General features: G+C 47.7%; 10 protein-coding genes and 4 non-coding genes across 15 annotated transcripts; 7 read left to right on the forward strand and 7 right to left on the reverse strand.

The window, feature by feature from the left end:
* The first annotated feature begins 21,073 nt into the window (after positions 1–21,073).
* Positions 21,074–21,176, forward strand: LOC119372830 (U6 spliceosomal RNA). The gene has a single exon (XR_005179720.1). It is a non-coding gene; the product is annotated as a U6 spliceosomal RNA (small nuclear RNA).
* An 8,217-nt stretch (positions 21,177–29,393) lies between these two features.
* On the forward strand, positions 29,394–29,496 carry LOC119372831 (U6 spliceosomal RNA). The gene has a single exon (XR_005179721.1). It is a non-coding gene; the product is annotated as a U6 spliceosomal RNA (small nuclear RNA).
* A 14,823-nt stretch (positions 29,497–44,319) lies between these two features.
* Positions 44,320–44,422, forward strand: LOC119372822 (U6 spliceosomal RNA). The gene has a single exon (XR_005179713.1). It is a non-coding gene; the product is annotated as a U6 spliceosomal RNA (small nuclear RNA).
* A 564-nt stretch (positions 44,423–44,986) lies between these two features.
* Positions 44,987–45,089, reverse strand: LOC119372824 (U6 spliceosomal RNA). Its single transcript, XR_005179715.1, has one exon. It is a non-coding gene; the product is annotated as a U6 spliceosomal RNA (small nuclear RNA).
* A 4,973-nt stretch (positions 45,090–50,062) lies between these two features.
* LOC119371691 (dynamin-like 120 kDa protein, mitochondrial) lies at positions 50,063–59,159 on the reverse strand. The gene is made up of 2 exons (XM_037642143.2): positions 58,365–59,159; positions 50,063–53,514 (listed from the first exon to the last, which is right to left on the reverse strand). The coding sequence occupies exons 1-2, from the start codon at positions 58,995–58,997 to the stop codon at positions 51,298–51,300; spliced, it is 2,850 nt and encodes a 949-aa protein (XP_037498071.1). The 5' UTR covers positions 58,998–59,159; the 3' UTR covers positions 50,063–51,297.
* A 4,914-nt stretch (positions 59,160–64,073) lies between these two features.
* LOC119371695 (neurocalcin homolog) lies at positions 64,074–207,437 on the forward strand. Its single transcript, XM_037642150.2, has 4 exons — positions 64,074–64,146; positions 119,885–120,002; positions 190,601–191,121; positions 192,523–207,437. Exons 3-4 carry the CDS (start codon positions 190,744–190,746, stop codon positions 192,718–192,720), a joined length of 576 nt encoding a protein of 191 aa, XP_037498078.1. The 5' UTR covers positions 64,074–64,146; positions 119,885–120,002; positions 190,601–190,743; the 3' UTR covers positions 192,721–207,437.
* Positions 73,718–75,836, reverse strand: LOC119371693 (putative nuclease HARBI1). The gene is made up of 4 exons (XM_037642145.2): positions 75,594–75,836; positions 75,385–75,524; positions 75,117–75,285; positions 73,718–75,052 (listed from the first exon to the last, which is right to left on the reverse strand). The coding sequence occupies exons 1-4, from the start codon at positions 75,762–75,764 to the stop codon at positions 74,369–74,371; spliced, it is 1,164 nt and encodes a 387-aa protein (XP_037498073.1). The 5' UTR covers positions 75,765–75,836; the 3' UTR covers positions 73,718–74,368.
* On the forward strand, positions 109,780–110,934 carry LOC119406332 (uncharacterized). The gene has a single exon (XM_037673071.1). It carries the CDS (start codon positions 109,780–109,782, stop codon positions 110,932–110,934), a length of 1,155 nt encoding a protein of 384 aa, XP_037528999.1.
* On the reverse strand, positions 131,393–132,863 carry LOC119406333 (uncharacterized). Its single transcript, XM_049420050.1, has 2 exons — positions 131,445–132,863; positions 131,393–131,398 (listed from the first exon to the last, which is right to left on the reverse strand). Exons 1-2 carry the CDS (start codon positions 132,858–132,860, stop codon positions 131,393–131,395), a joined length of 1,422 nt encoding a protein of 473 aa, XP_049276007.1. The 5' UTR covers positions 132,861–132,863.
* Positions 165,774–188,075, forward strand: LOC119371694 (neuronal calcium sensor 2). Of its 2 annotated transcripts, none has more exons than XM_037642146.2 (4): positions 165,774–166,006; positions 182,835–182,970; positions 184,174–184,446; positions 187,659–188,075. In XM_037642146.2, exons 2-4 carry the CDS (start codon positions 182,857–182,859, stop codon positions 187,854–187,856), a joined length of 585 nt encoding a protein of 194 aa, XP_037498074.1. In that variant the 5' UTR covers positions 165,774–166,006; positions 182,835–182,856; the 3' UTR covers positions 187,857–188,075. The 2 variants fall into 2 exon arrangements, with proteins under 2 accessions (XP_037498074.1, XP_037498077.1); XM_037642149.2 differs by lacking the exon at positions 165,774–166,006 and adding an exon at positions 167,409–167,432.
* A 7,656-nt stretch (positions 207,438–215,093) lies between the features above and the next one.
* On the forward strand, positions 215,094–221,181 carry LOC119406334 (putative solute carrier family 22 member 31). The gene is made up of 3 exons (XM_049419592.1): positions 215,094–215,469; positions 219,242–219,412; positions 220,008–221,181. Exons 1-3 carry the CDS (start codon positions 215,420–215,422, stop codon positions 221,089–221,091), a joined length of 1,305 nt encoding a protein of 434 aa, XP_049275549.1. The 5' UTR covers positions 215,094–215,419; the 3' UTR covers positions 221,092–221,181.
* A 33,420-nt stretch (positions 221,182–254,601) lies between these two features.
* On the reverse strand, positions 254,602–260,694 carry LOC119371696 (uncharacterized). The gene is made up of 3 exons (XM_037642151.2): positions 260,390–260,694; positions 258,907–259,051; positions 254,602–257,051 (listed from the first exon to the last, which is right to left on the reverse strand). Exons 1-3 carry the CDS (start codon positions 260,692–260,694, stop codon positions 254,973–254,975), a joined length of 2,529 nt encoding a protein of 842 aa, XP_037498079.2. The 3' UTR covers positions 254,602–254,972.
* Positions 260,695–264,174: 3,480 nt separating this feature from the next.
* On the reverse strand, positions 264,175–264,735 carry LOC125760234 (translation initiation factor IF-2-like). Its single transcript, XM_049420051.1, has one exon. It carries the CDS (start codon positions 264,733–264,735, stop codon positions 264,175–264,177), a length of 561 nt encoding a protein of 186 aa, XP_049276008.1.
* Positions 264,736–271,735: 7,000 nt separating this feature from the next.
* LOC119406335 (probable G-protein coupled receptor Mth-like 11) lies at positions 271,736–272,666 on the reverse strand. Its single transcript, XM_037673075.2, has one exon. It carries the CDS (start codon positions 272,489–272,491, stop codon positions 271,736–271,738), a length of 756 nt encoding a protein of 251 aa, XP_037529003.1. The 5' UTR covers positions 272,492–272,666.
* Positions 272,667–288,358: the final 15,692 nt, after the last annotated feature.

Raw genomic sequence — 288,358 nt, forward strand, 5'->3', positions numbered from 1 at the left:
GGGCGCCAAAAGTCTGAACGCGTTTGCGTGCGCCCTGTACATTTTCGAGGCGCTTCCTTTTCTTTGATGATGCAAGCGCTTTCCGCGAAGTGGTCTAAGAAAGTCGTCACGTGAGCTTAATAAATGCCGTTCCCTTGTTAACAAACTGGACCCGAACGCTGCTGCCGATCTGAACTTACAGGATCTCTTACGCAATCGCCTAAGCTCACTCAAAGGTGAAACCCACCAAGTTCTTTTTTTTTTTCCCAGTTCCGTCGCGAATGTTTCCTGCACATAACGTGGTTTTTCACTGCCTCCAGGATCGGAGGCTTTTTGTTTCATAATTATTTGCTCTCCTAACAACCAAGTACAAAGGGGTAGCCATCGCCAAGGAATGGCAACAACAACTCCTTCATTTAATTTTTATTTCAATAAAAGAAAAAGAAAACAAGCTTTCTACACCTCACCTGGTTTTGCACTGCCTCCGTGATCGACCCGCCTTTGACCAAGCGACGGCATCGTGCGGTGACGTCATCATTTGATGTCACGATGACGTCACGTTGTCTTCGCAGAATATGGCGATCTGTGACGTCATGACGATGTCGTATGGTGACGTGATGATTGTCTTTTGCTTGACTCGTGTTGACGCCGCCGATGCCGACGGTCAATTTTCACGTTTGCTGAGGCATCTAAGGCTTACGCCTTAAAATGAAGCGATGGCGTGTTTCCCACAACGGCCTGCCTTTCCTTCCCGGCGTTGCGGGGGTAAAAGTGGGAAGTAAACAGCTCTTAGAATGAATCATCAGTGGGCCTCGGCCGCCAATATTGTCAAAAATCTGCGTGGCAATGACCTTGTGCTTGAAGTAATGACAGGACAGGTAAGACTGGGAAAAGTATGGGGCAGACTTGCCCCCCCCCTCTGCCCCCTTCTCGTGCGCACGCATGTGTATGAGACCACTGTCCACTAAGAAATTGCGAAGGGCGCTGCCGGCCCTCAAACGTGGGTGCAAAAACAAAACAAATAAAGGAACAAAAGAAATTAAGAAGGAAAAAAAACTCACAGGGTGCCTTATGAACTCACCTAAGACTACTGAATGCGAAAGCCATTTTCATGTCACTCGATGTATTGGTCCTGCCCCGCCACCCTCCGAAAGCTTTCTGCACCTAACGCGATTTTTCACAGCCTCCAGGATCGGAGGCACCTCACCTGGAGGCACCTCACCGATGTACGAATGTCAGAGGGGCGTTGCACTATGTGCCTGATGCCATCAACCACCAAACACTGAAACATAGCCTGCAGTATCGTCTCCCTTCGGCCGCAGTTGCGACAGTGGTTGTTCGGAACTACACGCCATTGTGCTGACCTCTGACGCGTAGGCAATGCCCTGCATCTTCTGAACCAATCAAACTCGCGCACTTCGTCAGAAACGCGATTGCAACGCCATCTTTCCCATTTTGTTGAACTAGATTCTTCATCCTCGTCTATGTTCAGCATAGGCGTATCTACTGGGGGGGAGGGGGGGCAAGGGGGCGCTGACCCCCCCACTCTCAGAAGTCGGGGAGGCTGAGCCCCCCCCCCCTCCCCCCCCACCCACACTTTTGTGATTGTTAACTGCCGGCAGCGCGGTGGCAAACCAACTATGGCGAAGTTTTCGTTCGACACAAGTGTCATAAAATTAGATTATGCAATTTAGAAGTATCCCCAGCTTCTGCAGTGAAGATCGTCTTCGGTGCCTCACCAGGACACACCGCAGGTTCTGTGCAACGCTTTGATACCTTGCGCTCTTGCATTGTGGAGGAGGGTACAGCTGAGCAGGGGCTGTCAGGCGTCAGAGTCTTCCGTCCTTTATTTATTCCGTTCTACCTGAAATCAAATTTGCATCACCGCCGACGCAAGCTAGGCCGGGAACCAGCAGCATTTATGAAGATTTCAGTCAATAAATGTTACTGCAGTTCACAGGAAATGCATCTGTTTTTTCTTCGAAAACGTAAAGCAATGCCTGCCATATCCCCTTGGCGGAAGTGAGTCGATGAGCGCGCAGATGCGCGAGTGCGAGTGTTACTTGGGCAGAGCTGACGCGGAGCGGCGGTGGATGAAGATTCCGCCTGTGTTTCCGAATTAATAACATTCGCCTGTCTGATCGTACCGTAGCTTGCAACAACCTTAGTAGCTTAGATTTGGGTGATAAAAAAAAACGCATCCTCAACAGAAAGAGTTTACAGAACGATGCCGTATACGCGCACGAACGATTCAACACCATTATATAAGCCCTGCAATTATTTATTTTGCGCAAATAAACCCATTCTCGCCGCCTGCTACGACTATAGCCTCTGCTAAACCATCGTCGCGATGCCATCTTCTCTTTCGTTCGGAACAAGACGAAACAAATCAAGTTTTGCTCGACATATTAACACTTAGGATGACTGCCGGTTGGGAATGTTGGTAAAGGTTCATGATGAAACAAGCGCAATAAGCACGAAGACTCAGGAAGGAGACAAGACGGAGTGCTTCTTTTTCTTTTTTTATCACATGAATGTACGTCACCGCAAACCCCTTATTATCGCAAACAGCGTGAATCAACGAAATACCGCTATGATAACCGATGGCATACAGCAGGTAAGCATGTGTTAACCCCCCCCCCCCAAAAAAAAAAAAAAAAACAAGAAAAGAAATGACTGAGTCATGTTACGTCCAAGAAGGCAAATTCAGAATCTGTTAGCAGAAGAGACGCCTGGCTGACGCACTTATCGCCTCCTTTCTCAACTTGAAACGCTTCAATTATTCCTCTTGTTGTTCGCTTTTTATGCTTGTCGATTATTTCTTTGTCACAAAATTATCGATTATTTCTGTTTCTGCGCTCCGTCTCGTGTCCTTTCTGAGTCTTCGTGCTTATTGCGCTTGTTTCATCATGAATATAAACACTAACGCGCGGTTTAGTGCGTACTTGTAATTCTGACGTCGCAAGTTTCGTGGTTTTGTGACGTTGCGTGACAGGCAAGCTATTTTAGCGTCGACCAACGATTAATAACCAAGAGCGAACAAGTAATGGCGAGGAAAGGCAGCATCAGAAATAATTTAGTACCTTGATCTTCTACCTAACAATACGTAGGGAGTCATTTCGAGATGGGACGTGTTAGCGCCTTTGGTTGCGTCGCGTTACCAACAGGCGCTGTGGGCATGACGCAGAAGACTTCAACCGATCATAAACAGCAATTGGCTTATACGAGACAGAATAAAAAACGGACCACTTTGTTGCTATGCCAGACCAGGTCTAGTCGATGCAAATGTGTGGTTCTGACTCTTGCATAGCCATGTTTACTGAGAGGAAGAGTGGTAAGGGCACACTTGCCCTCCTTTCCCCCGCTCTCAGAAATAAAAGGTGAAAGTGTGACGCCGAAGGTACCATTCGTTGACTTTTATAATCCTTTACTCCCCATTCAATACTTTTTCCGTAAAATCACATCGACGTAGCTTGCACTTCTTGCTCATGAGGTTACATTACAAAATTTAATGCCACAAAGTGGTACACGGCCTATTTCTCCAAGGCCATTCACTTCGTCAACTACAACGTTTTGTTAAGAATGTTTAAAATTTATGGTACGGATGCATGGGAAGTTTTTGAACCTCATCGTATCTACAACGGGGAACTCAGATTATAATGTTTGCAGGTGAATTCTCAGATGCAGTACCTCACAGGGAAGCGCTTTGTGACCTTTCCGTTTACACTCACTATTTACCATATCCCAAACATTGATAGGAAAGCTAAATTTCTAATCGATGCAGATGGCGCGACGTTACCTTTTCTTAGAAATTTAAGGTTCAGGGCTAGTGGCAAGGGTTAACAGACCCAAACTGGTATTATTCTGCCTTGACGAACACATGATATGTGATAAAACGCGTTACGAGTATGATGAGTAAACTCTGTAAAACAATTGGTATTATACGCAAAAAAAAAAATTGTGTATCCTACATCAGTAGGCACGCTTCTGCACGAGGCACGTTTTACGAAAATAAATATTTCGCATTGCTCGTCCGAGTGATAATCACCAATTAAAATAATACCAAGTGGCGCCGTTTCAAAACCGCATAACTTTTGCAATATGAAATGCGTCGTACGTACGTTTTTCAGTGGCCTTTTTATAATAAGCACTGCACTATTTAGGTTAATTCCATATACACTGATAATGTTCCAGAAAATACAAAAGTTGGGCTATTTGATAATATTACTGAATATATTAACAATAATTATAACATGGCAGAATCACTACCCGGACTAAAAGCAAACAAAACAAAATGTATAGGGAAACCTCTAGACTGACAAGTAAAGTATGTGAGTACTAATTGGGGAAAACCTTGGCTACAGTTTTTACTACCTCTGTTACTAAACACATTTAACGGTAGCAACTTATTGATAGAAAAGAAATGTCACTCATTTATCTACGAAATGTACCACTGGGAGCGACACAAGTAACATATGCTCATATTTAATCATTCTTGCAGTCACTTCTTTAAAATACGTTGCTGGGCTAGCTGGTGCATGGATAAATTCTAGGAAAGCGGTGCATCAAACGATGAGTAGAAGAGAGGACGGTCAGGTGCACTTGTCGCCCCATCTCCCGTGCTAGTCTTTTGCTGCGCTTCTCTCCATGTATTTATCACTTTTTGAAAATTCTTAATAGTTAACGTTTAAACAGTCGTGGCTGCAAATACTGCTTATATTTGCTTTTAAGAAGCGAAGGAACACAATCACAAGAAAGGACACGGGACAGAGCGCCTCCCGTGTCCTTTCTTGTATGAAACGGATGTGCATGCTTGTTCTGGGACATGACATGTAAAATGTACTGGCCTTTTTTATCATGTTTCTGCCGTCTGCATATATATATATATATATATATATATATATATATATATATATATACATATATATATATATATACATATATATATATATATATATATATATATATATATATATGTATATATATATATATGTATATATATATATATATATGTGTGTGTGTGTGTGTGTGTGTGTGTGCGTGTGTGTGTGTGTGTGTGTGTGTGTGTGCGCGCGCTTCGAGAGCCCCCCGACTCGTGAACAAGTTGGTACGCCACTGATGTTCAGTGCGCCACTCGTCGTCATTTCAGTGATGTCCTATGCGGAAACTTCTTCCAGGCTTCGCGAGCCTATTGATTCCGCTGTTTTCTTTAAACCACTCGCTGCTCTGTAGAACTTTAGTAATGCTTCTGCCCGTGGCCCACCGTTCCGATTCGCCGTACAAGTTCCTCTTAGCGTAGCACTCCATGGAGTACTTCATTATTACTGACGTACACACACCACTGCCGTTGGAGCCGACGACGTACGGTCTCCGGAGTAGGGCTGTTCTGTTTCAGACAAAGCTCTGGAACAAGCTTCCGCTAACGTTTTTTGGTATAACCACCTAAACTGCGATTGTGTTATTTTATTTACACAAGCCGTGAGACTGCTTTTGTAATCAAGCACCGAAGTTTATTTCGAGAAATGTGAAGCATGTAATCATGGCCTCGTTTACGCCAAAGACATTCCCCCTATATGCAAAATGTCTCATATATCTAACTGATAACGATTGATCACGTATTCTCGCATGCTTCTAAACTGTCTTCACATTCCCGTCATTTTAAAGGGATACCAGATTTAATGTAGCCCTGTGAACCTTTAAAAGAAATGGTGGCACAAATTTTCTGCAGTGTCAGTTATCATCGCTAAGGCGAACAGGATAAACAGGACTCGGATACACTCCGAAGGCATTGTGAAAATGCTCCAGGTGTCACAACGCACTGGCTTGCACGAAGAAAATTCTTGACGAAACCCTGAGCGTTGTGGAAAGGGCGCCAAACGTCTGAACGCGTTTGCGTGCGCCCTGTACGTTCTCGGGGTTTCGTTTTGTCTGATCATGTATGCGCTTGCGGCGAAGTGGTCTGAGAAAGTCATCACCTGAGCTAAATAAATACCGTTCGCTTGTTAAAAAACTGGACCTGAACGCTGCGGCCAACCTAAACTTACAGGATATCTTATGCAATCGCCTAAGACCACTCAAAGGCGAAACCCACCTTGTTCTCTTTTTTATACAATCGACATATTTATCCCCCCCCACACCCTTTCCCGATGCTTCCTGCACATAACGTGGTTTTGCACTGCCTCCGTGACCGGAGGCATTTTGTTTTTCTATCCTAACAACGAAGTGGAAAGGGATAGCCATCTCGAAGAAATGGCGACAGGAACTTCTTCACTTATTTTTTATTTCAATAAAGAAAACAAGCTTTCTGCCCCTCACCTGGTTTTGCACTGCCTCCGTGATCGGCCTACCTTTGACCAAGCGACAGTATCATGCGGTGACGTCATCATGTGACGCCATAGTGATGTCGGGATGACGTCACGTTGTATTCACAGATTATGGCGATCTGTGATGTCATGACGACGTCCTATGGCTACATGATCACGTGATGATTGTCTTTTTCATCACTCGATCGTGTTACACCGCAGATGCCGACGCCGACGGTCCATTTTCGCGTTTCATGAGGCATCCAAGGATTTCGCCTTAAAATGAAGCGATGACGTGCTTCCCGCAACGGGCTGCCTTTCCTTCCCGGCATTCCGTGGGTAATGTTAATTAAACAGCTCTTTGAATGCGTCATTACAGGTCGTCCTCGCCGCCATTATCGACAAAACCCTGCATGGTCATAACCTTGCACTTCAAACAATGACGGGACAGGCATAACTGAGTAAAGGTATGCGGCAGACTAGGCGTCCCCCTCACATGATTAGGGGGGAGCGCCCCCCTCCCCCCTCGGCCTCCTTCTCGTGCGCACGCATATGTATGAGGTCCTTGTCGACTAAGAAATTGCGAAGGGCGCTGCCGGCACTCAAACGTGGTGAAAAAAAAATGAAAAGAAATAAAGAAGAGAACACACAGGGTCCCTCATGCGCTCACCTAAGACGACTCAGAGGCGAAAGCCATGTTCTTTTCTTTCTCAGCCGACGTATTGCTCCTGCCCCTTCACCCACCGAAAGCTTTCTGCACCTACGTGGTTTTCCACTGTCTCCAGGATCGGAGGCACCTCACCTGGTTTTGCACTGGCTCTGTGATCGGCCCCATCTTTGACCAAGCTACGACGTCACGTGATGACGTCATCGTGCGACGTTATGTCAAGTGTATACAGGGAGCTAGGGAAGAATTTAGACGGTGCTGTCACAAAGGTATTCTGATATGCTGATAATTATTTAATTTTGGGTTCATGTGTTGAAGAAGAGACCTTTAGGAAGAGAGTTTTAGATACATTTAATTCTGGGGCAAGGAGCTGAAGTTCACTTCAGATTTCAGAAGTTCCAGTTGACTATAAGCTGCAGTACCTAGATGTCAACCTGGAACTTCCAACCGGGTCACATTTGTTGGGCATATTCGCCTCGTGCGGGGAAACCACTTTTAAGCTATGCTTCTGGGTATTCTAAGATTGTGAAGAATGTCATTGTGGGTTCCTGCTTGCGGTCGGCATTACGCAAATCTTGTTTCCACTCTGTGAACAATGCTTTTGCATCCCAAATTGGCCGGCTGAAGGATGCTGGGTACCTTCACTCCATTTTGCAAGCATCGTGCGGGCGACCTTCTGAAGATTTTTAAATTTTACAAGCAACCAGCAAGAGAAACGGACAGGCAGATTGATCCCCTTTCAAAAGTGCCTGTAATTCCGTACACATGGCCTTCCCCATCGGTAAAAAAAAAAGCTGCAAGCAAATTGACGTAACTTGAAGTAATATTTTCCGCAAAAAACAAAATCGACAGTGTGTGCTCCAGAGTAAAGCAAATATATGATAGCGAGCAAAGTGGTAAAGAAAGCACCATAGCACACAAAAGCAAGTATGTGGAATGCAACAATAAAGGTAGTGTACAGGATTCCCATGACGTGTGGGCACGTGTATGTGGGTCAGACAGGCAGGTGTGTGAATACCAGATTAAGAGAGCACATGACAAGTTTGAAAGGACGTCCTAACACACACCTCACCATTCACTGCAACGAATTTGCGAGTGCAACACCCTCGTTGAAAACACTGACACTCTTTTTAAACATTATAACCAAACATCGAGGGAAATCGCAGAAGCGTTTTACATTTCACAGCACAATGACGACTGTGTAGGTCATCCTTTCATTTCCATATCTGACAAAGAGACATCACTATTATCTGCCTTGTTGGCTGTTCAGCCATTTCACGAGTGTCACTATGTGCGCTGATATGTTCATGTACCTTGCGCAGTTCTGTTAGGATAAGTCTGGGTTTTTCTTTAATAAAACTAGTTAGAAAGCGCTTGTCCTGTGTGTATCTCTTCTTGGTCCCTGTGTTTCTTTCGCGCTTCTCAAGGACGAACCGTTTCAACTAGGCCAAATAGCTGTGCTACTATGTTGCTACTTCATATTTGAACATACATGATCGGACTGTTTGCACATCGTTGTGAACAAGGCTCCTGCGCGGGAGCTGAAACGTTTTACTTGTGTGTGAACATGCGTGGTTGGTGTCCATATTAACCCTATGGACTTGAAATAACAATAAAAGAAAGAGAGGTGACAGCAGCATCATTCTCTTGCAAAGCAGGGTATGGGTAAAAGTGAAAGCTCACGCCCGGTTCCTTCGCGTACGTAGCGTACTGCGGCACGGAGCAGAAAAGTACCGTGCCGCCGATAACTTTTACTGCACTTTTCCGCATTGCGTAGCCTCTAGGGGTACACACACATAAAGTGAGAGCAAAACGACGCTGTCCAAGAGGGCAGACGCCGCGAAATCGCGGTTAAAAAGAACGCATTCAACAACCATCTGCTGCCCGTCGCCAGAGCAAGGTGAGATCACGTGATCCAACCATGCACGTCACAGCGATTGCAGCGCCCGAGTCTCCAGTGGTGGGCCTCGCGCTCAATAGTCCACAAACAGTAACGACACTTCAACTAAATTGTACATTAACTATAAAAGCACGATAAACCGCCATGCTGGACGGGAGTCATCGAATGTCGTTCGAAAGGCGGGTACGGACTTGCTGCGGCCGCACCCCGTCAGATGGCGCCACCACGAAGTAAAGTGCGTGCACGGAACGGTTATGAAACATTCTAATATATCTCCTGATTCAGCGATTATATTATTAATTGCACTAAAGGAATTATTCGCAATGCGCTAAAAGCTACTTCGTGTACGTCTTGTTGGCTTCATATGGAAAAGTTATTTCCCTTGCGTTAAGTAACATCAGACTTCCACCGCAGCCAAATCGTGGCCCGAACATTGCTGGCTATATATAGTTGAACTCGGAGTATTCTAGTGTACTTGGATAGTACATATACAAGATTGCAACGCTGAGCATGAGTAGTGCATGACTGCGTGGCGATCGTCCTTGCACGGCATGACATGCTTGCATGGATTAGAATGGTGGAAAGGATGGCCCGCACAAGCATGATCAGCGTGGCAATCATCCTTCCAATGCATGGCGTGTTTGCATGAATTAGCATGGCGAGGATGGCCCGCATAAGCGTGAAGCGTTCCACATTTTTCTTTTCCCGAAACGTTCTTGAGTGCTGATTGTTCGTTCCTGAAAGCCGTGCATTCGCTGTATGCGTGATAGTTTTCTCTATGGTGGCTATCTAATTTCCATCGCCAAACACTCATCATTGCTCAAAATAGCACGTGTGCTTTTTCAGCCATGTTGGTAGTATTTTGGAAGTGCAGTAGAGGAGTCTGCGTTCAACTACAGTATATTGGGACCGATCCTTGGCCCGAAATGTTGCCCAGGTGGAAGCCTCATGTTACTTAGGGGTACAGGGTAAGGCAAAATTTAAAAAAAAAAAAACGATTCACGTTTCCTTGCAATTTGGCAAGTGTATCCCTTTGTGCGTATTGTCCATGTTGGTGCTTTGTTAGGAAGTGTTCTTTTTTTTTTCACCTGTATTTATTCTTCGCAGCGTCTGTTCGAAAACTTTTAGCTTCTGGCTTATGCATCCCAAATTGGCCGGCTGAAGGATGCTGGGTATCTTCACTCCATTTTGAAAGCATCGTGCGGGCGACTTCTGAAGATTTTTAAATTTAACAAGCAACCAGCAAGAGAAACGGACAAGCAGATTGATCCCCTTTGAAAAGTGTCTAATTCCGTACGTACATGGCCTTTCCCATCGATAAAAAAAAATTTGCAAGCATATATAACGTAAAAGTAGTATTTCCGACAAAAAACAAAATCGACAGGGTATGCTCGAGAGCGAAGCAAAAATATGATAGCGAGCAAAGTGGTAAAGACTGCACTATAGCACACGAAAGCAATGAAGTATATGTAGTGCAACAGTAACATAGTGTGTAGAATTCCCATGACGTTTTGACACGTGTATGTAGGCAGAGAGGCAGGTGTGAATACCAGATTTGGAGAGCACATGACAAGTTTGAAAGGACGTCCGAACACACACCTCGCCCTTCGCTGCAACGAATGCGAGTGCACCGCCCTCGTTAAAAAACACTGACACTCTTTTTAAACATTATAAATAAGCATCCAAGGAAATCACAGAAGCGTTTTTCATTTCACAGCCCAATGACGACTGTGTAAGTCGATCCTTCCATTTCCACATCTGACAATGAGACATCGCTATTACATGCATTTTTGACTGTTTAGCCATTTCATGAGTGTCACTATGTGCGCTGATATGTTCATGTACTTTGCGCAGTTCTGTTAGGATAAGAAGTCTGAGTTTTCTTTAATAAAACTTGTTGTTAGAAAGCGCTTGTCGTGTGTTTATCTCTTCTTGTCCCTGTGTTTCTTTCGCGCTTCTCAAGGATGAACCGTTTCCAACTAGGCCAAATAGCTGTGCTACTATTGCTACTTCATATTTCAACATACATGACCAGACTGTTTGCACATCGTTGTGAACAAGGCTCCCGTGCGGGAGCTGAAACGTTTTACTTGTGGGTGAACATGCGTGGTCGGTGTCCATATTAACCCTATGGACTTGAAATAACAATAAAAGAAACAGAGGGGACAGCAGCATCATTCTCTTGCAAAGCAGGGTATGGGTAAAAGTGAAAGCTCACGCCCGGTTCCTTCGCGTACGTAGCGTACTGCGGCACGGAGCAGAAAAGTACCGTGCCGCCGATAACTTTTACTGCACTTTTCCGCAATGCGTAGCCTCTAGGGGTGCACACACATAAAGTGAGAGCAAAACAACGCTGCTCAAGAGGACAAACGCCGCGAAATCGCGGTTAAAAACAACGCATTCAACGACCATCTGCTTCCCGTCGCCCGAGCAAGGTGAGATCACGTGATCCAACCATGCACGTCACAGCGCGATTGCAGCGCCCGAGTCTCCAGTGGTGGGCCTCACGCCCAATAGTCCACAAACAGTAACGACACTTCAACTAAATTGTACATTAACTATAAAAGCACGATAAACCGCCATGCTGGACGGGAGTCATCGAATGTCGTTCGAAAGGCGGGTACCGACTCGTTGCGGCCGTACCCCGTCAGATGGCGCCACCACGAAGTAAAGTGCGTGCACGGAACGGTTATGAAACATTGTAATATAACTCCTGATTCAACGATTATTTTATTATCTGCACTAAAGGAAATATGCGCAATGCGCTATAAAAGCTACTTCGTGTATGTCTTGTTGGCTTCATATCGAAAAGTTATTTCATTTGCGTTAAGTAACATCAGACTTCCACCGCAGCCAAATCGTGGCCCAAATATTGCTGGCTATATATAGTTGAACTCGGAGTCTTCTAGTGTACTTGGATAGTACATATACAAGATTGGAACGCTGAGCATGAGCAGTGCATGACTGCGTGGCGATCGTCCTTGCACGGCATGACATGCTTGCATGGATTAGAATGATGGAAAGGATGGCCCGCACAAGCATGATCAGCGTGGCAATCGTCCTTCCGATGCATGGCATGTTTGCATGAATTAGCATGGCAAGGATCAAGGATGGCCCGCATTCGCGTGAAGCGTTCCACATTTTTCTTTTCCCGAAACGTTCCTGAGTGTTGTTTGTTCGTTCCTGAAAGCCGTGCATTCGCTGTATGCGTGATAGTTTTCTCTATTGTGGCTATCTAATTTCCATCGCCAAACCCTCATCATTGCTCAAAATAGCACGTGTGCTTTTTCAGCCATGTTGGTAGTATTTTGGAAGTGCAGTAGAGGAGTCTGCGTTCAACTATAGTATATTGGGAGCAAGGAGGTTCAAATAAAATTTGCTGGAGTGGAGGAGGCGCCCCTCAGGTGAAGCCGCGCGCCGCCATATTGCCATAGGCAGAAGGCGCGCCTTCCGCAACGCAGGCTGCAGCGGCCGCATAGATGTTCCCGAGATGTTCTCTGGCGTTGTGGCGTCCAGACGTTGTTGGGCACATCGTGCGTTGCGTACGGCTATATAAATCGAGCGAAAAGGTACCCTGGGGTGAAGTTTCAGTTGTAAGCAGAACATTTCGAGCTTGATGAAAACTTCTCTATATGCCGGAACGCATGCTGACAGCTCGCAATCTGTCTAATTTCACATCTCACTGTCATTCTTTTTCCCTAACCGGTTTCTTAAGGAGCGAAATGTTCGAAGTACGTCAGGGCAGGCTGTTTGAGAGGCACTTCTCGCCGAATTCTTTCGAGCGGACTGGGCTGCGACCCGGTAGTTGTCCAGCTTGACGCATTTGTAAAACACTTGCAAAACCTAGTAATACACATTCTTGTGGTTGTTGATACCACTGGTGCGGAGCGCAAATGGGAAAAGGACGCACCGTTTGCTATTCGTTGAAATTATATAAATAGCTATGCGACTGCCTAGATTTCATTATCGGTTGAGCTGTGTTATAAAAGGGTAGGTCGCAACTACGAGGTTAAGTAACGTTATTTGGGATATACACAAGGACCTGTTTTTTTCTTACATTCGTGCCTTTTCTTTTGTTATTTGTATTTGTTTTATGCAGTGCAGCGAGTAAAACCAGTCGGTCTAAACTGTGCAATGTTCGTTCCAGCTGCACAGCGAACCGAGGCCCCGGGGTACTCCGGCCGTTGTGTGTGTTCAAATTGAAAAAGAAGTTTGTTCAAGGTGTGACAGTTGCATCACCTACACGGCAGCATTACAAAGAAACGCTATATATATATATGTTTCCTAAGGGGAGATAAACAGTTCAAGACGAAAATTCTGCAGCAGAAAAATTGCAGGCTGACCAAAAAGAGCGAGGTTCGATCCTCAAGCGATAATAACCGCGAGATCAAGGATCAAAAGCTCACATCTGAGTAGTGCAGGGGGGTGTTCACTGCGGTCTTACCCCATACATACAGCAACCCCTCCACAGGGCACGAAAAGACCAGAAAGGCACGTATCCATCCGAGATGCGAAGTTTAATCGAGCACTGTCAGCAGAGCGCACGAACGGTATACAGAATTCCATCAAAGGAAATGCTGCCTTCACAAATGAGTCAGTCTCGAAAAAACTAACCCAAACGCAGCACGAAAACTCTACTGTACTTTGATTGTTGATGATAAATGAGGAAACATGTTGGGATTGTGGGCGTCTAAGTGGTTAGATATGTGGACTTTGGGACTGGAATGCATGATGACAGACTGCATGGGCGCTTTTAATTGATTCATTGGCAGGATAAGAGAGAGCCGATCCAACGACGTAGTATCGGAAAGCTATATATCTATTGAAATAGTGTCGACTGCAAGCTGAATGCCCATATTTGAAGCACGTCCATGCAAAGCCAAAGCTATTGGTTTTGGAGGTTATGAGCTTGTCTTGAGAAAAGAAATGGCTTTCAAGCCTTAACATATCCTTCTCGATGAGCATATATCCTTGAGTGTGGAGCTCCGCTCAAAAAAAAAAAAAAAAGTGGCCGAACTCCACATATGCGTAAGACTCCGTCACATGACGAATGAAATAAACAGGAAAATGAGTGCCGAGAAGTGAGGTATGTTCTTACGAGGATGATTGTTTTTAAAAACCAATGACGACCCTTCATCGGTGTGCATGCTTGCAAGGAAAACGCCAAAAGAATCGGAATAAAACTGACTGCATTCTTATCGGCCATTTGGCTTCTTATTCTTGACAACTTCTCCCTTAATGCTCGACATAACCGTTAAAAACCACGACGGAGAGACGCGATCAGCGCGGCGGGCGCGCTTTGGCTCCCGTTTCTTGCCTATGGCAAGATGGCCGCCGCGCGCGCGGCGCGGCTTCACTGCGGCCCATTGGCAAGTATGGGCGGCCTCCACTCCAGCAAGTTTTATTTAAACCTCCTTGATTGGGACCGATCCTTGGCCCGAAATGTTGCCCAGGTGGAAGCCTCATGTTACTTAGGGGTACAGGGTAAGGCAAAATTAAAAAAAAAAAGACGATTCACGTTTCCTTGCAATTTGGCAAGTGTATCCCTTTGTGCATGTTGTCCATGTTGGTGCTTTGTTAGGAAGAGTTCTTTTTTTTTCACCTGCATTTATTCTTCGCAGCGTCTGTTCGAAAACTTCTGGCTTCTGGCTTATGCAACCCAAAGTGGCCGGCTGAAGGATGCTGGGTATCCTTACTCCATTTTGCAAGCATCGTGCGGGCGACTTCTGAAGATTTTTAAATTTAACAAGCAACCAGCAAGAGAAACGGACAAGCAGATTGATCCCCTTTGAAAAGTGTCTAATTCCGTACGTACATGGCCTTTCCCATCGATAAAAAAAAAAGTTGCAAGCAAATATGACGTAAAAGTAGTATTTTCGACAAAAAACAAAATCGACAGGGTGTGCTCCAGAGCGAAGCAAAAATATGATAGCGAGCAAAGTGGTAAAGACTGCACTATAGCACACGAAAGCAATTAAGTATATGTAATGCAACAATAAGATAGTGTATAGAATTCCCATGACGTTTGGACACGTGTATGTAGGCAGACAGGCAGGTGTGAATACCAGATTTAGAGAGCACATGACAAGTTTGAAAGGACGTGCTAACACACACCTCGCTCTTCGCTGCAACGAATGCGAGTGCAGCGCCCTCGTTAAAAAACACTGACACTCTTTTTAAGCATTATAACCAAACATCCAAGGAAATCTCAGAAGCGTTTTTCATTTCACAGCCCAATGACGACTGTGTAAGTCGATCCTTCCATTTCCACATCTGACAATGAGACATTGCTATTATCTGCCTTTTTGACTGTTTAGCCATTTCACGAGTGTCACCATGTGCGCTGACATTGTCATGTGCCTTGCGCAGTTCTGTTAGGATAAGAAGTCTGAGTTTTCTTTAATAAAACTTGTTGTTAGAAAGCGCTTGTCGTGTGTTTATCTCTTCTTGTCCCTGTGTTTCTTTCGCGCTTCTCAAGGATGAACCGTTTCCAACTAGGCCAAATAGCTGTGCCACTATGTTGCTACTTCACATTTCAACATACATGACCGGACTGCTTGCACATCGTTGTGAACAAGGCTCCCGTGCGGGAGCTGAAACGTTTTACTTGTGTGTGAACATGCGTGGTCGGTGTCCATATTAACCCTACGGGCTTGAAATAACAATAAAAGAAAGAGAGGCGACAGCGGCACCATGCTCTTGCAAAGCAGGTTAGGGGTAAAAGTGAAAGCCCACGGCTGGCTCCTTCGCGTACGTAGCGCACTGTGGCACTGAGCAGAAAAGTACCATGCGGCCGATAACTTTTACTGCACTTTTCCGCATTGCGTAGCCTCTAGGGGTCCACACACATAAAGAGAGAGGAAAACAACGCTGTTCAAAAGGGCAAACGCCGCGAAATCGCGGTTAAAAACAACGAATTCAACACCCGTCTGCTTCCCGTCGCCAGAGCAAGGTGAGATCACGTGATCCAACCATGCACGTCACAGCGATTGCAGCGCCCTAGTCTCCAGTGGTGGGCCTCGCGCCCAATAGTCCACAAACAGTAACGACACTTCCTTTAAATTGTACATTAACTATAAAAGCACGATAAACCGCCATGCTGGACGGGAGTCATCGAATGTCGTTCGAAAGGCGGGTACGGACTCGTTGCGGCCGTACCCCGTCAGATGGCGCCACCACGAAGTAAAGTGCGTGCACGGAACGGTTATGAAACATTCTAATATAACTCCTGATTCAGCTATTATATTATTAATTGCACTAAAGGAATTATTCGCAATGCGCTAAAAGCTACTTCGTGTATGTCTTGTTGGCTTCATATGGAAAAGTTATTTCTTTTGCGTTAAGTAACATCAGACTTCCACCGCGACCATATCGTGGCCAAAACATTGCTGGCTATATATAGTTGAACTCAAGGTCTTCTAGTGTACTTGGATAGTACATATACAAGATTGGAACGCTGAGCATGAGTAGTGCATGATTGCGTGGCGATCGTCCTTGCACGGCATGACATGCTTGCATGGATTAGAATGGTGGAAATGATGGCCCGCACAAGCATGATCAGCGTGGCAGTCATCCTCCCAATGCATGGCATGTTTGCATGAATTAGCATGGCAAGGATGGCCCGCATAAGCGTGAAGCGTTCCACATTTTTCTTTTCCCGAAACGTTCCTGAGTGTTGATTGTTCGTTCCTGAAAGCCGTTCATTCGCTGTTGCTTATGAAGTATGCGTGATAGTTTTCTTTATTGTGGCTATCCAGTTTCCATCGCCAAACCCTTATCATTGCTCAAGATAGCACGTATAATTTTTCAGTCAGGTTGGTAGTGTTCCGGAAGTGCAGTAGAGGAGTTTGCGTGCAACTATAGTATATTAATTGTCACCGATACTTGGCCCGAAATGTTGCCCTCGTGGAAGTCTCATGTAGGGCCCTTAAACCACCTTCGATAGTTGTTCAATCATTTCAAGTAAACACGCGAATCATGTGCAGAATGCCGTGACGATCAACGATGCCACACGTGGCAGTGCTACAAGCCGCGGGCGCGCCCTGAATTCCAAGAAACAATTGCGTCTCCTCTCCGGGCCCTGGCTTGCAGTCTCCCTAGTGACGTGTGAGATGTCAGCGTGTTGAATCTGTGACGCGGTATGCAGGCGATGCTGCGACTGGTCGAACAAGGACCTACGACTTCCGGTTAGTCTGCAAGCAGCTGCCCGCGCTCCTTGCTGTTCGTCGTATGCCCGCCTGTGCGTGCTAGTGAATCGGCAAGTGCGCGGCCCGTAACGCAACTGCCAAATCGCTAGTGCACCAGCACAGTCACGCCTAGCGGTTTCATAAGCTGAGCGGACTCAATCCGACAGTGTTTTGTGATGGCTTTCACGCATCCGTGCTTGGCTGCAAAAGCGCCGACTGGAAAAACGAAAAGACGCGACACGTGCGGATCCATTATGTTGGCGATCCTTTGAAGGCGTGCGCTCAACACAGGGCACATATACCGGCACAATTCGTACGAGCACGGGCCGGCACGGCAACAACAGCGATTAGCCGATGAGTACGGAGTTCACGGAGTCACGGCAACCAGAAGTGCCAGCTGTTTCGAAGAGCGCGTCACCGATGACGATATGTCACGTGAGATTGGGAGGGGCACTCGGAAAGCAGGGCAAATTGGCTTTGGGGGAGGAGACCGGCCGACGAGCGGTGGGTAGCGAAGGAAAGAGTGAAACGAGCGATCGCAACGTTTCGTTTATCAAACACGTGTGTTTCGAAAAACTCTCACGGCTACGTGTTCGTTGTAGACTCGTGCACAACTGTCACACTACAACATGATTTCCATTTCTGGGTCTTAGGGGCCCCTAAAGGCACAGACAGGGTAAGGCAAAATTAAAAAAAAATCACGTTTCTTTGCAATTTCTTTAAGTGTGCCCCTTTTTGTATATTGTCCATGTTCCTGTTCTTCTTAGGAAGTGTTCTTTTTTTTGCATCTGCATTTATCCTTCGCACCGTCTGTTCGAAAACTTTTAGCTCCTAGCTTCATTACAAACATTGTCTCTGCCGTGCCTGTCGGTAAACTAAGATTCTGAGAGTAAATAAGGTCTTAAGCAAGCGTAAATTTCGCCGTAACCAATACAGTTTTCTTGTAAATACGACTAAATGCCGGCGATGTACTGAGGCGCCGAACACTGAACCAGCAAGCTCTTCGTCGTCGAACCTCTAAGCCTTTTCAACGTCCTTCGAGGGGAATCACGTGCAGGTTGACAACGGGTATGCCGTAATGCACATGAATATTATTTGTGATGTAATTAGACAGAATTGCTCGTGGAAACTGCGCCGTGGAAGTGTTGATCGAGCTAATCGGAATTCCGTCATAGAGTCTTTTGCTGTGTTTGTTTAGGCTTCAGAGTCTCAAGGATTGCGATATTGAATCCTGTTCTTTCGTTTAATGATGGTAGTACCGCACGTACCGAAATTCTGAAATAATTAGGATTGAAGCCTGGTGAAAACACAGTCAATTTGCTGAAAGAAGTTGACCACAATCGACAATACATTGCGGATAGAGGCGCACGACAGCTCACAAAAGAAGCACGGCAAGCGCGACAGTTTCAAAAGTGAAGAAATCACTGCTAATGATTACGAAGCCCGTAGCTACTAAATAAAATAGTCGAACTGTGTTTGTGGCGAAAGATGTTCGCTTTTGAGCTGTTTTCTTACCTTAAACTCGATTATCTGAAAAACTTGTTTATTATTACTTAGGTACCTTTTCGAGATAACCAGTTGAATATTTTTCCTTGTATTCTGCGCAAGTACATACAACTACTATACCGCAATTGAAATTATTCACTTGAAAGCTTTTGTGTTACAAATTTTCAAAGGTGCAAATTAACTCAATATATAGGTCCTGCTGGGAAAAAATTCACCGAAATAGTAATATTAGTAAGATTTTAATGAATCTGGTATAGGTAAACAAGCGCAAAATTTGGAAAGCAATGATATATGTTTTGTGTACATATCCCTTTTAGTTACTGAGAAAACGGTACCTTAACATGGTCAAAATTGCATGGGACATGTAGGGCGTCGCTATGCAGCTAAACAGATTTAACAATAGTGGTCATTATTACACTGAGCATGTTTCGTTTAGTGTATGTTGCAAAAATAGTTATGTTATCTTTGAAGATTTAGTATTCTCACATCAACACAGAACTTTTTCAGTTTTGTAGCGCCATGTCACGGCACGCCGCAGAAATGAGTCGTTGACAGACTTTGCAACGGCACAACAGTCCATAAGCATGAATGAAATACCCACTAAGTTATGCGTGAAAGAACGCTAATACAGTGTTAGAAGATACGGACATCACTGACGCAACAGCGCGTGTCATCAAATGAGCATCATCAACTGACGTTCGAAAGACGCGGGTCGCGCTCGTTTCGTCTACATCCCGTGAGATGACGCCACAAAGTAATGTTCCTGCACTGATCAGTTTTGAAACATTCTAAAATCACACCTAAGTGAAGCATCATTTTATTATCTACGTTAAATGAAATATACCCAATACTCTAAAAGTTACTTCAAGTACGCTTTCATCGCTTAAAATGGAAGTTATATTTTGTTTTCGTTAAGTAACTTCACATAAATTCCCATTTGTTTTCTTTGGCTTTATTTAGCCCTTTATCTCAGCTTGTCCATTCAGCATTTTACTGGGAACAGTCACCCCAATGTCATTGGCTCGCAGTTTGAATAATCCACCCTGGCCACATCTTGGCACAAAGTTTGGTGGCTATATATACATGGCTTGCACGTGACGTCACCGTTGCTGCGGTCCTACTGCGGCGGCCATATTAGTGAACAACCTCACGTATACGTACGCGTACCAGCCGTACGAATATACAGTGTTCAGTACGACTAACCGCCCTAGTACGACGGAGCCGCATTCCCACGGTCATTTTCTTTTTCGCGAGCCGTTTCTCGTGCATCATGCCGCCGGTTGGCGCAAAGCAGCCGTTAAATGCGGCGTACTATTCAGAACTGATAGGGCAAGCGTGTTCTCGCTATGAGGAAAAGGTGCGGTTGTGCGACGGAGTGGATCCCATCACGCTTCGACTCGGAACGGACAGGACATAGAACATCTCCGCCTTCCCAGATGTGTCGCACGTACGGGGACATCGTGAACTATTTGGTTTTCAGCACTGATCTGATTACGCTGGGTGAAATAAAGGCCTACAAATCAATAGAACCGCACGACTACTTTACCAGCGGTTGGGTAAAGAGCCTGTCTGAAAACGAGCTTCGCGACCGTAATTTGATCGTGCTTACAAGGTAAGTTGAATGGTTCATGAAAATGGCCCTTTCGCCAGCCCCGAGTTATGAAATAGCGATGCACGAACGCTGCTAAATCGACAAGTACTGATGTTTGCGCTTAGTTCTCGTGCGAGTGCAGCGAGGTGCACACGCCGCAGCGCGTTTTTCGATCGCGCGTCTCCTGTGCCGTCTAGTTTGTCATAAACATAGAGGGATGTAGTACGTGTGTGTGAACGTAGTGCTGATGGTTTAGTCACTGCATGCGGACCGTCATCGGGAGCGAATCGCATTCGGCTTCATCAACATGCATCGGCCTGTGCTCGGCGCCGTTCGGCCTCCGCTTGCCATTTTTCACGACGCCGTTTTTTCGTGCACTCATGTCGCGCAGCGCCTGCATGCTTGCAGCTGTAGCCGAGCCGTATATAGAGACGGCAGCGCCCAGTCTGGGTTCGTCTCGTCGAACAATGCGGACCGCTTTCCTACGAACACAACAGCGTCCATGCTGATCACAACAGCATCCATGCTGATCAGTGTCTTCATATCTCCTCTCTTTTTCGCTTACATGCTACGAAGTGCGCTCCGCACACACGAACGTTGGGGCTTTGTTCGTCGAAATTTGCACGCCTACTGCGCGCCAGCCAGGTCCTGTGACGGTTCGCGCTGAGCATTTTCGTACGCTCGCACTGGACGTCAATAACCTCTCGTATTCGAAAGAAGCTCGTACTAGTGGGCTGCTTCTTTCTTCCGCAGCTGTCGCTACGATGAGAGCAGCCTACAACTGCGCATATAACCATAGTAGAGGAAGAAACTCGCAGGTGCGACCAGGCCGCGCTGAACAAGGTCTAACCGCTGTTCACCAATATGGCCCACTCGCTACGAGCAGTGACGTCAAGTGACGTAGGTGCAAGCCATGTATAGTTGAATGCAAACTCTACTGACGTACTTCCAAAGTACGTATACTAAAATTGGAACGATACAGAGAAGATTAGCATGGCCCCTGCGCAAGGATGACACGCAAAATCATGAAGCGTTCCACATTTTTTTTTCGTCTTTTTATTAGAAATATTATTTCGCAGTTGTGAAGATTCCTCACTGAAAGGAGCACATTTCCTGTTAGTGCTGCAATATGCCTGACAGCTTAATTTATTGTGAATATGTATTTTTCATCGACATTTTTCACCACTGAAGAACTATGTGCCCTCTTCTTCAGCGATGTTCAGGAATTGTCGATGTAAACTGAACACTCGCACAAAATGGATACACCCTGGCATATCGCAGCATCGAATCAGAGTCCATCATGACTCTGGTCGAATGTTAACAGCTTACAGTAATGAGCAATCACAACCAGGCGTCATATTTGTGGCAAAGAGACGAAAAAAAATGTGGAACGCTTCACGATTTCACGTGTCATCATGTACCTTCTTAGCTTCGTTTCATGATATGTCACGCCTCGTTCCGAACGCCCAGTTTAGTGTCACCGCATGCTTTTACGTACAACGTTGGGCAAGCCGCATACGCATGTTTGTAAGGTATGACGACATGAACGTAAAAGTGTGAATAATTTGTCTTCAAAAAAAAAAAATTTGCTGGCCCTTTGGCATTTTCTCAATCGTGCTACCCCGATGTAGCTTTTACCGGAATAACGTTGACTGCCTGGCCTTCGACCGTTACGTACGTGTACCTAAATAAAGCACAGGAAAATAATTTGTCGCGTAAGTTTAAAACATAGCAATGGGACCGTGCAAGGCTAACGGAGCTCATGCGCAAGATTTCTTACTTCTTACGCACCACTAACTCGATTGCGTGCAAATTAACTGCAGTTGAGAAATTGAAGGGTGGAGACACTCCGCAGCGACCCCACATTGTAAAGGAAACGAAGACTGAATTAATATGGTAGGGGAAAGTGTTGAGCTGTCTTGCAGCTAAGCCTAAGCGCGCAATGCCAATTCACTCGACCTGTTAACTACGATCAGATACTCGCCGCAGCTGGACACTTGAAAGCAAAGCTTCCATGTACTCAGCCAGCTTTCTTTGGGCAATGAGCACTCTCCGTGGAGTATTTCTGCCTTTCTTCACTTTTAATTTTTCTTTTTATTTGCACGCGACCGAGTCGGCACTTGGTAGATTGCACCCCAGCGCTTAAGCACCGATCGGACACTTTGATAATTCATGTTCTCCACAGAATAACTGAGTTGACAAATAACATTCCTGCGCTTCTCTTTCGTTGCAAGTGCGTTAAATAATGCCACGTGATCGAAATCAATCCTGCAACAACCGCATACATTAGGCACGCGCGTGCGAAATGTCACCGCTGAAGCTGCAATAATCAGTCAGAGAAGAAGCAACGAAGTTGCAACATTCACGTTGACGGACTTTAAAACGACACTACGGTCCGCAAGCAGTAACGACACTTCCTTTAAATTGTACATTAACTATAAAAGCACGCTAAACCGAGCATGCTGGGCGGGCGCCATCGAATGCCGTTCGAAAGGCCTGTACCGACTCGTTGCGGCCGCATCCCGTCAGGTGGCGCCACGAAATGAAGCGCGTGCACAGATCGGTTATGAAACATTGTAATATAACTCCTGATTCAACTATTATTTTATTATCTGCACTAAAGGAATTATGCGCAATACGCTAAAAGCTACTTCGTGTGTGTCTTGTTGGCTTCATATAGAAAAGTTATTTCCTTTGCATTAAGTAACATCAGACTTCCACCGCAGCCAAATCGTGGCACAAATATTGCTGGCTATATATAGTTGAACTCGAAGTCTTCTAGTGTACTTGGATAGTACATATACAAGATTGGAACGCTGAGCATGAGTAGTGCATGACTGCGTGGCGATCGTCCTTGCACGGCATGACATGCTTGCATGGATTAGATTGGTGGAAAGGATGGCCCGCACAAGCATGGTCAGCGTCGCAATCATCCTCCCAATGCATGGCATGTTTGCATGAATTAGCATGGCAAGGATGGCCCGCATTAGCGTGAAGCGTTCCACATTTTTCTTTTCCCGAAACGTTCCTGAGTGTTGATTGTTCGTTCCTGAAAGCCGTGCATTCGCTGTATGCGTGATGGTTTTCTTTATTGTGGCTATCTAATTTCCATCGACAAACCCTCATCATTGCTCAAGATAGCACGTGCGCTTTTTCAGCCATGTTGGTAGTATTTTGGAAGTGCAGTAGAGGAATCTGCGTTCAACTATAGTATATTGGGACCGATCCTTGGCCCGAAATGTTGCCCAGGTACAGGGTAACGCAAAATTAAAAAAAAAATGATTCACGTTTCCTTGCAATTTGGCAAGTGTATCCCTTTGTGCGTATTGTCCATGTTGGTGCTTTGTTAGGAAGTGTTCTTTTTTTTTTCACCTGCATTTATTCTTCGCAGCGTCTGTTCGAAAACTTTTAGCTTCTGGCTTATGCATCCCAAATTGGCCGGCTGAAGGATGCTGGGTATCTTCACTCCATTTTGCAAGCATCGTGCGGGCGACTTCTGAAGATTTTTAAATTTAACAAGCAACCAGCAAGAGAAACGGACAAGCAGATTGATCCCCTTTGAAAAGTGTCTAATTCAGTACATACATGGCCTTTCCCATCAATAAAAAAAAAAATTTGCAAGCAAATATAACGTAAAAGTAGTATTTCCGACAAAAAACAAAATCGACAGGGTGTGCTCGAGAGCGAAGCAAAAATATGATAGCGAGCAAAGTGGTAAAGACTGCACTATAGCACACGAAAGCAATGAAGTATATGTAATGCAACAGTAAGATAGTGTGTAGAATTCCCATGACGTACGTTTGGACACGTGTATGTAGGCAGACAGGCAGGTGTGAACACCAGATTTGGAGAGCACATGACAAGTTTGAAAGGACGTCCTAACACACACCTCGCCCTTCGCTGCAACGAATGCGAGTGCACCGCCCTCGTTAAAAACACTGACACTCTTTTTAAACATTATAACCAAACATCCAAGGAAATCGCAGAAGCGTTTTTCGTTTCACAGCCCAATGACGACTGTGTAAGTCGATCCTTCCATTTCCACATCTGACAATGAGACATCGCTATTATCTGCCTTTTTGACTGTTTAGCCATCTCACGAGTGTCACTAGAACTAGAAAAGCACGATAAACCACCATGCCGGACGGGAGTCATCGAAAGTCGTTCGAAAGGCGGGTACGGACTCGCTGCGGCCGCACCCCGTCAGATGGCGCCACCACAAAGTAAAGTGCGTGCACGGAACGGTTATGAAACATTCTAATATAACTCCTGATTCAGCTATTATATTATTAATTGCACTAAAGGAATTATTCGCAATGCGCTAAAAGCTACTTCCTGTATGTCTTGTTGGCTTCATATGGAAAAGTTATTTCTTTTGCGTTAAGTAACATCAGACTTCCACCGCGACCATATCGTGGCCCAAACATTGCTGGCTATATATAGTTGAACTCAAGGTCTTCTAGTGTACTTGGATAGTACATATACAAGATTGGAACGCTGAGCATGAGTAGTGCATGATTGCGTGGCGATCGTCCTTGCACGGCATGACATGCTTGCATGGATTAGAATGGTGGAAATGATGGCCCGCACAAGCATGATCAGCGTGGCAATCATCCTTCCTATGCATGGCATGTTTGCATGAATTAGCATGGCAAGGATGGCCCGCATAAGCGTGAAGCGTTCCACATTTTTCTTTTCCCGAAACGTTCCTGAGTGTTGATTGTTCGTTCCTGAAAGCCGTTCATTCGCTGTTGCTTATGAAGTATGCGTGATAGTTTTCTTTATTGTGGCTATCCAGTTTCCATCGCCAAACCCTTATCATTGCTCAAGATAGCACGTATAATTTTTCAGTCAGGTTGGTAGTGTTCCGGAAGTGCAGTAGAGGAGTTTGCGTGCAACTATAGTATATTAATTGTCACCGATACTTGGCCCGAAATGTTGCCCTCGTGGAAGTCTCATGTAGGGCCCCGAAACCACCTTCGATAGTTGTTCAATCATTTCAAGTAAACACGCGAATCATGTGCAGAATGCCGTGACGATCAACGATGCCACACGTGGCAGTGCTACAAGCCGCGGGCGCGCCCTGAATTCCAAGAAACAATTGCGTCTCCTCTCCGGGCCCTGGCTTGCAGTCTGCCTAGTGACGTGTGAGATGTCAGCGTGTTGAATCTGTGACGCGGTATGCAGGCGATGCTGCGACTGGTCGAACAAGGACCTACGACTTCCGGTTAGTCTGCAAGCAGCTGCCCGCGCTCCTTGCTGTTGTTCGTCGTATGCCCGCGTGCGCGCGCATGTGAATCGGCAACTGCGGCCCGTAACGCAACTGCCAAATCGCTAGTGTACCAGCAGAGTCACGCCTAGCGGTTTCATAAGCTGAGCGGACTCAATCCGACAGTGTTTTGTGATGGCTTTGACGCATCCGTGCTTGGCTGCAAAAGCGCCGACTGGAAAGACGAAAAGGCGCGACATGTGAGGATCCATTGTTGGCGATCCTTTGAAGGCGTGCGCTCAACACAGGGTACATACCGGCACAATTCCTACGAGCACGGGCCGGCACGGCAACAACAGCGATTAGCCGATGAGTACGGAGTTCACGGAGTCACGGCAACCAGAAGTGCCAGCTGTTTCGAAGACCGCGTCACCGATGACGATATGTCACGTGAGATTGGGAGGGGCACTCGGAAAGCAGGGCAAATCGGCTTTGGGGGAGGAGACCGGCCGACGAGCGGTGGGTAGCGAAGGAAAGAGTGAAACGAACGATCGCAACGTTTCGTTTATCAAACACGTGTGTTTCGAAAAATTCTCACGGCTACGTGTTCGTTGTAGACTCGTGCACAACTGTCACACTACAACATGATTTCCATTTCTGGGTCTTAGGGGCCCCTAAAGGCACAGACAGGGTAAGGCAAAATTAAAAAAAAATCACGTTTCTTTGCAATTTCTTTAAGTGTGCCCCTTTTTGTATATTGTCCATGTTCCTGTTCTTCTTAGGAAGTGTTCTTTTTTTTTGCATCTGCATTTATCCTTCGCACCGTCTGTTCGGAAAATTTTAGCTCCTAGCTTCATTACAAACATTGTCTCTGCCGTGCCTGTCGGTAAACTAAGATTCTGAGAGTAAATAAGGTCTTAAGCAAGCGTAAATTTCGCCGTAACCAATACAGTTTTCTTGTAAATACGACTAAATGACGGCGATGTACTGAGGTGCCGAACACTGAACCAGCAAGCTCTTCGTCGAACCTCTAAGCCTTTTCAACGTCCTTCGAGGGGAATCACGTGCAGGTTGACAACGGGTATGCCGTAATGCACATGAATATTATTTGTGATGTAATTAGACAGAATTGCTCGTGCAAACTGCGCCGTGGAAGTGTTGATCGAGCTAATCGGAATTCCGTCATAGAGTCTTTTGCTGTGTTTGTTTAGGCTTCAGAGTCTCAAGGATTGTGATATTGAATCCTGTTCTTTCGTTTAATGATGGTAGTACCGCACGTACCGAAATTCTGAAATAATTAGGATTGAAGCCTGGTGAAAACACAGTCAATTTGCTGAAAGAAGTTGACCACAATCGACAATACATTGCGGATAGAGGCGCACGACAGCTCACAAAAGAAGCACGGCAAGCGCGACAGTTTCAAAAGTGAAGAAATCACTGCTAATGATTACAAAGCCCGTAGCTACTAAATAAAATAGTCGAACTGTGTTTGTGGCGAAAGATGTTCGCTTTTGAGCTGTTTTCTTACCTTAAACTCGATTATCTGAAAAACTTGTTTATTATTACTAAGGTACCTTTTCGAGATAACCAGTTGATTATTTTTCCTTGTATTCTGCGTAAGTACATACAACTACTATACCGCAATTGAAATTATTCATTTGAAAGCTTTTGTGTTACAAATTTTCAAAGGTGCAAATTAACTCAATATATAGGTCCTGCTGGGAAAAAATTCCCCGAAATAGTAATATTAGTAAGATTTTAATGAATCTGGTATAGGTAAGCAAGCGCAAAATTTGGAAAGCAATGATATATGTTTTGTGTACATATCCCTTTTAGTTACTGAGAAAATGGTACCTTAACATGGTCAAAATTGCATGGGACATGTAGGGCGTCGCTATGCAGCTAAACAGATTTAACAATAGTGGTCATTATTACACTGAGCATGTTTCGTTTAGTGTATGTTGCAAAAATAGTTATGTTATCTTTGAAGATTTAGTATTCTCAAATCAACACAGAACTTTTTCAGTTTTGTAGCGCCATGTCACGGCACGCCGTAGAAATGAGTCGTTGACAGATTTTGCAACGGCACAACAGTCCATAAGCATGAATGAAATACCCACTAAGTTATGCGTGAAAGAACGCTAATACAGTGTTAGAAGATACGGACATCACTGACGCAACAGCGCGTGTCATCAAATGAGCATCATCAACTGACGTTCGAAAGACGCGGGTCGCGCTCGTTTCGTCTACATCCTGTGAGATGACGCCACAAAGTAATGTTCCTGCACTGATCAGTTTTGAAACATTCTAAAATCACACCTAAGTGAAGCATCATTTTATTATCTACGTTAAATGAAATATACCCAATACTCTAAAAGTTACTTCAAGTACGCTTTCATCGCTTAAAATGGAAGTTCTATATTGTTTTCGTTAAGTAACTTCACATAAATTCCCATTTGTTTTCTTTGGCTTTATTTAGCCCTTTATCTCAGCTTGTCCATTCAGCATTTTACTGGGAACAGTCACCCCAATGTCATTGGCTCGCAGTTTGAATCATCCACCCTGGCCACATCTTGGCACAAAGTTTGGTGGCTATATATACATGGCTTGCACGTGACGTCACCGTTGCTGCGGTCCTACTGCGGCGGCCATATTAGTGAACAACCTCACGTATACGTACACGTACCAGCCGTACGACTATACAGTGTTCAGTACGACTAACCGCCCTAGTACGACGGAGCCGCATTCCCACGGTCATTTTCTTTTTCGCGAGCCGTTTCTCGTGCATCATGCCGCCGGTTGGCGCAAAGCAGCCGTTAAATGCGGCGTACTATTCAGAACTGATAGGGCAAGCGTGTTCTCGCTATGAGGAAAAGGTGCGGTTGTGCGACGGAGTGGATCCCATCACGCTTCGACTCGGAACGGACAGGACATAGAACATCTCCGCCTTCCCAGATGTGTCGCACGTACGGGGCCATCGTGAACTATTTGGTTTTCAGCACTGATCTGATTACGCTGGGTGAAATAAAGGCCTACAAATCAATAGAACCGCACGACTACTTTACCAGCGGTTGGGTAAAGAGCCTGTCTGAAAACGAGCTTCGCGACCGTAAATTTGATCGTGCTTACAAGGTAAGTTGAATGGTTCATGAAAATGGCCCTTTCGCCAGCCCCGAGTTATGAAATAGCGATGCACGAACGCTGCTAAATCGACAAGTACTGATGTTTGCGCTTAGTTCTCGTGCGAGTGCAGCGAGGTGCACACGCCGCAGCGCGTTTTTCGATCGCGCGTCTCCTGTGCCGTCTAGTTTGTCATAAACATAGAGGGATGTAGTACGTGTGTGTGAACGTAGTGCTGATGGTTTAGTCACTGCATGCGGACCGTCATCGGGAGCGAATCGCATTCGGCTTCATCAACATGCATCGGCCTGTGCTCGGCGCCGTTCGGCCTCCGCTTGCCATTTTTCACGACGCCGTTTTTTCGTGCACTCATGTCGCGCAGCGCCTGCATGCTTGCAGCTGTAGCCGAGCCGTATATAGAGACGGCAGCGCCCAGTCAGGGTTCGTCTCGTCGAACAATGCGGACCGCTTTCCTACGAACACAACAGCGTCCATGCTGATCACAACAGCATCCATGCTGATCAGTGTCTTCATATCTCCTCTCTTTTTCGCTTACATGCTACGAAGTGCGCTCCACACACACGAACGTTGGGGCTTTGTTCGTCGAAATTTGCACGCCTACTGCGCGCCAGCCAGGTCCTGTGACGGTTCGCGCTGAGCATTTTCGTACGCTCGCACTGGACGTCAATAACCTCTCGTACTCGAAAGAAGCTCGTACTAGTGGGCTGCTTCTTTCTTCCGCAGCTGTCGCTACGATGAGAGCAGCCTACAACTGCGCATATAACCATAGTAGAGGAAGAAACTCGCAGGTGCGACCAGGCAGCGCTGAACAAGGTCTAACCGCTGTTCACCAATATGGCCCACTCGCTCCGAGCAGTGACGTCAAGTGACGTAGGTGCAAGCCATGTATAGTTGAATGCAAACTCTACTGACGTACTTCCAAAGTACGTATACTAAAATTGGAACGATACAGAGAAGATTAGCATGGCCCCTGCGCAAGGATGACACGCAAAATCATGAAGCGTTCCACATTTTTTTTTCGCCTTTTTATTAGAAATATTATTTCGCAGTTGTGAAGATTCCTCACTGAAAGGAGCACATTTCCTGTTAGTGCTGCAATATGCCTGACAGTTTAATTTATTGTGAATATGTATTTTTCATCGACATTTTTCACCACTGAAGAACTATGTGCCCTCTTCTTCAGCGATGTTCAGGAATTGTCGATGTAAACTGAACACTCGCACAAAATGGATACACCCTGGCATATCGCAGCATCGAATCAGAGTCCATCATGACTCTGGTCGAATGTTAACAGCTTACAGTAATGAGCAATCACAACCAGGCGTCATATTTGTGGCAAAGAGACGAAAAAAAATGTGGAACGCTTCACGATTTCACGTGTCATCATGTACCTTCTTAGCTTCGTTTCATGATATGTCACGCCTCGTTCCGAACGCCCAGTTTAGTGTCACCGCATGCTTTTACGTACAACGTTGGGCAAGCCGCATACGCATGTTTGTAAGGTATGACGACATGAACGTAAAAGTGTGAATAATTTGTCTTCAAAAAAAAAAAAATTGCTGGCCCTTTGGCATTTTCTCAATCGTGCTACCCCGATGTAGCTTTTACCGGAATAACGTTGACTGCCTGGCCTTCGACCGTTACGTACGTGTACCTAAATAAAGCACAGGAAAATAATTTGTCGCGTAAGTTTAAAACATAGCAATGGGACCGTGCAAGGCTAACGGAGCTCATGCGCAAGATTTCTTACTTCTTACGCACCACTAACTCGATTGCGTGCAAATTAACTGCAGTTGAGAAATTGAAGGGTGGAGACACTCCGCAGCGACCCCACATTGTAAAGGAAACGAAGACTGAATTAATATGGTAGGGGAAAGTGTTGAGCTGTCTCGCAGCTAAGCCTAAGCGCGCAATGCCAATTCACTCGACCTGTTAACTACGATCAGATACTCGCCGCAGCTGGACACTTGAAAGCAAAGCTTCCATGTACTGAGCCAGCTTTCTTTGGGCAATGAGCACTCTCCGTGGAGTATTTCTGCCTTTCTTCACTTTTAATTTTTCTTTTTATTTGCACAGCGACCGAGTCGGCACTTGGTAGATTGCACCCCAGCGCTTAAGCACCGATCGGACACTTTGATAATTCATGTTCTCCACAGAATAACTGAGTTGACAAATAACATTCCTGCGCTTCTCTTTCGTTGCAAGTGCGTTAAATAATGCCACGTGATCGAAATCAATCCTGCAACAACCGCATACATTAGGCACGCGCGTGCGAAATGTCACCGCTGAAGCTGCAATAATCAGTCAGAGAAGAAGCAACGAAGTTGCAACATTCACGTTGACGGACTTTAAAACGACACTACGGTCCGCAAGCAGTAACGACACTTCCTTTAAATTGTACATTAACTATAAAAGCACGCTAAACCGAGCATGCTGGGCGGGCGCCATCGAATGCCGTTCGAAAGGCCTGTACCGACTCGTTGCGGCCGCATCCCGTCAGGTGGCGCCACGAAATGAAGCGCGTGCACAGATCGGTTATGAAACATTGTAATATAACTCCTGATTCAACTATTATTTTATTATCTGCACTAAAGGAATTATGCGCAATACGCTAAAAGCTACTTCGTGTGTGTCTTGTTGGCTTCATATAGAAAAGTTATTTCCTTTGCATTAAGTAACATCAGACTTCCACCGCAGCCAAATCGTGGCCCAAATATTGCTGGCTATATATAGTTGAACTCGGAGTCTTCTAGTGTACTTGGATAGTACATATACAAGATTGGAACGCTGAGCATGAGTAGTGCATGACTGCGTGGCGATCGTCCTTCCACGGCATGACATGCTTGCATGGATTAGAATGGTGGAAAGGATGGCCCGCACAAGCATGATCAGCGTGGCAATCATCCTTCCTATGCATGGCATGTTTGCATGAATTAGCATGGCAAGGATGGCCCGCATAAGCGTGAAGCGTTCAACATTCGTTTCCCGAAACGTTCCTGAGTGTTGATTGTTCGTTCCTGAAAGCCGTGCATTCGCTGTTGCTTATGAAGTATGCGTGATAGTTTTCTTTATTGTGGCTATCCAGTTTCCATCGCCAAACCCTTATCATTGCTCAAGATAGCACGTATAATTTTTCAGTCATGTTTGTAGTATTTTGGAAGTGCAGTAGAGGAGTTTGCGTGCAACTATAGTATATTAATTGTCACCGATACTTGGCCCGAAATGTTGCCCGGGTGGAAGTCTCATGTAGGGCCCCTAAACCACCTTCGATAGTTGTTCAATCATTTCAAGTAAACACGCGAATCATGTTCAGAATGCCGTGACGATCAACGATGCCACACGTAGCAGTGCTACAAGCCGCAGGCGCACCCCAAATTCCAAGAAACAATTGCTTCTTCTCTCCGGGCCCTGCTTCGGGTCTGTCTAGTGACGTGTGTGATGTCAGCGTGTTGAATCTGTGATGCCGTATGCAGGCGATGCTGCGACTGGTCGAACCTTCGCCCCTCCTGAAGGGGAACCCTGCGCACGCCTATGGTAATCTATAAGCAAAGGACCCCGTGGGCTGAAGTCGAGAGTCGGACGAAAGCCCGTGTGGTCGGGAAAACACATCAGAACGATTAAAATGGACACCCGAGAGAGAGAGGGGGTGGGAGGCGTTACGCAGACTGTGGTGTGGAAGTTTCGTCGGCGAGACAGGTAACTTTCAGCAAAGATTCAAGCAGCTCATGCATGATGTAAAAAAGAAGCTTTCGTCGAACAGCAATGGCCGAGCACGCAGAAGCGAAATAACTGGTCTTCTCGGCTTTATCTTGAACCTCTGACAATACAAACTACGGCGCACACGCTTAAACGTAATGACGGCAACTTTCCACACGTGTACGCATCCTTGAGGAGCGCGAAAGAAACACAGGGACTAAGAAGATATACACACAGGACAAGCGCTTTATAACAACTAGTTTTATTAAAGAAAAACTCGGACATCTTATCCTAACATAACTGTGCAAGGTACATGAACGTATCAGCGCACATAGTAACACTCGTGAAATGGCTAAACAGTCAAAAAGGCAGATAATAATGATGTGCAGTTTGTCAGATATGGAAATGGAAGAATGGCTTACACAGTCGTCATTGTCTAATATTCAACGTCTTGAATATTATCTTAAGAACATTCATGTAGGGTTTGGTGATGGCACATTCATTAAAAAAAATGGTGTCTGCATTGGGTTTAAGGTAGCTCCTGTCTTAAAGGGACACTAAAGGCAAATATTAAGTCGACGTTGATTGTTGAAATAACGGTCCAGAAACCTTGTAGTGCTACTTTTGTGCCAAGTAAGTGCATTTTTTGAAATAAAATCACATTTTAGTGGTCCGCATCCCGTTAGCGCACTTCAAATCATCCGCTTGAAAGCGGTGTTTCCCACGTCACTGCTGCCGTGCCCAACGTTGCCCGCCTTTACTGCGCAGCGGCGTGCGCCATTCGGGCATCCGGCAACATCGCATGCATGCGGCATTTTGTCGAACTTTCTGTCAGAGCGACTTTCACGAGCGCGCAAAAGACGCGCGGCAGTACGCGATACCAAAACTACCATTGAGACGCGACCGCGTGAGCGAAGCAGGGTGCCGGGTGAAGCGCAGTTCGGCGAAAACGGAACCTTCGAACTACGCGCGCCGTTCCCCATGGCAGCGCCAAAGAGGTTCTTTTTTCCATGAATCAAGGAGAAACGAACAAGCAGCATTTTATAACGGCTCTTGAGGCACGGAAGGTTCTTTTTTATTGCAGCTAGTTTGATTACGAGTGATTATTTGTAGTCAAACTCTCTCACGTCATCGGGATCATTTCCAAAATGTGCCGCTCGTGGCGCTCGTTGTTGATACATTTAGCTTAATTTCTCGGTAAGTAGGGGACTGCTGTTGATAATATTGCCGTTTTAGATGTTGTCATACATTGAGTTTTCACTCTGACACCCCTTCAAGTACCATCTTTCTGGGCAGTGTAGACAGGGAGCTAGAGAAAAATTTAGGTGGTGTGGCCACAAAGGTATTCCCATATGCTGATAATTATTTAATTTTGGGTTCAAGTGTTGAAAAAGAGACCTTTAGGAAGAGAGTTTTAGATACGTTTAATTCTGTGGGCAAGGGGTTGAAGTTCACTTCAGAAGTTCCATTTGACGCTAAGCTCCAGTACCTAGATGTCAACTTGAACTTCCGACCGGCGCACATTTGTTGGGCATACAACAAAGCAGAAAACTGGGCAAGTTGGTAGGTATTTATCTTCACAGGATAGCGCGCACTTGCTGCGGGGACAAAGTGAGAAGAACACGAGAACACAAGCGCTAACTTTCAACTAAAGTTTAATCAAGGAAAAACGGAAGAATATAACACAGAGTCCCAGGCATGCGTCACTGCGCAGAAAAAAAAACTAAACTACATGTCGCGCATCACTTCAAAGCTTAACGATAACACATCTGTTGACCTTTGCGAGGCGCTAATCGGTGTGGCCAAGAAAAGATAGTTCTTTATCTGTTAATGCCAATGACGTCTGGCTCACGCATCTATGTCCTTCTTTTTTGATTGGAAGGCCTCACAGATCTCCCTTGTAATCTTCTCCTTGTGACGGAATAAAACTGTGGTGCCTGTGAAATTCGCTGAGCACCCGCAGTCCCTGCAATGCATGCCAAGGTGTGTAGAAAATGCAGGGCCTTCACCTGCGTTCCTATGTTCATTAAGGCGCAGATTCAGACATCTGCCCGTCTGGCCAACGTAAACGCGGCCACATGATAACGGGATGTTATACACGACTCCCGAGGCGCAAGGCACGTGTCTGTAGGTGTGGTTAATGGTGCATGCTTGACTGGTCCTAGAACCCGAATCTACGCGTCTGCGCACCGCGGGGCATACGCCGCGCACCTTGTGTTCCGCGGAAAACACCGTCTTCACCTCATGCCGTGCGCCCACCTTTTTTAGAGGATGTGGCAACCCATGCACATAAGGTATCACCGCAAACTTCACCTTGTCTTTTGCTTTCAGCTCCGTTTCAGCTAGCTGCTGCCGCTGCCATCGATTTCTTAATTTAGTTCCCGCAAAAGCCGGCTACATGCGAGAACCGTCGTCTTTGTCTCCGTAGCAAGTGCTCGTTCTCCTGTGAAGAAGTTTGTTGGGCATATTCGCCTCGTGCAGGGAAAGCACTTTTAAGCTATGCTTCTGGGCATTCTAAGATTGTGAAGAATGCCGTTGTGGGTTCTTGCTTGCGGTCGGCATTACGAAAATCTTGCGTCCACTCTGTGAACAATGCTTTTGCATCCCAAATTCGTCGGCTGAAGGATGCTGGGTAGCTTCACTCCATTTTGCAAACATCGTGCGGGCGACCTTCTGAAGATTTTTAAATTTGACAAGCAACCAGCAAGAGAAACGGACAGGCAAATTGATCCCCTTTCAAAAGTGTCTCTAATTCCGTACGTACGTGGCCTTCCCCATCGATTTAAAAAAAAAGTTGCAAGCAAACATGACGTAAAAGTAGTATTTTCGGCAAAAAACAAAATCGGCTGTGTGTGCACGCTCCAGAGTAAAGCGAAAATATGATAGCGAGCAAAGTGGTAAAGACTGCACTATAACAGACGAAAGCAATTAAGTATATGTAATGCAACAATAAAGGTAGTGTACAGGATTCCCATGACGTTTTGACACGTGTATGTAGGCAGACAGGCAGGTGTGAATACCAGATTTAGAGAGCACATGACAAGTTTGAAAGGACGTCCGAACACACACCTCGCCCTTCGCTGCAACGAATGCGAGTGCACCGCCCTCGTTAAAAAACACTGACACTCTTTTTAAACATTATAAACAAACATCCAAGGAAATCGCAGAAGCGTTTTTCATTTCACAGCCCAATGACGACTGTGTAAGTCGATCCTTCCATTTCCACATCTGACAATGAGACATCGCTATTATCTGCCTTTTTGACTGTTTAGTCAATTCATGAGTGTCACTATGTGCGCTGATATGTTCATGTACTTTGCGCAGTTCTGTTAGGATAAGAAGTCTGAGTTTTCTTTAATAAAACTTGTTGTTAGAAAGCGCTTGTCGTGTGTTTATCTCTTCTTGTCCCTGTGTTTCTTTCGCGCTTCTCAAGGATGAACCGTTTCCAACTAGGCCAAATAGATGTGGTACTATTGCTACTTCATATTTCAACATACATGACCAGACTGTTTGCATATCGTTGTGAACAAGGCTCCCGTGCGGGAACTGAAACGTTTTACTTGTGGGTGAACATGCGTGGTCGGTGTCCATATTAGCCCTATGGACTTGAAATAACAATAAAAGAAACAGAGGTGACAGCGGCATCATTCTCTTGCAAAGCAGGGTATGGGTAAAAGTGAAAGCTCACGCCCGGTTCCTTCGCGTACGTAGCGTACTGCGGCACGGAGCAGAAAAGTACCGTGCCGCCGATAACTTTTACTGCACTTTGCCGCATTGCGTAGCCTCTAGGGGTGCACACACATAAAGTGAGAGCAAAACAACGCTGCTCAAGACGACAAACGCCGCGAAATCGCGGTTAAAAACAATGCATTCAACAACCATCTGCTTCCCGTCGCCCGAGCAAGGTGAGATCACGTGATCCAACCATGCACGTCACAGCGCGATTGCAGCGCCCGAGTCTCCAGTGGTGGGCCTCACGCCCAATAGTCCACAAACAGTAACGACACTTCAACTAAATTGTACATTAACTATAAAAGCACGATAAACCGCCATGCTGGACGGGAGTCATCGAATGTCGTTCGAAAGGCGGGTACGGACTCGTTGCGGCCGCACCCCGTCAGATGGCGCCGCCACGAAGTAAAGTGCGTGCACGGAACGGTTATGAAACATTGTAATATAACTCCTGATTCAACGATTATTTTATTATCTGCACTAAAGGAAATATGCGCAATGCGCTATAAAAGCTACTTCGTGTATGTCTTGTTGGCTTCATATCGAAAAGTTATTTCATTTGCGTTAAGTAACATCAGACTTTCACCGCAGCCAAATCGTGGCCCAAATATTGCTGGCTATATATAGTTGAACTCGGAGTCTTCTAGTGTACTTGGATAGTACATATACAAGATTGGAACGCTGAGCATGAGCAGTGCATGACTGCGTGGCGATCGTCCTTGCACGGCATGACATGCTTGCATGGATTAGAATGATGGAAAGGATGGCCCGCACAAGCATGATCAGCGTGGCAATCGTCCTTCCGATGCATGGCATGTTTGCATGAATTAGCATGGCAAGGATCAAGGATGGCCCGCATTAGCGTGAAGCGTTCCACATTTTTCTTTTCCCGAAACGTTCCTGAGTGTTGTTTGTTCGTTCCTGAAAGCCGTGCATTCGCTGTATGCGTGATAGTTTTCTCTATTGTGGCTATCTAATTTCCATCGCCAAACCCTCATCATTGCTCAAAATAGCACGTGTGCTTTTTCAGCCATGTTGGTAGTATTTTGGAAGTGCAGTAGAGGAGTCTGCGTTCAACTATAGTATATTGGGACCAAGGAGGTTCAAATAAAATTTGCTGGAGTGGAGGAGGCGCCCCTCAGGTGAAGCCGCGCGCCGCCATATTGCCATAGGCAGAAGGCGCGCCTTCCGCAACGCAGGCTGCAGCGGCCGCATAGATGTTCCCGAGATGTTCTCTGGCGTTGTGGCGTCCAGACGTTGTTGGGCACATCGTGCGTTGCGTACGGCTATATAAATCGAGCGAAAAGGTACCCTGGGGTGAAGTTTCAGTTGTAAGCAGAACATTTCGAGCTTGATGAAAACTTCTCTATATGCCGGAACGCATGCTGACAGCTCGCAATCTGTCTAATTTCACATCTCACTGTCATTCTTTTTCCCTAACCGGTTTCTTAAGGAGCGAAATGTTCGAAGTACGTCAGGGCAGGCTGTTTGAGAGGCACTTCTCGCCGAATTCTTTCGAGCGGACTGGGCTGCGACCCGGTAGTTGTCCAGCTTGACGCATTTGTAAAACACTTGCAAAACCTAGTAATACACATTCTTGTGGTTGTTGATACCACTGGTGCGGAGCGCAAATGGGAAAAGGACGCACCGTTTGCTATTCGTTGAAATTATATAAATAGCTAGGCGACTGCCTAGATTTCGTTATCGGTTGAGCTGTGTTATAAAAGGGTAGGTCGCAACTACGAGGTTAAGTAACGTTATTTGGGATATACACAAGGACCTGTTTTTTTCTTACATTCGTGCCTTTTCTTTTGTTATTTGTATTTGTTTTATGCAGTGCAGCGAGTAAAACCAGTCGGTCTAAACTGTGCAATGTTCGTTCCAGCTGCACAGCGAACCGAGGCCCCGGGGTACTCCGGCCGTTATGTGTGTTCAAATTGAAAAAGAAGTTTGTTCAAGGTGTGACAGTTGCATCACCTACACGGCAGCATTACAAAGAAACGCTATATATATATATATATGTTTCCTAAGGGGAGATAAACAGTTCAAGACGAAAATTCTGCAGCAGAAAAATTGCAGGCTGACCAAAAAGAGCGAGGTTCGATCCTCAAGCGATAATAACCGCGAGATCAAGGATCAAAAGCTCACATCTGAGTAGTGCAGGGGGGTGTTCACTGCGGTCTTACCCCATACATACAGCAACCCCTCCACAGGGCACGAAAAGACCAGAAAGGCACGTATCCATCCGAGATGCGAAGTTTAATCGAGCACTGTCAGCAGAGCGCACGAACGGTATACAGAATTCCATCAAAGGAAATGCTGCCTTCACAAATGAGTCAGTCTCGAAAAAACTAGCCCAACGCAGCACAAAAACTCTACTGTACTTTGATTGTTGATGATAAATGAGGAAACATGTTGGGATTGTGGGCGTCTAAGTGGTTAGATATGTGGACTTTGGGACTGGAATGCATGATGACAGACTGCATGGGCGCTTTTAATTGATTCATTGGCAGTATAAGAGAGAGCCGATCCAACGACGTAGTATCGGAAAGCTATATATCTATTGAAATAGTGTCGACTGCAAGCTGAATGCCCATATTTGAAGCACGTCCATGCAAAGCCAAAGCTATTGGTTTTGGAGGTTATGAGCTTGTCTTGAGAAAAGAAATGGCTTTCAAGCCTTAACATATCCTTCTCGATGAGCATATATCCTTGAGTGTGGAGCTCCGCTCAAAAAAAAAAAAAAAGTGGCCGAACTCCACATATGCGTAAGACTCCGTCACATGACGAATGAAATAAACAGGAAAATGAGTGCCGAGAAGTGAGGTATGTTCTTACGAGGATGATTGTTTTTAAAAACCAATGACGACCCTTCATCGGTGTGCATGCTTGCAAGGAAAACGCCAAAAGAATCGGAATAAAACTGACTGCATTCTCGGCCATTTGGCTTCTTATTCTTGACAACTTCTCCCTTAATGCTCGACATAACCGTTAAAAACCACGACGGAGAGACGCGATCAGCGCGGCGGGCGCGCTTTGGCTCCCGTTTCTTGCCTATGGCAAGATGGCCGCCGCGCGCGCGGCGCGGCTTCACTGCGGCCCATTGGCAAGTATGGGCGGCCTCCACTCCAGCAAGTTTTATTTAAACCTCCTTGATTGGGACCGATCCTTGGCCCGAAATGTTGCCCAGGTGGAAGCCTCATGTTACTTAGGGGTACAGGGTAAGGCAAAATTAAAAAAAAAAAGACGATTCACGTTTCCTTGCAATTTGGCAAGTGTATCCCTTTGTGCATGTTGTCCATGTTGGTGCTTTCTTAGGAAGAGTTCTTTTTTTTTCACCTGCATTTATTCTTCGCAGCGTCTGTTCGAAAACTTCTGGCTTCTGGCTTATGCAACCCAAATTGGCCGGCTGAAGGATGCTGGGTATCCTTACTCCATTTTGCAAGCATCGTGCGGGCGACTTCTGAAGATTTTTAAATTTAACAAGCAACCAGCAAGAGAAACGGACAAGCAGATTGATCCCCTTTGAAAAGTGTCTAATTCCGTACGTACATGGCCTTTCCCATCGATAAAAAAAAAAAGTTGCAAGCAAATATGACGTAAAAGTAGTATTTTCGACAAAAAACAAAATCGACAGGGTGTGCTCCAGAGCGAAGCAAAAATATGATAGCGAGCAAAGTGGTAAAGACTGCACTATAGCACACGAAAGCAATTAAGTATATGTAATGCAACAATAAGATAGTGTATAGAATTCCCATGACGTTTGGACACGTGTATGTAGGCAGACAGGCAGGTGTGAATACCAGATTTAGAGAGCACATGACAAGTTTGAAAGGACGTGCTAACACACACCTCGCTCTTCGCTGCAACGAATGCGAGTGCAGCGCCCTCGTTAAAAAACACTGACACTCTTTTTAAGCATTATAACCAAACATCCAAGGAAATCTCAGAAGCGTTTTTCATTTCACAGCCCAATGACGACTGTGTAAGTCGATCCTTCCATTTCCACATCTGACAATGAGACATTGCTATTATCTGCCTTTTTGACTGTTTAGCCATTTCACGAGTGTCACCATGTGCGCTGACATTTTCATGTGCCTTGCGCAGTTCTGTTAGGATAAGAAGTCTGAGTTTTCTTTAATAAAACTTGTTCTTAGAAAGCGCTTGTCCTGTGTGTATCTCTTCTTAGTCACTGCGTTTCTTTCGCGCTCCTCAAGGACGAACCGTTTCCAACTAGGCCAAATAGCTGTGCCACTATGTTGCTACTTCACATTTCAACATACATGACCGGACTGCTTGCACATCGTTGTGAACAAGGCTCCCGTGCGGGAGCTGAAACGTTTTACTTGTGTGTGAACATGCGTGGTCGGTGTCCATATTAACCCTACGGGCTTGAAATAACAATAAAAGAAAGAGAGGCGACAGCGGCACCATGCTCTTGCAAAGCAGGTTAGGGGTAAAAGTGAAAGCCCACGGCTGGCTCCTTCGCGTACGTAGCGCACTGTGGCACTGAGCAGAAAAGTACCATGCGGCCGATAACTTTTACTGCACTTTTCCGCATTGCGTAGCCTCTAGGGGTCCACACACATAAAGAGAGAGGAAAACAACGCTGTTCAAAAGGGCAAACGCCGCGAAATCGCGGTTAAAAACAACGAATTCAACACCCGTCTGCTTCCCGTCGCCAGAGCAAGGTGAGATCACGTGATCCAACCATGCACGTCACAGCGATTGCAGCGCCCTAGTCTCCAGTGGTGGGCCTCGCGCCCAATAGTCCACAAACAGTAACGACACTTCCTTTAAATTGTACATTAACTATAAAAGCACGATAAACCACCATGCTGGACGGGAGTCATCGAATGTCGTTCGAAAGGCGGGTACGGACTCGTTGCGGCCGCACCCCGTCAGATGGCGCCACCACGAAGTAAAGTGCGTGCACGGAACGGTTATGAAACATTCTAATATAACTCCTGATTCAGCGATTATATTATTAATTGCGCTAAAGGAATTATTCGCAATGCGCTAAAAGCTACTTCGTGTATGTCTTGTTGGCTTCATATGGAAAAGTTATTTCTTTTGCGTTAAGTAACATCAGACTTCCACCGCGACCATATCGTGGCCCAAACATTGCTGGCTATATATAATTGAACTCAAAGTCTTCTAGTGTACTTGGATAGTACATATACAAGATTGGAACGCTGAGCATGAGTAGTGCATGATTGCGTGGCGATCGTCCTTGCACGGCATGACATGCTTGCATGGATTAGAATGGTGGAAATGATGGCCCGCACAAGCATGATCAGCGTGGCAGTCATCCTCCCAATGCATGGCATGTTTGCATGAATTAGCATGGCAAGGATGGCCCGCATAAGCGTGAAGCGTTCCACATTTTTCTTTTCCCGAAACGTTCCTGAGTGTTGATTGTTCGTTCCTGAAAGCCGTTCATTCGCTGTTGCTTATGAAGTATGCGTGATAGTTTTCTTTATTGTGGCTATCCAGTTTCCATCGCCAAACCCTTATCATTGCTCAAGATAGCACGTATAATTTTTCAGTCAGGTTGGTAGTGTTCCGGAAGTGCAGTAGAGGAGTTTGCGTGCAACTATAGTATATTAATTGTCACCGATACTTGGCCCGAAATGTTGCCCTCGTGGAAGTCTCATGTAGGGCCCCGAAACCACCTTCGATAGTTGTTCAATCATTTCAAGTAAACACGCGAATCATGTGCAGAATGCCGTGACGATCAACGATGCCACACGTGGCAGTGCTACAAGCCGCGGGCGCGCCCTGAATTCCAAGAAACAATTGCGTCTCCTCTCCGGGCCCTGGCTTGCAGTCTGCCTAGTGACGTGTGAGATGTCAGCGTGTTGAATCTGAGACGCGGTATGCAGGCGATGCTGCGACTGGTCGAACAAGGACCTACGACTTCCGGGTCTGCAAGCAGCTGCCCGCGCTCCTTGCTGTTGTTCGTCGTATGCCCGCGTGCGCGCGCATGTGAATCGGCAACTGCGGCCCGTAACGCAACTGCCAAATCGCTAGTGTACCAGCACAGTCAGGCCTAGCGGTTTGATAAGCTGCGCGGACTCAATCCGACAGTGTTTTGCGATGGCTTTCACGCATCAGTGCTTGCCTGCAAAAGCGCCGATTGGAAAAACGAAAAGACGCGACACGTGCGGATCCATTATGTTGGCGATCCTTTGAAGGCGTGCGCGCAACACAGGGTACATACGGGCACAATTCGTACGAGCACGGGCGAGCACGGGCAACAGCAGCGATTAGCCAATAAGCATGGAGTTCACGGAGTCACAGCAACCGGAAGTGCCCTCTGTATCGAAGAGCGCGTCAGCGATGACGGTATATAGCGTGAATTGGGAGGGGCACTCGGCTAGGAGGCCAAAGCGGCTTTGGGAGAGGAGACCAGCCGACGAGCGGTGGGTAGCGAAGGAAAGAGTGAAACGAGCGATCGCAACGTTTCGTTTAGCAGAGGCGTGTAACCTCGCTATTACGGCAACGGTTGAAAAAATTCTCACGGCTACGTGTTCGTTGTAGACTCATGCACAACTGTCACACCACAACTTGATTTCGACCTCTGGATGGTTTCAGGCCCTTCAAGGGCACAGGGTAAGGCAAAAAAAAAAAAAAAAAAGAAATCACGTTTCTTTGCAATTTTTTAAGTGTATCCCTTTCTGTATATTGTCCATGTTCGTGCCTTTCTTAGGCAGTGTTTTCTTTTTTTTTTGCGTCTGCATTTATTTTTCGCAGCGTCTGTTCGAAAACTTTTAGCTCCTAGCTTCATCACAAACCTTGTCTTTGCCGTGCCTGTCGGTAAACTGAGATTCTGATAGTTATAAGGTCTTCAGCAAGCGTAAATTTCGCGGCGACCAATACAGGCCGAACGCTGAACCATCAGCAAGCACTTCGTCGTGGAACCTCTAAGCCTTTTGAACGTAGAATCACGTAAAGGTTGACAACGGGTATGCTCTAATGGACATGAATATTATTTGTGATTCAATTAGACAGAATTGCTCGTGAAAACTGTGCCTTGGAAGTGTTGATCGAGCTAATCGGAATTCCGTCGCAGAGTCTTTTGCTGTGTTTGTTTAGGCTTCAGAGTCTCAAGGACTGCGACATTGGATATTGTTCTTTCGTATGGTAGTATCGCACGTACCGAAATTCTGAAATCATTAGAACTTTAGCCTGGTGAAAACATAGTCAATTTGCTGAAAGAAGTTGACCACAATCGACAACACATTGCAGATAAAGGCGCACGACAGCGCACAAAAGAAGCAAGGCAGGCAGGACAGGCTGAAAAGTGAAAAAATGACTTTGGTAATGATTACCAAGCTCGTATCTACTAAATAAAATAGTTGAACTGTGTTTGTGGCAAAAGATGACCGCTTTTCAGCTGCTTCCTTACTTTAAACTCGATTATCTCAAAACCATGTTTATTATTAATCAGGTACCATTATTTCCAATGAGTTCCAAGATAAGCAGTTGATTATTTTCCTTGTATTCTGCATGAGTGCATAAAACTACTATACCGCAATTGGAATTACGCACTTCAAAGCTTTTGTGTTACAAATTTTCAAAGATGCAAATTAACTCAAAATGCAGGGCCCAGTATAAAAGTTTACCAAAATAGCAATAGTAGCCAGATTTTAATGAATCTGGTACAGCTAAAAATGCGCAATATTTGCAAGACAATGATATATGTTTTATGCACATATCACTTTTAGTTACTGAGAAAACGGTTCCTCAACATGGTCATAAATGCATGGGACGTATAGGGCACCGCTATAAGCTAAGTAGACGCAACAAATAGTGGTTATTATTACACTGAGCACATTTCTTTTAGTGCATCTTGCCAAAAAACTAAAGTTATCCTTGAATATTTAGCATTTTCGTAATCAACGCAGAACTTTTTCTGTTTTGTAGCGCCATGTCACGGCACGCGGCAGAAATGAGTCGTTGGCGTACTTTGCAACGACACTACAGTCCATAAACAGTAACGAAACGTTCACTAAGTTGTACGTAAAAGAACGCTAATACATTGTTGGAGGAAACTGGACATCACTGACGCGACAGCTCGCGTTATCAAATGAGCACCGTCAACTGACGTTCGAAAGACGCGGGTCGCGCTCGTTTCGGCTACATCCCGTAAGACGGCGCCACAAAATAATGTTCCTGCACTGATTAGTTTTGAAACATTCTGAAATCACACCTAACTGGAGCACTATTTTATTATCTACGTTAAAGGAAATATACCCAATACTATAAGAGCTGCTTCAAGTACGTCATCATCGCTTAAAATGGAAGATCTATTTTGTTTTCGTTAAGTAACTTCAGACTACCACCCTGGCCACATATTGGCCCAAAGATTGGTGGCTATATATAGGCGAACGCAAACTGAGTTGCTGTACTTCCAAAGTACATATACTAAAATTGGAACGATACAGAGAAGATTAGCATGGCCCCTGCGCAAGGATGACACGCAAAATCGTGAAGCGTTCCACATTTTTTTCGTCTTTTTGCCAGAAATAGTAATTCGCAGTTGTGAAGGTGTCTAACCTGAAACAGCGCATGCGCTTGTGCTGCAGTATGCCTGACAGTGCAATGCATTGTAAATATATATATTTTTATGGACACTTTTCATCACTGAAGAATCATGTGCCCTCTTCTACAGCGATGTTCAGGTATTGTCGATGTAAAATGAATACTCGCACTAAAACGATGACATCTGGCATATCGCAGCATCGAGTCAGAGTCCTTGAAGGAATCTGATTCGACTAGAGTCCTTGAAGGACTGCAGTCAAATGTACACAGTAATAAACAATCGCAACCACACGTAATATTTGTGCCGAAGGTCGCGGGATCGAATCCCGGCCGCGGCGGCTGCATTTTCGATGGAGGCGAAAATGTTTGAGGCCCGTGTACTTAGATTTAGGTGCACGTTAAAGAACCCCAGGTGGTCGAAATTTCCGGAGCCCTCCACTACGGCGTCTCTTATAATCATATGGTGGTTTTGGGACGTTAAACCCCAGATATTATTATTATTTACGTAATATTTGTGGGAAAACGACGCAAAAAATGTGGAACGCTTCACGATTTTGCGTGTCATCCTTGCGCAGGGGCCATGCTAATCTTCTCTGTATCGTTCCAATTTTAGTATATGTACTTTGGAAGTACAACTACGGGGCTGGGGTTCGAATATTTATAGCCATACTATGAGGAGGCGAACGTGAACGGTGGCAAGCGGAGTAAATTCATAAAATTTGAGCGGATGTTACAATAATCAGCAGGTGTCTGTATTTATTGTTATACAGAATGGCTACCTGCGCACGGCTTATAATTTAAAATATACCTTAAGCGCTCACATTAGCAGTTCTTGCGCTTTAAAGGTCCTCTATTGCGAGCAATTAGCGTCGGCGGTCGTTGCGTCCTCTCTCGGCTGAGACCGCAACCAAAGGAAACCGCGCAGTTTGAATGTCAGGCTGTCATTGGTGTCATCACTTTGCCGCTTTCCCGTAAGTACTGATCGTCTTTCGATGGAACGACAAACCCAGTATTTGATTGAAAAGCAACGCAAGTTTTACGAGCGCCATTTTCACGCGTTTGCAAAGCCTGTTATATCGCGTTTGGAAGCGGGACGGTAGTTAGCGGTCCAACAACTCCTTTCTGACAGCTTGTTTGATTGGGTGCCCGCGGGTGCAACACTCAAAAGTGTAATTTCTTTTTAACTGCGTTGATGACTTGCCTTGGTGCATAACCCTTGGTGTTTATTATATGGATGCTGCGATCTTGTGTTGTGTTCCCAATGAGCACACCCAGTCGTGATTCCTTTGAAATCAGATGCGTGTTGATTGCCCATATTTGGCCAAGGAATGTGAGTGTTGGTGTTTGTTTTTAAGCCGAACTAGCTGTACACATTCGAGACGGTACAAAGAATAGCCTTGTCTTTGTTGTCTTCCAGATCTGAAAGTGTAATTACGAGTGGTTTATTTCAATCGTGCACTTCATCTCGGAGAGCAAGATGCGCAGTTGGTAAATGGGGCTGCTAGATGTATGCATCCCGAAACGAGGAACCCTTCCCCCCCTCCCCCCCGCTAATATGGAAAAGGGGGGGGGGGTAGGAGAGAGTACAACTTTACCCCCATGAAACCTCTGCCGCCTTGACGCCTCTGCCTGTTGGTTTAACAAACATGATTGCAACACAACATATCAATATGTGCTACATCTATGACCGACTGTCATAGCTTTAGCATGACATTCATATTTCCTGGATGTAATCATGTTTGTCGCAGCTTTCCTGGTTTCTGAACATGACAAAATATTGATACCATGGGCGCCTATTTGCTCTAGAACAATTTAATGTCCCATCTCCATTGGTTGTTACACGAGTGTTAACTAAGTAGAGATATGCACAGTATTACTCAATTCGACAGCTTGAAGAACCTGGCAACTAATTGTGCTCAGCTGGCATAAAACATCCATTGTTTAAAGTGCGCGTATCTATGCGTCCGTTTTGGTACATCACTGACACATGAAGCCCAGGGTGTTAACGATCCAGTTCGAGGTGTGCAACATAGCAACTGGTGCAAATGTTCAGCAAGTAGGTGAAAATGTATCTTCTGAGGCAGGGGTGTAGCTGCGGGGTGGCACACAGGGCACATGCCCCACCCCTGGCACCTTCTCTCCACCATAGGATACCTTATAAAGCTACACTAGAAGACACCAGCCTATTAAGCCCATTGTTGCCCAGTCAATAACTAACCTTCGTTTCACACCACGAGTTCTTATACCAACTTGCTCAATCAATGAGCTTCCTGCTGCTCTGACTTGTAAAGGAACGGCCGGCCAACCACATCTTCAACTGCCATGTGAAGCTTTCTGTTCTGATTATCAGTTATCCTTTAAGCACCATGTTTGTTAGCTTTCTATACAATGTGTAGCCAGTTCAAGGGTCAGCAACTAGTATTTTACGGTTTCTCATGTGCTGATCACTGCGAAGACTGGTGAGTTGTCATGTTCAATTGGCCTAGCAAAGCTTTTACTTAATACGAATTGCCAACCACATTTTTTGTTGCATGCTGCCCTTTTCTACAGCCTACCGCAGAGTCTGTCACTATAGTCGAGTGTTGTCATGTTCAGGCCTCATCGATGGGCATACAGCAACTACATTTCAAGTGATGCTGTAGTCATGTCGTATGAAGACTAGCCAGTTTACAGTGCAGGCTGGCCATGTATCACAGTTTGAAAGTGTTGATATGTGTCCTACACTTCACAGTAAATACCTGGTTTACAGTATATAGGTGCAGCATCCTCTTGTCTCCTTCTTACCTTGGCACCGTTTATTTGTAATACCACGTTAATAAGAGATCGAATGCAGTAGCAGCTTTGGTTGGCACATTCTGTTTCTCTGCTTGCTTACAATGTGTCACGATTGTTTTTTTATTTCAGAAGTGTTCTTATGAAAGGGAAAAAGGAAAAGACCACGCCTTAACAATCACGTTGCGACCAATTCTTTACAACAGTTGCTAAATGGAATGCGTCTTGTAGCTGCGTCATAGCTTTGTGTGACGTATGTTAGATCATGGCCTACTCTTCGTTGAAGTCTTCCAACTTCATAAAAGACCACGTACATAAAAGAGTTCTTGTGTGCTGATGTGACAGAGTTATGAAATACCAGTAATCATTATTAGAAACACAGTGACGCATCTGCAATAATTTCCGAAGTCATTCGAAGTACGTGGCAAACAGGTTTAGATTTTAGATGCAGCAGGTAAACTTTACAGTGCAGAGAACAACAGATGTAATTATACATTAGAGGAATCATTTGCAAGCATTGTGCATGTGTCAACTAATTAGTTTGCCTGCACATTACGATGAATTGCCATGGTAATATAAGTATGTTCTGTGAATGTGCACAGAAGTTATGTGGCCATTACTATCATCTGCTGCGGTGAAAAATTCGTAAATATGGGATGTGCTGGAGCCGACATTTCGACATGCGGACTTATCTTCTTCGAGGCTGCAGTTGCAGCCTTGATGAAGGTTGCACTTGCAATTGCTGTTGAGGCTGCAGTTGCAGCCCTTAAGTTGCAGCCTTGAAGAAGAAAAGTCCGCTTGTTGGAACGTCGGCTCCAGCACACCCCGTTTACGAATTTTTCATCGCCAGCTTCCGTTGTCCCCCGACTCCTGCCTTATTTTGGATATTGTCACTCTGGCACGGCCGCTGCATTGACACCGAATGGATAAAGACGACGACGTTGTTGTTGTGGGGCAGAGTCTGTAGCTGCCTTTTGACCTGCGTTCCTGTGCACTGTGTGTAGTGTTAGCTCGACCAGTGCTTGCCGAATAAATACTCCCTGTGACAATATCACCCGCTGTGTTGTTCTTTCGAGTGTGCTGGAAACCTGTTCATCTTTTCCAAGTGCAACTCATGAATGCTGGAACAGTGCAGCGGAGGTACTGGTATGCTGGAGTTTTCATATTTTGTCTAGTTGACACACATTCTTCCCTCATTGTCGAGATGTTTGCGCGCTTATTTGGTAAATGCTGTGGGGTAGTAGATTCATGTGCAATAACTGCTCCGTCCGTCAATCATTGACTCTGTCAATATACTTGCACGGGTCCACAAAGGCCCTGGAATGGCAAAAAGCAGCATGGTACAGCCACAGCAGTGACAACATGTGCTCTAATATTGCACTAATAATTTGTGAAATATGCCAGTCCATGTACCCAATGTCCTTAGCGCTCATTACCCATTAAGTAAACTACCTTTTTTTCTGTGGCTAAGATAAAATGAGTGCCACAATAGGTATACACCGACACTTGGCCTATTCCGTATCTATACAAAAGCACAGTGCAAGCGCAGGATTTTTAATACGGACCTGCTATGCATCAAACTTATCAAAACTGAGATATCGCACACAAGCAGAACCAAGTGACTATCAACATGCCTCCAGTAAGCAACGTTCATAGTTGCGTTCTTTCAGCATACATTGTTGCTGAGACTTGAAACAAGATACCTAATGTGATTAAATGTATGATGCGGCAAGATGTTGCTTATCAACTGTGGATTCAACCGTTTACCTATGTTTTCTTGTACATATTTCTCCTCCTTTGCCACCTGCAATCAAGACTGACGAAAGAAGTGAGGCCTCAGAGGAAAGGAAAGACCCAGCTTGACGCTCCAGGGTGAGGGTGTCCTTACACGATCACTAGTGATTACTTTTGAGCCAGTGTCTTTCCTGTGCCACCGTGTAGCCTCGGTAAAATTCTTTTCTTGCCAGTTAGTTTCGATACTGTGCCTTTGCCCATTTCTGCTGTAAGTAACGCTGCCAGGAGATGTTGAGAGAATTGCAAACGCTTGATTGCAGAGACCACTGTTGTTGAAGGAATTCTCGGATGCGTGGTCAATGGAAACAGCATAAATATACCGGTGGCGAGCGCATTAGCAAACGTTCCTGAACAAACAGATATTCGGAAAAATTGTTAGACATTTTATATTATCTTGGAGATGCATTCTCCTCACTTACACTTATTCAGACGTTAGCATCAATGCGTGCACGATAATTTTTCAAATGTGGTGCCTACGATCCCAGAGATGTGTTCTTTTATGTCCATATATAAGTTACAGTATCATAGGTAGTGTATCGCATGGCACCATGGTCTTTTGTAGGATCAAGAGTGCAAAACTTTTCGAAAGACTACACCGACAAAAAAGACACAGGACTGACTGGAAGCGGACACAGGACTTTCAGTCCTGTGTCCGTTTCGTTGGTGTAGTTCTGCATAGACAAATTTTTCGGTCTTCATTCTAGAAATGTCACACAAACTACCCAACGGTTGATGCTTCTATGTGATGATTTTCCTTGTTATGGCGAAACAGTGCAACTAAGTAGCTTAGTTAATGCTTTGTCTTGTCCCGCTGCTTGAAGCTGTTTCATCATAAAACAACTAGCCCAGCTAAGAACCTTTCTGATCATTTTTTGTCCATCGGTTCACTGCATTAGACAGGGGTGTTCTAGCTAGCTTGCAAATTGGTGTTTCGAACTTACGGCTCATGCCACAAGCTGTGAACTAATTACAGAAACTCGGAGTGCTTTTGTAATGCTTTGTTCTTCCGGGGGGCATTGCTCCTTTTACTGATCACAGGAGCCGAGGAGAACAAGTTTATTTCAGACAATGACAAATAACAGCTGCTAGCACCTCGTACAATGTTATTTCTACTTCTAGATATGGTCACATCTTGTTATGATAAAGTTGCACCCAACAGCAAAAAAAACACTATTATAGTACTCATTTGTTACATGCTATTGTTGAGAAAACATGCTTTGCAATTAATAGTTAATTATATCTGTGTTCATTAGGGTTCAACCGTTAAGTTAACCACACGAGTATTCAAAGCGTTTTCAATTTAAGGACGTTCTTGATTCAATTAAATAAACCTCAGGTTTCATGAATGTCTTTAAACTGAGGTTTACCTGTATAAAGATGTCACATCAAACATGTTTACTATCTCTCTGATATAATTAATTGTTCATATACGACATGTATTACATGCTGCTGACTGTAACAGGGCAGGTGAAATCACCAATGACAGATGATTGCCGGAATTTCCGTGCAACTGCAAGAACGATCTTGGAACATGGTAGATGCTTCTATAGATAACTCTTTCCGATAACGAAACAGTAATGCGATTCCATTTTGAATTTTATTCTTTGCATATGGTCGAAATACACAAGCACTGAAATAAGTACAACAGGCTGGCAGCCGCAACGCGGTAACATTCATTCTCCTAGTAGTATGTACAAAATTCATACTATATTATCTACACATCATATTCGCCATTCTGCTACAAGCCAGAGCTACATCTTGAGGCACATGGAGCGTTATTTTTTTGTTTGTGCAGCAGTTCATGCTTTATTCCAACGGTATCAAATGTTCACTGGTGCTTGCGCAGAGCCACAGGGTGTTGACGTGCAGTAGACACGAAGTTTACTTCGTGAAGGTAAATTAAGGACGCCTCTAGTCATTCAATACAATCAAATCTTTTCAAGCAATATACTAACTTTACAGAATAGTATAAATTAAATGAGTGTGACGTAATATCGCAGTTGCTATTGAAAGTGTCTGCTACGAAGCAGCCCATTCAAGAGAGGAGGGCTGAAGGTTAGCCATAGTTGCGTAGGAGATTTAAGACTCTCGGCTCGCATATTATCACTGACTAGCGCAGCTACGCGTGCGTATTGAAGCACAAAATTGCGCCTCGTACCTGACCAAAGTTTCGAAAACAACTGGCAACCGCTTTTCAGTAACCCCAAAGGCCCAGCGGTAATGTAAAACAGAAAACCCGAAACAGTCCCCTTCTTAAGGTAAATCACCTTCGCACTCATTTCTCAGCATTTAGCGCACTGACAAACTCTTCCAGTTTCTCCTGTATGTGCCGCACTTTCTTCAGCTCCTCGGCGAGCTCAACCCGGCGTCCCGTGAGGAGCTCCACTTTCTTCTCGCGGTCCTGCGAGAAGTCGTCCAGCACTTCCTTGACGCCCTTCTCCAGCCGACGGGCCTCGCGGTTCATCACCTGCTGCCGCAGCACGTTCGCCGTAGTGTGCATCATGCGCTGCACCCGCCAGAACAGGACCACATCATGGCACTCGAGGTCCGAGTCCAGGCCCTGGTGGTAGAGGTAGTACCCCTTCCGGCACTCGTTAGCCTTGGCCAGAGATCGGCGCAGGAAGTGTAGCCGGTACAGGGGCTCCCACGTGTCCCGGATGAATTTGTAGTCGACGTCAACATCATGCGCCTGGACGTTCTTGCGGACGGTCGTCAGTTCCTCCTGCGTAAGCGCGGGCCCGTGCTTCTGGAGGAACTCGTGGTTCAGCAGCCGTTCCAGCTCGGCCTTGACCACCGCCCTCTGCCTCTGCTCTTCCGTGGGCGAGGCCCAGTACAGCCACTGCTCCTTGACCCCTGGACCGACCATGTCACGAACCCGGGCCTCGGCCGTCTGCAGGCGCTGTTGGAGCGTCGTCTCCAGGAACCGGACCGCCTGGTCCCACTGGTGCTTGTCGTGCACCACGCGGTCCTCCAGCGCGTTGAGCTGAATCATGCGCAGCATGTCGACCGCCTTGTCCTCCCAGACGTGCCGGTCGAGGACCTCCTTGACGACGGCCTCCTTGAGACGATCGAAGAGTGGGTCGTGGTCCTTCGCCGTCTTTCGCTTCTGCAGGAGCGCATTGAACTCATCCCGCAGCGTCTCCCAGCCCACATCGACAGACTGCGACGGCAGGAGCTGCTCGGCCCAGAGCTTGAGCCGGATGTCGACGGCGGTGTTGAAGTTGCCGGCATTGCCGGTCTGCGCTGCGGGCAGGAAGATGCTGTCGACCACATAGCCGCACATGCAGTCCCACAGGTTTCGCGACAGCACTTCCTCCCAGTGCTTGGGACTCAGCTGGCTCAGGTTGACCACTTCGTCGAGCAGCTCGCCGCGAGATCGCTCAAACAGCTCATCGCGGTCTAGCTCGCGCATCCTAGGGAAGCTGTTCTTCCACTCGGTCTCCAGGTTGAAGCGCTGCGCCTTGAAGGCATCAGCCTGCTGCTCAACCGACTCCCGAACCATTTTCCAGAAGCAGTCGGAGACGGCGAAGCTCAAGCTCTGTGTCGTGCACTGCGACATGTTCAGAATACCATCTCGACACAGCTTGGAGTTGCGGAAAAAGGCCTCCTCGTAAGCCTTGATTGCTGTGATGCTGTCTTCCGCACTGCCCTTACCCGTTACGACGGCGAAGTATCCGAGTGCCTTCATGGGAAATAGTTTCCCATCGAGGATCTTGCGAATTCGGGTTGGGTTGGTCATGTTCTGCTCGGCGAGGTCTACCTTGGTGAGGACGAAGATAGTTCTTCGGCCGTTGGGATCCACTTGGCTGACAAGGTCGGTTACTATGCTTCTTTCAGCATCTACAGAGCCGTCCTGGATGCACAGGATAATAGCGTTGGGGTTGCTCATGTAGAGGTTTGTCATCTCTCGGATGGCATCCTTGGTTCCTTCCGCCATCTCAGTTGTTGCCGTGCTGATGATACCCGGAAGGTCTACCAGGACCATTCTCTGCAACCCGGGACCCTTGACAGTCATGGAGATGACATCAGTGCTGATGGTCTTGCCACCGCGGACGCTGTTCTTCATCCTCACTTCGACCTCCCTCCGGAGGTCGGACAGCTCGGTCTCCTTGGTCAGGTCAAATTCCCGCGAACTGTCCTTGAACTTGGCAATGTGGTACGGGCCTTCACTGAGCGTCACCTTTACTGGTGCCCTAGTCATCATCTCGCCGGCACCGCGCGGAAATATTCGTGCCTGCGCCACCATCTCGAGAACACTCGTTTTGCCGGCACTCTGGTCACCGACGACCACCACCCGAGGAAGGTGGTCTTGAACGTTGTAGCTGGAGTCGTAGTCGCTGAGCTCGTCTAGGACTTCCGAGTAGAGGTCGATGAGGGACTTCTTTATCTTGCGTCGACTCACTCCCTGCTCCGACTTGAGCATCACCTGGCGTCGCAGCTCCCGGTTTTCCTTTTCCAGGCGCTCGATCTCCTTCTGGTACTTCATCTGCACCTGTAACAGATAAAAAAAGAAAATGTTTGTCATTGCCTACTCTAGAGAGCTGCATTAAAAGTTATCACGCTTAAAGGAGTACTGCATGGTTTTGAGGAATCCCAAAAGGGACTTTTTTTGTTTCCTTAGCATGCAGTGGCATAACTAGATAGGACAGCGCCCATGGAAAATATATTTCCGTGCCCTTCATGATGGTAATGATAGTGATTATTAATATATTATTATTATTATTATTAATGTGCAAGAAAAAGCCATCTGGCTGTTTTGGGCAAGCAATTGAGCAGTTTCTTGATTGATTGTTCCCTATAGTGGACTAAAGCGTCTTGCACATCCACGCATCGGACAACACACCAGAAGTCAACAAGGTTAGAAAAAATGTGAAAGAAGAAATGGACCTTGCCACTGTCCTGTTGTCGTCTCGCTTTGCACGAAAAGTTTGTAAATTACATACAACCATACAAAAGATATCGACGAAGGAGGTATTTAAATTGTTCTTATTGTTTTTGGCTACATCACCATGAAATGTATTGTTCAAAATTATTTATTGCATACATCAAATCTGCATACTATGCCCACATTCTTTTTTATCAATGCTAATGATGCATTAAAAAATTTGTTCCGGCAAACCCTGTTGTCGCATATATTATTGCCTTTTGCGGCACCAGTGCTCATTTTGATTGTGAACAATGGTTGCCAAGAAAAACGTGTTCTTTATATTTGACATGGCGCATGCGCATTAAGAAAGGCGCTGTCGCTCTCTAGTCACACATTTCTGCCGTCAGCTGCAGCCTAGACCAGGCATCTCAAAGACGCGGCCCGTGGACCTCTCGCTAGCGAACAGCGGCCCGTACGTGACTGTCTTCATCGCATGTTTTTAAAATTTTTATTTTCTTAAGTGCAGTCATGAGTTACACAGGCATGACTTGTCTAAAGCATTTTCTTCTTGAGGGAACCCCTGCGGTCAACATGTGTTGATATATAACCATGAAACAAAACTCTATGTTTCAGGATTGACGTCTAGGTTTAAGTCATTTTGGAGGTAGACATATGTTGTTGGAATCGCGGTGCCAAATCGCCTTCAAAAATGACCCATATATGAGATAGGGGAAAGTTATTTCAAATAGCAACGTTATCCATTTGAAAAATAAGACTTTTTTGTATGTGTTTTGTGCTTCATCGACCAGATGACGCTGATACCATCTCATGTAGCCACCATAACCCTTTTACATGAAACATCAAACACAAAATCTTGAGCTCTATTAGTGGAAAATGAAGTGTCATTGTAGCTTACCGCCTCACTGAAGCCGACAGTGAAGTCGATGTTTGTGATCCGCCTTCTCCCCCGAGGAGTGGGTAAAACATGAGCGTATAGATCTTTTTCTGGTGTAACTTTCCTGCTTGGGCGTCTGATACGCACAGTCAGTTAGGAACCTTAAAGCTATGCTAACGAGAAATATGAAGTTGAGGTGCAATGAGCAGGGGCATTGAAGAATGCGTGCAGGTTGGGTGTGAAAAGATAAGTTATTAGTGGAGATAAGGCCATAAGCGAACACCGAATATCTCTTACTCAATTTCTCTCGCCCCAGACTCAGTGCTGAAGCGATGTCGTCACGAATCTGATTGCTCTCAGCGAATAAGAAAGCTCCATCACACGTCACCATGCGTGCAATTGGCCGCAGTGCAGTGAAGCCGTGGCTTTCATGGTTGCCGCGACAGATGTGGTTGCAGACTTAGAACATCACAGCGAAGATGTCAACATGGAAGCAGAATTGCATTTCAGTGAGTCTGCAATGATGCCGCGTGCTCTCGAGGCGGCGGCGGCAGCTCTTTCTGCGTACGAAGCCTGGCTCCAACCAACGGAAAGCGAAGTGTTGTTTTCGTCGACTGCGTGCAAGGCATCCGACTGCCAAATACTGCTTATGTTCTCGCATATTTAATTTTTCGTGTTTATTAATGGCGTTTCCCTTTTGGAGAACTCGAGTAGAGGCGCCATGCCGTGAAGAGAGCCGCGGTAGAGCAGGGCCATGCAGGGCCACTCAATCCGCCTGTGGAATATGGCACGCATCCTAGGAGCAGGAGGGAGGGTACCAGTGAGGAGAAATGTACCATGAGATCAAAACCATCGAAGCCCCATAGTTCTCTGCGGGACAGTGGCAGAACATGTGTGAAATCCGACACAGAATTGCTGCGAGGCTCGCTCGTATAAACTACGTCAACATCACTGGGGTCAGACTACACCTGGCTGCTGTTATTGCCACCGCGCTCACCGGCAGTAGCAAAATAACAAAACGAAACGAATGAGAAAGATATCAAGATGAATAGCTTTCGGCAAATCACAGCCAGAGTGCATTTGTGATCACTACGAGAAATTTGTAGGGGTGTTAGTACATGTATATATCCTTCAGTTTTTCGCAATTTTCTCGCTTGTTAAAGCTCAGTTCACAGTAATAATGGCACAAATGTGATCGTAATAGGATAATTTACCATTGCAGTTCTACTTCCTCTATCTCTTTGGTGCTACTGTGCACGAGGCCCACCACTGGAGACACGGGCGCTGCAGTCGACATGCTACGACATCCCAATCACGTAATGTCACCTTGCTTCACGGAACCTTGCTCTAAAGACAAGAAGCCGGTGGCCCGAGCGCGTTTTTTTTTCTTTTAGTTTCCCCCTTCAATCACCCTCGTTTCATAACCAGTTCATGTGCACTGGCATCTAGAAACAACAAGAGCTTGGAAAGCGTGACCAATGTTTTCTGTGATGCTGTGCGACACAATTAGTGCACCATGCATGCAAAGAGAGCGGGGTGTAATTTCACATTTATGGTTTTGCTTCAAGGATAATGAACATCACGACGCATGGCTGATAAAGCTAGCTTAGAAGGGGCAATGAGCCGAAGTCCCGCGCACGTGTTTGCAGCAAGCACTTCTGACAAGGCGACTTTGTCTGCAGACTAGGAACGCAAATGTTAATTTGATGAGCGACAGCGAGTTCACGCGTGACACCTCCCTTTTCACGTGAAGACGCCCACAGTGCGAAGACTTCTCAAAAATTACTTCAGGGATGTCATTCCTCATAGTCAATTCCATCCTACGCACGCTGATTGGGGAAAATGTTGTAAGGTACCGATACACAGAAAAATGAGGAGGGGTGACGCAATTTGATGGCAGAAAGCAGTCTGTGAACGAGTTCCTGATTTGGAAAAGACAAGAAAGAAACCTTGCAGGAAAGCCCATACTTAGTTTTTTTCATTTCGTTATTTCATCCCGATGTCTGACCATGAAAGCTCACCGTAAGCTTGGAGGCTGACATGCCTGATGCTTATGCGGAAACATGCTTATGCGAAATCATGCTTATGCGGAAACGGGCTTAAACCGACCTTTTTTTCTTATTGCTTTTCATGGGCTTGGATATGAGCAAAAAAAAGAGGGAGAGAACGAGAGGCATTCCGAAGTCGTGGCGCAGAGACGTGCTCATGCAAGGGCTACAGAATATAGCGCAAGCCACTACCTCCTCGAGAACAATTCTCAAGACAGAAGATACGCTGGACCAGACGAAAAAAGGCAGTGCTGCTTACGCAGACAAAGCGCCGACAAATTGAATGTCGGAAGCCACAGGCTTCCAGAAGATTGTGTTTCGTTCGTTTAAGGAAGGAGCACCACTTAACTAGTCAAAGGAGTCTCTAGCCTCACGGGTGGTACCAGGGGAGAAGAAGGCGAGGAAGGGGGTGTTGGAACAGCGTGGGGGCATGCCCCCACTGGTTTCGAACCTGTAGGGGCGACCTTCTGTTGAGGCGCGGGGCACTAGCGCCCTGTTTGTGTCCTAAGGAAGTCCCCGAGTGCATGTCAGGCGGGCTCGGCTCGGCGCCCCTTCCAAGTGCCCCCCCCCAGTTACGCCACTGTTAGCATGCAGTGTTAACGTTCCTCACACAGCTCTGCCCGACTGACAAGTTATTTTCTTTACTTTGTGTTTCAAGTTCCTGTCCTCTGTTCACTGACACAGATCAGCGAAGGAGTCTCGTGTTTCTACAGATTGCAATACATACAATAGTCGCATGAAGCACAGTTTCATTTTTCATAATTACTGTTGCGGTTGAAGTCACTTGAACACTATCGACCTTGAGTGCTAACATAGCAGTCCCATGCTTTGGGGAAGATCGAATGTACGAAACATACCCACGTGATTACAAAAACTACCACCACCACAGCATTGCATTTATAACCCAAACAGTTAACTGGCACTGATTGCTCAATTAAATATGTGTTCTTGCATATCATACCACTATTATGTATGAATTCACCTTAGCTTTTCGGCTCTTTTATCCAGTTTGGCTAAAGCAATCAAGGCTAAAATTTGAAGGGCCGGTCTCAAAACCTAGGAGCTCATCTTAGAATGGATGGATGGAACAACCAAGCTTGTTAGACATTAACATTGGCTACCCCGACAAGGATAGAGCACAGCTTCAGAAAGAAAGTCCCATCAATGGTCACTCGTTTCAGGTCATCAGCAACCAATGAACAGCCAACACAACTTCGTCCTTAACGTTAATTCTTTCATTTTCTACTTTAATGTCATCTGTACTTACTTTAAATTGCTGCTGATACATTGTTGATGTTAATATCGTTATTTATAAATTTGTAATAGTACTAACTTTCTTACTGTCATTGCCAATCAGACATTTATGTTTACAGTGTACAGGAGGTCCCTATTCTGATTACACTGCGGGCCCTCCTTCTGCATATTTTTATTTTGTACAGAGCGTTCTGAAAGAATAAAAAATGACTGATTGAATGACGTCGACTCTCTCGCCCATTCATTCTTTCCCTCAACCATACTTCACCACAGTTCACCTGAATAAGCTCGTCCTGAAGCTTCTGCATTCGCTCGCGCTCATTCTGACGGCGCTCTTCTTCCTGCTGCTGCGACGAGAAGATCGGCGCGACGGCCAAGGCGGTGGCGAAGTCGTCGAAGCCGTTGCGCGCGACGCTAGGCGAGCTCTCGAACTTGACGCCCTGTAGCCATTCTCCGATGCTGGCGAGACCGCTAGCGGCCGCGTTAGCACCGGTCCTGAACAGTCCTTTCTCGGGAATGCCTAGCTTGTCCTTCATGTTGGCCAGGGATGCGCGGAACCTCTCCATGCTGTCCCGATCGGGCAGCGCGTCCTTGATCCATCCTAGGTCCGGCAGGTTGTCCTTAAACTCCTCGTACTTCTTGGAAACGTGCGCCCCTCCAGCGACCGCCGAACCCAGGACGATGTATCGGACCTTGAGGACTCCGCGAAGGATTCTGGCCACTAGCGCGACGTTTCGGGCGCTCTGGAGGTTCGTGGTGGCGGCGTACAGCCTGAGACGGTGACGTCTGGAGTGCGGACCGAGCGTGTGGTATCGACGGTGGCATGCTTTGAGGCGCGGCGAAGTACTCCACTTTTGGAGGTTGTAGCCCAAAGCGCCGCGTACGAGCGAAAGCGCTCGGTGCTGCGACATGATTGGACGTCGACGTCAGCTTGGGACGAATTTGTTTTTCTCGCTAAGCGGGGTTTTTGAGTTTGGTTTGGGATACTGGTTTCACGAGAACAGTTTCAACTTTACTAGCCGGCGACGATAACTCGCCAGCGCTGCCTCCATGTTGAACTTCAGTCAGGCCTGGCAAATGGTTTCTACTTTCGAGTTTGTCTGTGTGAGCTACCTGTAGGTGGCGGGACATTCCGGACAATATATATAATTTCATGAGATACTATGAGACCTTGTGCTTGAGATCAACAAAGGCTTTATTTAAACAACAGTAGTGTGAGCTAGAGCTCTGCACGGGCTCGGGCCTACCCGAAAACCCGGGCCCGGCCCGGCCCGTGGGCCGGGCCGGGCCGGGTAAAGTAGTTTTCACGGCGGGCCCGGGCCGGGCCCGGGCCTGAAGCTCCGGGCTTAGGGCCGGGCCCGGGTTTGGGGTGGCGGGCTCGGGTCGGGCCGAGCTTGGACTTTGCTCCGTGCTTAAAGGGTCTCTAAAGTGAAACACTGAATCGGTTTAGACCGATAAATTGTACTCCAAGAACCCGAACGTCATTTATTTCACCATCAATGAGTTTATTAATAAAGGAGAAAATCAAGGTCAAAGTTCCATTTTGAAATGTCGCTCTGAAATCTCCGCACCCGCCGTCGCGGATTTCAAACTGTATTCGTTGTATTTTGGGGACCTTGGCTCAACGAAATTTCCAGAAACTTGGCATGTTAAGTCTGTTAAGACCCCTCAGAGGTCACTGTACTTCATTTTTACCCACTATAAACTACGTAGGGCCCAGTAGATGCCGTCGGAATCTATAACCTCACGGCGTTTGCTGCGTGAATTTCAAGTTCGCGTCGTTACCTGCATTTTCCTGCGAGTTTCCTCTCTTACAAAGAGCTTTGTCGCGGCGAGCGTGGTGCTTTTGGAACGGTAAAAGAGTAATTTACTGATAATAGAAAAATCATTTTTCTGTTTAATGTGCCTTGTTCCGCATACGCTGTGCTTACATGTAAGTCCCACATTTTATCTCGAAAAAACGCTTTTTTTATGTGGGGTAAGCTATTTGGAGAAGTTTTACGAGGTTTAAGTACTGAACTGCTTTTGCTTCTTGCATATGACCTACTTTATTTATCTGAAACGGGCGAGACCAGGCGCTTATATGTAACATTTCGCTGTTCCGTGCCTTACTTGCTTTCGTTATTAATTTATATCCAAAACGTTACTATGTAATCGCAGTAATAAATGTAATATAAAATTATAAATAATAATATATGGGGTTTTACGTCCCAAAACCACGATATGATTATGAGAGACGCCGTAGTGGAGGGCTCCGGAAATTTCGACCATCTGGTGTTCTTAACGTGCACCGATATCTAAGTACACGGGCCTCTACCATTTCGCCTCCATCGAAATGCGACCGCCGCGGCCGGGATCGAACCCGCGACCTTCGGGTCAGCAGCCGAGCACCGTAACCGCTATACCACCGCGGCGGATAATATAATAAAATTATACCTATGAGATGTCATCACAAGAGCGATCACAGAGCTCCAAAGCGGGGAAACGTTGAAAGTTAGAGCCTCCGTCTAAAACGAAAGGACTGCACGGAGTCTTGGTACATAGAATCTCTATAAAGACACATTCTTTTTCTGTGACTCTCTGACGGCTCCCAGTGGTCATGTGGCGCGCGATGGACATATATGCACAGCCTGCTTTGTGTGCCCACATTGTTAACGTCTGAGCTTTCGTCTTGTTCCGCCATATCAGGGTTCTCAAACTCACCTCATCTAACGGGCCGCATTCACGAAAATTTACTCCCGCAAGGCTAGGGCAATGACGAAGGTAGGAGCGTGGGAGGGGGGAACAGGTTTTAAAACTACCGTCATATCACAGCAGACCTTTCCCATATCGCATATACGGGATCATTTCTGAAGGGAATTTGGCGGCAGGAGCCCAACAACATATCGATACCCATTGTTGCAAAATAGTGCGGAACGGAGCAACTTGGAGCGCGCCAGACACTATCGAAGAAGAGGAAACCGTGGAGCATCGAGGGCACGTGCACGTGGCCGGCGCAGCAGTTCGCCTTTAGTATTGCCAGTCTCTCTTTCATGTCTGGGGAACCAGTCATTTTGTATCACCCATAATGACTAAAATCTGGACGCCGATTCCGAAATATAGCTTTTGTTTCACGGTTATGTATCAACACACGGTGACCGCAGGGGGTGCCTCAGGAAAAATATGCTTTCAATCTGTGATGCCTGTGTATCTCAAGAACATAATTATAAAGAAAAAAAACTTTGATGAAGACAGTCATGTGCGGGCCGAGGGCCGCTAGCAAGAGGTCCGCGAGCCGCGTGCTTGAGGCACTATATATTGCGCTATATAGTGCGAGAGCTACGTGATACTGCCACAACAGCGTTGGAATGTGCAGGAACAGTATAGGTCCATTAAACAAGGCGTGAGGTGAAGTATATTCGCTTGACGAAATATCTTGCTTGAAAAAAAAGTCACGCCATATTCACGGAATGAATGATGATGAGTGGGGCGAAGCTCGAGAGGGGAGATCATCGGTAAAACCGTAACTCTCCCGTGTAAGTTCGCCCATTACATCATTAAGAAAGACGTAACACTCGCAAGTTCACTTCATAGAACTCGCAACTCGTAAGACTCGCAAGTGCACTTCGTAGAACTGGGCGGTCACGTACCACGAAAGACATGCATGTACAGACCCACGGCTGGAGCTTCGCCCCTAAAAGGACAATGATAGATTCCGTGCCGGGTGATGTCCCCTTAACTGGAACCATATGCATCCAATGAGAAAGCTTCGAGAAGCTTAGTCGCGTCTTTATTACCAAACTCGAACGAACCCCGAAAATATACCGAAATCGCTTCGTCCACCTCTTGTCAGTCCTAACCGCGTAGTCCAATGGCCACCTACTACCGGTACAACATCGCTGGGAAGGCATACGCCATTATAATATGGAAAAATCGAGTACGGTGCAAACCGTGCATACCATACAGTGCTGAAAATTGCAAAGAGAAGCCCCCAAAGAGAAGGTTTATAGACGACATTGAAGAGTGGCACGACGTTCGGGAACGTGAGAAGGGAAGGGATGAGCTGGACAGCTATGCTCATTCTGCAGAGGTCCACAAAGAAATCCTAGATTTGCTCCAGTGGTGGAAGTTACGAACAACGACTGCCGACGCCTTCGCAATTGGCAAGGCAGTTGTGGTGCGCCCGTGCGGCCAGCGCGAGCAGTGCAATAAGCTTTAGCGCGGCAGGATATGTGATGCAGCAGCGCATGGCGTGCTTAAAGCAAGAAAGTTTTTTTTTTCTTCCTTTCGGCTGCTTACACGCATACATGTGGTGCACGCGGTTCCATAACTTTACCTAGATTGGTGTATTTGCAACAACGGTCACAATTTTGGGTTTTTTACCCCTCTGTTTCTCTTGCTGTGGCAAGTTGCTACAATGGTGAAAACAGGTGCTACATTTCGAGAAGGTTGCACGATTGGCCTTGTGATTAGAGCATGCTATAAATTTCAATAGGCTATAGAGTGCAATAAAAACAATGTGAAGTGAGCGTTTTGTTCTCTGCCAAGCCAATGTAGAACAGATGCTCTGGCGGTGCTCTGTGTTACGTGGTGGCGAATTCCTCACGCCGTCCAAATGGGAGGCTGCTATTACCAGCTCCGCGCTAGAAGAACAGCTATATGGGCAGCCCAACGGGCCTGTGACGCAGCAGAGAGACTTGGTCTTTCTGTTCCGATGTCGGAGCGGCCCGCAACGTGCTAGAGCGAGTTCCGATGGACCATAATAAAGTTTATCCATCCATCAATCCATCCTTTGTTGTTATTGCGCTCCCTGTCGAAACTGAACTCGTGCTGCAAATCACTTTCCTTGCTACAATGTCTGCTACAAAACGCCCTTCATGATCCGCAGTATATTTGCAGAAAAAATGGTTACAGTATATACCACTGCTGAACAAACATTCATTTTATCCAATATGTCCGCTCAACTGTTTGCACCGTGAGCCCCTTTTTATAAGAAATTACCGTATGTTAAAGTATAATTGTTAGCGAAACATCCGCCAACAAAGCGTAGATATTTGCAACTTAAAACACCGTGCTGTATATTCCATGTTCGGGCAACACCACCTAGATTACTTGGTCGGGCCTCAGTCGGGCCTGATCTGTGGTCGGGCCGGGCCGGGTCGGGTAGGCGAAATTTTTTCTCGGGCTCGGGCCGGGCCCGGGTCTCATTTTGTGTCACCGGGCCGGGTTCGGGCGGGTAAATCTGAACGAGTTCCGGGCCCGGGCCGGGCCCGGGCCGAGAATTACGGCCCGTGCAGTGCTCTAGTGTGAGCGTTGGTGTTGACGTTTTATTGTTCCTTGTTTATTCTAAACGATTGGGCTTCGAGTGTGAATCGAACGTTGTTTATGGGGGCCCAAGGAGACGCAGTGATTTATTAACATTTACGCTGTACGCTAGGAATTCAGCCTCTAAAAGGTGCATCTGCTTGCCACGAAAGTTAACTGGCTGTCTGAATGGTTTGAACCGTTTACGTTGAGTTTTTGTAGCAAATGACGCAAGCGCGGTACGTAGTAGCAGACGACGCGGACGCAACGTACTCTAAAACATGGCAGCCATGACGTCATTTTCACTAATAACATCAGCCTCCCTAGCGAATAAAGTGGTGCGAATATAAACACAAAAGCACACACAGCATAACACATGGTGGCCCTTCTCACCCGCACTATTAACTACAAAGATCACTTACAAATAAGCTCCAATCGCAACTGTGTCAAAATTTCTGCAATTGCAATGCATGAAGCTGTAGCCTTCGAGATCGGTAACTAAAAAAAACGGAAAAAACTATTGCCTGAAGTTTTAGTTTGAAAAAGACGTATTTTTATGCCACTCAAATAACATTTTACATAATTTGAAATTAATCATAGGCTGCATTACAAAGTCTGCGTTTGTAATGTAAGTAATTTGACACATCCATTTCTGACACACCACTAGCGCCACTGCCGGGCCTGCCGGCGGAATCAATAGAAGGAAAGCTCTCCGTAAGTCGCAGCCTGTTTAGTTCACCGGACGCTGGCGAGAGTCTTCATGTGGCGACTTCGTATGTAAGTGAAAAAAACTCCTTTCGTACATCTTTCTTGCGCGCGTTTGAGCTCGGATCAAATGCCCGCCTTACTTGGCGGTGCCTGCCGCTCTCATTGGTCCCCGGTTCGAGTCCCAACGGGGCAGGGCGATCCGGCTGCAGCCCCCCCTCCGATAGTCGACGATTCTCTAACCATCCGTGCGCTTCACCGTTAGGTTAACGGTCTCCGTCTTTTTTTTTCTTCCGCGTCTCCGTTTTTGGGTGCCTCCATCTCTGATGCAGCATCGCCTCATTTCTCCACCACCCCTCCCACTCGGTGTAAATGCGCATCTGCATCTCGTGATTTCCTGGTGAAACGAAATAGCGCACGCTTTCTTTCAATGCGGGCCTAATGCGTGCGGTTTCATCTTGGAAGACGATGCGCAGAGCGGAACCAAACCGCTTGGAGAAGGGAGTCTGAGAGCGAGTCCGAGAGCAAGGCTAAGGAATAAAAAAGAAAAGGAAAAAAAGAGAGACCCCTCTTTTCGCGTTCGCCGCATTTCAGCTACTGTGTAAATTGTAGAGGACGCGTGAAAAAAAGAGAAACCCCCATCGTTCTCTCGCTAGCGAGAGAAAGTGCGAATGAGTGAGGGGGGTTAGCGCTTTTTTGACACGACCGTGTCGTGTGATGATCGCAGAGCACGCGGCGGAGTGTGTTTCTTTTCTTTTGACACACTTGTCACGGCAGGCGACACGCCGATGTGTCGCAGTGGGTTAAACGCGCTCGACCCTTCGTGTATGTGTGTGCTATGTGTGTGTGCTGTCCAGTGTTTGTAACTGTCATCGCATGCGGAGAGTTGAATCAATAGACACCAGTGTGGGTGGCGGGTACAGTGCTGACGCTGGGAGTAAGCGTGTGTGTGTGTGTGGGGGGGGGGGGGTATACAGTAGTGTTGGTTTGGTTTATATATCCTCCGATTTGCGACCCCCCCCCCCATTTTCTTTGTTTGTTCGTTACTTTCTCGTGAGAGATAGATCTTTTTTGTGGGAAGAATGCCTTTCTTGTTCGCAGTGCTGGAGAAATTGGTTGTGCATTCAAATCGCGTTAGCGCAACGGGCCTCCCGTTGCAAAAAGCGCAGGCAACGGATCAGCGGCTACATTTAGGGAGACAGGCATGTTTTTTGTCGCCTGCTGCTCTTAATTGCAGGCGATTTCGTTAACACTGATTCGTCGTCACTTCGAATCCGAACTTGCTGCCTTCTAATAGAAGCAGTGCCAGTCATGTAAACGGTGTTTACGCAAAACTTTTCGACATAGAATTCGACCTCACAGTCTTTTTTCCCTGAACATGTTCACTCGACGTAGAATTATATTGCTTGTGACAAGACGCATTGGGCCCGTAGAACGATTTACGGATTATAACTCCAAGTACGGCATTGCAGACGCAACTCAGATGCGAGAAAGTAATTTACTGGAACATCAGCGACGTCTCAAAATTCTGATATTAATGTTTCTTGTTCATTTAAGACACACATCTTGCACTATAAACTGCTCCGTTCATCCAACCTCTGACGTCACGACTGTTAAATCGATAACACCATTTCAAACACGTACAAACACATTTAAGTTCTGATTTTTTTCAAACATTACACAATGGAACGCTCTGCCGATTGAATCGCTACAGAACATTCACTCGTTCGACTCAATTACATCATAATGAAAAACACCTCCTTTTTTCGGTCTCTAATTATAGAAATATTTATACGATTGTAATCCCAACCGCTTACACCATTTAGCGTAATAGTGCCCTTATAACTGTCATGTACGGTATGTACGCGTGTATGTATAAGTATATATTTATGTGTATGTGCATGTATGTGCGTTTACCTATTATAAGTTATGAATTGCTATTTGTCTGTCTGTACAAGTGCCTGCGATTGATCTTTGATACCCCGCCTGCACGGAGTTTATCTTGAGCCTGCAGTATCTTGTAAATTATTAAGAACAAATCCTCCCGCGATTTGGATATAAATTGACGTAAACCTTTACGTATGGATGGCCAGGGGTTCACGTTGACGCGTTCGCAAGTTCATGGGAATCTTCAACGGTGTCCGGCACTTTTATCGCAAATCCTCGTTTGAATCGGTGTAATCGAGTGTGCGCGTGTGTGTGTGTGGGGATTATTCGAAATTTGTCCATTAGAATTCGGCGCGGGAGACATCAAAGAAAGCGGCCGTTTTGCCGTTACTTCCCGGACGTAATAGGTTTTAGCCGAATGAATTTAATCATCCGTCTCGCGCTCGGGACGGGTGGCCCCATCTGCCTCATTATACTTTCAAGAACTATTAGTTGCGGCTCGCTGGATTCCTCCTTGTCGCGGGGACGATCTTTCGTGTATGTGTATGATTGTGTGTCGTCTGCTTCCGTTAAGTAGACGGTGTATTGTTGCCACTTCTGCTTCTTTCCAGTCTTATTATTTCGTTTTCTAACTACCGCGGTTCTTTAGCTATATTCTCCAGCGGCACCCAGACATGGACTTTAACCCAGACTAAGACTCCGAGCGCTCGAAGCTCGTCGTATACAGTGTACTATCGTGAGCAATATGAACTCGAACACGCGACCGCGTGGCGAATAGCCTCAAAACCGAGATAACGTGATACGTGGATGGCGCTGCCGAAACCGGAGGGGAAAGGAGGGGCGCTCTTCTGCTGACTGTTGGCACTCCCGCTTCGCTAGCGTTGCTGCGAAATGGCAGCTGATTGCGTGCCATCGGCCGCTAGCAATGATAACGCCAAAAGAAATTGCACGAAAAACAAAATAAAAAAGAGACATCAAAATGCTCAGCCAACACCACCTAGTTATAATGCAAGCATGGCCTGTGCATCAGTGCAGGCTACGTCACAACTGATATCTCAGCAGCGGCATAGCCTGATGGGTGTGGCTGTGCGCACTGATGTGAATTCAGATCACCGCTAGCGGCCACTGACACACTATAAGCTGGCGTTTTGCAGCAACGATATTGAGGCGGGAGTGTCAATAGCTAGCGGAAGCGCAGCGCCCTTTCCACTTTGTTTCCGACACCGGCCGCTGCGAATCAGCCGATGTAGGGTTCGAGGCTATTAGACACGCGCTCGCGTGTTCGAGCTCATATTGCTCACGATAGTACAGTCGGAATCACACTTGTCGGTCGCTTCAGCTGGCGTTTTTTTTTTTTTTTTTTTTTTTTTTTGCAAGAATATGCAGAGACCGACGCCCTTATGATACCAAACGTGGGCATAAGGCATTGCATACAGGTCCTTGTGCTAAAATTCATGCACGAACGGAAGTTTGTAGCTAAAACGCGAGGTAACGGCTGCGGGCGGCGCCAGCATTCACAGCCGCGCGCTCCACCGCTCTAGATAAGTGTCGGAGTTGCCAGATGCTACCGAGCTAACAAGCAAGTAATGATCACGAAAGAAGCCCCGAAAGGAGCGGAAATTTAATGATCTTTCCCATTCTTGAGAATATTTTTAAATATAATAAAAAAAATGTCACTCAAATGCGAAGGGGAGTTGAAAAAATCACTTTAATTATTTTGTACAGCCAAAATATGCGCAACTATGAACGGAAACACACATTTATTTTTTAACATTGTCTCCAGCACGGTAGTCTCCGTTCGGTTGAATGCACGTTTGCCAGTGCATGGTTAACCTTACTTGTTTGATTCCCCCAGTTTGACTTCAACGCTCAACTACATCGCTATTGGTGAACGGGATGATCACTAAAATAGCTATATATTTCCTGGAAAAATGCAAATAAGCCCAAAAAAACGCGACAAGCGACTGGAGAATTCTACAAGCGACTCTACGAAAAAAGAGGCCCAAATCCGCTTATTATAAGCGGAACTGGCAACTCTGAAGTGTGATTCCGACTGCAGACGGGTCCACTGTTAAATGGAACACTTGCGTGCAGGGCGTGTTTGGATTTCGCCCTCTTGCAAAAACATAGAGGCTTAGATTTGCATACAACTTCTGGTGGTTGACAGTTCTGCCTCTTTTTGGCAGACTCGTGCAGTGCAGGCACGTAGCCAGGATTTCTTTTCGGGGGGGGGGGGGGGGGGGCCCAAGGCCTAATTTTTCGAAAGACAATCTTTCCATGGCAAAAACAAAAAAAGTACCCTGGGAATATAGAGGGCTGGAAAAATTTCGGGGGGGGCCCGGGCCCCCCGGGCCCCCCCCTTGCCTACGTGCCTGGTGCAGTGCATGAACAATGTTTCCCTGTCTACTTGCTGTTAAAGGGCCAGCAAAATGAAAGGTTTTCATTGGAGTGTTCCCTTTAACAGTTGACCGTGCTGTACATAAAGAGGTCGTGTTGATCTAGCTGTACACATTTCTGAAAGGCCCCCTGAATAACCTCTGAAAATGCCAAGGAACAAGCGCGCTATTCTCTCCTGCTGTGTCCCGTATTTTCGGCAAAGTTTGTGACGCCAGAAGTCTGTTAACGTGACGTCATGAGGAGATAAGCTCTCGATTCGTCCATACACGCGGGATACCAGTTGTGAATTGTCTCCTACCCGGCCTTGCCATACAGTATACACGGCCGTTGTGCCTATGCAGTCTCGCATGATTATCGGGCGCGATCAGCTGATTTCACTTCGTTTTGCGCGTTTTCGACTGCGCAAGCGGACAGCGTGTGGCCGAAAAGCGCGAAATCCTGACAGGCTCAACGCTTAGTGCTGACTTTGTCCCCGTGTTTTATGAAGAAGCAGGCGGAAGGGTTGTGAAGGCGAAAAAGAAACCACTCTCTCGTCTTTTAACTCTGAGTGGTTTTGGGTAAAGTCCCTAGACTTTAGTTTTGGGGCAAACATGTATATCTCTAAATACAGAACCGACTCAAGTAGTTTTGTGCCTGTAATCGTTGTATCGAAATTGGATGAAGACAACGTCGCCGCTATTGCACTATAGATTATGAGCATTAGCTGACATCAGCCAATAAGTACTCACTATTTTTCAGCCATCGCTAGCCGTAATTTAGCCACCCTATGGCAACACTGGTCTATATTTGTTATAGATAGCAGTGCTAGCCAGCATATAGCGACGACGCTAGCCAACTTTTTTTCTGCCAGTGAGCCAACGCTGTGACGTCACAAGGTGACGTCATCACATCACATCATTGCTCGGTTAAAGGTGAGCCGATCTCGGAGGCAATGCAAAACAAGGTATAAGGTGCACCGTGCAGAAAGCTTACAATGCCTCCGACTTTGCAGAAAGTTTTCGGAGAGAGGCGCGGAAGGTTCAATACATCGACTTGGAAGAAAAATAAGATGGCTTCCGCCTTCGAGTCGACTGAGGCAGATGCGTAAGGGACCCTGGTAGCTTTCAAATACGGTTTAGGCCAGCACACCAAAGTTCCCAAATCGTTAGGTGGGCTGGGTTGTACGCTTAAATAAGGGGGAAAAAATATAAAAAGGAGTCAAAGAGGGCAATACGGTTGGTGGAAGATCGCGCGCGGTTTCGAGAATCGCACGGCTGTTGCGACGCTTTAAATAGAGAGCCGCGGCGCAGACAGGTCGCCCGTAGGTGGGATGCCGGCGATGATCGGATTTCGTCGGCGTTCAAGCTGCCGTCGCCGCGCTCCTCATCTTCAAAAATGTATGCGCTCGCGATGAATGAGTCGGGGAGAACAACACAAACAGCGGCGGCCGCCGAGCGCGAAAACACGCGAGAGCTGCAGCCGTCGTGAGCTGTGACGAGATGAGACGGCAAAACAGCGGTGGAGGGGCGGGCTTTTGTGGGCAGACAGATATATGGAAGCTCGAAAAATAAAAAAGAAAGAAAGAAAGAAAGAAAGAAAGAAAGAAAGAAAGGGAAATGTCTCAAACGCCAGCTCGTCGTCATCCGTTTGTTCGGTGTACGTTTTATTGTTTATACCGTTCTGTCTTTCTTTTTTTTTTTTCTCGCTGCGCGGGCACGCTGTTTACCTTAGCTTTCTCGTGCTTTTTTGAGGGACGCTCTATCTTTTATTTATTTCTTTTCTTTTCTTGAGCCGACCTTGGTTCCAACGCACAAACAGCTGTCGTTCGTTCTCCTACGCCTTGGTTGTAGAACATGGAAAACAAACTATAGTGCTGCGCTGTTCAAGCTCGAAATCGCGGGTTCGATTCCCGGCCGCGGCGGGGTCATTTCGAGGAGGGCGAAATGCCGTAACAGCCTTCTGTGTGCACGGATTCAAACGCGTCAATTTCTTTTTTTAGTATAATGACTGGTACGCGCAATTACTCGAGATAACCACGTGATGTCGCGACGAATCTGGTCTCTAAAGACAATGTTGGCTCTGATCTACGCGTTCGAGTCGAAATTACGCCGACGTGACCCGAACTGAAGGCGGTAGAAACGAAAACATGTGCCTTACTTAGCCCTAAATTGTCCGATTTCAATCCGTGAGTATACCGTACTTATACAGATTTTAGACGCACTTTAAAGAAGCCCAGGTGGCCGTCGAAAGTACGTTAATCCGGAATCCCCCACTATATATGTACAGCGTGCCTTTCATTATCATACCGTGGTTTTGGGACATAAAACTCTGAGTAATTATTATTTACAGATTTCGGTTGCGACGGTGGCTTATAGTACGCGAAAAAAAAAAAGAAAAAAAAAAAACCCGGCGAGTATACAGAAATGCGGCCCTTGAAGTTGCGCCGGTCACACGTGTATTACTATGCACCGTTTTCCAGTAATTCATGCTCCTTCGACCGTGGGCTTGCCGGCGATCAGCCGTTTCTGGTACGGCAATCTGATCTTTTAATCGAGGCCAACTTGTCGTGTCACGTTGCCACCTTTCATTGTTGCTTGGATATGAAGGCGTGGACGTTGTTGTTGCCCGTGGCAACGTAAGTGTCGCGCTGCCATGCACGTGGATGAATGTCCAATTCCCGGCGTGCAGGAAGGAAGCATTTAGGAGATAGCATTGCGCAATGCGACAAAAAGAAGGAAAGGAATAAAAAGAAAGGTAGTATACGTCAGGAACGCACGCCAAGCGTCGCTAATTGCCCTCATTTTACCGATGGGGTGAGGGTTCCTCAATTTTTTTTTTATTAGCAGTGATCTGTATCACGAAAACCAAGAGCTTCCGATGGAGCACTTATGGTGAATTCCATTGGCGGATTCGGAGTGGCCGGAGTGGAGTGCGCCGGAGCACGCCACTCCGGCGGAGTAGCGCAATCCACTCCGGCGGGAATCTACCAATGGAACACAGGCGCTTTCGCTGGAGCAAATGGCAGGGGGCGCTAGCGCACATCCGCTTCCGGAAGCACCCAGCATTCCTCGCGTAAGCGCCGTTTTCGATTCTCAACCTGTTCGGTTTGAACTCGCGCGTCAGCTGTACTTGGAAGTTTGGTTCGAAATATTTGCCTCCTGTGCTCAGATGGAAGTGACAGCGGGGTGTAAGCGTCCTCCTCTCATCGATCACGAACCCGGCATGTGCCAACACGGCAGGTGAGTGGATTTGGTCATCGTAAAAAAAAAAAAAAAAAAAAAAAAAAACTTTCTCGCATGTGTCCTGCTCTGTGCGTGCTCACGCAGTATTTCGCATGGCATGGTGCCGCCGTGTGTGAAGTTCATGGAACAGTAGCATGGATGCATATTGTCCTAATTCGAAGTCTCTTTTACGTCGTTTGTTGATTAACCACTAGCAACATAACTGAACCTCATAATCTAAGCTTGATTTTCCTTCCTGACATGTTTACTCCATAATTCAATGGTAACATATTTACTGAAGCTGATTTGTTCTTTTGTGATTTGCAAGTGCCTGCAAAAAAAACGAGCCATTAATGATTATTCATGAGTCAGTTACTTCGTTTGATATCCCAGTGAAAAATACACATAGTTCGTCAAAAAAGATGCTGCATTATTTGTCTTTCACGTTCGTTGAAATAAACACAGGTGCGGTTTTTCGGGTTACTAATGAACTGTTTAATTATTAGCAGTAAAAATAAGATGGGTCTAACCGCACGTGCTGCGTAGTCTCCTTATATCCGCTTTTCTCTCTTTATACCTGCTTTATAATCCTTTCGTAGTGACGTTATAATTTTTCGTGGTGACGTTCTGTAACTCACACTGTTCTCGCTTTATGCGACCTTGTGTACCAGGGAATCTGTTCTTACAGCTTTTACCTGTCCTTGTCGTAATCTTTCCTTGTTGAGGAATAAAATTTGATCTCTGTTTTGAGTCTCAGATCCTGGAAGCAGTGTGAATGTTCCACAGCAGCATGAAGCCAGTGGAGCAAGCCAGAGGACCAGCCGCCGCAGTAAGCCCATTTGCCGCTATTTTTGATATGACATACCTAATTGTCGTTTCAAAATTTTCAGGTGCAGCCTGCGAATGGACGGCGGGCGAAACGAAGTTGATGCTCGACTATTACGAGCAATATTTCGCACAGGTGGGACCCATGAAAAAATTTAGAAATAAAAAAGAAATGTTTGCCCGCATCGCTGAAAATCTTAACAAAACGATGGGGATAACGAGGACCGGAGAGCAATGCTGCAGCCGATTTAAGACTGTAATTAGGCGCAAGACATCGGCAACTACTAATAACAAGAAGTCTGGAAATTCACCCAGCGACGTGCCATACGACGAGGAGCTGGCCAAGATAGCCGCTCAGGACGACAGCCTCGAACCAGAGGAGTTGCGAGATGGCCACGGCGTCGTTTCGAGGAAAGATACCGGGAGCATGTCCAGCAGAAAAGGACGTTCGTCAGGAGAGGTGGAGACGCCTGATGAAGAAACGCAAAGCTCGCAGAGCAGTCAGAGTACCTCATCGAGTGGGCAATCAAACACTGCTGAAAAACAAAAAACAAGGCCACCGCGTCCTTCCACATCTAGACTGCAGGACATGAAATTTTTCCTTGACGAAATGAAGCAGCTGCAAGCGCAGAAGGAAGCGCAGAGAGTAGCACGACACGAAGAAAGAAAAAAACAGAAAGAAGAAAGCCGGCAAGAGAGGGCGAGGCAGCACAATGAGAAAATGGCATTACTGAGCCGTGCCCTTGGCATAAGTGCGGATTACAAGGATGAGTGAAAGTAAATAAACTGATTTTATGAATAAGAGAAGAACTGATTTTATTAAACAATTGTTTCAGAGCCTGGGGTGGGGACCCGCAACAAAAAAGTTTGCTACGGACAGATAACAGTCTCTTTACGAGCTTGGTTTAGTGGTGGTAGATATTCGAAAAATACGTATGTTGCATTTATTTATTCATTTACACATATAGCGATCCGCTGAACGATTATAACGGGAAGCGCCAGAGACAACGATAGGAATTGTAAGAAAATATATATGTGAAGGGTGTGCAATTTCTGAGTACACATGGCCTGCGGGCCTCACGTGTGCGAAGAAATAGGTGTGCAAGTTCTAAGAACACATGGCCTGCGGGTCGCACGTGCAGTTCGCACGTGTACGTAGAAATAGGTGTGCAAGTTCTAAGAACACATGGCCTGCGGGTCGCACGTGCAGTTCGCACGTGTACGTAGAAATAGGTGTGCAAGTTCTAAGAACACATGGCCTGCGGGTCGCACGTGCAGTTCGCACGTGTACGTAGAAATAGGTGTGCAAGTTCTAAGAACACATGGCCTGCGGGTCGCACGTGTACGTAGAAATAGGTGCGCAAGTTCTAAGAACACATGGCCTGTAGGTCTCACGTGCAGTTCGCACGTGCACGTAGAAACAGGTGTGTAATTTCTACGCACACGTGCGAGTGACAGGGCACCTGCACACAAGCCGTAAGCGAGGCGCTTTTAGACGACTATTTACAGCCTTAAGCTTTTGGGGCACTTTTAACGACCTGCTGAAACGTCGAAAATAAAAGCTTCGCTTCGTGCCGTTTTTTTTTTTTGGGGGGGGGGGGGGTGGTTATTGTCCCGAAACCACGATTTTGTAATGAGACGCCGTATAGAGGTGGGCTCCGGAAATTTTGACCACCTGGTGGTCCTTAACGCGCACCTTCTTGCTGCTTTCCAAGAGGATCTTTTTCATTTACATATATATATTAACATCACGCTGTGTACATTCACACACAGTATTTGCACAGGCATATTATTATGCAAAAAAAATGAATATAATGACGGTGGAATGAAAAACAAGAACAAAAGAAGCGACCAGAATGTACAAGCGAATTATATCTGTAAAGCTTTTGTTTATTTTCTCCCAAAGAACAAGTACCTATATCAACGGAGCAGCTACTAATGGTGGACTTTCACGATATCGAAGCAGGAAGTCATTTGCGGATTTTTCATTTTCCCCCAAACATTTTTTGGAACACTTTCTCTCGCTTCAACTCGCCGAGCTTACGTAGTGCTGCGTCTTCTTCAGTATCCTCTTCTTCACTTTCATCGCTGTCTGTGCACTTGGACCATGGTACGTCATCGTTAGCCTCCTCTTCATCACTGTCATCGAGCAGTTCGTCGCCTGTGTCGATGCACAGATTATGCAAGATGCAACAAGCAAGCATAAACGCATTTAGCCACTTGACAGTCCGCAGCTCCAGATACATAAGCTGGCGGAAGCGTTTCTTCAGGATCCCAAACGAGTTTTCAATCAGCACGCGGGTTGCCGAAAATTTTGCATTGAATTTTTTCTTCTGTTTTGTTAGTGCTCCATAATCCCTGTAAGGGGTAAGCAAGAACGGCCTTACAGGGTATGCTGCGTCACCTAGGATGTGATACCTGCCACCTTGGCATATCCCTGGGATTTTTTTGGCAAGCGAGGACAGGCGAAAGACACGGGAATCGTGTATCTTGCTCGAGCTTCCAACGAGCACGTCACTGAATCGCCTCTTGTTGTCGCACACAGCCTGCAATGTCATTGAGAGGAAGTGGTGTCTGTTGACGTAGGTCGAAGCTATCTTGTTTTCGGGGCACTGGATGCGAATGTAGCAACCGTCTATGCACCCAACAACACCAGGCACACCCGACACCTGCAGAAAAAAACCCAACAGTTCGTCAGTCTATTATCAAGCGTTAAGAGTTAGGTGAACATACTTTCTCGAAATCTCTGGACAGCTTCTCCAGGTCACGGGGAAATGTGAGGACAGTTGGACCTAGCGTACACAGGTAGTCTGCCACTCTTTGCAGTACCCTGTGTACAGTACTTTCAGCCAGGTTGAATCTGTCGGCCACATCCCGCATGCATGTTTTGTTGGCTGCATACCTGCGCAGTAAGGAGATCAGGCGGCACACTTTAGTGCCCAATTTCGCGGGACGAATTTAAGAAGAGGCAGCAATAACAATTACTCACCAAATTACTTACCAAATGAAGGACAAAAGGTGCGTCTCCGCAGACTTCGCAGCCTTGCCACCGTGATTGTCTGTCGGGCACATCGGAGAAGACGCGAAGCCTGCTATCAGTTCGGTGGCAACACGCCGAGACAACCTGAAGTGCCTTCGGAACTGCATTTCGCCAGCAAAAGTAAAGAGTGTTAAAATGCGAACTTCCGAAAGGGATGCGTTAATTCTTACCTCTTCATCCGAGTACTGGCGGACGACGTCGTCGACGAAGTGCTCAACTTTCGGTTTTCTTGTCCGGCGGCCGAAACATGACGTCAAAAACGTGTTCGTATACGCCAGCTTCCAAAGCTTCTTCATCGCTTGAGTCCTCACTGGTCGATCCGGAACTAGAGCTCGAATCATCGCTCTCGGCGAGCAGCAAAAGCGCAAGTTGACGCTGCGACGCACCACTCATTTTTCTTCCGAGACGCGACTTGCCTTCTCGGCGCGCGGAGTGAACGGGCGCGCTTGACAGCGCGTTGGTTGATCACGTGGTACGCCACGCACTGCGCACGCGCGGGGCGCTTGCGACTTCCGGTTGAATCCGCCGCTTTTCGCGGAGTAGAGAGAGTTGCTCCTTGGAGTGGATTTCGCGGCGGGGCCGCTCCGGATCTGCCAATGAAACATACAGGGAGCACTCTCAATCTGCCAATGGAACAGGCTTGCTCCGAATGGAGCAGAAAAACTGCTACCGGAAGTGCTCCGAATCTGCCAATGGAATTCACCATTAGATTAGGAAGGAGGCGGAATAAGTCGTTTATTTTGCGGGTACTTAAAACGTGGTGAACAAGCGTTTATCGGGCTTTGGAATCACGCTCTATGTAGTGCAGAATATAAGATAAGTGATTGTGCCGCTTCACCGTGGGAAAAATCGATTTTCGTGCAGTTTGTTGACTGTACACAAGAACAACGGCGCATCTTGAAGCTTGCTGAATAACTTTGACGCTAAATAGCAGTTACAAAGGCAACCTAGACTGGTTAAGTATGTATTCTTTCGAGACATCTCATGTGCGCTTATTTCACTATTAATTCACAATCGATTCACTAGCACATCATTAATTCTTTAATGCACATCTGAGTCACCTTTAATTCGTCGTAATTCACTATCGGTTCCTTTTGTATCGCGATAATTCGCATTTGATTAACCACATGTACTAATTATCCAATGTATCACTTGCCGAAGTTAAGATGGTTATAACGATCATTAACTAACTACGTTGTTGCTATCGTGTATACTCCGGTAACTCGGCTAACTGAAAACTGTAACGAGTTTACGGACGACAAACTAAAACTCCCTAAAACCGATCGAAGGATAAGACGCCGCGCCGCAACGCATATCGTCTTTCAGTCGCTCAGGCGTAGCCTGCACGACTGCTTGCGAGTTAAACGGTTTATTTCCTTTTTTTAGTTTGTTTCCGAGCAACGCTCTGCGGACCGTATTGGTTCTTTGCAACGTCTGAAACGCTTGTCAAACCCACTGGACCATTTCTTCTGCACTGTCTTAGCGCAGCGAGTCGTGACAGCTGTTTATATAGCATCGCGGTGTTTTCTCCGTTGTGTCGATATATATATATATATATATATATATATATATATATATATATATATATATATATATATATATAGCACCAGCGTTCTTCGACAAACGGTCCGGATGATTGAAACCTGCGAGACAAATAGGCGAAACTTGAGAACGGCGAAAGGTTTGACTTTGTTTGACTTACTGGAACATTTAACGTTGCGCAAAACGCACGAGGACTAGAAAGGAACACTTAAACAGACAAGCGCAAAACTAACAACTGAAGTTTATTTCAGGAAATACTGATACTTTTATACATCTAAAAACATCTATTTTGTAAAAACATGTGAAAACATTGTGTTTCGCGCAACGTTAAATGTTCCTGTATGCTACACCAACTCGCCCACATCAAGCTCCTTCTGGTTTGTTTGACTTATTTATTTTGTTAAGGCGAAAGCCTTATAGATGCCTCATCAAACGCAAAAATTGACCATCGGCGTCCCGCGGTGTCGGGACAACACGAGTGATGGGGAAAAGTCGTCGCGTGATGGCGTCATCATCACGTCACAGATCGTCAAAATAGCTTTACGTCACGTGACGTCACAAGACGTAACGTCACATGATGACGTCATCATATGACATCGTAGCTTCGTCAAAGGTGGGCCGATCACGGAGGCAGTGCAAAATCAGGTGCAGTGCCTCCGATCCTGAAGGCAGTGGAAAACCACGTTAGGTGCGGGAAGCTTTCGGAGGGTGAAGAAAAAGAAGATGGCTTCCGCCTTCAAGTCTTCTTAGGTGAATGCATAAATGTATAAGTGACTCGGCAAGCTTCTTATTTATTTATTTATTTATTTATTTATTTATTTATTTATTTATTTATTTATTTATTTATTTATCTATTTATTTATTAAAGCGAACCTTTATATAGCTAGGTTCTGGTGGGTCGCGTCCGCGGACAAAAGACGCGTAGAACAACAATTCTCGGATAACCGATTAACTCGAACAATCCAGCGTTTTTACGTCGGAAAAAATGGACGTGGCGTAACAGCAAACATAAAGGTGCGTGATTTCGCCGACGCGGTGGAATGACGTGAACGATCTTGCCTCGAAGACAGCACATAACGACTTGCGTAAGAAACGAACATCGTGCCATTTTTGTACTGTCGGGTCGACGGTGTTTTTTTTTTTATGTACTAGGGGATTTCATTTTGTGATTGCAGTTGCCCGTCGATGATGGGATAGCGTGCGTCACGCGCAAGAGAAACACCGGTATCATTGACTGTACGGCTCTTTATTCGCTCGTTATAGTCATAACGATGATAGATAAATTTCACTGTAGCAATACCGCAATACTATAGGTCCACGTACCAGAGTCAACTTCGCATGGCTTTCATCTTCACAACTGTGGAAGGGCTCTAAATACGTAACTGCTAAGCTGTTTAAGCTAGCCGCAATTTTTGTGCGGCCTATCAGGAAGCTGTCATCATCATGAACGGGTATGTTCCACAGAAATTGGGCAAATCCCACTACTCACCGTTGGTTAACTGAGAAAGACAGAGTGAGAGAAAGAACGAATGAAATAAAGAAAGTAAAGAAACTATAGAAAGAGAGAGAGAGAGAGAGAAATTGAGATAAATAATGAGAATAAAGACATGTAAAGATAGAAACAGAAAGAGATAGAAAAAAAAACCCAGAAAGATCAAGAGAGAAATAACGAGAAAGAAAGAGAGAAAAAAGCAGAAAGAAAGAAAGAAAGGGAAAAAAGAGAAATAAAGGTAAAGAGAGCGAGAAAGAGGAAGAAAGAAATAGAAAGAAGCAGATACGAAATAGAGATACAAAAAAACAAAGAGAAAGAAAGGAAAAAAAAATGAGAAACAAAGAAGGCCACCCAGCTGCGCTCTTCCTTCAGGCTTGGCACGGCTAGTGCGAAGCTGCCAGTAGGGAACGGAAAAGGCAACGGCGCCTGCGCAGAAGAGCCCGAAGGGATGCAAGCTACGCCAACGACGACTTGCCTGTAGATATATGAGAGGTGCGAACACTCGGTTATGGAGCTTGGACATCCGTGTCGTGACTAACCGAGCTAAAACCTAGCAACAACCTAGAACATAGCCTCGTATACATAAAGTATATAGGCGGCTATGCCTATTAGCAACCAGATTATACTTCAGAATCGTCCAGTTTCGCGGTTTCAAGCCTTGCACGACTTAGTGTAAGGTTCGCCAATTTTCTTCTTTTTTTTTTGTTAGCCAGGGTCGTAGCTCACCTTCCGTCCTTGTCAGATGAACAGAAGAGAAAAACATTATTGAAAAGTTATTTATGGGGCCTGCGCCTTTCTAGACAAACGGGGCAGCTTCGGTCAGATGGTTTTTAATACGAAACTTATTTTAGGTAGCAAAACGGGGAATTTCATGGTTTCATGCTCTGAAGTGTTCTCTTTTTATCATAGGTAGCGCGTGTACTTGTGATTAATTATACTGAGGACCTTTTACGTCATCGGGCTTGTGTTCCATAATGTCCCACAGGTGGCGCAATTCGTGTCCTGCATTTGCATTAATTTTTCGATGACTAAAATGATGCAGTGTATAAGGACGTATTATACGTTTTCAAGCGTTAACCTTTCGCACTGACATAAAATATTATTTGCCTTTAGTGTCACTTGAACGGACGAATGAATGAATGAATGAATGAATGAATGAATGAATGAATCAATGAATGAATGAATGAATGCGTATCTCCTGTGTAATGAATGGGAGATCGCCAGTGATGGAAGTGCTGCTTCAATTGCTCCAAACTGCTCGAAAAGAGAAATGCTGCTGGATCCTGCTCCAAACTGTGATTTTTGTTAGTAACTGTTCCGAACCTGCTCCAAAATGGCACTGAGAAAATGGAGGTGAGGAACTCTAACCTTGTGACCAACTGGGAAGCCCTAAAGAAACCGAAAACAATCTTTGTACTGTCATCGTAGTATGCAGCTTTATCGGCTCTGATCTCATTTATGCAAAAAGAACGGTCATATCAAGCACATAGCTCATTTAGATTTTTTTTTTTTCAATTTTACTTGCAGGATATTTTGGTGAAGTGTGAAAATGACCGAAATTGTATTTTAAATATATATTTTCAAAGCGCATTCGATGACAAACCATCTTTTTAACGGTTCGTTCCTTGCAGTTTACGTCGATTGTTGTCTGTGAAATATATCTTTCATAATAAATATTAATATTTAAGATACGCTTCGGTGATGCTTTGAACTGCAGGAGTTGTGCAGCATATTTTGCAATCTGCTCCGAAAGCACCAATATAGCTGCTCCAAACTAGCATTTTTTCCTGCTACGAAAACGCTTATGGCTGCTCCAAAGCGGTACTTTTTCTGCTCCAAAAAGAAAAAAAAATGTCGCTTCTATCACTAGATCGCCGAGCAATACCTGAAAACTAAACTATAGGAAATCTCAGCTACGAGATGTATATAGGTACTTGACGACGTACCGAGGTGGCAGTGGATCCGTGGGTTGTTTGCAGCGTATTTCGAAGTTTTGGGTTGACTATTCGCAAAAAAAATCTGCTTTAAAAAAGATGTGCCTGCTTACGAACAGTGACAGTTCGATTCATAGATAAATCGGGTGCGTGACGGTGATCGATTCCATGGTTCTAAATTCCTTTTGAATATTTCCCGCGCCTATGTAATTTTGCGGAGGAGAACGGCGGTTTGCGCAATGCCTGCGGATGACGGAAAATCGATCCGCATAGTTTGGGGGAAAAAGGCCTTTCGTTCCGCGCACGAGCACACGGGACCGGGAAAGAATATACGCCGGAACTGGTGACGTCATGCACGCGTGTCTGAGCTGAGGTTCCGCCCGAATTTTCTTAAATTCTTGCCTTCGCTTTCTCGGCTAGTAATTACGTTCTTTTTTCCCACTCCAGGATGAATGGTAAGCTTTGTTGTGAAATACTGAAGGAATTCTGAACGAATATTGCTGTCGCTCTGGTTGCGTCGATTTCAGCCACCGACGTGGTCCAGAAGAAAAAAAAAAATAAAATGAAAAGGGGAACGGCTATCAATGTTTCCAACGCAACGCAGTAAACCGATGTCGTTAGACTCAGGACATATGTCAAGTTGTCATAAGAATCAAGAAACGTATAGTCAAGAGTTAGACCGAGTAAACCGTCTGTTTTGGTAATAATCATGATTGGTAAAAGAGCTCGCGTGAATAATGTCAAAATGACGCGATGAAGTTCCGGAATTTGTAGAGATATGTTGTTCACTCAATAACGTGCACTCATTCGCCTGCGCTCTCTCAGATGGCTTCACTCAGTCACCTCTACCAGCTCACTCGTTCATTCACTATCGCCGGCATTCATTCATTCGTTCATTCACTTACTCATCACCGGCACTCGCTCACCCACTCACTCCCTCATTCACTTATTAATTTATTTAGTTATAACCTGCACTCACTCACTCACTCACTCACTCACTCACTCACTCACTCACTCACTCACTCACTCACTCACTCACTCACTCACTCACTCACTCACTCACTCACTCACTCACTCACTCACTCACTCACTCACTCACTCTCATCTTCATTCATTCACTTATCTTCACTAACTCACTTATTGATTCACTCACTTTCGCCTACACCCCCACACTATCGCCTGCATTCATTCATTCATTCATTCATTCATTTTCGATGGAGGCGAAAATGTTTGAGGCCCGTGTACCTAGATTTAGGTGCACGTTATAGACCCCCAGGTGGTCGAATTTTCCGGAGCCCTCCACTACGGCATCTCTCATAATCATATCTGGTTTTGGGACGTTAAACACCGAAATTATTATTATTATTCATTCATTCATTCATTCATGCATTCATCACCTACACCCATTCACTCGCTCACCCTAACAAGACAAACTGAATGTCACGCGCTTATATGTCCTGACGCCTCTTTTCTCTGTCACAATGCGCCGCAACTCATCACGCATACATTTCCAACGTAGGTATACCATGCTTCGCAATACGCCAACTGTTTCCATTCCTCACTCGTTTTGCATCGGTCGAACCGATGATGATATGCACCATGAACCGGGCGCGGTTGTTTTTCTTCCGCCTACACGTTTCAACACACAGCCTGCAGTGCTGCGCTAAATCGTCTATTTAGGTAGTGTGTGCGTGTCCACGTATGTATGTATGTATGTATGTATGTATGTATGTATGTATGTATGTATGTATGTATGTATGTATGTATGTATGTATGTATGTATGTATGTATGTATGTATGTATGTGTGTGTGTATGTATGTATGTATGTATGTACACGTGTTGTGTGCGTGCGTACTTGTATTCGAGCGTGTGCGTACGGCATCCACCCGTGTCGTGTGCGCGCTCGTGTGTCTATACAGACACACGTGTATAAGCAAGCGCTTTGTTGTTGCGATGTGCACACACACACACACACAAACACACACACACACACACACACACACACACACACACACACACACACACACACACACACACACACACACACACACACACACACACACACACACACAAACGCGCGCGCGCGAGCACACGGTGCTTGTACGCTCGTCGCCGTTCGAGCGAGCGTAATTTGCCGCCTATTAATTCCTGCCCCGCGTGCCGAATCATCGACTGACCGACGAAGCGTGCATGCTCGTCGTTGCGTTCAGTTTATCTTCGCAATGAGGCTTTTGTTGTTTATTTTCCTTTTCTTTTTGCTAGCTTCGCTCTCGTCATCTCAATGAATATGGATTAACTTCCCGCGTGGTCCGGTCCGCTTCGCGCGCTTTGCCGCGGATTGACCATTTATTTATTCGTTTGTTTTTATTAAAGGCTACCGTTTAAGTTGTTTCGTCCAACGTCGTTTGGTGGTGGCTTATTCGCCTGTGCGAAGCCATGTGGCAGCTGAATATTATATGGAAACTGGCTTCAGTCGTAGGAGACATGTGTATACTAATTTCCTTTTATAACGGGCGCGTATAACACAGCCAATACAATCCGTATGTTGCCGATTGAGTTATGTAGTTAGTAAGTTAGATAGATAGATAGATAGATAGATAGATAGATAGATAGATAGATAGATAGATAGATAGATAGATAGATAGATAGAGAGAGAGAGAGAGAGAGAGAGAGAGAGAGAGAGAGAGAGAGAGAGAGAGAGAGAGAGAGAGAGACGGACGGACGGACGGACGGTGTTACGAATGGGGGTTGCGGGTGACGATGAAAGCCGGGAGGCTGGCGAGCCGATGATGCCGGAGATCGGACTTATCGCTGATGAGCAGAGCAAGGAGGCCAAACGTTTACAAAACAGTAACAACGTTTATTCGCAACTTCCACGGCCTACAGGGTGGCGCGACTGTACATCCAACATGGCGGTCGTTAAGATTATCGGCCCGCTGCAGACGATTTAGGAACGTACATGTTTGGCGAAGAGTTCAGTTCTTTGCGCTTCGGCTGCACTCCGATTTATGTTTTAGTGAAAGCAGGGTTGCGGTGACATATTATAATAAGTAAATGAATGTCGGGTACGTAATTGGAACCTCATTAGGAAGATAAATGTGTACACAATTGTAAATAAAGCAAACACACTAGTCGCGTTGCTTGCGGCGCTTAATCGCGCGTTGCAACCCCCGCTGTGTTGTTAGCACGATATGGTAGTAGGAGACTCAGTAAAGACGTCTCAGTAATATCAGAGACAATCTCGGAGACATGCTTTATCTCATTTCTGCTTGCATTGCATTCTGCCGCGTAGCTAGCTCAGCTCCCTTCAAAGCACGAAGTAATGTAAGTAAACGAAAAAGAAAGATGTGTTGCCCTTCGAGACCGAAGCACAAGAACCACTTGAGGCATGTGCGATTATCGGAAATACGATTTTATCACGCTTTCTTGGTAAAAAAGAGAAAAAATAAACAGCGGAATGCCACAATAGGTCGACAAGCAGTGAATGAAACCAGCGCAAGACGCAATTTTCACGTTTAAGAAGTGACGTTCCTGTTATTATCCTACGCTTTCGGTGTCTATGAGAAGTGCAATAAGTAACATCGTACGGGACAAGGACGAAAAAACAGCGCCATCAGCAAGTAATACCGAACAAAAAGAGCTGGAGATGTGAAGGTCACGGAGGCACTTCACAGCCACTTCAGACGTGGAATTGTGCGATGGACGCTTTGAAAGCGGACTTTTCATTATATTCTTGAGGCGGAACGCATTCCTTATCAGTTCTGGTACTGTCTGCACAGCGACTGTGTCGAGCGGAGGAACGAAGCGCGAGAAAGGTGATATGAAATAGTAGGTATGTACTCGGACACAAAATTGGATTCTGCATACATTCATGGGCCTTGGTTATTTGTTTGCGAAGTTTAACCCGCTTAACCACTCACGGGTTTTCGAGGCGCTAATCTGAAGGGGAGGCTTTTGCTTTGCCTCCCGCTGTACGCTGTGAGTACCGAAGCCCGCAGTAAAATCAGTTGCCTTTTTCTTTTATTTTCCGTTCACACTGAGGAACCGAAAGTGTCACGTATCGAGACCGTGCACACCGTCGCAAAACGAGCCCAAACGAGACAAAACAAGTGGCAACATTCGCTGACTCAAGCGGGTCCAACATTTCAATAATCTCAACAGAGCTTTCGGCGGCCACCACTCGGCGGCGCCACGGTACCTGGAAGTTGCGAATAGCAGGTATAGCAGGTAATAGCAGGTTATAGCAGGACAGAGCCCGCCAGCACGACCAAGTCGGCTGGGGCGTCTCTCTAACAACGGACCAGCCCGGTCTTAAATAAGGGACCAGTCCATTGTTGACAGGGTCCGCCGCGGTGGTATAGCGGTTACGGTGCTCGGCTGCTGACCCGAAGGTCGCGGGTTCGATCCCGGCCGTGGCGGTCGCATTTCGATGGAGGCGAAATGGTAGAGGCCCGTGTACTTAGATTTAGGTGCACGTTAAAGAACACCAGACGGTCGAAATTTCCGGAGCCCTCCACTACGGCGTCTCTCATAATCATATCGTGGTTTTGGGACGTAAAACCCCAGATATTATTATATCCATTGTTGACAGGGTGGCTCTTTGGTCCCAGGTGTGGACAGGGAGGCTCTTTGGTCCCAGGTGTGGACAGGGAGGTTCTTTGGTCCCAGCTGTGGAGCAGCCTTTCCATCGTCCTCAGGAATGCTGCATTCCGTAGCGGGGTAGCTTGGAAGAACGACTGGCGTCAGTTGATGGGGCCGGCTGGGCGAAGACGCCGTTTTCCCGGGATTGCAGACAAAGCATGCAGGGGTTAATCCCTGCTTCCAGGTAGCAGGAGTTGACGCTCTTTTAGTATCTTGACGTGCCTTTAAGTAGCAGGTGTTGACGCGGCTGGTGGCCACTCTTTTGTACTGTTATCCGGTCTGCCGTGGTGCAGGTGTTGATCCCTGCTTCCAGGTCGCCGGTGCGGGCCCTTTTCTTGGTCGCAGGGCAAACGCTGACCGCGATGCCGTGAACTTCCAACGAAGTGCAGGTGTTTGTTCGCTTCCCCGTTCGGTCAGGTGCTCTGGCACAACAACGGACGGTTGGTTTCGAACCCGGGAACAACGCGTTTTTGTGGTGGTCGCTCTGCCAGTTGAGCTATATATAGAACAAGGAGGCTATACGGCAGCTAGTTGGCAGCTCGCGGGCGAACTAATCGACAACGCGAAGCATGTATGGTTGGGGGGGAGGGGGGGGGGGGAGTTCGTACTTTGCGCACAGAGCTGCACAAACACACATGCACGAGATAGCTTGAGTATACTGCACGAATACGCACAAGGACCACGCGTTTATCCTTTCCATTTAGATATGCATGTTTAGCTCACTCCCCTGTCTTTCAGCCTGCTCGCGTGCATGCATTCGCGCGCTCTATTATCTATAGATGTAATAGCTGTGATAACGAAGTTTCCGTGTAGGCTGGCGACCTGTTACGCCACACGGCGTTACTCTATTCGTGAATAATATGGATATGCCCATCGCACGCGCATCGATCGTGGCGTGGCGCGCTTGATGACAGCACGCGAGTTGGGTTTTAAGGAAAAGACATGCCGAAATCGCTGGCTTGCATGCCATTCTGTAGTGGGAGAGATTCAGATTCACTGACACACACGCAAGTACACACACACACACACACACACACACACACACACACACACACACACAAAAACACATGTACACACACGCACGCACCACGCACACACACACACACACAAACACACACGCAAGCACGCACTACACACACACGCACACACACACACACACACACACACACACACACACACACACACACACACACACAAGCACACACACAAACACATGTACACACACGCAAGCACGCACCACGCACACACGCGCGCGCGTGTGTGGACCACGGTCTGCGCAAGAGCCGTCTCTGTTACGTGGCATTGCGTCACGTCCCACTGAGCCGTCGACAAGGGTCGTTCTCTGTCGTGTGCACAGTGCATATATGTCGCGTGTTTTACGACATGCGAACAGAGAAAAACGCGCCGTGTCGATCGGGCGTTCTTATCGTGTCGTGTGCAAATATGCAACGCCAGCGGCAGCTCGCTTTAGCGCTATCTCGTATAATGCGCAGTGTATAGTGATGTATATAGGCCACTGTTCCGATCTGTTCCGATGGATTGACCCCGGATGGACATTTCTGATTAAGTGCACGATGCAGAAGCTGCGCGAGCCGTACAGTCACGGACGCGTAAAAAATGAGGCTTAAAAAAAAAAAGAAACTGAACTGCAGCTATAAGATAAAATGCATGCATGCGTAATTCGAAGACGTGGGTTTTGATCCGACGTGCATGCTGGAAGAATTGTGCGTCTTTCTGTGTGTTCCGTCCTTTCTTTTTTTGTGCCGTTTAATCTTTGTGAAGAATTGACCGATTTATTTGTAGCTGTGCTCTTTTTTTTTTTTTCGATCGCTTGCTTATGCTTCGGTTGAATTGACGTCGCGCAGCACGCGTATAGTTTCCATGCACGACGTCATGACTTCGTGAAGTTGACGAAGTGGTGATGACGTCATTGCGCGCGTCTGCAGCATCTCGAGGTTCTGCTGTAATACGAAATTGATACATCGTGTTTGCGAAACAGCGATCTCGAATGACATGGTCACTGGTTTAATAAAGGTTCATTCATTCAATCGTTCGTTCTCTAGATTTCGTATATGTTTGTACAGCCGCCCAAATATTTAAACTATCGTGCGCGAGCGCCGACCTTTTTGTGCGTCAGCGCCGTACGACGGAGACAAGTTGTAAACAGGGCGAGAGTAAGCGCAACAAAAAAAAAAAATAGCATTTGCGTCGCCAGATGACAAATGAACGATCCACATTTGTCAGCTTATCTCATGCGCGGGGGCGTGTGACGTATCTGCGGATTTCATTTTCTCGGTCGTTTGCTGATCTTCGGAATATAAGATACGAGCAAGACGCGCTGCCTGTTTGTCTGAAGTGAGTTAATACAGGGTGACGCTCTCACGAAGTAACAACCAAGCAGACGATGGGCCCAGCTGAGCGCGCTTGGAGGGCATGCGCCTACTCCCGCCCCGTTTGCAACTTGGCTCCGTCGTACGGCGCCGACGCACAAAAAAGTCGGCGCTCACGCACGATAAAGATTTGGGCGGTTGTGTCATCGAAGAGGCATCGTTCTTGCGTGCGTGGTTGAGAGTTTCCAAACTTTTCAATTAAAAATTTGTCCTTATAATCCTCAATAAACGGACGAGGGTTTTCGAAAAATAAATGAAAAGAAGTGAGCTAGCTGCAGCGGTGATTCCTTTGTTCTTGGAGCACAATGAAAGACGGTACGCGGGCGTTTTAAGCGAAAGAATTCTATTGTTTTGCTCGTCATTGAAAAGAAAACTTGGGTGAAATTACTCAGGGCCATTGGCTGGGGCCTGAAGTTTCTTTTCACCGCTTCAAGGTCTCCCATCAGCATATCAACGCATCTGGCGGTGCGAATCGGCCGGCTTGCACGTCGCGCTGAGGCAGTTTGCGTGTCCGGGTGTCGCGTTCATATATATATATGGCATCGTGAATATGGCGGATTGGAGATGGAAAAAAAAAAAGGGGGGGGGGGGGTCGTTGGCTTACCGTATACAATACAAAGTGCGTTGGCGGCCTAGTTGGTTGATGATTATAATATTAAAGTTCGAACAGCGCGACTGGACAGACAATACGCACGGATACACACAGCTCCGTACACGCGTGTGTGCGTTGATGTGGTCGGGGGTTGCCCATAGGACCGGGAGAAGTAGAGCTCAGGAGCCAGGGCTGATTACAAGAACGTTTATTTACATGACGATTTGGTAGCGTCTCGACGCTCGCGTTATAAAGCCTTGGTCTTCCCCAGATTCCTTGTTGGGGAAGTCCAGGGCAGTCCAATCAACAAGTTGTCTTCATCACCGCCCCGAAATCAGAAAGGTCAAGCACCGCTTCCTTCCCACCCCAGGAAAGAGGGAAGCGGCACGCCCGGTTCGACGAACGGCGCCCGGGAGGTGAACAGAAGACACAATAGGGCACCATACACACATTCACAGTGAAGGGGTCGCGGCGGGCAAATTCTTGTAAACTGGCCGTGCCGTCAGGTGCAGTCCTTCCTCTCCTCGGTAGCGTTGCGGCAGGCTCTGCTGACAGCCAGCTGCTGACCGGGACACCAAGCTAAAAGGCACCACGAAGTGTGAGAAAGGTTTCCGATGGTGGATCTCAGGCGCTCGGCTAATTTTCCGGTGCATCTCGCAGAACGTTGGACAAAGCAGTGCATATATGGGCTCCTCTCCCGAGCAGCCCCGACTGCAGACAGCTCACTTCCAGGCCATAAAACAGTCAAACTCGGCCGGGGGGTCCAAGGCGATTGACGAGGAGAACTGACAGCTCCGAAGAATTCGGAACACGAGTGTCGTGTATAGTCGTGTTGTCGCCGCATCAGGTGCGCTTCGGGGAACGTTGACGGTGAAGAAAGCAGGGCAGATGCCGCCAAATCATTCCCACGGCCCCAGCGGCGCCAAGCCGTGAAAGCCGATCATAACAGCGTGTTCTTCGCTGTCCGCGTTCAGTGGCGCTGTTCAAACTTACCGTATACACTCTAACGACAGTTTGCACCCTTCGGGGAGTATTTTTCTTTTGTGTCCCAGGACGGCAATCGTTATCTGGCTTGCTTGCTTTTTCTGTCTTGAAAACTCGGCGCTCGCCGCTTTTTTAAATAATTAGTTAACAATAACTTTTGGGGCTTACGTGACAAAAACTCGATGTTCTTAGGACGCAGGGTGTAGTGAGGGGCTCCGAATTTACTTTGACCGCCTGGGGTTCCCTAATTTGCACCTAAATATCACCCCATCTAAATGCGGCTACCGCGGCCAGGAATCGAACCTTCCTCCTCGGGGTTTAGCAGCGCGATACCTTATACCTACTATAAGCTACTACGGCGGGTGCCACTTTATTAAACAATGCTATATGCCACGCTGATAGCGCGCCCGCCGTTTCTCACCCCGAGGTGTACCGGGCGCGCGGCAATAACGCAATCGGGAAATGCACGCTCGATATGGAGGACGAATATTGTGGCGGTACAAGACTCCCCAAATACGCCTTTATAAGAGTGTTTCTTTCTGGCCCGCCTTTCGGGAGAAGTCATTCTCGCTGCCGAAACACTGTATGGCACAACACACTCGCGAGGAACCATCCGCCTTGTGTATATATTGCCTGCAATTAAGCGCCCACTGTCTATCTGCAGCCGCGATCGCAGCGCCATCAGCGGCGAAACAGGGAAGCGGCGCGCCATCAGTGCGTTAGCCAAATGAGTTTAGGGAGGAAAAAAAAAAAAAGAAACATGCCTCGAGGGAGAATAAGACGTCTTACGGTGTCTTTCTGTTTCTTTTTATTTTCTATTTTTTTGTGTGTGTGAGGGTCGAGTCATTTCATTAGGCTAAGAGAACTATGGCTCGCGATTCTCGGGAAGGCAAGAAGAAGTGTCTTGGCTTGGCTCGTTGGCCGACTTGGTTTCCTCGGTCCCTCGTGTGCTTGCTTTGATAGGATTGTCGCTTATGGCCTCACTTAAGCAACTCGGTTCGTTTTGTGTGCATCTGTACATGCTTGTCTGGTCTTATAGATACAAAAGAAATATAGACCCTCCGGATTTAACATGGTGCAAGTGTGCTCTATGGCGTGAGCGTAGTGGGTATGAAATCCGAGGACATCATTCGATGGAGACAGAAGATAATGTTCTTGCTACAGGCCAGGTTATAGCCGACATTAGCGAACGCTTGCAGTCGTTCAGCTAGCGTGCGGCAACGTTAGCGACAGTTGCCAGTAATAAGCCATAACTCTACAGCTAACATTAGCCGTGAATCAGCGTACTCTCGCTGGCGCTATAGTCATGATTTAGCCGTCCCTTGGTCATCTATTAGCCAACTGTAGCCACTGCTTGCATTGCGCGAGTATAAATGCGGCTGGGTGCTGGTAGTATGCGAAAAAAACACGGTAAAACCACCGTGTACGTTATTATCATCATCAACCTATTCTGTGTCTACTACAAGACGAAGGCCTGTCAAAACGACCTCCATGTTCTGCGCGATTTAAGTCCATTTGTTGCCTTGAAATCCTTGAAATTTCTGAGTTTTTACGGCGAAGCGGTCGAGCCCATGCCCTCCCGGTTCGGGGGGTGGGGGCGGGGGTGTCTGTTGCGCGGTTCGAGTCCGTATGTAGACAAAAAAAAATTGACAGAAGGAAACGAAAGTTGCCTTGAACTTCATTCACGCTGGATCCATCGGAACAGATGCATGGACGTGACGACGAAACTTTCTGGAAGGTGCATACTAACGTTTTCATCTGGTGGACCAGCACACACACACACACACGCGCGCGCGTGTGTATGTGTGGAGTATATATATATATATATATATATATATATATATATATATATATATATATATATATATATATATATATATATAATATCACTGTTGACAACGCCTCCGTTGTATTATACCCATTACCCGAGAACTGGCCCATTGAACCATATCTGCACTTACTTATAGCATATATATGTATATATATATATATGTATATATATATATATATATATATATATATATATATATATATATATATATATATATATATAATATATATATATATATGCCTTGTGTTTTCAAGACGAACGTTGTTGAGCGCATGTCCCGTCGTCCCATTCGATCGACGCAGTGGCTGCCCCACGATCGCGTTTCCTGCGAAACGATCTTTTGGCGCGTCGAAAGAATCGACGCGCCGCAATACGGCATCGACCCCCCCCCCCCCCGTATATGCAGTAACTAGAACCAGGGAGCAATGGGAGGGGGGGGGGAGAAGGTGAAATGCTATTACGACGATAATGAGGGCGACGCTGCATGGAAAGCAGCGATTTGGAGCGCGCGCCGCGAAAAACGAACAAACAAACGAGCGAACGAAGAAGCGAGCAAACAAATAAACGAACGAAGAAACGAATCAACCAGCAAGCAAGTATGCAAACAAACAAACAAACAAACAAACAAACAAACAAACAAACAAACAGCAGTGTTGAGGGGTAGCAATAATGATAGCACGCCTCCTTTTGGAGAGCTATCTCACGAAACGAAATACGCCCCCCCCCCCTTTCCTTATCTTCCAAATTTTTCGTATCTCCCCTGAAAACCGAGTATGGAGAGGTATATAGAACGAGTGCCCCCACCAATTATCGCCGAAAGCGCCGCTGCATGCTTTACAAATTTGATTATGCAATACCGGAAGCGTTTATATACAGGAGAACCTTCGCAATCGCCTATGTTCTTTCTTCTGTCGTTGGATGTTTTTTGCTTTCCAGACAAGTGTTTTTTTTTCTTTTAGCTCTTCGTTCGTTCTTTCTCGCTGAGAGAATCCGAGAAATAAGTTTTTTTTTTTTTTTGCTGATAAGTGGCGGAATGGGTTAGGCCTAGCGGCACGCGTGGCATGCGCTATAGTTTTCAATCGTATAGCAGACGCTATAAAAGGAATGCGTGGGAGGGTATGGGAAAGAAACCGGACAGACAACATACAAGCCCAGACGTAATGCATACGTTAAAACATTCACGCATGTAAATGAAACGCCCGAAATACCTCGCGAGACTCGCGTGAATTGCCCCGCGATTCTTCTCGGCGGGTGTCGCCGCCATCTTTGGTGCCTACAGCAGCAGATAGAGCGGCTGGGAATGTGGGACTCTCTCTTTCTTCTCATTGGCTTCGTGCGTCTGTGTAGATTACGGTCGCCTTCTATGACTCCGTCCTTGTATATAGTATATACGTTCGTTTTGAGAAGTGAAAAAAGGGTGTGAAAGTGCGAGTTATCAGGGCTTCAATTTTTCTTCGCTGCTTTCTTTCTTTTTTTTTGGTACTTCTCTTTCCCGGAGAGGTGTGTGAACAAAAACTTCGCTCGCTTTAAATTTGTACCAGACGCTCGCGCTGCTTCTTTTAATGGCACCGGTGTCGATCGAACTTGAGGTTTATTTGTTACATCTTTCTGTCGCGCTTTCTTTCGTAGAGGCATAACCGTACACGTACTCGAGTAAAGATACCTGCCGTGATTATTTATTAAGGCGAAAGCCTTATATGTCTTACGAGTTTTCCTTCTCAAAAGAGAGAGAAAAATAAAAAAACGTTTCAAGGAAGCCATAATGATTAATGCGAAACACCACAGCGTTATCGTGCCCAGTGTGCATAGGCATGCGCACAGGGGGGGTAGGGGGGGGGCGGCCGGCCCCCCCAGTCACCTAAGAGGGGGGGGGACGCAAAATCTGCCCCGTAAATTGACATAGTATGGTGGGGGGGGGGCGCTGCGATGAACCTTTGCCCCCCCCCCCTGATGGGCAACCCTGCGCTCGCCTATGCCAGTGTGTGCGGGACGATGAAATCAATGTCCCACTAGATTGCGGGCATTTTCTAGGAGGACAATGTGCACTGGCATCAATTGTTATTATTGAGGCGAAAGCCTTATAGACGACTCATCAAGCGCGAAAATTGACCGTCGGCGGCGTCAACACGAGTTATGCAGAAAAAAAAAAAAGGTCATCACGTGATGACGTGACGATTTGACGTTCCAATGACGTCTCAGGTAGGCAAATTTTGTGACGTCACATGGTGGCGACGTCATCGCACGAAATCGTCGCTTGGCCTAAAGTGGGCCGATCATGGAGGCAGTGCAAAACCAGGCAAGGTGCAGAAAGCTTGCAATTGCCTCGATCCCGGAGGCAGTGCAAAAATCATGTTAGGTGCAGAGATCAGTACATTGACTGAGAAGAAAGAGAAGATGGCTTTCGCCTTCGACTCGTCGTAGGCTAATGCGTAAGGGACTCCGGGAGTTTTTGTTATGTTGTGTGCGTTTGGCAGCCGTTACACGCGCGCGCGAGGAGCGCATTCAGCGTGTTTCGTTGTTATGCAAGCGTGCATCTGTCTGTCGGCGCTTGCAATCAATCCACAATGCCGCGCGCGCGGCCTTGCGTTACATCGAGAAAGCGACAGTCCTGTCGTCTCCGCTTTCAGCGCCAGCTGCTCGTCACGCGCGCGAGCCTCTATGTATATACGGCGTTATATAGTCGCCCGATGCGTCATTGGATGCGTGCATGTGAGTGGGGGAAGGGGCGGAGGAGGGCGAGGGGAGAGCGGATGTGCCTTGCCGATCGGAGGCCGAGAGGAAGGTGGGGGGGGGGGGGGGGGTACGGAATGAGGATATGAAATTCGAGAACGAATGCCGTGGGAATTGCCTCTCGCCCTGTCCCTCGCTCATCTCTCTTGCTGTCGACTTTCGTATGCGTATAGACTCCTCTCGACGCTTGTTTTACATGCAACACGCGCTTGAAGCAACTGCTGAAGGGAGGAAGCTTGTGTAGGAAGAAGAACAGAGCCGGGCAAGCTTGATAATAAGCCCGAAGAAAAAGAAAATTGCTCATCTTGCACTATATATATAGTGGTGCAAGACTGGAATTTTACGGCGGAGCTATGGGGTTCAGACTCCCGAGGCTGCCCTCCCAAGGCCGTGTCCCTGCCCCGTTTGAACGACACGTGTTTGGCGGGAACATGTCACGCGACTAGTGTTAAGTGACATTTTTTTTGGCGGGAACGCGTCACGTGACTAGTGTTAAGGGATTTTGGCGGCAACATGGCCCATGACTAGAGTTACGTGACTTTTTTGTTTTTGCAGGAACGTGTCGCGTAATTTTGGCGCCAACGTGTCACGCGACTAGGGTTACGTGATTTTGGCGGGAACGTGTCACGTGACTAGCGTTACGTGATTTTACGTCGCCTTTTCCGCCTCTTCCTTTCTCCTTCTATCTCTCTCTCTCCTTCTTTTTGTGACTTTTCCTTTCTATCTCCTTCTATTTCTTTCTCTTCTCGTTCCTTCTATCTCTCTCTCTCTCTGCACTCCTTCTCACGTCCATCTGAGTTATCGCATCCCACGCCGCACAAGTCGGCGCAGCGGGAGAGCGCCCGCCTGGTACACATGTTAAGGCCCGAACACACGTACGCTTTGCGGCGCGTCAACGCGTGACTTTTTGACGCGGCGTCGCGCCCTCTCCCTATGGCTCCCCATAGGGAGAGGGCGCGACGCCGCGTCACAAAGTCACGCGTTGACGCGCTGAAGCGCGTACGTGTGTTCGGGCCTTTAGGGGAGCGAAGCAGGAGATGAAGAGGACGAAGAGAGCGCGCCAGCATGATGATGATAGTTTTTGCGAGCGCTATACTGGGGTAAGCCGAGCGTAAAGAGCTCCGCTGTAAAAAATCGTATAGAAAACTCTCCTACGTCGAAATAGTCAGCGTTATTTGTAATCATAACCTAACCCAGGGCTGGGCAGAGGTATACTCGGAAAAGCATTCCGGAATGCAGATACCGAAATACATGCGCTCAAAACCTATAATACAGATACTGAGATACATTTGTCCTGGACATAGCGGGATATTTCGGAGATACTTTTGCGAAAAGGCGGAAAAAGTATTCCGGAATACAGATACAAGAATGCAAACTTTCTTTTTTCAAACCTCATGGATGTTGATGTTCCGCAAAGGCGATTATTAAGTCCAGCATATCGCGAATAATTTTGCAGGGCAATGAAACCTGTTAGTCAAGCATATCTCTCGGATTACTTACGAACACTAGTGAATTAAAAAAAAAAAAAAATATATATATATATATATATATATATATATATATATATATATATATATATATATATATATATTTTTTTTTTGCGTACAAGATATGTTTGGCCGAGACGAGTGTTGCATTATCTGCACTTAAAGGGACACTAAAGGCAAACAATAAGTCGACGTTGATTGTTGAAATAGCTGTCCAGAAACCTCGTAGTGCTACTTTTGTGCCAAGGAAGTGCTTATTTCGAAATAAAATCACGTTTTAGTGGTCCGCATCGCGTTAGCACACCTCAAGTCACCCGCCTGAAAGTGGTCTTTTTCACGTCACTATTGCTGTGCCCAACGTTGCCCGCCTTTACTGCGCGGCGGCGTGCATTGGTGGCGTGCAGCCATTCGGGCGTCCGGCAACATCACATGCATGCGGCATTTTGTCGAACTTTCTGTCAGAGCGACTTTACTGAGACGCGAGCGCGTGAGCGAAGCAGGGCGCCGAGCTAAGCGCAGTTCGGCAAAAACGGAACCTTTGAACCACGCGCGCCGTTCCCCATGGCAACGCCAAAGAGGTTCTTTTTTCCATGAATCAAACAGAAACGAACAAGCAGCATTTTATTACGTCGCTTGATGCACTGAAGGTTTCTTTATTGCAGCTAGTTTGATTACGAGTGATTAATTGGAGTCGGAATCTCACGTCATCGGGATCATTTCCAAAATGTCCCGCTCGTGGCGCTCATCGCGTGATACATTTAGCTTAATTTCTCGCTAAGTAGGGCACTGCTGTTGATAATACTGCCGTTTTAGACGTTGTCATACATTGAGCTCTCACTCTGACATGAATTGTTATTTGCCTTTAGTGTCCCTTTAAGAAACAGCTTCTCGGATAGGATGCCTTGTAGACAGCGTCGGTTCGGCCTCAACACATATCTCGCGAACGAGATCAAGTGTCTCTACCGCTGCAGACGAGCACAAGTTCGAGTTATAACGCATAAATACCGGTTTCATGGCCGGGAAGTCCTGCAGCGTGGCGATGTCTCTTCTCGGGTCATCTAGGTACTAAACCCTTCCGCTCTCACGTGGGCCATTCTGTGCGTTTGGGGAACCCTACGCCGCCCTCCCTGTGTCGCCCACAGGCGGCGCTCCCTATCAAAAAGAAGTCATCCTTTCACAATTGGAAACACGTCAGATGATTAAAACAAACAAACAAACAAACAAAGTAATGAGATACCCATGTTATGCCCAGTGTCGCGATACTATAGATACATCGCAAAATTATTTCACTACTGAGATACAAGTGTATTCTTCAAATGTATCTCGATACAGAAATACAGACACTCGAAAGTATATGACATACTATCGCGATACTCCTGTATCGTAATACTGCCCAGCCCTCACCTTACCTAGCCTAACTTATCGCTGCGCTAACCGACAGTAGAGCCACTATTCGGTCGACATTAATCGACCTTCATTTACCAGTGCTAACCTCCACTGCTGGCGGTATTGAAGCAGATAAGGTATAGGCCGGAACACTATTCATCATTTACCGTTCTTTCACGATCCGGTGAAAGGGTAAAGGGGGGGGGGGGGGGGGGTTACACTAACGTACGCTCTGCCGTGCTTCCTCGAGGGCTGCAGAAATAAACGCCACTTCCTCCGCACGTCCGTGCATGCCATCAATAGTATTCAAATTAAATACAGCAGCCGTAATGATGTGCAAACCCGCAATGCAACGACCACTGATTGGAACGAGATTTATTGAAGTAAAAAAAAATCAAGCAGATAGCTTAAACATCTGACAAGCACACTCGAAATGCGTATTCGTAAAGGCAAAAATAATGCAAACAATAAATAGACAGTTAAGAAAAAGAGGGCGAATGCAGGAAAGTCATTCGGCCACAGGAAAGGGTTTCATCTGGGTGTCCGTGAGCTATGCCGAGAATCGAAAGTAAGATAACTAACACGGTTAACGCCTACCACTCCAACGCCACAGTAACGTAGAGGCGAGCCATCCGAACAATCCTTGTCCTTCGTGGACGACGTCGTCGTCGTCATCACAGGCATCGGCCAGCGTCCACTGTTGCCGGTCCGAATCGACGTCTTCGAGTTCTTCGGCGTCTCTCTCCACGGGCACTGTACGCCTCGGGTCTTCTTCGCCGCAGCTCCTGTAGTGTTCCACTACCAGCTCGCTCGGGACGGGTCGGCGGCACTTGCCGCAGTTCACGTCGATGCTGCGGCAGCGCAGCATGTGCTCCATCAGGTCGGACATCCTGCCGGAGAAGTTGGGGCACTTCCTGCCTCCCACGGTGCAGAAAACGCGCCGGTCCTGCAGCTCGGACTGCTGGAAGTGGTGCCGGTCAGGTTCACTCGCGTTGAATGCCATTCTGTCGAAGGGGCACCTCTCTCCCAGGACGACTTTAATTCGGCAATCGGTGCACACGACGTGGCTGCAGGGTAGCACCACAGTGATGCTAGGCACCCGGCCGCAAGTGCTGCAGACGCGATCCGCTTGCAGCGGCTTCGCGAAGGCGACGCGTCGCTGCTCGAAGAACGTGCTGAAGCCCGTCAGCGTGTACTCCCAAAGCGCCATCGTTCACGTGTTGGTTGACTGTGCGAGGTCGATGACAGAAAAACAAAACAACGCGGCTGGAGGACTGACGAAGCCCGAAGCACTCTGTAGCGCCGTGGAAGCTGTGTGGAAATGGCTACACGGTCCTGTGCACCAACCTGCCCAGTCGTCCTCCAATCCGATTGACTACAGGGGTCACGAGATGGGGTCGGCGCGGCCGTATGAAGTCGGGTATACAAATGGGGAGCCTTGGGAGGAGAAGATTGAGAGAGGACAGCTTCTGTGGAAAACTGGACGAAAGACGAGCAGGACAGTTTCTCGCTGCCGGGCGCCCAGCGCTTTTCTTTCTAAAAACGCGCATAGAGGTACCCCCCCCTCCCCTGCCTGACGCTCGGAGGTGCGAATACTCACGTGCGGGGGTGTTTGTCTAAGCGCGCATCATTGACGGGCCAGAAGGGAATACACGACGCGCTCACTGGTTTTTCCAGGAGTAGTAAGGGGGGTGTTCATCAAAGGGAATATTTACAAAAAAAAAAAAAACAAGGGGGGGGGGGAGAAAGGCTGAAGGAAGCAATGATGGTCAGAAGTGCGGCGAGGACCCGGCCATTAAAGAAATATTTCCGCTCGTGCACGCGGCATCTTTCTCCAGAAGTCGGGGGTCACCGGCCGTCCGGCTCACGACCTCAGTCTGGAGCGCGCGTCCCATCGGTGCAGGCCTGCGTGCACCCGCCTCTGCGTAGAAAATGCCGCGGACTTCTTACTAAAGTTGTATCCCACTATGTCCACCATTCAGGTGTCAGCTGCTCCAGAGCAGCTGACACCTGAACGGTGGACATCGGAGGATTTGTGAGAAGCAGAGGTTAGGGAAACAGGCAGAGGATAGAGGGGAACCTGTTTGCGTGCGTACGCAGATGCATGGGCGTAAGCGGCACTTCCCCCCCAGCCAATCTACACCACCCCATCCCTCCAGCAGCGATGCTATGCACGGGTTAGCACCTTTCAGGGCAAAATCCTGCCGACACGCATGCAAGTGCAACAGCTATTTATATATGTACACAGACGGGTGTAATTTTCATAGTTCGCTGACGCCCACGCCTGTATGTTATTGCCGCCCACCTCCCCTTTAATGTAACACCGTCGCATGGAAGATGACGAAAAGATGACATTAGCACACACCGCTTATCCGTTCGTGAATGTTGTATCGCTCGTTGTACGCTACTAATGGATTAATGAAAGTTGCACGCCGCCCCGTTACCACAGGCCTGTCCGTTGAGCTTGCATCGCCCGTACCCCGCTGATCCTTCTGGGAAATTTGCGTACTGCCTGTTGATATTTACATGTCGCTTGTGGAACTTGAAAAGCAGCCGATGAGCGCAGCGAGTCGGAGAAGAACGCGATTGGAGAAGAAATAAATAGTGATAAAATAAAGATACCTGGGTCGAACCAAGGAGGTAAAAAAAATTCTGGAGTGGAGGCTCTCGAAACGCCTTGCCAGAGAAAGTGAAGCCAGCTTTTGCCCACCAAAGAGCTGGGAAACATGCTCTTTTCTGGTGGTGCCTACTTATGGATCAAATGGCTTTGATCAGTTAGTGTAAATGCTACGTTAATTACAAAATAAAAGATCGTTGCTGCCGACAAAAGTAAGCTGTCGAGAGGAGTATTGACGATTGATGTCCAATAAAATTTGCTATGACTTTGAGGCTTACTTATGAAAACTAGTAACACGAAGACACACTTGCAGCAGTATCTGACCCGTAAAAGTTGCCATTTTAAACTTCTCTGGCGTGCGTGGAAAACGCTCGCTTTCCTTCAAAAGAACTTGTTTTTGGGCGAGTTGGTGCCTTAGTTTCCTTCGCCAAACGCCGATGGTTTATCGTGCCCCTAGTAAGATGGCGGACGCAGCCGCCATCTTTTGGTTGGCACGGCTTCACTATTGCGCAATAATCGCCACTCCAGCAATTTTTTTACACGTGATCGTCACATCAGAGCGTGCGGTAGCCCTCTTAGTCGGGAAGGCTATAGACGATTTTCCGCAGCGGCGCACGGGCGCTGCCATGTTTGATCACGTGATCGTAACTGGCCTTCCCCTAGCCATTTGCCCCAGCCAACGCATTGGGCCAGCGAAGCGGCCGTGGCCGTACTACACAAGCTGGTTGCTGCTGGGTGTAAGCAAGTCACATGCCTGCGCAGCAAAACATAGTTCTACATGTAATCGCCTCAGAGATGAAAACGTTGAGACATTTGCGTTTGTTTGGTACGTACCACGCCACAACGATAAGGGATATGTTTAATCTGTGTCGTATTTATGGTGTATGTCTTTAATTGTTGTATTAGCAACCGCCAGTAGCTGGGGTTACAAGCCAACATGGCAGCACCCACGCAGACGCGACACCCCGCTTCGATCCGAACTCGCGCTTGCTACTCACCCACTGTCCTCACAGCAATAAATAAATGGCAAAATCGGCCATCGCTTTGTGTCAGCTCACGCTGGAGAAGAAACGTCAGGTATGCTTTGTCTTTATTATTGCGATAAGCTGTGTTTATTTAGCCATGCCTGCTAAGCCTTGTCTCGGACTATATGAGAATGAATCTTGGAAATACTGCAAAATACCGACGAGTACATCGCTCTCGAAGCTTCAGGACGCGAATATAAAGCAAATAAATGCGTAGGTTTTGAACTTACGGGCCACACAGCGCAGGACGACGACGTGATAAATTCGAGGCGGAAGGAAACTACATCCACAGGTGCCGCCATGTTTAATTTTCCGGCGCTGCAGACGCTATGGGAACGCCGAGCAGACGACGCGACGCGGATGGAGACATATTGAGCAGCGCTGCCAAAGGCCACGGCAGAGGGATGGGCATGGAGACGGCCACGGTATGGGGACGGCCACGGTGCGGTGGCGCCAGTGGCGCCATCTAGTTTGATTTAATAAACCAGCTGCGGAAAATCGTCTATAGGGAACCAGCGCTGGAGTTTCCGTGCCGCCCTGGCGGTAAAAGCGCGCACTTCTCAGCCGCTCCCGCGGACGACACGCACAAGGATGGCTAGTAGCGAAGGCGGTGCGGGCACTGAATGCCGAACAAAAAAAAAAAAGGAGGCCGACGGTTACTGCAGCGTATATAAGTGTCATAACTACGTAGGAATGAGAGGTGATATATCTTTCTACGTCTTTCCTGCGAAACCATACGAGCAAGAACGGAGGCAACGTTGGATACAAGCTGTCAGGCGAGCGGGGTAAGTTCGGTCCTCTCTGGCGGCGTCGAGCTGGGGTCTAAAGCGAATTTCGCGTGTTTCATTGTTTTATACAACAGTGAAGACGGCCAGCTATGGGAGCACTTGAGGCACGTCAGTTGACGACGTTGCATCGGCTAAGTTATTGAGCTCGAGTGCTATTATACAGCTGCGACGTGCTTGCAGGCGCCTTCGCTGCCGGCCTTGCAGGAACAGGTGGCCCCACTTATCAGGCGCTGAGACGACAGCTAGAGGCGAACACATAAAAACTGCATTAAGTAAACGTGCACAAGTTTTCGTTCGAAATGAAAACATGTAGTGCCAGCGTTGCGATCACGCACGGAAGTCAACTCGCTGTACGATTAAACCAACTGTGCGATTTACTGCGTACAGCTTCGCGCTTATTTTACACAACTACACGCGCCGTAAAGGACAGGAACACGCGGTAATAACCGATCTAGCATCAAATGCTCGCTTACCTGAAGTGTGACATCGTAGCGGGCTTGGTGTACTTGCGAGTGGAATTTCGCTGCAACTTGAGAATCGCTGTCACGGCACATCACCGTCTCTTCCACATCGTACACGTATTTCGCCTTGCACAGCTTCGCCCCGTTTTCAAGTGCCTTTCTGCGGAAGTGGTCCTCAGACCATGTTATTTTACTAAAACCATAGCGAAGCACAACTGGCGCCATAGCTGTCGACAACTTAAACAAGCACGGGACCACGAACCCGGGAACCACGCTAGCGGGTTTACGCAGGCGCGCTCGCCGCGGCACACTGCGAAAAATATATAAAGCTTTGCAAATTTTCTTCAGTATTCTTTCGCTTGATGGCGCTAGCTGAATGAGCATTCGCAGAACCTTGTTAATGTTTTATTTTCTCTCTCTCAGAAGCTTGAACCGAAGCGAAACGACGCGCACAGCCGAAACATATGCGAGCTGCAACAAATGTCGTCGGATCGAGCGGCGGACTTATGCTGCGACTTCCCGCCAGGCGCATTTTTTCGGCGCGCCACCTATCCAGCGCTGGTCTCCCATAGAGTGCCTCGATGTCAGCGTTGCTGGTATCGGGGCACCCTAGGGAAAAGCTATGCTACAGCGTCGCCGAAGAAACATTTTTGGCCTGTATACGCTGTGCATAAGAGCCTCAGGTCATGCGTTCAAAGGTCATGTGCATCATCAGAGGTCACTTCCAGGAAAAAAAAGATGGAACGCATCTCCACGAAGTGAATGATGACGAGTGGGCGAAGCTATTCGCAACTTTCAGCAACTATAGGGGGCGCCACAAGAAATCGAATATGGCTGTCGAATCAGGGTTACAAGATTGGGCTATTAATAGCCAAATTGGGCTACTTTTTGTTCGAGTTGGCGTCAAATTTTTCTCTTTGGCTATGTGGCTATATTTGGGCTACATTGCTATCGACTAGGCAAGAATTCCAAAAAGCTACAAAATGTAGATAATTTAGTATCGGGGACCCCATAGAGTTAATATTAACTCTATGGGGGACCCCAAACGGCTTACGCACGCGCGCTCTCGCGTTCGTTTGTACCTCCAGCTTTACAAGTGCCGGGGACCCCCAGCAGCTGCACCCACGTGCGTACGCGAGCGTCTGGGGGTTCCCGAAGTCAACGAAGGCCCCTTGGCCGCCACCATAAGCCCCTTTGGGCTGTTGTTAACATGCGTGAACCCCCAAAAATGCAGTACCGCTCGTCAGCTTTTGTACTCCCATGCAGAAGCCAAGAAAGGTGGTGATCGTTCTCTCTGTTAAAAAGCTCTCTACAAAGAACGCCAAGGCTCACATGCGCATGCCGCTAATAGGTCCCGCCATCAAAACATTCCAGTGTGTTCAACGATCCCTGCACCTGGAGACGTAGCCCAAGAAAGGGCTTCACGTGTGGTCAGTTTGAAACCGTGTTGATGGCTCACGTTTTCTCTAGACTTTCTACTACCGTAAAATGCTGAGCAAACACCCCCTCTCCCTTGCCCCCACCACACATTGAAAGAGAATAAAAAGAGATGTGGAGGGGGCCCTCTTGCTCAGTCCCAGACCAAAATCCAAGATAGCAGCGGAAGTGCCTCTAAGTAGAATGCACACTTGTGTTTCTTATAAAATGCTTTGTTGAATACGCGTGCATTTACAGTTTTTACTGAATCGGAGGGTGTCCGTCTGACATTTCACGTCTTATGACAAGAGTGGAAAGACGTTCTTCAAGTACCCCAACAATTTTCGACACCCCGGAATGCGACCCCATTTGTATGTTATCAAGTGGCAATAAACTTTTTTCTAGATTTTGCAGCCATCGCTCAATTATTGTGCATTGAATAGCAAAAAAAAAAAAAAAATATTACGCAATACAACGGATTCACGCATACATTTGCTGATTTTGGCTATTTTTGGGCTACTTAAAATTTTCGCGTTGGGCTATGTTTGGGCTACCTCGGAGTCCGATTTGGCGGTTTGAAGCTCGCACCATCTGGTAACCCCGTGTGTACGGGTGATCACCACCCGTGGTACGGGTGGTGATCACCCGTACACACGGAGCGATCACCGCATGTGTTGTCGCTGGTTGCTGCCGCTTGCCGGCTAGGATAATTTTCCACCGCATTGAACTTCCCATGCATGGAGTAGCTCACGCTTGAGAGCATAAACTGCGAGACACACGGCACGATTTTGCATCCGATTTGACGTCCTACGCGCTTGTGTAGGAGCCGGAATGGTGATGTTTCGCCGTACGGGGTCGCCGGATCGGGCGTCCGGCGTGCGTTAAACTCGGCAGATTTTTCTCATCCGCCCGGTCCGGCGATCGCACGGCCGTATAGCCATAGTGGCAGCAGCACGGGAGACAGGCAACGTCGTGCCGCTGCTCGGTTTCTTACCGCTCCCATGTCCGAGGATGCCGAAGTATTTGCCGGTATCGCCGCTATCGGTGGCATGAAAAAGATGTGCTACAATTATTTTATCATGCAAACTAATTCCTAATTAAATAATGCGGTGCTTCTAGCCTGGCACTAATAAAAAAAAGCACCGGCGTCCACACCACTCGCGAGATCGGGAACCACGATGCGAAGGCACCTGCGATGCATTCGCAGATAAGCAGTGACACTGCAGGCCGTCTTACTTAACCGGCTTGCTTCGCTTCCACCTTTGCTCTTAATATTGAGGGTGTCGCCACGCCACGGTGGTCTAGTGGTTATGGCACTCGACTGCTGACCCGAAGGTCGCGGGATCGAATCCCGGCCGCGGCGGCTGCATTTTCGATGGAGGCGAAAATGTTCGAGGCCCGTGTAATTGGTGCACGTTAAAGAACCCCAGGTGGTCGAAATTTCCGGAGCCCTCCACTACGGCGTCTCTCATAATCATATGGTGGTTTTGGGACGTTAAAACCCAGATATTATTATAATATTGAGGGTGTCGAGAAAACGGATTGCGTATGTCGACGCCTGACATAAGAGTACAATATCAATCGTGTTAGCAAAATTTGCTCATTCTACGGCGTGCTCGCGCTCGATCGCGGACGGCAGCGGCGTCTGCCTAGCCGCCGCTCGCCGGTGTCAGTTGCGGCAGGCTGTTTTGATGTGGCTTTCGCTCGCGAAGGCATAGTTTTATTGACCGTCGTCTTCTAAATTAAGCAAAAAAAAAAAAAGAGCACTCGCCTGCTGTCTCCCAGGACCGTGGTAGCGTAGTACGTAAGGTGTTGCGATGCATGTTCACGCGGGTTCGATTCCCGGCCACAGCGGCCGCATTTCGATAGAGGAAAAATACAAAAGATGACCTGCGTGCTTAGATTTAGGAGCACATTAAAGAACCCCAGGTGGTCGAAATTCATCCGGAGCTCCTCACTACAGCGCGTCCCATAATCGTATCGTGGTATTGGCACGTAATATCCGAGGAATTCAGTTGTGTCCCAAAATTCAGCCGATTTGAGAAGCACGATGGAAACCATCATTTTCTCGTGTGACAAGCTTCCCGATGCGCACGTGGATATCCCATTGTCTTTTCTGCCGCCGGTCCAAGGGAAAACCAGCCACGTTTACGACGCCTTTCACAAGAGAAATCGCGTGTACTGCCGGTCCAAGGGAAAACCAGCCACGTTTACGACGCCTTTCACAAGAGAAATCGCGTGTACTGCCGGTCCAAGGGAAAACCAGCCACGTTTACGACGCCTTTCACAAGAGAAATCGCGTGTACTGCCGGTCCAAGGGAAAACCAGCCACGTTTACGACGCCTTTCTAGTATTCTACCACAGAAGTATTCTACCACAGAACCACGCTGTATTTTTTTGTTTTGTTTTCTTTATTTCCGGTTGCACGTCTCACAAGCGGGGCCAACACAGTTATATGTTACAAGATACAACAAACATGAAATCATGCAAGACTAGAACGGATGTCCGGTTTGCTGCCCGGCACTCGAATGAGAGATGGGAGGAGCGAAGAGGAATCGAAACAGAACACGTGTACGCAGTCTAAGGTGCTGACAGCACAACAGTACTACAGTCGAATACAACTTAAAGGGACACTAAAGGCAAATAACAATTTATGTCAGAGTGAAAGCTCAATGTACGACGTCTAAAATTAAGAGAAATTAAGTTAATTGTATCACACGATGAGCGCCACGAGCGGGGCATTTTGGAAATGATCGCGATGACGTCAGAGAGTCGGACTACGAATAATCACTCGTAATCGAACTAGCTGCAATAAAAAAAAAAAACCTTCCGTGCATCAAGAGACGTAATAAAATGCTGCTTGTTCGTTTCTGTTTGATCCATGGAAAAAAAGAACCTCTTTGGCGTTGCCCTAGAGAACGGCGCGCGTGGTTCAAAGGTTCCGTTTTCGCCGAACTGCGCTTCCCCCGGCGCCCGGTTTCACTCACGCGGTCGCGTCTAAGTGGTATTTTCGGTATCGCCTACTGGGCCGCGTGTTGTTTTGCACCATCGTGAAAGTAGCTCTGACAGAAAGTTTGACAAAATGCCGGATGCCCGAATGGTGCACGCCGCCAGTGCACGCCGCCGCGCAGTAAAGGCGGGCAACGTTGGGCACGGCAACAGTGACGTGAGAAAGGCCGCTTTCAGGCGGGTGACTTCAAGTGCGCTAATGCGATGTGGACCAGTGAAACGTGATTTTATTTCAAAATGAGCACTTCCTTGGCACAAAAAGTAGCGCTACGAGGTTTCTGGACCGCTATTTCAACAAACAAGGTCGACTTAATGTTTTTTGCCTTTAGTGTCCCTTTAAGAAGTCCGTAGAGGCCCCGCCCAGATGACCGAAGCGCGGCAGCAGATCACCTCCGCGACTAAAGACATAGTCCCGCGCATGCACTCGGCAATGTTCTGCGAGGGCGGAGTCACCGGCCGTCCGACCCGTGACGTCAGCCTGGAAGTGCGCGCCCATTGGTGCGGAAAATGCCGCGGACTTCTATAGTGGTTGCTTGGGCGTGTTGGTACGACATATTGGAGGCAAACAGCGCGAAAGACCAGGCAGAGAAGGACACATACAACAGCGCTGTTGTATGTGTCCTTTTCTGCCTGGTCTTTCGCGCTGCTTCCCTCCAATAGGACTTCTAAAGTTGTAGTCGTTCATACGAATGAATGTTCATGGGCGTCGGCAGGGGGGGGGGGGTGCGAAAGGGGCACTTACTCCCCTAAAGCCGCACCAGAAATTGCCCCCACCCCCCCACTCCCCAGCCGCGATGCAACACGGGAAGGGAGTAAGTTATGCTTTGTGTTTCGACTGTTTGTTGAGAGGAGTCAATAAGGGGCAGGTGAAAATTTTATCGAGAAGTCGTCGCCCATGGCATTTAGTCGTAATGTTTTGTTTATTAAGCCGGACATGCCCGTATGCTCACATTTGTTTTTTCTTTTTTTTTTTGCGACTGCCAGTGTAGGGACACTCCGTGCGAAAATTCCCCGTCGCCGTGATCGACAGTTACAGTGGCCATCATTGCTTTATCCTCGCTTTCCTTTCCACAACTCCGCCCCTCCCCCCATTTTTTTAGGGGCGAAGCTCCTTAAGGCGGCACCCGTTCGTCCCTCGTAGTTGTCGTAGTAGTCCGTAACAAGTCTTACGCTTTGACCTCCAAGGTGGTACCGGTGGGAGATTTCTCCTGTGCGTTGTTGAACAATAAAAAATTCGCAGCGTGCGCGTTAGCTAAAAGCCGACTTCTTCTGTCTCTCATTCCCATTAGCAGCCATTGTTTACCTCCAAGGTAGTGCCTGGTGAGATTTCTCCTGTGCGTGATTAAACAATAAAAATTTTGTTCAAAACGCCGTTGATTGATGAAATAAACCAACGAAAGACGCCAGATGTTTTGTAAAAGCAGAACGAAAGAACGCCAGATGTTTTTCTTAAAGTGTAGTAGTAGTAGTTGTATGTAGCCACCTCGCCCGATCGTCAACGGGCGAGGTGGACCGGGAACGGCGCGAGGACCCTGCCGTACGAGAGTTAAATCACACTAAAAGACATACTTTGCGGGCGATACACTCTAGTGAGCTTTCAACTTTTCGTCTTAATGTACATCATAAAGAAATTATTTCTACGAAAAACGCAAGGCACACCTTGAGCAATATATTTGGTTTTGGGACGCTAAATGGAACCATGAGGCGATGCGAAGCCGGAGCACTTGCACGATCGCGTTCCGTTGGCTTTCGTTGGGCATGCTACCGACCTCGCGTCGTGGAACGCGCGTCCTGTCTTCCCTCTAGCCTTGCCTTTAATTCGCACAGGGCGAGCGGGGAATGCGGTCGCTCTTGGCGCTCTTTCGCTCGGGAGCGGACTTCTTCCTTGCATTTCACCGATCACAAGTGATAATGAAGGGACCACGTAAACCAATAGTCAATAAAAGTTTGATGTTTAATATATACACGATGTTTCACACTCTTTATATTATGTACTGGGCGCATTTCACGGAAGAGTTTCACGGTTTACAGATGATTCCCTCCGTAGCTTCGCCCCACTCATCATCATTCACCCCGTGGATATGCTGTGATTTTTTTGTCTTGTAAATGTTTCCTCCCAATAAACAACTACTTTCTACTCCTAGAAAAACCAGCCAGCGAGCGCGCGGGTGCCGTCTCCCCTTCTGGCCCGTCAATGATGCACGCTGGACGCATTTACACCCCAATAATACTTCATTATTCGCGGACAACTTTTCTTGGCAATGAAGGGAAGGCCACAGAGCCAAACTACGCGTGTACTACCTCTGAAGAATAGTCCCACAACTGCGTACGTGTTTTCAGCATGAGAATAAAACAAAACTACATTACTTTATTTTCTACAGGACGCTGTTTGAAGAGGCGCAGCACGCACCAAGGGGATATTTATATTTGTTTTACTTTATGCAGTGCCATTTCGCGTTTTCACACGTGTGAAAACGTCGCACCTTTTGCGTACACCTCACAGTCAAAATGGCGTCTTCACCCTCTAGCTAGAGTGTACTAGAAGCTCTACTCTAGCTTTTTCGAAGACTTGCCGAAGGAGCTTCTGACGAATTTCACTAACAAAAATGGCTGTCTAAGCAGACGAAGCAAATGGTATGCAGTGTGATTATTCGAGCACGGCCGCTCGAATAATCGAACGGCCGTCACAGGAGATACGGAAGGTTCACGAACCGAAAATAATTTCGAAACGAGCGCCGAACCGGACTACTTCGCGCAGCAGTACATGTGCAGTAGGTCCTCTCTCTCCCGTAGCATTTCCTTCATTGCCCCCCTATATCCCCTATACTTTCCTTGGCATTATTGTCTGTTAGTTCTCATTAATATTGCCGAGAAAAGTTGTTCCTGAGGTAAAAGAAACAGCACAAACACACAAGACGCCCGACATAGAAAAGACACGGCACACGGCTCCCCCCCTCCCGCAAGGGGGGGGGGGGGAGATCAAGCGGCCGTGCATACACAAACGCCCCCCCCCCCCCACACACACACCTGAGTATCCACAACACCGAGCGTCGGTTCTGCATGTTTAAAAAAAGGAAGAAAAAAAAAAGAGAGACCGGCGGGTCTCGTTTTTTCGCAGAAGCTTTCCCCTTTGTTATGAATCGGGGTTTTCGTGACGATGAAAGCCGAGAGGCTGGCGAGCCGATGTAGCCGATGATCGGACTTATCGCTGAGGAGCAGAGCAGGGAGGCAAAACGCTTACAAAACAGTAACAACGTTTATAGCAGGTATAGCAGGTAATAGCAGGTTATAGCAGTACAGAGCCTGCCAGCTCGACCAAGTCGGCTGGGGCGTCTCTCTAACAACGGACCAGGCCGGTCTTAAATAAGGTCCCAGTCCATTGTGATGTGACCCTCCTTTAGGCCGCAGATGTTGACGCACTTTTAGTATGTTGACGTCCCTTCAGGTAGCAGGTGTTGACGCTCTTTTAGTATCTTGACGTCCCTTTAGGTAGCAGGTGTTGACGCTCTTTTAGTATCTTGACGTCCCTTTAGGTAGCAGGTGTTGACGCGGCTCGTGGCCGCTCTTTTGTACTGTTATCCGGTCTGCCGTGGTGCAGGTGTTGATCCCTGCTTCCAGGTCGCCGGTGCGGGCCCTTTTCTTGGTTGCAGGGCAAACGCTGACCGCGATGCCGTGAACTTCCAACGAAGTGCAGGTGTTCGCTTCCCCGTTCGGTCAGGTGCTCTGGCACAACACCTTTGAATCCCATTTGAATCCTCACCACCCATTCGCGGACATAGGACCGCCTTACCCCGTCTTGTGACCCCTGTTAGCCAATCAGAGTGGACGACGATTGGGCGAGTTGGTGGTGGTCAGGGGACCCTGTAGCCGTTCCGCGCAGTTTCCACGGCGCTCGAGACAGCAGTGCTTTCGGTATTGTCGGTCCTCCTACCGAGTTTTATTCCTTTTGTGTCATCGCCCCACGTCACCGTTCCAAGCAACGTGTCCGCGTTTTTCGATCGACCTTGTTCAGTCAGTCAACACGTTAACGATGGCGTCTTGGGAGTACACGCTCACGGGCTTCTCTGCTTTCCTGGAGCAGCGACGCGTCTCCTTCATGCAGCCGATGCCAGCGGGTTGCGTCTGCAGCAGGTGTGGCCGGGTGCCTGCCGTCATGGTATATCTACCCTGCGGTCACGTCACGTGCGAATACTGCTTTCGCGTAGTCGTCCTCGGAGCGGCCTGTCCTCTCGACGGATTGACATTCACGGCCGATCAACTTGTCTACCATCGCGTCCCGCTGTCCGACCTGGAGAACCGGCGCGTTTTCTGCACCGTGGGCGGCCGGAGGTGTCCCAACTTCGCCGGCACACTAGGCGAGCTGACGGAGCACATGCTCCACTGCCGCAGCGTCGACGTGAACTGCGACAAGTGCCGACGACCCGTTGCGAGCGAACTGCTCGTGGATCACTACAGGAACTGCGGCCAAGGAAACCGGGCGCGTGAAGTTCCCGTGGACAGAGCCGCCGAAGAACTCGGAGGCGTCAGAGCGGACCTGCTGCCACAGCGGGCGCGGGACGATGGCGACGTTGACGTCGACAACGCCCAGGGAGCCTACATATTGGGCGAAATGCTCGCTAGCGTCGAAGGCGCACTGTCCTCGATGCAGGCAATGGCGGACAGCGTCCACCGCGGAAGTCCTTCGCCGAGGACGAAGACCTCAATCGTGGGACCTTCCCGCACTCCATCGAAACCCGGTGCACTAATAGTCACTTGCAAGCTCTTCGACGTGCACACCGCGCGCGACTCAGTAGCGCCGGGCGTGGAACACAACCTGTCGAGCGAACTGTACACGCTAGCTGGTTACACCTTCAAGTTGCAGTGTAACTTTGCCTCGTCGGAGGTTGAAGAGAACGTTGAAGAGGTGAACGTGAGGTTCGGTCTGTTCCTCTGCGCTGGGGTGTGGGACGATCTCCTGGAGTGGCCGTTCCCGAAGAAGGTGTCGCTGACCATCGCGCACCCGATGGACGAGGCCAAGGACGTCGTGCTCGCATTGCCCATGGAAGGCAATCAAGTGCTGAAGAAACCGCGCTCCGGCCGTAATTCGAACATGGGATACATGACGGAACCGAAGCCCTGGAGCGACATAGAACTCCATGGATACATTGTGAGAGGTGCCCTGTACGTTAATGTTGAGTTTGAGTGATAGACGTTGTAATACATTTAAGTTAATTTGCTTTCGTTTTCTCGGTATTGCTCACGGACGCCCAGCGAAACCTACACACAGCCTTTGCTGTGTCCGAATGAGTGGCATTTTCCTGTATTTTTCTGTACGACTCATTACTGTTGACCTTATTTTTGCCTTACGAATGCGCAGTTCGAGTGTGGTTGTCAAACGGTTAAATTGGTGCTTCATTTTACTTCAATAAAGGTGTTTCCAAACAGTGGTTGTTGCATCGCTTGTTCGGACTTGGGAGTGCACTACCGCCGGAAATGGCTGGGTGCACGACGACGTTCTTTCTAGGGAACGATGCTGGCTCACGTAGATCTCTGGATCTAGGGATTGGTGCTGGCGCAGCTGTTGTCCACGTGTACAGAGTTTATTGAGGCAGTAATTGAACTGTTACGCTTAAAAAACAAAGTCCGTGCCCGAGGTTGATTTCTTGACGATGTTAATTGAAACATCGTCCGTGCCAGAGGTAGAGTTTATTGAGACGGTAATTGATGTGTTGCACTCTAAAACATATGTTGAGTTCATGAAGACGCTAATTGAACTGTTACAACTCAAAAATCGTCAGTGCCCGAGGTTGAGTAGTGGCTTTGCGTTCGTTTCGCAATATGCCGTGCGCGCGCAGGTGCCGCACGACGATGCCGTCGCGTTCCATTGTCATTTCAGCCGTACTAGTATAGTACAGCCAATTCGCGCAGACAAATCGCGGGAGCTTAAGCACTTCGTTCTAGCCGAACTGCAACTGAAGAAACGTAGCAAATTGGACTTGTTGGAACCATGACGGCCAGTGCAAACGAGGCAAGAAAGTACACGACACCGGCGCTGTCTGTCAGTTGAACCTGTGTCGCGAACTCTCTTTTGTCTTGTGTACGCTGGCCGTCATGAGCGAACTGCGACTGTTGTGAAAGACCTAACGCCTTTGGGCCGACCCTAAACATGGTGCGATGCGGACATTTGGCGACACAGGGCCTGCAAGGGATTTAATTTGTGAGCAGCACTGTTACCATACGGTATAGGGAGACATCTATGGTACGGGTGGAGCAAAGGCGAAGCGGGACAGCGTGCAAGTTGCCACCACAAGTAACTGTGCCACGCGCGAGTGCGCACGCGTCATGTGAATGTATACACCCCCCTTCCTCGATTGTGAAAGAGCGGTCAACGAAGACGGGTGTCCCGGCCTGTACCCTATTTACTCGAATACAGCCGCAGTCACGTGTGATCGATCGAAACCACTTCTTCGAAGCTTCTGGAGCAGCTAAAACCTCCTCGCTGTGAAGCGGCATAACTACAGTTTGGAGCCGTTACCAAGCGAACGTTTGAAAACGCAAATATTTGTCTTTAAGCTGGGCCAGCGGGTAGCACGACATGTTTGACAAAATCGATTTATGCACAAATTCATGCATCTTTACTTACAATACTTGCGCGTTGCCTGCTGATATTTACATGTCGCTTGTAATGTCTCGAGGCAACTACGTATACTGGTTGTCTGAAATATATATATGATATAATGCGGGAAACGCAGCCGAGGAGCGCAGCGAGTCGGGGAGAATTAAATGGCGATAAAATAAAGAGATAGGGGCCGCACACGCGATCGCCACGCCAGAACGTCCGCCATGGTGGATCAGCATGATTAAGGTCAGGCCCGTAGCCAGGAGGGGGTGCCCTCCTGGCCACGCCCCCCCCCCTCCCTCCTTTCCGAAATTTGGATGAAGGGGCGTTTTACCGAAAAGAAATAATAAAGATAAGTGTTTTACTCAAATCGTCGAAGGCATCAGCAAGTCCCCCCCCCCCCCCCCCCGGAAAAAATTCCTGGCATCGGGCCTGATTAAGGTACATCGGCTTTTGACCCGATGGTCGCGGGTTCTATCCCGGTCGCGTCGGCCGCATTTCGGCGGAGGCGAAATGGTAGAGGCCCGTGTACCGTGCGATGTAAGTGCACGTTGAAGAACACGAGATGGTCAAAATTTCCGGAGCCCTCCACTACGGCGTGCCTGATAATCATATCGTGGTTTTGGGATGTAAAAAAAACACCAGGTATTATTTACCACGTCAGCACGTGCGGTATAGGCCTCTTATTAGGGAAAAGCTAGGGCGCCTCGATGCCAGCGTTGCTTTGTATCGAGGGGCCCTATATGGAAAGCTATACTGCAACGCCGCCGAACAAACATTTTCGGTCTGTATACGCTGTGCATCAGAGGTCATGCGTTGAGTGTTGCTGCTAGGAGAAAGCAAAAGAAAAAAAAGCGATGAGAATGGAAATATCGCGGAGGAGTTTTGCTTTGCCAAGGCTGGCTGCGTGACGCAATTCCTCTCTCACGCAGTTTTTTTTTTATTTGTTCTCACGCTCTCGGCGGTTAGAAATTACCGCTTGCCTCTGTCACGTCGGTGAAGGGCCCATATTTCCCACGAGCCTTTTTTTGCTTCTTTGTAGTGTATGGTTTATGACTATATAAGGCCTCAAGATTGTCACGTTTCGACGGGTTCCCTTCGATATAGTCTCCCCTTTGCTCCGTGGGGATTACATTTCGCAACTTGGGCGCCATTCGCCGCGTGTGTTTTTTTGTTTGTTTGTTTTTAAAGCCTTCCTGTTTGCTTTCTTCTTTCGCGAAGCTGACGACGTGCCCGTCGCGAGGGCAATTCAGCGAGTATATCGATCATGCCCGACTCCTTCGTCGCGTCTACGAAATCCACTCCTGTGTGACAGCTATAGGGGAGCTGATAGTGGTTTGAGGTTAGGAAAGACGTTTATTTTCTCGCAGCTCTCAGAGGGAGCACGGCGCAGAGTCGGGAAGGGGAGGGAAATATAAAAGGAAGCCGAATGGAGGGCTACTGAATGCTGGGCGACTTGGGAGATCCATACTCAATCTGAAGGGCGCGGAAAACAAGAGGATGAGAAGATGTGGACGAGAGGGGCGCAGTCTTAACAACTAGTTTAGTAACTGAAAAGCGAACGACCCGCCGCGTTTGTCTAGTGGGTTGTCGTGCTCGACTGCTGACCCGAAGGTCATGGGATCGAATCCCGGCTGTCGCGGCCTGTATTTCGATGGAGGCGAAATGCCGGAAGCCCGTGTACTTTTAGATTTAGGTGCACGTTAAAAGAACACGAGGTGGTAGAAGTTTCCGGAGCCCTCTACTACGGCGTTCCTCATAATCATATCGTGGTTTTGGGACGTTAAATCCCAATAATTATTATTATTGACACCACATGTCAACAGTAAACAGTACTAGAGCAGTTCATGCGTAGTTGACGGCGAGTGTAGTCGATTGATTCCGAAACTATGGGTACGCCGCGCAGCTCGTTGTGATCATACTCGCATGACGAACTAGTTCGCGTATTTAGCAGAGACGGCGCCAAGATTTGTTGGTAGGGGCAGGGGTGGGGGGGGGGGGGCACCTACATCAAGCGAGTTCCATCGGGGTAGGGGAAAGCGGGGAACTTGTGCCTTGTTATGATGATTGCTACAGCGCAAACTGAGGACTAGGACAGGCACGTAGCCAGGATTTTTTTTCGGGGGGGGGGGGGCAACGCCTAATTGTTCGAAAGACAATCTTTCCATGGCAAAAACAAAAAAAAAGTTGCCTGGGAATATAGAGGGCTGGAAAAATTTCGCCCCCCCCCCCCCCTTGCCTACGTGCCTGGACTAGGACAAGGAGACACACGAGGGTGACCTAGTCCTTAGTTCGCGCTTTAGCAATCATGAAGACATCCATTTTATGCCTTGTGTTTTGACTGTGTTTGCTCTTTGGGGGAGGGGCCAAGAAGGGGCAGGCGAGAATTCGCGGGGAGGGGGGGGGGGGGTTGCCGCCCCTGGTACTTAATCATATTGTTTTCTTTTTTACACTGGAGGTGCTTGTATGTCAACATTTCGTTTTCTTTCGCGATTGCCACTGTAGGGGCACTCCTCGCGAAAGTTCGCCGCGCCGGGATATTCTACATCACGTCCAAGTGGCGCTTTCCCTCGCACTTCTGCGCGGTGGTACGATGCGTGCGGGTGCGAGCGAAAGTGCGCGAAGGTGAGGGGGGGGAGGTGTTTCTTAAAAGGAAGAAGGAAATGAAAATGGAAATTGGGTGTGGAGTGCACGATAACCGTCTCTCAAGTGAGGACACCTCAGCAAGGATGGTCAGACTTGGTGCGCGCTGGAGGGAGTCACTGGGCGAGCGCGTTGTGGCTGAGAGACTGAGGGAGCGGGATAAGTCAAGTTTTGATCCCGCGTGCGGAATCGGCGGAAAGGGGGAAGGGGAGCAGTCGCGTGCCGTGCGTCTCCTTCCCTACTCAACCCTGCCTGGGCGGCCACGCCAGCTCTCCATGTGGCTGAGCCAGTGACATACAAAGTCGAGTCTCGTTATAACGAAGTAGCATCGGGACCATAAATTAGCTCATTATATCCGATATTCATTTTAAAAGTATAGATAAAAATGGGCAGTCGGGCTTGCACAAAAACTCATTATTCAAGGCTCCAAACCAATTATAAATGACAGGATCCTTACCTGTCTCCTTGTGGAACTTCAAGATAAATAGACCGGTACATGATAAGGTGAAATTACAACCGAGCAAAGTTCTTTTGGCAAACCAAGCTTGCGGTTTTGGTTGTGAATTGCCCTTCTATGTGTTTGGGAATTGTCTTTCAATATTTCCTTTGCTCTCATGCTACCTCTCGAGTTTCGAGCCTCGGCCATCGAAACGTTTCTTCGTTACAGCCGATATCGCAGCGGCTCTTGCGTTTTCGTTATGAACAGAGCAATTGTCATTGAAGTGAAGCCTCGCCAACCAGGGTTTGTATTTAGTTTGCTATAACCGATAATTCACTATATCAGTGTTCGTTATAACGAGTTTCAGCTGCGCCTTATTTTTCTGAAGGAGAGGACAGCTTATAGGAAGCCTGATACGTAAAGCTGAGTATGGGGTCACCCATTCTCAGCTTATAAATTCATAAATTAAGGGTGGGGGTGCCTGGACATCTGGACCTTCCATTTGGATCCGCCTGTGGGCTGAGCTGTAAGCTGCGGCACTTGCAAAGACTGGCTGAGCCGAGATGGCCTGTGGCTTTGCACGTGCTGTCTTTTTACGTGCTCACTGTCAGGGGGGTTTTATTATACGACAGTGTCGGAGACACATTGAATTGAGTGGAAGTGTGGTGCGTTTGCTCACCATTGTATACGCTGTTCATCGAACCAGCTTGGGCACAGCAGTGACGGCAAGTGGTCATCGAATGAGACCTGTTTGTGCTTGTCTGCAGCGTGAGCTTTGCAGCGTATGTGTTAACTTTATCAGTGAGCGAATGCTTGCTGCAATGCATATGCGACTGATAGAGCTATGAACCATGCTCTATGACGCTACGAACCATCAGTGGTTCACATTAGCAGCAACGGCTTAACTTTTATTTTTTTTTTACCCTGCCACCAGGTATTGCGTCGTTTGTGCGGGGCTGGTGTCTCGGCTTTGACGTGTTCAGTGCATAATAAGCGGCACGAATATGAAAATATGAGAGGGGGAGGGGTAGGAGGGGGGCTCTTTGTTTTGCGTGGAATTGGTGGTCGATCAGCCGCACCTAAGGACAGGTGCACGGCGCATCTGTCACGGGGGTCCAGATGTCGCCATACCCGTCCCCCCCCCCCCTGTTATCTTCGGTCTTCTTTGTTATCATCGTTATCTTTGTGCTTGCCTCTAAGGCTTCATTGTTTGCTGACACAGTCTTTGAATAATTCAGTCAGCTAATCACCCGGTAACTCGCATATCAATCATTTAATCAGTCAACTTTATTTAGCATCAGCAGCACTTGCAGACGTCTATTGAACAGGCTAAAAGCTTGAAGACTTGTCTTGATGGTATCACAACAAGTGCAAATACTTTTAATATAACAAGTACTAACTGGTGGAAGTGAGTCATATAGTTACCGATGAGTCTAATTATTTGGCACAAGCAGCACTGGGTGCGACTTGTAGTCATATTTTTTAATGTTTGCATTTGAAATGGTATACTTTTGCATCCTGTGGTCTGGTTGACACTGTTGCACTACCTCTCTATCACACACATTCTGTGTGTGACCAACGATAATAGCAGGATCTATTGGTTTGCTCATCAGAGCTCGCTCGACAGAGCCAGAAAGTTTGGGAATTTCAGTATTCGTATAATGAGCACATGTCACATAATAATTTCGGATTTTGACTTTTTCTCATTGTAACCTCTGTTTTACTTAGTGGAGCAGTGAAAAAAAAAGGCTTTTTAGTTTGTTTTATGTTTTTGGAGTCTTCAGCTGCGCAGACAGTCATTGCTGGGCGACGACCCTGCCTGCACCTGCAAAGGATCATTGCACTTCCTACTTTTCCACTTGGGCATATACGTGTATCTGCATGCACGTACACATGTGTTTGTGCTGGTGCGGACAAAGACTAAACCCTGAAATGTATAATGCGCGAACAAAGGGCTCAATGCGGCTGTAGCTTGATATTCGTCGAAGGACTGCGGATGTTATCGTGCAGACGAAAAAGCATACTAAGTGCCAATATTTCGTTGAATATGTCAGGAAATATTGTTGCATACTGTTTCATTAGAATCTGGCCAGTGTGGATGATACCAGCTGCAGTGTCTTGAGACGTGATATCTACAGAGCTCGCAGCTCTTATTTCCATTGAATTGCAAAGTCTATACGACTTGCAGCTCTTATTCCCGTTGAGTCTCAGTCTGTAGAGTTTATAGCTCTTATTTCCACTGAATCACGATGTCTGTAGAGCTTGCAGCAATTTTTTTCATTGAATTGCAAAGTCTATAGAGGTTGCAGCTCTTATTTCGATTGCATCGATCAGTTTGTAGATATTGCAGCTTCTATATCCGTTGAACCACAAAGTTTATAGGACTTGCAGCTATTATTCCCATTGAATTGCAAAGTCTGTAGACATTGTAGCTCTTATTTCCATTGAATTGCAATATCTATACAACTTGCAGCTCTTATTCCCATTGAGTCTCAGTCTATAGATTTTGTAGCTCTTATTCCCATTGAATCACGATGTCTGTAGAGTTTGCAGCTCTTGTTTTCATAGAATCGCAAAGTCGATAGAGTTTTCAGCGTTTATTTTTATTCATTTGCAAGGTCTATAGCAGCTTTCTTCTTCAGCTAAAGTTGCAGAAGCCAAAAGTGGCACAACCTTTCGCACGCTTTCCGAAACTGCCGTTTTGTTTCACTCTTCGGGTCATCTGGCGGGAGCAACAACGGTCCCGCCACGTGGAATCGATTTTGACGTTCCGGCTTACCGCTGCCGTTTTTAAAGGCGCTCCCTGGCTTCCCATCCTTTGGGGCTGGCTGACAGATGAAAGCAAACAACCGGACAATGGTGGCGGGGAAATGGGACTGAAATAGATCCTACCACCTCCTCTCCCCCCTCTCCTTCCTTTGGCCTCCAGACGCCTGCTTCCTTTTCTTGCGAATGACTCGGTCTCTCTGCATTTCCGCGTGAGCCATTGCCACTGCCCCAAATTTGCGTAAGCAGGTCTTTCATCTCGCGTAATCTCTTAAAGAAGGAAGGGGTGACGATTGCATTGATGGTGTGCTCGAGCTAGCCACGGAAATGCTCGCGTATGGGACTGCTAGCCGATTTCTTTTCGCTGCTTCTTGAGCAAGGATATCAGAATTGAATGCCCCCTGTACTTGCGGCCTTATTCCAGACGTGCGTAAACGAGCACCAGCGTTCAGCTTTGATGGGAGCGAAGATGTCATTTGTTACTTTTTTTTGTTTTTATGTTTTCCATTTTAATAATTGCTGTGATTCAGTTGCAGTTGAAAGTTGCCTTCCTTTTTTTTTTTTTTTGACGAATGGACATGTGACAGCGAACTACTTTACTTAGGCGTGTGAGTATTGATAGTTGGCATTTATACAGAGCAATCTAACTGAAATTTAATGCAGTTAATGCACTGCACCTAATTGCCAGGTTGGCTGCAGAAGAGGAAAATCTGCCCTGGAAACACTTGGACATTCATTGTACCGTATTTTCAGGTTAATCTTGCTGAGGCACTGCACACAATAAAGCATGATAGAGCTGCTATTGCTATTAAGCATATGGATGAAGTTTTGGAGTGTGAACTGAAGAACTAATTGGCTTCGTCAAACACCTAGCCCTACCTCCGGTAACTGTAGCAGTACAGCGAAGTCGTCGAAATTTCGCCATGCTAGATTTGAACCTCGGTCATGCACTTTGCTCCAGGCTGCTACCCAAGGCCTAGCATCAAAGGTTAAAAGAATTAGTAGCTGGAGTAGACCATATCATTTGCACAATTGATAAGGGCTTGTGTAGCGTGCCCTGGACTGCTTCATTTGATATTCTCTAGTATGTTAACGGCTGTATGTACCAGTGTGAAGAAAATGTGTTTTGGTTGCTTGCACACTTGGGGAGAAACTGCTAGTTTCATTGGCACTCTGATACATTGTTTGTTTGTGGTGCTAATTGTGTACATTTCCCCATGTCCTGAATCACATTCTCGTCGCTCCTCTAAAAATAGCAGAGAAAGTTACTATGGTTCATTAACTTAACTGTATTCAACTATTCTCTTCTCCTAAACTTGTGTTTGTTATGCTCGACTCTGTTTAACATTTTGAATTGTGCTTTGATTCTAAGTATCGGCTTGTCCAAATTAAGTATCTTGAATACATGAATGCATACTGCTTCTTCAACGCTGTGGCATTTTATTGGCTATGGCATTGTCCTGCTAAGTACAAGTGTGTGCTCACTGGTCACTATAAGCATTCACAGGTGTATTTGCAATATGCAAAAATGCCCGTGAACTTGGGTTTAGACCCAGAGTAAAGATGCCCAGATGATCAAATTAAATCCAGACTACTCCCGTCCCACAGTGTGCATAATGGCTGTATTTTGGGTTTCACATCTAAAACCCGACAATTCTTTTGTTCATAGACTTTCTTTCTACTCTGCAGGTGGCCCCGCATCCCGCACAGGAGGCCCCGGGCCCTGGGAGTTGGGCCCCGCCGCGACGCTCCCCAATGAAGTCCCACCCCCATGGGGCCTGGTGGCACCTGGAAACAGACCCCGTAGGCAAGTCTGCTGCCACCTCCCTTCACTTATCTTTATATGCATCTATATTCTTTTTGCTCTTTTGTGCACTGTGCGCGTGCACACATTGCTTGACGCAATGGCTTGCTGCGTGCAGCTTCAATATGTCAAACGTTCAGTTGTTTCATGCCGCGAGAGCTCTTGCGTAGCCATGTGAATCTTAATTCAGTGGACGTTGTGACGTTTATCGACCGTTTCTTAGTAAAGCACCAGGCTGACATGTAATACACCTGACATCCTTCTAGTGACTGTTGTTTGAACTGTGAATTGCTGAGGTTTGTGGCGTAACTGAGTCTTGTTTTATTCCATTAACGTTTGAAGTTACAGCTGTTGTTTGAGGACATATGTACGCTACTTGAAGTGACTGAATTCACGCCATCAAATGCATTAATGACTCAGTTTATTGTAGACACATGTACACAAATTCGTTTTGTATTGGAGTTTCTTTACTCCAAGCTATCAGTGCATAAAACAAACCGGAGGGCATCAGAAATTGCAACTTTATTGGGAATTATCTGCTTCACAGCATCTCGTTTATGACTGAGACGTTTATGACCAAGCCTTACAAAGCCCATGGTTCACTCTAAGAATATTGAGATCCTAACAGTTTCATGCATATGACACATTCCTCCAGGTGCCTCATATTGGTATAAGGTGTGTACATAGTACACAAATGTGCACAATTTAATATGAAATTTTGATGATGAAAGATCACTGCTTTTGAGACAGTTACGCCATTAGTTCATTTATTCATTCATTCATTTCTGAAAAGTGCCCATGAACAGCTCTAGGCCTTAGTAAGAGTGCACAATTGAGAGGGTTTCTTTTTTTTTACTTGGGCCATACTGTTGACATCTGTTGAACTCTTAATGTTGACATCCATAAGTTGAACACTTAAGACGTTCTTTTTTCCGACGTAAGCAAACGGTATCTAACCTTCTGAACCTGTAATAGACCGAAAGAGACATTAAGACTGTAAGCCCTCGATTGTTTTGTGGGCGTCTGATTGGTGGCAGATAGCTTTCGTTAGTGTTGCAAAGCAATACTTGCTCAGATTTATTTATGACTGAGCTCCGCGATTAGGAGCGCACTGCAGGTTGGGCTCTCATCTCAAGTTGATAGAAGGTGGAGCTACAGTTGAAGAATGGCCGCAAGATCAGGCTAGCTGAAGAGTGAAGCGCACACGCACAATCAGACTGTCAACGCACACGCCGCATGACTTTTCTGTCTCAGATCATCAGTGGTAGGACATCTGTGATGACAAAAACAAAATGCACCACTGAGCACGAGACCTTGTTCGCCAAAGTGCTTCTCTTGTTCTTTCTTACCCGTGCACTGTTTTCTTTTTATGCCAACTGTTTGCTTTCCCCTCCTGACATCTACTTCTCACTGACATGGTAGAGTGGGGAATTGAGGTAGGAAGGGAGAGCTTCCCAGGAGGGCGGGGGTCGACTGTATAAATTGGCCGTTTCACGGGTGTGCCCTGCCACAGCTCAGTCCCGTCCCCGCTTTTCTCCCAACCGGGGTGTGTGCTGACCTTTTTTCCCCGAGACTGGACCGACCACTCCCATGCGACCTTTTTCTTTGCTTCATTCTGTCTGCACATTAGTTTTTTTTTCTTTCCTTCGTCCCTTCTTCCCTGCGATCTTGTCCCTAACTCTTTCTAACGTTTCCCCCTCCCATGTATTTTCCCTTCATTCCCCATTGGCTGAGCTTTCTCCTTTCCATTCACACCTGTCTGACCTTTCCCCAACTTCCAAGTATCCTCTCCATTTTTGCTTTTTTTTCCCCCAATTATCTACGCTGCCAGTGATTCATTCACCTACTGCTACCAGTATGCTCTCTTCTTTAATGAATCCTTTTTCTCTTGCCTTTTGTGGGATTGCTTGTTGCTCACTTTGCCTGCAATCTTTCTCGTGCGACCTTTCCCATTTTTCCCCCTAATCCTCTCGCCCCCATCTCTGATGTTTTGTCTTTTGACTGGTCTCTCTCCCTCAATGTGTGACTCAAGGCAGATGTGAAAATTCCATGCTTAGAACCTTCTTTACTCAGCAAAATTACTTTCTGGTATTAGGCACTTGACTTTTCATGTTTCACAGTTCACTTTACCTAACCTTCTCAATTCTTGCCTTCCCCATTACTGTGTTTGCATATGTTAAAAACGCAAAGTACACAAAGGGTGCAGTTAACGTCATAAAACAAGCAGTACTCATTCTTTGAGAACAAGCCGACAAAACTAGCTGTTGTTTTGATATTACTGCAACGTCGGCCGTGCCTAGTAAGCAGCCAGTACTGAAGAGAGGGTGAGCCCAGGTGGAAAGGTTATGCGCGTAGTGGGTCCCGTTTTGTGGCTCCCGCCTAACAAGTGCCGCACAGCCACTTCGGATAATGGAGGTGGTGGCCCGGTGCCCCGCGGCACGGGAGTTAATTTTATGCACGCTAGTAGAGGGCTTTCTCACGTCTGGTGGACATTGCCCAACCCACCCTGTTGTTCTTTTCTGGACCCTTTTGTTTTATTTTTGGCGCAATTTCTTCTTTCCTTCTCTCCCGTTTGGTTCCCACTCTTCCTTTTTTTTTCTCCCCCATCCTGCTTAGTGTCCGAGCCCGTCCCCAGTCGGGATGCATTTTCTGAGCGGCTGCGTGTCGAGCTTGCTGTTCTGTGCTCACAGCCCTGTGCTTCTCTTCAGCGGGTATTCCTCGGTTGCATAGTGATTTGTCTGTCTTTCCCTAATTCCTTTTGCTTTGGAGAATGCCTTCACTTCCTTTGAACATCTCCTAACTACTGTTCTTTCCCTTTGTTACATCCTTATAACTCGCTTTGTCAATGCCATTCCATTACTACACTGGTTACGGTTATCCATAACTTGGTAACGTTGGGCGGCCGTCCTGGAGTGAAGCACCGGTTTACATGGACACCGCAGACTGTTTGAGTCACACCATTTCCTCTCTGCGGCATTTGTGGTCTTCGACGCATTTCTGAAGTCAACTAGTTTGTGCGCTGATCTCCTCCACTGGAGGAGGAGGTTTGGAGTTTGCAACTGAGCGCGACAGCGAAGCTTGCCTGTGGAATACGCTTGCGAAGTCGCTGACGTCGTCGTTGCGTTTCAAGACTGGCATCACCCTGGATCTGGCTGCTGCTTCCTTGTAAGGTAAGTATGCCTTCATTTTGACTAGAAGTGCAGGTGACGAGCACGTGTTTGTTCACTATGTCTGGCCTGAATTGGCTGGATGAGTGAGCTTGACATTAACTTAAGTTTGTTGTCGCTCTTAACGGGATTCGAAATGTCGTGTAACGTGTCTCCCGTTCAGAGGGAGCGGCTATGTGGTTGTTGCATCACAGACCGATGGTTGCATAACTATTATACAAATTACCTCTCTTTTGCTTGTAAGACATACAGTGAGTGTGATATTCAACTGACGGGAATACTGGTTGTCTGCAGGGAAAGCTTTCTTTTTGTCGAATGTCAGAGGTTGAAGTTTAACGGTGACTCTCACAAACAGCTTACTTTTGTATTGCGGATTTGGTACTCCGAAGTTATGAAAAAAAGGCAGCTCTTCACATTGTTTCGGCGGCGTGTGTACATAATGCACGTCTGTCTTAGCTGTTTTTAACGACCTTGAGCATTCTGACATATTCATAGATAGATGCCATCTGCACAGCCTACTATATTTGTATCTTTCGTTCTGGCACTGCACACCACAGCTGCTTTAGGGGTGGTTTTGTTTAGAATTGAGTCATTCTGCAATCAGGGAAACGGTTGGCTCATTGGCTAACCACCAGTTTGGGTTTCTGGGCTGTGCAACCTTTGCGGGACAGGTGCAGTTCTGTCTTCAGTCATGTTGTATGGGTTGGTGTGGGTGAGATGTTGGATGACTTCAACACAACATCAGACAGCGCGCCACCATTAATGTCTACGCCACAGCTGGTAGTTGACAGAACTTCAATAAGAGTTCTCTACGTTAAGTGTTATGTAGCAAAACGTGGATGGAACAGATTACTGTCAGGAAATTTGTTGTTCACATGACTGTAACATGAATTTCTCTGAAGGAAAGCCTTGCGACTGATTGACTTTCCTCCCAGTTTCTTTGCGAGAAACGTGTGTGCATTTTCTTTGTAGAATTGGTTCGTGCTGCTGCGTGGTGGCTGAAAGTTTTCGCAGTCTCTAGTATCCTTCGCTGTGACGGTTTCTGCAGTACTGACTTTCGATCGAATGCGCGCATGTAACGAATTAATACTAGAGACCTTTATCATCTGAATTAGTGGGCGGGAGACATATACGCTTGTAATGAATTTCGGATATATATAACGAATACATTCTCGTGCTGGAGGCTACTTTGTTGTGGTTTGACTGTGCAGTTAACAGCATATTGTACTGAGAGGAGGAGTCATTACTTCAGGAGTATTACTAAAATAGGTGTGGGCAGGGTTCTTCGTCAGTAGGGGCTAAGTAGGCAACATTTCACCATAGTGCCACCCCCCCCTCTTACCCCCACCCCCCCTTCCCACTGAGGCCTTTACTAACAGTACATTGACGAAGTATTGGGTGGGAGGCGGCATTTCACCCCCCTCCCCCCCGCCGCCTCTGCGCGCACGCCTATGATTACTAAGGAGTATTACTTCAGTTACTCCATTAGTTCCTGTGTTCCTTTGTGGTCATTTGGTTGCCAGTACTCCGTCACTCCTTTAGAAATGTTATTTCACTATTCGTCTATAGTTGAAGGGCGAGGGGCCGCACATGCGCCGCTGTTGGTTCTTACTCCGCAGGGTTCTGGGGGAGAGAGAGAGAGAGAGAAAATGAAGCAAGACCTCGTTCGACGCGTGTCATAAACCGCGTACATCCATGTCTCTTTTCACTTTTTTTTTTGTACTCTCGACCCTCGTGCCTTTCGGGTCGTCGTCGAACGTGACTTCTCCTTCCTCCTCGCCCTTCCACTTCGTTCGACGGCGACGCTTGACGACGAGGGCGCAGCGACGGCAAGCTCAGAGGCCACGCCGCGCTCATAACGGTGCAGGGGCCCTGGGTGGGTGGGTGCCACACCCATCTCTTGTTGGTCGCGAGCCGGAGTCGAGGGGGCGGGCGCTGACTCCCGCGTTTGTCGTCGTCGTCGTCGTCGTCCCCGCCGGGGTTACGCCTCGTCTTGGCCTCGTTTCACGTCACGTGTCATGGGGGTGGGCGCCGCTGACACGTCGCGAGTGCGCATGGGCGTGTGCACTCCCCGTCAGACGTGTGCGCGTGCGCGGTGCCAACCGTGTCGCTACGCGTTATATACTTATGAAGGCGTACGTGTGTGTATGGGCACGCTTACGGCTTTCACGGGTCATTTCGATTTTCCTCCGTCCCGCCTACTGTCATTCGATTCTGGGTTGAGTAGTGGCGTAGTAGTGTACCGCGTTGCTTGATCTCATTGCTCAAAGCCCCCAGACTCCCATTGCCCATGATCCATTTCTCAAGCGAAGCTTTGCAGAGCAGAAACTCCAGCCGACCTTTGCATGAACGGTCACCGTGCCAGTCATCTCGCTGCTTCTAGTAGTTCGTGAAGTCTTTAGTGCTACCTGCCTTCGACTTTAGCATTTTTTAAAATATATCCTAACGTTGCCGTATCTGTATATAGTGTTTCACTGGCCAGTGAAACCTCTCGCGTCTCGTGTTGGCCTCCATTCGTAGCGATTGAAACATTTCACTCGCGACAGCGAATTATGCCTGTTCTTTTTCGGATTTGTTTCGTGGCGTCGTTTCAAAGGCTTCTGGCACATGATATGTCTCATCGTACATAGGCGTGCGCAGGCTTCCCCATCAGGGGGAGGGGGGGGGGCAAAGGTTCGTCGCAGCGCCCCACCATCCTACTAAGTCAATGTATAGGGCAGATTTTGCGCCCCCCCCCCCCCCTCTTAGGTGACTAGAAGGGTCAATGTACGGGGTAGATTTCACGCCCCCCCCTCTTAGGTGATTAGGGGGGGGGCGGCCGCCCCTTCCCGCCCCCCGATGCGCACGCCTATGTCATCGTACCTCCCTCCTCGCCATGTATTAGAGAAAAAGAAAATATGGAAAGATACGCAGAGTTGCACGCGGTGATCTCGGATTGACTCTTGGGATATTAGCTACAGCCTTGTGTTAGCAACTAGAAGTCTTTGCCCGACGTTGTCGTTATTGCGTTCTTATCTTTACCACCATAGTTCCGAGTATACAGTACAATACGCGTTGGCGTGTTCCCGTACTCGACGCATTTGCTCGCGTTTGCTACATGGCATATACGGCTATATGCCGGGACAATCGTGTGTGTGCGTGCGTATGCGCTTGCACTGTACACCGACCGCGCGGGCATTTGCCGCAAGAAACTGCGCGGACAGTATACATAACGGCGAGTGGTGTGCGTACGTAATGACGACGCTCCTATTCTTCCCGCGACGCATCGCTTTCTCCCTTTCCTCCTCTCCTCCTTACTCAGCTTGTATGCCTACGTAATCGATATGAACAACAATGAGAAAAAGAAATACTGTAGGGGCTGGCAGCTATAGGAGCTAGGTTCGGGATCCAGAGCGCTAGGATGCAAGAGCGAGGGCACCAGCGGGTCGTTTACATAATTCATAACACTGCGCTCGAACGTATGCATAAGCACACCCCCCCCCTCCCTCTTCCCCTACATCTCACGGTATCCCGCGTTGCCGCACGCTACGGAGGCCGCAACACCGACCACTCGACGCTGCTTGCTCGTGTATCTCATGCATGCGAATGTGTGTAACGCGTGCTGCGTGCGCGAATTGTGTTTGTTTATTTGTCGCGAACTCAGTTGCGGCGATATGCGTACGGATCTGCCTTTCACTTTTTTTTTTTATTTAATATATGTCTTCGATTAGGCGGTATGTTGCGTGTTTGTACGTATGAACGAAAGCAGGGGGATAGAAGGGCTCGTTTTTCTTTGGTAGACACCACCTTTCAAAGGACACTGAAGAGAAACAATGAATCGGTTTAGATCGATTAATCGTGCTCCGAGAACTCTAATGTCGCTAATTTCGTCATCATATGTTTATTAATAGAGTAGAAAATCAAGTTCAAAGTTTCATTTTTAAATCTCGCGCCGAAATCTCCCCGCGTGACGTCACGGATTTAAAGGTGTATTTATCGCATTTTGGCGCCATTGGCTCAACAAAATTACCCCAAACTCGGTATGTTAAGTCTATGGCCTCCTCAGAGGACAATGTACTTCATTTTTACCGATTAGTAACTACGTAGTCCCTAGTAGGCGCCGTCAAAACATGTGACGTCACGGCGAATGGTGCGGAAACTTCAAGGTGGCGTCGCCAACCACATTTTATTTTTGCGCGTTTTGTCGCTTACTAAGCGTCTCCTCGCAGCAAGCGTGGTGTTTTTGGTATCGTGAAAGAGTACTTTACTAACGTGAGAAAAATCGTTTTGCTCTTTAGTGTCCCTTTAAGGAAACAGTGCTCGGTCTGTCTGCCGCAATCGATTAAGCAGCCGGGCTATCGTAATTGGATTGGATTGGAACAAACTTTATTTGTGCCTGCAGTTGGGCGCTCGCGCGCCCCGACGAGGGCCTACGTCGTCTTCGGGGTTGCCGTTACTCGGCGCGGGTCTCCGCTCGCCGTTGCCGGCTCGCTGGGTCCCTGCCTTTCGAGCGCCCCGAGGACCTGCTGGACGGCCCAGAGCTGTTGATCCAGGTCGTAGCTCTTCGCGGCTTCCTCGAGCCGCGACGGGATCGTTCTTGATCTCGCTTCCTCTGGGTGTTTGATGCAGTCCCACAAGATGTGCGTGTGATCCGCCGTCTCCCTCCGGCAGACCTTGCACTTGTCGGTCGGGTATGTCTCGGGGTACATGCGATGCATCAGTCGCGGACTCGGTAGCGATCCGGTCTGGAGCTGTCTCAATAGTACCGCCTCCGCTCGACTCAACCGCGGGTGCGGGAGTGGGAAAGTCCTGCGAGCCATGCGGTAGGCTTTTGTGATGTCGTTATAGTCCGTCATGCGGTCCTTGGCTCCGAACCACGTCTGACGGTCTGTCGCCGGGGCGCGGTTAGTTAGCGCTCGCGCCGCTGCGTGTGCCGTCTCGTTGTGATTGGCATTGCGTTCCGACGCGTCACCCGCGTGCGCCGGGAACCACTTAATTCTTACTTTTCTGTCTTGCAGTTTGGCCGCACGCAATACTCGTTCGGCCTCTCTACATACTTGGCCTTTGGCGAAGTTTCGCACCGCCTGTCTCGAGTCACTTAGCACGGTGTGGCAGTCTGGGTCGATGATGGCCAGGGCGATGGCCACCTCCTCCGCTTGTTCCGCTCCAATGCTCTTCACGCTCGCTGCCGTCCTTGTTGCGCCGGTCGACGCCTCGATGACGACCGCTGCGAAAGCGTTCTGTTGGTATTCGGCCGCGTCCACATATCGCGCGTGCTCGTCGTTGGCGTGCAGGTCGATGAGAGCCTTGGCCCTCGCCGCTCTTCTTCCCTTGTTGTAGTCGGGATTCATGTTCTTGGGTATGGGGTCGGTTCTGGTCTGGCGTCGGACCTCTTTGGGGACGGGGAGCTTCGTCTCCGCTTCGTTCGAGTGTCCTATTCCCAGGTCATCCAGTATTTTCCTCCCGGCATTGGTCGTGGACAGCCGCTCCAGTTGAGCGCTCCGTTGTGCTTCGGCTATTTCTTCGAGCGTGTTGTGTATCCCGAGTTGTAAGAGGCGGGTCGTGCTCGTGGACTCAAACAGGCCCAACGCCGTTTTGTACGCTCTTCTGATGATGGCATTGATTTTGTTGCGTTCGTGTTGCAGCCATCTGTGGTAGGCTGCGACGTAAGTGACGTGGCTGATGATAAAGGATTGTACGAGCCTGATTAGGCTCTCCTCTCTCATGCCTGCTTTCCGGGACGTGACTCGTTTGAGGAGTCGCGTCGCGTTGGCCGCCTTCGCTGTAAGACGGGCGATGATGTCGCCGTTTCTTCCGTGCTTCTCGATGACCATGCCTAGGATCCTGATTTTACCGACCTCGGGGATAACGTTGCCGGATTTGGTTATGATTCGGATCTTTTCGTATTCGCGTTTTTTGGTCTTGCCTCTGACGTTGTTGGTAGGTGGGAGTATTAGGAGCTCCGATTTGCTCGGCGAACATATCAGTCCGGTGCCCTCCAACCGGTCTTCTATCGCGTCGACGGCGGTTTGCAGCGCGCACTCAATGTGGGCGTCGCTGCCACCGGTCACCCACAGCGTGATATCGTCCGCGTAGATGGTGTGCCTGACGTGTTCGACATCCGCGAGCTTCTCTGCCACTCCGATCATTACCAGGTTGAACAGCATCGGCGAGATGACCGACCCCTGCGGTGTGCCAGTGCTCCCGAGCTTCTTCTCTTGCGTTTGTAGGTCGCCTGCTCGCAGCTCGGCGGTCCTGTCCGTGAGGAAGTCCTTAATGTAGTTGTAGGATCTCTCACCCATGTTGAGATTTGAGACTTGGGACAGGATCGCCGAGTGTTTCACCTTGTCGAAGGCGCTCTGCAGGTCGAGCCCCAGGATTGCCTTGTTGTCGCGTGCGCTGCCATCGCCGTCGATGATTTGGTATTTGAGCTGCAGCATCGCGTCCTGCGTGCTCAGGTGCTGTCTGAAGCCGATTACCGTGGCCGGGTACAGCCCTTCTCGTTCCAGGTAATCTTGCCACCTGTTGAGCAGGACGTGCTCCAGCACCTTGCCCACGCAGGACGTGAGCGAGATGGGCCGGAGGTTGTCCGTGTCCGGTGGCTTCCCCGGCTTGGGAATCAGAATGGTCTTGGCTGTCTTCCACTGCTTCGGCAGCTCGCCCGCTTTCCAGCACTTGTTGAAGTACTTTGCTAGGTTCTCAATGGAGCCGTCGTCGAGGTTCTTCAGCGCCTTGTTCGTGACGAGGTCCGGGCCGGCCGCCGACCGGCTGTTGAGGCCGTGCAGGGCCGCGCGGACTTCCTCGACGTCAATATCGCGATCGAGGTTCGCGTTGGGTTGGCCGCCGTACGGCGCGTGTTGTTCGGTGGGTGTAGTTGGCAGATATTTGTCGTTGATACGCCTGGTGACTTCATCGGCGCCGTGTACCGAGACCGCCCGATGTATGAGCTTGGCGAGTCTGTCCCTTTGGTGTGACTTGGTCTTGGTTTCGTCGAGCAGATGCCGCAGCAGGTTCCACGTCTTCCCGCTGTGCATCTGCCCGTCTGCTGCGTTGCAGATCTCGTTCCACTGTTGCGCGCATAGCACGCGGCAGTGATCTTCGATCGCTCGGTTGAGCTCCGCCACCTGCTTTCTGAGTCTGCGGTTGAGCCGTTGTTTCTTCCATCGATTGAGTATCGACTGTTTGGCCTCGATGAGATGCGCTAGCCGGCTGTCTACTTTGTCTATCTCCGCGTCCGTTTTAATTTCTTTCGTCGCGTCGCGTACGTTCTTGGTGATTTCGGCCGTCCACGAGTTGATGTCTTCGATCTCGTCGTCACCGTCTTCCCTCTGGTTTCTGGTGTGTCGGAAGGCATCCCAGTCTATCCATCTGTGTGTTCTGTTGCTGGTGTCGTTGTGTTCTGGTATGCCGATTTCCACGATGGTGTGGTCACTGCCGAGGTCGGCCCCCGTGTTTCTCCAGGTGATCGCGCCCCGGACGTCGTTCTTGACGAACGTGAGGTCCGGAGTGGTGTCGCGGGACACGGAGTTACCGATTCTCGTCGGATGCGTCGGGTCCGTGATGAGGGTGAACTCGAGTTCCGTGGCGTCTTGGTACAGGTCGCGGCCCTTTGCTGTGTACTTGTTGTAGCCCCAGGCTGGGTTCATCGCGTTGAAGTCACCGCACGCGATCAGCGTGTTGCGGCCCGCCGCGGTGCTGGCTCTGTGCAGTAGTGTCTTGAATCTCTCTTTTCTCTTCGATGGGTTGCTGTAGACGTTCAGCAGAAATATGCTTCCTTTTCTCTTCTTGCCCGGGATGATTTCGGTGAGTGTGTGCTCGATCTTGATAGTGTTGTGGAGCTCGTGTTCGACGAACGTGAGTCCCTTCCTGACCAGGGTGCACAGGCCTCTGCCGTCGGGTGGGCCCTTGTGCACTCTGTAGCCGGGGAGTGACGGTGCGTCAATGAGTGTCTCTTGTAGTAGTATCACGTCCGGCTTGCGCGCGGCGCGTGCAATGTGCTGCTGGATGACTGCCTTCTTCCTTCCGAAGCCGCGACAGTTCCACTGCCACACTGTTACGCCTGTTGCTGCTGCTGCGTTGGCGGCCATAATTGCGTTGGCGCGTATGCGGTTCCTTGGTTGGGTGGATGTAGCGCGAAAATGGGCGCAAACGTCGGGTGGCTCACGATCGGCTGTAGGGTCCTTTCGATGTAGGCGAATCTGTTTATGTTCTCAGCTTGGTAGTTATCCACTGTTTGTTTCATTGCTGTCACTGCTGCGATGTTCGCCGTGAGTAGCTCTTCGAGTTTGGTGAATCTCGCTTCGAATTTGGCTTCGAGGTTCTCGTTGCGGTCGTTTTCTTTTTGCTTGTGCGGGGCCTCGATGGCTCGCTTCTTCTGTGCCGGTTCCTCTACGGCTGCCTCCTGGTTCTTCGTGCTTGTTTCCTCTGTCTCTCTTGAGCTTGGCGTGGGTCTCTGTGGAGACTCGTTGTTGCATAGCAGCAGCTTACGGATCTCAGCAATCTCTCTCGAGAGGTTGTTAATAGTTGTTCGCAGCGCCGCGTTTTCTTGCCTTAAGGTCTCGTTGGCTTCTCGCACCTTGTTCATATCGTCTTTCTTCGCGGCTTCCGTGATTTTCTGCGCGCTCCTTGTATTGTTCCCTTTCGCTGCGTCGACCCAGCCTACTCGTTCATGTGATGGTGACCTTTTCTTGCTGCTGTCTCTGGATTTTGGCGCGCGATTCTTCGATGGAGTCCTTGACTTTTGCACAGCTGACGGCTTGTCGAGTGGCGGGAAATCGCTTTCCGGCAGCAGCTGGAGTTCGGCCTGTCGCCGTACCCATTGTCGCTTGCGCACAACGTAAGGCATCTTGTATTTTGCCTTGCACGTTCGGTCTCCGGTCGAGTGTTCGCCCCCGCACAGCTTACATTTTGGGGTACAGCTATGGTCTTCCTTGGGGTTCGCGAGCCCGCAGGCCAGGCACGTCTTGATTGTGGGTGTCGGGCACACGTCCTTACGGTGTCCCACTCGGCCGCACTGGTGGCAAACGTCGATCTGTTTCCTGTAGAGGTGGCAAGGTATCAGGGTGACTCCGTATCGGACGAAGTTCGGTACCTTGGGTCCCTGGAACACCACGATCGCGGAGGTCGTGCTGCCGATCCTCTTTGCGCCCACTGCTAGTGGGTTCCTCTCGTTGACAATATTTCTATCGAGCTCTTCGGCGTTCGCGTCGGTGGGGATGCCTTTGATGACGCCTTTTACGGTGTCGTGAGGTGCCGTGCGATATGCGCTGACTTGGTAGAGTTTGCCTTGAATAGAGATTTCATGGATTGTAGCGTACCTTGCTGCGTTGTTTTCGTTCGGTGTACTGACGACCATAATATTCTGTTGCGTGTTGGGGCAGATGGTGTCCGCCGCGCTTTCCTCGCTCGTGATCTTGGCCGCGGCGACGGTGGTGGTGCCGGTCTTGACGATGTCCAGTCCCCCTCTGGGTCTGACGACTATCTTGCTCTCTTCCAGCGGCATGGCTGGCATGCGTGCGGCCTTGATGACCGAGGCTCTCACGTTTTTGTTGAATTTCGATTTCGGGCTTGCTTGACTCCCGCCGGATCCGTCGGGCATGCCACTGGCGGGGGCCCGCCGGCGCAGCCTCGACATACGCTCCCCCGCGAGCGTCCATCCGGCCTCGTTGTGGTACTCCTCTGGTGTTATTTCTTCTCCTTGAACTTGAACGCGCATTTCGTTGTCCACGATCACTGTTGTCCGAGCGGACGCCTCCATCTCAGAGCTGACGAGCGGCCGCCACCGAGCAGTACGGCAGACGGCGACCGGCGCGACGGTGCCAGGCCTAGCGCCCGCGGAGCACGCCTAGGCCTAGCAGTCCTTCGCACGGCGGCGGTAGAAGAAGTCCCGAAATTTGACAAAAAAAGCGTACCTCAGGGGTCAGCTGGTATCAGTCGATGCCTCTCGTCATCACGGACACATTGGTGGAGGAAAAAATTTTGGTTCGAGGTACTTGGCACTGCGTAATTGGTCAGCAACGGCGGAGCCGATGCAAACACGTCTGCTCGCCTCGGCGATCGCAGCGCCCTCTCCGGGCTATCGTAAGAAAGGCGGGAGTATATTTATGCATACGGATGTTTGCCTAAGGTGTATTCAACAGGCGTCCCTCCCCTCCACCCTCTCGTTATCTTTCTTTCTTGCGATGAAGGGGGGCGAGCTGTCGAAGCTTGTTTACTCGTTGGGGTGTTTCTTTTGAGTAATACGGATCGTGCTGAACTTTCACATAGTTCTTTTTTTTCTTTGTTATTTGTTTATGTCTGCGTGTCAAAGAGAGAGAAAGCCCCGTCGATCCTGCTATTCGTTTTTGTTTCCTTTGTTTGAAATCGTTTTTACATAAGTCGATCGTCGGCGCGCTGTCATCGATCTATTTATTTGTTTGACAGTTCGATCATCCCACTCGCGTCGGCGGCTCAAAGGCGCGCTGTGCGTATATGTTGACGCGGATGCGTTTGTGCAGTGATTGACAGCGGTTTGAGGTTAGGGTAAACGTTAATCTACTACGCGTGTTGAGTTGTTAGTAAACGTAACTAATTCGTAACAAATCGGTGAGAGACAGCTGGTCTCCCATGTGCATGGGGCACCCGAGTTGATTTGTCAGACCGGAAGTCCAGCGGCGTTCATCGTGCAGTGACGTCACTGAAACCGCCACGTCGGAGTACCAACATAGGCGTGCGCAGGGTTCCGAATTAGAGGAGGGGGGGGGGTGCACCTCTTCCTTCCCTGCCTCTCACGAGCGCACGCCTGTGCTCTGTATGAAAATAGGATGCTTGGTTAAATGGCAAACTTGCGCTCCGCTTCTAAAACTCTTGCCGCGCACGACTGCAAGATTTGGCTCAGCTGTTCGCAGCTGTTTCATGTTTCCCCAAAATTTGTTTTCTCGCCAAATCTGATGGATGGTTCATGGCCCCTTTAGGATGGGGTGGTTCAAATCGACCATCACTGTATAAGAGTGGCACATATTTACCACGTATATAACCTGTAATACCTGTATAGACTTCATAGTGCGGAAGCGACACACGCGAGGGACGACTTTCGCTCACTTAGCGACAGATGATGAGTAGCGTTTCGTGTACAGCGTATTTTGTGGCACGCACGATGCCGCGGCCGGCATCGATAGGCTTATCGAGCGATGGGGCGCGCAGGAATACGCCCCCCCCCTCTCCTTTTTTTTTTCTCATATGTTTTACACGGTGTGGCCAAAACTCTTTGTTATTAAGACGGTGCAAGTACCGCGCCGCAGCAGCGGTCTAGCCACCCTAGCAGCGGTCCAATCGAACTGGGTTCGTCCGGACGCTGTAGCTCGGGCCTTCCGTGCTTTGATTCCGTACGCGGGGCCCGCAACGCCCCTCCCCTGTAATATAGTGCGGATGCAAGGGTGAACTGCGGTTTCTGTATAGCGCGTCGCCGCTTAACGACTCTGTCTTTTTTTTTCGCGCGTAGCGTTAATGGCCAGCTCCCGTGGATGTGCCTCGCCCGTCTCTTTTTCGGGTCTTTGTAGCCGAGTAGCCAGCGCTTAGAAGAATCGAAGGCGGCACGTGTTTTGCTGGAAAAAGAAAAAAAAACAACAAAACAAACGCCAAAATGCTTGAACCTAGGACTTTTATTGATATAGAGTAGCTACTTCCTTTGGATTTCGATTTTACACAGCTGCGGTGCGCAAGAAGTTATGTAGACTAGAATTTTTGTCACTTGCTGTGGGCCGAGGGCTCAAAGGCTCACCCAGAATTTTTGTTTTTTGTTTTTTAGGGGGGGGGTGGCGTTTCCCCACAATGTACTTTCGTGCGTAGGTTCGGGGGGCGGGGGGATTCACCTCCCCCCCTTACCGAGCTTCCCCCTTCCTATTGGCTGCGCCAGTATAGGCTGCATACCCGCTGCAGTTGTCCGGGAGGTATGGTGCTTGGTTGTTGACCAGAAGGTCGCGGGATCGAATCGCGGCCGCATTTCGCTAGAGGCCCGTGTGCTTAGGCGCTGAAGAACGCTATGTGGTCGAAATTTCCGTCGTACTCCACTGCGGCGTCTCTCAGAATCATATCGCAGTTTTGGGACTAAAACCCTAACAATTACTATAAAATAGGCTGCAGGTGAAATGTAACGAATGCTGGCGTCCCCGACTTGTCCAGATCGCATGCTTGCCGCCGGTTTTTGCTTGCCATGAGCTGTGACGTAACCGAACCCTCAGTCCCTGTTCTGGCCGCACCGACATGTGCTAATCGGGGTCAAGATTACATGTACGATTGATCTACACGCGGGTACGAAATATAATACTGTGATCTATGTGCGAGAAACGCAGCATAACTTCAGCGCGTTGACTGTGTGTTCATGTTTGACAACCAAATCAGCGTCGCGTGTGCAGTGTATGTGTCATAGCGCGGAAACGTCACCAAAAATAATCGGCGTGCGCATGGAGAAATTAGGGCACTGTAAACAGTTGCCTCAAAAAGTAGCTACATCGCATTTGGTGCATAAACAGAGGCATTAGTTCGCTAAGTTAGGCCCAATATGGGTTACACTACATGCAGTTGACTGTGATTGCTAATATCAGCTAACTATGCTGTCCCCCCACCCCAAGATGCCGGCTACGGCCGTCATCTTTCTTTTTTTTTTTGGGGGGGGGGGGGAGGGGGTGTACGGCTTCACCGCTGAGGCGCAATTTCCGCTCCAGAAATTCTTTTTAAATCTCCAGCACCGCGCCCCTATTCGTCTGCCACTGATGCAGCGTGAAAGCTCATTGGTGGGAGCCGAATCATGGAGACGCTTGCGCATAACACACTCCTCTACACTCCGTTCTATGCAACTCGGTTTTGCTTTCTACGTCCTTTCGTCTAACGCATATCTTTCTTTTTTTTTTTGGGGGGGGGGGGATTCACAGTGACTGCCGGAGCTGGCTTCTAGAATTACTTAGGGTTTTATTGATTCGCGGCTCTAACTCTCTTGGTTGCTCCCCCCTCTCCCTTCCCTTTCCCCTTCTTCGCAAGTTCTAAACTTTTTTTTTTCTTACTGTCACTCGATCCGGCTATTGGTTTCGTCATTGTCGCGTCCCCGCGCTGCGTCTGCTGTGGTGGTATATAGTGTCGTCTGTCCGCGCACTCGCGCGCCGTGATTGGTCGCATTCGCGTATACGCATAGTACGCCGGGAAGAAAACCGCCTGGGGGCGCTTTATAACGGCCTTCTTCTGGAATCAGGCCATAGCTGCGCTGCGTATATACAGAATCAAAGAAGAAGATGACGGCAGCAGCGTTTTATTGACCTCGTCCCCGTCTTTCTCATTGGCTCTTTCTTTTCGCTATACTGCGTATCGTTTTTTTTTTGGTCTTTGTTTGTTTTTCGAGTTATGCAATGACGGAGGGATTGCAATCATGAGAGAGTCTTTTTTCGGAGGCTATATTTGCCAAGTTGGCTGCCACGTGCCAAGCAAGTCTTCCGATGTTTCTTCGTCTTTGCGTCTTTGTTCAGCCGTGCGGTTCAGCTAATTACGAAGTGCACCAGATTTATCGCTTCCCATATATATATATATATATTATAAAGACGTTTATTAGCGGGCACTCGGCGACGATAAACGACTGCGACAGTCAAGGCGGGGTGCCGACTCTGAGCGCGAGGAGCGTGCTGTCCCAGAAGAGCGGAAGAGGACGACCCACTAGTAAGCGCTCGAGAGGGCGACCCATTAGAGGCTTCCAACGCTTCGCTACAATTACCCCGGGTACGAAAAGGGAGCCGCCTGGCGACCTAACTGCTTGTCACTATGAGCGGGTCATGGTAGGGTTTCAGGCGCTCCACGTTGACAATGTCGCGCCCTCGACGGCGCATGTCCGAAGATGGTTCAAGGGGTTCGATCACGTAGTTGACCGGGGACGTGCGTTCGACGACACGGTAGGGGCCGTCGTATTTCGGCAGTAGTTTTGAAGAGAGGCCAGGTGCAGTGGTAGGGACCGAGAGCCATACGAGTGCTCCAGGGAGGAACGTGGGCGCAGAAGTGGTGGTGTCACCGCGAATGCTCTTCTGCCGCTCTTGGTCATTCGTAGTAAATGTCTTGGCAAGCTCCCGACACTCCTCAGCGAGTCTTGCTGTGGCAGAAATAGGCGCACACTCAGACGGGTCCGGCTTGTAGGGAAGGATTGTGTCGATCGTGTGCGACGGGTGCCTGCCGTACAATAAGAAAAAGGGCGAGAAACCAGTAGTGCTCTGCGGGGCGGTATTATAGGCGTAGGTGACAAAAGGCAGAATGGCATCCCAATTTGTGTGATCGGCGGCGACGTACATCGAGAGCATGTCGCCGAGCGTGCGGTTAAAGCGTTCGGTGAGGCCATTCGTCTGCGGGTGGTAAGCAGTAGTTTTCCGGTGAACAACGTTGCACTCTTTGAGAATGGCTTCGACGACTTCGGACAAGAAGACACGACCTCGATCGCTGAGCAGCTCCTGGGGTGGACCGTGGCGCAGCATGAATCGGTGCAGCAGGAAGGAGGCAACATCGCGCGCTGTAGCCGCTGGGAGGGCGGCAGTTTCGGCGTATCGCGTAAGGTGGTCAACAGCGACGATGGCCCAGCGGTTACCAGCCGACGTTAGAGGAAGTGGTCCATACAAATCGATGCCAACGCGCCCAAACGGCCGGTCAGGGCAAGGTAGAGGTTGCAGACCTGCCGGCGACAGGTGCGTTGAAGTTTTGCGGCGCTGACAATCGATGCAGGAGCGGACGAACTTCTGCACGTAGCGGTACATCCCTCGCCAAAAGTACCGTTGGCGAATGCGGTGGTAGGTTTTCGATACCCCAGAGTGTGCACACTGCGGGTCAGAGTGGAACGACTCGCATATGTCAGAACGCAGACTGCGGGGTATTACGAGTAGCCACTGGCGGCCGTCGCCGTAATTGCGTCGGTGGAGGAGGTCGTCGCGAACGGCGAAATGGTGCGCTTGACGACGCAATGCGCGAGTGGATGGTGTCGCCGATGGATCACTCAGCAAGGCTATCAGTGAGGCAATCCAGTGATCCTTGCGCTGTTCAGTGGCGATGGTTTGAATGTCGATAGACGAAACGGCATTGGGAGACACTGAGCTGGAAGTATTGTCGTCAGGCAAGGGGGAGCGCGAGAGTGCGTCGGCGTCAGCATGCTGGCGTCCGTTGCGGTACAGCACGCGGATATCGTAGTCCTGTAGGCGAAGTGCCCAGCGGGCGAGGCGGCCTGAGGGATCCTTCAATGACGACAACCAGCATAGTGCATGATGGTCGGTGATGACATCAAATGGGCGACCATACAAATAAGGTCGGAATTTCGTAAGGGCCCAGATGATCGCCAGGCATTCCTTTTCAGTGACGGTGTAATTGGTCTCGGCTTTAGTAAGCGTACGACTTGCATATGCCACGACATATTCAGGGAACCCTGGTTTGCGCTGCGCAAGGACAGCGCCAAGGCCAACACCGCTAGCGTCTGTGTGTACCTCTGTAGGGGCCGCAGGGTCGTAGTGGCGTAGTATGGGAGGCGACGTCAACAAACGACGGAGCTTTGCGAAAGCGTCGTCGCACTCCGACGACCACGAATGGAGGGGCCCGTTACTTCCGAGAAGCTTCGTCAGTGGCGATATGATAGTCGCGAAATTTCGAATGAAGCGCCGAAAGTAGGAACACAGTCCTACGAAACTGCGCAGTTCTTTGACGGACGTAGGTTTGGGGAACTCTGTCACGGCCCGAAGCTTGGCGGGATCAGGAAGAATTCCGTCCTTGGACACGACGTAGCCGAGGATTGTCAGCTGCCGTGCTGCAAACCGGCACTTCTTTAGATTCAGTTGCAGACCGGCGTCGCTCAAACGCGTCAAAACATGCCGTAGGCGTTGAAGATGCGTGGAGAAGTCCGGAGCAAACACGACGACGTCGTCGAGGTAGCACAAGCACGTGTGCCATTTCAGGTTGCGCAGAACGGTATCCATCATGCGCTCAAAGGTGGCGGGCGCATTACACAGCCCAAACGGCATGACGTTAAATTCGTACAGGCCGTCGGGCGTGACAAAGGCGGTCTTCGGTCGAGCGTCATCAGCCATAGGTACTTGCCAGTACCCTGAGCGCAAATCGAGAGATGAAAAGAATTCGGCGCCTTGCAAGCTGTCAATCGCGTCGTCTATTCGCGGCAGTGGATACACGTCCTTACGAGTGATCTTGTTGAGTCGTCTGTAGTCCACACAGAACCGCACAGAACCGTCCTTCTTCGCAACAAGAACGACAGGAGACGCCCAGGGGCTGTTAGAGGGTCGAATGACATCACGTCGAAGCATGTCGTCGACTTGCTCGGTGATTACACGGCGTTCGGCAGGAGATACGCGATATGGACGCTGCCGCAGTGGCAGGTGGTCGCCAGTGTCGATGCCATGCGTAACGGCCGACGTGCGGCCGAGAGAAGTTTGAGCGACATCGAAAGAAGGGCGAAATTCTTCCAACAGGTCCAAAAGCTGGGAACGCTGGACCTGCGTAAGGTTGTCAGCTATGGAGGAACCAAATACGTCAGCGTGTGATGAACCAGACGTCGAAACAGCACTGAGCGTGCTCGAACTTCGGCCGTGCGAATCATCGGGCTCGTCCATAACTTGTGCGTCTTCGAGGGGTTCTACGCTGCCCAGACATTCCCCTCGCACCAACGTAACACTGTACGGGGAGGGGTTGATTACATAAATAGAGGTGCTGCCCTGGGTGACTTGAACGGTCGCGAAAGGCACCAGCAAGCCTTTCCTCGTGCAAACACGGTCATATGGCGAGAGGAGTGCAACGGTGTCGGATAGGCTGGCGCAGTAGACTGACACCGCCGTGGACGAGTTTGCAGGCACTTTTATGTCGTCTTTGACGAGTATCTTGCTCGCAGCCGATGGACTGTCTGCCGGCGTCAAATTAGAGAATGGTGAGAGCTCTATTTCGGCGGGTGCGCAATGAATTACGGCGTCGTGGCGGGAGAGAAAATCCCATCCGAGGATGACGTCGTGAGAGCATGCAGGAATTATGATCAATTCGACGGCGTACATAGCGTCCTTAATCATGACGCGGGCTGTGCATACCGCTGTAGGGTGAATGCTTTGGGCGCTGGCTGTACGGAGGGAGAGCCCGGAAAGTGGCGTCGTCACTTTTCGCAGTATTCGGCTGAGCTTTGCGTCCATAACGGATACGGCGGCTCCAGTGTCGATAAGGGCAGATGCACGAACACCGTCCACAAACACGTCTATTACGTTCGATGGGCTTCGCTGAGGGCTTACGCAGTTCGACAGCATCGCAGCCCTTGCCTCGTGGACTGCGACGACTAGTTTTCCTGGTCTCGTGGGACCAGACGTGGCCGCATCGGTGACAGCGAGCGGCGTCGTGGTGACGGGGAACGGCGGGTAGATGGAGCGGGGCGAGACGTCGGCGACAGTGGCGTAGGTGGGTCGTAATATGGGCGGTTCGCCGGGCTGGTGGCAGGCGACGCGACTCTAGGCGGCTGCACGCGATTGCAATACCGCGCCACGTGGCCGGCGTAACCGCATGCGAAGCATATGGGGCGGTTGTCAGGTGTGCGCCATCGGTTCGCTGGGGCAGGGCCCGCCCATAGTGCAGTACGGGATTGACGGGGCGGCAACTGACAGGACTGGACGGTGGGCTGCAGTCGTGGCCTGTGCGTGACGTCGGCGCAGGTTACCGGCACATCCGCTTCGAAAGAATGAGGTCGAGCGGAGGCTTCGGCGTAAATGTGTGGGGCAGCCGTAGGGATTGCTGGGGGCGTTCTTGCGACCACTTGGGCGTAACTCAAGGGTGCAGGAGCCGTATGGTGCTGGTGGTACTCGGGCATGACCTCTGCGATTTCTTGCTCAATTGCTCGACGGAGCGGAGGCAGAAGGGTGGTCGACGGCTGTTGGACGTACTGCGGGCGAGCAAAGTCCAGCAGAGAGAATTGGCGCGCGATTTCCTCGCGCACGAATGTCTTCATCTCTGCGAGCAACGCGGAGTGGTCGGATATGGTCGACAAGCCAGCGAGCTCGGCGTCGCGTAATGGAGAGCGACGGGTCATCGATCGCTGCCGGCGCAGCTCCTCATAGCTTTGGCAGAGCGTTATGACCTCAGCCACTGTGCTGGGGTTCTTGGCGAGCAGCATGGTGAAGGCGTCGTCGTCGATGCCTTTCATGATGTGCCGGATCTTGTCTGATTCGGACATGGTGGCGTCGGCTTTCTTACAGAAATCGAGGACGTCTTCAATGTAACTGGTGAATGATTCACCGGCCTGCTGAGCGCGTTCACGTAAGCGCTGTTCGGCCTGCAGCTTACGAACGGCAGGGCGGCCAAACACATTGATAATGGCGGTCTTGAAGTCGGACCACGTTGTAAAATCTGATGCGTGGTTGTTGTACCACAAGCCCGCCACACCCGCGACGTAGAAAGCGAGGTTAGTCAGCTTTCCTGCCTCGTCCCATTTATTGGGGACACTCACGCGCTCGTAAATCGCGAGCCAGTCCTCCACGTCGGTGCCATCTGCGCCAGTGAAGACCGGAGGGTCGCGGATACGAGGCACACCTGGGCAGGAGGTCGGTGTAGGCGGGGCCGTTTGCTGGGAGGCGTCTTGAGGCATCGTAGGCGGCAGGGTACGGGATCGAAGAGCCAGGGGCATCGAATGAGGGCCGAAGTTGTTGTGAAAGCCCAGCACCCTCCACCAAATTATAAAGACGTTTATTAGCGGGCACTCGGCGACGATAAACGACTGCGACAGTCAAGGCGGGGTGCCGACTCTGAGCGCGAGGAGCGTGCTGTCCCAGAAGAGCGGAAGAGGACGACCCACTAGTAAGCGCTCGAGAGGGCGACCCATTAGAGGCTTCCAACGCTTCGCTACAATATATATATATATATATATATATATATATATATATATATATATATATATATATATATATATATATATATATATATATATATATATATATATATATATATATATATAATATCAGTGACGTCACATATCATCATTCGGCCAGTGTTAGTCGACATTAACCAGCGGTATTGGCTGATGGTAGTACGCGAGATGCGAGTCTACATTTGACTTTCTTCGTGTATCGGCCCATATTTGATTAGGGCCGAATGCCTTAGTGTCGTAACGGCGTTCCTCTCAAGGGTGGCTGGAGGCGTGCGATCTGCGCGTTCACGTTTGGCTTTGGACATCGAGTCATCTCGCAGGGACCCTGCGAGTTTTCGTCAGAAGTCGGGCGTAAGGCACCCCGTTACTAGAAACTACAGAACGTGGGTGGAACGGACCAAGGAACGAGACCAGTGAGATGAAGGAAAACCAATATAAAGGGTCGGGATAAAGGAACGGCAATGTATTAAATGAACGAGCAATTCGCAGCCGCATTTTACGTCTCCTGTAAATGCTTCGTCTCGGTCCTTCATTGCGCGTTCGGACAGGCCTCTCTCTGCACGCTATAGGCGACGTAAGCGCGCTAGGCCTGTCGCGATCGGCGTGGCGGTTCGCGGCAGTCCTTGCAGCAGTCCGGCGCGCGCAGTAAAAGTGCCGTCGTAATATTGGCCGCTGCTTCCTTCATACAGTCTGTCTATATTCGCGGTATATATTACGGTGCGGGCTTGTGGGTCTAGAGGCAGTGACCATGGCAACGAATAGTTTACAACCGTCAAGGCGCTGCAAACACGTGGCGCTCACTCTCACCTAATTCCGTGCAGTGCTGCGAAGGCATGCTTCTTAGGATCAACCTGCAAGTGAGAACGGTGAGAAATATAGGGTTTGCACCCTTGTGCGCACCTCATCGCCCACCACAAATATAGGTCCGATTCAGCCGAACCTTTATTAATTAATTAAATAAATAATTAATTAATTTACAAATGCGAAAGCCTTAGATGTCTCATCAAACGCGAAAATTGCCCGTCGGCGTCTCCCGCAGCGTCGGGCACAGCGCGAGTGATGAAAAAAAAGGCATCATCACGTGATGACGTCACAGATCGCCGAAATTTGTGACGTCATCGCGACGTAACGTGGCGTAACGTCACATGGTGACGCGATTACATGACACTGTAGCTTGGTCAAAGGCGGGTCGATCACGGAGGCAGTGCAAAATCAGGTAAGGTGCTTCCGATCCTGGAGGCAGTGCATAACCACGCTAGTTGCACAAAGCTTTCGGAGGGGGGCGGGCAGGATCGATACATCGACTGAGAAGAAAAAGAAGATCGCTTTCGCCTTCGAGTCGTCTTAGGTGAATGAATAAGGGACCCTGTGAGTTTTTATTTATTTACTGTTTTCTTATATATCCGTTTACTTTTACGTTTGTATCCCATTAATCTGAGACGTCGTGCTTGTTTGTGCGTTTGACATTGACGGTGGGTCACGTTCTCAGGTATTGCAAGAACTGCGCGGATTGAACCTCGTTTATGTGTTGTTTTCTTCGCTTCTCCCTGTTATGCGACGCATACGGAAAGTAACGTATTTCATTTTTCTTACTTTTTTATTTTTAAGCGCCATAGCGATATTTGTCTTGTTCTGAAAAAAAAAGCTCTCAGTTTCGCCGCAAAGGCGAAGCAATGAATGCGATATCAACAAATTCGAATGTTATATGCCAAGTAAGGCTAACTGCTAACTTCTGGATCGGATCTCGCTTAAGTCTATAAAACTCTGGTTTAAGCGAACACGGTCGCTCCAGGGAGCGAAGCGGTTTTCGTGCGGTCTGTCCTCTCAACGCGAAGTAAGCGGTGACAGCACAGCACGCATACGAGCCGCCTACTGATGTCTGTTCAAAGGCTGAGTAATGGAAACATGTAATAGCGGCTAGTTTTTAACCGATGAGTGACTGTTGTGTTGTGAGAACCGTTCGTAATCAATTCCATATCTGTGGTGCATCTCTGTTAATAAATTACTGATGGATAAATCAGTCAATAAACCGAACATTCAATCAATAGCGGAAACATTATCGCCAGACGATGGGGAGCCTATCTTAATCCCTCATTTGGAACATGACAGTTAGTATCAATCAATAAATCAATCAATCAATCAATCAATTGCAAAAAACATTGTTGCCAGAAAGTGGGCGAGCCTTCCTGTAATCGGTTTTTCTGGAACACGCAGCACTGGTTCCTCGTTGTGAGCCCTAGGCTTCACCGCACTGCACGCAAACTGTGAGGTGAAGTATAGGCGCCCGCAGCTCGCCGATGGCCTGCTTGGGTGCGTAAAATGGCGAAATGACCTTATATCCCGGCACACGCTTCTCACCATCACTTAACCGTGCGTATAGCGAACCAATGGCGCGCCGTAAAAATTTGTCGCCCCCGAAATCGCTCCCGCATTGTCGATAGTGCGGTGGCCTCCGGGGAAGTATTTAATGCGTTTACGTTATGTGTAAAGGAGAAAAAAAAACTGCCCGAGTTTGTTTGAAGCCGGGCGGTTGTTTGCATCTCGCCTGTCGTATTTACTCTCGTAATACCAGCGCTGTTTCGTCGAGTGTTCTCTAATTGTGGGCTAATTTTCACTCCTGTTGGTTAATGTTTGTGGGTGTTCATTAAAGTTCGCTAATTGTTGGCTACATTTTCCTGCTGTTGGCTGACCTTGAGCAAGTGTTGACTAATGTTCAGAAATGTTGGCTAATTGCTGGTAAATGTTGACTAACGTTCGCTAATTGCTCGCTAATTTTCATTACTGTTGGCTAATTGTTGGGTGTTGACTAGTCTTCGCTAATCGTTGGCTAATTTGACTGCTGTTGGCTGGTTGTTGGCAAATGGTTAATGTTCACTAATCGGTGGCTACTGTCGCTAATTGTTGGTGTGTTGGTAAAAGTTGTCTAATGTTCACTAATTGGTGGCTGCTTTTCACTGCTCTTCGCTAGTTGCTGGCAATCGACTAATGTTCGCTAATCGTTGGCTACTCTTGGCTAATTGTTAAAAAAATGTTGGCTTATTTTCACGGATTGTTGGCTACTTTCGACTAATGTTTGCTAATTTGTTGACTACCTGGAACTACTATTCGCTAATGTTTTCCGGTGTTGACTAATGTTCACTAATTGCAGCCTATGCCTTGTCCAGAAAACTACCGGCGTGAAAATACCACTGGCGAAGCTTCCTTGAATTGCCAGTACGAACTCGCTGTGACGTCGCAGGTCTTGATAGCGTCTTGCTAGGTCCTACATCATTATTTATTATTAAAGATTAATCGCATGTTGTTATAAAGAAGGAATGCTGAGAACGTAACACGATTGTGAAAGTTTCATTTATCCAGTGCGTCCAAGGTACGAAAAGTGTAGACTTCGAAATTCCGTGACGTCGCACTAATTTCCGCGTGCGCGACGAACCTAATATCCCAGTAATTATTTATTTTATTTATTTACTTTACATATACTGCCAGCCCTTGCACAGGGCTATTACAGGAGTGGAAAAGAAATATGTAATGCCATTCTGGACTATATTTAATAAAGTTCCACCATCCATCCATCCATTCTGGCAACAGATCATAGTTATATTTTGCTGCCAAAACTAAGAGATAAAAGGACAAAATTAATAGCTCCAAGAGACTTATTAGGAGATAATAGAATTAAACATAATAGAATTATTGACAATGTAGTGCTAAAAAAACAACTTATGAGTGTAAAGCGATTTAGTGTTTCACTTTAGTGTTGTTTGAACGTATAGAATATATATATATATATATATATATATATATATATATATATATATATATATATATATATATATATATATATATATATATATATATGTAGATATGGTTCAATGGGCCAGTTCTTCTCGGGTAATGGGTATAATACAACGGAGGCGTTGTCAACAGTGATATAAATATTTATTTCCCAACAGTATCGCGAGGGGCCCTCCCTTCCTCGGGGGATGATATATATATATATATATATGTGTGTGTGTGTGTGTGTGTGTGTGTGTGTGTGTGTGTGTGTGTGTGTGTGTGTGTGTGTGTGTTTGGAGAAAAAAGACAGGTGACATTCGCAATCACTAGATGGCGCCACCAATCCGGCCTTTCACGTTTACGTAAGCGTTCGGCGTAACCCGCGGCAATCCCTGTGCATAATACGGTCAGCGGACAAACTAAAGCGCCTGTTAGTGGACGCGCGACTGGCTGACCACTAATTATGGTATGCCGCGTCTGCGGCGTCCATCATGCATGATACGCAAGCGCAGTTGAGCGAGCGTATGCCCCCTGATCGATCGATCGATTGATCCGCGCTGGTGGAACAATCGGGTCGCGCAATCACGCGCCTGTATATCCAATCACTCCGTCGCGTTGTCGAGTGTCCCCCGTGTCAAATGAAACCACGCACGCGAACCCGTATATACATATACCGCCGGCGCAGCGTTTGCGTTGCACCGGACGTAAACACGTATTGGGTTTCTCCGTGCGGTCGGTGTCAGTTTTCGCGAGTCATGACCGCGCCATATCGACCCAACGTGTAATAGTGTGTGCACTCTTAACCAAATCCCTCGTGAAAGTGCCGGATATAGCCAGGAAACGACGTTTTTCGTCTCGTTTTCCCGGCTATATCCAGCATTTTGCTCGGAGCTTGATTATGATTGTACTCTCTGTTAGCGAATATGTAGGTCAGTCAGCGACCACCCTGGAAAGGAGAAAAAAAAAACAAAAAAAAAAAAAACTCGAGGCCTGCGCGGAACGCGCAGCAAAAAGTCGCAGCGAAAGACCTTTCATAGAGCCCGTTGTAAACTCTTGGGGTGACTACTACTATAGTACAGTTGCAAGGTACCCACTATCCCATGAATCATCACAATTTTGCGATGTGGGGAAGTACCCACTACGACATTATCCATTCTGCGGAGAAGCGAGGTACCCATCACTGCGCGCCTGTAAGGCATTATGTGCACTTCGTGTATGCTGTGCCTGAAGGCGATGAAGAATTATGGCTGGGCCAATTGGGAATGGGTGGGTGGGAAGCATTGTTGTTATTTCTCTGTTGTTATTTTGCTCTTCTGCCACGCTGCATACTCGCGGACAACTTTCTTGGCAATGAAGGAAAGGCTATACAGAGCCGAACTGCGCGTGCGCAACCGCTGAAGAATGTAGTCCCACAATTGCGTTCGTGTTTTGTGCGTGAAAATGAAAAAAGAAACGACATTACTTTATTTTCTACGGGACGCTGTTTGAAAGGAGGGTCAGCGCGCACCAAGGAGACATTTATATTTGTTGTACTTTATGCAGTTTCATTTCGCGTTTTTTTGCGCCTGCGAAAACGCCGCACCTTTTTCGTGCACCTCACAGTCAAAATGGCGTCTTCGACTTCAGGTGAGCGCTCGTCACCCTCCAGCTTTTCCGACGACTCACCGAAAGAGCTTGTGACGAATTTCACTAACAAATGGCTGTCTAAACCTGTGACGGCCGCTCGAATAATCAAACGGCCGTCACAGGAGATACGGAAGGTTCACAAACCAAAACTAAATTCGAAACGCGCGCCGAACTGGACTACTTCGCGGAGCAGTACATGTGCAGTAGCTCGGCCCCCGCTATAGCCTTTCCTTCATTGCCAAGAAAAGTCCGCGAGTATACGTTGAATCTCATAACGCGATTCCTTTCCCCACATGACGCCTGTATATGGTCTTTTTGCGAGGTATATAGGTTCAAGCGCCGGCGTGGCTTTGTGGTAGAATACTCGACTGACGCGCAGATGGCCCTGGGTTCGAATCCCGCTTGGTCCTAGATATCTTTTTCTGAGTGTGCGCGATAGCGGTTGCGGACATTGGCGGCGGCGACGGCGGCGGACAACTACGTCACCACAATCGGCTATTGGTGTGATCTCATAACAGCTTTCGCTGTAGAAAGTTTGTTCTTACGCTACAGCTCATATTTACCATCTGCTCTACATATGCTGCCAACCCTGGTAGACTCGAGAAAGTGAGGTCACTCGTGAACGAATAAATTGCAGATGCGCTCGCCCCGTTCCCCCACAGTCCGCTGAGGCGGCTCCTTTTTTTCAACCTGCAGAGGTGGGGCAGTTATTGCAGTTTTGTATAGAAAATTTGAATGTTTGACTATTCGAGATAACTTTTGTAACAAATTAATTAATAACTAACTGATTTTGATCGAAAAGTGTGAGCACATTTTTGTTTTCATTTTTTTTTACTGCCCGTATGATGTTGTGAAAACCAGTTGCTTACGTTGAACAGAATTAATTTGGGCCTGAAAGGGTTAGATAACTTTAATTCACACCTGATACTCACCTTTAAGTAACTTTAATTCACATTTTATTCCGCTTAATTCACACTTGATTCACACATAACACACGATCACAACATTATACATTTGTTTTCAGTGTGAAGAGGAAGGCAACAACATCGTGTACGCTAATATTTCCATAAAGTATTTGATTCCTCAAGAAACTTCTTGAAGGCGACAAGCGCTCTTTTCTGAAAGTCCGCTGTTGGCCATGGACCTAGTATTTTCTTTACAGTTAATGGTCTTCTATCTAAAAGCAACAAACTTGCTCGTAATACCTTTCGTGGCGAATCATATTTCTGCAGAGTTCTCTGAATCAGGTGACGGCCGGGCGTCAGAATGTAGGAGTGCCACTGTGCATGCGACGCGCTATTTATAAAAAAGCTTTCGTAATTAGAAGGAGGAGGAACGTAAGTAATCGATGAATTTATATGATGTATGTTCGTGCAATGTATACACATCGTCAATGCCGCAGCGTGTTTCGTGCGTCACACGTGACGTCAGAAACGTTACTGCGGCCCGCGAGAAACCACGTTTTCGCGTTCCTGCTTATGCTTATACTTTTTCTTCGACACTAAGGCGTTATACAATCGACCCTGTTGCGACAGCTGTAAAGAAAAAAAGACGAAGAAAAAAAAAACGTTGGAGACGTTGGGTAATGAGTGCAGACATGGGGCCTTGGCAAACGACAAAAATTATTGCGAAGTGTGTGTATATATATATATATATATATGTACTATAATATAAAGAGCGATTGCACAACGGGGTCGTTTTCTTGAACAGCACAGTAAAATTTATTTATTGGCCAACAGTTTCAGGAGGGGACAATCCTTCGTCACTTCACTGTCGGGCGAAGTGGATGCATTTATTCTGCAAGAATTTGAAACTATAAGGGGATAACTCTCATTACGCTTTTATTTCGAATTTGCCCTGACTGGTAACTCGGGCTTGCATCCGTTTATTCGAGCAGTTGAACTTGCTTTATGTCGTTTGACACGCTGAGACTTTATCTAAAGCAAATACAGTGACCATTAAAAAAAAAAAATCTGACACGGGCCTTTGAACGCTTGGTGCGACCTCTGCAGTCGGGTAGTGGAAGCTTGTTTGTGATGAGCGGCGCCATGGTATACGCTGCCGACGCTATACACCCAAGCTTTCGTCCACCACTTCGCAATATGATGGAAGGCAATCCTTAGTAATAATTGCTGGGGTTTAACGTCCCAAAACCGCGATATGATTATGAGGGACACCGCAGTGGAGGGCTCCGGAAATTTCGACCACCTGGGGTTCTTTAACGCGCACCTAAATCTAAGTACACGGGCCTCAAGCATTTTCCCCTCCATCGAAAATGCGGCGGCCGCCGCCGGGATTCCATCCCGCGGCCTTCGGGTCCGCAGTCGAGCACCATAACCGCCAGACCGCCGTGGCGTGTATGGAAGCAATCCTTGACCTCTTGCTAGCGGAAACGGCTTCGCCGGCTTGACCTTTTCACACCCTGCATTGGAAGTTGAACGGGAGTGGGAGCAGCTGTTTAATATTCAGAGCCGCATATTGTGAGGCCGCGCCATTGGCCGCCGTGGTAAGCCAATAGCGCTCGTTTAGCTCTGTACGCGGGGCGATTCCTTAGGTCCCCGAGCACGGAGGCTCCGCGTTCTTGCGTCAGCGTAGATATCCCCACCGTACTATATCATTCTCCTTTAATCAAATCCCTGTTCGATATTGGCAATGTGTGGCGGCTCGCTTCGAGACCGTGATTTGGTTGGCCGCAACTGGTGCTTGCAGTGGGCTTCGCCCGTGGAATATAACGACTCGATGGTCTATTGATTAGTCTATAACGATAGTCAAAACGTACACTCCGATCAATACGCGCCCGGTGTCGGAAGTGGCGAGAGGGGAATGCACCGGCGCATCCGAAAGACAGAAAAGCCGTTACAGGGAACGAAATTGGGGCGCCAACGCAGTTGCTGGTTTGTGATTGAATAAAGGAAGTGTTGTTGTTGAACCATCGGATAGCCAACGTTAACCATCATTTAGCTGTTTTTAGAGTAAAAGCTCTACTCCAGGTAGAAACCCGAAAACGACTTTGTGCATGCGTTTGACCTTGAAGCTCAGCCAACGTCAACTTCCTCCTCTTCGAGCCAGCATTAAGCCAGTAGTAAGTTTACCGAAGTCTACGTTATCCAGTGCCGGTTGTATGCATCCGGGGGCACGTCACTACTCGCCTCTAAAAATTCGTAAGGGCTTCCTGATGAGACAGTCGTTTATGTGTTACGTTACTTTACTTCATTAGTCGTTTTCTTATACTCCCCACCTTTTCTTTTTTTCTTTAGTCCCGGAAATGGCTTTTTTTTTTTTCATCTTTAGGCGAACGTAAAAACTCATTCTGAAACCCGAATTGACTTCCCACGTAAAGTCCCTTCGCAGTAATGAGCGGGGCACATTGTCCACTGGGGTTTGTGCCTGTAAAACAAAAAAAGAAACAGACAAACAAACAAGCAAACAAAAAAGAAATCTGATCGATCGCAAGCAGCAGTGCATGCGTTCATGAACTATCGCCGCCCCCCACCACGATGCATCGAATATAAACGCAATCCCTTTCTATTTCTTCTTTCTCGCGAGGACGCAGTGAGTCCTCCTCGATATGGAAGACAACAATAACATTAGCAAGTTAGGGAAACAGGTACATGTTTACGCACTCGCTGCCTAACTATGCATAATCAGGAAAGGGAAGGGGGCTAGCGTTGGGAAACAAAGAAAGAAAATAAAAGAGATCAGTCATCATCCATAATGCAAGAGGCGACGTACGTCACGGTCGATCCGTTACAAGGCCAAGGCAATGAGAGGACAGCAGGTGCCCGGAGAGTGCCCGCCGGACGACGAGGGCATAACCAAACGTGGACGGCACTCGAGATCACAGAAGCAGAGTAACGCATAGCGCCGCATACCGCGTATATATCAAACCCACAACTCGCTCCTCCTTCCTTTCTTACTTGCTTTCTTTCTTTGAGGAGAAGAGGGCTAACGGGGCCACAGATAAGCGGAACAACATAAGCGTGACAAAAGGGGTGCACACGCGGCGGCGTCAGTAAAGAACAACAACGCGCGCCGTACAAAAGCTTTGAGGCTTGGAGAATTCGAGGCCGGAATCGAGCCGCGTATAACGGGAATTTCGTGTCACGCATACGTGCGCGATCCCGATCGACAGTGCCGGGGATTGGGAATGGAAGCGGGTGTGGGCAATCCTGTCTGGATTGTTAGCATACACTCACAGCGGCAAGAGAGTGCTAGCGACTCTCTTCGCAAGAGTAAACGCTTGTCCCATATTTCACTCCCTTTTCAGGAGTGCTGGCAACTCTCTGCTGCACAGAGTAGACACGCTCTCTCGACAGAGTTGTGGTACTCTGGCTGAACGAGAGTGAACAAGCTCCCTCGCCAGAGTAAAGTCACGCTTTTGAAGTGGAGTACATACACTCTCGGCTGGAATTATGCTACTCCCTCGCAGAGTTTCAAAGTGCTGGTTAGGCTAGAGTGCATGAACTCCCTCCAAGAGTAGAATCATTCTTGCAGCTAAGACTAACGTTTAAAAAAAAGGAAAAAAAAAGAAATCCTTCATACGTTTTCTACAATGTAACAGTGAACCTGGCTGAAATGCCAGAAGCTTGCCTCACACATACACAGAACACACACCCGCACACTCATTCATACACAACACAGCAACACTGAACATATGCACTACTGGCGCTGCACACAACCATATACCCGGTAACCAGTATATATATCCATGATGTTTTGCCCCCCTTCCAGTGCCAGTGGCAACAGCTCTGCTGTGCGTGTTGACACAGCAGATATACACGCAACACGTGTAAATATCTAATGATATATTGGGATGCTGTTGGCACATCGACCTTTTACTATAAAACAGCATAATATTCAACACTGTTTTCATCTGTAAATTCCAAATATCAGCTGGGACTCTATGATATCGGCTCAATGCCGTACAGCCGCTCACGCCCAAGTCTGAGAGTTATAGCCACGCGCTTACAAATACACTTGCGACGATATTTTACCAGGACTGGCTGATGAATACTTTACGACGTTACGATCTGGCGTCCGATCGGATATGCGGTGCCGCGGCAGGCGCGGCACGTACGCCAGAAAAGCAACGCCGGTCAACATAACCACAATGCAAGCGCATCTCTGGCGATTCTCACACTTTCGTTCAACCTTGGTTTCATTGTAATGTAACAGTGAAAAGCTTCTCGACGATAAAATGCGCATTCTTCAACCTTCGTCAGCCACTTGCGCCGAGATCGGTCGCCGAGATCGGTCGACCCGTACGACTCCCAGCGAAGGTAGGCCTAGCGCACCTGCCGAGTCCGTGTGTACATGCTGTCGGCGCTTCTGGGTTTAAGGATACGCAATTCCGACGTGTAAAAATGAGTGTACAGTAGAGGTTTAGTATCGGTTAACCTGAATGAACCATTTTTTCTTGCGTACGGTGTTCGTACAAGGAGCGATGGGCATCGTTACGACGCCGCTTTCAGCAAACGCACCCCGGAAGCCACCGAAAGCCGCCGAGCGCACTCGCCGGCACTTCGCAGACACAGACTTGTCAATTAGTACGCCTTGTTGAGCTAATTAACATGATGGCATACTTTCTTGCACGTTCAATTTGGTGTTTGGCGATCGGTTATGTAGGTAGTTGCACCTATCGATTCAGATGCAAATCAGTACACTAACACGGGCGCTGTGCGGGTGTATCGTCGATAGCGCGAGAAAATACAGGTTATTGAATGTCATTCGTGGTCGTCAGCTGTTCTGTGTGTTATGAAGACGCGAATTTTATTTGAAAAGGAAGATCGCGTCTATTTTCAGTATGCAACCTGTAAAAATGAAGTCAAGCCGCGAGCTCTGTCTTGACTAGTCTTTTTACGGCAAGGGTGCTGCGTTGGGGTGTGGCGTAGTGGTAGAGACTTCGGCTGAGAATCTGCTGGTGGCAGGTTGATTCCTCCTGCCGGATGCTTTTTTTTTTCTCTCACGGCTTTTTTTTTTTCTTTTGCACTAATACTTTAGAGTCTACCTTATTCCAGTTGCAATTAGTTTGTGTCGTAAATTAAGTTGGCGATGCGTTAGAAGTTGCCGATGTTCGAGGCTTCGAAGCATGCCTCTGTTGGCATTTCAGAAACCAAAGGTTTACGATCACTTCCTTTTTTTATTACTGAAAGCTATCCTATAACTTGCACATTAAAGTGACATCTGTGGCGTTTACGCTCGGAGGATTATGGTTAAGAGACAGTTATATAACGCTGTGCGGCGTCGGCCAGAAGCTCGCGCTAGTTTGTACTCCGCCTGCTTAGGAGGGAGTTCCCGACCCTGTTCACGCTACGTCGGGGCGGGAGTTCTGTGGATTGGGAACTCTATCAGAGTAGCAGAGAGTTCGCGGTCTCTTTTACCCTGCCTTCAAAGAAAGAGTAAGTTCCGCGGCTGACTCTCCACTACTCCCCCATGGCGTTAAAGAACTCTGGCGAGAGTAATTGAGTCCCTCTACCCTCGCAGTACTCCCTCTACATCTGTGAGTGTAGGCGTGAGCAGTTCTCCATTAAGGGGGGTGGAGGGGGCGTCGATGTCTTACCCCCCTCCCCCAATCACTCGCGATCCCCTTCCACTGAGACCCTTACGATCAGAACACTGTGCAAGTATACGAGGCTTTAGGAAGGGCGCGGATTAAGCGTTGATTAACTTACAGAAACTGCGCAGCATATATGTACACCCTAAACCTATAGTCCCGTATCGGATGCTAGATATAACCAGTGCTAGATATTAACCAGTCGACTACTGAAATGCCAAGTGGTACTTTACGCAGGACGTTATGCGGGATATATAAAGATCTGTGGGTTATTTCCGACAGCGTCACTGCGTTATTTCGCCTCTGTTACGTGGCCTACGGCTACACTGCTAAACCTCCGAGTATACGTTTTAAAAACCCCAGAAAGACTTTATCGTCGAAAGAGACTGCGTACGTGTTCCCTAGCTAATTAAAGATTTAACGATGCGCGACTTAGCTTACGCATACTGCACAGCATACGCGCACTTTAAATCAAGTCCTGCATAAAGGGCCACATATAACCAGGAAAATGTACAGAAAGGCCAAGTGCCCTGGCTTATAGCTGGCACTTTGCGCGGAACCCGATTAAGAGTGTAGGCTATGAGTATTTCCAAGTATACCATAATGCATTACTTGGGCACTTCTACGGTCCACGCCTGCGTACCATAACCTGCGTGTACGCTACGCTCCAAACACTCTCACAAAGCCTTGATCGCCGACGGAGATGGCTTTTCCTTGTCTCGGAACATCGATTAATAAAGATAGCTGTAGACGCTATAATATAAGCTTTCATGCAGCTTCTGGGGTTGGCGAAGCTTATTACGGTGCGGTCGGGTAGTGACCGCGGCATAACACGGTGGCGAGCGCTGGTCGTCATCAGGCGGCGCCACCGTTCGCCCCGTTCTTCATTGCAAATGCATGCAATTCTGCGCGCGGTTAATTTTTTTTCGCGCCCCCCTTTCTGCGGCCACCGCCGCTCGCTGTGTGTTGTAGTGGTGGTAAATTATGAACGCCTGTAACGCCTGCGGCTCCCTGGAGAACTGCTTCCGCGAGCGCCTTCGCGAGTGAGGGCGGGTAATAGGAGATTTTCCTAATTCAGCGCCACCTGTCGGCAGCAACGAGAAGCATTTCTCAGCCGCCATTAGTAGGTCGCGCGCCGTCAGAGCAGTCAGAGTGCACGCGCGCGCGCTTCAGATTGAACGCTCGCGTGCGATCCTGTTTGCGCAAATAGTTGCCGATTCCGATAGAACGGGATCAGCGCAATGCCAGCCCATTGCTGTGTACCGCAGTGCACGCAAAGAGGATTTCGAGACGAGGATGGGTCGAAGGTAAGCAGAAGCGCGCTTGCCCGCGGCTTTGTTTACAATCGGTGCGCGGCTGATGCCTACCTTTTCTTGCAGGTCTCGTTTTTTTTCTTTTCCGAAGGATACGGACTGGAGGAAAAACGTGGATTATAGCTATTAAGCGTGACGAAGGCCCTTTCTTCACGGTGACGAAGTTCACAAAAGTTTGTTCAAGGCATTTTACTGAAGCAAACTACTTGCCAAACGTCGCCGGAAACCGTCGTTTCTTGAAGCAAGACGCCGTGCCCAGCATCTTCGCGTTTAGTGCTCCGAGGCCTCCACCAAGAAAAAAAGCCAAGAAATCGAGAACCACTTAACCTCGTCAGCGCTACAGTGCCTTCCGAAGGCGGGCGATCGACTACCGCGGATGTGAGCGACGTAGACATCTGCTCTCCTACATCGGTGACGAGCAGCATCGATGGCGTGGTGTGTGGTTGTGCGCGCTCGCTAAAGATTTCCGACCTCACCGAACAACTCGACGTAATGACGGCGCGTGTCCGTGCGTTAGAGTCGGAAGTAAAGAAAAAAGCCGAAGAAGTGGAGCTCACTAAAAGTTCGTTGTACAAAGCAGAGCGAGCGCTCGACATTGCAGCACAAGAGCGTAGCCAGCTGGAGAAGCGCGTGAGCCGAAAGTTTTCCGTTGAGTGCTTTCGGGATAGCCCTGTGTACGAAGACGTTTCGATCGAGGCGGTTTGGACGTAGCTTTCCACAGCAAACTTGTGACTTCGTTCATCGTTGTGCTTCGCTAACCTTTCTGAGGCGCCCCGCCACGGTGGTCTAGTGGTTATGGCGCTCGACTGCTGACCCGAAGGTCGCGGGATCGAATCCCGGCCGCGGCGGCTGCATTTTCGATGGAGGCGAAAATGTTTGAGGCCCGTGTACTTAGATTTAGGTGCACGTTAAAGAACCCCAGGTGGTCGAAATTTCCGGAGCCCTCCACTACGGCGTCTCTCATAATCATATCTTGGTTTTGGGACGTTAAACCCCAGATATTATTATTATTAACCTTTTTGAGGCGCTGTAGGCTTCCACTTTTTCTTCCGTAAGAGTCTCCGGAATAACTGCGAGACTTTTGGACCACGACATCACCACCAAAACAGTAAGCGAGACGCTGTAGTGTGGGCTCTCCGACACTGCCCATGCAACTGCCTGAAATGACGCCCTACTAATGGCGGACGGCAAAAAAATCAGTGTGGCCAGACTGAATTAGGAAAATCTCCTATTCTGTAAGGAGCGAACGAACGGGCAACGAGTAACGAAACACGGAGGCAAACAAAAATAACTGTCCGTGCGGCACGCCCATTTGTCAGCTCGCGCGCCGCCACTGTTGACGCGCCGCGTCGCGAGCCTGTGGGACATTTATGTGTGGGTCTTGCGCCGTTATTATAGTACAGTGCAGTGCCTCGGAAGCCGGAGGTGGCATTGTCAACACGTTCGAGCGTCTTTATACTATAAAACACCCCTGTATACAGCTTAATATCCGGTATAACGAGTACTTTCTTACGTACCGAGGCTACTAATACGGGCGTTACTATCCCTATTGAAACGTTCTGCGTGTGATTTCAATAATTCCATGTTTCCTTGCGGAATTTAGGGGCAACACAGCTTCTAAATGTGGAATTAAAAGTTTCTTCTCTCTCTACATATGTTTTCCATATACTTGACACTTAGTTCCATAAGAATCATACGCAAACCTATGGAATGGCCCACGGAACGTTTCAGTAGGCTATACACCTTTACGACAATGCTCTCTGTATGACATAACATTTTGATGGATCCGATCGAGTAGTTCGTTGTAACGAAATGTCCCAGATGACGAAGTCTTCCTGATTTACTTTTTCCTCTTAGGGGTCTGGTTGCTCCGATGCGTGTTTCCATACCCTAAAAAAAGCGCAACGGCGGAACTTTAGGTCGACCCCATATGCGTAGTCACGTGACCTGAACGTCACGCGTGACGCCATATGATCACTGCCAGAATTTGAACGAAAGGGAAAGTTGCTTCCTGGCGTTGCATAAATTTGGTGCTATTTTACCAGGGTCCGTGGTTGGCCCGTGACGATGGGCGAGGGGGTGGGTAACCGCCATGTTGGTACTCAGACATGGCGACTTCAGTGACGTCAGTGCAAGCCATGTGTATACGCGCTGCACCGTTATTCGTTGTTTTCTCGTTGTGGGACGCCGCTTGCCCCCCTAACGGACACCACCGCTGTTGATGCTTCTCTCTCTGCGACAGTGATGAATGCGTAATGGCGGTTGTGTGTACGCAAGCACGCGCGGTCAGCCTGTACTGGACTGAGAGAGAGAGGGGGGGGGAGGGGGGATGGTGCCTCGAGACGAGACCGTCGCCCCCGCGCAGTCGTCGTGTCGATGTGTGTGTAACCTCGCGGCGCTTTGACCGCCGCGAGACGGGTGTTTCGTTATTCTGACGGCGCGTGCATTCCATTTGTTTCGTGGATGTGCAAACGGCAAACAACTCGAGGTGAAAGTACTCTTGTACTACGGAGGCGCAGGTCGCTTTGACACGTGTAGGCGGTGTGCTGCGTTTGTCCCCCAGAGAGAGAAAAAGCGAAGTAAAATAACGCGGGCGTAGCCCGCACCGCCCTGAGATAAAATGGGCCTAAACCAATTAAACAATAAATGAATAGGGGAAAGCCTTAAAGGGCCCTAAACAACCCCTGAAAATACAAAGGACGAGCGTGTTAGTCTCTCCTGGCGCTTTTCGTCTTTTCGGCCCAATTCGTGACGCCAGCAGTCTCTGCACGTGACGTCACGAGGAAATAGGCTCTCAAATGGCCCATATATACGAGGGATATCAGCTGTGAATCGTCTCCTAACATGCTTTGCCATGCAGCCGAACGCCCGTCCTGCCTTGTCTCGCATGACCATCGTGCGCGATCAACTGATTTCACTTCGTTTTGTGAGTTTTCGACTGCGCAAGGGGAGGTGACAGCATGTAGCCGAGAAGCTCGAGATCTTGATAGGTTCAACACTTAGTGCTGACATTGTGCACGTGTTTTATGAAGAAATAAGCGGCGAGGAGGAGACAGCGCTCGTGGGAAGGGTAGTGAAGGCGAGAAGGAAACTACTCTCTCGTCTTTGGACTCGGAGTGGTTTAGGGGCCGTCCAATTCAACTCTTACCCTTCGGTTGTGAATTGATTTGCTGCCGCACAAACGTCTTGCGTATATACTGCCAAGCAAAAGAATACCCGTGTGTACTAAGGTGTAAACGCCCGTCAAAGGGTATACCGGGCGTCGTAAGTTAAGCTCGAGTTTGCCGCTACGATTTACCTCGTTGTCATACCGTGGTTTTGGCACGTAAAACCCCAGGAATAACTTTCTAAGTTTCGGTTTTCGTTTTCTTGAAGAGGATCAGGTGATCACCTGAGGATGACGAGAGCGGCATAGCGATGGGTCGTGATGAATGGTACAGACAATGCAAACCCGATTTTTTGAAATGCTGTCGCATTTCAAAAAAAAAAGAAGTAAAAAAAAGCTAACAAATATTTTTCTCTGATACCGGATAGGCCAGCTGTACCTGAAATCGTTGACGCCCAGCCCAGTTGTGGATTCGCTCCCTTGAGAAGCTGTTAGTTTCTCGTGCCTTTCACGGTTCAGGTGTTCTCAACGGAGGGGCGTACGGTAATGTGGAACCGGTTGAACGGGAGAGGCGTGGTGTTACGTTTATAGATTTAAGCAGTGCGGGGTACAAGCCCCGCACCACTTCAGACAGCCGGCTCACTCGCAGCTCTTTCGGCTCTCTCTCTTTCTCTCTCTCTCTCTCTCTCTCTCACACACACACACACACACACACACACACACACACACACACACACACACACACACACACACACACACACACACACGCACGCACGCACGCACGCACGCACGCACACGCACACACAAAATCATCGGTAGCAGCGACAATAGAGGAAAGGCTCATCCGACGTTTCGACCGGGGTCCGGTCTTCATCAGCAACATCGTTTCCTGATGACCAGACTCTAGTCGAAACGTCCAGTGAACCTTTCCTCTCTTGTTTCTGTTACCGAGGGCCTTCTACCCGTTTCTGTCTACTACGCCTTCGGCCCCTTCACCATCATGTCCGTTGATATATTAGACGCGGCTTGTTCTGTTGCAGTAGACACTGCAAATTTGGGCACTTGTACTTGTCACCGTCCGGCACAGCCGCGGTTTCACTATCGTGTAGTGACCGATTCCTATGAATGAGTTATCAACCATATTTTTTATGTGTGTTTTGGCTGCTTCATTTCGCAATTACTCGTCAATTCGCCGCGCAGTCCATCGTCATTGGTGTACGTGATTTGGGTCTCGTTCGTGTAACGAGGCGCGGTCGGTCTATCGAGTGAGGCGTGGTTTCGGGGTGTGTGTGATGCGTCGAGAAGTGCGTGGAGACCGACCACGGCCGCAGGTTTAGCCACGTACCCGTGCGGGCGCGTGTTGTCAGGTCTATTCCAAGTACGTGACGCGCGGTCGTCTCAGGCGCACTTTGTCGCGGTGACGACATCCTACTATATACACCGATCGAACGGCCGGCGAGCGCGTGCACGTGACAAGGCACGTACCGAAAACAGGTCCCTTCGATTCGCCTGCGCCTACTATTACTTAACCAAACAACAACGTCGTACGTATATCGCGGTCGTTTTGTCTGTGAGACAGGGGCGTAGCTAGGAAATTTTTTTTTCGGTGCAATGAGGGGGGCTGGGGGGGTGAGGTTCAGCCACCCTTTATGTATATTCATGCATGTCATATATACATGCAAAGTTTAAAAATTTCAAGTGCAGGAGGGTGGCATAGTGGGTGTTGCATCTTAGAAAGGTTTCAGCGCGCACAGACAGTGACAGGGTGAAGGCACAGGAAACGGCGCTGTGTCTTGCCCCTTCTTCACGTCTGCGTGCGCTGTAGCCTTCCTAAGACCCTAAGACAAAAAGAGGGGGTGGACCCCCCCCCCCCCCTAGCCACTTCGGCTACGCCAATGATGTACAGTACTGTCCACTGTTAAAGGGACACTAAAGAGCAAAACGATTTTTCTCGCATTAGTAAAGCAGTCTTCCACGATACCAAAAACACCACGCTTGCTGCGAGAAGACGCTTAATAAGCGAGAAAACGGGCAAAAAGAAAATACAGGTGGCGACGCCACCTTGGAATTCGCACACCATTTGCCGTGACGTCACATATTTTTGACCGCGCCTGCTTGGGCCTGCGTAGTTCCTAATCGGTTAAATCCAAGTACATTGTCCTCTGAGGGGGCAAGAGACTTCACATAACGAGTTTGCAGAAATTTCGTCGAGCCAGTGGCACCAAAATACGTTAAATGCTCTTTGAAACCTTTTACGTCATGAATTACAAAGTTCGGCGCGAAATTTAAAAATGAAACTTTGAACTTGGTTTTCTCCTCTAATAATCAACCTATGGTGGTGAAATAAACTACACAAGAGTTCTCCGAGCACACTTTATCAATCTAAACCAATTCATTGTTTCTCTTTAGTGTCCCTTTAAAGGGAACACTCCAATGAGCACCTTTCGTTTTGCTGTTCGTCTAACAGCAAGTGGACAAGCAAACATTGTGCACGAGTCTGTCAAGAGGAGGCAGAACTGTCAATCACCAGTAGTTTTATGCAAATCTAAGCCACTGTGTTTTTGCAAGAGAGCGAAATCTGAACATGCCCTGCACGCAAGTGTGCCCTTTAACAGTGGGCCCGTCTGTACACTCTTTAAAAAAATCGAGTATTTGGGGAGTATTTCAGCCACACAACTATAATCGTCACCTACCTAGCGTACTTTCCTTGCGTTATCACCGCGGTTCCGCCACCGTCACGGTCGCGAACGTCGTGTGCGCTGTCAGCATGACATATCATTGCTGATAGGAAAGTACACCGAGAGCCGGGGTTTCAAGAACGGAAACGCGAGCGAGCCAGATGACGATTACAGTTGTGTGGCAGAAATACTCCCCAAATACTCGATTTTTTCTTTCTCAGAGTGTAAGTGCGTGCAAAATATTTTCATAGACTATCCGCGGTAACCTGGATGACCGCCCTATGGGTCTTGGGCTCTGCTGCCCGCAGATATCTTTGTACGCCGGCGATCGCATGCGTGGAAAATGGTTTTGAATTTTTTTTAGATGTTTATGTGCTTATGCAATATGAATTTCATGATGCTGGGACAGCCGGCTGTACCGCAGCCTACCTTCCCACGTTTTCATATCTGAACAAGAACAACAACAGTCATAACAACAACAGCAGCAGCAACAACAACAACAACAACGACGATGACGACGTGTGATAACATGAATGCGGAATGAAACCGCCTCCATGTAGCGGCAGGACAGGGGCTCCGTTCCTTAAGAATGCATCGGTCTGACACGGGGCGTCAAAATGCAGAGTAGACATACACGATCACACGATCTAAATGAAGAACACTGCGGAAAACGCTTGGCATGCCAAGCGTGGAAGAAGAAAATAACGGAGCTTCCGTTCCATATAAGCTGCCGTTTTAGGGGCGAAGCTCCTTAAGGCGGCACCCGTTCGTCCCTCGTAGTCGTAGTCGTAGTGCGTAACCAGTCTTACGCTTTGACCTCCAAGGTTGTGCCGGTGGGAGATTTTTCCTGTGCGTTGTTGAACAATAAAAAATTCGCAGCGTTAGCTAAAAGCCGACTTCTTCTGTCTCTCATTCCCATTAGCATCCATTCTTTACCTCCAAGGTAGTGCCTGGTGAGATTTCTCCTGTGCGTGATTAAACAATAAAAATTTTGTTCAAAACGCCGTTGATTGATGAAATAAACCAACGAAAGACGCCAGATGTTTTGTAAAAGAAAAACGAAAGAACGCCAGATGTTTCTAAAGCAAAACGAAAATACGCCAGCTGTTTAACGAAAGACGCCAGATGTTTTCTAAAGCAATGGTTTTCTAAACAATGAAAATTCACAGCGTACATGTAAAATTAAAGTGCGCTGCCAGTCGTCATAACTCATCGAACCTTTAGTATAAACGCGCCCGATCTCACGTCGGTGATGATGTACTGGGCAGAATTCACGGAAGATTCACGCTTTACCGATGAACCTCCGCAGCTTCGCCCACTCATCATCATTCACTCCGTGGATATGCTGTGATTTTTTCATTTACGGATACGTCTCCGTCAGCGACTTACCAGCAATCTTCTCCGTAAACGGAGACCTTTCTTTATTTTTTTGTTGATTATTTTTTCCACAGTGCGTCATTTTCACGGTACATATGAGACAAAGGATAAACAAATTATGTACGAAGCACAGCACGAGTACATAGACGCGTTTTGGGGTGGCGTACTCTTCTTCACGCGTCCCTGAAAAACTCGTTTTCAGCGCGGGTGCGCCTTCTTTATGGTTATGCTCGTGTAACGAGCGACCCGCCAGAGGCGTATAGATCGCTTCTATTTGTTTGTTATGCTCCACGTGCCTTTGTACCCCGCTGCTGCCGCCGCCCTTCTGGCTGGTTTTATTGTAAGGCGTGGGAGTATAAAAAAAAAAAGAGATAGAGGGCGCCTCGGCTGCTGGATTAAACGTTACCCGGTCAAACCTGATAGAATAGAGACGCCTAAACGAGACGATGGCCGGCATGGGACGAGCTGCATGGTCTATTGTGGTAAAAACAAAAGACCGTTCCGCCTTTGTTTTTTGTTTTCTTTTTTGGCGGAAGCGTGGTCCTAGTAATTGCGTTTTTTGTATTGTTTCGTTTTTGCTGCGGAGCTCCCAACGACTATTGCGCGCTTGCTTTAATGTCAGCCTGTGTAGAGGAGGCTATCCCCCGAAGACCGATCAGAGCCGTGTCGTGTCCCTGAAGTCTGTACTCTCTCTCTCTCTTTTGCTCTTACGGGATGCATGGGCGTGCTATCTTTTTTTTTTTCTGCTCTTCCTAAATGTCGCCTCTTTCTTTCTTTCTTTCTTTCTTTCTTTCTTTCTTTCTTTCTTTCTTTCTTTCTTTCTTTCTTTCTTTCTTTCTTTCTTTCTTTCTTTCTTTCTTTCTTTCTTTCTCCGTTATTTCACCACTTTAATCTGTGTGGCAAGGGTTAGAGCAGAAGAGGTAATATGCTAGTGTTTAAATTGTACACAAGGAACCATTCTTCCCAAACCAAAATTAAAACCATTAATTTCATCATTAATCAGCATTAATTATTCTAAACTGAGAACAAGTTAGTCATGTATTAGGAATTATCGTTTTTAATTCATAAAACTTATTTCCTTTATTTCTTTATTTATTTTATTTTTCCGTATCACGAAAATTACCGTATTCTATTAACAAAATCACTTTTTGCCCGCCTTTGTCTTAATGTTTGCATTTACATTAAGCGCCGCGGCTTCTCGGCCAATGACCCATAGTGGGTTGGAGCCAGTTCTAAGGAACAAGCAAGCAAGCAGTCATGGCGACAGCGACTAGGCGAATCTCTTGCGAGCTGGCCTTCGCTACAGCGACACAGGCAGTTATGATCGATGGATACATGACAACACATTCCACAAGACACTTCTTCACTTCATACACAACACCGGCCTAACGGCGCACATTTCATACAAATATGCACAACCAATATTATGCCTTAAGGGCAAGTCAATGTGGCAAATAAAAAAAAAAGAACGAGAAACGTGGCGTTCGGTACATGTGGCTCCCTCGTTCGACAAGACTTCTGGTGTCTATCCTTCTGGCCGTCATCAATTGCGCTTTGAACGTACAAATGAGCTTTGGCTTCCTCTAAACACGCCCGGAAGGGTATGTAGTTATGAGCGTGTAAGGCATAGAAACGACGAGACGGTCGCTAATGGTTGTAATGGTCTGTTTTGTTAGGTGCCCTTTCTTTCCTGCGGTGCTGTCCATTAGCGTTGTTTTGTTTTCTTTTTTTCTTTTTCTTTAGAGATGTCTCTGTGATGAATTGACCTGGCGAGGCCGCGTGATCAACGAATGTCAACGGTGATTGTTGCGTACGTCTCACAAGAAAACCGATAGTTGCCGGCGCACTTATCTAAACCGGGCTGAGATGAGAGTCCTAGAGATAAGATGGCTGAGATAAGATGCCGGCACGCTGTTGTCGGGCTGTTCTCGATACGCTATCGTATCCCAAAGCTACGTGGTAACCTATTTCTCGTGAAAAACAGTGCAAGAAGTCATAGCGATAACAAGGCTCAATTCTGATGTGTTAGCGATGCCGCTTGCCATGCTTGAAAGTTTTTCAAACGCTCTCGCTCACTCTCTTAATACGGTTCGCAATTTTCTGTTACGCAGTAATTGTCGGCTGGCCTACTTGCGTTTCCTATCCTGAAAACCCCCAGCTAACTATTTTATCAGTTGTTTGGAAGTACTGGGCACGTGGCGTCAAAGGAACATTAAAGAGAAAAACGATTTTTCTCGTATTAGTAAATTAACTCTTTCACAATTCCAAGATCACCACGCCTGCCGCGAGAAGATGCTTGGTGAGCGAGAAAACGCGCAAAACGAAAATGCGTGTGGCGACGCCACCTTGAAATTCCCGCGCCAAACGCCGTGACGTCGTAGGTCTTGACGGCGTCCACCAGGTCCTACGTAGTTCCCAATCGGTAAAAATGAAGTGCATTGGCCTCTGAGGGGGCCATGGACTTAACATACCAAGTTTCAGGAAATTTCGTTGAGCGAATGTCGCCCAAGTGCGAAAAATGCTCTTTGAAATCCGTGACGTCGCACGCGGAGATGTCGGCGCGAAATTTCAAAATGAGACTTTGACTTTGATTTTCTCCTCTATTAATAAACATGTGATGGTTAAATTAACATTAGCGTTCTCAGAGTACAGTTTATTAATGTAAAAGGTCTAAGTGTTTCACTTTAGTGTCCCTTTAAAAGCGAAGAAAAGCACGAGAGGTGGTGTTCTGGGACAAAAATACACCCTCAAGGGTGTAGCTGCTTTCGAGATTGGTAGATTGGTGTGTTCTTCCTTGTAGTCCTCGTCGTGTTTGTGCGCTGGTGGGTTGCAGTGCTACAGCAACAAGCCCAAGTTTTCAATATCTTGCTTTTAAGAGTTTTCGTTTTGCCCTGACACGCGCCTTCGCTTAAATATTCAACGTTTTCCCGCCATACCCTCCGTGATCGGCGCGCCCGCAATGCGCAGCGCCGTCTACGGAGGAAAAGCTGCAACTCGCTTCTTTGGCCGATCTCGGACGACGCCTTCGAGGCGCGTTTAGTTTCTCGACTTTCCCTCAGATGGCAGCACGCGCGCTTTCTGCGCAATTCTTGTTTTGTTACCTAGATGGCGCGGTGGTCTGTGAGCCTGCAGCAGACGACAAGAATGAAGACGGCGTGCTGTGGGAAAGAGAGATTTCCGGACAGCGTTTTCGAAATCTGCCCTGGCGTGTTCGCCGACCGAAAACGCTCCACCAGCACCGGTTCTGGCCTTCGTCGTCTTCGTCGTCTACGCGCTTGCGTAACTGAACTCGTCGTTCGCATATCCTGCCCCGCCTTCTCCGACGCGTCGGTGCCATTTGGTGACGTCGTTATCTTGCGGCCGTTTGGGGTGTGTGTCAGTTGTGCGGCGAGCTCACGCCCAACTCTACTCAGACGTGTGTAGTGGCGCTGAAGGGGTTGAACCTCTCTTAATAGTACTGTGGTGCGAGTGTGTTTGTGTCTTCAACGATTCGGATTCAACTCGACTGGCCGCATGCCCCAAGCGTCGCTGCATTTTACGATTCGCAAGTAAGCCTCTGAATTATTTCCTGCCTATCTTTTCACGATAAACTCAGCTCTTTTCGCGTTATCTGTGAAGTGTTCTACGTCGCGACTTCGTTTTTGTTTGCCTTGCCTGTCTTTTCTCTGTGTATAGCTGCAGATTGCGAAGGCAGCTTGGCGTGTGTGCGGGTCGTCTCGCTCATGACGGCGTTCGCGTGGTCGTCCGTGTAGCTAGCTAGCCGTCCTTGGCTGACGGCGTAATAGCGTGTGGTCGCGTCGTCGTCGAGGAAGCTCTGGTGAACCGGGCTTCTTTCCCGCCGAGAGACGGCGGCTTTTGACGTTTGGCACTATTTTCCAACCAACGCGCAAGTCTTCGACGTCAGTCGAGATTGGTTAATGTTTTTGTTTAACGCTTCCGTCTGGGCACCGATTGCTGGAACTCGTTTCTGTACGGTTTTATTTGTTTTGGGGTGGCCGGTAATTAGAATGTGTGGAACCCGGAAGGTTTTAGCTATCCTGTTCCACTTAAGCGGTAAAGCGAGGCTGTTGCGGCTGACGCGTGCCGAACCATAGCCTCCTCGAACTTACTCGGAGTCGGAAGGCGACAGGTTATACTTCGACATCTGAGCTTGTAGCTAGCGTTGATAGCTGGACGCGTTGGTTTAGCTTGTTCCACGGTTAAATGCACCAGGACGTGTCTGTGCTTATCGTGTGTTCCGTCTTTTTGTTTCTTAACCCCGCCACGGTGTCCTAGTGGTTATCGTGCTTGACTGATGACCCGAAGGTCGCAGGATCGAATCCCTGCCGCATTTCGATGGATGCAGAATGCTAGAGACCCTTGTGCTTAATTTAGGTGCACGTTAAAGAACCCTACGTGGTCAAAAATTCTCGGAGCCCTCCACTGCGGTGTCTCTCGTAATCATATATCGTGGTTTTAGGACGTGAAAACCCGCAAAAGTTGTATAGCCCGTCCTTTTTGCATCAGAACTTCCTGCGTTTGTTCATTTATCGAATAGCGAGCACGCACATTCCGGCGGCGTGATGCGGGGTCACTACCTGAACTCTGTATCACCGCTGCTTAGCAGGCATACTGCGATGAACGGGTCAACATTCTCGGCTGTGCGTACAACAGACCTCGTGCGTGGGGCGTGGCCGTTCGAGTGACTTGACTCGGCGAAATAACCCCGCCCGCTATTCTATCTTGGTTTCCTCGGAGTGACGTCACGGGCGACGTCGTCGGTGCGCTCGCGCATCTCGTAAACGCACTGCCAGTCTCTCTTGCTCTGTGCTTTGTGGGGTTTTATTGTTCCGAATGGGTTATACCAAAGATCCAAGCAGCAAGATTAAACTCTGGTGAACTTCCTTTCAATACTGCCATCTTTCAAGGACTTCAAGCTGCTTGGACAGCGTATCCTGAATAGCTAATAACGGATAAGTCACCCGCAGTCTGAAGGTAGGCAGCACTACTAATTTGAAAAGCGTGGTTGTATGCTTACGGTAGCCCTTATTGAGGCCCGTGTACTTAGATTTAGGTGATCGCTAAACAACTCCGGGTGGTCGAAATTTCCGGAGCCCTCCACTACGACGTCCTTCATAATCATACCGTGGTTCTGGGACGTTAAACCCCAACAATTATTAACATCAGAAGCGAGCTGTTTTGGCACTCTTGTTCGTAATGGGCTCCGTTTGTCAAAACAACGCGCGTTATCACACGTGTACACGTATTCGACGCTTTCACGAGAAATCCTCGTGTGAGGGGTTGAGCGACGATTCGCACGTGTTTAGAATGCCTGCAAGACAAACCCAGCAAAAGAGTGAACGAAAGGCTCATCCAAAACAAAGCGATCCTTTCGATATAAGCGACTTTTCCTGTATCAGACATCCGTTGCCGAAATGGACGCTTGTTGGCATTTTTCAACTCGTCAGTGGTGACGCGTTCTGTGTATCATCGTTCCACCGTTACATGCTGCCCGCGTGAACTAGAAGCTGCGATGGCTAATGGTTTTCGGAGGTGAATACGCGAAAATGCCATTACCTCCTGGTACTATGCAGCACTATATGCGGTATATATCACGTCTTGTCGGGAGTTTTTGTTTATCCGCGGTGCGTTGACATGCTGTATCAACCTTTATCGAACAGACCCATCTCCGCAGCTGTGTTTCGATCGCTTTCTAAACCCTCTTTTGCACGTAGTCGCGTCTTCCCTAGTTGAGCTCCAGTGCTACATATGTCGCCATCTTGTGGTTTTTATAGCACGTTTGGAAGGCGCGTAAAACCGTAAGCATGACGGCACGGGACGGGCGCCTCGAGCGTCGTATCGGCAAAGGCCTCACCGCGCCGTCAAAAAGCAAAACTGTGTACGCATGTGCTACTGACGCCATCTTGTCCGCCATTTCTGGGTCAGGGGCGTAGCCAAGGGGGGGGGGGGTTCGGGGGGTTCAAACCCCCCCCCCCCCGAAATTTTTCAAATTTGCTTGCGCATATATGCACGCACACATACAAACGCACGCACGAACATACATGAAGTATGGGTGAACCCCCCCCCCGAAAAAAATTTCTGGCTACGCCCCTGTTCTGGGTACTAGCTCAATGACAACCTGTGTCTGTGTCGTCACGTGAAAAACTCACCAACGAGGCTCGACGAGCAATGATGACACCCCCCGACCACCCTAAATACGAGACCCTGCGCATGCGTATTTCTGTGTGTATTTGCCCCTATGGGAGACAGAAATCAACGTCTTTCTTTTTTATCATGAATTACTGTATATGTTCTTGTTTTCTTTCCTATAACAGTGTTTTAAAAACCAAACAAGTGAAGAAAAGGCAATGTTTATGACATCGGATAACGAGTACTAGTCAAGACTACATTTACTATCCCCATGCCAGCGCTAGCCACGCTCAGCCAACTTTAGGTTGTGCGCACTAGTGCGGGAATAGTACGCGAGTAAACATGGTAGTCGAAGTGATGTGACTGAAGTGCTTTCGCAGGATCGCATCGGATTCTTCGTTCAGAAACTTGTTGTTTGAACATGTATTCTCATTAACTTGTTGTATTTTTATGTTCTATTTTTACTGCATTTTTGTTATCATTACCCTCCCCCCCTCCCCCTCATGTAACGTCTTTATGCGCTCTGATGGTAATGTAAGTAAACCGAACATTAGCATACACCGTTACAAACTGTGCGTGTAAGAAACCAAGGATGGGGTTGTCTTTTAAAAACGAAACACTTGTGCAGTTGACAGTACTGCCTGCAGCTTGTCGTCGTCTCTCGGCATTCGGTGACAGTCTAAAAACTGATCGCTCCGGCAAATCGTTTAACCACAATTCCTCGAGCAAGCGCGCTTCCGACGCTGTCGTGCTGTCTCGTTCATCACTCCACGTGCGACTCCGCGCGTTCAAGGACGCCGCCGCTGAGACCGTTCGTCGAACCCGTTTTTTCGATCTGATCGGCGCGTTTTGTTGTTGTTCATCTCCCGCACGTTCCGGTCTTGGTTGCCGTCGTAGTACACTCGTAACTTTTCCGCTATATATAGCGTTGCGTGCGTCTTCTTATACATCCAGCCCTTCGCCTTCGTCCGCTCCAAGCTTCCACGTTTCATCCTCCTCCTTGCGTTTTACCTCTGTAAATTGGCAGCTTTGGTCCTTTGCGCGGCGAGTTTTACTCCGTTATATTGAGTGTTTACTCCGTTATATTGAGTGTTTACTCCGTTATATTGAGTGTTTGCTCCGTTATATTGGGTGTCTTGCTCCGTTATATTGGGTGTCTTGCTCCGTTATATTGGGTGTCTTGCTCCGTTATATTGGGAGTCTTGCTCCGTTATATTGAGTGTCTTGCTCCGTTATATTGGGTGTTTTACTCCGTTACCCTGTAAAAGTGTCCCAGAGGGGGTTAGCTGGTTAGTGGCCTTATGGAACACGTTTTATCAATGCGTATGAGCACGAGATACCTCAAAAATGCTGAGGACGAACGCCGTGCGCAAACTGAACGTCAAAACATCGAAATGCACGAGCTGCAGTTACTGCGGAGATACGAAAGGAACACACGTGGCTGCTATACTCACATTATCAAGCACAATAGGAATTCATTCGTGCCTATTCATAGTTTATCTCATGGGGCTCAACACCGATATCAAAGCAGCCTGAGCTGCTCCGTACCGATGTTTGTCTTTCATTCTGTCATTATTATGAATGAACCTATATGATCTCGAAATTGACGATACATTTCTCAACGAATACGTTATCAGTGTAAACAGACCTATTGTTTCACGTTAGTGCCCTGCCATGTGTGAGTGTCCTTCCATGTATATAATGTCCGGTCTTGATCGAAACCTCGCTGTATATTTGGCCATCACTCGCGGCATGCATGGTCACGTTGCTGCGCGGTTGCTGTGTCCCAGTGCCAATCGAAGCCTTTGTGCTTCAACCATTGCTTTCTAAGAAGTCAGGTTGCCTATTTTAATGCCGTTCGATTAAGACAGGAACATGTATAGTTCGCTTAGCAAACGTGCCTCTTGTAACTACTTATGCACGCAAACGATTCTTCATTGTGTGTTCTCAAAAAACATCTGCGTTTTTACAGCTGCCTCTCAAAACAAGAACGCCGCGGCGTTTTTGCTCTTAGTTCATCCGTATAATGAAATGACGAGCCGCTGCTGCGCGCATTCACGGGGGGCGTTGGCTCAGCCTGTACGCGCACCTTTTTTTGTTCAGCTGCACGACTCATTCTCTCTCGAGCGCTTCGTGAAACGACGTACGCGATCGCGCTGTTATTTATTTTTTATTCGTGGCTACGCCCATCGCGAGACCTGGAAAAAAGAGTTTGCCCGCGATGACCCCAGTGTTGACTGGAGGAGCTTCTCATCTGACCCTCTTTGTTATTGGCCGTTTCTTTCTTCGTTATTTTTTTTTCTCTTCACGTGTAAGCTGTGGTGGCGTGTGCTCTAGGGATTATCAACGCGAACTTTTCTTTATTTTGTTTTTTCTGGCTTGATCCTTCTTCAGCACGTGTAATCGCGGTAATGTGGCCGTCGCGTTTGTGGTGTGTAATTACGTATATCAGTAGTCCCGAGGCCCCGACGCGGCGAGATGCGCTGTTGCTTGTCATAACGCGAGGAGGCAGAACTAAAAAAAAAGGCTTGCAAGCGGCTTTGCCTTGCTATTGTTTGTGACCGTAGGATAAAAGCCTGTGAACTTCGCAGCGACACAACGCAGGCCATGCGGCTACACTGGTTGTTACGCATAGTGGAGGGGGCAGCCCCCCCACCCTTCCCTAATCATCTAAAGGGGATCGCCAATTGTGCCCCATACCTTAGTCAGTCGGACTTTTCACGTGTATTTTTTAATGCACAGGGTTATGGGTAGGCGTGTAAAGCACGAGAGCTTACGTGTGGGTAGTTTTCGTTGATGTCATCGTGGTCTCCATCTTGGGGTACTAAGCATCTAGGCGTAGCCACAGGGTAGTAAGGGGAGTTCAACCCCCCCCCTTTCCCCGGGAGCATTTAGTTTGTATGGATATGTATACGGACACAAACGTACGCGCGAACATGTTAAGGGGAGAGAGCCGTTTCCGTACCCCAAAGCAACGTTTATAGATCTTGTTTTAGTTTTAGAAATTTTAGAAGTAGTTTTAGAAACGTTGCCCCAAAGAGCGCAGCTACGTAACTTCCTGTGACCGTCACATGCGGAAGAGTCACGTGACCTGAGCAGAGTGACGTCAGGTATGACGTCACTGGTAGCGCGGCACGTCGCTGTCGATTCTGGCTATGGCAGTAGTGATGCTTGCAAAACAGCAAGAACCGCGAAGCGGCCGCTGCATAAGTTACTCGCTCATTGTGATGTGCTCGCTAATAACTGTATAGCTCGCTATTATGACGTGTGTATCGTATAATATGACGTTGTGTATCGTATCAGCGCCATTTTTTTTTTACCTCCATACGATACGTTGTGCACGGTACACCGCGATATACGGCACACAGTTACACCGCTATAAAGGACACGCCGTGAAGCCGACATGTCCGATACGTCGTCGCTGCCTCTGCAGTGTGCCCTGCGCTCGACCGGCCCCAATACACAAGTGCGCGGGTAGCGGTTCCGCGAGTCACGGCTGACTGGCTTCGAGAAAGGCAACATGTCATACGCCTCCAGAGGCCGCCGAGAGTTATTAATAATGGACGCAATTTGTCGATGGCTGTTGCTCTTCGCCTCTACCATCGACTGCCACTCCGATAATTTAACTTTTACTTGCGTTTTTTTTTTCCGTGGACAGCTAGCTATGGCGCTCACTCCCTTTCGTCGTTGCGTCGTCGGAAGATTTTTCTTCCCTCTGTCTTTTTTTTTTTTTGCCTGTCGCCTCTCTGTCTTCGACATACTGTACAGACTCGTATAAGGCCGCACCGCCAAGATCATGTGCTTGACGACCTGAAGCTGGAAAATATTGGAGAACTACAGCGGATATCGTACAAGGTAGTACGAACAATCGTACAGAATAGCCCAGTCTCGTGTATAAGATGCCGCACCTCATCGTGAATTCTAACGAAAAAAAATATGGCACAGCTCAGTTGGTGGATTGACATTCAAGACAGTGTCGTGGTTACAGCAGCGGGTATGCAACACTAGCTAAAGTTAGCAATCACATCGCCGACGTAAGCCAGTGCGTGTTGTATGGGAGAAGATGCGGTAATCGAAATCTGTTGGTAATCGTCATACCCCGTTAGGGAAGGCCTCTGAAAAGGGCCTAGCAAAAAACAATTGTCTTCAAAGGAAAGTTGTAGCCGTTACACACGAGCTTATATGGCACACGCCGTCTCGACGTATCTTGATCGTTGGCGCAGTCGTCTGTGGCCGATGTGTTTTTGGAAGATTTCGCAGTCATTCTCCGTACGGGGCCCAGGTTGTTGGTTATATTTTGTTTATTTCTTTGCCTGGCCTCGCGTCTCTGAGGCAGGGTGTCCGAACGAAATGTGTTTCGTTTCGGTTTTAGTTTCGTTCCACCGCAAAAAGTTCCATTCCGTTTCTGTTCCGGAACGAAAAAAAAAAAATGTTCCGTAACGGTTCGTAACGTTTTTTTATGGAAAATTTTGAAGTTAAGGTAATGATAACGAACATTGGATTTGTGATGTAGTTACTTGCCCTGCTCTTAGGAAAGTGGGACAAGGGTTTCTTCAGAGGAGCGGAAGTAACTGTACCACGAATTTCTACCAACTAGCACAAACCAGTATTAATTTCAAAGTCATAGTATTTATTTTCTCAAAAGACAAATACGAATTTTTGTGCCTTTGTATCGAATACGGAACACTGGGCCGCACTGCTCGTCAGCACTCCCGCTTGTCAAGCGCTCCTCGCAAGCATAGAAGCACTAGCGTGGCACTGTGGTGGAAGACCCGCCTGCCACGCAGAGGGCGCGGGTTGAAATGCCATCCGATCCTAGAAATTTGTTTCTCATTTATTTTTTTTTATATCGCGATAGCGGTCACGGACACCGGCGGCGGTGGACAACTATGGCGCCAAAATCAGCCGTTATGATCTCATAACAGCTTTCCCTGTAACAAACTTCAGCGCCGACAATGCCCTCTCTACGCTGGCCTGCATGACAGGCGCGCAAAAATCCACTTGCGTTAATATAAACATCTCTGGTTGCCACTCTTTTCGGTTTTCGCACAATTTCAACATATATTTGCTTTGGAATTCCTGCCTGAGGTACGCGCTAATACCGTACCCTGAGATATGCTCACATTGCACGAGCTCAGTTGCTCCGGATTGCGAAGTTTTCTCGTGAACCGAAAAACGATTGAAAAAATTTTGTTCTCACTCCGGAACGAAATAATAGATAAAGTTTCGGTTATGTTTTCGTTCCAGTCAAAAATATCGTTTTTTTTTTCGTTTTTCGTTTTCGGTTTTCGTTCCGTTCCGACACCCTGCTCTGAGGTGTTGTGTTAGGGCTCGGCTTTCCTGTCTACATTATCGACTCCGATATCGGTCGATGGCGGAGACCACTGGCCTTCGATCTTTCGTTCCTTCCCGCTCTCTATGCTCACCTTCGTTGATTGCAGAAAAGCTTCGGCGTCGTTTGCTGGCGATCAACGACAGAACGGCTCGGGACCTGTTGTTGACTTGCCACCGGAGCGGGCGGGTGTTTGTACCCGGAGGAGGTACAGTTTCGATCGATGATCACGTACTGAGCGCCCATGCACGACTCCGATGTGCTGGGCGCTCGCAATTTTTGTGAGCAGCCGTCTCTCGTGTTTGTGCGGAGACGCGTATCAGTCGCTGATATTTTACAGGTACGGCAGTGGAATGGACGACGCTTTAATGCCGGGGGAAAATGGGAGATGCATTAATTTGCTGTCGCTTAATTGTTTTTCACGATACGTCGATCAGACGATGTGGCGTTGTTCAAATATGTCGATAGCTTTTGCCGCTTGAATCCGGTGCGTTCAGTATTGTGACCCATTCAGACTTGCCTCCGGGTCTAGAACTTGGTCGAAGTAGTTGCTTGGTCGGAGTACTTGGCAGAAGGATATTGAAAACTTGGGCGTGTGGGGGTGTCCTTCTTTCGTGTCTGTGTCGTGATTGTGCACTGGTTTTTTCGTCAATATTGGTAGATGATCTTGGGAGATAAACATGCGCTACACGTCTTAGTAGCTGCAGTGGGTAACATGTCGCGCCGCTGTAAGCTCGAGGACGTGCGTTCGAATCCCTGCCGCGGTGGACGCATTTCGTTGGGGGGCGAAATGTAAAGAACACCCGCGTACTTAGATTTGCAGGCGCACGTAAAAAAAAAAAGAGGAACTAAGTTGTTAAAATTGATGCCCGACTACGGCGCGCCTCGTAATCATAATGCGGTTCTGGCCGTGTTTTGGCACGCAAAATTACACCCCGGCATTCAGTATCAGCACTCGATATTGAACAGTCTCGATAACTCAACTGAAGTCGATTCGGCGCACTCTCTTACAAACACACCATATACCTATAAGTCAGAAACAAAGATAATTAGTTCCTGCAAACACACGTTAGATTACGAGTATTGTTAATGTCGTCAAATGGGCCGTTAAGTTCAGTATTACATTTCCACGCGACCTTTTGGCTCTGGCGAGCCGTCCGTGAACTCGGCGAGTCCCTTTACCAGTGTTATTGCGGTAACTCGACCGAGTCGTGGTAAGATGAATCTAGCTTATATGCTACCAGATTCGAGGGTAGCGTGCGTTGGGCTCGCGCGCTCCGTCATTGTCAGTCCTTCCCTGACTGTACACGTGTAGTATGTACTATACAGTGCTATTTCGTGTCCTTTTTTTTTTTTCCTAATAATTGGCGTAATGGTCAATACCCATGGCTGTGGAGCGTGCAAGAAAAAAAAATCGCGTGCTTCCGCGTGATCTGGCGAGGACATTGTGTTATCCTAGTGAATCTAAGCTGCCCTTATTTCCACCCCCCCCTTTTTTTTCTTTTTGCCCAGTCATCTTGGTTATGGGCAGCCGTATTTGGAAAGCCACGAGCAGTGCGTGGCCTGCTGCTCTTGAGCAGTCTGTGCAGTGAGTAGGCCTTGGCTGCAGTTAGTGTGCGAACATTCGAATTTTTGAAAACGAATGGACTTCGTTATTCTATGCGCATAAGATTCTAAAAGTTGTGGTGTTCGAAAGTTGTACAACGTTAACTAGTCTCTCTTCGAATTGTTCGCGGAATTGAATGTTGCTTACCGCCTTTTGGCTTTAAAAATGCTACAATTTGGTACACACGATCGCTTTGGTGAAGGTAATGCCGTGTTTAATCAGAAGTTGGACGTGGGGCGTTTCGGGAGGAATTAAAAAAAATTCTCTTTTTAGAAATGCTCACTGCCAGCAGTATCGCATACACTTTGAGTGGGTCATTGAATATTGAATTCAGTTTATGAGCAAATATAGCGTGACGTTGTAATGGCAATTAATTGCTGTAAGCTGTACTGTAATTTATTCACTTCCACTTGCTTTAAGTTTGGTCTGTAGAACCTTGACATCAAATTATGCAAATTTCACTCGTTCAGGGACAGACCATAGTGCGCGTCGCAAAAGGTTAACATACTTCGTTATAGAGGTCTTCTCGTTATACAAAGCTCGCGTACCTCGTAACGCTGACATGGCCGGAACGTAGGGAATCCTTCGATATACAGGTTGGTTCGTTGTAGAGGCGAAGTGGTTCGTGTAGCACTGCTTCCCGCAGTGAGTGATATCTGCGTTTTTTTTTTTCATGCTATCGTATATCAATAGCCGATCGAAGATTCTCCTGTCTAAGTTGTGCTGCATGCATCGTGTGCCAATTACACAATTTTACATATTTGGCGACGCGGAGAGCGCGAGTACCCTTACTGCATGCGACGCGGGTGCATGCTTTGCATGACGACGGTGCCCTCGCGCCTTCTCGACTTCACTCATTTCGAACGTTCTCGCGAAAAAAATAAAAAAAAACTCTAGGAGCCGCGTGGACACTGCAGTTACGTCGCGTGACTCGCTCGTCACGTGGGCTTACATTCATCCATGTACGTGTGCGTACATATACGCGCGCGTGTGGTGTATGCGTGTCGTCTTCCGTGTCTTGTCGTGTTCGATCGACCGTCTTCGCGGAAGTCCGCGCGCGCACCTTCGATTTCTCTTCTCCGCGCACCCTTCGCGCGGCTTCGACCCCACGTGCGGCACGCCCTTGTATAGAGACACCGTGGGTTGTCTGCCTGCCTGCCTTCCCCGCGATCGCATCGGCCTCGCGAGCGAAGGTATAGGATGTTCGATCAGTGGGATGCAGGGAGCTGTCGGTGGTAGTTAGTAAAAATTACCGCCCAAGCGCTCCAGCGGTTAAACAGCGAACCTGAAACGTGCCGCCCTGGTGTTTTACCACGAGCTCTGATCTATCGGTGTCTCTTCTGTTGTAAGTTTTCATTTCGCTGTCACCGCGTTTAAGAGATGTGTGCTTCAAACTTTGCGTGTGGCGACGTACACCTTAAAAGAATATTAAAAACACTTAGAATATTTTATGGGTAGCGATTCTTGCTTCGGCGGGTGTCATTCATAGTTATGCGCTGACAAAACCTGAAAAGAAACTAGTGCAAGCGCGGAGACCCTTCGAAGTATAGCGTATGCTACCATTGCTTTAGTGGACCAGTGACGGATAGTGGGGCTTACCAAATTTGTCGCATACACCCGTTCCTGATGATCATAATTTATTCGCACTCGCGGACCGCCACATTTTCCCACCTCCGATAGCCATACGGAGCTTCGCTGTACAAACGTTTATTGCGTAAACGGGATTGAACAGTCAGTGGCTCGGGTCCTCTGGCCAGGGCTCCACTGGACTTTGCGTCTTGCTGGCCTTTGTCTAGGAGGGTCCTCCCTTTCCGTGCTAGGAAGCCGGATCTCCCGCTGCGTATTTCTCCGTATTGCCCTAATTTTTGGGAATTTACGTTCGGGTTGTGACATTTCCACGTAATGTGCAAGAGTGGGCCACTCTCCAGGTCACGGTACAGATGACCGCGTATTGTGGGGACTTATGCGGTGGTGTCTGCAAGTATACGCATGTTTGTTCGTAGTCGGCGCCAGTCACGAGCCTCTTCTCCGGTACCGTCTGGGCGTGGATTACCATATTTCTGGCGCTTTTGTCGTTCGTTTTCTGAGATGTCGCTCTGAGCGCCGGTATACTTTATTTGGCCTCATCAAATGACTGCCTCACTTGACGCCCAATATGCGTACTAACCAAGGCCGTGTTAATCCGAGTGAAACCAACTATATACGGCCGGATGTTTTCGAGGGTGAAGTGACATCGCGCCATTTTCGAGGTCATTCGTCGACCTTACGTGCCGTCTGGCTCGTGGAATGCCGCACTCGGCTCATATACATCATGACATTAGCCTGTGGTACCCGTGGCAACGGTTAACGCGTGGGCGCACGCTGAAGCGCACAACGCCGTGCCGTGTAACTTTCGGGAACGAATGCACGCAACCTCGGCAGCGTCGTTTTCGAGGTGCCTTTATCAGTCGTGAATGCGGCGCAGACGCGAAACCTGCGGATGTGTGGCCACCCACGATGCCGTAAAGCTTGGTGACCATGTCGTAGCGCGCTCATGGAACACAAGGTCGTGGGTTCGATCCATTCCACGTTTCGATGGTGCAGCGCAATGAAGAAAACGCTCGTGTATACCGCGCATGCACCGCAATTAATTCGGAGCCTTCCCACACTACGGCGCGTGCTTCATAGTCTTGCAGTCGTGGTTTTGGTGGGTCAAGCGCCACAAATCAATCAGTCAATTAATCACTAAATCAAGATCAATTTACAATCGACTGAGAAGATAAAGATGACTTTCGCTTTCGGGTCGTCTTAGGCGAACTGTTGTGCAACGAATTGTACTCCCCAAGGGGTGTATGAACTGCGGAAGTGATGAAATTCGGTCGAGTTGGAGTGAACGAACGCTACAGTTATACACGAACATTTGTCTTGGGTTTGTTCCGCTATTGCGCTATTGCTCGCAATAGCGCTATTTCGCTATTGCGCCATGAGCGTGTTGACTGTTTTCAAGTGGAGCACGTGCGGAAGGCGTGACGGCTGTGGTCCTTGCGTCTTCCATTAATACGGGCGGTGCGTGTTTTGCTAATGCATGCCCTATTGACGGTGTAGTGGTTTGACTCGATCGTCTCTCTCTGATCGTCGTGTCATCGTCCTGCGTTGGCACTTAATGCATCGTCCCGAACAATGGCGGCGCGCGTGAGTGTTGAATGGCAGCCCAACTATTTTAGGCACGCGTTATGCCCCTACGGTGCGCGTATGAGCGCGCTAAGCCTATAGCGCTGACAACGCGACCTGACCGCAGCTGGTGTTGATGCGGCGCGCCACTACTCTGTATCGCCGTAGTCATCTGTCGTCAGACCGTGGTCCGGTCTGTACATTCGCTGTAGCCCGGTTGTTGAGGTTTCACGCTGAGCAGCTCGGGGTCACTGTGAGTATACCTTCGCTGTAAGCCTCCGCGAGACAGGAGGGCTGAGCTCTCGTAAAACCTTTTGGAAGCCTCGCTTTGTTCATGTGCGAGGGTTAAAGAGACACTAAAGAGAAACAATGAATCGGTTTAGATCGATAAATTGTGCTCTGATAACTTTAATGTCGTTAATTTCGCCATCACAGGTTTATTAATAGAGGAGGAAATCAAGTTCAAAATTTCATTTTTAAACTTCGCGCCGAAATCTCCCCATGTGACGTCACAGATTTTATAGTGTACTTATCGCATTCTTGCGCCATTGGCTCAACATAATTACCTCAAACTTGGTATGTTAAGTGTATGGCCCCCTCAGAAGACAATGTACTTCATTTTTACCGATTAGGAACTACGTAGTCCCTAGTAGGCGCCGTCAAAACATGTGACGTCACGGCGGATGGTGCGGAAACTTCAAGGTGGCGTCGCCACCCACGTTTTGTTTTTGCGCGTTTTCTCGCTTAGTAAACGTCTTCTCGGAGCAAGCGTGGTGTTTTTAATATCGTGAAAGAATACTTTACTAATATGAGAAAAATCGTTTTGTCCTTTAGTGTCCCTTTAAAGAGGGATGCCGAAAAGCCGTTAGGTCTCAGTAAAGAGTTGGGAGTCACAGGCAAGGCACTGCAGCAGTGGACAGCCAAGGAGCGTTGTAGAGTAAAGCGAATAATGTGCGTTAAAGCTTTACATACAGGTTCGCTGTTAAGTCTCAGCTTTAGTTTCAACCTGATAGGTTGAAACTAAAGCTGCGACTAAAACTAAAGCCTTTATTCTCGATGTCTCGTTGACAAGACCGGGGACCGAACACCAACCTGGTGTTGTTGATTATTTTCGGTAATCCGCTTTTTTTTTTTTCTAGACATTGTGTTCGTGTGCCTCTTCCAACCAGTTTCAGTACGGGATGTGATGGTGTCCGAGGACTTATGACCGAATATAATTACCGTATTTAGTCGCACTCTACCAGCACTGTCTAATGTACGTTGATACAGGTAACGTTGGCTATCCGTTCTCAGAAGTGTTGTCTTAACTTTCATCCAATCACTCAACTCAGTGGCGAAATTGTCAACCACTTTTATTTTATTTTTTCGGGCGTGACTGAGTATTCGGGTTAGGTTCCGGTCGCTGTGCAACGAGGCGTCACGCCACGGGAAAGCGAAATCACCACCGAAAAAAAAAAAAAATGATCGATTGATCGAGCGCGCGTCTTTTTTTTTTCTTTTTTCCTTCTGTTCGAACTACTAGAAACGACAAGGTCTTCGTTCTCGGCTTGTACATTCATAGGCGATCGGGGTCCATCGATTTTGGCGCCTGCGAGACGGGTTTTTTATGTTGCTGTAAAATTTCGCCACCTTGTCAGTTCCGACTGTTTTACAGAGCAGATACGTACGCCTTCTCTGATTGGCCACGTAGCCAGTGCCAGGGTGGCTGCAGAGCTAGGGTAGAATGTACTAGAACATTTTCTAGTGCACTCTAGCTGGGATGGCGTGAAAACCAGCAGCTCCTACTGGATGGCTCGATATATGCCGCCGTAGCGGAAATCGGCCAAGATATTCCAAAAGGACTTGCTTCTGGGCTAGTTGGTGCGTACGTTGCTTCTCCCTTTTTCAAGAAATGTATTTCGCGCCTCAGTCTTCTATACCTAAGCAACATCGGCCAAGATAGACTCCCGAAAAGAAGGGGGGGGAGGGTTACACAATCATTGTCTGTCTGTACGTTGGCAGCGCGTGATCGCGCGCACATCGAACAAAGACAAAGGCGACGACGCATGGCCGGTATTAATCGTGGTTCGAGCGCACATTTTTCACCCGCTGCCGTGTAATCCATGAGAGGACGCGGTTGCCCTCATCACATGCTATCTCTCGATCTTGGGGCGTTTCTCGGGACCGTTGGTGCGTGAGCGCTGGGCCGGCACGTTGGTGCGAAACGCGTCCGACTTGTGTGTTCCAGTGGCTGGACGCTGTGCGTGCGCATTCATGGACATGCGAAGTGCGAACACCGTTGGCTGTCTGTAATGTGGTTTTACGTCCCAAAACCGCGACGTGATTATCAGGGACGCCTAGTGGAGGGCTTCGGAAATTTGGACCACCCGAGGTTATTTAACGTGCACTATAAATCCAAGTACACGGGCCTTTAGCATTTCGCCTCCATCGAAACGCGGCCGCCGCTGTTTGGGTCCGGCAGCAAATGCATACTTTGACCGACCGGGCGTGGTCGCGCGCGCCGTATCCTTGGGAGGGGATCAGCAGACCGCTCATACCCTTGTGCATGTCCGACCGCGCGTGGTCGCGCGCGCCGTATCCTTGGAAGGGATCAGCAGACGGCTCATACCTTTGTGTGTGTTGTGTTCTAATCACAGTCTGCGTTGGAGCCATAGACAGCATGAAGGTCGCGTAGCTCGCTTTAGCGACCGCGTTTCCTTACGGCGGCTTTTTGTTGACTTACGTTGAGTTAGATAATACTGATAAAGGAGTGAGGTGCTAGATTCACTTGGTATAACATTCCAATTTGTTGCTATCGCATTCATTTCACCGCCCTTGCGGCTAAACTGACTTTTTTTTAATGCTTCTGTGTCAGACTGCCATTTTTGCGAGCTTTTCGTGATGGCGTTTTCCTCGCATTTCCAGCGTGAAGTTTTGCACCGAAGCCGTTGTATATCTGCGCTGTCTCAAACGAGACATTTTACCCGGCCTAAATTTCATGGCGTTTGGTCACGGGTTCCATTCCCGGCCGTGGTGGTGGCGGAATTTCGACGAAACTGATGGCCGTGGTAGGGGAAGTTTATCTTAATGTCGACAGATCATATAAATCAAATTGAATACTAAATAGGGCTGTGCCTTATTAATTGCTTAGCCGTGTAATATGTGGACATGTGAATGTTTTAATTCTTTCTATATTTTCGATTAGTGCAATAATCTGTAGAAAGCTTCATTTGCATTTTCTGGGTTGTAGCTTAGATGTCGTGGTTTTCCAGTTATTGCAGCAGTCATTCTGTGATGCTCAAAGCGACTGTGCTAAGGTGCAGAGCCTGCGAAATGGCTGCGCGCAAACAACTTGTTCATTTTTCAGCTTGTTCCTAGTCTGTGTATGTTGTATTGACCTAATTTCTTTTATTGCTGGACAGGATAAGCAATATAGTTCAATGCACAAAGGAGTCCTGACGCAATATTTTTACTGCTTTTCATTTTGTTGCATTAGATGAAGATCCAGACCTTGAAAACTGTAAAAATATACTCATCCAACCCTCAGTGCACCTTACTTTGCTGTAATAGCTTTTCTACAGTCAGTTTTTTTGGTCTCCCGCAGTTATACTGCACTGTGAGGTCATGATGCAGAAGCTTGTCATGTGGGTGCAGCACATCAGTGTTTTGGCAGTCGCTCTGGCTTGTTTGATTGCCTCTTAGCTGTTGCACATTGTGAGGGCTGATGTAGCAGCATAGAATACGACGATTGGCAAGCTGGAGTGAGTTACAGAACTATTAGGAGTGGCCAGTTGCCTCTGTAGTTCCAGAAAGCCAAGAGCAGATCCTTCAGGAGAGTGCCCCTGCCTCTCCACCTTTCCTGAAGCACACCTCTCATAATAGTGCACCCCCCCCCCCCCCCGCCGCGAAAGATGCCAGTCAGCATATGCCATTGTGTTACTACTGTGTGACCACCTGCTGCATCGTGACGTCACAGTGCGATGTAACTTCCGGGAAAAACAAAACCGAAACTAGCTGTGAAATCCATTGTAGTAAATTATATACGACACTTTTGGGATTTGGCAGTATCTTTATTTAGTTTCTGAGGTCCCTGATCTTCATGTGATGCTGAAATGAATGGCTAAAGACATGCAACTTTTCTGTTATTGCGTCACTGATGCGAGCACTTGAACGATTGCAGGACCTCTCATGAGTGACTCAGCATGGGCTGCTCAAATACAAAGGCTGTGGAGTTGACCAACGAAGACCTTGAGTTCCTCAAGAAGCACACAGACTATGACGATGCCACGATACGAGACTGGTACGCGGGATTCAAGGTAAACAATTTTTTTTTTTCGGTGTGGCAGTTGAGCTTTGAAGAAGAGCAATGAAGGATTTTGCGTTAGCTAACCAAGTACTTCTTCGAGGTAATGCAGCTGCTTCTGCAGTGGTGAAGGAACTTGGTAAACATGAAATATGAAAAAGCTCAACGACATGCTGCAGCACTGTACAGAATTTCCTGCGCCAGTTTGCTTTGTTAGGATTCCAACCTCGTCTACTTGGGCCCAACCAGCTGTCTTGACAGAATGTAGCAAATCGACTTGGCGTGAACAGTAGTGTACAGTCCAGAATTTTTTTGGGGGGAGGGGGGGAGGGGGGACATGCATAATTGAAAATTTCGAGGGTGGGGGTTAGGACCCTTCCCCCTCTGGCTACACCTGTGGTAGTCAAAACTCGCTATAACAAAGCTGCATTGCAACATTCGCTGTGAGGGAATACTTGTCTGTAATAGTAGTACACTCAGACCTCATTATAAGTCACATCTGCCACGAAAATAACTTCGTTATATCCGGAAATTCGTTATGAACGTTTATTTGTAACACTATCTGTGACAAGACTATTCTTCATTATTTCGTTATAACCGATAATTCGTTATATCCGAGTTCGTTATATCTAGGTTAGAGTGTAATGCAGTGTAATAAATAGTTCTTTATATCTGGTAATTTGTTATAACGAATTATTTAATCTACACAAGTTCTTTGCATCCAATAATTTGTTTATATTATATGTGACAATTACATCGTCTTGACTTTAACATACATTTGCTGAAATCACCTAGGTATTTGTTACACGCTAACACTGACAACATAGGCAAGAAATATTCTGTTTAAAAAAGTACGTGCCTTTACGCAGTGGGGTGAAGGCATTGATGAATCTTCGCAGGCCATAAAGGTATATGGACACGTCACTGCATGGCTGGCAAGACCTGCCGCCACTGTCTCATAAAAATGAATTTCATTGCAGGCGAGATTAGTAGATCTGCGCACAGGGCAAACTGGGAAACGTGGAGAGTCTTGAAAAAACGCGGAAAATATTTTTGAAGGACCACTTCCATAGGCTATTAGCACTTTTCTATCTTTTCTGAGCTCCTAGTGTGCCTTTTCTATAGGCGTAGCATCTACACTCAAGTCGAATGTTTTTCACATGCATGACAGCTCTAATGACCACTTTTTTTTTTTTTTTTTTTTTTGTGGGAGCAGCAAGACTGTCCAACGGGCAAGCTCTCTCGCGCCAAGTTCCTGGAGATCTACCGCATGTTCTTCACGACGGGCAACCCCGAGAAGTTCTGCGACCACGTGTTCCGCACGTTCGATGCGGACAACAACGGCCACATCGACTTCAAGGAGTTCCTGCTCGCCATCGGCGTGACGGGCAGCCAGAGTTCAGAGGAGAGGCTCAAGTGGGCCTTCCGCATGTACGACATCAATGGCGACGGCAAGATAGACCAGGCAGAGATGGTCAAGATAGTCCAGGTTAGTTACAGCCTCCCTGTTGACTTATTCCTTGTTCGCTTTGACTGGATTTGACATGCAGCAGGATAGAAAGTTGGGCTAGTTGGTGCTATTGCGTAGTTGAAGCAGCCCGAAAAGACGTAAGCAAGGAAACGTCCTGTGTGTTCGTGCATTCCTTATCTGCGTCTTTTCGCGCTGCTTCAACGATGGATTTCACATCCAGCCAAGTGTTTTAGCGATCAGAGGTGCTCTAAAGAGAACAGTCTAGGCAGTTCTACGTCGTGAAAGCCATTGGGCAGCAAAGATGTTGCCCCTTTCATTTGGTCCCTTCAAGCCTCTTTTGTTTTGCCCAGTTATTTCTAAGTCATAAGTCTAAGGCACTCCCCTTGTACTACTAGCTGAATCCTGATTGGCTGAATCCAACGTACGTCACACTCATGTCAATCTTCGTTGTACATGTGATCCCCCTTTCATTACACTCACTGCCCTAATGCATTGCCTAAGCTTCATCAATTAACCTGCTCTCAATCCACTGATTGAATCACCCGCCTTACGTAAGCTTCATCACGTGACCCCCTTTCAGTCCACTCTATTGAATCGGCCACCTTAGGTAAGCCTTATCACTTGGCCCCTCGTTCCCTCTCCTTCTCTCATCAGACCCCGTCCTCGCTATCCTGGTCACGTGACCTTATTTAGAGTGAGCACACAAACGATGCCAGTGGCACAAGGTCCGCATAAACAACTTCGGTGTAAAATAGTTTCGCTCGTGTATTCGTTAAAAAAATCTGTTTCGCCGCAAGGGTGAAGCAGTGAATGCTACAGCAAGAAATTGGAATGCTGTACGAAGTAAGTCTAGCAGCCCTGGTGAAGCGACCTTCGTGCTGTGTATAAGCTGTTTTACGTGCTGCGATTGCAACAAAAAGAATCATTCTCTTCGCTCGGTTCGCTCCCACATCTGATGGCCGTCTCGTTTCGCAAGGGCTGCGATACTTTCTCTGCGACCAGCATGGCGTGCAGGCTTGCTTGCTGCCGTTCTTTGTGGCAGAGAATGCGTAAATTATCAGATGTAATGGAAAAACCTGTGCATTACGATCTTAACTTCTCATCAACGGTAGTGAAGAGCACGCGTGTTTTGCAGTTCAAAAACACTTTGCAATCTAAATTCATCTTGAAGTGCTCAACATCAGCCATAACCAAAACAAACGAGTCAGCGTGATTTCTTGTCGGAAAATCTCCCCGATCGCTGTGAACAGAGCGAAGCATTTCCAACATGTTGGTCACTCGCTGCTGACAGTTGCGGCGAGAGCGATCGGCCATTTTGCCGCTGGCAGTGAATTTCGCTCTGTTCGCGCCCTTAAAATCGCTCTGTTTTGCGTCATGTGAAATGGCTTCGTCGCTTCAATGCAAACAGCGGGGGAAAACGACATGTACCAAGGTGTGAGCCTCTGCTGATCCCTCTCAAGATAGGGCGACCAGGGCGATCAGAGCACGCAGTTACTGCCAGAGCAACACAACCCCTCCCCCGGGTCACTCCACTCTCCCTTCCCCATGGTCCTTTCACTCGACGAATGACGGTCGGCACATTTCCTGTCCACTTAAGCCGCGATTGTCGGCTGCTCTCACACATTTCCACTCGCACATAGAACATACGACACGCAGGGCGTTGATATCGGTTGGGACTTTATACGGAACCTCACGGTGATGGGGACAGTGGCGGCGAAAATGCGCCTGTCGTGTCTGTGTAAGTGCTATCGAAATAACAGCCGTTCCACAATACCACCACGACAATCGCCACACCTTCTGTGAGAAGATGCCCAGCAAGCCAGAAAACTACCGTAGCAAATAAAGATACTAATACAGAAAGTTTCGGCTGCCACGCAGGTGAAAAAGCCATCAACATAGTTTGGAGGGACACTAAACTGAAACAGTGAATCTGTTCAGATTGATAAATTCTAGCCTGAGATTTCTAATGACGTTAATTTCATCATCATAGGTTTATTGATAGAGGATAAAATCACAGTCAATGTCTTGATTTTCAATTTTGCACTGAATTCTCTGCGTGTTACGTCACGGATTTGAAAGTCTATTTTCCATATTTTGGCGACATTGGCTCCACATAATTTCCTGAAACTTAGTTCGTTAAGTATTCAGCCCATTTGGAAGACACCGTACTTCATCTTTAGAGACTGAGAACTTATGTAGGCCATAATAGATGCCGTCATAATCTACGTCTTGGCCCATTTGGAATACAATGTACTTCATCTTTAGAGACTGAGAACTTGTGTAGGCCATAGTAGACGCCGTCATAATCTACGTCTTCACGGTGATTGGTGCGAGAATTTCAACATGGCCAGAGATGTGATCACTGCGCCAATTGTGCCAAACTGCGCCAGCAGGTGAAACCTGCTACATCCTGCTACATTTCGGCAGAAATCGCATAATTTGCATCGAGCATGTTCCAAGACTTCATTTTCACGATCTTTCAGCTAGAGAAATATGACGGCAGGTGCTCGAAATACATATGTTATTGTTGTAATTTTTAACGGTCATTCGGGCAGACAGGCAAGAGCTGTATAGTTAAAAAAAAATCTCTCAATGCCCATAACCACGTACTCAACAGAGGATATTATTCGATTGAGCTAATGGTGACGAGCAAGTACATCTCGGTTGCGGCCTGTATTTCCCCGTGTATCCCGAGGAAATGCCGGGCGGTGTCATGTCAAGGATAAATAGAAAGCGAGGAGTGGTGAGTTAGTTTCGCCTTTTGGGACATTATATATAAATATACATGTGTACAGGTATTTCTGTTCATAGTAAAGCTACTTCCGCTTTTAGATTTAAAAAGTCGCGTTCAAAAATGTGCGACACGCAACTGCTCCAAAAGGCTGCTTTGCTGCTCCAAAGTGAGGTTTTAGCTGCTCCAGAAGCTGTGCCGAAGTGGTTTAGGTCGATCACAGCACTGCGTGGCGTCGCCACCCTCATTCTCTTTTTACCCATTTTCTCGCTGACCAAGCGCCTTCTTGTGGCAAACAGTGGTGATTTTGGTATTGTGAAAGAGTAATTTACTAGTACGAGATTTTTCTTTTGAGTGGGCCTTTAAAGCTTCTTGGCAGTTCCAGATTCAAGGCAGACGTCATGGTCAAGAGACCCTTCGCTGTGATCAAAAACGCACTCTCGCTGTGACGGACAGTTCGTAGCAGTAGTCCTTACACCAGCTTTGTTTCTTTTTGTAGGCCCTGTATGAAATGCTGGGGCCCGGTGCCGCCGCCTCCGATGAGGACACTCCGGAAGAGCGTACGGGAGCTGTCTTTTCGAGGATGGACACCGACGGTGACGGCAAGCTGACCATGAAAGAGTTCCTCGACGGCTGCCTGCAGGATCGGAAGCTCGCGAGCCTCCTCACCGCAAACACAACCTTGCAGCTCAGATAGCCCCAACTTTCACTGCCTGCTTATGCTTTACACCACGTCTCTCTCTTCTTTTATCTTCTCCAAAATCTTTCCCTTAGAACAGCATTCTGCTCTACTTCTGTTGTAACTTAACAAGCCTTTCTCTTTTGTTGTTGGTTGTGTCGTCTTTTTTTTTTCTTTGTATACAAGCTTTGTGTTACTTTCGTCACATCTTGAATAAAATGTCCCTACATTTCTTGATTGTCCTTGCACTGTGTTTTATTTCCTCCATAGTACAACTTTTGTAGTAAGAACGCTTTACTTTTGCTGCAGCATTTATAGCAAAACAATATTGTAATGTATTGCTGAGAAATGCGGGGCAGTTAGCGATTCAAGATGCCTAGCAAGCCTTGGTGCTTATTTACAGTGTACTTGGTACTTATTGGCAAGTACCTGGTGCTTATTTTTCTAAATGCCTTATTCAGCCTTCAGAATAGCCTATGCGCATTCTTCAGAAGCATTCTGGAACTTTTGTTTTGTCTTAGTATGCTAAAGTTCGGACTACATTACTTGAGGCGCTGCTTACTCCACATTTAAGAAAGATTTTACCATCTTCATTAGAATTTATGCCAGCGCTTTCTGTCTAGTAAGTCTGCATGTATCGCGATAGATAGTAGTACGTCAGGCATGCACGCACCAAGGTTCGCTTGCCCCCATTTTCCCAATAAAGGAAAGGCTCCTGAATTTTATGTATTCATAGATTGGCAAGTGTGAAAAACAAGAATGTTTGCATATAATTTGAATTCCGCTTGGAGAGCACTTGTATTCTCTCCTGGTTTTTTTTTTCACATGGTGCTTACATCATAGCTCTGTAGAATTTCTGTGGTCTGGCAGGCTTGGCTTCTGTGGTCTGGCAAGTTCAAGAAACTTGCACGGTTTATATTTGCCGGGAAATAATTGGTGCATTGTCTACCGTTCTTCTCTGTTGAGTGTTGGAAGATATGACTAACGGGTGCAGCCTCGCGAGTATCCGGAGTCGTAGCAAATTGATTATTTCGCGGTATTTTCTTATTGCAATGAAACTGCTTGAAATTAGTTTGTCTCGGCAAAATTTGTACTGATGTGACATTTCCTCGCATACCGGCGAACTGTATTGAGGTAAGTTTCATAACTTAGTGGGGCAGTTTAAAACTGTTTTCTTTTTTCTAGTCTGTTTTTTTTATCCCGAATAGCGAGAGTTTAGCACTTGGTGATGTGCCCTGGTGCTTACTGCACATTTTTTACATAGTGCAGTGCCACTTTTCACTGTCTGAGCCATCGTAAGGGGTGGCATAGGTGCAAAGTATATAAGGTTCTCGGTACTCCTTGCACGCAGGCCATTTAAAGCCCTTTTAAGTTAACCCCTTTCCTTTTACCCTAACGGACCACTTTCTATTTTGACATCGATGCATAGTACTGTGGTACGGCGAAGCCTCATTCCTTTTGTTTTCTATGAGTGAGAGTGACGCGATAAAATGTGCAAGGCTGCTGCTTTAAACTGAAACTGACAAAAATTTCAAAAAGTGTGCTTCGTCACTGTAATGCACAAAAGAAAGGTAAGAACTTAGTCTTGTTGCAGCATTAACAATATTAAGATGAATGTCTTTCTCATTTTTCTGGTCAAGCAGTTGGGAATAATTGTTGATTGTGCGTTTTTCCAAGTGTGAAGCCAATGGCATGCAGTCAGCTTGCCTTTTGCAATTGGTACAGCTGTAAGGAAGAAGAAATGTGCACTGCACATAAGAAGCGAGGATTTAAATGCCTTTGTCTCCACGAATTACTGGGCTTAGCTAATGCAGCCCGACAGTCGTTGGGATGTTGAAACTAAAGCAACACCAGTGGTTTTAGATGCAGTGGTGTAGACATGATGTTGTGATGGCTAGAGTCTATATCTTATGTATAATCTAACTACAAAAAAATTTGTGCTGTAGTTTGTGCATCGGAAACTGAAATATTTTCTTTGTTCGCAAATTTATACTGGAATCGGTCACCCGTGACTAGTGCGTGCATCTGTTATACTTGGTAGCTAGTCCTGAGCGATTCGTTCTAGAAGTACCAAAGTTGAGAAAGTTGATGTGCGTCCGTGATGGCACAACAGCTGAGGAATGAATGCAAGGATAAGATATTATGGTCGAGCAGGTGGTTACGCATGCCTCCGTGATTAATGTGAAAAGGAGCCTTAGGGTTCAGTGCATCTTGAGCTGTGAACGCTGCACAGGCAACTACTTCAACCCCGCCAAAGGCAGAAATAAAAAAGTGCCTTTTCTTACCATTCTATTCTTTCCTTGTTCTGTGGCTGCTGACATTTTTTTGCAGGTGTTCTTTGCCTGATTGGAACTGCATTGAAAAATCGAGTTATGCATGAAGTAAATTAGTAAAACTAGTTACAAGGTAGATGGGGAGTTGCTCTTGGCATCAGTATATCGCCGTGCAGCTGGTTTACTTCTTTGATTATTTTTTAGTAGTTTGTACAATATTTTTCACATGGCGGGAGCTTGGCATGAAATGGTGAATATTCTCGCATCTGACAACCCTGTAGAGAGCTCTAGTTATGGAGTCCAGATTCTGTAAAACTTAACAAAACTCTCTGAAGAGCCTGGAATCGTTTGCTATTTTGAAGCTGTATGCTTTTCACAATCCTGAGGAAGCGAGAAATGTGGTGAAACTAAGTGTTAAGATGCAGAACTGGAATGGTGTCTGTAGGCCAGTCACGCTCATCCTTCTCTTCGGTCTTTTTCCAAATGCAGTGGCAGTGTCCAGACTCTGACCACCCGGTAACAACCCCCGCCCCCCCTTACCGTCTCCGGAAGAAGGAACTGCGTGTCCTGCTAGGCCCGGCCGACCGCATCGACGGGTGCCACACCGCCGGCGGCGGAGTCGGATCAGAGCCATGGGCAAGCAGAACAGCAAACTGAAGCCCGAGGTCCTGGAGGACCTCCGGCAGAACACCGAGTTCTCGGACGCCGAGATCCAGGAGTGGTACAAGGGCTTCCTCAAGGACTGCCCCAGCGGCCACCTCTCCATTGAGGAGTTCAAGAAGATCTACGGCAACTTCTTCCCCTACGGGGACGCGTCCAAGTTCGCCGAGCACGTGTTCCGCACCTTTGACGCCAACGGGGACGGCACCATCGACTTCCGCGAGTTCCTGTGCGCGCTGAGCGTGACGTCGCGCGGCCGCCTCGAGCAGAAGCTCAAGTGGGCCTTCAGCATGTATGACCTGGACGGCAACGGCTACATCTCGCGCCAGGAGATGCTGGAGATAGTCACGGTGAGTTGGAACGATATTGCAGTCCTCTCAGTTGAAGTGTCCGCATCCATCTTGTGGTAGCATCATCACTGTCATCATCAGCACGACTACGGACACTGTAGGCAAAAGCCTATGCCATGTTTTGCCGGTTAACCCGGTCCTGTGGCTTTAGCGGCCATGTTATTCCCGTAACTTCTTGATTTCACCTGCCCACCTAACTTTCTGTGCCTCCCTTGCATGCTTGCCTTCTCTTGGAATCCACTCTGTTACTCTTAATGAACAGCGGTGATCTTGCCTTTGTGCTACATGCCCTGCCTACGACCATTTCTTCTTGATTTCAACTAACGTGTCTTAATAGAAGTACAGAGCTATAAAGAAAACCTACTCACGTTGGCTGCAGTTTTCCAGTACACGCAGGGAACCTGTACAATTTGCCGAGGAAGAAACCCATGAAAATGGAATATGGAGCACAAAGTAGACACAAGTGCGCTTGTTTGCGTCTTAGTCCTCCTCATCTTTGCACCTGTCATGATAGCTTAGCAGTATGGCTTTGCACTGCTAAGCACAAGGGTGCGGGTTCGATTCCCGGCCACAGTCACTGAATTTTGAAGGAGGCAAGATGGAAATAAGATGGAAAGACAAGCTAGTTGGTACATGTGCCTCATTGAAATTTCAAGCGCGAACTGGGACAAGCACTGGTGTCGCTTCCTGACTTGTCCTTGTCCCATTTCACCGATTGAAATTTAGTGATTCAAAATGTAAACTGTGTACTTAGATTTAGATGCATATTAGAGAACCCCCACCTGGTCAAAATCTTTTTAAAATCCCTCGCTAGGGTGTGCCTCGTAATCTCCTCTTAGTTCTGACATGTGAAACCTTGGAATATTTTCATTTTATTTTGCGCCTCAAGACACCTTCTACTTTTCCAACTTGCGCAACAGCAGACATGACTAAAACACACATAGGTTTTTTCCTTGATGGTTTGAGGCACGTGCACACTGTCTGTGATCCTGTCCCAGCTCGCGCAACAGTTATTATTGCCTTAGGCTTGAATGAAAAGTGTGCCCAAAGTTGGGGAAAGGGTTCTTGAAAAGTGTGCCTAGTGTCGTATAAATGGGAGTGCCAGGCTTACAATACGCTTTCAGCAGAACCGCCAGCTTGTTCTTGTTCAAACTTCCGACAGGAGTTGTGTTTTGCTGCTTGTTGAAATGAATAAAAACACTGTTCGAAAGCATTACTTGCATCTTTTCATGCACAATAAGCTTGACACGCACGTCATCCGCGTCGAAAGGGGTAGAAGGGGAATTATTTCACTGAATCATGGTTGTCAAAAGTAAGCGACCACCTGAAAATGATAATTTCACGGTGATACAGAACGGTGAAGAATCCTGAATGTGTGCCTTACTTGAGACTTCCTCGCAGGCCATTTACAAGATGGTGGGGTCTGTGATGAAGATGCCGGAAGACGAGTCGACGCCCGAGAAGCGCACCGACAAGATCTTCCGGCAGATGGACAAGAACATGGACGGCAAACTGTCGCTGGAGGAGTTTATTGAGGGCGCCAAAAGTGACCCTTCGATTGTGCGGCTACTTCAGTGCGACCCTCAGTCCTCCCACTGATCGCCGCCGCCACTGCCTCCCGCCGCCGCCGCCGCCACTCCTCCTCCTTGCGCTGCCCGGCCCACTCACCGGTGCATCGAGCTGCCGCCGCCGCTCCCGCCAGATCAACCAATCACGACCGAGCATGAAAGCTGTCTCCTTTTTATTTAACGTTTCACCGGGGAAGTCACGTCCTGCCTGCTTTTCTCCCTCCCTGTCACTCTTGTTCTTGCTCATCTACTAAAGCGACGCTTTCTCGAGTTTTGTCAAACGTGACCTTTTGGTGACGTTACCAGATGGGGCTGTGTCTTTGAGTGACAAGTTGTGACGGTGCGTTGCTGTTGGCGTACGATAATTTACCGGTCTACGAAAGTAGATGGCTCATATCGTTTCGTTCGTTTCAACCTTAATTGCCGGAAGGCTTGAGGTTCAGTTGTCAGCAGTCTTGACTCGATCAGTGTGAAGACAGCAGCTTAAATTTAGCAAGTTTAGGCTGTACGGAGACAAATATTGAATGCTGTGAAAGGAAGACGCATTAAAACTAATGCGGACAAGTCAGGCCAGCCAGAAATCTCGAACACCCTCTGCAGGAGTGTTTATATGCGTGTAAACATGCTTTTTGTCAGTGTTGCGTCTGTGTTGCATGCATAGACATTTATGCTTTGTGTGTAATCTGGTAGTCTATCTCTGAATTCATTATTGCTTTAACTACAATTAAGTCTTGCTCAGCCATTCGTTCGCAGTTACACAGTTGAACGAGCCAAGGTCTGGTCATTCGTAAATGTGAACACTTGTTGAGAGACCGCTGTCACGCTTGACTAATACAATACATTTTCTGTGGCAGCAAGGTATTGAATGTATCTGTTGGGTTCAAACTTGTACAAAATGATGATTTCAATGCAAGAAGCAAGAAGTACTAAAGAAGAGCGATAAAAAATTATATTTTTGTGGCCACATTCACCTCAATGCGGATGATGCAAAAGCAAAGCAACCAAGTGAAGAGTCATCAGCTTAAGGTTGTGAAATTGCAGGGGCTTGCACCTATAGACGGCTTGCACTGACTTCATTGAAGCCTCTGTAATGTAGCACGAGCACAGTGGGACGCTGCGTTTGTGACGTCAATATAATGTCATCAATGCGCAATGCACCACGTGGCTCGTCAGCCATTATTCTGGCACTGGGTTGCGTATCATCCCCAGCGTTTACTTTCCTTCATACTCAAGTGCAATAGTTTTTCTCGACTAGCGTCAACCCACGCATAAGTTTCTTTACGTAAAAAGTTTCTGAAAACGCTTGCTAGAATTCTTTGGCTCAGACTGCTGGTTCTATTTCAAAAGGAGCACTGAAATGGCGTTAGTAACTTCTCATGTTTCTGTTTCCACGAGTCGAAAGTTGAGACCTTGTAAGCGTGAAGAATAGCGGCAAGCGTCGGAGCATTTTAATTGGTCTACTTTAAATGCATGTTTCTATGAGATGGCTTTAGTTTCTGCGGCAAGGATATGTATGCATCATGGTAGGCTCGCTCATATTGTTCCTGCATTCTCTATAGCCACTATATCGGGAACAGACAGAATAAATGCGTGCAGTGCACTGGCCAGCTCTCCTATCATACGTCAGTCTCTTTACCACTTGTCGGCCAATTCATCTCTGTGCTAAGCAATGCGATGATATTATTGATAATGCAAGTCGGGGGCAAATTTCGGCATGAAATGCATTTGCAAACTTCTTGGTTTGATATTTTCTAAGGCAAACGCTCATGTGCGTGGGTGAGAGGCATGTTGTGAAGTTTGTACAATTTAAAAAAGTTTCAGTGGCTACCTGAGCCTTGGCAAGTGGTCGCACTGCCAACTTCATTCCATGTTTCACGAATTTTTAATTTTTCTTTTGGTTTCGTGCTTCGGTGGCCAATAATGCACCTGAACACCGTTCGATCTGGTTTCCCGAGTCACAGGAGGGTGCCCACTGTGGAGACCGGTGGGCTCCAGTGGTGTTCTTAGCCTCCAGTGTTTGCCGACTGATTCGAGGTTGGGCAAAATCTACCACCACTCGCTCTGCATGTAGTAGTACGATACGCCGCGCCCGTGCGGCTGTTCTTACAATTTTCGCGTGTGAGTGGAGAAATTAGAGCGGTACTGTCACCGGCTGTAGTACCGCTGCAACCCGACTACTCAATGACTTGCAACTTTCGGTCTCTTTCGTGCGCGATTTTTCGGGACATTTATGTGACTGCACTGCCGTGAGCACATTATTGGCGCGCGATGTTTCGCTTCTACTTGTTATGCAGAAGTGATGGCTGTTGAGGCATTGACTATCATTTACGGACATCTTTATTTAAGATTGCATTTTGTGTGTCAGGCTGTAAACTTCTTGAATGTTGTTTTGGGTGCTCTAAAATATGTCTGCCGCGAATGTCTCAAAGATGCACAATTCCACAAGGTTTGTGCATATGCCATTTCCTTATTGCTCCCATTTTTTTGCTCAAATAATTATTTACGTAGCTCCTCTGGCTTCTTACTTGGGCTTTTGTGAGATTGTGTATTGAGAATACCTTTAGAATCGTATAACGATGCGCAAGGCCGCATAATCATCGTAGCTCATTCTTAGCTCGGGGTCGATGACCATCGCGGCTTCTCAAAAGTGGCATTTCAGTGCTCTCAACTTCTAGGGTTATGACGCAGTTTAATATTGTATCCATATTCTTAACAGACCTTTTGTCATTCTTATTTGATTGTTTCTGTGCATTCAAAACCTCAGTTTAGTCTGTTGTATTTCTCTCGCTCCTCTTTTGATGTGGTAGCATTGAAAGCATATGTTTCTGATGCATTTAAGTTTTTGATGCAGTAGCATCGAAAATGTGAATTCATTTGCTTAAAGGAGCACTGACACAAAAATTTTGAAGGTGAGATAACTTGTGGGATAGATTTGTGTCGGAAGATATTTAAAATCAATTTTAAAGTATGTGTCGCGCCACTTCACACAAAATGTGCCTTTGGTTTTCGTGACCTGCGTCATGAGTTTGTGTTGGCTGCCACGATCCTTGCAAGCGCTTTCTCCTAGCAGACCTTTTCAACGGAAGAGGGGGCAAATTTGTGCGGGAGCACAAAGGCTGATGTCCTTGCCTTGGCAGTGCAGTTTTGGGGGTCACGCATATTTACAACACCTCAGAGGAGATTATAAGCAGCACCCAAGAAACCTTCGTTGAAAAGAGTTGTCAGCGTTGATCATTTGCACGCAGTTTTGTGCTAACAGTAGCCAGCTATGTTTACACGAAAACCACTACGGGCCCCACCTCACTCGGTGCTTTCTGAAACTGAAACTGCAACTGGGTGCTATGAAACCGTCTCCAAATAATTAACCGTTGTGCGCTTGAGTAAACGAGCTTTCCAACCATGATAAGTGGGTTGTTAGCTGCTGAGTGCAACAGCCAAAAACAAGATGCAGAATTTTTGCGTCAGTGCTCCTTTAAGATGTATTATGTAAAACGCTTGACATTTACATAAAACAAACATAATATTTGTTGCGTAAACAGTTCTGTTAACAAACGTAACACGTAAATTTACCTAAAACAAACATGAAACCATTTACGTTTCTGGTGCAATAGCATCAAAAAACATAAATGCTTACAGCATCAAATTTCATCATGCCTATTCTGCAAAGAAGCAAATTGACTTGAAGGACCTTGATTTTAGAATGTCATTCTTTTTTTTTTATGTGTATTTCAGGAACGTTTGCTCACTTTTATTGAGGCGTCTTAAAGAGAGGCATCTGTGGGAGTTGTTTGGTTATCGCGATAAAGTTTGCTATCAACAGCCCCATGCAGTTTTGACTCTGTGCCACTGTCTACTTAAATGCTCTTCTTGTTTCGCTGCAGCAACTTTTTTTTAGCATACGACTGACCTATCGAAAAGTCCTTTCCCTTCCCACTCCTCACCTGTTTCCGTCTTTCCCAGTGATTTTTTTATGCGCCTTAGGCGTGATGCCCGGTGACTGTATACCTGTAAATGGTGCTTTCACAAGGTCTACCAGGAATTCGCGGCTTGGAGAAAGGTACAGAAAGGCTCTCGTGGAGTGGCATCAATCTCAAGGTCGTTTGCGCCGATGGCGCCTTTCCCGTTGGCTCGGTGTGGCAACGCAGTCTTTCCAGCGCTTGCCGCGAGGCTTTGTATAGCGTTGGCGACGTCGTCGGCAGACAAAGCATGAAGCACGATGACCAGCGATGCAGACGTCACTTCGGTCTTGTTAAACATGGTGTGGGGCTTGGGTGCAACGCTGAATGGAAAGACGAGAAGTTGGAGCCAGGCATTGCTCAAAGGTGTCACGACGCGGACGGACAGCAGAACACGACATAAGAAAACAAAAGTGCAACGGCACTGTACCCGCTGCGGGTTTTTCAAACACGATGCGACTGTGAGCATTTTTGTTTTGCGTTGCAGACTGCGTGTATAAAATAATGCGCTCGAATCAAGGATAGCCAGGAGGAAAAGGCTGTGCTCATTTGCGTGACGGTACGATAACCTCTGAAGTGACACTACTTGGTGTCTTAGCATTTTTGCATACAGGCGCCGCGCTCCGTTGGCATTGACACAGGCCTGAGTGCATTACAGTTGCTGCGCTTCGCGTCGAGTGGTTAGTTGTGACGGCTTTCTCCCGCGCTTTTCTCTGTTTTTACATAACATCGTCCGGTCGCCTGCACATGTTGGATCATGCACGGATCTCCGCTGCCTCTTGTCTGTTGACGTTTCCCGAGTTGACGTTTCCGGATCTTTTTTTCAATTTTCTTCTCCAAACCGTGTCTCATAGGATTACTGTCACACCACCTTCAAAAAGCCTCTTGCGTCATCATCATGCTTGGGAGGAAAGAAAGACCATAAGTTGTAATTGGTGCATACTGGGAGCGTGCCACAAAAACTCAGACTGTCATTCTGCAATGTCTTGCATTTGCGTTCCCCGTGCGCCATGCCCAAGCGGGTCCTTTCGACCGTGACTTGCATGGTTGCCAGCCGTTTTTCTTTGTTCTTTTCGTTTAATTTTGGCGGTGGGATAAAAGCCGGCGATGTACCGGCTGTACATGCAACGCGACGGGTCAGTCATGTTGCGTATTCTTTAGACGACTCTGTTGCTATCACCGTGCATCCGACTTTATGGGGCAGTTTTAAACTCGGTGTGCCGTCATTACAGCCTCTCGAGCGAAGGTGTAATGTTCTTCGCTGTCTTCTTGTCATACGTGAAAGTTGTTTACGCGATTATCTTTTGTATCGGGTGATTTTTGTGCTACTCGAAGACGTTTCGCAGTCGTCTCCTGTCGGTTCTGTTCAGACTGAACGTACCGCCGAATCTCACGAGTCGATCGTCTTTGCGAAAGGGAGCGCCGAAGCTTGAAGTGTGCTTCTGTGACTGCTGGTGCTTTTTGCGTTTTCATGTATTTTCTCGCTGTTTGCGCCGCTGCGCCTTCGTTGCGATAAAACTAATAATATTCCCTGATTGTGTTCGCCTCCGCGGCGTTTGTGCTACACATTTGCCCCCCCCCATACTCCCCTGAGGTGTTTTCATACTCAAGTTACTGCACGGCTTTTTTACATTTATTCCACAGACCCACTGAACCGAGTCACTGTGAATGCTGACTTGATCTGCATTCTGTAACGTTGCTTCTGTGGACACTTGTAGTGCAAGCGTATTTGTAGAGGCCCGCTCTTACATGCGAGATTCCGGTTTGGTGCCGGGATGGTCACTTTACGTTACTCCCGCTTTGGATTTCCGAGTCATTGCTTGTGCTGGACTGTGTGTGCAAAACGTTTAGTGGTTTCTCTCTTTTTGTCGTGTACGTTTGTGTTCTGTCTCCCAGAATGTGCACCAGTGCTTCAGTAGCTAGCAGACCTGACTTTATGAAGACATCTTGATTAAGGGAGATTCCTTTGTAAACACTTGCTGTTCATTGATATGAAAACTCACGCTTTGCTTCATGTTGTGTTCACATGTTCATTGCACATTCCTGTGATCATGCTATTGTTGACATAAAAGCTAAATCGAAAACGCTTTCCTTGTGGGCACAATTTGATTCCCCTTGTGACGTTAATGGCTGATCAAAGAGGCGACGAGAAACCAGCGCAGTTAATCGCTGCTCACTTGCAAAAGTCCTGTGTTGTAGTCTGTAGAGGACAAGGTGCAAAATCTCAAACATGAGCAAGTTTTGCCTCATTTTGCGTTTCACGCATTCAAGGCATGTACCAGTGTGTGTCGCGAGCCAACTTATTCGGAAAGTGGTTGAGAACTGCCCGTGCTGCACGGCAAGCTAGGCTGGACCCCAATGTACACGGGCAACAGGGTTAATGTTGTAATCCGAGGCGCACTAAAGCTGTTATGATGATTATGAACTCTCTCACCAAATCAGAGACGATTCTATTTAACTTGTCATTCTGTTCCAAACCTTTGAAGGTTATTTTGGTCATTATGGACTGGGACACAGTTTGTGCTGTTGATGTGGGTCGTTTGCAGGACTATTGGTGGCAGCATCACTTTTGGATCTGTAACAGGATCGTAACAGCAAATAATCGTGAGTCTGCTTCAGCAGCCACTCCCTTACTACTAGCTATCTGCAATCTAGTGTTGGAACATTTTGCCTGTTTTCATGACCGTGAATATGTGAATGTATGCAAACATCATATGGGTTCCTGATCTTTGTGGCATCAAATGCAATCTAGCTAACTTGTACTCACTGGAACATGTTTTACAAGCTAGCCTGTATGCACACATAGGATGTTATTGTGCATAGCTACAAAGAACTGGATATTCAAGTTAGAGAGTTCGACATTAACACCTCTCAAGGTCTAGGTGCAACTGAAACACTGGAAAATGGTTCCTGTGTAAGAGTTTCATTAACCTAGTTGGCCAGCTAAGGATTCATCAGAAGCTGTCATAGCGCGAAGCGTGAATCAAAGCTGACATAAAAGCCAATTCTGTTCAGTAATATATTGCAGAAAGACATGAGTGAACGTGATCAAAATTAATAGCCTGAAGCTATGCTTTGTACTGGTATGACATCCTTTGGAAGAACGGTAATGGTTAGGCTTATCATGTGGCCCTATTTTGCAGGAAAGACCTAGCTAAGTGTACACTGACATCGGCTACTTTTGCGGACTTCTTTAGGCTGTCTATTCGGCAGCGGAGCTTCACTGGGAATAGACAGCCTAATGAACAAGCCTAATGGACAGCCCCGGACTATGCTAGAACCATGCTTGACTATGCCGGAACACTTGGCATACTACTAGACGTGGAACAATGGCACAAATGTGGTTAATGGTTTTGGATACGACTTCGTCTTTGGTCTGGAACAGAACGCGGTTACTGCTTCCGTCTTGTCTCGCACGAGGTTTAATGCCAATCGAACAGTATTTCCCGCTGTCTTCCTGCCTGGCTACACTTCCAGTGCATCGTGGCACTGCACCGCAAATGTTCTCTTGTTCTCTCATGAAGTATTCGAGTTGTACTGCACTTGCTTATTTTTTTTGAAATACAAATGACAGCAACCTTGAAGTAGGAGTGTTTTCCTTTTCCATTTGTACCTTTTCAAGTGAAAGGTTGTGAAGTGCTTGTCCAGCTTAGCCGTAACCACTGTGTGTTTGCGTGAAAGGCAGAATGCACCCACCTTCGATTCACAGTTATACAATATGCAGAATGTAGAGTGAGTGTTTGTGGACAAACAGGCGCATACTTTCAATCCCTGAGATTGCTACTTCTAGTCTGATCCGAAACACGAGAGAGAAGCTTCTGTGTTTTTGCGTGCCCATAGCTTTCCGCAGTTCACCAGCTTGAGAAGGTGTGCTTGGTTCGTCGACGATAAAAAATTTCGTGTGTTGTGGCAGAAATAAAGACTGTGAATCAGCTGTGATGTGTGTTGAAGTTTGAGATTCTGTGTGTCATTTTTGTTTTCCCTCCTTTCATCGGGCATTACAAAAAAGACATCTTGGTTTCGGTCCTCAGTGCGTACTGTGTGAAACTTCTGCTTTTGTCGAGCGTGTTATCTTAGTGCAGCCCTTCGGTAGTTTGAAACATTTAAGATTACACGGGAAAGTTGCTGCACATGTTAGGTACATGCTCATGTGTGACGTTCAGGAGACGATGTCGCGTACTTTGCATGAAAAACACTGCTACCTGCTCGCCCAGTCATTTGTGCGAAGTCATGTGAATGTGGATAAAACGAAATGGAAGGAGGGCAAGTAATCACGGCGATGCGACAAGCTGTCTGTATAAACCCCCTTGCCCACTGTGGTGACCGTGTCCATCTAGCATCTCGGAAGCGCCGAGAGAAGGAACGTACAAGACGCACGTCTTTCCAGGCACACCACCTGTGAGCTGTCATCACCTCTGCAGATCGCTTGGCGTCGTCCAGGGCTTTGTACCAAGCGCCTCTCACTGTTGTGGTCGGTGCAAGCGCGGTGGATGAAAAAAAAAAAGAAATATCTCAACGTTGTACTAGGTAGGTGATAGACAAAGGCCTTAGGCTGGTCTCTTTGACGCACACAGCTGCCCCAATGGTGTGTTTATGCTGAAATACAGAAGATGCTGATTCGGTTACATTTTTGTAATATATAGAAATGGCTGTCACATTCTGGTTTTGTGGCAGTAGTATGGTAGAGGCAGAGCAGCGAATACATGTGCATACACGCGTATATATAGATATATTCCTGTGTACGCTGAGCAAAAACATTTTTAAATGGGCCATTTTATTTTGAGTATGTCTGTAGTGATGATGGTTGGACTGTGACGAAAGGGAAGGGGCTATAAGTGAGTAGGGGAGAGGAGGAAAGAATTAGGAGAGGTTGTAGAAGGTGTTGATTGGTTAGTGTGAGTGATGATGTCATCATGCCATGGTGATCGGACACAGACCTGCACTCTCATAATTTCCATCACAGTATATGACGCATGAATATACCAAGCAGCGACTGCTTCAAGCTGCATCTCCTGGATTTCGGTGTGAGCCATCATTGTGGCTGTGCTGTTTTAAGTTTCTGTGTTATTTGGATGTCTAGATAAAAATAGCGCAGTACCGAATTAAGCATGTCTGCTACAGTAGGCTGTATAGTTACAAGCTCTGTAGGCGTACTTTATCATAAAATGGGCATATTGCTCAAAGAAAGACCAAACTAAGAATGGCTCACTTTAGAGGGTACGTGGTAAAAAAAAAAAAAAAAAAGAAAATGGAGTGATCGACTGGACACTACGGAAGGAGGAACAAGTGAGACAAGTGATGTTTGTCCTCCTTCCAGAGTCTTTAATTGGTCACACCGTTTTGTTTTTATGTTATGTACTATATTTACCAACTCGTCCAGTTGTCACTATCATCTTAAGGCGATTCTTGCAGGCTGTGGTTAGTATAAGTTGCCAGCCTTGAGCCCCATGGCGAAACATTTGATTAACATTTCACTCTTGTATTTGCATGGAATGTTGGCGCTGTATTCAAAACATTGCTCAGACTCATCTGACAGTTCTAACCCACGCATTGCGCATGTCAAATACAAATAAAACGAGTGCTTCAAGTGCAGGTGCTGAGCATGTCGTGCACGAATTTGTTTTGCAGTTTCATCTCTCTGGTATACATGCTTGATGGAGCTGAAAGCTCGATGTAATGTACGATTAAGTTTGTCACTGTTTGTGCGGACTCGATTGGATGCGAGTTTACCTTGCATGAGAAACCTTATTTGTCTTTTATGTGTGCATGTGATGCAGATTCCCTGGTGATATAAATGTCGTGTCCTGCTCTTTACCGGCTACAACAAAAATGTCGTGATGAATGTCATGAGGTGGTTTTTGCAACGAGGGTGCAGACAATAGGCTATAGCTTGTGCTGATGTTACAACACACTCGGCTTTCTCTCTCTCCCCTTGGTTTATATAACGATGGGCGCTATGCATCTCGACACTACACGACGTATCATTCATTGCTGCCGTGATGTAGTGTTTACAAAGAAATGCATACATGCATGGTGCTTTTCTGCTTGGCACGATTCTCTTGTGATCCGTACTTTGGTGCCGAGTTCTTGTGGTACGGCTGTGTAATTCATTAAACACGCTGTTGGCGAAAAGCCTGCGGGCTGAAGACGAAACACTTTTTTTGGTTGTTCTTGCCGTCATCTTGACGTTGTCAAAACTAGCACAGTAGCAGTAGAGAGGTCTTGACCGTTGTGCTACGTCGATCTCGTCTTGTCACACACACACAAAAATCTGTCCTCTCCGTGACATTGTAGTGTGTTTAAGGTAGCAATGTCCCATGTTGCGAGGTGCGTACTTCATTTGAAGGTTGAGGCAGTACTTCTCACGAGTTGCACCCCGAGATATGGAGTGCAATGATGGCCAAAAGTCTTCGTGCTTGTCTCAGATGGGCACATGTTAGCAGTTGACATATTTTCTAAGCATTGCTGTGTGTCCATTTCTCGAGCAAGTTCCTGCCACTGCATGCTTGCCTTTGGCACCAGCAGAAAGTCGACGGTGCAATTCCTTGCTGTTCATTTTGCTTGGTTTGCATAATAAAAGCGCATGATCATTTACATAGCTTCTGTCACTAAGCAATCTCCGTAGGCCTCACGAGGCTTGCTTGCTTAATTGCTCCTCAATAAATTGCGCCCACTCACTACTGTGGATTGGCCAAGGCCTCACCATTGGTGCAATTGCGCTTCCAAAGTATCGGCTTCTTTGTCGACTAGTCATGGTATTTTGTAAGGTTAGAACTTAACAAAGATAAAATTAGCCATTGAAGATGTAAACTAGGGGACATATTCAGCAGCACCAAAGGAGGCATGCATTTGGCATTCACTACCATATGCTGTTTAGCACAGGGAAATGTGGAGCTTTTGTGTTTTTGATGCTGTTTGAATGGAAACAAAAAGCAGTGCCCATTCTTTAGTCATTTGTGACTGCTCATGCTGTTGTACGCATACCGGCTCCTCTATCACTCAGCTCTGCACGTGCTTCATACTTAGCTGTGGCCTCTGACATTATCTAGTGCTGTATAGTTTTGAGGTATACAGCGCATTACTTTTGCCGTTGTATGACTGAAAAGTTCATAAAAACAGGAAAACGTGGGAACAAGTGTATTGACATTATGGTATTGCATTATATTCACTTTAAATCTGTATTAATGTTCCTGATGCCTATCACGAAGTTCAGAACTTTCACTGGATGTTGCAACTTATCTGTGCTGAGCCTGAAGCACCTTCATAGTGGCATGAGAGCTGTCCCAAAAAAGGAAGTTCATTGTGGCTGTAGTGTGGTTCCATCGCGCGAATTTTTCCTAGGCCTTTGAAGGAATTTCATTAGACAGCTCCCGCACGTTATAGTGCCTTGCACATGTGAGGACCTGTCTGGGGCACTGTTTAGGACATTTTATTTCATTAGGGCGCACTTTGCAGAAAGTCTGAAATTTGAAGCCTAATGCAGCATCCGCTGGTGTCGTTAGCGGAACTGTTCCTTCCGTGTAAGTTCTGTAACCCTAACACCCTTGTATGAAGAGGTAAGAGCATTACGGACTGCCACTCTATGAAGAACAGTGGAGCTCAAGATCGGCTGTATTAGACAAGGCCTTAGAGGGGTGCTCGTAAAACCATGTATTGCACACCACTCATCTATGTTTGTCATGCATGGCAAGAATCAAATTGACAAAGTGCGCGCGCGATAACCGCTGCTCTTCTTTTCATACCAGGCATTGTTGATTTTTCTTGAATTTCGTAATCTTGACTAAGCTTTCTTCATATCCTTCTCGCTGAATGATGTACGGATGCATGGAAGCAAATGAGCAGACTTCGTTAGTGCACGTTACCTCCTTTACAAAGTCTACTTCTTAATGACCAGGAGAAAAGGTGACTTACAAGGTCGCCTTCTTTACTAATAAACAGCTTCTTTACTGACAGCATGTGTGCATGGAAGTCAAGATGTGAAACTCCAGCGCGTTCGATGTTCATGGCGGCATTCTTACCCGCACCCTTCCACTAGAGGCAGCAAATGTCAAAACTTGCTTGTTGCACGTCTAGCACTCCGATTTTTCACCTTTCTAGCCTAGAAATTTCCTCGAGGACTGTAGGTGCGTAGACTACTTGTAGAGCCAAGCTCTCGTTCACTTCATTCGTGCTAAAGGAAATGTTTGAAATGAGACTTCAACTTTACTGTCCGTAGCATCGTCGAAAAGCATACTATGATGACTTGACATCCGTCTGTTAATGTTGAAAAATGAAGATACTTTAGGATTCCAAGATGATAGTACTACCCTTTAGAAGCAGCTGTAAGTAATACTAGTACTGCGATTAGTGCGAGTTGGGGATCGGGCAACTAGCCACCTCTCGGTACATCAGTTCACCAGCTAATCATTAAGTATGAATGCATTATTACTTACACAACTTGTCATTGGCTAGAAGATTTAATAACTACAGCTTTGGCAATAATCGACTATTATTGCAAACTAGCAAACTTGCTATTTAAACAGAACTTTTGAAGTGGACCCTCAAGTCGGTGGAGTCGTTGATTCTGTTAAATTTTATGAAAAGACAAAAGCCGTGCTGTTATTGCTGACTAAAGTCTCACCTTCTCCCATGTTAAATCGCAGGTGTAGCAGTACGTTGCCGCATGGCCGATTAATTAAACACGAAGGCGCTTTGCAGTCTAGCATATGAACGGGAAAGTAACTTCGCACCATGATTGTGGGCTTCCTACATGGTAGACTATCTACGCATTACCTTTCCATCCTTTTTGATAGAGTATCTACTGCGTCCCATAGACTCGTGAAAACATCTGACCATAGACAGTGTAACCTACTTGTTTCCTAAGGCGTTTTCAAGCAATATCTCTTTGATGTCCACTTCTAAATGAATGTGTGTGGTCCACAGACGGTTTGTAATGTTAAAAAAAAAGGAGGTAAGTTCACTGAATTAGATAATATTTCGGATTATTTTGAATCACAAATAGTTATTGGAAAAAAGAAGCTGCTGTCGACGGTTGCCTTACAAATAGTTTCTGCAAGATCGCAGGCCTGTATTAAGTTTCCACATCAAAGAGAAGATGAGTCTGTGACGTCACTTCTGTTCCTCGACATAAAATCATGTGTCGTACAAGAAGAAACTGACAGCCCAAATGATGTAGGGACGCGCGCTCTTGTGGTATCACGTGTTTTTTTTTTTTTTTTCACGCTGTAAATGTGGAGCGGAGTACCGAATCTGATTTGCTGTTACGACGCTTTGTAAGCCTAGCTGTGTACACACGTGAAAAAAAAAAAACAAAGAAAGAAAGAACCAGTCGTAGCAGTGGCAGGAAATGTGGTCTGGTGGCTATTGCGTCGTTGCTATGCTGGCTATCTCTTGTACAAATAAAAAATATATAAAGGTGGGAAGCTTTTTACTCAATGGAAAGCTTTATTAATGTCACGCAATCGACGTACCGTCTACTTGAGTGTTTTGTCATGGCATGCAGATGGGCAAACGGAATGAATAAAAAAAGCATATATATGTATTTGCAATGTCAAAGAAGTACGTTGTGTGTGTATGCGAACACAATCACCAGTGTTTGTCTGTGGGGTCTTGTGCGAGGGATGACCGGATACGAGGGTTTCCAGCGACCCGTCTACGTACTCGTGAATTTGTCGTACGAACATTTTTGAACACACTCGAAGCCGCTGGCATAAAACTACTCCGTAACTGGAAATGCTTGTCTATGAAAGAATGTAGCTTAGAGTCGCCGCAAAACCGCTCTTTAACCCTCTCCCCCCTTTCATTTTTTCTTGCTTAGCACTGTTTTATTGAAACTTCTTCAGATGGAAGGGACAGTGTGTGTTGTGGAAGCACAGCTATCGAACTTGATTCTATTTGACAAACTATTCCTTCATTATTTTGCACAAAGTGTGAGCGGTGTGAAGTGAAGAGCCCTCATTTTTACACTACCTTTGTGAAAGACATATTACACTCTTCTATACGTTGACTCCAAAGGTGGCCGGTTCCTCTCCGACTGGCTCAGAGAGAGAGACAGGAGTAGACTCGAGATTGTGGCGAGGTGTGCAGAGTCGCTCGAAAACTCCAAGTTACGTTGATGTAATCTGTCAGTAGCGGAGACATGATTATGGTCTGGAAACATTGTGTCTCTTTTAAGTCCTCCCGCCAGTACAGCACCGCCAGCTTATAGAGAGACTCGAAGAATCTAGCGATGCAGTGCTTGACGACCCCGAAGATACACATGCACCATTTTCCTGTTCACCGATGGCGCACACAGGACACACACATTTGATGGATACCCGTGGAACTGTTTTAACGCGAGACGGCTGCGGTTTCTATTTCTCTGTTACGCCCGACTCTTGCAAAACTGTGCGATTGATGGAATGTAAGTGGCCAGTCAGTCTATCCGAAAAAGTGATGGTTTCTTCCCTTTGTTAGCTTGTGACACCACAAATTATTTATTCTCAGCACCGCTGATGATGCCTTTGCTTTTTCCCTGCTTCTGTGAGTCCTATGACGTCTCTGTTATGTGTGTATTGTGTGTTGACTGTGGACGCGTTGAATCTCTTCATTCTTCCTTGTGGGGGAAAAGTGGGAGCTCTTGCGAATGCGAGCTGTCTCTTTGTACTCTATTTTTCATTTGTCTTCACGTCTCCCCATTTGCGTATTCTAAGTGTACTCAGAGATGACAAAGATATGGAAAAAAAAACTGTACATTCTCAGAGCGCGTGCTATGTAGATTGAATGCTAAATAAAGTTCGGTTCTTCCCAAAGAGGGACACGTGTCTCTGGTTGTCGAACGAGATTGATCGCCCCGACATCATGTAGCGTGAAGCATGCAGTCTAGTGTGCGATCACAAAGAAATAAACAAACTGCAGAACACTGCGATGCCAAAGCGTACAGCCATATTGGACAGCGCCAGGGGTGTAGCCGAGGGAGGGGTTGGGAGTTCAACCCCCCCCCCCCCTTCCGAAAATTTTCAATTTTGCTTGCGTATATATATACACACGCACACTTACAAACGCAAGCACCAACATACATGAAGTATGGTTGAACACCCCCCGAAAAAAATTTCTGGCTACGCCCCTAGACAGCGCCGCACGTCATCTATGGATGCGATTGCCCTGGCCTACCAAGGCAGTAGATGGAGCGCAGGGCAAAAGCGAAACTTTGCAAATTATCCCTCATTTCAGACGGCGGAATGCTTTCTTTGCTTTTCTCAGTGATGCTGTATACGACTAGGTTCTGGCGGATTGCGTCCGTAGACAAAAGACGCGTAGAACAACAATTTTCGGCGCAACTCGCGCACCGCCCCCTCGCCACAGGTTCCCCTCGCCACCGCCGACGCCTCTTTCACAAGTGTCGCGATACTCGGCGGCGGCACTTCCCACCCGTCGTTGTGCCCCTTTGTCTCGTGACGTAGAGATCGCGCTAGCGTTGTTATCGGCAGTTGCCCTTTGGACTCGCAATGGGACGGGCGCGTGTCGTTCGCTCGGAGGAACGGAGTGGAAGAACTTTTATTTAGGTCCTTCGGGGCGGTGAACTAGCGCGTAGCGGACCGCTCCCACATCGGGACAGATAGGCCTAGCCTCTCCACCACGTGAGAGCGAAGGAAACTGAAGGAAGGCAAACTCGCACAGAAGCGCGAGTGGGTACGAAAACTACGTGAAGCTAAAGCGCCATTACGTGAAGCCGCTGCCGCAGACAGTGCAGCCGCAGCCGCTGGCTTCCTTCTTCAAAGTATGGGACGGACTCTGAATTTTTTTAGTATGTACGAGCGTGAAGGTATTAATAAAGTTAATGAGAGTACAGAAAAGAAAGGAAGGGATAAGCGCAGGGCTTCGTACTAAATTGTCTTGCAGTACGAAACTGTATAGGGGGTAGATCTTTGGGCTGGAGCTCGAGGGTGCCTTAGCACGGGCCACACGCGCCCTATAGGCGACGAAGAAGAAACTGAATCGGCTTCATTCCCCGATTCCTCCGAACGGGATCATCCAAGGAACATCATCATCATCATCATCATCTGCTCTAGACTACTCCGACCGCAGAAGAACGTGTTCCTTCTCTCTGCCATCATGAGCAAAGGAAGCGCGCTTCCCAAGGCTGAACGCAAAGACTCCACGACGCCGAAACGTCATCATCGAAGCCGCTCTCGGGGCGGTACGGCACCCCCGGGAAAGCTCAAGAAAAGGTGAGCGTTATTGCCCGAATTCAACGGGTGAGCAAGACGGACGCAACCAGGCGCACTGCTGTAACAACCAGAAACCTCGTCCGGTAGATGTGGAAGCTGCGAAGCATTTTTTTTTATTTCCTTGGAGTAATAACAGTGTCACTTTATATAGAGTTAAATTTTTTAGGCACGGCGCAGGAGCAAGCCCGGAACAAACCACAATATTGCGTAATAATGGGATTGCTTTACTTTGAAGGGCGTTTCTCTTTAGCTAAATCACTAGCCTGGCTTGATTTCTACATCTGATTGTAGAATTAATATGTAGCTGAAAAACTCACACCATCTCCCGCTAAAGGGGACCATGAGGCGATGCGAAGCAGCGTTTTGGCATGTCGAGACCGCGTTTCAGAGGGGGAGTGGAGAGGAAAAGTGGAGAGGGAAAGGGGAGTGGAGAGGGGAAAGCGAGAGGAGGAGTGAAGAGGGGAAAGGGAGAGGAGGTGTGGGGAGAGGGATTGAGCATGCGCAGTAAGGGTGGTCACGCCGCACACCGCCACCACCACCACCGGATTGAACTCCGCCATAAGATGCTTCGCATCTAATAACGTATGCGCACAACAATTTCTGCGTTTTCGTGGAAGCGCTTGATGGTTGCTGAATGAACGTTGTAGTGGGCGCCAATGGGCACGACTCGCATGTCCTCGAAGGCAGCGGGTGCACACTTTTCTATCGCAATACTATCAAACGGGGATGAGCCCCCCCCCCCCTTCTTTTTTTCGGGAAGGCGAGAATCTCTTAACTGCTCAAAAAGCAAGTCCATTTAATCTCAAGACGTTTCACAGACGTTTCAATGAACACCATTTCCCCCTAAAACATGTGTATCGGCCACTGATTTAACGTGGTAATAACTATTAAACTGATAAAGCACGTTCTCGGCGCATGTATAGCTCCACTTCTAACCGCGACTTTCCACAGATACCCGACATGAACAGGCTGGCTATCAAGCAGATGACAGTACAGCCTAAGGCCCATGCAGCGTCCACGTAACCGTGACCAGTCGCATCACAGAAAGCGCTTGAACGGCCGAGTTATCACTCTCGTTGCAAAAGACCAGAATTTTTATGGCTGGTATAGTTGAGTCATGTTTGGACGAAGGCTACGAGATAGGTCTAACCGACGACCATGGAGCGTCCTGCCTGCTCTTATATATGGCTTGCACTGACGTCGCTGAAACCGACCAACGTGGTGGGACGCGAAGTTTGTTCTGTCACGTTAATGCTATCAATACATCGCAGGCAGGTTTCTTCGTAATTCATGTACAGAGTCCAACAACGTTCTGGCCACGTCGTTATCACATTGAAGCAGGTTAACTGAAACTTGATTATGCTTCCTTGACGTCATCATAGCCGCCATGTTGGGCTACCAGTACCTCAAAAACTGGCATCGATGACGTCACGTGCAAGCTATCAATCCGCCTTTTTCGCGACGCCACGGCGCATGCGCCCTTCCCCTAGCGGAAAAGTCTCGAAACCTCACTTCATCTCGGAGGCTTTCCTTCTGGCGATACCGGTTGTCCCGGCCCTACCAAAACGGCAGAGGGCGGCAGCACAGGAAAATGAAAGAGGCGGATTGCATGCCTATCGCCAGTGTTCACTAGCTATCAGCTGTGACGCGATCAAACCTGCTGCCCAAGTGCTGAACGCACGGACAAGTCATCACTGGGTTTGTGCATGCATGCAATGAACGCGGGGGCGAGACTATGAATAATCTGATTTATAAGTACTACTGGGATTCGTACACACGCGTTTACAGCGTTACAGCGTAACCACTGAGCCGCTGCAACGGTTTCCGATCGCTTGGAGAATCGACAACTGGGCTACACTCAGTTATAACCCAAGAAAAAATGTGAGCTCCGCCCACGAAACTGCGGCGCGCCTTTCCTTTACCTGTAAAAGACGGTTGTGCTAGCTGGTTTCCACACGCACCAAGTACTTTTCCTCGGCTAATGTGAACACTACGCATATTAAGAGATAAATGTTCGTCGTTAGTACTTAACCCATTAAGGCCCAAGCAAAAACTATTTGTTGAATGTAATTGAAATTTCGCACACTTATCTAACTACAGTAGACAACAACATCTGGCAAGTTTCATAGCGTTACATCTATTCCTCCAGAAGTTATGATACTGTACTTTATAAAGTACGCTGGGCTCATGCGATAGCAATGCAAGCTGGCTCGGCACACGAATAGCCAGCATGCTTGACCCTTGCCATACTAATACAAAAGTTGTTTTGGCACATGCAATTTGTCGAAGCAGCGACGCATCATGCAAAGCGTTGCACCATACTTTTCGCAGCATCATTTCTATTTATCACAGACAGTGCACTTCAACCGTTTTTCAATCTTCTTGTGAAATGCCCATATGGATGAAGGGGACAGGCAGGCACACTGGACACGGAAGACCTCTTGATAGTTCTACTGTGTACACGGCACAGGTAGTGTCTTGCAAGTATGCAGGTGAATGACAGCAGTCGACGCATAGAGGGTCTGCTAACCTCCAGTAGGTAGGCAGATCCTCTATGTATTCAGTGCAGCAATGTTGATGATCTGTGTAAATAGGTGCTTCCATCTCATTTTCCCACGAATGAAAATTCTGAAGTTATACGCAGCTTGATTGTGGAGGTGAATCTCTCCCATGGCAATATTTCTCTAGCTGCTGACGATGTTTCGCGATGGCACTACGTTTTTCTTTTGAGTTGATGATCATCTGCTTAGAGAGCGTAGTGGCTCGACTGTATCATAGTTCATCGCCATAGCAACGATGCTATTGTCTTTGCCCTTTACGAAAAGAAACTCGTTTCCCGGATCAAAACAGAAGCAGTCTTCCCGATTTCTTTCGTTCCATCAGGCAGAAGGCATTTATTCGCACAGCCGTCTTCCCCCTCCTCCTCAGCTGTTTGGGAGTGACAATTACTTCACCAAGAGGCTCTCGTATATCCCTGCCGGCATCTGTTGCAGTCTCCCGAGTCTCAAATGACCGTAAAAAACGGCATTGTTCTGAAGAAAATACCCGGCTCGCTTTCTGAGGCAACATACAACGCAGTGCACACGTAAGCTCCCACAAAGGCCCACTGTACTACAAAAAGTACACCAACATTTGATTACCCCTCAGAGCAAAACTGTGCACTACAGCTGATTCTTACGCTTCGCCGCGGTTATATTGTACCTTTTGAAGCACAATCAATCTGTTTTTTTCGATATATACAGTGTGAAACATTGAATTAATTGAGAAAACGTAGTAGTCGTCACATGCGTTTGACGGGCGCTCGTATTCCAAAAGTTTAACAACTCGTAGCACAGAAAAAATTGACTTGAGTCAGTATGTTCGATTAGGAGTGTCTTGCTGCAAGCTTTAGCATCAAAAATGCTAATCAGAAAAAACAGCATATTGAATAGTGTATTTTCTATTCTAAAAAAATGAAGTGTACTTTGTATAGTACGCTGGGCCCTAATGGGTTAAAACACTACCCCTGATTGAGCAGCGATGTCCCCGACGAAATTTACCAGGAAGTTCAAGTTTCCGACCTAAAACCAGCGACGCAATCGTGTGTCTGTATGGAAAAGCCAACGGCTTGAAACACTCGAGAAGTGCTTGACGTCACAAAAATGAGCGAGTACTATTGGATGGATCATTTATGCAAATACTCTCTGGGAGGGGCAGCGATGACTGTGGGCAGAGCTGGCATTTTTCGCTTAGATTGTAACCGAATATAGTTGGTAATGTTTAACGAACATCATGAAAACAGCGCAAAGAACGACACGGACAAGAGAAGATTGAAGGACACGGCACAGCGCTGAGGTGTGCTCTTCAACTTGCGATCGTCACTTGTGCGTGTTGTTCTTCGTGCCCTTTCCTTACTGAAGGTTACCTTATTCAAGGTTTGCGATCATCCTGATATAGAAAAACGAAGAAAAAGAGTGCTTCCGAGGCGTCGTCGCGTACGGGGTCTCCAGTGGCTGTGTCCGAGGCGAGCTTGATAATGCCATCGGACGTACCCACTCCCCGCCACGATGACACGTCGACCGTCTCGATCGCGTCCGTTGGGGGCGACGCGGTGAGCGCCCGCAGCGGCAGTTCCTCGCCGGCGGCGTTCAAGGCGCTCCCCGAGGGTGCCGCGACGACCACGACGCACGATGCGGCCGTCATACAGTCGGGGAAGACCAGCGGCATCACGAAGGACGAGAAACTGACGTCTACGGCTCCCGCCGCGCAGGTTGCGGACGCCTACGACAGCACCGGCATCGCGCACACTATCACGGACCCGGACATGGCGGAAGTGAGCACGCTGTGTCGCTGTGTTATTGGGCGCTATTGAAAAAGACAAGCACACAGTGAGGCACGCAGAAAACCATAACTGAAACTCGCGTGTCCAAAAAATACAGTATGCTATTCCAACTAGTCCAAGAAATGGCACTCGAACTATATACATATATATATATTGATGCTTCATGTCTCGAATGAGTCCACCTGCTGATGTGCGCAGTCGCGTCATTTAAGAATACGGGCTTTGCAGCAGGTCTGTCAAGACGAGCGATCAAAGTAACCGCGTCGAACTTCTAGTTACGCAGGTGTATACTTTTTGCTGTCTTTGTGCTCTCTGCCGTTCCGTCCGTCCGTCCGTCCATCCATCCTCCATAATCTTGACATGTTGATCGCGGACTTAGAGACAGTATAAGACATTGGAATTGGTCACAGGTTCAAAATATTCGGTAAACCACGAATGTACATAGAATGCTAGCTCTATTCATTATAATAGTTTTCTGGAGTTTTACGTACCAAAACCAGGATATGAGTATGAGGGAAAGCGTAATAGAGCTCCGGAAATTTCGACCACCTGAGGTTTTTTAACGTGCTCATAAATCTAACTACATGGGCCTCTAGCATTTTGTCTCCATATAAATGCTGCCGCCGCAGCAGAGATTCGATCCCGCGAACACAACGGCACAGTGCACTTAATTTTCTTGCGATCAGTCATTTCAGGTAGTGCTCAATCAAATTTTAGACATTGCTCAATCTTTAAAAGGCTACGTTACGTAAGTCAATCTATCAGTTGACACCGCAGCTTCGCCGACCGATTACCTTCGCAGCGTAGATTGGATTCCATTTTTTAGAAGATTCATAAACAGTGATCATACACACATCTCCCAGAACACAACAGCGAAACTATAGCGCTTTCTTTTTCACGTTTTTGCGCATGCATACACAGGCCATTGCTATGCGAGAAGTGCAGATTTTCGAGAACGTACCGGATCAGAGCCGACCGCTGTTCGGATACGTCGCTGCCGAGAACAGAGACAGCCCGGTGACGCCTTCGTCTTCGGAGCGGGCGTCGCGAGCGGTAAGCCACAGATCCAACGTGATAGCATATGCCTTCAGGTAGCATGCGAGGGTTTATTGATCAGCTGCTGGTTCGTAAAACGATCACGTGCCACGTGACACCAGTTGGAAAGATGAGTGTTCCACACTCGCCGCCATGGCTACGAGTCGCTGGCTAACACTCCTATGGGGAGTGTTACATAGATACCCAATAAAGTGGATGGGAAAGCGACCGCCGCTGTCGCTTAACTAGCTGTAACTTCGAAATTCTATTCGGAAGGCGCGACTGTTCCGATGAACAGAGTTTATTTCGCATATTTTTGAACTGTTGGCTGTGTTTCTAGAGAATTGTCAGCGCGCGGCGGCTGCACGCCAGCGCGAGCCGTGACGTCATAGCCTCCGCGGCGGATGTAGGGTGCCCCTTTTTCCTTTCCTGCTATTTCACTTTGTCCACCTCTCCTTTACATGCCACTCTACCCCTTCCACAAAGGCGCTTGGGCGTGCCCCACCATTTAGGGGCTTTACCCCACCCGGGAGCACTGTTCGCTGCCAGTGCAGATCGTACAGGTTCTGGGACCCGCAGAGGGAGCTGAGCGGGCTGAGAGGCGCGGGCGACGGCTGGTATTGTTGGCATGCCCGTTTCCGTTGCATTAAACGTCACCTCTAGATCAGCGCGGCCGCTGACGCGGAAGTTTACAAAAACGCAATAAATTCATTATGTTCCTCTAGTTTCTGCCTGAGGTAAAGGTTGTGCCTATAGATTTCAGCATCCAATCTTTCAATATGGCTGAAAATCTTGGCGGCAGAGCTTTTGTTGAGTCACGTTCAGCGAATTTGTTCACACCGTATCCCTTTAATAATGCAATTCTGTGCGCTAGAAGACGCTTGGTCCCGACAAGGAGACTCCGTTTTCGGTGCCACCGAAGCGCAAGTCGCGCGGCCAGAGCATGGTGACGTTCGGCGACGCCCAGGCGTACCGCCTCTCGTCGGCCGAGACCTCGACCAACGAGTTCCTGGGCCAGGGTTCGCGCCAGCTGCGCATCTTGGCCTACGCCCAGCTGTCCCTCGGGGCGCTGGCCTTCCACTACCAGTCGATGCGGATGCTGGCGCCGCCGGCCGACGTCGTGGACCACTGGTGCAAGCAGCCGGCCGAATTCGCCAACCAGAGCGCGCAGACGTGGAAGAACGCCTCCATTCCCGTGGGTCCCGACGGATGCTACAGCCGATGCACCGTCTACAGGTTTCCCTACTCACACGGCGTAGGTGCGTATACATACGCTTCTAAAAGACCTTCTCACCAGGTGCCACTGCAAAGTTTGGTGGCGCACTGGTAGTTGCGAGGAAAAAAGTCACAGTTTTGCCGCAAGGGCGAAGCTATGAAGGCGATATCAACAAATTGGAGTGTCACACGAAGAACGAGAAGCAGCTCGATACTTGCACAGCGCCGCTGAAGCACGAAGAAGGACCCCCGAAAAGAACGCACAGGCATGCACAGGGCAAGCGTGAAGTAACAACTGTCGCAGTTGTTACGCCTTGTGCTTGAGCAACGCGCTGCAAGTGTCGACAATGATGAATCAGATGCTCTTAGATATTTCTTTTTCTTTTAAACTGCTGCGCGTAGAGTGACCCCCCTGCGTCTCCTGCCACACGGGGGCGTCTGATGTATAGGGTGTGCCCGGTGTTCTTTGTTTTTTTTTCCTTCCACATCACGAGTGGGTACAGACAAGGGCCACTTTGTCGTGCGCGTCTCAAGGGCAGTTTTCAAAGTGAAAGAAAATTAGCAGTGCTGCGTGATAGAAAACACGCTCAAGCTCCTTTGAGATTTGCTTACCACCAGCGATAAATGGTATATATAAATAGCTCGCCGTTATTTCCCCGGGGTATGCTTGGGGCATGGCTGAGTTGTGTAATGCAGCGTGCTGGGGAGCGAGGGGTCGATGGTTCGAATCCCCTGTCGGCTGCATCGGAATTCGTTTCCTCTGCTTTATTTTTCTTTGTGCCTTTTTTAAATATATACATACATATACATATCCGGGACATGACGGCGACGGCAAAAGTCAGCCGAGAGTGTCCATGTAATTGCTATCATAATAAAAAGATCAAGTCACTTTGTTAAGGCGAAATCCTTAGATGCCTCATCATGTGCGAAAAGTGACCGTTGTCGGCGTCAAGACGAGTGATGCACAAGATCACGCTACGGAGCCGCCCTATGACGTCATCACAACGTCACAGGTCGCCAGGATTAGTGACGTCACATGATTACGTCGTCACATGGCGTCGTTGCTTCGTAAAAGGCGGGCCGATCCCGGTGGCAGTGCAAAACCACCGTTGAGTCCAGAAAGCTTTCGGGAAGGGGGGATAATCAACTGAAAAGAAAAAGATGGCTTTTGCCTTCTAGTCGTCTTAGTCAAATGCATAGTGGATCATACAACTTTTTTAACAGAGGAGATAGAAGACGTTTAATTAACTGTCCTGCTAGAAACACGCCCAGAGGCGAGGAGTCACAGTCAACTCGGCACACTCTCGGGGGAGCACGCCATGTTCATGTTACGTCGCTCACTCTCATGTACGTCATGCTCATGCACTACATTTGTGGTGCGGGATTTGAGTGCCTGCAACCACCACTCTTCAGCAGTCTATACTCTACCTCTCTGCGGACGCCGCAGCAGCATCGCCATCGGGGCCCGCGACGAACGCTTCGGTACTGTGGCCCGCGCTCGTCAACCGGTCTCGGTACGAGTTTCCGTGCCACGAGTGGGACTACGACGTTTCACCGGGAGTGCTCACGGCACTGAACGAGTGGGACCTGGTGTGCTCCAACGCGTGGATGGTGCTCGTGGCGCGCTGCTACACCTACCTCGCAGGGGTCGTGTGCACGCCATTCCTGGGCAAGATGGCGGACAACATGGGCCGCAGGCAAGGAGGTTTAAAAAGAAATTTTGGAGTGGAGGCTTTCACAAGATCATGGCAGCAGATGTGAAGCCAGAATTTGCCTGGAGTTTACTTCAAAAGTACCCGCCACGGTGGTCGAGGGGTTATGTACGTGCTCGACTGCTGATCCGAATGTCGCACGATCGAATCCCAGCCGCGGCGGCTGCATTTTCGGTGGAGGCAAAAATTGCTTAAGGCCTGTGGACTTATATCTAGGCGCACGTTAAGGAACCCCAGGTGGTTGAAATTTCTGAAGCCCTTCACCATGGCGTCCCTCATAATCATGTCGTGGTTTTGGGACGTTAAACCCCAATTATTATTATTATTATTGGTGTTTACTTCAAAAACATGGCCTTCTCGTGTGATATAGGCAATCAGAGATAGTGTTTTCTTCCCCTAACGTAAACGTTAGCCTAAATGTAAAATAAGAGATCGCTGTTCCCGACAAAAGAAATAATACATTGATTAAGGACAGCTGTAGGTAAAAGCTGTTCTCGGCAGCTTTACAAGGGCCCGCAGCCACTTCGTGCAAAGCAGCAGTGGTAACAGTCAGCAGTAGTAACTTGAATAGCACGCAACAAAGCAAACAAAGGACAACTTAGTCTAAAACAAATAACAATAATGTAATTGCCGAAAGTGATTAAAGACTGAACATATGCCTTTCGCGCAACTGGGTCTGCGTACAGTGCATGAAATCTGTGCCAGCTTTCACATATTTGTTAGAGTACTGACATGGTGTACACTATATACTACCGTGGCACTGGATGAGTGTCGGCAACTTGATCTCTACTAAAATTTGCCAAGACTCTGAGACTTCTTAAGGAAACCAGTAACGCTAAAACACCTTTCGACCATTACCTGTCCGGGAAAATTACCGATAATAAATTCGTACAGCGTGTAAGGCAAACGCCGCTTTCTGTTCGCCGTATGCTAACGTTATATCGTGCCTGAAGTAAGATGGCGGAGGTCTGGCTTCACTTTCCAGATATCATTTACACGCCAGTAGTCTTTTTTTTTTTTTTTGAAAGCGCCTTGGTCGCAGGCAAGGAGGTTTAAGGTGGGGTGAGATTTCCTTTGGTCAGAAAATTCAATTTTGGGGTTTTGCAATCATCTGATAGAGAAATAATTTATCTTTCAGAAACTATATCGTACTTGGGCACTCGCGGTTTCAAAAAGAATTTTTGGTCCTTTTTCTTTGACACATTGACAAGAAATGCACGCGTACCCCTACGTTTTTTCTGCGTTTTTTTCAAAACAACATTTTTGGAATTTCTGTACCTTTTTCTAGGAAGCTAACAGGCGTAAGCAAACAAACATTTTTACATGTGTTAATTAGCGGCATTTACATAACTGGTACTAGAATCAGTAGCCTAGGTGCATTTGTGCTTTTTAGGGCAAAAAAAATTCATAAGTGGCAATTTTCATACATTGACAAACGTAAAAAACAAAAAAATCAAGTTTTTGTTGTACGCTCACAATTTTAGGTCCACTTCTGTAAAGCGTTAGTAGCTACTTTTTTGCAAAATTGTAATGCCCCGGAGATAGCAGATCTTACTAAAAAAGTACATATGTAGAAAACAAAAACAAAATAAAACAAAAATAAAAATACTAACTAGAATTTGAAATTATTTTCGAGCTCTAATGCAGCCTGAGTCTACCTTTAAAGTACCTTGCACATTTTATAGCCATAGCTTTTATTAACACTGCTGTATATCCAAACTTTGAAGCTCACTTTCAAAGTCTCACGCCACCTTAAGAACTTAGCCATATCTAGTTATATTTTGTAAGACAACAATCTAAGGACACTGAATTGACGAAATAATAGCTTTCACAATGGTAGTACAACACGTCATCGCAGAATAAACACGATGTCACTTCGTGTGCCCCCACGTGACAATTTGCGCAATTTGAATAAAACGTGGTCCTGATTACCATTGCTCAATCGTATCAAACTTTAGTATACTTCATCACAAACTAATCTACATGTATCCTGCGTATTTGAGCACAAACATAAGCTTGTTTCACTGATTGAAATGTACGTTTCGTTTTCACAAAATGTCAGTCTCGGTTTCAGGGAGGTCTATTAAGATGAAATTGGTCGCAGGCCCGTGCTGCTCACCTGCGCTGTAATCACTGTCGTCGCCGCGGCGTGTACCGTGTTCGCGCTCACCTTCCTGCAACTCGTGCTGCTGCGCATGCTGGTGGCGGCTTCCCTGTGCGGCTTCTCGATCGTCTCCATTGTTCTTCTATTCGAGGTCACCTATGAGGCCAACAGGTTGGTCATTGCACATTTTCTCGACAAACGGGCGATGAAAACCTTAAAGGAGCACTGACATCAAATTTCAAAGTCAAGATGTGCCCTTCATTCGATTGCTCGGTATGCATAGGTCTCCTTGGCCAAATTTGGATGGCGTCCGTCGCGTGGAAGTAATTTTATTTCGAGGGCAAACAGCGTACGAAAGCTCAACGGAAAATTGATCACGCTGCGACATCGGCACGTTTCTGGACAGGATCAGCGCTTGTTCCGTCTTTCAGGGTCAGTGCCAATTTGTGCGCTGCTCTAAGAATCAATCAATTCCAACTCACCCGCTTTACCATCTCTTTATGTAACAAAATATTGTGTCTTAAATAGTTATGTCAAATAGTTATGTGTTAAATAGTTCTAACCATCCGGAACCGTTCCCTGTTTAGATGCTAACTACTCCGAACCTGCGCCTGCGAAATAGGCTGCCTATGCCATCACGAACGGTAATGTTTTGAGCGTGTTAGGATATTTTGCTAAAACATTCATCGGCGAGAGGTGCACTGGGCCACTGGCACAAACGAACAAACCGAGCGTGCTAAGAGAAAGCTGTCGCTGTCAAACGCAGGACCAACTACCTCTGCTACGTCATCGTGGCACACGTGATCTGCGGCTGGGCTCCGTGTCTAGTCAGCGCCGCGGCGCTCGTTGTGGACCGTCGCACGCTGGCGTTCGCCTTCCTGGTTCCGGTCTCCCTGCTGCTGACGAGCTTTCAGGCCGTCCGGGAGTCCTCGCGGTGGCTTTTCGTCATCGACCACGCATCGGACTTCGTCGAGAGGTACTACGCCGCGGCCGGGCAGAAAGGTCAACGCTCCGACGCCGACCTGGACCGCACCGCCACCCGGCGGCTTCAGGTCGCCGCTACCAGAGCCGGCGCCTTGTCCCCCGAAGGACCTCGCGCCGCGGAGGCGTCGCTGCAGCCCGGAAGCGGCGTGTCCGGCATGATCGTTCTGCCCGGAGTCGTGGCGAGGACCGCGTCGCTGTCGGGTCTGTTCTTCAGCCTGTTCGTTATCCTGAACGAGGCGTCGCGATGCGGAGAACCGGAAGGATCGCAGGCGTGCCGAGGCGCGCAGCGTTTCCTGACCTTCTGGCAGACGGCTGTCCTGGTGGTACCCCGCGTCGTCAGCCTCCTGCTGGCGGCGCGACTTCTGCAACGCTGCGAGCGCAAGAGGGCGCTGATGTTGGGCCTCCCGCTGAGCTGCGCTGCTGTCGCGCTGCTAGCCGTAGTCGATCCGGCCCACTCGAGCGGCGGTTCCATGATGTTCGCGGTCGTTGTCGCCAACGAGCTGGTGATGGCCTCGGTGCTCGTCAACTTGGCCTTCGCGTGCGTCTACTGCCTGGAACTCTACATGACGGTTGAGCGCGCCGCGGGCTTCGGCGTCGTCTACTCGGCGGGCTTCGTGGGCGGCGTCGCCGTCTCGCTCCTCTTTGACGGTCAGGACGCGTCGGTCCGCAATATGTGCGGACTGGCGCTGGCAGTCGGGGCCCTTCTGCTGGTCGACCGTTTGCCCGAGACCAAAGACGCCCGACTGCCCGAAGCGGCGACCGACGCGATCTCGGAGCTCAAGCGATACAGTATGTCGAGCACGTCCAAGAGCTTCGCCGAGCCGCGACCGTCAGCTGACTATGGTTACTCGCCCGACGCGAAGTGACTAGACCCTGAAGAGTATAAAACTCGTCGCGTATCATCTTGAATTTCATCATCTAATTGCTCAAACTCGAATTTTACATAATAAAATCGTCTGCGTACGCAGAAATATTTTTGTAGGGGGGGGGACCTCCTTGATTTGAAGTGGGGGCCGGGCAGGCAGATGTGGTTAAGTGTCATTTTGGACTCTGTATGCTATAGCAAAAAAAAAAAAAAAAAAAAATCGGGGGAAAAAAATCGGGGGGGGGGCGGCACGGGCCCGGTGTGCCCACCCCTTGGCTACGCCACTGCCACTGATTTGTCAGAATTTTTGTACTTTTTATTCACTTCACTTTAGTATTTAAGACCCCGGTTAGGGGGTATTACAAAAGGTGTGGGCTAACTGATGCTTACAAAGAATGATGCTCATGAGGAACAATGTGCTGTGATCTCCGCAAAGGTCAATGAACACATAATGGATTCAATGTCACGGGCAAGACCATTGCAGTCAATTGGTTGGTTGGGTGGTTCCTTAGGGGATAGGGGAATAGCTCAACCCACTACAGGGGATCGGCCACGAAGCGTGCGGCAGTAGACTGTGAAAAAATAATATAAAAGGAGTATGCGAAAAAGATAGTTTATAGTAAAAAAAATGATGGGGCAATTTTGATTTTTTCCTTTTTCTTTTTAATGAAATGTTAATTAAACGAGTGTTAAGTAATAGAATTAAATAAATAAGTAATTACAGAAATTTAAGTAAGGGAATGAAATGATATATTTCTACTTATAATATTAACATGGCAGTCTCTTTGTTTCTTTAATATAAATGAATATGGCATCATATATGCCCCTGTTGCATTGCCCTAGTGCCGACGCCCCCAGGGAGAGTAATGCCGATGTGGAAAGCTCAAGGCCAAGTTTTTGAAAAGGAGGTTTTAGAAATCTTTGCCTTATGTTTTGGTATCTTCGACATAGGCGTGCGCAGGGTTCCCCTTTAGGGGGGGGGGGGGGGCGAAGCTTCATCGCAGCGCCCCCCCCCCTCCCTATTAAGTCAATGTATGGGGCAGACTTTGCGCCCCCCTCTTCTTACGTGACAAGGGGGGGGGGCGGCCGCCCCTCTGCCCCCCCTCTGCGCACGCCTATGATCTTCGACATTCTGTGAAGTAGTGCTCTATTGTTTCTGCTTGATTACAATAATTACAGTTAGGGGAAGGAACGAAACCAGGCCTGTGGAAATAAAAATTTAGTGACGGTATTCTGCATCGCAGTCTAGTTAACGTTACTTCCAATTGCCTTGTACTACACCATGTGCTATTCCACGAAAACCTAAGGTGCTGAAAATATGTATTGTTTAGGACAGAAGATTTAGTACGTTCCTCTTGCAGACAAACATTTCGGAATCGTGCGATCGTGTTATTAGAAGACGGCCTCAGAACATTTATGACCGGTCCTTTGAGGGATGCTGCCGCCAGAGTGTCCGCCGCTTCATTTAATATCAGTCCAGTGTGGCCTGGTACCCAAACCAACCGGACGTGCCGTACGTGATTGGGCATATATGAGAAAAGTTCTGTTAGGCAGCTCGACGGCTGTGGCACTGCTAATGCCGTACACACAGACAAGGAATCCGTTAATATAACTGCTGAAGAGATATGTGCTGGGAGTTTCCGCAAAGCAAGAATAATTGCCATTAATTCTGCCTGGAATATTGGTGTGAAGTCGGGCAAACGAAGGGAAAATGACCAATTTAGTGCTGCTGAATAAATTCCCACCCCTGCCTTCTCATCAGTAAAAGAAGCATCTGTGGCTATTACTGAATTTATCCGTACGTTTTTAGGGTGGTCTTCCAACAACCCATTTAAATATCTAATGAGCAATAACTTAGCATTTTTTGGAAGTATGTCATCATATTCTATTACTGCTGTGTGTTTGAGTGCGTTTGGGTAGATTATATCCTTAAATGTCTCTTGTAATGGCTCCAGGAGCTTTTGCACGAAAATTATTTGAGGACGATGTAGTCGAGACCATTCGCTTTCAAAAAATGTGGACGGCTCTCTAAGAAATACATATTGGGAGCGTCTGTGTTGGGAGACATATATGTTTAGAAAGGTTTGAACTGTTAAAATTGTAAACCTAGTTTGAAGACATGGCAAGTTTGTTTCATGGTAAAGTATATTATTAGATACAAATTTTGGAAGTCCGAGACATAAACGTAACGCCTCACGTTCTATACGTAGAAGAGGGCGTAATTTATAAGCAGGTCCCCCACAGAACAAAATGCATCCAAACTCTAATATTGGGCGGACATACATGCAATAGATCATTAACAATGTTTTTCTATGCATTCCAAAACGAGTGCTGCTGATTCGTCTCAATAATCCAATTGCACGTAAACCTTTAGCTGCAATGTACTCAATGTGCGAGCTCCAATTAAGATTAGGTGTGTATATTATACCCAAATATTTTAATGAATCGACCTGCGGAATAAAGGCCTGGCCGTACATAAGTGGGATATGCACGGGAAAAGTCAATGGAAAAGCAAGAAGAGCACTTTTGTTAACATTCAGAGACAAATTCACGTCATTAGCCATATTTCGATCTCATTCAAATATGACTGTAGAATGTTGTACAGCGAATGTATATCACTGGAAGATGCAAAGAATGCAATGTCATCCGCGTATACATACACTTGCACGTCGTTGTGCGAAGGAATCGAACTTAGTAATATATTGAATAAAATGGGCGAGAGAACTGACCCTTGAAAAACTCCCCTTGTTTGTTTGTATTTTTGAGAAGATGACCCGTTCTGCGAGCAATAAAATGTGCGTCCACTTAGAAAATTTTGTATCCATGCAGTTATATATTCAGGAACATTTACACTTCGGAGTTTACTAATCAAGATGGCGTGTTTTACGCTGTCATATGCCTTCGCAGTATCTAAGGTCACTAGGGCGGCATACTGCTTTTTGTGCCGAGCAAGTTTAATTCTACTTTCCAAATCAACATGGGCACACCAAATAGAGCGTCCAGGGCGGATTCCAATTTGCGATTCATTCAGTATATGTCTTGCTTCAATCCATTCTTCAAGATGTCTGTATAATAATCGCTCTATTAGTTTTACGAGATTCGACGTGAGGGAAATAGGCCGAATGTTATCTATTGCATAACCAGCGCCTACGAGCTCTCTAACGCAAACGCGTCAAAACAAAAGGGCAGTAAATAAGCACGGACAAGGAACATGCGGAACAAGCGCTGATTGCCACATACTTTTGTTGAGGTGGTTTGTGTGAACGAGGAAATTATTACGCACCTCCAGCCGCGCACACGTGGAGTGATTAAAAGAAATACTGGTGAACCCGAATTTCAATGAGCGTAATGAACCATAGTTGGTGGCTGTCGTGGATTCATTTGCAGCAGAATAAGGAGACATTGAAAGTTCCTGAATTCTGAAAACTATAGCAGATTTTACTGTACGTGTAACCGAAACTTTGCAGTTGCGGGAACTTAAATCGTCTTTAATGAGACCACATACCTTAATATGCTGTCCGCGTATGATGCTTTTTACGCAATGAATAAGAAATCGATTTTTGGTCTATTTTCGGACTAAATGGTAAGCCTTTGGAAATGTTATCTTTTCTTCGACTTTACAAAGTTCCGTCGAATTTGGATGATATTGATTCTGGGTTCATTTTCGGACTAAATGGTGAGCCTTTGGAAAATATGTAATTTTCGATTTTTCCAGGTTTCGTAAAATTTTGATGAAATAGTTTTTGGTTGTATCTGCCTCGGTGATTACTCGTTTAAGCTTATCATGCGCCCGTTTTAAAAATGTGGTGTCATGGAAAAGAACAGCGCTTTCACACTGCTCACGATGCAAAGGAATTGTCCTCCAGGTTAGTTCCTAACGTCCAGTTTGTGTGCATGCCCAGGCTACTCTTTCCCATGACACCAGGTTTTCGAATCGGCCGCATGATAGCCTCGAATGCGGTATTAGTAAACATATTTAGTTAACTTCTGTGCAAGTAAAGTCGGTACGCCGTCGGTACCACACTTCCATAAGGAAGTTGATTTCTTGACAGATTTCGTCCGATTTTTGGGGTAATGTGCGCACACATATGTACTACTGCGCTAAATGTGAGCTACACCATGCGAGCACGTGGCCGAGCGCACTGCAAGGTCATACAGTGGCGCCGACCGTGAAATATTTTCAAGTTATCAGGGGAGGGTTTGGCTGTTCCTGCGTGTGCGCATCACCTCGACTTCGTTTCACCCTCGCCCTCGTTTTGCGCTGCGGTGATATCAGCTTCGAAAGTGATAACTTCGAGGGTGGAAGCAAGCAAGTGGGGGCGATGCACAGTTGCTGGAAAAGCCGAACTCTCTTGAAATAACTCGGAAATATGCCACGAACGGCGCCACTGCACAACTCCGCAGTGCTCTCGGCCACGCGCTCGCGCGGTGTAGCTCATACTGAACGCGAAAGTACGTCACGTTTTTAGGAGCGGAGCTCCTTATAGCATCACCTGGTCGGTCGTCGCTCCATGCGGCGTGTCCCCGCCGTCGCGTCTCCCGTATCATTCATTAGATGGCGCTGTCCCATAGAGATGCATGCAAATTGCAGTTGGGTGACGATATACTGATATACTAGATGGCGCTGTCCCATAGAGATAAGGAGGGAAAGGTTTTATGATAAGGAGGGAAAGGTTTTATGATAATTCAAGGGGAAGCGCTTTACTGTTTGAAGCAAGGTCGGGCTGCCTTAGAACGCGTAGTTATAAAGCGAGATTCAGTAACGAAGAAGAACAATGTACATGCTGCGGGGGAACTAAGGAAACGATGGAACATGTACTGATTGAATGTGGCGATATTCACCTAGGTATACTTGTGGGCACGAGTCTACAGGAGGCCTTGGGTTTTAGGGACAACAGTGGAAAGCTGAACACGTCCGCGATAGAAATAAGTAAGAGACGGTTAGAGTATTGGTGGCAGAAAAGTAGAGATAAAGTACAAAAATAAATAATGGGGAAAAAAATAAGGTCATTCTGCCTTAAGAGGGAGAGAGATAGACCGTGAATTTATAATTTTTTTGGTATATTAACATAGATTTAATCAATGTAGATAAGGTATTAGGCCAGCATGAAACATGGAAGTTTTTTTCTTTTTTTCGAGCATGGTGGCAGACATGTCACCGCCCCGTTACAAAGGGGACGCTCATAGCATCCATCCATCCATCCAGAAAAAAATTTAATAAAAAAAAAACAAAACAAAATAAAAAAAATAAAAATAAAAAAAATAAAAAACAAGAACATATAAAGATAAATAAAAATAAAATAAAATAAACTAAAAAAATAAAAAAATAAAAAAGAAGAAAGAAAGGAAAAAATAATCAAAGCGGCGTATCGCTTTGATTACTGCTGGGCGAAACCACTGAACATTTCACGGTATAACCATGATTGCTTCAGGAGCTTCGCCCAAGCTCTTCATCATTCACCCGTGGATATGCTGTAATTTTTTTAAAGAAAAGAAGGACATTCAATGTAACGTCAGTGCTCGTTCCGTTTTTGTGTCTTTCTTATCGTGCTTGCTTTTCCGTGCTGCGCAGGATTTTTAAATCTTTATCGAAATTGGATGAAGTCGATTTTGCCCCCGCTTTGGGACAAAATGGTAAGCCTATAGCCTTTGGTAATCTTGTGTATTTAGAATTTGCAAAGTTTCGTCAAATGGATATGGGTTCATTTTCGGCCTAAATAGTAAATTGATTTTCGGTTCATTTCCGGCCTAGATAATAGCCTTTGGAAATCTATTTCTCAATTCTGCGAAGTTTTCTCACATTTAAATCAAATTGATTTTGGGTTCACTTACGGCGTAAATAGTGAGCTTATAGCCTTTGGAAATGTTATATTTTTGATTTTGCAAAATTTCGTCAAACTGCGATCAAATCAATTTAGGGCTCATTTCAGGCCTAAGTATTAAGCCTTTGTAAATATTGTATTTCTTATTTTTAAAATTTTCGTCGAATTTGAATGAAAGAGATTTTACCTTCGTTTTAGGACAATATGGTAAGCCTATAGATTTGAGAAAAACTTCTAGTTTTCAATTTTTGTCAAATTTGGATTAAATAATTTTGAGTCCATATCCCGCCTACATGGCAAGCACTTTTTGAGATTTCCAAGTTACATATAATTTAGACAAAATCTACTTTTGGTCCATACTGGGACCAAATGTTAAACTTATAGTGTTTACAAATCTTGTACTTTTCTATATTTCAAAAGTTCGTCAAATTTTAAATATTCATGAAATTCATGAAAATTTTAAATATTCATGAAACCTATATCTTGCTCGTTGTTTACTAGTACACTCACCGCAGCGGTGGCGAAGCGCTTAGGTGTCCGCTTCCACTACGGGAGGTACCGGGTTCGATCCCCAGTGCCGGCCGGCCACCCACCGGTTTCCAATGGGTACAGGCGGGCTTCGTGGTGGTGTTACAGTGCCACTGTGGTGCGAGGCTTAACTACGCTTGGAGGACTGCCAACCCGCTGCACGGGACCAGTGGCCACTTCCCATGCCACGAACCGGAGGTCCTTTTTTTAAATGAAAAGAAACGTAAAACCCTACCAAGCTATACAGGAATGGGCAGCCTCTCTACCGCGTATAAGGGGTCGGTCTGTAGGTTATTGCAACCATTGGCGGTCGTGCGAGTGAGAGCCTCGATACACCCATGACGGCATCATCGTATACTCAGGAATGTCGGCAGTGCGATTCAAGCCACCACTCTTCTGGGCACAAATTGCGTTACACCCACGGTAACTGCATGACTGTGACGCTTTTCTTTTTAGCAGCCAGTCCGCCAGCAGGATTCGAACCACCGACCTTTCAGTTGTGAGCTGAACACTTTACCACCTCAGCTACAACCGCTGCACAGGAAACAGTCTTTAGAAGTTACTCTGCACATTATTATAGTGCATGCGCGAAAGTTAAACGATCTGCTTGCTTCTACATCCCAGTGTAATTTCCGATCTTGTCATGTAAACTCTGGTGTCATTTGTGACCATGCAGAAATGTAACAATATAGCGTCCAGAAATCCTAAATTTCTGCATTTTTGCAAGTTTCGTCGCGATATGATGGCATATGTATTGTGTCAATTGTCGACCCAAAGAGTAAGCCTATAGCCTTTTGGAAATCTTTCAATGTTCGATTGTTGAAAGATTCGTCGCATTTTAAAGAAATCAACGTTAGGGTAGAAGAATCTCGGAATTGTCTAGGTGGTTCGTAGCACGTAAATTCTTCAGCGCGAACGAAGAAGGGCTAGATGAGACACATAAATGCATGACGCGCGGTCAATTTCACGTGAACGTTTCGTCGCAAAATTGGACATATATATGCGGTAGGAGCCACGCCCTCACTGGCTGGCTTGATAGCACCGCGTGATGCGCCCTAGCGATGCGCGTGGGCCATCCTCTGCCCTTAAGATATGGCCGCCTTGGCACAACCCAGCGAGAGGATCGTCCGGCTCCGACAACAGGTGGACGCCGCTTGGAGTTGCTGCTCGCCTGCTTCTCGCTTCCTGCCTGCCCTGCCTTGCGTGCCTTCGGTTGTCGTGCTGATGTGTGAGCGTTCAATAAATTGTTGTCCGTTCTGTGGAACGCACTTCTTCCTTAGTTTAACTGTACCGACCGGACGGAGCAAGTCCAATACGTGCCGTGGCACTAATGACGCAGTGAAACGACTACTTCCTTTGTTAGTTTAAGAAAATATGCGTCAATTTTACGCGTTAGAGGTTATGCGCTCGTTGAAAAAACGTCGTGGTATGAAAAACAGCAGTGCTTTCATACTGTTTACAGTGAAAAGGAAGAGCACAGAAGATTAGTTCCTAACACGCAGTCTGGTTTCAGACGCACGCTACCCTTTTCGATATCGCCATGTTTTCGTATCGGCTACATGATAAATATGAACGAGAAATTAAAGAAGCTTTCCTTCACGCAAGTATTGTTAGTACGCCATGACGCTCAAAATGGAAAAACGAAGTTGATTTCTTGACAGCTTTCGTCTGGTTTCCGCATGATTTACGCGCACATATATTCGCCACATTTTCTAAAAGCATTGAGTGTAACGTTAGCGCTCGTACCGTTTATATTTTTCCCTGGTCGTCCCTCTTTGTTCATGCTGCACAGTTTCTTTGCTATTGGGGGTGAACATTTGGCCAAAAATGTAAGCCTATAGCCATAGGCACGTGGGGGGCGCAATGTCTGCCCCATTCATTGACTTAATGAAGTGGGGGAGCTGCGGTGAACCTTCGCCCCCCCCCCTTAAAAGGGAGCCTTGCGCAGGCCTACGAATATAGCATTTCAAAACACTTCATTTTTCAATTTTTACTATTTCTGTCGAATTTGGCTCAAATCAATGTTTTGTCTCCTTCCAACCTAAATGGTAAAACCTATAGCTTTGGAAATCTTGCATTCGGCAATTTTTCATTGTTTCGTCGAAATCAGATGAAATCGATGTGGGATCATTTTCTGCCTAAATAGTAAGCCTATAGCCTTCGGAAATGTTGCATTTTTGATTTTTTAATGTTCATCGAAATCAGATGAAATCGACCTGGGATCATTTTCCGCCTAAATAGTAAGCCTATAGCGTTCGGAAGTCTTGTATTTTTCGATTTTTAATGTTTTGTCGAAATCAGATGAAATCAACCTGTGATCATTTTCCGCCTAAATAGTAAGCCTATAGCCTTCGGAAGTGTTGAATTTCTCGATGTTTTAATGTTTTGTCGAAATCAGATGAAATCAATCTGGGCCCATATTCCGCCTAAATAGTAAGCCTATAGCATTTGGAAATCTTGTATTTTTCGATTTTGTAATGTTTCGTCGAAATCAGACGAAATCGATTTGGGATCATTTTCTGCCTAAATAGTAAACCTATATATAGCCTTTGGAAGTCTTGCATTTTTCAATTTTTAATGTTTCTTCGAAATCAGATGAAATCGATGTGGGATCATTTTCTGCCTAAATAGTAAGCCTATAGCCTTTGGAAGTCTTGCATTTTTCAATTTTTAATGTTTCTTCGAAATCAGATGAAATCGATGTGGGATCATTTTCTGCCTAAATAGTAAGCCTATAGCCTTTGGAAGTCTTGCATTTTTCAATTTTTAATGTTTCTTCGAAATCAGATGCAATCGATTTGGGATCATTTTCTGCCTAAATAGTAAGCCTATAGCCTTCGGAAGTGTTGAATTTTTCGATGTTTTAATGTTTTGTCGAAATCAGATGAAGTCGATGTGGGATCATTTTCTGCCTAAATAGTAAGCCTATAGCCTTTGGAAGTCTTGCATTTTTCAATTTTTAATGTTTCTTCGAAATCAGATGAAATCGATGTGGGATCATTTTCTGCCTAAATAGTAAGCCTATAGCCTTTGGAAGTCTTGCATTTTTCAATTTTTAATGTTTCTTCGAAATCAGATGCAATCGATTTGGGATCATTTTCTGCCTAAATAGTAAGCCTATAGCCTTCGGAAGTGTTGAATTTTTCGATGTTTTAATGTTTCTTCGAAATCAGATGAAATCGATGTGGGATCATTTTCTGCCTAAATAGTAAGCCTATAGCCTTCGAAAATCTTGTATTTTTCGATTTTGTAATGTTTCGTCGAAATCAGATGAAATCGATGTGGGATCATTTTCTGCCTAAATAGTAAGCCTATAGCCTTTGGAAGTCTTGCATTTTTCAATTTTTAATGTTTCTTCGAAATCAGATGAAATCGATGTGGGATCATTTTCTGCCTAAATAGTAAGCCTATAGCCTTCGAAAATCTTGTATTTTTCGATTTTGTAATGTTTCTTCGAAATCAGATGAAATCGATGTGGGATCATTTTCTGCCTAAATAGTAAGCCTATAGCCTTTGGAAGTCTTGCATTTTTCAATTTTTAATGTTTCTTCGAAATCAGATGCAATCGATTTGGGATCATTTTCTGCCTAAATAGTAAGCCTATAGCCTTCGGAAGTGTTGAATTTTTCGATGTTTTAATGTTTTGTCGAAATCAGATGAAATCGATGTGGGATCATTTTCTGCCTAAATAGTAAGCCTATAGCCTTTGGAAGTCTTGCATTTTTCAATTTTTAATGTTTCTTCGAAATCAGATGAAATCGATGTGGGATCATTTTCTGCCTAAATAGTAAGCCTATAGCCTTCGAAAATCTTGTATTTTTCGATTTTGTAATGTTTCGTCGAAATCAGACGAAATCGATTTGGGATCATTTTCTGCCTAAATAGTAAGCCTATAGCCTTCGAAAATCTTGTATTTTTCGATTTTGTAATGTTTCTTCGAAATCAGACGAAATCGATGTGGGATCATTTTCCGCCTAAGTAGTAAGCCTATAGCGTTCGGAAGTCTTGTATTTTTCGATTTTTTAATGTTTCTTGGAAATCAGATGAAACCAATCTCGCGTCATTTTCTACCTAAATAGTAAGCCTACAGCCTTCGGAATTCTTGTATTTGACAATTTTTTAACGCTTCGTCGAAATCAGATGAAATCGATCTGGGCCCACTTTCCGCCTAAATAGTAAGCCTATAGCCTTCGGATATCTTGTATTTGGCGATTTTTTAATGTGTCGTCGAAATGAGATGAACCCGATATGGGATCATTTTCCGGCTATATAGTAAGCCAGTAGCCTTCTTAAGTCTTGTATTTTTTGGTTTTCTAAAGTTTCGTCGAAATCAGATGAAATCGATGTGGGATCATCTTCTACCTAAATAGGGAGCCAATAGCCTTTGGAAGTCTTGTATTTTTCGATTGTCAAAGTTACATCAAATTTGCGTTAAATCAATTTTGCATCCATTTCCTGTACAAATAGTCAGGTTTTAGAAATCTTGTACTTCTCGATTTTTCGTATGTTCGTCAGATTCTGATGAAATAGGGTTTGAGCTTATTTAGGTTCTCTGATTTCCAATGTCTTGTTTAATTTACCTAAAATGGATATGAGAGGTATCTTCTACCAAAGGGTTGAGTCTATTGGCTTGCCTCTTTTGATAAAAAATGCTTCCATGATTTGTTTTATTCTAATGCATGGATATTTCCAAAATTCGTAAAATAAAAGACGTATAAACTATGTAGCGGTAAGTCTTTGTCATTAATTACAGCAAATTCTTCTTTAAGTGGCACATTCAGCCGGGCTCAGACACACAACCCTAGCATGAATTTTTATATTATGCGAGGCAATAATGTACAGACCAACTTCTAAGCACAGTTTGCTGTGCCCTTCCAGTGGCCGAGCGGCTAAGGCGTTACGCTCGAAACCGAAAGGGCGGTGGTTCGAATCCAGGTGAGGGTATCGCTACATAAAACAGGTAAGGCGAAAACCCTTGGAATTCCTCATGATTGCGGCAAGAGGGTTCCTGGAAATAGTGACACTCGCGCCATGAGTGAGCCTGAGTACCCTCACCGCAGCGATGGCGAAACGCTTAGGCGTCCGCTTCCACTACGGGAGGTACCGTGTTCGATCCCCAGTGCCGTCGGCCACCCACCGGTTTCCAATGGGTACAGGCGGGCTTCGTGGTGGTGTTACAGTGCCGCTGTGGTGCGAGGCTTACAACGCTTGGAGGACTCCCAACCCGCTGCACGGGACCAGTGACCGCTTCCCGTGCAGCGAACCGGGGGTCCTTTTTTTATGAAATAATTCAATCTAAAAAAAAAAGAAAACCATAGAATGGTATACAGGAATGGGCGGCCTCCCTACCGCCTATAAGGGTCGGTCTGTAGGTTATTGCAACCATTGGCGGCCGTGTCAGTGAGAGCCTCGATACACCCATGACGGCATCATCGCATAGGTACTCAGTAATGTCGGCACTGCTATTCAAGCCGCCACTGTTTAGGGCACAAATGGCGTTACAGCGACAGTAACAACATCGCCGTGTGGCTTTTCTTTTTCGCAGCCAGTCCACCAGCAGGATTCGAACCAACGCCCTTTGCGTTGTGAGCTGACCGCTTTACCAACTCGGCCAGAACCGCTGCACAGGAAACGTTCTTTAGAAGTTGCTCTGCACATTATTATAGCGCATACGTGAAAGTTAAACGATGTGCTTGCGTGTACATCCCTAGATAGTTTCACAGCTTCTCATATAAAGTCTGGTGTCATTTGTGGCATGCAGAAAGGTAACAATATAGCGTTCTGAAATCCTAAATTTCTGGATTTTTGCAAGTTCCGTCGCGATATGATGGAATATGTATTGCGTAAATTTTTTCACCCAAAGGATAAGCCTTTGGAAATCTTTAAATGTTCGATTTTTGAAAATTTCGTCGCAATTCAAAGAAATCGTCGTTACGGTAGAGGAACCTCGGGATTGTCTAGCCGGTTCGTAGCATATAAATTCTGTAGCGCGAACGAAGAAGGGCTAGATGAGGACACATACATGCATGACGAGCGGTCACTTTCACGTGAACGTTTCATCACAAAATTGGACATATGTTTGCTGTAGGAGCCACGCCCTCACTGGCTGGCTTGATACCACTGCGTGATGCGCCCTAGCGATGCGCGTAGCCCATCCTCTGCCATTAAAATGTGGCCGCCTTCGCGCAGCCCAGCGAGAGGATCGACTGGCTCAAATAAGAACAACATGGCGCCTGGGGTTGGTGCTCGTCGTCTTCTCGCTTCCCGCTTGCCCTGCTTTGCGCGCTTTGGCTCGTCGTGCTAACGTGTGAGCGTTAAATAAACTGTTGTAATTTGTTCTGTGAAGGCTACGTACACCTTGCTATAACTACCCACGGGATGCAGCGAACCGAGTGCCCACAAAGCGGGCTGTGATAGTGAGGGTTTACCCAAAATATATTTCTTCTGAAATCGACGAAACTCAACAATCGAGAAGTACAACATTTCCGAAGGTTATATGCTTACCATTTCGTCCTAAAATAGACCTAAATTCCATTTCATCTGATATCGACGAAACATTTAACAATCGAAAAATACATTTCCGAATGCTAGAGGTTTACCATTTCGTCCGAAAATAGACACAAAATCCATTTAATCTAAAGTCGACGAAACCTTTAACATTTGAAAAATATTTTTCCAAAGGCTATAGGCTTACCATTTCATCCAAAAATATACCCAAAATCTATTTCATCTAAAATTGACGAAACCTTTAAAATCGAAAAATGCAACATTTTCACAAGTTATATGCTTACCATTTCGTCCGAAAAGAGACCCAAAATCCATTTAATCTAAAGTCGACGAAACCTTTATCAATCGAAAAATAAAACACTTTCATAGGCTATACATTTCGTCCGAAAATAGAGCAGATTTGAGAAGTGAGTCCAAATTTTGATGTAGGGAAACGACCATGATCCGAAATCGTGTCCGGGCAGGTGAGTGTGGTCGAGTGTGATTTTGCGCTATGTATCCCATGGGAGCAACAACTTTCGGGGCGCTGGAACTGACCACCGATCTGGAACCTGAGTAGGTTTGCGTTCTGTTGTCATCCAAGAGTGCCAAAGCAATAAGAACCTGCTCCGCATTAGAAGAGGTGGTCCCAGTCACGGAGGCCGACGAGATAATGTGGCCTCTCTTGTATATCGCCACCACGGCAATGCGAGATGAGTGGCCATATCGTGCCGCATGTGCGAAGAAAACCGATTGGGAGTCATCGTTTTTCTTCTTCAGGGTAGCAATTGCTCTTGCTCTACTCATTCCGTCATTGCGCTGCAGGTGAACATTGCGAGGGATCGGCGCAACAAGAATGCGTTCCCTTTGCTCCTCGGTGATTCGATGACTTACCTCCTCTGCCAAGACTGGATTGAGACCCAGAATGGCTAAGATTCTTCTCCCTGCCAAAGAGCAAAATATTCGAGCCAGCTGATCTCTGTGGTGTTCGACAATTTCGTCCAGGGTATTGTGCACGCCTGATTTATTAGAGGGGTGCTGTACTAGCAGTCGTGGGAATACCGAGCACCGTTTTGATGCTTTTCCGAATGAGGGTGTTTAGCTTCGTTCTCTCGAAGGCGCAGCATGCATGACGCATTCTGAGCCCTTAAAACGCGGCCGGCTGCGCGCGGCCGAGGGAGAGGATCGTCTGGCTCCAAGAAGGACCACACGCTACCTGCCGTTGCTGCTCGCCTGCTTATCGCATCCTGCCTGCCCTGCCTTTACCCGCCTCGGATCGTCGTGCTGACGTGTGAGCGTTAAATAAACGGTTGTACGTTGTTCTATGACGCCTATGTATACCTTGCTTTAAAAACTATGGACGGGTCGCAGCAAGCCAAATACCCACAATGTGTGCTCTGGTAGCGATGGTAGTGATGCCGTTTAGGGTAAAGTTTTGTGGAAAATTCGTACGAAGCGTCCACATCTCCTAACTGGTTAGTGCCACAGGAATTGGGCCAGCCCGTCTACTCACCTCCGGTTAACTAAAAATGATGAAGCTATCTACAACTAGCCTAGTCGGTATGTGCCACAGAAATTGGGCAAGCTCCACTGCTTACCACTGGTCAACTGAGAATGAAGAAGCGTTCAAAAGGAGTAGCCGGCGCTATTTAAAGACGCTAACATCTACCGGGCTCGGCCCTGGTTAACCTCCCTACCTTTCTTTCATCCTTATTCTCTCTCTCTCTCTCTCCTAACTACGTCTAATAATAATAAAAAGAAGCGTTCTTAACGAGAATGTCCAGCGATGGCTAAAGTCGTGTGCTCTCCGGAAGATAGATAGATAGATAGATAGATAGATAGATAGATAGATAGATAGATAGATAGATAGATAGATAGATAGATAGATAGATAGATAGATAGATAGATAGATAGATAGATAGATAGATAGATAGATAGATAGATAGATAGATAGATAGATAGATAGATAGATAGATAGATAGATAGATAGATAGATAGATAGATAGATAGATAGATAGATAGATAGATAGATAGATAGATAGTGCTCGAAGCAAAGGGCAGGGAGAGGAAAGAAGTGCAAACACTCGGGGCACCATTCAGGGTACACACAGTGCTTCCCAGGATTACTCTCGCGCAATATGTGCAGCGGTGGCACTGTCGGTGAAAGTTCACACTCAAGCAAGCCTCTTCATGAATTGTGCGCCCCCCAATCACAGTATAGATAAGCTGTACGTTACATGCGTTGCAAGAATTGTTCCGTGACTTTGGATACGGAGACCGGGCTTTCATGTAGGCAGATGGGGGCAACACTACTGTAGAGCAAAGTCAATCAATGAAATAGCAATAGGACGCCACCAGCTCCGTTTTTCAACCAGTCTTCACGAAATTAAGTCAGCCAAGCTGCTTGAATTTGTTTTCGCGAGATACCAGTCACTGGTATGCAGTAATCGGCGCGCGCCAGAATTGTCGACTCGTTCGCGAAAGAAAGAGAAGAAGAAAGTGCGAAGACCAGGCAAGGCAGGTACTTCTTATCTGTATGATATAACTCCCAATTCCGACAATATATTTTCTCATTGCATATTGTAACCGTCCTTTTAATGTCCTCTAGACCTCTCGGTCGCTTTCTTTTCAATTCCTCAGAGCAGGTCGGGCAACTTTTAACGCGGGACAACCTACATACCCAATTAATACAACTGCGTTCTCTGTTGGTACTGCATGCGTTCCTCATTTTCAAGCGAAGCTTCTACAACTTCCAGATTTTAGTGGCGGCATTGTACGCGAAAAACGCGGCGCCGGCGAGCGTACAGAAATCCGGCTCGTGAAGTTGCGCCGGTCACATGTACGCGCATTTTTCGAATAACTGATGCTCTCGTGATTGTGGGCTTGCCGGCGATCAGTCGTTTCTGATAAGGCAATCTGATCTCTTACCGAGGTGACTTTTGTTATCTCCCGTTGCCACATTTCACTGCTGTCTGGATATGAACGCATGTCCGCCGTTGTTGCCGGCAGCAACTAAAGTGTTGTGCTTAGTGCTAAGCACGTGGATGTCGGTCCAATTCCGTGGCATGGAGGAAAGAAAGTAAGGAGGGAGCACACCACGATACGATAGAAAGAAAGAAAGAAAGAAAGAGAGAAAAAGAGAGAAAGGAAGAAAGAAAAATTGGCCGCGTATCTGCGTGCTCCGCTGCAAATGCCGTATAGACTAGAACACAGCGAATTCTATGCGCATCGCCATATTTGCATCGCGCGTCGCGCCATCTATCGCACACGCGTCGAAACAACACGCGCGGGCTGCCACGCCAGCAGACGCTACACAGAGCAAACGTGAAACTCCCGAAACTCAGCCCATCGGAGAGCGTGTTTCGCGTCTTTTCTAGCCTGGACATTTTCGCTGATTTTATTGGAACATCAAGAACAACTTGCTCATGCAAGTCCACAATGCATACAGTAAGTGCTGAGTGGGCTGCGGAAGCAACCTCGTCAGATACGTGCGCTCTTACATTTGTAAAAAAAAACGTTCTCGCTGTAGTACGCGTGAATCGTAATTGCAGTGCAGCTCGCGAAAGAGTGAAACGATGTTTTGTTGCCCCATATTACAAGTTGTGCACAAAGTTTTGTGAAAGCTCATCATTTCAGCATGCATCGCGTAATAATTAGAGTACGCTTTACGGATAGTCTCGCGCAACGTAATTTTTGTTTCACGAGCGCTCTTACAATAATGCGTCTTGCTCACAAAAGCGGGCTATCAGAGAGTATAACCTGCAATATCGTTCAGCGATCCCTTTTGGAAGCTACCTGCGCAATTTTATTCTTGTAACGATGGTGCTTTACAAGAGAAACTGTGCTACTCTTAGCTAAGCCGGTTAGCTACTCCTGCGACGTAAAGGACACTGGCGCGAGTACCGCTTACTTACGTGTCAATATATGTATTATGTGCAGCTGGATGCCTCGTGTCCAGATAAATTTGGGGACATCAAATACTGAAATGAAAGCACGAAATTCTGGCCAGCTGTTGAGGAGCACCGTGCCATTTATTACCTTTTGAAGACGAAATCTCGAAGGCGTGGATGCCATCAAAAGCACTAAAGTTTAATAATACGTTGAAAATGGCAAAGCATGCTGATTGCTTGTGCATGAAAGCGCTACCTTGCACTAGATTTTCGTCAAAGGATACGCTGAAAGGTATGAAGTGCACCCCCACACAAAGCTCGCGGCTGCCTTCAACCCATCTGCGTGTCACGCAAATTAGGCTAGCAAAATAAAATGGGTGGGCATCACACTGCAGAATACACGCAGTTAGTGTACTTACTCGCGCATTTTCGCTCGGCTCCTAGTTTTTTTGCTTGAATCGCAGTAATCCACTCGTGGCGAAGCTGAAAACACCGAACCGGCACTATTTCCGTGGCGCGTCGTAATCGTCGCAGACAACGCTAATATCCTCTTGTTGCGCTGCTTGTTTTGGCATCCAAAGACGACGCAGTAGTGCCCAGGCGAGCTCTTATACGCTGAAGCGGCGTGAACAGGTGTTTTTCGCACTTTAAAGCCTCAGAACTGCAACTTGCCCTGTTTACTTGGTGCAGCCCGCGCGCGCCTTGGCAGCCCCGTCAGCCCGGCGTCTGGGTGCGAGAGTATCCGCTCGGCTCGCCAGCAGCCTGGGTGCGAGACAGGCGTGCTCTGGTATATAAAGACGATAGATGAGGCGCTGCGTGAGATATGGACGCCATCTGGCAATACGTCGTGAAACATGAGCTTGTGCAGAGGGTTTCCTTCCTCCGTGACAGAGGGCGTTCGTCGGCGCGCATATGGCATTTTCAGCGCAGCCTAAGAAACTAGGGTCTTTAGTATTACGTATCTATGTATTTTCTATTAAAGGAACACACCACCTAATACTTACCTAGTGATGTTCCGCCTCAGATATGCGTAATATTTACTTTTTGGTCGACAACGTTCATAAGTATGAACAGCCGTACCAGTTCAAGATGGGTGGGCGGTAAGCAAGTGGTTCAACTTTGCCCGGGTCGCTGAATCGGATGACAGACAGACAGACAGACAGACAGACAGACCAAAATTTCTGCGTTTAAGTTCCCCAAGAAAGACTATCGTCTTTAAAAGTATCTGTAGTACGTGAGGCACGCGCATGCCAAACTTCGCATGCCCCTATTTTCCCGATGGGGCAAGCGCTCCTGTATTTTTTTCTTTTTTTTTAGCGACGCACTGTGCAGAAACGCGACTGCCACTTTTACGGCTACAGTCCGCTGCAAGTGGTCCCCATTCATGCAAACCGAGGCGGAAGAGGCAAGGCGTGCACTGTTCCGGGCCGGTGAAGTACGGGACGCCAGTCATCGTCCGTGGTTCGCGATGTGCTCCCAGGGCACGTCACCCATCGCTTACGGCTACTACGATTTCCAGCAGCCGCGACGTGGCGCCGAGAGCTGCTCGCGTAGCGACAGGCTACTCATCTCAGCACCACCGCACCGCAGGACACCAACAAGTCAGTGTTTGATCGCAGTCATCCCCCTTGTTTTATAGCGTGTCCACTGCGCATCAGTTCACTGATGACGAGTATCTTTATTAGCGTCCTCTTTGAAATGGGGTGGCAACCTTTAGTCATCTAGCCTGTTTGTTACAATCATGCATTACTCTATGCTAGTATAGCATCCTGGCCACATCATTATGCTGCGAATCTTTATATGGTGAATCGCATCCATGGACATAAAAATCACAGAACAACTTTCGGTGGCTCTCGCGCATCGCCTACTCAGCACAGGTTCCAGAAGACCTTTTGTTCGCCATGCAAGCTTCGGGTTTTAATATTCACTGCAAGTCTACGGTTGTAGAGACCCCTGTTCTATGAACAACTAATGAAACCGACAGAGAAATTGAGCCAAGGAAAGCATGCTCAATTGTAGTGCAACTGATTCCCACTTAAATTGAAAAGGAATTAAAGAGGACGAAAAATCGCCCTTTCCGTCGGTGGGATCCGAACCCACTACCTTCGAATTACGCGTCCCCTACATATCCTACAAAAAATACCCTACAAAAAAGTGGACGAGGGAGCGCCCTCTGTCGTAGCTCAAACGGTAGAGCATCGGACGCACAATTCGAAGGTTTTAGGTTCGGATCCCACCGACGGAACGGGTGATTTTTCGTCCACTCTAATTCCTTTACACTCAAGTGAGAATCATTACAATACAGTTAAGAAACCACAAATGTTGTTCCTATATGCTTTCCTTGGCTTAATTGTCTGTCGGTTTCATTAGTTGTGTGTAATACAGAAAACCGGCGTCCTCGCTTTTAGCAGCACGCAACATAAGTGCCGCGAAGTTACCATGTCGGGTTTTACTCCGATGTGATCTGTGCGTGGGTGTGAAATAGGGATGGGAAGCGGAGCCGGATACGGCAGAGGATTGGCATAAAATGGATATAGATAGATAGATAGATAGATAGATAGACAGACAGACAGACAGATAGATAGATAGATAGATAGATAGATAGATAGATAGATAGATAGATAGATAGATAGATAGATAGACAGACAGACAGACAGACAGACAACGGGGAGAGTGTAAACATAAGGAGAATCGGTATTTGGCCAAGTTAGAATTGATTATGCATGTCGAAGCGGGCAGTGCGTGAAAACGAGTACGCAAGAAGGAACATTGGCGCTGTGGTGTGTGGTCCTTATTGTGTCCACGTTTTTTCGCGCTGCCCATTTCAACATGCAAGAGTAAGCATCACGTATTTTGTGATTGTATCTTCAGAGAGGCGTTCTTAGTCGAGAAAATCTTTTACTCGCACCACGTGCTCTGCCCTCGTGACAGCGTTATGTTAGTGCTAGAAAGATGTCGCACAAGACAGAAGCATTTGGAGGCCGTTGAGAGGGGCCTTTGTCCTGCAGCGGGCACAAAATAGCCCGGTTATGACGACGATGCAACCATCGCGATGCTGTGTTCTAGTCACGACCTCTCCTGCTACTCGTGTGCCGTGATGTTCCTGGTGTTCCTGGTGGTGTGCATGGTGCTCCTCGCCGCTCAGGGAAGACTTCAAGGAAGACTGCGCGTGGCCGCCCAGGACGTGGACCCAGCAGCCGGTCCCTCACCACCTGGTGGGAACAGCGGCCACGAGGGCGCACTAAAGAACGAGGTTCGTTTACTAAGTTATCTCAGCATACTTTTGAAGAAGCGTCGAAGGGCGAGGCTCTCAGCGAGAAAAGAGAGACGGGACGAGTGCTGTGTGCGACTTTGTCCCTTGGTGCTGCCACACAATTACTTAACCGTGCCGGATCGCCCAACTATGGACCCTATTGCATATCTCAGCGTAAGCACGCGTTTCGTGACCAGCGATGCCCTCGCATACCGCATCTTCTCGCGGACTGCACGCACTGCTTAGTACTGCCTAGTTTTGGCGAAAAATGGGTGATCGTTAATGTTGTATGTGCGATTACTGTTCACTAGTTTCGACTAAAGCAGGCTATGCGCTGTCATAGCAGCATCTGCCTTAATCCGATATTATGCTTTTGGATAAACGTAATTTCAGGTGTTTTACGGGCCAAAACCAGGATATGATTACGAGGCACGCCGGGGGGGGGGGGGGGGGAGGCGTAAAACCACAACAATTATTGTTATCCCCTTGTACTCCTGTCTTATCTGTACCAGATTGTGTCTCCGATTACTTGGCTCTGATGACGATGTGATAAGTGGCAGCCTACTGCAACGCTTCGTGCAAGCGATCCCGGCTATAACATATGTAGTCGCGTTCTGCTGATCCATCTCCCACAGGTCCAGCCACGTGAGCCCTCTCATCGGCAGCCAATACCTGCAGCCTCAACACACACTCGGCGTCCACACAAGATCCACACCACGAACCTTCACCGGAAAACCAGTGCGACCGTGCTCCCGCATTCGAGCGCACCAGAGCGGAGTACCCAGTCTTCTGCCCGACCAGATCTATCTGCCAGCTCCGGCGACATCGCGCGTCGAATGACGTGAGTTCCCACAGCGATTTAATTTCAGAGTACCAAATTATAGGGCGTATGAAGTGGACTAACCGCAAACCACGGAGGGCGATGTTTTCGACAGTAAACTTTATTTTCATCGTCAGGCCGATATAACTTTTGCAATTGAGTTCTCGCCAACGACGTCATACTCAGCGTGCACTATCATAAGACTGCGTAGTTATTACTTGTATGTGTTTCACTTCGAATGTGTAACTATTGCGCATATGCTTTTATTTGTGAGATAACTATTATTTATTCTCCAACCAAAGTTACGAAAACACGTAAGAACCCGACGTTTCGGAACCAGCTTGGTTCCTTCCTCAGGGGGGACTGCGGCGGCTTGGCAGCGGCCTCTTTAAAGGGGCCCTCCAACACTATTCAACCCCCCATTTTTTACTTGCGGGTTGCGTAGGCTGATGCTGGGGATATTTTAGCATAAGTCTAAGCACCGATATCAAATTATTTAGTATTTTAATCACGCGTTGAAGTCCCTACATCGCTGCTGACCGCATCAGCGCGTAGTGGCGCTTGCCAGAACTATTGCGGGCGGAAATGACGAAGATGAGCGCTGGCCTATGATTGGATAAATGTAACGTTAGAAGTAATAACGGCGTTGCATCAAAGTTGAGATTACTATTGTGTTTCGTTTTTCTTTTCTGTGCTTTTTCAATGAACTCCAAATAGCCGCCGTCCCGCAACAAAAATATCACTACACCACAAAGTACGACAGAGGCGCCGGTTGCCATTTCGCCTCTGGTTGCTCTGGCTTTCTTTTTTTTTTTTGCCTGCGCCGGTCGGATGTCCATATGAACGCTTGCCCCTCTTCCTTCTTTTTGCGTCTGTACGTTTGCGAGCTGCCTCTTTCCGCATGTGCTGTAGGCTCATGATTGTTGTTGAAACGGTGCAAGTAATCCTCTTCGTTGAATTGTTGTCGCTGCACACTTGTAACTCGTCGGGCTGCTCACCGAACAACCCGCGTAGGGGCGACCGTGTTTAACCGCCCATGCCGCTTCTCAGAATGAGAAGAGGGAATGACACGGAATGTCGTTGTAAGGAACAGCAGACAAAGCCTCCCCCGCCTCGCTTCGAAGCAGTAGCGCCCGCTCAAGTTCTGACAAGTCAGGTTTCAGGAACCACGTTTGTTACTATGGCAACGACGTCAACAATACGTTGGAAAGGAGAAGCAACAATGGTGTGCGAGCTTCCCCTACGTAAGAGCTTTCAGCCCATTTCATTGGAGCGCCATCCGACGTCACAGCAGAGAGTGAAATGTGGTCACGTGACCCCGCGAAAATCGAGTTGAGGGTAGGCATTTTTTTTCTTGTATTTTGAATTTTCTAAATTGAATAACTTCGTACTGCGTGCCGCTATCGCTGCCGTTCTTGCTGCACTAGTTCGTCCGTACTTCAGTCTACGCAATCCACGAGTAAAAAATGGGGGGTTGAAGAGTGTTAGAGGGCCCCTTTAAGGCACTCTCGCGGCGGTTAACGATCCCACGCATTACCGCGGAGCGTAGCCCATGCGCATACACCGGGGGGAGAGTTCCGAGGGAACGGTTGCTATTTTGAGTGGTCCTCTGTATGTGCCACGACTCCAGTAGTAACCTCCTCCTCCGCTTGGTTTCACTTTCAAGGATGGCTGTTCCGTTGAAGTCTATTTTGTGGTCAAACGTCTCGGCGTGCTCGGCAACGGCGCTGCGTTCTTTGTTGAGCTTGCGGAGGTCGTTGACGTGTTGCCTAATTCGTTCGGGGAAGTTTTATTGCGATAGCAATTATATGGACACTCTCGGCTGGAAAATGTCCGTCCCCGTCGCCGTCATTCACCGTATATGTATAAGTATGTATATATATAGAAAAGCCGCAAAGAAAAATAATTCACAAATTCTTTCCGACGCGCGGAATCGAACGGGCGACCTCTCGATTTGCAGCCCGCCGCGTTAGACGTTAGGCCACGACAGCACCGTCTTTCAACCTGCTAACGGCGCGCTATTTATATACACCGTGTAATTCAGCATGCTTTCTTAGTGGCTACATAGATGGCGCGACGTGCGCGCGCCGCTCCTGCTATCGCCGTTGCTCTATCGCCGTCGCTGCAGCGGCCGCGTTTGCGAAAGGAGCGCGATGTTCAAATAGAAATAAGTAACAACTGTGACAGTTATTTCGCGCTCGTCTTGTGTGTACCTGTTCGTTCGTTTCGTGCGTCCTGCTTTATGTTTGAGCAGTGCGCTTCAAGTGTCGAGCTGTGACGCGTTAGTTCGCGCTCGTCCCGTGTGCGTTCTTTTCGTGCGTCCTTTGGGCTCGAGCGACGCGCTGGCAATTTCAAGCTGCTTTCCGTTCTTCGCGTTACATTACAATTTATTGCTATCGCATTCATTGCTTCGCCGTTGCGGCGAAACTGTGACTTTTTTGGTCTCGCCGATGTATGACGAGGGGCAATCGGCGCACGGTATTTTGTAAACGACGCCGGGCGCCCTGTCCTTTGTTGGTCGGTCTTTCGGGCGGGGAAGGAAGCGGCCCAGCGTGCATGAAGGCAGGTGCGCGATGTGCACACCTTCTTTTCTAAAATCCGGGCCAACGCCTCGCTGGCACCCTGGACGTATGGGACCGACACGCGTTTTGGAGAGCTGTTCGTCAATGCTGGCTGGGAGTCGCGTAACCTCTTTTGCTCTGCGAGGCGGACGACGGATCGAATGAAATTTCTCGGATAACCGTTTTTTATGAGGTCCGCAATTACGCGGGCCTCTTCTTTCCGGCGTTCCGTGTCAGTGGAACATATCTTTTTGGCTCTCTGAAGTAATGTGGACACAACGGAGGCCTTGTGGGTGGAGGGATGGGACGAATCGTATTGAAGGTATCGGCCGGTGTGCGTCGGCTTCCTGCAAACGGAGAACTCCAAGTCACTGCCCCTTCTTGCCACCTGGACGTCGAGAAAGGGGAGGGTGCGGTTGCGTTCACACTCGACCGTGAACTGTATGGCTGGGAGAACGGAATTTAGGTGCAGCCTGAAGTTTTCAATTTCAGATGTCTTCACGACACAAAAGCAATCGTCCACGTAGCGTAGAAAGAGCTTGGGTCGCGGCGAGAAGGAGCCAAGTGCTTTCCTTTCTATATGTTCCATGGTCAGGTTCGCCATTGTGACAGAGATGGAGGCTCCCATTGCGGTTCCACTGTTTTGCCTGAAAATTGTTCCTTTGTAGGAAAAATACGTGCTGGACAGGCAGAATTCCAGTAGGCGGCAGAGTTCTTCAATAGTGAGCGGGGTCCTTTGACTCAAGCTATCGTCATCCTCAAGAGCAGCACGGGCACAGGATACAGATAAGGGTACCGGCACATTGGTGAACAAAGATACGACGTCGAACGAGAACAGGCTCTCGTCTTCGTCGCTGCTCAACCTCTGATTCTAGCTGCACGAAGTGGCTGGAGTCGCGGACATGAGTTGGGGTCTTCCGGGTGAGAGGGGCGATGATTCGGTGCAGGAAGCTTGAAAGGGCTCGGCATGGCGAGGAAGTGAAGTCGACGATCGGTCGGAGGGGGGCGCCAGGCTTGTGAATTTTGGGTAGTCCGTAGAAACCCGGTGCGGAGCCGTTGCGGCAGATTAGACTTAGGTAGAGTAGCTTGTTTAGCTGCGTCTGAGTTTGCTTCGTCGGATCCTTTTTTAGCTGCGTATATGCGTCACCCTCTAAAAGGGCCGAAATCTTCCGGTCATAGTCCCGGCTGTCCAACACCACCGTTGAGTTGCCCTTGTCGGCGGGGAGGATGACAATGCTCTGATCTTGTCGGAGTTCCCGAAGTGCCTCGCTCTCCTCTGCGGTCAAGTTCTTTTTTCCTTGTGACGGCAATTTCGAAAGGATTCCAATTGATTTTAGTCTAATTTCTTCTCTGGCGCTTGGCCTCACACTGTGGACGGCTTCCTCTACAACTGCGACGACTTTCGATAAACGGGGCGTCGTTGACACGTTATACCCGTGTCCCTTTGCGAGAACAGAAGTTTCCCGATTAGTGAGTGGGCGGGATGACAAGTTGGTGACAAACCTGGGATTTGGGTTGCCTTGGGGCGAACCCCGGTCCAACAGGTGAGAAAGTTTCCTATCCTGCGTGGTCCGATGCCTGTCTGCAGACGACGCCGCCACGGAGTCCGCGAATGCGTCGATCGGAGGCATCAATCCAGGGATGCGGTGCTGAAGTTTACGCTTGGCGAAGAACAGGTCCAATTCCTTTTTCCGTAGAGAGGCGTTGATTTCGTGCAGGCGGGCGTTGACCAGCCGTTGTTCTGCTCTCATGACGATATCCACACTTTGGGGGGTCGAGACAGGCCGTTTCAGGCGTAGGCTTTGAGGGACGACTTTCCTGTCTTTGCAGGTGCGATTGAAGTCCAGATGAGTTTTGAAGACTGACATTCCCTCCTTGATGCGTATGTAGCGCTATTGACTAGCTGCATGGTATCGCGGCCGAAGTCCTGGCTGATTGAATTGAAGGTAAACACTAGACAGAAGTCTGTCTGGTTGGGTAAGTAAACTGAGATAACTATTATTTATTCTCCAACCAAAGTTACGAAAACACGTAAGAACCCGACGTTTCGGAACCAGCTTGGTTCCTTCCTCAGGGGGGACTGCGGGGGGACTGTTATGCGGCGGGGGGGGGGGGACTGCAGGGGGGACTGTTATTTCTTCTTTTCGTTGTTCTCTTTTGCGATGTATGCCCCTCCGATTTATTATTTATGTTATGGCTTGATGGCACTGCAAATACGTCCATAGGTTCGTAAATAAATAAATAAATAAATAAATAAATAAATAAATAAATAAATAAATAAATAAATAAATAAATAACCATTCCAATGATCGCCGTCCCAATAATCCTATCCACCATAAAAAAAATTGTAACCCGCCCCGAGTAGTTATGGTGCTCGACTGCTGACCCGAAGGTAGAGGGATCGAATCCCAACCGTGGCGGCCGCATTTTCGATAGAGACAACATGCTACAAGCCCGTGTGCTTAGATTTAGGTGCACTTTAAATAACCGCAGATGGTCGAGATTTCCCGAGCCCTTCTCTACGGCGTCTGAATCGTGAAAACAAAGACGTTTATGGCACGACAACACTTCTGTGGGGTTACCATAGATTTCTCGGTGCTTTCAGTACACTTTTATTTGTGATACAACTGGATAATATCGTGCACGCGTTTTGAAACTGGCTCTGCTGCATTCTACTGGGATTCCAGGACAGTGGTCACAGCTGAAGCGGGCAAAGGCGGGCCCACAACGTCGCCACCACCTTCAGCTGCGTCGCCAAGGTTCTCGGGAAGCGGCAAGCCCGAAACTGGACCCGGATACTCCGCCGAAGCAAGGTCTACGTCCTCGACAGAAGGGAGTCGCGGAACCACAGGCGACAGCGTGGTTAGACTTCACCCGCTACCGATCGACACGCCCGCTAGAGACGATGAAGACGACAGTGATTATGATGACGGAGAGCGCCTCGGCAATGGTGACAAGGACCGTAGGCGCTAGGACGGCGGTCATATGGTTTCATAAAGTTTCGCGTGCGAGTCGTGAAAGTCGTTACTGGAGCAGCGAACCTTTGCAATGCATATGCACTGAATCGTCCGTTTCTCAAAAAAACTTTCTGAACTCTGTATTTATGAGTTTTAGTCAGTGTTCTGGAGTAAAAGCTTTTTACTCATGTTCAGAAATGGTGGTGTCTTTCCGTCCACTTTATATCATAATTAGTAAAAACTCAAAATACCCTATATCTTCCTTGCCTTGACTGTACTAATATTCTCATTACCGTTGTGTCTAACAAAGGAAAACGAGCCTTTAAGTTCCGTTCAAAGGAATTTCAGGTAACACGAATGTTTAATTTCCCGTAAGCTCAGTGTTCGCGGTCTCTTCCTTGCTAACAGTGCATGGAAATGGCAAAATTAAGTAGGGCCTCCAAATGAGGACGCCGTGTCGCAGAGGGTTATAGAGCGGGCCCGTGATGAGTACCTACGGCCACGAGTTCCGAGCCCGAGCTACCGCTCGTGCTGGTCAACGCGGTCTAGGTGAACTTCGCATCTCCAAAACCTGGAAGGCGAGGATGCCGAGCACGATGGTGCACGCAAGCACACGAAGAAGGCTGCCGTCATGCGGCGGCGCTGTCGGTATCTCGGAGCCCTTGCTGGACTGCCGTTGTTGTGATCGGCATCTTCCTGTTGAGACAGAAATGTAAACAAAAGCAATAAGAAAAAAATCACGCCATATTCACGGAATGAATGATGATGAGTGGGGCGAAGTTCGAGAGGGGAGATCATTGGTAAAACCGTAACTCTTCCGTGTAAGTTCGCCCATTACATCATTAAAAAAGACGCAAGACTCGCAAGTGCACTTCATAGAACTCGCAACTCGTAAGACTCGCAAGTGCACTTCATAGAACTAGGCGGTCACGTACCACGAAAGACATGCATGTACAGACCCACGGCTTAGGAAGTATAGCGTAGTGGGTTCCTCGCAAGTGCACTTCGCCCCTAAAATTATGATGATTTATAGCGTAGTGGGTTCCTCGCAAGTGCACTTCATAGAACTAGGCGGTCACGTACCACGAAAGACATGCATGTACAGACCCACGGCTTTAGGAGCTTCGCCCCTAAAAAATTCGCGCAGCTTCGCACTGGTGGTGCGAAGCCTGAAGGAACAGCGGAGGTGGGCGGCTTTCCTTAACGTACCAGCCAAGTCTAGCCTAGAGATAGCCACTTAAGGCTAGATATAGCCACATGAGCACAGAGAGACAGTTAAGCCTAGGAAAGCCAAGTTGAGCCTCTATCTCTCTCTCTATTTATTTCTATATCTTTCTGTCTGTTTCTGTCCCTTTCTCCCATTCTTTCTCTCTTTCTCGCTGTCCTTTTTTTTTCGTTCTTGCACTCATAGCGACGCAGTCACATGGTTCCCATAAATACATGTTCTGCTAACGTGCCTGGATAGCCGAGTGGTTACGACGCTCACCTTCGGACCGTGGGTGCACGGGTTCGAATCCAGGAAATTCCATTTCGTTGTATGTATTTCTTCTCCTCTCCACTTCTTCTCTCCTCCTCATTTCCTTCCTCCAACGCGCTGCTAGGCGACGCATGGTGACGTCATTGCCCGGCGAGGTTTTTGCTACGCACAACGAACGGCCTACCCTCCGGCCTAAAGAGCTTTGCTGTTAAACTCCTTGAAATACGGGCCGTCGCTGGCGCCAACGTTTCGACAAGCCAGCCACGTCTAGCCTAGATACAATAGGCTTCCCAAGCTACGCTTAGTGGCGCTGCTGCTCTTGACAGGCAGCGCCATCTCTGGCAGAAAAAGAGAAACTGGGGTGTCAGCAGCGCGCGTTTTCCCTTCTCTCCACCGCGTTGCCGCTCGCTTCCGTGCACGTGCAGAGCTCTCGCGGTGCACTTGCGGCGTCTCACAATGTACCGCTTGCAGTGCGGCTTCAAAAGGATTTTCAAGCTTGACTGGCACTTCCGAAAAGCGAACTTGATAAAATGAGAAAGGCTCGTCAATCACGTTGACGGTGAAGAGCAGACGATCGACGACAACGACGCCCGACTCAAAGCGAAATGCATTTCCCAAGTCGCGATTACACCGTGTAGGACGTATACCTCGAGGCAAGTCTCATTCTGTCATGTTAAAGATGAATAATGGTCCACATGCACTCCGAAATGAAGCCGTACACGCTATCGATGTTCTGCGGCGTGGACTACGAATCATATGATTGTTGTTTTGATATGGCATGCTTAACAGTAGCAGCCGTGTACTTTCGTGAACAAACGTTTGCGGCGTGCGAAAAAAAGATTATACGGCCATGGCACTGCTTCCTGAGAAGGTTAGAGTCAAGTCCTCCGTGCCGCTGGAGAATCACCCGCCGATTAAGACGCGAGGCAGCTAGCTGAGCTTTAACCACTGTGAAGCATGATGAACTGCTCGACTCGTTTTTTCGGCTCTCGCGTCATGCTTGCAGTCTCTTTTTATGATATCGACTTGACAGGCGTATAAAACCTGTTGCGTGAACGCGGCTAGAAAATCGCACAAAGTCAGAAGGTGGTTACTTCAAGGTTGCAATTGCAAAGCTTGTATTAAGTGCCAGTTATATTTAGCGGCTTAAATATATATCACCCTAATAAAGTGACAAAAACAAAGGAAACCTGCAGAACGATGTCAAAGCTTGCTGAAAATGCACAGATGTCCGTTCCGGCGTGATAAAGCAGCCTTCCCGACGCGTGAAATGCAGGCGCCGAACTTCTGACAATGTGCCGAGTTCAGTTGAATTCAACCAACCGCGCAACGCTAACGGTATAACGCGAATGTGAACGTTCAACAACGACGGGTAGGTCTCACGAACAGGGGGAATCAAAACACAAAGTTTTTTCACCTACAGCCGTAACTGGAATTTCACAATGCGACAAGACAGCGATTAATCATTACTGTAGTCGCTGCGTGCATGCGCCGCGTTACTTACCGATTCAGGTAGTCGGAACGAACGAAAGCGATGAACTCAGACAGCCAAAATAGAAGGCGAGACAGCGCTGTCAGCTATCCAGCCTTCCCGCCTTTATTTCTCGTGCGACAGGCCCGGGAACCGATACAGTTATAACACGTGAATCGTTGTGCCTTGGTGTTGTCTGCACTGTTGTGGCTGGCCACTAAACCGCAATACTTCGGACCACGCTTGCGCTTCCGCGGGGTCGCTTCTGCCATCGCGGAAATGCGCAGCTTCGCACAGCAAGCCTCTCGGTTCAACGTACCCAGCTGACGGCCTCCCAGTTACCCGCACCGAGAGAAGAACGCGTGCGCACGTGCGCTACCGCTACCGTGAAAGGGGCTGAGCCGGCCGCGCGAAGGTTCAGAGCTTTCCGACAGAGCCGCAGCGCGGCTGGCGCGGCGCTGTCGTCGCGCCGCAAACCGCTTGGGTTCCCTATAGCTAGAAAAATTTTCAGACCATATGATCCGCCCGACTCTTGGCCGATCCCCCTGAGTGGGTAGGTGCCAATCATCCCAGGAGCATCATCATCAGCATCATCACAGCAATCAAGGCAGTTGCACCTTCTTCAAAGCTGCAACTGCCGTGAAGAAGACAAGATCGCTTGTCGAAACGTTGGCTTCAGCGGCAGCCGGTGTTCACAAATTTTCATCCCTTCAAACACAAAGAATCACTCCTTCTCTCGTTGTAGCTCTCTCACATGCGCTCTACACAGGAATGTCAGGAGGTAAGTGTAAAGCCTTGGGGTCCGTATTTTATTTACCAGTTCTTGCGTCGATTTGGGATGTGATTGATAAAATTGGTTGTGGGTGCATTTTTGGTCAAAAGAAGGCAGCCTTCGAAAATCCTGAATTTTTCGAATATTTAATGTGTCGGCGCATTTTTATAACATTGATGGACAGTGAATATATGAAAAAAAGGTAAGCCTATTGTAGCCTTCTGAAATATTGAATTTTTCGATTTTTCATGGTCACGTTGCATTAGGATAAAATTGATTGTATGTGCGATTTCGGCCTTTGGAAATGTAGAGTATTTCGATTTTTCAAAGTTACGTTCAACATGGATGATATTGATTTGTGTGGCAATTACGGGCCGAATGACAAGCCTCATAGCCTTTGGAAATCTCAGAAAATTCAAGAAGTATTCATTAAGCGTCTATGAGGCTATTCGCGCACTATATAGCTGCACATTTTGCTCATGCTGTTGCTGACGATGGCTATCAGTTATGGCCGAGCCCCGTTCGAATAACTAGGAAGTTTTACACCACCCACTAGTTACACAATTCACATGCTGTGACGCCTGGTGCGCTGCTGCATCTACTGGTTTCATTTTTCTTTTTGAAGCAGTTTCAAGTAGTGACGTGGTACTGTGGTAGAATATTTCGTTGCCACGCAGAATGCTGGGGTTCGATTCCCGGGACGAGTATCTCGGTTACACACACACACATACACACACACACACACACGACATGCCGTTTTTCCTGACCATGTCCTGCTGCGACGCGCCTTTGTTCAAAGTTTGTCACGTGAACTTCCGGTCTGACGTATCACAGTCGACGCATTTCCTGCGCGTCCGCTGCGCTCAGTTTCGTTATGACCTCGATAGGGGCCTTGAATTTCGATGATTATGAAATGAAATTGCGTGCGTTTTTTGCGATATTTAAATATGAATATGTCATAAATTATCACGTCATACAATTCGTCTATATAAACAACGGCCCTCAAGTTAATAATTAAAAAGTTAATTACTCATTTGAATGTAACTTTAGGTGCGGCAGATTATTTCCGCCTCGGCGTAGAGTTCGCTTGCGAGCGTAGCATTTTTACAAAAAAAATCTGTATTGTCTAAAAAAAAAAGAACCCTGTATAAAAGCATGCAAAATTGAAAAATCAAGGGGAGGGGCGGGCTGAGCCCCCCAAACCCTTGATTTCTTCGCCCCCCCCCCAAATATTAGAACGCCGTGAGGAACGTTTCAGCCGCGATACCAATGGATGCCACATATTAGGTGAGGTTAGCCAACGGTTACCATAATTTAGTCAACACATGGCAAAAATACAGAAGCCTGCTAACAGGAAGACTACATTACCAATAATTTAACCATTTGTAGCCATCATTATTTGTAGTGGGAAGAGATAAGGATGCGCATGCGCATTATGTTTTGTGCGACAATGTGCACTTCAATAAAACACGGTTGAAAGCTATAGCATTCACCCGTGTCCAATGCCTCATGCTCGTGTAAGTGTCCTTGTGTATTCGCTGGTATCCCCGATTTCACGTTGATCAACCCTAACTTGTTTCTGTTTGAATTGTCGATAACTGTACTTGCTTCAGACATGCGTTTATCACACGTTGACGTTAAGCTGATAATCGCGCTTGTCTCCGCAAAATATTTTGTTGTTTATGAAGCATGCCTAACACAATAACAGAATAACACAATAACGGAGGCGCCCTCACATGGCCTTCACGCGTAACCAACATGTTGTAGGGCTAATTATTGTTATAATACCAATAACTACAGCATGCTCGGAAGACAAGTGACAGAAACGCTATGAACGCAAAGCGCCAAATTTCATTGTTCGGTCTTTCTCAATTGTTCATTCGAACGCTAATAACTAGCGCAACGTTCTACCTTAATTTATTATGTTTGCCGCGGTAACGCCTTCCTGCTCAAGTGCAATAATTTTTCAGGTATAGCGGCTCTCGAGGTAAAAATGAAGGGCCCTAGGTTGGCTTGGCCTCACTAATATGCATAGTGCAGAGAAGCCAGCTGTACCGGAGCATTCTGACGAGCGGTTTGCAGTGGCAACTCTTTCGGTTGTATTGGAAATACCGGCAACAAATCTAACCTTTATAGCTCATGTGCGATCAGACTATTTTCTCGTTAAAAAAAAGGCCCACTTGGTGCAGGTCTGGGATATTGGAAGTAATCGACGAAGGCTTTCTCTTTCTTGCTTTTATTTATCTCTCTTTCTCTCTCTGCTTCTTTCTATCTCGTTTCTTAGTTTCTATTTATTTCTCTCTTTCTATCTCTTTCTGTCTGGCTCTCTGTTTTTTCTATCTCTTTTTCTATTTTTCAATTTCCCTATTTTCTCTTCCTCCTTCTTTCTCTCGCTTTCTTTCTTTATCTCTATGTCTATGTTTTTCTGTCGTTTTTATTTTTCTGTCTTTATTCCCTTTATTTCTTTCTATTTTCTCCTTTTTTTCTTTCGCTTTCTTTCTCTCTATTATAGATCCCTGTCTTTCTCTCTCTCTTTTTTTTCACGTGTTCGTTTGACACTCCCACCCGCTGTACTCGGTAGTGGGGGCTTGCCCATTTCTTGTGACGCATACCCACCTGAGGAGTTTTGCACGATGGAACACAAGCAACCGATAGCTTAAAGAGCTTCACTAAAAAAAATGCGTCTCTCTCCTCAACCTATTGTCCTCCTCTTCACTGTAAAGAAAATGAAGAGAGCGCTTGCCGGTTCATGATGATGATAGCTTTTTAACGACGGAGCACAAGTTACGGACAGCTTAAACAGCTTAGGCGTTAAAAACAGAAAATCGTTTTGCCGAGGATAGATGCTTTATCGAAATGCTAAACTGTCTAGAGCTATCTTAAACGTTCCCAGTTATCTCGTATTAGAGGAAAAATATAGATGTAAAAATGGGATGCAAACAATTTCTTCGACAATGGTATGTTCGAGTAAGAAACGAAAGGAGAATGCAGCACATTTTCAGTGGTAGTGGAATAACGCAGAAGAGTGATCTTCTTCTTGTTACCCATTAGCGGCTGATACCGACTACCTTGACTAAGCCAAGAAGCATCCCGTCTTGTATGTTCTTAGAGTAGGTTTGTAACCACGGTAAGAGCTCGGAGGACTACGTGAGTCCTCCGAGCTACGCCGGAAATATGTCGGCAATAAAGTCAAGGCAGCGATGTAGATGAAAACATCAATAGACTTGTTTGTTTTATATGCCTTAACATCGCCTAGGCTTACTCTGTGCACAAAGTGTTATACTACCATGAAGGCACACACCACGGTCCAATGCTTAGTTGCTATGGTGTTGCTTCGCTAAGATCGAGGTTACGGGTTTGATGCCGCCCATGGTTTTTGCCCTCCACCAATAGAAATGGGGGGGGGGGGGGGGGCAAGAACACTCATGTGCCTTTTTTATCATGCACGTTATCGAGAATTCCACGAGGACTGAACTACGCAGTGCAGCATACATCGCAGTTAGATCGTATTTCTGGCATGCAAAACTCCCTGTTGAAGGAAACAACATTGACAAAGGTGCCGCCACCTTCGCGTTTTTTTTTTCGGCCGATGGGAACAAAGATACTACGAAAATATTGACAATTGCCTCACTTTCACCTTCTTACTCATTGCCGCATATGTAAAACAAATATGTCGATATTCACAAGGCGGCGCCACACGTAATGCAAGTTTTTCGTTGAATATACACAACAAAAGCATAACGCTTTCCTTCCCGAGGATTACATAATGTGCATTCTAAAGCCACGTTTTCGGCTGTGTACTCGCCCAGTAGTCGAGAAAGAACTTAACTGGTCAAGGAAATATTCTACGCGAGTATGGAGCACTTTCGCTCAGGGTTCATGGGAGAGTCAGATGGACACTCAAATGCGTGGGCGAAACCCGCGACGTGCTTCAGCGGAAAATTGCACATGTCTTCCCCACCGTCCTCGCCGCAGAAGTAGTAGCAGGCGAAGATGAAGAACACGCCGTCCGCCGTGTGCTGAGAGGACGCCTCGACAGCGTACCGAGTCGCGTTGTCGACGTCGTCTCGCACAGCCCGCCAAGCCACGCTGATGCCCGCCAAGGCTGCCTGGAGGTCTTCGATGGATGTCACGTGGTGACCTGTCTCGTTCGTCGCGAGGCACCCTCGGTTGTCGTCCAGGACAGCGCGACATTCGGAACTCTTGTCGACGCAGTCAAACAGCAGCGTCGCTGCCAAGCGTGAACCAATCCCCGCGTAAAGGACGGATCGCGGTGCCCTGTCGACGTACCAGGGGAAACGCAGATGATACGGATTCAGAACAACTCTTCGGTACGACACCGAGAAGTAATCGTCCAAGCTGTGCCAGGGACGATGGCTTTCCACGGCAGCGGCAACGACCGTACCCGGCTCCACGCGGGCTCCGACTCGCGCCAGATGCTCTGCGAACGCGATATGGTTCAGTAGAGGTCGCTGTAGGCTCACGTTGGGGTAAGATTCATACGCAAACCGGTCAGCGTCGACTTCCGATGGGGCCAGGAGAGCCAACGCGGTCTTAAGACTGTCGTCGACGAAACGTGTCTGCTCAGGAAGAGCTCCGTAGGACTTGCTTCCAGCGTGGAAAGCTCCCAAGAATGTGCTCTTCACTCTGCGCGCGACTGTGACGACCTCTTTTGTTGAATCCTCGGTTCCGTTGAGAAGAAATTTGTTCACGGCATTCCGGAAGAACCGATACGTGTCACGGAAGCATTGCAGTCTGTGCTGCCTGACGGATTCTTCCGGAGACGCGAAGAAACTATCGCGTAGGTGCGCATTTGTATAAAAGATGGCCGCCTGGAAAGCCAGAAAGCCGAGCAGGTCTTTCGCCGCGGCTTCCCCGTAATTATTGGGAAAGCCAAGTACGGCAGCGAATGACCTGAAGTCGGGCACGGCAACCGACTTTACGTCGGAAGTGGAAGTCCTTGTGTACTGCTGAAGAACCGCATTCCACTTGCCCTCCGCAATCAACGGCGTTGTATGCTGGAAGACGGACGTCCAGTTCATCACGACTTCGTGCTTGCCGCTGGATTGCAGGTACACGTCGAACACGTCGGTCGCGTTGGCGATGACCTCCAGGATCTCCGCGAAACGGGTTTCGTTGACGCCACGGCCTGCCACGGCTTCGTAAGCGACGCGGAGGTAGGACACCACGTGTAGAGACGAGATCAGGTTGTAAAGCCTTTTCAAGACTGACTTGAAGGTCGCATCCGTGGTAAACGTCAGCACGCGACGTCCGCCTTTCCCGCCTCGAAGACACACGTCGACGTCGAAGAATACCGGCAGTGCCACGCGTTTAGCCATGAAAAACACGGTAGACAGGAAGTCCGATCCTTCGCTCCTGTCTGGCCAGGTCAATCCTGCGCCCGCAAGCACGGCCGTGAGGTCGACAATGGCGGTGCCTTCATCCGGAGCGAGGCAGATTTCCAAGTAGCCAGCAGCTTTGCCTATCGGTTCTCCTTTCATGCTCAAGGCGTTGGCTTCGCGCAATTTCGACAAAGCTGCGTTGACGAATGAAACGAGGGCTTCTATGGCCGACGACGTCTCGGGGTGACTCTGGGCCCACGATCCGCAGGCGAACCTGTAGAAATTGTCGCACGGATCGGCGCTTCTGTCGACGGCGTCTCGAACGAAGGTGGAGTAGGCCTCGGCTACAGTAGCGACTGCGTGCGCCCTCGAACGCAGACTCCCCATGCTGGCGTTTCCTTTGTTTGCAGCGGCACCGGAACCGTGCTGAGGATCTACCTTGACAAGGCCGATGAGATGCCACACGATGGCTATGAGGACGACAGCGAATATAACGGTGATAAAGGCGACGGCTAGGACGGTCTGCTTGGAGGACGGTAGCTTCTTGGGTGAACTTTTCGCTAGACGGCTTCGTGACGTGTCCTGCATTTGGTGAGCAAACACAGATGTTTTAACGCGAAAGAGTTTCATGTAGGCCTTCGCGAACTGACTGACTGACATCACTTCCGTCAGGGAAATGACGCCATTCAAGAAGCGCACGTTTTTTTTTTAACGTCACACACTTCAGCACGGGAGAGCTGCATGCTGCGTTGGCTCAGCTGAGTGCTTTAGACATCGTTATCGAGAAATATGTAGCGGGTTCGATTCCAAGCTGTGGCATCCTCGTTAAAATGTAGAGATGGTTGAAAAAACTCACTGGGTACCTTATGCATCTCAGACGACCCGAAGGCGAAAGCCATCTTCTTTTTTTTCTTCTCAGTGGGTGTCCGAATTCTCCTCCCCCTTCACCCTCCGAAATCTTTCTGCACCTCACGTGGTTTCGCACTGCCTTTAGGGTCGACCAACCTTTGACCAAGCGACGACGTCATTTGATAACGTAATGTGACGTCACGTTATGCGACACCGTAGCGACATCATCACGTGATAATTTTTAACACGGAATTGTTTTATGCCGCGGTTTCCCCAAGACTTAATTGACGTATTTTTGTCACGGAAATACGTCAGTAAAACACAGATTACAAAGAATAACCAAAAGAAAAAATTCTTTCTTTCGAGTGACCTGGGATTCGAACCCACGACCTCTCGGTCCGCGACGATAGGAGCCGGTCACTTTGCCCACTGGGCTACCAACGCTCATGTACGAGCCTTGACAAACGCGCATTATATCTTTCACACCTTCTCCCATTCGTTGTGACCTTCGTTGGCGTGGGGCGGTGTCGCTGTCTCGGAGCGGTGAAGCGAAGTACTGTACCGTGACACTAACAAGCGCCGACAGACCGCGTTTCGATTGCCTCAGCGCAGCGGACACTGACTCCTCGATTTCCACTCCATTTTCTTTAAAGACAAGCGAAGATTGGGCGAGTTTGTTTGTCGTATTTGAACTGGTGCAGTGCATCAGGGCAACGAAGAAATGGCCGAGCGCTCTGTCCTTTTATGTTGGCCGGCTCGGCAGTTTCTTCTTTCCCATGATACGCTGTACCAGTTCAAGTTTTAATGCAGTTTTATTGTTGTCGTTGTTGCAGTGAGAGAAGCGAGCGGGCAGCGGAATGCTTTCGCGCGTTCACGGCCAAAGCCGAGCGGTTCTAAAAACGTTGGCTTAAGCTTTGAGCTCTGCCTCACGCGTTCCTGGAGTGCAGTGCAGTTCTGTGTGCATGAGCAAAGTGCACGTTACCCAACTGCTGGAGAGCGTACACCTTGCAGTTTCTCTCTACAAATGACGACGCTTTCCATGAGCGCATATCGAGTATACTAGTGATTACGTGCTTGTTGATGTCATCTTTGCACGGGATTCGCCATATGCAATGTCCGGGTTTTTGTTAACTACTTCAGCTACCACGAAGGTCCAATCAAGATCGTTGACGTTAGTCGTCGAGATGGAGATGTGCACTAGGATCAACCTAGGTGCGTGCACATCAGATGGTGCTAGAACTGCCAAACACCAACAGATATTGCGAAAACTCATTTATCAATCTACAATGCATATTGATCTACCTTTGAAAAGACATGCTTCACTTTCGTGTTATACCGATTCCTATGACGGAGGAATCAACCATGTTTTTTGCACTACTCGTGTTGACGCCGACGGGCAATTTTCGTGTTTGGTGAGGCATCTAAGACTTTCGTCTTAAAAAAACGGACATACATTAAGTGCCGAACTCAATGGCCACGTCGTAAAGCTTCATGTAGTAAAAGCTATTCTAAGCCCACAATAGGCCTCTCATTACCGTAAGTAAAGCGACACCTTGGCCTTGGCACTTTCTAATGTCTCGTCACTTACGTAGTGTATCAGTGACGAGGAGAACTCGCCGCCCGTCGGTGTTTGCCATTTCCGAAGCCGAGACGCGGACCGGCTCCTGCGCCGTCCGGCTTTCGTGGATCTAGTCGGTGATCCAGCTTTGCTTGGGCTTGGCGACAGTGCCTTGCTACGAAAGGAGAGAGCATCGCATTTGTGAACAATAAATCGCGTTTCATAGTTGCCATAGTGTGCGCTTCACGATGTTTGGACGATAGACGAAAGGAGTAGACGGAACGGGTCAGGTGGAATCGTCCAAACATCGTGAATCGCACACTATTACAAGTATGAATCCCTACCAACTCGCTCAAGCTTCTGTTCTAATCCATGTTTCTCTGGGGCAGTCGTCTCTTAGTAGGCTCTAGCCTGGCACAGAGCCGTTCAAGCTTCCTACCTCGCGTAAGTTGACGGGCGCATCTCCACATAAAACCTGTAGTGCCTGCGGAAAAATCCAGGCTATCGACTTTGAGATTGAACTTGGTCTTACACCTCACTGGAACTTGAATTGCACATTGACGTGGTTCTTCACAAAGGTCAGCCTTAATGTGTTCATTTATATGTTTCCATGTTACCACTTTCGACTTATACGTACCACACTAGCGTTCATATGCCAAAAATTGCGAATATGCGTGTAATGAGCCTAATGACTCGTTATATCTGTGTGCACGCAGCTGCCATAGCTTATTTTTATCCTTGCCGTTCCTAAATCAATCACTGACCACGGAGCAAACCAGCCAGCCAGTGAGAGCCAGAGTTAACCGGCACTAACCAGCTAGACCCAGCCAGCCCGGCCAAATCAGCCAATCGGGGAGTCATTGTAGCCCTTCGCTCAAACTCACCGTAAATGGGCAAAGAGCGAGCGACGCTAAGCCAGCTGCATATTGAGGGTAAATATATCTTCAAAGGTAAAAATACCTTCTACATTTCCTTCTGGCAGCATCTTTTGCGAAGCATTCTTTCAAAAATAAGCAGTAAGGGAAAATGTTACATAACGTACTGTTCAATCAAGGCAGACGTTCAGATGATGGAGGATTAAAAGATATGGTGTCGCGGAAGCGAACGTTTATACAGATGGTGTTGTCTTCCTCAAGGCAGTAGCCTTGCTGCCTTGGAGAAGACAACACCACCAGTAGAAATGTTAGCTCCAGCGACAACCCCTGTTAGAGTTGCTGCCTTGTAGAAGAGAAGAGCCCTTGCCGAAACCTTGGCTCCAACAACGCTCCTTGTTCAAGGATTTTTTGAAACGTACTGTTGTGGTAATTTGTTTTGTACTCGTATGTACTAGTCGATGCCACAAAAATACGAAGTACAAAAAGAATTGAGCAGGACGGCCACCCTGTGATCTAAATGTTTTTCGGCAACGATTGCCACTAAAGGAAGCGTACTGCGTCATATGTATGACAATGCCCACTTGAAACGCTCTAAACAGAAGCTCGCACGATATGTATGCTGCCGTGCTTTGGCTTGCCTGGGCGAAGCGGTCGCTGGTGAAGACGAGCCGGAACGCCTCTTACCGGCGTTGGGTTGCAATCGTTTCCGGGTGGGGAAACCCGCCGCCGCAGCTGCAGCATCGACCATGGACAGTCTTGGCGCCTGCTTGGGCGAGTCCACATTTGGAGACTTTTCGCCGGGACTGGCCGCTTCCTTCTCGCGCCGCAAGTGAGACCTCAGGGAGCGCCAAAAGTGACGCAGTCGCGGGTCCTTCGTAGAGATCGTTGGGCGACGTTCCCGCGGCGGCGACATTGGTGACTGTGCTCCGGGCGTCGGTGACATGGACCCTGGCGTCGGCGACAAGGACCCGGGAGTAGGTGACATGGACGCGGGAGTCGGTGACACGGACCTGGGACTCTGCCTCCCTTGGAACTGGGCTCTAGGCGAGCCCGGCTTGGGCGACGCGGGTGGGGACTTCGACGACTCGGGCTTGCGTTTCGACGCCTCTGATTCGGGCGAGTTCGGCTTAGCCGCCCGCGGAGAGACACCGGCTCCACGTCTGGGAGGCTGCTCGGCTGACAGCGAATCTGAAAGTACGAGTGTCAGGTGAACTCCTCGAAGCACTCGACGAAAACTGCAACTTCAATGCGACGGTCTCTTCCTCCGGTACTTTCATTTGTCGCTGGCAGCGAGGTGACAACTCGTATTCTATAGCGAGTAGCTTCTTTCTAGTTCTGGTCTTCGTTCCAATCGCGTTGATGTTCCATTTGCAGTCCTCTGAGTTACTGTTTAAAGTGCGGTAATGTTGAACGTCAGCTAGTAAGATAAAAATACGCATTGTCACGTGGTCGTGACGGTGAAGAAGGTAGCAGTCAGTCTGTCAGAGACGAAACTCTTTATTGGGCGAACTTTCGCCCAGGAATTTAATAATAATAATAATAATAATAATAATAATAATAATAATAATAATAATAATAATAATAATAATAATAATAATAATAATAATAATAATTTATTCCCACTAATACAGGGTTGATGAAGGGGGTGAGAAAAAAAGTCACAGTTTCGCCGCAACGGCGAAGCAATGAATGCGATAGCAATAAATTGTAATTTAACGCAAAGAACGGAAAGCAGCTCGAAATTGCCAGCGCGTCGCACGAGCCCAAAGGACGCACGAAAAGAACGCACACAGGAGGAGCGCGAACTAATGCGTCACAGCTCGACACTTGAAGCGCACTGCTCAAACATAAAGCAGGACGCACGAAACGAACGAACTGGTACACACAATACGAGCGCGAACTAATTGTCACAGTTGTTACTTATTTCTGTTTGAACAGCGCGCTCCTTTCGCAAACGCGGCCGCTGCAGCGAGCGAAGCGAAGCACCCCACCGGCCGCCCTTTGTTTCCTCGAGATAAGCGCACGAAAGCGACCACGCCCTGTACAGCGAAGAGCAACGGCGTTCGCAGGAGCGGGGCGACGATCTTTAAAGCGCGCCACACGCGCGCACGTCGCGCCATCTATGTGGCTACTAAGAAAGCATGCTGAATTACATGGTGTATATAAATAGCTCGCCGTTAGCAGGCTGAAAGACGGTGCTGTCGTGGCCTAACGTCTAACGCGGCGGGCTGCATAGCGAGAGGTCGCCCATTCGATTCCGCGCGTCGGAAAGGATTTCTGAATTATTTTTCCTTGTGGCTTTTCTATATATATACATACTTATACATATACGGTGAATGACGGCGACGAGGACGGACATTTTCCAGCCGAGACTGTCCATATAATTGCTATCGCAATAAAAGCGACTAGCCGCTTGACTAAGTTCCCAACCCCCAGTTACATCAGGCAGGGGTAGTGGTGGCGACAGAACACACAGAATGCAGCAATAACTGGCCCTAGTTATACAAAGTATTGTGATATACATAAACTTGAGTGATCTGAAATGGAGGCAATACAGGTTATATACACTCTTTTTATAGCAATAGGCATAGACAAGCATGTGTACAAGTATAGCAAAGGCAAAGCATTAACAGCGAAAAAAAAAAAGAAACAGAACATGGCCACACATTAGTTGATCTATATAGGGGTAAGGCAAATAATATACTTTAACTGTTTGAAGATTTAATTAGTAAGTACAAGAATACACGCTGTACACTGATAGCCGCGGTCCCAGTCGTCGGCCTTCGGTAACCTGATGGTCCGTGAAACGCGTCGGATTTGATAGGGAACCCAAGCTCAATTTGGGCGCGACGCTCGCGAGGCCGAGCTATGCGTCACTGGGGGCAAACGCTGACCGCGAAGGCGGTTTGTCGCCGGATTTGGCAGCGGCGGCTGCAAGGACACGTGCACGCATGCGCTCTTCATTCAGCCCGATCACTGCTAGTCAGCAATAGTTACATTGTGACGTACCACAGATGCAATCCGAGAGCTCTGCGCGTGCGCGGAAGCGGGGGCGGCACTGTTGTGGCCGTGGATGCCCGCAGTTGCGATAAGAGCAGTGGAGCCGCACGGCGTTGCTTTGGAAGCCTATACACGCCTGACTGAGCCTTCCAGCGTTATCACTGCTGCTCGTGTCAGACCCAGAATGAACTTGGCTACTCGTTACGTGCGCGTAATCTTAACAGAACAGTCTGAAGCGGTCGCGGAGTTTCCTAAACATTGTGGCGCGGCTTACGCGAAGCGGTGGTTATACGTGTAACAAGCCGGTTACATGAAAATACAAAAAAGTATCGCGCGTAGCAGTGTTCTCAACGAGAGCGAGAACACGACGGCAACACGAATAGGGCAAAGGACGAGCGCTGTTTTTTTTTCTGTAGCAAATACTTCTACGCCTGTTCACGGCTTGTAACACAAGCCGTGAACACAAATTGTAACACAAACTTGGCTAAGGCTGATTGAGTCGCTCTGTCGCACCGTTCATAGGTCGACGGTTTCACAAAACACCAGCGCGTCGATTTTAATTCACACGCATGATAACAGGTGAGTTGAATTGCTAAGCGACCCCGGCTGTTAGTGAAACGGGACTACAGCAGTGAGCGAAGTGGGGACAGTTGATGTCGCACGCATATTATTTGGGAAACCAACTTTCTGTCAGCCATCCGGTCTTGCCGCTCGGATTTCCCACATACAGCAAGCATGAATTTAAACGCGTCATGATCGGGTTATGATTGGCGGTCATGATCGGCGCGTAAGCAACAGGCACCGCAGCGCCTGCTGCTTACGCGCCGGCACTGAGGTCTCCGAGATAGCGGTTGTTATAATAATATCTGGGGTTTAACGTCCCAAAACCACGATATGATTATGAGAGACGCCGTAGTGGAGGGCTCCGGAAATTTCGACCACCTGGGGTTCTTTAACGTGCACCTAAATCTAAGTACACGGGCCTCAAACATTTTCGCCTCCATTGAAAATGCAGCCGCCGCGGCCGGGATTCGATCCCGCGACCTTCGGGTCAGCAGCCGAGCGCCATAGCCACTAGACCACCGTGGCGGGGCGATAGCGGTTGTTTAATGTATTCTCAGAGGCCACCCTCGATTGCATCCTCGATAGCCCGCACTCATGCGGTTCTGGACTGCTTGCTAAGTTTAAGCATCTAGCGCACAACACAAGACAATAACCGAGTGACAACCGGTTGTTACTCGGTCTTAGTGTTGCGCACTATATGTTGAAGTGGAATGCCGACATTCCGAAAGTTGTGATTTCCTGCCTGCTAAGATAGTGTTTGTGTTAACGAGGAACGGGGGCAATTTGAAACAAACTTAACCGGGTCATACTTCTGAAGCGACAGGAGTGTGCCGTACATGACGCTCCACATACACGAAGCTTACGCCGCAGATAAAAATTCTATCAAACCTCGGCGGGCGGGTGTGGCCGCTAGTCTCGGCGATCCGGGGACCCTCGGTGACCCGCCTGGTGTCGGTGTGCCTCCTAGACTCGGTGTGCCGACATGTTTGCGCACCACGTCGAGCCACTTCCACGCGCCTTGCGTTTGTGCCTTCCCACCGGGTTGAGCCGGCACACCAAATTCTGCGGGAGGAGCCTTCCTCGCGGGTGAAGACGAGCCGAATATAACGTTGGGAGTTCCACTCTTCTTCGGCGTTGTGCCATCCCGTTTCTGCGTTGCACCGCCGCGTGTTGGCGAAGCTTTGAGCGGTGGCACACCTCCAGGTCTCAGGGACGCTGGCCCAGACTTCGCAGGCTTCGATGACCCTGCAGTCTGTGGTACCACTGGTGGCCTTGGCGTTTCGTTGCTTGCTGACTTTGGGGTGCCGGCGCCTTTCGGAGATGAGCTCTTGCTTTTCGGACGCATGCCTGGGGTCTGTCTTCCTTCGGCAAACTTGGGGGAGCGAGAACCAGGGCGATCAGCATCCGCCATCTTCTTCATCGTCTTCTTATCCCCGGGAGGCGGGATGAGAATGATAAGGATGGCGATGACGATAAGAATGACTGTCTCTAAACCAGGAACGAATTACTTCTAACAAGAATGGGCGAGAATCTGGCGAGAAAGGAGGAAAGGAGGGAGCGCTGACAAAATGTTCCGTTCTTCTTGCTGGATGATCTAAGCCTGTGCATTTTGTAAGTTCGTGCACGAGTGGCAATTGCCAAGTGGGGCATTTCATGACATTTCCACTCATGCCAGTAAGGCACGAAACGCTGTTGAGTCCAAGTACAAGCCACAAAGTATGGCTGTTTCTTGCGCGAGGAAATAACGAGGGAAGGGGTCCAGGGGAGCGCAACCGATAGGCCCAATATCTCTAGTGAACTTGCAGATTAATTGCGAAGTTCTTTTGGTGGTAGCTCGACGTTCAGCACAGAGTACGTAGTACATGATAACAAATAAAACGTCTAGATATGCCACAACCGAAATTGCAGCGATTCACTGAATGAGGCCTCAAATCCCGTATACGGACTCATACAATCAAAACTGACAAAGAACAGCAATACTCACAATACTGCAACGCTATGCAGCTTCCTCAGAGTTATAGAAATAGTGATCACCAATGATAACGGAAAATTTATATCATTAGCATAATTTAAAATTGTGATAATGCTACACTCAGTAAAGCAAGGCGAAATTCATAAATATTTGAATCGTTAAAGGCTTTAATATCATTACGCACGACCACCGCAAACAAAATTAAGTGGTCGCGCATGCGCACGCAGGTGTACTTTCTTAAATTGTTTGGTTTAATGAAAAGCTTCTCGTAGGTCATTATAATGCAACGTAGCCTTATCCTGCGGGATCGCGAATCGATGTGCTCAGCCACTTCAGCCAACAGGTGCCGCGTTGCGTTACATCTGATTCCTGCACTGCGATCGTCACGATTATAATGAGCTTGATGACGCTGAAGCTGGTGATCACGTGACGATGATGTAATATCTCTGTAGTATAATTTTCAACTCTTACCGTTTTTGTTAAGGAGCCTAAAAGCTGCCTGCCCGATACAAAGGGCATAACCACACTTCATCATCATCATCATTAGGTGTGTTCCAATACTCACCGTAGACGACTAAATAGACAGCTTCAAGAAGACGGCATCGGAGACAAAAACGATGCAGGCTACTTTGCTGTCCAAACAAGATGGCGGCTAAGTGAAACGCTCGGATGTCGTCGGTGTGGTCGTCTGCTCACAAGCAGACGCTTTTCCACGCGCTCAATGTAAGCTACGTTCAATTTTTCATAGACTTGAACACGAAAGAAGTTATAGAAGTAACGATTATGTTTGCTTTTCTTAGCTTTCCCTTCTCGACGCGAGGTGGCGTCACGTCGCGCAGACGTCATTCAGACGCGTTCCATTTCTAAGAGTGCTGGGGCTCAGGGTTGCCGGGTTTGGCTGATTTGCGCCACTTTGAATACTTTTTTTTGGCCGGTGCCGCTAAAAAAAACGCCCTGGCTACTTGGATACTTTTTGGCTAGTTTCTTGCTTCCTCGATTTGAACAAAATGATCCATATCTTGCGACGTCGCAGCGCTGGCGTACGAGTATGCAGTGTCAGAACATGGCGACCAAGGCGTGTTTCCAGGTCCCGAAACCAAATTTTAATTTGGTGCTTGCACTACACAACAGAAACGACGTTTGGATACTCGGCTGAGACTCGAAGAAAAGTTGTTGCAAGTGGCCTCATTTTGCAGACGACCTATTGCGGAACGCGGCATTCAACTGGAGTGGAAAGTGAACAGGACAATCGAAAGCGCTCTGCATGTAGGACGCTCAGCCCTAATTGACATTATAAATTGAATACCTGACGAACTGCTTGTAACGTTTCTTAGGATTAGGTATGGACTGCGACTCCGGAATATAAATTGTTTGGACTTCTTCATCACTCGAGAAATGATTGCGAAAGTGTCTACAGTTTACGCTTCAATCACAACAGCTCTGATACTGAGCACACTAATGCAGTGCTCAAACACTAATGCAATGCACATAATGCAGTGCTCTAGAATGCAGTGCACTCTAGAATACCAGGTCGATCGCCTGTGCACTTCCCAGCAGCTTCTGGGTGTATCGCTTGAAATTTGGAGGCGTTCCACACTCGCCCGTCATCCAAAAGAAATGAAGCTGGCCCTCGTTGCTCAATAATCTTCTTCGGTTCCGAAAAGCGCGAAGATATTTTCCCGTGAACTCGATTTTTTTTGTAATGTGACTTACGGCCTTTCAAGAAAAGTCACGCAATACGCGTGAAAGGCACGTTCACACCGAACGCGGAGCCCGCAAGCGGGCAAGCGGATTTTCAAAGCGGAGAGGCAGCGTGGGTGCGCGGCTGTTCAGACCGACCGCGTTGCCTTCTGCCCGCTCCGCCGCGGGAGCGGAGCAATCCACCAATCCACAGTGGACTTGTCGCCATCTTGAGCCACTACGCGACACTGCGCGGGCACGTCTCGAGCCCTGATTGGCTGTGGCCAAAGCGGCCAGCTTTTCCGCGCGGAGAAAATCGGTCCAGGAGCGATCCGGGCAAGCGGCCTCTGGTTTTCCGCTAATCCGCGTCCGCTTGCCGGATCCGCCTCTCCGCTTTCCGGATCCGCGCTCGGTGTGAACATGCCGGAAGAGAGTGTAATTTCTGCAACAGCGCAAGAAACTTCGTCATCCTCTACGAAATGATTGCTGAAGTCAGCATTCTTGCTTCGATCTCAGCAATTATGATTTTAAGTGGTTCTTGCTGTACTTATTTACATTTCCGCCAAAGGGATTTTGAATTTAACAACGTCGCAGTTCTTTTCCACACACGCGCGTCGACTTCCGGCTACTTTCACCGCCCTTAGCTCAAGTTGGCTATATTTTGGCTGGTTTATTCGATTTCTTGGCTATTTTTTGTCTTCTCGACCTGGCAACCCTGCTTTCTATGTAAAATCTCGACTTTCTGTACCTACAATTAATTAGCCTCAAAACAAAGAGAGAATATTGATCAGAAACTCGGACACTCTGTTCCGCAAGTCATTGTTAAAAGGCGATTGTTAAAGGTGCCAGAAACTGTGCGCACTGGTAGGTTATGTGTTCGAGTGTCGGGGTGGAGTCGAACCATGGACATTTGCAGCTGTGTTTTTCGGCAAATATATCGTGAAATCTGTACTTGTTAAAACCATTGACCAGGATGTTATTTTTTTTTACGTGCCTCTGAGATCATGGCTGATGCTGAATCACTTGAATTCAAGTCAATTAAATTCATTTTCTTCCAGAAAATGTTTCTGCGCATTGCGCAACAACGACATCATCGATGGCGCTTTCTGAAACTTCAAGTCCAACGGACACAAAGCCGTTCATTTGATTCCTGACACTGTCCTTACAAGATCAGCTTACTACCTGCGGCCTTGCACACATCGTAGAGCGGTAGACACATGCCACCGAGAAGTATCTGACATGACTTCCCGCAAAGGCAAGACGCATTACGCGCCAGTCAGGGACAGCGTACAAGACAGGGTCTACAAGAATGTCTATTGTGCCATGCGCAGTGGAGTTAACTTGTCACGATTGTCGTGCGGACGAGCGTTCTACATCGATGTCAAGGGCAAGTACGAACGAACGAAATCAAACGCAAATATGGCGGCTTTGTTTAGGCGTGTAACAACCACGCCAACCCGTCGCGCCTTCTACAATGGCCGCTGCTACATTCCGCGCAGTAGCAACGTACGATACACCTACCGCGTTTAGAACGACCATGAGAATGACCAGTCAAAGATGAAAGGGCCAAAATTAACGAGGGAAGGCTGGCCTCCCCAAGGAAGCGACGCCGAAAAACTGTAGGACTGTGGCCGGCGTTTTGTTTCTGTTCTGCCTCGGCCTGCACATACTCGTCTTGTGGTTTTTAGTCTGAATGAACGCTGTGTTGCTCGTCGACTTGTTATTCGCACAGCTCGTTACCCTGGCTGTTTATATAAGCCCTTGAGGCGCAGTGTTCACAGGTATGGATCCAACTTGTTTTTGCCAGTTCTTTCGAATAGTAGCAAAGAAAGAGCAAGATACTTAGCGCATAGAATGAATTGAACCTTCTGCCGAGTAAATGCAACTGGACTTAAGCTCAATGTGCTGTGCATGACTGTCGTACTCGATCACTTTGATGAAGGCACTGTGATTTTTCGACTGGTCGTTAAACGTGTCGCGTTCCAGGACCAGCGTCAAATATATTTTTTCTTTGTTCGAAATCGATGCAACCAAGAACAAATTACGCATGCATGTGTCAGCCTGCTGACACGTGCATGAAAATACATGAGTATTTTCATGTAGAAAATGAAGCATGACCGAGTGCGGAATAATTATATATTAACTACACGCAAATCATGACAAATTACGGAAACTCATATAAACTACTAATCACTCGATTTTTTTTTGTAATGTGACTTACGGCCATTGTTTTCTTGTAACTTACGGCCGTTGCGTGCGAACGCGTCCACTGCGGCATTCTATCGAATTTCCGCTTGACGCTCGCGTTGTGCTTCAATATATGCAGAAGTCTCATTGTCCTCAAGCTCTCGTCCAATCGATGTAGCGCTGTTGTCGCCAAGGCCTTTTACCTTGGGGCTGGCGATCACCTCTGCAGCCTTGGCCATCGACAGGGCAGCACCAGAAAGCTGTCTTCCGCCCAGTTAGGACAGTGTCACTCGCCGGATAAGCACGGTCTGGGGAACCGCGGTCCTCTGCTATCTCGTACGTATGTACGTACGTTTGCTCTGCTGCTGTTTTGCTTGATCTTCTATTTCAATTCGGCGTCCTACTGCCGACGATGACATTATCCGGCAAAAGCCAAGGATGATTCATTGACCCATTTGACTCATGATTATGAAGTTAGTTTATCATCTCTAAAAACAGAATCCGGCTGATCTAATCTCTGTGTTCAACGTCGCATCACCAGGCGGTCTCTATCCCATAATTTTTTTAGAGTAATCTCGGCCATTTCCACCTTACGTCACTCCCCTTGCGTGCATAGCTCATATCGGCGGCCATGAAATTTCAAGTGTCACGCCCACGTGGCCGCACCGTTACGTTTTCCCCCTTCATTTTTTCCCCGCGCAGCATCAGATTGGAACGCATTTTCCCGCCAAATTCCAGCAATCGCTACACCGTCAACCCTCTTGACTGATGTATCTAACCTTCTTTCCGAATGACGTCACCTGGCTACACTGTTAACCCATCCCTTGTGCAATACCTCATTGCTGGGTTTAAGGAGAAAAACGTCACACTTTCGCGGCGAGGGCGAAGCAGTGAATGCGATAGCAGCTAATTGGAATGTATTGAGTCCCCCTCAAAAGATAAGCGCGCGAACACGGGCGACCAGGCCCTGTAGGTCAAAGTACAAGGCCAGTTCATTTTTTCAGCGTTATGTGCCAACTGACCCAGACTTCAACCTTACTACAGGGCCGCGGGCGCGCAGCCCAACTCCGGCGAAAGACGAGCGGGGAGACGCCCTTTAAAGCACGCCCTTTGGCCCTTTGCGCCATGTTGAGGGTGAGAGTGAGCGAGCGTCCGCCAAGATGGAACACCTCAGAGAGCTGCGTACCACCAACGGTAAATGGGATATATAAATAGCTCGCCGTTAGTATACTTCACGATCTATGCGTTAGTGGCCGACTCGTGCACGGCGCACTAACTGCACGCTGAAGCCTAGTCTTTCTTTTCCGTTTTCTTCTCTCGTAAGAAACCATTACTTCGTTGAACGGTTTGCCAGAGGCATCTATAAAACCATAGCAGCGATTTCGTGCTGAACCTAGAGCGCTATATTATGCAGCTGTGCCAAGTTCACTATGACTGCGACAACAATCGAGAAAAGCGAAACACGTCCAAGAGCAAAATCTGCCTTCGAGATCTCCGTCGTGGAGCAACGAGTGGTTTCGGAAGCGAAGCTTAGACACATACGGTGCGACAAGTGCACATATAAGCAGCTTGAAGACTATAGATTCGCAGCAGGATGCACGCCTTGCATGCGGAAATCGAAACTCGATTTTCAACGTATAGCTGTAGATATTCACAGCATACGGCTCGCGTATCCATGTTACTGCGTGAAAAAAAAGAAAAACAAAGCAAGAACAACACAGGAATCTTTACATAGATTCGTGCAAAGTCTAATTGTTTGTAGAGAAACGAAAATTGCTGCGTTTGACAGGGCTAAGCAATCATACATTACTCATTGCATGCGCAGTGCTCGATAAATGAAACGCGGTACACGGAGCGCGTGGTTGCTGGCAGTAAGGGGCGACGGTGAGGGAGAGAGTCTTCGTGACGCATGGTGACTACATCCGGTAGGCAGTCGTTCAATCTGTGGTTATAAGTGGCGTTGGCGGAACGCTGCATTCCTTCGTAACGCAGGCCCGCCAAATCCAGCCGCTTCGCGCGGTGCGGCATGTGAGCGCAGTGTATAAGGCATGGCAAGCAGCGCTCGGCTGGCGCCACCAAGAAACCACAGACTGAACGGTAGTCTACCGGATGCAGTCACCGTGTGTAGCGAACGCCCTCACCCACACCGCCAATAGGCACGGGCTCCGAGTATCGCGTATCAGTCACCGTGCACTGTACTATGGCGAAGGAAATAAACGCTAACTGTGGAAAGCGCGGCTTTCGGTCCAGTCGAACTCCGACATGACTTGACTGTCGCTATGCGAACCTGTGCCTTGAGCCGGCGTCACAGCAGCGCTATAATCTTGCTCTGGCTGGCGCTATCTCACCACGTGTGTGTTCCGAGTGCCACGCATGACTGGCAGATGATAGCCATATGCGGTGCGATAGCGCCAGCCAGAGCATGATTCAAGCGCTACGGTGACGCCGGCTGAAAGCACAGATTCGCCTAGCGACAGTCACGGCACGTTGGAGTTCGAGTGTGCCGAAAACCACGCTTTCCGCTGTTAGCGTTTCTTTCCATAGCAATAGTACGCTGCGATTATGTAGTGAATCTCTTTGGTTAAGTACTGCGTGAAGCGGACGTACAAGAGGTCGTGCTGGGAGCTGTCTTCGCGACTTTCTTGCGAAGATACGCCCAAATGTAGCGGTAGTCCTTGAAGATAAAGAACAGGTAGACCCCCTGCGAACCGACCATCACGTCCATGACGGAGTCGGTGATTCTGTTGGGGACGAACGATCCCGCGAGGGCGATGGCCCAGGGAGCGCCCATGACGAGAGATAGGCGAACGAAAAGCGCGAGGTTGGTTCTTTGTTGACCACACTTGGGGCGGTCCCTGCGTCCGGGCTTCGGGACGTCGTCCGCTCCTTGTGCTGCGGAAGATGTCGTGCGAATGTACCACACCGTGTTGAAGTAGAGAACGAGGCAGAACAAAACTAGCGAAGCCATGGGTACGAAGAAGTACACCACGAGTCCCCAGAAGGAGCCGATAAAGCAGATAGGGTCACCGTAGTTCGGAGACAACACGGAATCGGGAGCCGTCTGATCTACCGCCACAGCTCCGCTGACGACAAGCAGGGGTACTCCCCAGGCGAGAAAAGAGTACGAGGCCAGGGTGTTCTTGCTATTCGAGGGCACTTGGACGGTTGTGAGGCTTTTCCAGATGTCGAAGGACAGAACGCCTGTCCACAAGAACGTACTAAGGAAGCAGTAATGGCCGAAAACCGCGCCGGCGAAGCAAACGTACTCCTCGAGATCGGCGCACTTGGTGATCAGGAACAGCACTTGGGCGACTAGGAGCGTCCCGGCCATGCACATCGTGCAACTTGAGGACGAGTTGCGAGCCTCCTTGAATGCGCAGAACACGATGAGTTTGAGAATGAGGAAACATATCGAAAGGGCTGTGCAGGCGAGCGCGATGCGGTCGCGTAGACTGTAGTTGCTTTGCCACTCCGACCTGTATCTGGCTGGCGAACGCCGCAGCTTCGGAGGCTCCCCAAGCCTTGCACTGTCAAGTTGACCTACTGAGCTTCGATGCGCATTCGATGTATTCCGAGAGCGTCTGATGTAGCAGTGGCCGTCGTAATGCGCGTAGCATGCAGGTGTCTTCAATACCGGCTTTGATAGGTCGTTTCGATTATAAGCTTTTACGCCTCGGTATGTTCTCCTCAGAACGTAGACAGTCGGGCTGCAAGACATGCGGGACACGTTCGCGGCGTTGCACCATGCGCAGTACACATTCTTGAAAATCGGTGAGTAAGGGCTGCCGGCGTCACGCACGGGTGCGTAGTGCATCTTGCATTTTTGAGAAACGACTTCAGAAACGTTTTCTGAGCACGCGTCGACAGTCACCATTTGGTTACACGGCCTCAGGTGAAGGGATTGGTAAGCTTGGGCGAACGTTGGAGGAAGGATGTGAAAACCTCCATCCAGTCCGTAAGAGGCTATGCTCCAAAAGGTCGTATTTGCGAGGTCATCGTTGCACAAGGCGCAGAAACCATTCCTGAAATAGAAGAGCACAAAAGGAAAAGCTGTCAGGGTAACCGGCACCTCAAGGTGGCGTGTTGTAGCTACATTCCCAAATAGAACTTCTCGCAGTGAAATAAATCTTCAATTCTTGTAGCGTGCTAGTACGATGGCTGTCTATTTAAAGCCAATGCACCACGGATGCCGCGGAAGTGCCAAGACGCGATTGCCAGTAGAAATAGCAAATCATGGAAACCGTAGGCTAGAGCGCGGAAATGTAACGAAAAGACAATATACCAGGCACGTAGGCAAGAGGGGGGGCCAGCCCCCCCCCTCCCCGAAATTTGTCCAGCCTTCTACATTCCCGGGCAACTTTTTTCTTTGTGCCATGGAAAGTCTTTCTTTCGAACAATTAGGCCTGCCTCCCCCCCCCCCCCCCCCGAGAAAAAATCCTGGCTACGTGCCTGCAATATATCATAAATGCAGTTGAACGAACACATAGGGAGGTTCAATTGGGATTGAATAAAAACAACAGAAGGAAATGAAGCAATATTAAAAGTTAGCAAGCTAGCGTAAAACAGCACATTGACACCAGCTTCACCGCAAAATAGACGCATATGATTGTATAACAGTCAGCATTAAAACTGTGCATACGATGCGCGCTGCGGCAAGCAGATTGGTTTCGCGTGTTCTGGCTTTCTTGTACGAAGTCCATGTTTTATACAGTGCAAGCGAACTGCACATGGGTGAAACATATATCGGCGCTTACTATAAAACAAATCCGACCCTAAGATTCTTGAAATATTTATTTGCGCATTAGCAGCACGTTCCTATTTCCTTGGCATATTTACTTTGTCACAATGTATGGCAGCGCAAAATGCCACACCCAGAGATGTTACACATGCAAAACTAAACGTGAAACTTACCGATACGTGACACCAGTAAACGCAGTTGCCGGGATCACATAAAATCTGTCCGCAAAGAGCTCTGGTCTTTCGCACGCAAATCGCACGTCATCGATGGGCCACGTTTTCAGGCATCCAGTGACCATGTTGACGTGAATCTTTGCCGTCTGAGAGATTTGTACACCGATGCACGAAGTCCTGCTTGTCTGTACCACTTGAGTTACGAACGGTACGTCCCAGCAACAGTCGCCGTTGACTCGACAGTTTCGCGCGCAGGAGCATGTGACCAAGTACGCATCTTTCTTTCGACTGATAAACTCTTGTGAGCAGCCGTGAAACAACTTCGGACATTGAGTGAGCATCCGAGGAATGTGATCCGGTAGATCCCGGTACGTCCAGCTAGGCACTGTCAATGACAAGCCGCGGTCTGATGACTTTACAGGCAACAGCCCGGCCACGGAGGGGGCTGAGACGATCCACGATATCCAAGGGAAGATGCTCACCATGTTACTTTGTAACAGAGCGTATTGCTAGGCAGCCTTGTCTGGGGAGAAAAGAAAAAATAAATTTCTTAAGAGGGTGGCCACTTAATAAAGGCTGTTGCCGTTCACCCAAAAGGCAAAAACAAAAGTAGGGCACGTTGACAACTGTGAAGCGGTGTCAGGGTTGCCACTGACTTTCGAGTAAATGTCGCCAAACGACGACCAAAAAGTCGCCAAAAGTCGCCATTTTTTTACAAATTTCGCCAAAAAAGTCGCCATTCTAGATATGTGCGGCATACCTAGTAATAAACATTTCCACTCACGTATAGTCCCGTGGAATACAGTACCATCCAAGACCCTTAAATTATATTGACGTTTCTGAACGCCAGTCGTATCGGCCGCTTCACCATGGGAGTGCATGGTGCTGCTTCTCCGACTAGCCGCATGAGCGTTTCATTCATCCATGCTTGCGCCACCACTGGTGGCGCAAGCATGGATGAATGCATGAAACGCTCATGATATCTTTCCATCCCTGTCCGCTATTTTCGAAGGTAAAAGTGTGGTAAACCTTGGGCGAAAACCGTGAAAGCATTGTTTGTGGACAGCTTTACGTACCCTCATATGAATTAAAAGGATTAAAAGGTTTATTTAAGGGAACACGAGAGAATTCTTGCAGGAACCGATCATTATTGAGTCTTCCACTTTTTCATGATACCGGACGCCACCGACCCTTTCTTATAGTCACTTGTATCTACACGCGTCAATCCGATGCGTTATTAATGAACAAGTAGACAATGTAAAATGTTATATAGCAATTGTTTTCATTGCACACGCTCACCGACAACAGTGGAAAATGCCTCAATAAATATTTTTTATTGCGCAAATAGCCGCATATCCGCCTCTCTTCGCTATTCCAAGACAGTGTTTGCGAGCTGAATTTGGGATACTGCAACAGTGAATAAGTCACCAAGCTATTCAGAACAGTTGGAGCTTTGGCGGAACAAATGGTCGGAACACGCGGCCAACCCGTCGTCTAGCCTCTTCTGAAGCGAAACTTCAGAGAAGCTTAAAGCACCTAAAACCATAAACTTATAGTCAAAAACTGCCCCCTCGCGGTTTGCAAGGCAGTCCGCTGACACATTTTGCTAGAATGTCGCTGGGTGACGTTTCAGTACCTCCTGCATCTGGATGGGATCCCGGACTAAGGATTCCACACACCGATCTTCTCACAAAACATCAAATAAACGTTTTTATTCTCTCTCTATATGAATTGAGGAGGTACACACGAGTTACAGGACGGACATACCGAATGACGCGTAATGTGCACATGCTACTCGTGGGTCTCAAACCACGAGAAATGCAGAGAATGTTGCCGCTCCTTCGTTGGGAAGACACTGAGCTTAGGATGTGTAACTTAGTGGAGACTTAAGCCGAAAATCGCCAAAAATTCGCCATGTCGCCAATCACAATTTTAGGTCGCCATGGGCCTCTCAAATTCGCCAGTTTGGCGAAAAGTAGCCACCATTGGCAACCCTGAGCGGTGTTTCAGCCGTCCATGTTAGAGCAAATACGAAACAAAGACTAAATAAAGAAACAGGAGAAAGCAAGTCGGGTGCTATGGGCGCTGATCCTTTATGGAGGGGTGGGGGAGGGGGTTGACATGTCTGCCTATGCCTCTACTCAGTCTGACATATCACGTCTTTGTTTAAACTGCAGGGCAGTGGTCATGCATGTTTATGACGATAGTGACGGCCGAGGAGGACACTTGAAGTTGCTTTCCAAAAACTGTTTACTCCCCCCCTTCCCCCCCCTCCAAAAAGGAGAACCTTACACATGCCTTTGAGTGTACCTTGAACAACAAGTGACCTACCTTGACTCTCTGTTCCGAGAACAGACTGCGTCAGCAACCCATGACTCGAGACTGTAACAAAGAGAGGGCAGACTATGCTTACGCACAATGCAGGTGATATTTTCTTAATGTTTGTTAATAGACTTCGTGACGTCTTCCTTACCGGAAATAAACGGTGTTACCGAAGGATGCAGCAACCATAGCTCCGAAGTTTTCGCTCCTCCATTTGTCTTCGGCGTTTGGCGTTTTCTCAGCCGGGACACGTTGAAACGCCTGTTGCTACTCTGCGGTAAGATGCGGAGCTTTCTTGCGCTTTTCAAGCGTAACGTTTTAGCTGTAAAACAACATGCATTAGAGTACGCTCGTTAAAGCTGAAGCCTTTGACTCGTAAGTGTTCTTTCGGCGCTCAATGCTCTTACGATGCCTCCGGCGGTGTCGCGAACAAATGCAAGTGGGATGGCGGTTGAGGAAACAAACACGCATTCCGGATTGAATGGAAGGGCACTATGTCATGAGAGCTCCCTCCGCCACGTTCAATGGCACAAGGTCTTGGGAGTATAGAGTGGCCGCACCAGATAAGCTGATGGAGCGGAACCTTTGACCTTTCCGTCTCGTCCGCCGACGGCGCGTGTACAAAGATAAACCGAATGGCATCCTGTGGCAAGTACGATGTAATACCATTGGCGAGTGTGTGTTTCGGTTTCCCGCAACATTTTTTTTACTGGGGCAAAGAAGTTATAGTCTGTAGTTGATCGGGATTTTTCGAGCTGATGTCCTCACGAACAAAAGGAGCCTTGAGATTCCGAAGTAAAAAGTGGACACATTCTTCGGTATCACGCATACAACATACATCACATCATTATTTTCAATAAAAAAGAAGTGGGGGTGTGCGAATAGTGAAATTTCATCTCGAATCGAATTCGAATCGAACAGTGCCAAATAGTGGCCAAAAATATCGAATCGAATACAAAATATTTTATTGAAAATTGAAAGAAAGAACAAAGAATTGAAACGTGATCATGTGCTCGAGCACATAACCCGGTGAGTGACAGCTACCGAAAGATTACATATTGTCATGCAGAAACAGAAGCTGTTCCACGTGACCTGGCTTCAGGCTCTCTCGCCATGATGTTACGGTGTTTCCTGCAGTTGAAAACATGCGCTCACTGAGCGCCTCAGTAGCAGAGATGGAAAGGTATCGCAAAGCAGTTTTGGCTACACCTGGATAAAGTGCTGCTTCATGCTCTTTCCACTATTTCCAAGGATCATCCTTTCTCGGGATCAGTACCTCACTGAAGTATTTTTGAACCTCTTGATTATAAGGTGTGAGCAAAGTGTTCTGGTTATTTTTTGACGCTAGCAGTTCGACAGACTCCCAGGTTTTCCCTGGCCTTCTTTGCTGAAGCCATGACATGCGGAAATGATATAGGTAATCTGCTTTAAAATAAACATGCGCTCGGATATCGGTGAAAGTTTTAACGAAATGCCTACTGTAACGACGTTATCGTTAGTTTTAGCCACCCACTCTAACCAAGTTGCACCCTTGGCCTTTGCCGCGTTTTAGATATTTGTCCTGTCGAATTATTCGAAACATCGAATACAAGCTATTCGAAAGTCGAATCGAATTATTCGATTAACTATTATTCGATTCGAATTCGAAACTCGAATATTCGCACGCCCCTAAAACCAAGCACAAAACAAGCATCCAGACCAGATAATCGATGATAAGTCGTGATAAGCACTTGGCGCTTTCCGCATGCTCGTGTCCCAGTAAACGTTTCCGCTGGGCAAGCATGCCGCGCCGAGCGGGACATGCGACGTAGAAAGTGACGTCGCTAGGCTTTCACATATCAAAAAAAACTATATACATACGAAACCACTACTGGTAGCAATCGGTGACTGATGTTGACACTGCATAACCTCACAAGAAGGACTGGTTCCTGTGGTTTGTAAGGGACAACCTTGGACAAATGCCTCGAAATGCAGGTGCGTGCGAATTACATCGACATATTCCGGAATATGTTAATCACAGCTAGCCGTTTAGAACATCACGTGCCAGCAATGCACCAATGACAAACGCGAGCGAAGTATAGAGCAGAGAGCAAAAGAGAGAATGAGAGGGACTTCGGCAAGTTAAAAGAATGCCGCTATCGTGAAAAGATTTTCATCCAGGGATCTTACTTCGACGGGAACGATAGGATATCAGACGATGTGGTGCAGTTCCATTTTCAATATTCCTTATGTTTAGAGAGCGTCTCTCGAGCAACTGTTCCTATCATTCGTCTTATCTCTCAGTAGCGAATAAGGTTTTACTGTCGGCGCTTCGTAGGAGCAGTGTGCTCTTTTTTATCGAAGTCGATACACACGCATTTGATTCTAACGCAGTATCGGGCTGGCTCGATCACCCACCGGGAATCGTTCGCTTCTAAAGCCCGCAATGACAGTACACGCATGCCTGGCATGGCTACTCTTGTCCAGAGCGTTCGCATTGCCCGAAGCGACGCAGCAATAAACAAACCGGCATGACCTCGAAGATTCTAGTCGCACGGAAACATCTTCCGAGACGAGCGTCGCTACCGTCGACGACGACTTCAAGAACAATTCTTGCTCCTTGCAATGGAACGTGTGCGGGAGTGCGTACCAGGACCTTCTGGACCGCGTCTTTCACTTATGCAGTGTCCTGAGAACTTGAACGGCCGTTCCCAGAAGCTCGTGAAATGCCGTAACCCGGAATATTACGTGATCACGCGCTCTTGCGCCCCAAACTGCGTGGTCTATGGGGATGGCTGCTGGAACATCGTCGAGCTTCCCGAAAAGCCGACCGCTGAACTGCCGCGGACTTCTTACGCTAGTGGGGAGGCCGAAGCGAACCGAACCGAGCGACCGTTTGAGAACGACACTGAGATCACTGAGATTGACACGCCCTCACGGCATTCACACCGTTTTGAAAATGTTCACCTTCGCATGGTCGTCGGATGTCCAGCATGGTGGCCCGACGAAGGCGTCCAAAAGGCGTGCGAAGAGTACGAGTCGTTTGAAGAAGTGTTCCGTAGTATTCCTATCACGAGAACCCTTCACTTGACCTACAGGTAAAGCAATCAGATAATGGTCGATCAAAATGCTCGCTTATCGAAATTACCGGTTGGCTGGTTGTAATATGCAAAGCCTGCTCGCACGAAGGAAAACAAGATTTTGGAACGCTGTATATGCACTTGAAGCTCTAGCGCGTCCCTTACTAAATAATCTCTCGATTTTCTGCCCAGACGTTGCCTGCAACAAATGCACTGTCAAAAAAAGTGTTGCTGGGCTAGTTGGTAAAACATTTCAAAATTATTTGAGCGCAAACACACGGCACATTCACACACGCACACATCCGCACATTCAGGCCCCAAACACGTACAGCGCTCACTTCCAACTATTTATTCATCGCATGAATGTTTCGCGCTCAAATAATTTTGAGATGTCTACAACTACTTAACCTTGAGGAGCAGGAAAACAAAATCGATGAGAAATGTAAACACCTCGCTACAGCTTACTCACTGTAAAACGTCGATCATGCGTCTTGCATGGTTGCTCTATAATATTATGCAAGGATGCGTAATTTCATTGTCTTTTATATTTCTTGGAGAGAGAGAGAGATACTTTATTGGAAAGCAGAGAGGTCGGCCTGAGCTAGCGTGCTCTAGCCAGCTACTCTGCACAGGGGAAAAAGAAGGAGTGATGAATGGTGATGATGTGGACAAGAAGTTTTGCTTATATACAACAACCACGTAACATAGTGGTTTCGTAAGGGTCCGGTGCTTTTAAGTGTCCATTACGGCATTAGGCATTACGGGCCTGCTACTGTTGGGGCTCTGCATAGTTGGTTCACATTACAGAATCACATTACAGCACCATTGTAAAGCAGTACATACTTGCATGAAGGTCGAGCCATTGGTCGTCGATCTACAGTAGAGGCGGTTACCATGCCCAACCCAAATGCCCGTTGTTTACTGATAGGCACAGATAGCCAAGCAGCCTGTCGAGCACTCGCGACAGGTGACATTCCAGACACGCGTTACAGCATACTTGCGAATCACTTAGATGCCCACCCTTGGTTACGTGTTCGAATACAGTGGATACCTGGTCACTCGGGGATCACAGGGAATGAAGTGGCACATGATATGTCCCGCGTAAGTCTCCCGGGCCCTCCTCTGTGGTGGCCAGAGTCACTGAAGCGAACCGAATTACTTGCCCTGGCGCGTTACGACAGGCGCACACGATTAGACGAGATGGGTAACAACCACAGGGTTTATCCTAATCCCCCCCCCCCCCCCCCCCGCTCCAAGACGAGACGCGAGGCAGCCCTGGTGAAGCATGCCCAAACTCACTTCTTACTGATTCCCCACATTCAGCACAACATACAAGGCAAGGAGGGGCTTCCTGCCTGCGTGGCGTGCGGTGGCTTACCGGATAACGTTCTGTGGGGTTGTCCGCGGGTGACTGTGCAGCCATGGGCGAGAGCTTTAGACACATACCTACCAACCTAAGTCTTGCGAGGCTGGAGGAGTGGCTGGCGGACTGCTCCGGATATCACGAAGGCACTACACGAACATTTGAAATTTCTAGGTATGTCTGATGACTTGGCCTTGCTTTTTTTAGTGGACCCGGACTGGAGTTTGCTTATATTTAATAAAGTTATTCTCTATCTCTATCGTCGACGATGATATCAACCGAAATATATTTATTTCTTCCGGAAACGGCTTCTGCTCATTGCGTATTAACGACAGCATCGATGGCGCTTTTTGGAATTACATGTCGGACGAATATGAAACGACTTTCTTGCTTCTTGGCACTGTCCACACAAAACCGGCGTACCACTTGCGGCCCTGCACAAATGATATCGCAATAGACATGTGTTACCGAGATGCCTCTGAAGTGGTTTCTCGCAAATGCAAAATCTATTACGCACCAGTCCACGACAGCCGAGACGGGGCGGTCTATAAGAATGTCTATTGTGCCATGAGCAATGGGGCTGACGTGTCGAAATTGTCACGCATACCCAAGGTCCACTTCAATGTCCGCGGTCAGCTCGGTGGATCGATTCCAGGCGTAGATATGGCGGCCCTGTTTAAGCCCGTGACGACCTCGCCAACCTGCCACGCCTTCTACAATGGCCGCTGGTACATCCCGCGCAACAGCAACGTACGAGACCCAGACCTGATTGCGAACGGGCAAGAGGATGACGATGACTGGCTGCCCCAAGAAAGTGACACGCGAAGCTACGTCACTCCATCCTGGCTGTCCTTTATGTTTTGTCTCGGCCTCAATATATTCCCATTCGTTGCCTGAGGGGACCACGTGGTTTATCGTTTAAGTTAAAGCTGTTTCTCTGCTTGTTACCACCGCTGTTTGCATAATCACGAACTTCGTGTGGCTTATGGCCACTGACTGCGCGGCCTGTGCTGTGCTGGTCGGTTGCAGCTTTCGATCAACTAAGTCCTTGACAAGCGCGTTGTCCTTTGACGCTGTGTGGCACTTCCCTTCGAGTCCCTCAATTCCTTTAATCTCCAGAAGAATTGATGCCTGGGCAAGTTGGAATTGGTTATGCATGTTCGTCTTTATGCGTGTGTAGTCTTTCCTTTGTCCCTTGTTTTTGCGCCGCCCATTTCGAACATGCATAATCCTTTAATCTCGTTTGCGAAGCTGGCTTGAGAAGCTGAAGCCAGGTGGCGCAATGGCGCGCCACGCGTACCAGTTAGAAATAACTAAAATGGGGTTATCCGATTGATGGCAAAAATCAAATTTAGTCTTTTAGTATATAGAGTTAGTACTTCATTATGAGTTACGGCTAGGTGGCGTGAACCACCGCCCGATCAAAAGGGTACGGCAACATCCATCTATCCATTGTAAAAAGGGGCTCTAGTCGCTAGCTTTGAATATCCATGACCTCGGACACTAGAAGAAAGGTATGCTATGGCTTCTTAGTGAAAACATAGCCAGCGGCGCCTGACAAGCGCCGTTTGCTGAACGCTGCGTACTGTTTTCGGATGTTTCCTTGGACGCAGATCTTTCCTTGGACGCAGCCCAAATGCGGCATGGGCTGTAGTCTACAAACCCGCAGATACCCACATCTGCTCCTACTACACAGACCTCACGCTGTACCCCAAACTTGCTCGTGGTGTGGAGGACAGCCATCTCTTCGCCGTATCCCATGGTTCTCCCAGAATCAACCACCATAAATCAAATGATGGTTGATTTATGGTGGTTGATTCTGGTGGTTGGCGCTCCATTTTCTGGTAAAACACGAACAGTGTTTCACACTGTGCATTGTGCAGATTATTGCACGGTTATCGAGGCAAGAAATGCATGCTCATTTGAAGCATTTCCAGCTCCATTTGCGTGAAACGGAAATGCAGCGCGCGTTATTTATGTATTTATTTACACAGTTGTTCATTTATCGGTAAATATTTCATGAATTTTTTTTATTTTTAGCGGACTAGCAGTCAGTAGTGTCGTTTCACCGAGTTTCGTGGCACATACCTGCTATAGGGTTTTCTGTTTAGAAGGTAATTGTTGAGTAGGTAACTGTTCGCTGAGCCACGAATGGCCTAGTAATATGCAGCTTCGCTGCAGAAACACTGTACTTGATGCTGTGAAAACACGGCACATGGCTACGACTGCGTCTTTTGTTGCAGAAAACAAATCTGATCGAAACACCGGGGCATGCTATCCAGGGTGTATTCCAATACTCGATGTAGACGGATAAATAGACAGCTAAGCGGACAGCGGCCAAATTAAGTCTCATTCGAATTGCCACGTAGCCGGCAAAATAGACACCTTCGCGTTCGCGAAGACAGCATCAGAGACAAATACGATGCTGGTTAGTGTGCTGTCCAAAAAATACGGCGCCTGAGCGGATGCGTGGATCCCGCAGGTATGGGAATCTGCCCGCAAGTAGACTCTATCGTAAGCTCTTAATCTAATTTACGTCCAGTTTTTCATAGATTAGAAGACAAGAGAAGTTGAGGAATTAAAAATTATGTTTTCTTTTCACTAAATTTCCCTTGCCGACGTGAGGGGTGGAGTCACGTCGCACGGGCGTCCCCCAGGTGCGCTCCATTACTCGAAGGACTCGGGCTCGGTGCTGTCTTCTCAGGTGCCAGCGTGTACATTCTGCGTTGCTTGACATAACTGCAACACACTCCCAGTTCGTAACATTCACAAATATAATAAATATCGCCGCTGGCAGTTAAAGGGCCCCTACACCTCTCCGAGTTTAAAGACAACCCTTACAAAAAATAGATTTAGACCGTCTATAGACTGTCTAAAAGCATTTTTAGACAGTCTATAGACTCTTCAAATCCATTTTTTAAGGGAAGGGAGGGCTCTTACCCCTTTTCACTGCCCTTCCCACAGGTGCTATCTCCTCCAAGCCACTCTTTTCTTTTTCTTAAAAAAACGTGGACAATGTCAGCACGAAGCGCTGAACCTATCAAGCTGACCTAACACGTTGTTACCACCGCTTGCACTGTCAAAAACGCACAAAACGAAGTGAAATCAGTTCATCGCGCATAGTCCCGCATAACGCGACTGCGCGGCGAAAAGCAGGGTAGGATCTAATATATCTATATATATATATATATATATATATATATATATATATATATATATATATATATATATATATATATATATATATATATATATATATATATATATTGTACCTCAATGCCCGAGGGCATTGCAGAGGGGCGTGGTAAACGGGAAATTGTACAACAACTGGGCAGTAATATTATGCACCAAGGGGGGGATCGGAGATCTCTGTTCGTTCCGCGTTCGTTCTGGCGGTGTTACGTCACAAAAGTGGGCGGTCCGCAGCTCTCTTCCGCCGAGAGGAAGAGGACAGCCAATCGTCAAGCGGTGAGCGGCGAGCTTTCCGGAAGTAGACGCGAATCGTTTGTCCTCGGCAAGGGGACCGTATATTTCAAAACGAAGTGTTTCTCGCCTTCTAATAAATAGAGTTGTTATACGAAAAGATATTGTTTTTCTTTTCAAGCTCAAACAGTTTCTGAAACAGCAATAGGTTTGAGCGCTGATATTTATTGGTGTTAGTTTTTCTAACCTGCTCGCTATGTGAAGTCGCGCACGCGAAAAAAAAAAGAGAAAAGTAGCGGTTGGCGCAGTTTTTCAAGATGTCGCCCCACCGGAATGTCGGGCTTGGCTCCCGGGTGTCGAATCGTCAAAAGGAGCTTCTGCTGGCTTTTATAAAAGAGCACCCACAGATACCTACGCCGTCGTGCCCACTGGGGCCGTCGTTCGCGAGCGAGGACCGGGACGACACGTGGCAGTAGCTGGTAGCGCTTTTGAACTAAGAAGTCCCTGCGCGTAAGACCACAGCCCTGTGGCAGGCCCGTTCATTTTGTTCGCACTGTTCGTTTCGAGAACAGAAAGCGACGCCGCACTCGCTCATGTCTTCAAACGCATCTCGCACCTCCAACCGCAAGAGAAGCACACGTCGCAAGCGCCATTTTCTCAAAATCAGCTGTTGCGGCAGCCGCAACCGCCGCATCAAGCCGTGCGAAGCCGTTTGTTCGCTCGAGAGAACGCGTGCGAACGGTCTCGCGCTCCGTTCGTTTGTAGCAGACGACATGCTCGTTATGACGCGGTATGACGTCACCAAAAAATAAAAGATCAAGCAAAAAGAAAAATGACTACGCCGCTCAGAGACGTGGTTTTTTTCCGGCTTCGGCCAATCGCGTACGCCGCCAGAATGGGTACAGAACGAACGGCGCAGAACAGAGATCTCCAATCACCCCACTCGTTATGCCGCGATATGACGTCACCAAAAAAGAAAAGATCAAGCAAAAAAAAAAAAAAAGAAATGGCGACACCCCCCGGCCTTGAGTGGCATCTCCCGCTTCAGCCAATCAGCGCGCTTGTTCTTCCCCAGGAGAACGAACAAGCGGAACGAACAGATCTCCGATCGCCCCCCAAGAAAGTAATACAGCAGCGTAATAAAACAACACACTAGTAATAGCAATACATACAATGTAGATAGACAATGCTTTGCGCAAAGGAATGTAAGCACTAATATGAAGAAACAAGGTAACATGATATTAATTCCTGCATATACAATGTTAGCTTTTTTTTGACCAATCGAGAGCCTATTTCCTCAGGACGTCACGTGTACAGACTGCTGGCGTCAGGAATTGTACCGAAAACGCGAAAAACAGCAGGCGAAAATAACGCACTTGCCATTTTGTTATGACGCGCACCTTTTTTGCATTTTCAGGGTTTGCTTAGGAGCCCTTTAGGAACATCAGGTGGTGCCAGAAATCATAGGCGCGCTCAGGGTCTCCCAATAAGAATGGGGGGGGGGGGGGGGAGTCTAACTGCACCCCCCCCCCCCTTTTCGGTCGAATTCGAAAGAAAACAGGGTTCGCAGTGGAGGCAGACATGAAAAAATGAGGCGATGACGTGGTTCCCACAGCGGTCCGCCTCTGGTCTCCGGCTTTCCGAGGGTAAAAACGGGAAGCAAACAGCTCTTGGAATGCAACACCAGGGGTCCTCGGCCCCATTGTCGTCTAAAACATGCTTGGCCATAACCTTGCTCTTTAAACAATGACGGGACAGATCCAAATAAGTCAAAGTATGGGGCAGACTTGGCGCCCCCCTCAGACAGTGGCGTAGGCCGAATTTTGTTTTTGTTTTTTTTTGGGGGGGGGGGGGGGATGGGACGGTGGCACGCCCTTGATCCGACATGGGGTCTGGGAAGGTAAGTGTGGTCAGTATCATTTTGTGCTCTGTACCCCATGGGAGAAAAGCATTACGGGGGGGGGGGGAGGAGGCGGGGCACGGTCTCGGTGGGTCACACCCCCTGGATACGCAACTTCCCTCAAATGGTTGGATCGGAGGTGGGGAGGGGCTACCCCCTGTGTCCCCCTCCCTCGTGCGGACGCTTATGCCAGCAATGCACCGATCACAAACGCGAAAGGAGAGGAAAATTGAGAGTGTGTGAAAGAGAGAGGAGGTGGAGGACTGCGGCGAGATCAAAGAATCCCGCTTATCTGGAGAACATTTTTATATAGAGACCTTATACTTCGCAATGACTGATAGGATATCACAGCATGCGCACTCGTTACATTTTCACTATCCCTTATGTTGTACGAGTGTCTCCAGGGCAACTGTCTCGATCATTCGCCCTATCTCCAAATGTACCAAATGCTCTTAATGTTGGCGCTCTCTAATGAGCACGCTTGACAGCGCAGTCTTTTTCGTAGAGATCGATAAGCTCGTGTTCGATTGTAGCGCAAGACCGATCATCGGACGGGAATCGTTCGTTTCTCAAAACCCACCATGTTGGCATGCGCATGCCTCGCCTGGTTGTTCTTGTCAAAAACGTTCGCGTTGCCCGAAGCGATGCAGCAACCAACGATGCCGCTCGACTTCGACGATCCGAGTCACACGGAATCACTGACAGAGGCGAGATTCACTACCGTCGACGACTTCTCCAACGATTCTTGCTCCTTGCCGTGGAACGTGTCCAGGAGCGCGTACCCGGATCTACCGGACCAGGTGTTTCACTCACTTATGCGATGTCCCAAGAACTTGCACGGCTGTTCCCAAGAGCTCGTGGTCTGCCTGGACTATTACGCGATCACGTGCTCTTGTGCCCCAAACTGCGCGGTCTACGGGGATTGCTGCTGGAACGTCGCGGAGCTTCCTGAAACGCCGATCTCCGAACTGCCGCGGACAGCTTGCGTGAGCGTGGATGCTGAACCTGAGCCGTCCGAGCGAGCGGTTGAGAACGACACAGAAATGGACACGCCCACATGGTATCCCAAAGATATTGGAAAGGTTCACCTTCGTATGGTCGTCGGATGCCCAGCATCGTGGCCCGACCAAGACGTCCGGAAGGCGTGCGAAGAGTACGAGTCGTTTAAAGAAGTTTTCTACAGTATTCCGACCACGACGAGCCGTGACGTGACGTACAGGTAAAGTAGTCAAGTGTGGTCTATTGAAACCGCGTGATTATTGGTGTTGCCCATTGCCTGGCAGTAAGCTGCTAAGCCTACTGTGAAAGCTTTGAAAGCGTTGTTGCGCTTTTTGCGCACAACTAGCCTCATAGACAGACTTTAAGCAGCGTCGTTTATCGTATCTTTTTTTCTTCTTCTTCTTCTTTATGTAACATCTATTTTCTATTACCTTTCACTCCCCCTTCCCCTTTCCCCAGCACAGGGTAGCCAGCCGGTCTGAGAACTGGCTAACCTCCCCGTCTTTCCGTTTTTCTTCTCCTCCTCCTCCTTTATGAACCAAAGGATAACACAACTTCTGGGACAATAGGCGTGCGCACAGGGGGGCACGGGGGGGGGGGGGGCGACGACCATGGGCACGCAAGTTTTGGACGCTAACAGCAACCGAATATTCCTGATGTTGCGAACAAGCGCAAAGGAACAAACATAAGTAAGAGACACGTTAACAGGATGGCCTCCTTCTGCGTTTGTTCCTTTGCGCTTATGAAAAACAACGCCAGGCCTGCGCGGAAAGCGCAGCACAGTCACAGCGAAAGCCGGAAGAGCGGCATTTCTAGAGCCGGTTTAAACTCTCTTGTGGCTACTAATACAAGTAAATTAGCAACGTACCCACTACGCCACAAATCATAATTTTTGGGAAGTCGGAAAGCACCCACCACGACATTATTTGCTTTTCTGCGGAGAAGCGAGGTACCATCTGTAAGGCATTATGTGCATTTTGGTGATGCGACGGTTGATGACGATGTAGAATTATGGCTGAGCCCTATGTAATGGGTTGGAAGCTTTAAACGACCCACTAGTTACGTAATTCATATTGTGTGACGCCCGGTCGTTATTTAACTCTCCCACCACGCTTTATAAAATACGTTAACCTGAGAAACGGAGAGCGAGAGAGAGAGAGAGGCAATTAACTTTATTGAGAGCCTGAGGAAATGGATCATGAGAGCCTTATAGGCTTCCTTGGCAAC

Source organism: Rhipicephalus sanguineus, chromosome 10 (genome assembly GCF_013339695.2).
Source record: "Rhipicephalus sanguineus isolate Rsan-2018 chromosome 10, BIME_Rsan_1.4, whole genome shotgun sequence".
In the NCBI taxonomy this organism is placed as follows: domain Eukaryota; kingdom Metazoa; phylum Arthropoda; class Arachnida; order Ixodida; family Ixodidae; genus Rhipicephalus; species Rhipicephalus sanguineus.

What these genes read in the sequence shown, in the direction of transcription:
- LOC119371691 (XM_037642143.2), bottom strand. Translation starts at nt 58,997, where the DNA reads ATGTCGCAGCACCGAGCGCTTTCGCTCGTACGCGGCGCTTTGGGCTAC. An exon ending in TTCAGGACGAGCTTATTCAG is followed by an intron (nt 53,515 to 58,364) that starts GTGAACTGTGGT and finishes TATCTGTTACAG; the next exon opens with GTGCAGATGAAGTACCAGAA.
- LOC119371693 (XM_037642145.2), bottom strand. Translation starts at nt 75,764, where the DNA reads ATGATTCGAGCTCTAGTTCCGGATCGACCAGTGAGGACTCAAGCGATG. An exon ending in CACCTTTTGTCCTTCATTTG is followed by an intron (nt 75,286 to 75,384) that starts GTAAGTAATTTG and finishes CTTACTGCGCAG; the next exon opens with GTATGCAGCCAACAAAACAT. An exon ending in TGTCCAGAGATTTCGAGAAA is followed by an intron (nt 75,053 to 75,116) that starts GTATGTTCACCT and finishes TTTTTTCTGCAG; the next exon opens with GTGTCGGGTGTGCCTGGTGT.
- LOC119406332 (XM_037673071.1), top strand. Translation starts at nt 109,780, where the DNA reads ATGGCGTCTTGGGAGTACACGCTCACGGGCTTCTCTGCTTTCCTGGAG.
- LOC119406333 (XM_049420050.1), bottom strand. Translation starts at nt 132,860, where the DNA reads ATGCGCGTTCAAGTTCAAGGAGAAGAAATAACACCAGAGGAGTACCAC.
- LOC119371694 (XM_037642146.2), top strand. Translation starts at nt 182,857, where the DNA reads ATGGGCTGCTCAAATACAAAGGCTGTGGAGTTGACCAACGAAGACCTT. An exon ending in ACTGGTACGCGGGATTCAAG is followed by an intron (nt 182,971 to 184,173) that starts GTAAACAATTTT and finishes TTGTGGGAGCAG; the next exon opens with CAAGACTGTCCAACGGGCAA. An exon ending in AGATGGTCAAGATAGTCCAG is followed by an intron (nt 184,447 to 187,658) that starts GTTAGTTACAGC and finishes TTCTTTTTGTAG; the next exon opens with GCCCTGTATGAAATGCTGGG.
- LOC119371695 (XM_037642150.2), top strand. Translation starts at nt 190,744, where the DNA reads ATGGGCAAGCAGAACAGCAAACTGAAGCCCGAGGTCCTGGAGGACCTC. An exon ending in AGATGCTGGAGATAGTCACG is followed by an intron (nt 191,122 to 192,522) that starts GTGAGTTGGAAC and finishes ACTTCCTCGCAG; the next exon opens with GCCATTTACAAGATGGTGGG.
- LOC119406334 (XM_049419592.1), top strand. Translation starts at nt 215,420, where the DNA reads ATGCTACAGCCGATGCACCGTCTACAGGTTTCCCTACTCACACGGCGT. An exon ending in TCCCTACTCACACGGCGTAG is followed by an intron (nt 215,470 to 219,241) that starts GTGCGTATACAT and finishes AATTGGTCGCAG; the next exon opens with GCCCGTGCTGCTCACCTGCG. An exon ending in GTCACCTATGAGGCCAACAG is followed by an intron (nt 219,413 to 220,007) that starts GTTGGTCATTGC and finishes TGTCAAACGCAG; the next exon opens with GACCAACTACCTCTGCTACG.
- LOC119371696 (XM_037642151.2), bottom strand. Translation starts at nt 260,694, where the DNA reads ATGTCACCGACGCCCGGAGCACAGTCACCAATGTCGCCGCCGCGGGAA. An exon ending in CCAGCGACCGCTTCGCCCAG is followed by an intron (nt 259,052 to 260,389) that starts GCAAGCCAAAGC and finishes CTCCTTTCGTAG; the next exon opens with CAAGGCACTGTCGCCAAGCC. An exon ending in CCTCGTCACTGATACACTAC is followed by an intron (nt 257,052 to 258,906) that starts GTAAGTGACGAG and finishes CACCAAATGCAG; the next exon opens with GACACGTCACGAAGCCGTCT.
- LOC125760234 (XM_049420051.1), bottom strand. Translation starts at nt 264,735, where the DNA reads ATGAAGAAGATGGCGGATGCTGATCGCCCTGGTTCTCGCTCCCCCAAG.
- LOC119406335 (XM_037673075.2), bottom strand. Translation starts at nt 272,491, where the DNA reads ATGTGCATGGCCGGGACGCTCCTAGTCGCCCAAGTGCTGTTCCTGATC.